Source organism: Heloderma suspectum, chromosome 1 (genome assembly GCF_057233095.1).
Source record: "Heloderma suspectum isolate Gila_16-S chromosome 1, 16-S_ref, whole genome shotgun sequence".
In the NCBI taxonomy this organism is placed as follows: domain Eukaryota; kingdom Metazoa; phylum Chordata; class Lepidosauria; order Squamata; family Helodermatidae; genus Heloderma; species Heloderma suspectum.
Window position 1 is genome coordinate 141,915,472 of NC_139458.1, and position 287,546 is coordinate 142,203,017.

The 287,546-nt window shown below is 47.9% G+C and overlaps 5 protein-coding genes, 1 non-coding gene and 1 pseudogene across 7 annotated transcripts; all 7 read right to left on the reverse strand.

Moving 5' to 3' along the window:
- Positions 1-147: 147 nt before the first annotated feature.
- On the reverse strand, positions 148-3,780 carry LOC146358184 (acid-sensing ion channel 1C-like). The gene is made up of 2 exons (XM_084804843.1): positions 2,693-3,780; positions 148-1,898 (listed from the first exon to the last, which is right to left on the reverse strand). The coding sequence occupies exons 1-2, from the start codon at positions 2,734-2,736 to the stop codon at positions 1,352-1,354; spliced, it is 591 nt and encodes a 196-aa protein (XP_084660969.1). The 5' UTR covers positions 2,737-3,780; the 3' UTR covers positions 148-1,351.
- A 51,180-nt stretch (positions 3,781-54,960) lies between these two features.
- On the reverse strand, positions 54,961-66,690 carry GMPPA (GDP-mannose pyrophosphorylase A). The gene is made up of 12 exons (XM_084804855.1): positions 66,459-66,690; positions 65,497-65,594; positions 64,491-64,594; positions 63,696-63,888; positions 63,163-63,222; positions 62,498-62,628; positions 61,934-62,068; positions 60,437-60,534; positions 59,804-59,850; positions 59,504-59,596; positions 58,088-58,256; positions 54,961-57,634 (listed from the first exon to the last, which is right to left on the reverse strand). Exons 1-12 carry the CDS (start codon positions 66,496-66,498, stop codon positions 57,534-57,536), a joined length of 1,269 nt encoding a protein of 422 aa, XP_084660981.1. The 5' UTR covers positions 66,499-66,690; the 3' UTR covers positions 54,961-57,533.
- A 5,532-nt stretch (positions 66,691-72,222) lies between these two features.
- On the reverse strand, positions 72,223-78,134 carry SPEGNB (SPEG neighbor). The gene is made up of 4 exons (XM_084804870.1): positions 77,992-78,134; positions 75,235-75,542; positions 73,481-73,622; positions 72,223-72,908 (listed from the first exon to the last, which is right to left on the reverse strand). Exons 1-4 carry the CDS (start codon positions 78,117-78,119, stop codon positions 72,770-72,772), a joined length of 717 nt encoding a protein of 238 aa, XP_084660996.1. The 5' UTR covers positions 78,120-78,134; the 3' UTR covers positions 72,223-72,769.
- Positions 78,135-92,248: 14,114 nt separating this feature from the next.
- On the reverse strand, positions 92,249-232,189 carry SPEG (striated muscle enriched protein kinase). 2 transcript variants are annotated; one of them, XM_084804890.1, is made up of 41 exons: positions 231,769-232,189; positions 177,407-177,496; positions 169,916-170,090; positions 162,510-163,906; positions 158,101-158,244; positions 157,076-157,258; positions 153,065-153,273; positions 152,694-152,782; positions 151,858-152,033; positions 145,654-145,914; positions 139,936-140,094; positions 138,520-138,709; positions 135,912-136,141; positions 134,572-134,691; positions 133,381-133,485; positions 132,273-132,479; positions 129,722-129,845; positions 128,522-128,694; positions 127,904-128,016; positions 126,679-126,847; positions 125,317-125,410; positions 123,940-124,140; positions 123,618-123,678; positions 122,132-122,209; positions 118,526-118,698; positions 117,550-117,576; positions 117,022-117,174; positions 116,269-116,311; positions 114,874-114,942; positions 111,790-114,010; positions 109,848-110,003; positions 109,124-109,240; positions 108,371-108,538; positions 108,124-108,246; positions 106,862-107,026; positions 105,337-106,102; positions 104,112-104,351; positions 95,820-96,043; positions 94,442-94,517; positions 93,973-94,122; positions 92,249-92,453 (listed from the first exon to the last, which is right to left on the reverse strand). In XM_084804890.1, the coding sequence occupies exons 1-41, from the start codon at positions 232,187-232,189 to the stop codon at positions 92,249-92,251; spliced, it is 10,245 nt and encodes a 3,414-aa protein (XP_084661016.1). The 2 variants fall into 2 exon arrangements, with proteins under 2 accessions (XP_084661016.1, XP_084661008.1); XM_084804882.1 differs by having other exon boundaries at positions 169,748-170,090.
- Positions 149,025-149,229, reverse strand: LOC146358188 (small nucleolar RNA U3). The gene has a single exon (XR_014787040.1). It is a non-coding gene; the product is annotated as a small nucleolar RNA U3 (small nucleolar RNA).
- Positions 232,190-250,719: 18,530 nt separating the features above from the next.
- Positions 250,720-264,142, reverse strand: DES (desmin). Its single transcript, XM_084804906.1, has 9 exons — positions 263,522-264,142; positions 259,569-259,629; positions 258,621-258,716; positions 258,151-258,312; positions 257,878-258,003; positions 256,506-256,726; positions 255,289-255,332; positions 252,405-252,487; positions 250,720-251,975 (listed from the first exon to the last, which is right to left on the reverse strand). The coding sequence occupies exons 1-9, from the start codon at positions 264,073-264,075 to the stop codon at positions 251,934-251,936; spliced, it is 1,389 nt and encodes a 462-aa protein (XP_084661032.1). The 5' UTR covers positions 264,076-264,142; the 3' UTR covers positions 250,720-251,933.
- Positions 264,143-268,540: 4,398 nt separating this feature from the next.
- Positions 268,541-272,855, reverse strand: LOC146358190 (uncharacterized; annotated as a pseudogene).
- Positions 272,856-287,546: the final 14,691 nt, after the last annotated feature.

A 287,546-nucleotide genomic window follows, 5' to 3' on the forward strand; every position in this document is an offset into this window, starting at 1 on the left:
CCAGAGGGGCTTGTGATCCACTCTGCTGTCCCCCAATGCAACCAGTCCTAACCCCACTTCTCCTTCCCCAGCTCCCCCACCCCAAAGCAGAACAGAGTGAGAGTGGTGCAAGAGGGCCCTATGGGCCCTCTGCATTTGCTAGGAAGCCATTCTCACCTGAGCCTTTGGCCTTTATTTGTGATTAGTTGCCACAGCCATCAGTTCCTCCCAACACCCCGAGGTTGGTACCAAGGGCCTCTTAGTCACTGGCCAGGCAGATGCTGCTACATACAGCTGAGAAACATCCCCAGATCTCTTTAGAAGCTATGGAGCTACAGGTCCCCAGTTTCAGGACCGAGCCAGCCCCAAATGAATTTGAACCTTTTCCTGGATTAGGCCAGCTAAGACAAAGGAAAGTGGCCCCCCAAGCTCTGAGAACAGCGCAGAGCTAATAGACTAGAGAAGCTAAGCCTGCAGTGAAGCCTATTCCTACAGCAAATGTGAGGTGTCCAGAGCCTGGCTCATCACTGCCAAAGCAACCAGTTGTTCCCTCCACTGCAAAGCCCTTCAGCATCTGGAAATCAAGCACAACCCCAATGCAATCCCCATCCCTCTACCCTTATTGCTTATCAGGGCCGGCATTAAGGGTAGGCACAGTTAGGCACCAACAAACCAGAATGCATTCCACCATGCAGAATGCATTTGTTTGTGGGGAACAAATCAAAACTGGCACCAGGCTGGGTTGCTCCCCACCCCCCACCCAGCCACTGCATGTACCTTTAAATATTGCTGCACAGTGAGCTGAGCAAAACTAATGCAGGTTCACTCTGAGTGGAAGCACAGGATCACTGACAAGATGCAGAAATCTGAAGCTGTAAAGCCTTGTCTGTATGAAAACCTAAACAGCAATGTCAGTGTAGCCAATGGGAAGGGAGATGGAGTCTTGGGGTGATATGTTTGGCGCAATTCTCCCTAACGCTGGAGGGATGCTAGAAAGGCACTTGCTCAGAATGTCAGGAGCCAGGTACAGTGTTTCATCAGCCAGCAATTATGGAAAACACAGCTGATCTCAGCAGGTAGCCTCAGGCTACAGAGCAACCTGCCCACAGCACAAGCAGCCACATATTGGGGGCAGACAGGAGAACTGGAATCCCAAACAAGGCTGGCCCTGGCATGAGAGAGTCATGCTTGGCCCCAGGGGAGAATGAAGGGGGTTGCCCTTTTACGAGAGCTTGGGCTGAATATGACATCTAAGCCATTTTTGAACTGTTTGATGGGGGGGAAATGCATCTTGCTTGTTTGCTTCACCCCATCTCTAGCCTAGAGAGGAACCCACCCCCACCTCTCCCACAAGCTCAGTGGGCCGTTCCCATCATTCAAACTGAGTGCAGCAGGGATGCGGGCTCACCGTTTTGAAGTCGCTGGCATCGCACGACTCGTCGCCGAACTTACATTCAACCAGCATCTCATCCATCTGGTGCCCGGCACGATCATGGAGCTCCTGGAAATCAAAGGGAAGGTTCCTTTCCCCCTTGCTCTGCTTCAGCTTCTGGCTCAGCACCTCCAGCACTTCTGGGTCCGCACTTTCGGGTGCAACAATCCCATCATCACCATCCAGGAAGCCCAAGAACTGCCCAGCCCAGTAGAGGTCATGGCCAGAGAGGTGGGAGAAGCGAAGCGGGTTGAGGTTGCAGATGGTGATGGCCGGGAAAGTCATGTTGCGGACGGTCTCTTCTTCCAGCGTGGTGGCATGTGGGTACTGAAAGTAGAACTCCACGCGTTCAGCATAGACGTGGATGAGAAAAGCGAGAGAGCCCAGGAAGGCTGCTGTCCACAGAAAGTTGCGGGCTGTGTAGCACCCATGACGGAAGATGTGGCGGATACCGTGCAGCGTTGAACTGCTGGCAAACTCTTCCAGGCTGGGGGCAGAAGGAGTGACATCGGGTGGGTGCACCGCACAGGGGACATCTTCAATGTGCTGGACTGCCTTGGGCATTGTGGAGAGATAGTGCCAGGAGGGCATCTCCTCTGGCCACCCAGTCCCTGGCATAATAGGATGCCCTCTTGGAAAGAGGGAAAAGATAGAAGCCCCGCTAAGGTGCACCACCGTTCACAGTCCGCAGAGTTTGGATGGGGCGATGAGCACTGCAGGGGCCCTCTCTGTCTAGCAGTGGAACATCATACTTGCAGCATCATGTTAGCAGCCACAGGGGCGGGGAGAGGCCTGGCTTCCTGCCTGGCCTTGGTCCCTCTGGGGACTTTCAAGATGGTAAACAAGCTCATCCAGGGCAATTAGCACTGCCGGATCCCGGAAGAGCCGCCGCCAGGTGGGGGAGCAAATGCCTCTCTCGTAAACCACAGGCTGAGTCCATCTCGCCCCCCACCCCCAGGACTCGGGCTGCTAATTAGGAAGAGGCAGGCATTGATTCACTTTGGCACTTAGTGCAAGCAAACCTACATAGCCAGCCTTGAGGAACAGCGCAGCCAGGGGAAGAAGGGATTCAGCTGGTTGGCTCCTTTTCAGTTTGGGATGGGTAGGCAACCTGGTGCCCTCCAGAGGGCTTGGACAACACAATGCCCATCAGCCCCAGCCAGCACGCCCAATGGACAGTGGTGATGGGAGTTGTAGTCCAACATACCTGGAGGGTTCTGGGTTGCCTAGTCCTGGGGGGTGTCTCCATGACAACAGAAGGAGAAGCAAATGGTGGCTTACCCAGATTTTTCAAGGAACTGGCTTTGGTCTGCGCAGGGCTCCATGAATGAATGCCCTGCAACATCCTAAGTTGCTTCACAGGAACATACTTCTGAGTGGGGTGCGGGGACTGGAGTGAATGTTATCAGGCTGGCAGGGGCTGCTCAACAATAAGAGAGGCTCCTTCCTGCCATCCAGGCTCTACCCCTCCTTTCTCCTTCCCCTAAAGTTCCCGTAATCTGAAGGAGTGAAGCTTTGCATTAATTACTTCCTTACAGCAACAAAGCAAACAGTAAAGGAACGCAGTATTGATATTTAGGGAACACTCCTCATTGACCACAATGGGAGTTAGTGAGATATGGGGTGTAGGTACTGCCAGCAAAACTGCTATTTCACTTTAATGCTTTACTTTAAAAAAAAAAAAAGTTAGAGGCTGCCTGGAGCACACCTATACTTTGCGGGGTTGGGCACCAGAGTTTAGTGGTAGGCAAGGTGAATTAAATGCCATGAGGTAGCTCAGAACTCGGATGGCCAGCCATGAAATGCTGGAAACATTGGGGAAACACCCCTGGGCAGGGAAATTATGCCAGAGTAAATGCGGAGGATGGTGCACACCACAACAGAAGTGCAGACAAGCTGAATTAAGGAAAACAATTGGACTAAAAGTAGTCTCAGAAGAACTGGGTTTTCGGTGCAAAACTCCAAAGTGTGAGATGGTCCTGACATCATGTGCCCTGAATGACCTCCAAACACAGCAACCTTGCAGTAAATTGCTCATGGAGACACACATACACACCCGGTGTAGTAGAAAAGAAACATCTGGAAGGGGGGAACTGGATGTATGGTCTGGTTCAAATTCCCATGCTCAGGAGGGGTGAGGGAGTTGGGACCCACCAACCCCTGTGTGAGGGGCCACTACTCTTAAGGCAACGAGCCTCATTGAGAGATTCTGATACCCAAGCCAGGAGTGAGGTGAACAGTGCAGCTCTACAAAGGACAGCCCCACAGTCCTGAAGATGAGTCCCATTTAAGCATATCCATATCCACCCACGGATCGGCCCAGAATGCAGGCTGCTTATGGGCCTGCTCATACTGGGCCCCAAAATGCTGCCAGGAGCCTCCTGGAACACCAGGTGCCCAGCAGCCTCTCCAGGTCAATATGTGGCCTGTGTCTAGGTGTAAGAAAAGCCTAGGATAATCAGGGATGAGCAGTGTGTGGTCCTCCAGATTTTTTGGACTGCAACTCCCATCAGGCCTAGCCAACATAACCAATGGAGAGGGATGCTGGGAGTTGCAGTCCAACAACAAGGACACAAGTTGCTCCCTCTTCCCCCTGTGTAAAGATAGACCATTGTGGGCAGGAGCATAGGGTGGCCGGGCATCCTACTTTATAGAGGACAGCCCTCTTTTTGAAGATCAAGACCCATCAGGAAAGAAAGCAGGTCAAGGGCCTGGAAGTTGCCCATCAACAGTGAGCACCTGGACAGCAGACTGAGCAGACACACAGGTCACCTGGTCACAGTCTTCCTCACTAGGGTGATCTGCATGGCATTTCTATTTAAGTTACAGTCATTATTTCTAAATTTGCATCTATACGTATAAAGCAGCATATGCCAATGTCATGCACAATTGGGTCTAATATTTTTGTTGATGTGTAAGTGGCCGCCCTAGCTTCCAAGCTTGGGAAGCTCTACAAAACGGAGGGAAAGGGGTTGGGAGTAATCACAAGGGGGCTCAAGTGCCTGGGATAGAAAGAAACCATTGAGAGGTCTAATCTGGTCTAATCTGTATGTAACGACTGTAAAGACAGTGACCTGGTGGAATGCAAACGCACCCCAAAAACATGTCTCACCCTCTCAGATCAGAAGGATGGAGAAATCATGGTAGGAAGAGGATCTTATTCAGAATGCAAAGGTTATAAAGAAAAGTAGAATGAATGAATATTTGATTTAGTTCACCGTGGACCAGACATATACCGTAATTGAATGAACAAACAAGCTTTCCCTTGATGGGTGAAGGGTAATTGATTTGAACTAGAAGCTGGCAGGGGGTAAAGGAATGTCTCCTAGGAGAGACAGGAAAGAGCAGCTAAAAGCTTTTGAGGAAAAATGTTGAAACAGGGTTAGCATTCTACAGAGCAGGCACACTGAAACAATTCAGGGGGAAAGCCAAATTACCTGGATTCCTAAATGTCCCATGGGAAGGAGGTAGAACTGGGCAAGGGCTAAATTGCCATTCACTGTTGTTGTCCCCCCCGCCCCAACACTGCAAGCTCTACCCACCTCCCTGGCACACTTTTCAAGAGCTGAACCTCATCTTCCTCCCACCCTGACAATCTCTTTCTCAGCCACTATTTAACCTGCTCATGATGCGCATTCATACTCATGTCCCAGGGATGAGGGTGTTGGTGGCTCACATCTCTCAGTTACTGGCAGCTTCTGGGAGTGAAGGGGAAGGTTTCTACTGACCACACTGTTGTATGGCCTGTTTCCCATACAGTGTTTCAAAAGAGAACAGGCATCATTTGTGTCCCAGGACTTCTGGAGGAACCTGTCGATGAAGAAGAACCCTTTATCCCTTAGCACACGCATGGGGAACCCACAGCCCACAGCTGCTCTCTATGCAGCCTGGGAAGGCCCAGGGAGTCCAACCCACTTTCCCCTGCTGCCTGCCTGATCAGCCATCAGCTGGGTGCGGGGGGAACAGATCACTTGTTTCCCCACTGCCATTAGTAATGGGGAAACAGCAGTCTTCTTCAGGATCACGGGTGGAGTGTGCGTGTTGAGGTGCAATGCTCCCTCCCACCCCTCAGTAATTCTGAGCAGGATCACTGTTTCCCCACTGCTATCAGCAGATGCTAACCTGGATGAAAGGAAACGGGCCTCTTCCACCAGACACAGGCTCCAGACAGCACCGCTTAGCTTCAGCTAGATCCTCCCCACCTCTCTCCCCCACCCCACCTTCAGCAAGGCTTTAAATCCATTAGCTTTGCATAATTAGATTTTTCTCAATTACCAGATTATGATAATTACTGGCTCGTTTGTAACAGCTAGCTCATAATCCGGTATCATTGCACTTGGAGTGGAGCCAGGTGCTGTGTCCCTGGAGTAGCAAGAGTGTTGGCACTGGAAGATGGGGGGGCGCTCTGCCAGAAGGCACTGGCACAGTTGGCACTCACTTTGGCTTGGCACTTTACTCATCCACAGCACAGCTTTCGTCTTGCCTCGCCTTGGCACGGGAGGTGGCCCCCTCCCGACCACTTGCATGAAACCAGCACATGGGGAAGAGATGAGACTCTGGACATCAGAACTCCCATCCCAGCACCATCAGCACACCCAGATGAATCTTTTCCTGTCCTTGCCATCTTTTTTGCATGGGTCAGGCTAAATTCCTCATAGTGTTGTCTGCAGACTAGAGGACAAGTTCTCACATGCTGCATCTTGTTCTTTAGTCAGCATAATCCTGATGACCAAGGTTATCCAGGCTAAGGCATGAACATGGATCCCCACAATCCCAAACCCAACCTTATACCTGTCGTGCCACATTTCGGGGCAGAGTGAACAGAACGGAAGGAGATGCTAGCTAGAAGATGAGCAACCATCTGTTTATGGAAAGTACGTGCATGCACATAGGTGTGCATGCATACATGCGCACACAGAACAGATGATATGCCACTGTGCTGGAGGCTGAAATGGCTCAAACCATGGGTAGCTGGTTAGAATGGAGGCCTGCGCATAAGAAGAAAAGTAATCAAAAGAAGAATGTTGGCAGGAATTGATCTGTCGTTCTAAGCCTTTAGTAAAATCAGTGCAAATTCCAGAATCCAAATTAACATTTAGTTCTTAAAATAGCTAAAAGGAAAGTACTGTGTGAGCCTTTTGCTAAAAGTGCAATCGATGCGGAATAATTAAGTAGATCATGTACCTGCTTTCCAAAGGTGTGCAAGAAAGAGCATATAGTACTGATCTTGTAAGACATGCAGCGCAATCCTGTGCATACTTACTCAGAAGTAAGTCCCATTGTATTAATTCAAGGAGGCTCCCTCCATCATAAGTGTGTTTTTAAAGACTGCAGCTTTAAGGAGAGAGGGACATGACAGAGACTTTATGAAATTAATTGTGAACCGGAGAGACGGATTTTCTCTCTCTCCTTCTCTCATAACACTGGAATGCATGGTCACCCAGTGAAGCTGATTGGCAGCTGGCTCAGGGCTGACAAAAGGAAGTAATTCTTCATGCACGACATAATTAATGTAAAGATTTCATTGCTACAGGGTGTGGTGATAGTAACTAGCTGACATGGCTTTAAAGAAAGGATTAGCCAAAAGCCCACGGAGGATGACACCTATCGACTATGGCTATTAGTGATGACAAGCGGCACAACTGGCCAAAGACATTGTGCTGCAGCCTGAGGCAGAGATGGCATCCACCCTCCATTTCATGTACAAAATCAACTGGACTGGCAGTGGAAGCTTGCTTCAACCCCGATGATGGCACAGCATTTCCCGCTGCAGCTGCAGGTCAAAGTGGAACACACATTATATCTATTCCCCACCCAGCAAAATCTACCTCCTGGGTGTGCTGCCTCATTTTGCCTAATGGTACAGCCAGCCCTGACAGGCGAGACCTGCAACAAAATGTTGTAGTGTGGAGTGCTGCTTTCACAGTTCAAGCCACCCCATTCCATTCCTCCATCTGCAGGGGCATTGCCAGGCACTTAAAAGATTTGGGGGGCAGGCCCATAGGACACAAATCTGCATAAAGTCTGGATATGCTAATTTAGAGCTGTGCATGCACATTTAGAAATACTAGGATTTATTTAAATTTCATTGGCGACAAAGCGAGCCCGGAAGGAACCAGGAAATGGGTGAGGGCAACACCTACTGCTTCTGGCCTGAGGAGAGAGAGGCCACTGCCTGAGAGCGCTCAGTGGGCAAGGCTTTGTTTAAATCAAACTTAGGTTTGTTTGGGAGACAGAGTCTGTGGGAGGCAGTTCACCAGCTCTGAACAGTCTCCCAAAATGGCTTACATCAATCCAAGAAGGGGTGTTGGGTGGCTGGGAGGGAGAGGGAAAAGCCCCTGCCCCCAAGCTTACAAACTAAAAAAGGCAAGGCATGCAAGGGAGAGGAGTAGAGGGAAAAGGCAGAGGAGAGAGCTCAGTTTGAAAATGCCAGAATGAAGAGGTGAGTTGTAAATTGGCCTTTAAATCCAGTTGGGAGCCAGTCTCCCCTTCCTGGTGGTCTTCCTTGGGTAAAGATGCTGGAGCCCTTGTTCCCTCAGCCAGTAGGAGAAATCATAGCATGCTCTCAGCTCCTGCTCCCCCTCTCCCTCTTCTTCTGTCTGTCTGCTGTAGTCCTCGGCAAGTGTCAGTCTGAGCTCTTTTTCTAGATGTTCTTTCTTAGAAGTTCTTTCTAGCCACGTGGGGGGTGGCGGAAGAATCCCTGCTGCTGCAGCAGCTTCTTTGGCCGATGGCTGGAGCAGGCAGGTGGGTCTTGCCCTTGCCATGATGTTCTTCCTGGGCTGGAGGGGTGCAGCCTCTTATTTGGCTTCCTGCAGTTGCTGCTTCTCTGGCTAAAGGCTGGAGGCAATTGTGGTAAACAAGGATGACTTTTATTTCATTTTAGCAAGCCAACAGTGGGATTGCTCAGGCTATAGGCAGGAAATTGAAGAGCCTCTTGTGGCTGCGAGATACCAGGAACTGACTAATTAAAGAGCCAGAAGCAGGGAGAAGCCTCAATAATGCTTTGCCAGTGTGTTTTAAGTGAACAAAACAAGAGAAGAAGAAAAAAAGAAAGACTGAAGAACACAGAAAAACAGTGTCATGCAACATTTTGGCAACAGTGTCGCCTGGAGTCTTCTTTGTAAAAATTGAATGAACAAAGAAAGCAGCTAGTGCGCAAGCAATGCTTTCTTAGCTGACTTATGCCCCTTCCCCCCTTCCTTCAACTACTAGTGTCTTTTGCTCTTACAGGCATTCTCCCCACACCCCGCCCCCACGTGTATCCTTAGGAAACAGACAGTGCAGTCTTCATTGAAAATGGCATACAGTGCAGGATTTTTTCAGGCCCAGGGGCACGGAGACTTATTATTGTGGATAGCTCCTGGAAAACATCAGTGCAATACATTTCTGCCATTGAACGTGGAAACAGAAACAGTCAGAATTATTAGGGAAGGGGTATGAAACAGTTCAAAACATGAATAGCCTTATATAAATGGATGGGCATCCATACTCTGTGCAGCATGGGTCATCCTATCTCCCAAATCTGTGGGGGAGAAAACACTGGGTAGTAAGGGATAAGAGTTGATTTGCCATCCACACAAGGAAAAAGCAAAATGTTTAGCAAGGCAAGTTAGAAAAGAGACTGAAAAGAAGGGATATGATTGAAGTGTGCATAATTATATAGTGAAGAGGGAACAGTTGCTTATCCTTTTGCTTAATGCTGGCACACAAGGGTACCTGGTGAAATTAGTATGCATGCAGCAGGTTTGATTGAAACCAACAAAAGAAAATATTTTACACAGTTTATTTGTGAAACTCCCTGCTTCTAAGAGCTCATCCAGATGCTAAGAAGAGGATCTCACAACTCTGCAGTCTTCTTCTCTTCTTTCTCTACATGCCAAAGCTTGAATTAGAGGTGGGGGGTGTGGGGCTAGCAGGAGTGGCCTGGTCCTTTTGTGTCAGCCCCTTTAGCTGCTATTTTCAGAAGGCTACTAGGGGACAAGACATGGCTAGAATTTGGGGGAGTAGCAGGATGAGGCTTGTGGATTTCATTAAGGTCTCCCTACTTTCTCCTCCATCATCTGAGCCAGGGTTTACGGTGCAGCGGAGCCAGGGCTCGCAGGGATGCAGCAGCGCCTGCACTTTTTTATTAACAGGGACACTGGTGTCATCTGCCACCTGCAGGCAGGGCAGACTTCCCTGTTCTAGCTGCAATCATCACAGTAGCTAGGGGTGGGGAATGTATTTTCCCAACAAGACATATTGTTCCCTGTTGTAATGCAAAGTATTTTGGCCTGGCTTGGTCCTGAATGGGCAACTAAGGCTCATTAGCTTTATAAAGGACCTGCTCCTGATGGAGATGCTAGAGTTGGTTTATTGATATGGATCAACACAGCTGCCTGCAATTCTGGACTCTCCTTGGGGGCTTGGCTATGGGGACTGTCACAATGAGTGGCTGCACGTCAACGTTTATCACTACGCCACTGCCGAGCGCTGCTGCATGCTCATGCCCAAGTCCTTTGCTTTGTGGAGCCAATCTTCTACTTAAGCCTAACTATTGCCTCTGTGCCCCTTTCTGTTGCAGCTCCCCACCACTGGCCGCGGTGGTTTAGTGGTTAAGACGCTAAACTGCAGACTGGAAGGTCGGCAGGTCAGCAGTTCGAGACCCGAGTGCCACGTGACGGAGTGAGCTCCCGTCTTCAGTCCCAGCTCCTGCCAACCTAGCAGTTCGAAAGCAAGAAATTGCAAGTAGATAAATAGGTACCGCCTCAGCGGGAAAGGTAACAGCGTTCTGTGCACCTCGGTGTTCAGTCATGCCGGCCACATGACCACAGAAGCGTCTTCGGACAGCGCTGGCTCTTCGGCTTAGAAACGGGGATGAGCACCGCACCCTAGAGTCGGACACGACTGGTTGGGGACACCTTTACCTTTACCACTGGAAAGCCCCCCCCACACACCTGATAGCTGTCTCTCTTCCCCTAATGCCTGTCCAAACAGCTGCTTAAGACAACCCTTGGCTTTTCCCCACTGAGCCTTCTTTACCTTTTGACTCCTTCCATCTCTACTGTATCCTTCCTCAAATTGGGCTGTAAGCCTGCAGGCAGGATCCGTCTTATACTATGCATCTCCTCGTGGTTTTAGTTGCTTTAAAGTCGAAAAAAAGAAGAAGCAAAGTCAACATTAGGAATTATTTGGAAAGGGGCCGAAAAGAGGGCAGCCCAGTACCATCATGCTTTTATAGAAGTCAGCGGTGTGGCCATAGCAGGAATGCTGTGGGCAGTTCTTGTCATTCCCATTTTTTAAAAGGTAGCATAGAGCTGGAAAAGGTGCAGAAAAGGGCAACCAAAATCATCAGGAGGGATGGAGCATTTTCCCTATGAGGATAGGCTACAGACTTCAAGTTGTTTTGGTTTAGGGAAAAGGCTCTATAAAATTATGAATGGTATGGAGATTATGGCTATAGAGGGATCTTACTTTCCTTTCTCATAATACTAAAACCTGGAGCCACCCAGTGAAATTCATTGGTCATATATTCAGAACAGGCATTAAAAAATTAGGGTTTCACACAATGCATAGTTAACTTATGGGATTCACTACCAGTGGATTTGGCAATGGCAACTAGTTTATTTGTTTATTCATTTATTTAATATAAGCTGCCCTTCAGTATAAAACTCCCAGGACCTTGTACAATGTTAACATAATAAAAGAAGAAAAAAGTACAAGAACATTCAGTATAAACTTGCAGAAAGCAGCAACATCTTAGATGGCTTTTAAAAGGGTTAGAAAAATTAACAGTGAAAATATTTAGTAACAGGTATTAGCTAGGTGGAGCCTGCAGGTCCAGAGGCAGTATGCCTTCTAATAGAAACAACAGAGGAGAGGAGGATTGCTGCCTTCATCACATGCTTATGGATTTTCCATGCTTATGCCACGCTTTATGGGCTACAGTCCCTTTAGGGAGGGACTATGGCTCAGTGACAGAGCACTGGAGGCATTTGGCTGACCATTGTTGGAAGCAGGAAGCTGGACTAGATGGTCGCTCTTCTTATGTTCATGCATGCATGTTTCAACTGTATTTGTCTTTCCACAGTAGTCCTGCAATTCCCTCTTCAAAGGCAAAACAGCAATACCCAGACCATGTGTAATGCAGCTTTCCCCAACCTGACACCCTCCAGTTGGGTTGGACTACAACTGCCATCATCCACACCTAGCATGGCCATTGGATGATGGTCATTTTAGTCCAACCCATCTGGAGGGCACCAGGTTGGGGAATGTGTAATGGAATAGATGAGCTTCTTGCTGCTCACCTTCTCACCCCTTGGAAATACATATACTGTCAGGAGCACCCTAGCTGCCTCTTGCAGTCCCCACCAATAGCCAACTCAGGACACAGATGACAAGGATTCTTTCCGAGATTTTATTCCTTTATGACTCTTTCAGATACTAATTACTAATGACAAAGCAAGGAACAGCACTGGGGAAAGATAGCAGAGTAGCCTAAGCTCCAGGTAAGGCAGTTGGTCCCCATTTGAAGGAGAACCACGAACTTATGGGTTAGGGAGAGATCCTCCCTCTTTCCCTTGGGTCCTCCAAGGGAAACAACGCAACCATTGTTTGCGCGCCAAACGAGTGCAATGCCTCCTTTCGGCGCCCTCCATCTGGCGCGCTCCCTGCGTCTGCACCGAGCGTCCAGCAAGCCCCCCTCCAGCGTTCTCTCACTGCCAGGGTCACTATTTATCCCAGGAATGCTGGCAGGAGGAATCTCTGCCAACTGCTGTGCTTGTGAGAGATGAGCGAGCTCCTCTCCCACGGATTGCTGTTCCTCCTCAGAATCAGAACTGCTCTGGGGCTCTATTGGCTCAGTTTCCACCCTGACATATACATAGCGTGTGTGTGTGTGTGTTTGCGCGCGCGAGTGTGTGTGTGCACACTGGAGAGAGGAAGACATAACCTTCAAAGAACTAAATAAAATAACAGCAAATGCTTCAGGAAATGGTGCAGCATTGCTACAGGGGCCAGGTGGTGGTCTTTAGATGAATACTCCTGCACTGGAGTGGTACGGTTCAGGGAGTCCTTTAAAACATTTTTTTTAATGTAAATTACGTTTTGGGGGCAGATGGCATGATGTTTACCACCATTCCTACCACAGTCAGTATCTAATAGGTGCCCAGGACAATTGCAACCCACATTAAGGTGGTCAGTTACACATTGACAAAAAAGAGTGTCGGTATCACCCAAAAAAGAAGTCAAAGGGTGACACAGATTTTGCATAAAATGTGCACATGCAAATGCAGATGTATAGATGGAAATTTAAAAATAATTACTACAGTCTAAATAGAAATATAGTACATCTCACTCTAGTGGGAAAAACTGTCATGAGGTGACTTGTGTGCCTGCCTGCCTGCCTGCCTGCCTGCCTGCCTGCCTGCCTGCCTGCCTGCCGTCCAGACGCTAACTCTTGGTGAGCGACTTCAAGGCCTGTCCACTGCTGAATCTGCAGGTCTGAGTCATAGAAACTCCAACTCATCTGAATCGGTTGCAGATTTGTCTGACATCCCTAGCCATGTCATCAGGTGCAGACAGCACAGGATAACACTTTGTGCATCTGAAGCAGCGGACCCTAATCCACGAAAGCTCGTAGTACAGCAAATTTGTTAGTCTTTAAGGTGCCACAAGACTCTTTCTTGTTTTTGCTGCAACAGAACTGCACAGCTCCCCTTCTGGAAATTATTCAAGTGTAGTCTTCTTTCCTTCTCAAGGAGCCATTCCTTGAACAAGTGGCAAGCCCAAGGCAGAGTGAGGCAAGTGGCCAATTTAAGAGTTGCTGTGTGCTGTACAATATAACAGGTGGTAGAGGAAGGCTGTTGTAGGCTGCCTTGAGTTCATAGGGCAGCACTTGAGAACTTTGTAGAAGAGACAGGCTCTGTGATATACTGGTGGGTGTAGCATTTACAGCCCCATTCTAACCATGCTTCTTCTGAAGCCCCGCAGAGTTAAACTGGACTTCCTTCCCAGTAGGCATTGCTAGGAATGCTGACTTCTTTTGAATTTCGTGTGCACCACAGATGTAAAAATATCGAAAGTGTTTCTTCCTGTTGCCTCAATTTTCCACAGGATCAGTTTGCAAGAGAAAGCACAGATCAGACGTGATCCAGACGTGTTGGACTGCAACTCCAGTCATTCCCAGCCAGCAGGACCATTGGCTATGCTGGCTGAGAATGCTGGGAGTCGCAGTCCAACACATGTGGAGAGCACCAGGTCAGGGCAAGCTGGCAGAGACTATCTAGGGTAAGGACGAGAGCTGCCATCAACCCTTTCCCCTCCCTTTTGGTGAAGGGCCTGAGAGGTCTTCAAATGGTCATTCCACCTCTACTTAAGGCAGACCAGGTAGCAACAAACATACCCTGAACTCAGAGACACCAGCCTGGTGTAGCAATAGCAACCTCATTAAGTGCACTGTCTGTAATTAGGGTGAGAACAAAAGTTGCAGAAAGAGAAACATGTTGTCCTAATCTACGCTTCTGCAAAAACAAGACTGCTAAAAATGATTTCATTGAAGCATTAAAGCCAGCTTTATGCTTGCTCTCCCCCTCCCTTAAGCCTTTGCGACATATGGAAATTAGCTGTATTTCCATAGGATCAAAGAGTATATTAGCTTATCTGAACAGTGGGACTAGCTATGCAAATCCCAGGGAGCTTTAATTTAAAAAAAATATATTAAAAAAATATGTTTTGCCATTCCATCCAAGCCCCTTAGGTGCTGTGGAATGTGATAGGCACCATGAAAGCACTGCATTCTGCTTCAGAAGCTGGTGCAGTAGCTGCGCTGTTGTTAGAAAAGTTCACATTGCCAGTTCTTCCCATCCCCTTCAGTCAGCAAGGAAGACCCATTTTGCTAGTCCGTGCAAGGTCTTCCAAAAGAGTTGATGGCTTAAACAATTCAGGCTTTCTATAGCACAGCCAGACTCACTGGAAAAGGAAAGGCTACACTGGAGGTAACGGCTGTATTGGGGAGGCTAATGGGTAGCTGGTTGGATGAGGGGGGGGGGACATTTTCTTATGCTGCCAAGGACCAACAGACAGTGCTGGCTCTGGAGGGCCCTTGGGCAGGACACCCATAAAGGTCCCCCTCCCTCCGTGCGTCTCCTCCTCACCGCCATTGTCCCCAGCTGCTGTTGCTCCTCCTCCTCTCTCTCATCATCGCTACCACTTGACAAGCAGCGAGCCAGGGAGCGAGGAGGCCGCGGCACCTCCTGCTCCTCCTCCTCGCCACCACCGTTGCCTGGGCCAAAGAGAGCAGCAGGTGAGCAAGCAGGCTGCAATGTGAAGAGGAGCAAATCTCGGGGGCTCTTGTCAGTGGGACCCTGCTGGGCTGTGGGCCCTCCGCAGGTGCCCAGCTCTGCCAACCCTTGATACCAGTTCTGCCAAAGGAACCCTAATGAGTGCCACATTTTTAAAAATTAAAAGAGAACATTTATATACTGCTGTGTTTCACATTAATTTCAAAAGAGCTGCACATAGTTAAACAACAACGACACAGTAACACATCTATGACATCGAGCACATGATTTAGGGAGTGGTACGCATGTGATCCTCTTCATGGATCAATGCCTTGTTGTGGCGAAGGGGCTTGCGTAACTCAGTGAAGCCATAAGCTATGCCGTGCAGGGCCACCCAAGACGGACAGGTCATGGCAGAGAGTTCTGGCAAAATGTGGTCCACTGGAGAAGGAAATAGCAACCCACTCCAGTATTCTTGCCAAGAAACCCCCATGGAACGTTATCACAAGGCTAAAAGATATAACACCGGAAGATGAGCCCCTCAGGTCGGAAGGTGTCCAATATACTACTGGGGAAGAGCGGAGGGTATTTCCAAGTAGCACCAGAAAGAGTGAAGCGGCTGGGCCAAAGCCGAAATGACACTCAGTTGTGGATGTATCTGGTGGTGAAAAGAAAGTTCAATGCTGTAAAGAACAATATTGTTTAGGAACCTGGAATGTAAGATCAATGAATCAAGGTAAGATAGAGGTGGTCAAACATGAGATGGCAAGATTGAACATCGACATCTTGGGAATCAGCGAACTAAAATGGACAAGCATGGGCGAATTTAATTCAGGTGACCATCATATCTACTACTGTGGGCAAGAATCCCTTAGAAGAAATGGAGTAGCACTCATAGTCAACAAAAGGGTGGGAAAAGCAGTACTGGGGTACAATCTCAAAAACGATAGAATGATCTCAGTACGAATCCAAGGCAAACCATTCAACATCACAGTAATTCAAGTCTATGCCCCAACCACTGAGGCCGAAGAAGCTGAGGTTGATCGGTTCTATGAAGAACTACAACACCTTCTAGAACTAACACCAAAAAAAGATGTCCTCTTCATCATAGGGGATTGGAATGCTAAAGTAGGAAGTCAAGAAATCACCAGGATAACAGGTAAGCATGGCCTTGGTGTACAAAATGAAGCAGGACAAAGGCTAATAGAGTTTTGCCAAGAGAACACGCTGATCATAGCAAACACTCTTTTCCAACAGCACAAGAGGCGACTCTACACATGGACATCACCAGATGGGTAATATCGAAATCAGATGGATTATGTCCTTTGCAGCCAAAGATGGAGAAGCTCTATACAGTCAGTCAAAACAAGACCTGGAGCTGACTGTGGCTCAGATCATGAGCTTCTTGTTGCAAAATTTCGTCTTAAATTGAAGAATGTAGGGAAAACCACTAAACCATTCAGGTATGACCTAAATCATATCCCTTATGAATATACAGTGGAGGTGAGGAATAGATTTCAGGGATTAGACCTGATAGACAGAGTGCCTGAGGAACTATGGACGGAGGTCCGTAACATTGTTCAGGAGGCAGCAACTCAATCCATCCCAAAGAAAAAGAAATGCAAGAAAGCCAAGTGGCTGTCTGAGGAGGCTTTACAAGTAGCTGAGGAAAGAAGGGAAGCGAAAAGCAAGGGTGAAAGGGGAAGATATATCCAAATGAATGCAGAGTTCCAGAGAATAGCAAGGAGAGACAAGAAGGCCTTCTTCAATGAACAATGGAAAGAAATCGAGGAAAACAACAGAATGGGAAAGACTAGAGATCTCTTCAAGAAAATCGGAGATCTCAAGGGAACGTTTTGTGCAAAGACGGGCATAATAAAAGACAAAGAAGGCAGGGCCCTAACAGAAGCAGATGAGATTAAGAAGAGGTGGAAAGAATACACAGAAGAACTATACCGGAAATATCTGAATGTCCCTTATAGCCATGATAGAGCGGTCACTGAACTTGAACCGGACATCCTAGAGAGTGAAGTCAAGTGGGCCTTAGGAAGCATTACTAACAACAAAGCTAGCGGAGATGACAGTATTCCAGCTGAGCTATTTAAGATCATTAAAGATGATGCTGTTGAAGTGCTGCACTCAATATGCCAACACATTTGGAACACTCAACAGTGGCCACAAGACTGGAAAAGGTCATTCCAATTCCAAAGAAGGGCAATGCCAAAGAGTGTTCAAACTACCGTACAATTGTGCTCATTTCACATGCCAGCAAGGTTATGCTCAAAATCCTACAAGCTAGGCTTCAGCAGTATGCGAACTGAGAACTACCAGAAGTACAAGCTGGGTTTCGAAGAGGCAGAGGAACTAGAGATCAAATCGCAAACTTTCGCTGGATCATGGAGAAAGCAAGAGAATTCCAGAAAAAAACTCTATTTCTGCTTCAGTGACTACGCTAAAGCCTTTGATTGTGTGGATCACAACAAACTGTGGCAAATTCTGAAAGAGATGGGGGTACCAGACCACCTTACCTGTCTCCTGAGAAACCTGTACGAGGGTCAAGAAACAACAGTAAGAACCAGACATGGAACAACCGATTGGTTCAAAATTGGGAAATGAGTACGACAAGGCTGTATATTGTTGCCCTGCTTATTTAACTTATATGAAGAGTACATCATGAGAAACGCTGGGTTGGATGAATCACAGGTCGGAATTAAGATTGCCGGTAGAATTATCAACAACCTCAGATATGCAGATGATACCACCCTAATGGCAGAAAGCAAAGAGGATCTAAAGAGCCTCTTGTTGAGGGTGAAAGAGGAGAGTGCAAAAGCTGGTTTGAAACTCAACATTAAAAAAACTAAGATCATGGCATCTGGCCCCATCACTTCCTGGCATATGGAAGGGGAAGAAATGGAAGCAGTGACAGATTTGATTTTCTTGGGCTCCAAGATCACCGCAGACGGTGACTGTAGCCATGAAATTAAAAGACGCTTGCCTTGCTCCTTGGGAGGAAAGCTATGGCAAAGCTAGAGAGCATAATAAGAAGCAGAGACATAACCTTGCTGACAAAGGTCCGCATAATCAAAACTATGGTTTTCCCAGTAGTAACGTATGGCTGTGAGAGCTGGACTATAAGGAAGGCGGAGCGCCGAAGAAATGATGCTTTCCAACTGTGGTGCTGGAGAAGACTCTTACAAGTCCCCTGGACTGCAAGGAGGTCAAATCAGTCAATCCTAAAGGAAATCAACCCTGAGTGCTCATTGGAAGGACAGATACTGAAGCTGAAGCTGAAATATTTTGGCCACCTAATGTGAAGAGAAAACTCTCTGGAAAAGACCCTGATGCTGGGAAAGACTGAAGGCAAAAGGAGAAGGGGACGGCAGAGGATGAGATGGCTAGATAGCATCACTGATGCAATGAATATGGACTTGAGCACGCTCCGGGAGAGTGCGGAGGACAGGAAGGCCTGGCATGCTATGGTCCATGGGGTCACGAAGAGTCGGACACGACTGAATGACTGAACAACAACACGCATATGATAGGTGCAATTGCTCTTGAGCAGCCTTTCCCAACCTGGCACCCTCTGGATGTGTCGGTCTATAGCTCCCATCATTCCCAGCCATGCTATCTGGGAATGACGGGAATTGTAGTCCAACACATCTGGTGGGTGCCAAGCTGGGGAAGTCTGCTTTATAAGATCATAATGGCAGTAAAGCCAGCTGGTCCGTTATCCTCCTCTCCCACGCCCATTGAAAAACATTGGTTAGTGATGTCATCCATTTCCAGCCAGTTTGCCCTATGCATGCACTGGCGTCTCCTAAATTCCATCTCAGGGGGGAGACTGTACAGCTAGACAAAATGCAGTGGGTGTGTTTCCACAGAGAACTCATCCCTCAAATTAGATATGTTTGAATGCACACAAAATCCCCCTTCCCCTTCACATGCACCTTTACAGTGCAATGCTATGCATGTCTACTCAGACGTCCTACTGAGATCAATGGAAATTACTCCCAGGTAAGTGTGCATATACGATTGCAGCCCAAATCACTCAGTCACAGTATAGTTGGAAGGTTTGTTACAGAGATAGTGTTAAAAGGTTATATTTTTCCTGTAATTGACTTGGATCTCTGAGACCAGAGGATAGGATTGCAAGAACATCTAATTTTATGGTCCTATAGAGTTGTCAGCTCTGTAGAGCTGGGATGGGATCACCTCTATTGCTCCAAACTCCTTTCACCACTATTTCCTTAGCGGTGCGGTTAAGTAATTCAGACTCTGGACTTAATTGCCTTCCATCTTTAAATGGCAATGTGTATTACATAACTTACGTCAAATGTGGCAAGTCAGCCCTGCTGTGTTTCGGGGCCTGCCCACTCATTCCACTGAGTGTGCACTGGACTTCTGCCTCAAAGCTCTACCCTGATGGCACCACTGCTTATCAAACATTAAAGTGCACAATGCTCATTTTGCAGCCCCTTCTAGATCCAAGGGAGACTTGCTTCCCTTCTATCACGTGTGTGTGTGTGTGTATGATGTATAGTATCAGAAATGTTAATGATACTGCTTGGGTTCACACAGTGTCAACCCACACTCAAGGCTGAGTTTGGGTTGAGTATGAGTTGTTGTTGAACCGTGGGTTGCTGTTGAAATGTGGGTTATTGTATTGCGTGAACCCAGCCCAGTAACAAACCATGGTTTGTTAACCATGAGCAGCCCACAAAGAGAAGCCATGGTTTATTGCTGGGTTGTGAACTGTGGGTTATTAATGGCTGGATTCACACAACACAACAACCCACATTTCAATAACCCACATTTCACTAACAACCCACACTCAACCCACACTCAATCCTGTGTGGGTTGTCATGTTGTGTGAGCCCAGTCAGTCTACAAAACTGAAACCTCTGTGGGAATTCTGTGGGAATGTGAATTTGTGCCCTGAAAGATGCTGTTTCCATCCCCAGTTAGGAGAATCCATGGGGCCGGCTGAGCAAATCCTCCTTGGAACTATTTGCATATCAAGGGGTCCTACTTTCCTCTTTAGCCCGGAGGCAACCTGATGTGATCTAGGGATGGATGGAGCCACCAAGGATAAAGGGCCAGGGCTCTTTTGTCTGGATCAAAAGAAGAAGAGCCTTGAAGAGAGTCCCAAGAGTGCTTTGCTGGGGAGCTCACACAGGATACTTCATGGCTGGCAGAGGCCAGGACTGCCAACAAAGTCAGGCTTTGAAGGATGCTTCAGCTGATAAGGTTGGAAGGGGAGCATTGATCCTGCTTTTATGTATCCATTAAGAGCCCCAGATTAACCAGCATCCACAACCACAGACTCTTCGTAGCTCTGAGGGTAGGTGGAGGTAGGAGGAGCACTACGGTTGAAAGGGAGAGCCAAAAGCAGAACATATTCCCATTAAAAACCAGCTCTCCTTCTCCCTCCACCCACATGTTCATGTCCTTCGCTCCGTGTTTAGCAGAGAGGGAAATTAGCCACTGGGACAGGCTTATTGGACAAAGGGGAGGATTTGCCGCAATTCACAGACTGCAAATCAAGGCGATTCACAGACCCCAAATCAAGGCCGGCTGCCCTTCACAAAGAGACGTTTCAGCCAGACACAACAAACAACTGGACTCCCCCCCTCCCCCGCCCCGAGGCTGCCTGTCTTAGAGCTGCCAAAGGGAACAAGCCAAGCAGCATGTCTCTGTCAAAGTGAATCCAGCACCTGCTGGGGTGAGAGATGCCCAGGCACACACAAGGCCCCATCCCAGGGGGCCACTGAGCTGAGGCAGCTGCCTGACTCCACCATTTCCTTGTCCCTTCAGGTCTCAGGCTTTCAGTTCCCCTCCACCTCCATCAAAACCGTCTCTGCTTTCCCTCTGCCCACCATATCCTGCTTGGGGACTCTTATTTCTTTAACATCAGGTCTGGAGTCTCTCCATCTGTCTGTCTTTCCATGCACAGGCACCTCTTGTGTGCAGCGTTCATCCTACAAGGGACGCCATGCCAGGAGCGTATGGAACTGTCTCTGGGGCTTTGGGATATCAAGTATGGAGGAGCTCTCTAGAGAATACTTGGTGTGTTCTGTCAGGATAACTTAGAACAAGGGAATGACAAGGTTGGAGTCACATTGAAGGCTATCTAGCCGTGCTCTTCCTCCTGAGACACAGTTCAACACCCCAGAGAGATTGGCTCCTGTAACACGATGCACCCTATGGTCAGGGTTGTGTATACTGCATGCCAAGAAAACCCCATTTTTCTGCTCAGATCTTATGCATGTTTAGCTAGAAAAAAGTCCTACAACTCCCAGCATTCCCCAGCCAACACAGCTGGCTAGGGAATGCTGGGACTTGTAAGATATTTTTCTTGTAACAAGTATTTTCCCCAAAAGCCTTTGCATCTTGCAAGACTCCTGCACCAACCTTCATAATAGGCTGCCCTTCAAATATTTATCCAAAGAGAACATTATTGGTCTTCCACATTTCTTTCATAAATTACAAAACTCTTCTAAGCTGCAATTTTCATAGAGAAACAAATGAAATGTTAAAATATATTCCTATATTAAGTTTGAATCGGTTTGATTCTAACAGAAACATTCAGGCTAACAGGTGGTGACTTTTCACTGAACTTTTCACTGACTTTAAGCTTGCTGACATGAGAAAAGTAAGGTAGAACTATTTTCCCAGTGGAACTCAGGAAAAGCAAGGTTTCTCACCTGAAGTCAGGAAAAATGTGCATCAGATAAGAAGGTTGTGAAAAGGATAACTGCTTACTGGACTATTGTTCACACATCTGTTTATGGCACAAATAAGTGAACATGAAATACTGTGGGACGTCGACAAAACCTATGAAAGAGAATGAGGTGGTGTCCTGCTTGGGGAACTTAAGGAAAAGTCTTCAGCACTAGTGACAGAAGCTGAAGTAAATTTGCTACCCCAAAATCATAGCTGGGTACTTTGGAAAAAAATATAATAACCAATTGTTAAAGAAAATCTATTTTGGGGGAAACATATGTCGGCTGTTCAAAAATAAAATAATTTAAATTTGATAGGTGAAATACAGGACATTAAGAACCAAAGATAGATTCTCACCAAGACATACCATCTATCCTCATGAGAGACCAAAACACCTGTCTCATTGACTTCTTTGCTCCGTTTTGTTCCCAGCTCAGAAATGCCAGCGGGTAAGATGTTTTAGGGTGCAGCCCTATCAGGATGCGTGTCAGCCTCCGAATTTGCTCTCTGCATTTTTGCTAGATGAGCTTTTTTGCCTGTCTGGCTGGGGCTCTGCAGAGTGGGAGGGAAGGAGGCTGAGGAGGCCAGAGGATTCTTCGGAAGCCGGCCTCCCCAGTCCTCTCCCCTCCCTGCCACAGAACCACCCCCTTTCCCTCCTCTCAGAGTTCGCCTTTGTGAGCTTGGAGAGGCAGCCAGTGTGGCTCTCTCCATGCCAGCTGTGAGGGGAAGGGGGTGGAGAGCTCAGACTCCTAGGTCCAAGGTCAGAGTGCTGTCTCCGACCTCTGATACAGGAATCCAAAAAATCCTATGCCCCTGCCCCGATGCTGTCTAGGGGCCATAGGATTGCTCCCCCCATCTTTAAAAAGGCAATGATCCTGGAACTAAACTTAAAATGCTTTTAAAATGTTTGTAACAATGATGTATTTTTGGTCTATGTTTAGTGCTCTTATATCAAACTGCTTAAGATTTTAAAGTAAAAGATGAAAAGGCATGCCTGACATGAGCCCTCTGTTTAAAAACTCTGTTGGTAAATTTTGTAAACCTACAAATTCCTTGGTGACACTTTGTTCCTGGAATATGGCATGGGATATGTTATCTGCTGATCCATGAGCCACCTAAATACTGAAATCCCATATCATAATATCCCTAGATAAGGACAAATCTGTCACATTCGGTTTAAACCTGTATAGGATTGCACCCATAAAAAACCAAATCTATTTGCATCTATTCTGACTTTCTTTTGCAACCAAAATCATGGTTGCATGGAGGATGTTGCTGGCAAGATTTGGGTGAGAACAAGCAAAGAACAAGGCAGTGAGAAAGGCCATGGGAATTAGATTTAGATGGTCATTTGGTGCAAGAGGTCAGAGGAGCATTGAAGCCACCAACTGAATGTTATCCAGCCCTCAGGGAAGGAGGCTAGCAGGATTTCATTCTCTGATTATTAGCAATTTTTGTTTCCCATCTAATGCCTGGTCTACAGTGGAATGTGAGGTGGTAGAATAAGTGGTCAAATGGATTGCAGCACTTTAGACTGCAGCTGAGGGGTGTTGTGTTGGTTCATGTTTCTGAATGGTGTCCTATGAAGCTGATGTTTGCTTTGGGGAGGAATCCAATATTCTAGCACATGGGGCATTTCCTCCCAATGCAAATACCAGCTTCAGAACAGGGGTTATTCTTAGGACCACAGCAGGAGAGGAAAAGGTTAATTTCTCCCTCATTGCCTACTGCAATCCCCATCATTCTCAGCTCTCTCACCCAGCTAATGCTATTTAGGAGAAGAGCCCATGTTGCCCATTCCTCAGATAGGCCTTTGGTCTGATCCATCTGGGCTCTTCTTATGTTCTTATCTATACACTGTCAAAATATCAAGTTCCCATCAGCATATCAATATGTGCTTATCTTCAAGACTTCAGAAGTTCTTGAGTATAAATTTCCCTCACAGACAGTCCTTTTACAGACAACTACAGCATAATCTCAAACTAGTGAATCTTCCCCTGCTACGAAGGCATGGGACACCAGAGTGGACAGCTGTATTCTGGGGGTGGGGGTACAATTTTGCATGTCTTAGGGCGCAATCCTAGTAGCCTCTGAAATCAGAGGCTACCGACTATCCAATGCAGGGCGGATGGAGGACAGAGGAGATCCTCTCCTCCGCACTTTGCCTGCCCCGCATTTGTGGCTAGACACGCGTTTTCGGGTGTCTAGTTGTGGCTTCAGGGAGGGGAGGGAAGGGAAGGGGCCTGTGGTCTCCTCCCCTTCCTGCCCCCAGGAATGCCCTGTTTTCTACCTCTCCGCGCTCCATTTACGGCTGTGGAGATGTTGGCAGCATGGAAAGAACCACACTGGCTATGAGGGAAGGAGTTGGGGAGAGCGGTTTCTGGGAACTGGGGTCAGACAACCTCGGTTCCCAGAAACCAAAAAATCCTATGGCTGTCTAGGCAGTGTCTAGCAGCCATAGCATTACTCTCCCCATGGCAATAGGTTTGAAACAATCAATGGCTGGATTTCCAAACTGGGTCACAGCTGCACTAAGGATGCTTCCAGACAAGGCTTTTATTGCACCATCACCTCCCTCATCCATGGGATTTTACAGGCGGGGGGGGGGGAGGCAGATATTATCATCTTCCTCTTGTAACCCTTCCATGTTTTCCAACCACTTCTTCTGTATTTTTTCTTATCACTGAAAATCCATTAAGGATCAAAATATGGAATTGCTGCACAGTGCCTTCTCATTGGTAGCACCAGGAGCCCTCCATCTGGAATCACCCTAAAACTAAGGAAGGAGCAAGAGTGATGGAGGGAGGGAGCATAGGAGACAGAGCTTTAGGGCACAACCCTATGCATGTTTAGACAGAAAAAAGTCCTACAACTCTCAGCATACCTCAGCCAACATGGCTGGCTGGGGCATGCTTGGAGTTGGAGGACTTTTTTCTGCCTAAACATGCATAGGGTTGCGCCTTTAGGTTAGGAGCTGGGCGAGGGAGAAAATCGGTGATGGACGAGCCAAGAGAGTAAGTATCTTATGTGGTTTCCAAGTTAGGAGATGTGTGTGCCAAAGATGTAGAAAGTTAGAAGGGAGGTGGAGTTTTACCAAATCCAAGGAACACTGGAGTAATGGCTTACCAGCTCTTCTCCATTTTGTTTTCTCTGTTCTTTGCTATAAAAGACAGAAAAATCCCAAGACTAATTTCTACCCATCCACCCACCCACTGATTGAACCTCTCTAACTCATAACACTGCTTTACTTCCACCTGGCAAAATTAATGCATCTTTCCCCAGTGGGCAATCAATGGAGTATTGAGAGCAGGACATGGGGATTGCTTTGCTGAAATACAGAACACTGTTTCTTAGGCTTCGTGCAGAGGCAACATAAGACCCTAATCAGTTATAATTCAGTATGAGAAAGGGAGCAAGAGAAACTTCTGTCTGGGCCTAGACCTGGCCTCCAGCACCTCTGAAGTGACAGTGATTGAGTGAAGGGTCCTTTGACCAGTAAGTAGCTGAGTTCAAGTGGCTTTGGGTGAGCTCTAGTCTCTCTGCTTCAGTTCCCCATTTACTGATGATGATAAATTGATTACTTAATAATACTTATATACTGCTTAATATAATAACATCTCTAAGCGGCTTACATATAAATATTAGAAATCACATTTAAACACACTATTAAAAACAATCTCAACTACAATAACAATACGTATCATATTTAAAATACACTATTAAAACAATTTCAGCTACAATAAACATACAAAGCAATACAAGGAAGAGTAAGATGGAGTAGCATAGGATTAATGGCAATTGATTACAAGTTAGAGACAGCCTGGGTGAACAGGTGTGTTTTCAGGAGGTCTTTAAAACATACCACATTTTCTGGCTCCTCAACTGCAGGGGGGAGCATGTTTCAGCAGGTGAGTGTCACCCCCCCCCCAGGTAAGCCCACCTTTGACATATTACATGGTAACATTCTGTTGGTTGCAGAACAACCAGCAAGGCCTCTTCTGAATATCTTAAAGGTCAACTGGGTATATATAGGGGGAGGCGGTCTGCTAGGTATCCTGGTACCAAGTTGCTTAGGGCTTTGTATGTCAACTACATAACCTTGAACAAGGGTCAGTAGCTAATAGGCAGCCAGTGCAGATCTTTTAACACAGACATAATATGAACATGGCTGGGTGTCTCACTGAGCATCTTAGCACCTACCTAAAGCAGAACAAGGCAGAAGGGAATCTAGTCATGAGGTTACCAGTGCTTGAATCACAGTAGCTAGTCTATCCCTATCCAGGAATGGGCCAGCCAAAGCTGGTAATGGGTGCTCCGAGCTACTGAGACCACCTGGGCCTCCAGTGACAAAGAGGGATCCAGGAGCACTCCAAACTACAGACCTGATCCTTCAGAGGGAGTGCAACCCAATCCAGAACAGGTAAACAACCCAACTGCCAGACCTAGGAACCACCCGCCCATAGGGACTCTGACTTATGAGGATTCAGCTTCAATTTATTGACCCTCATCCAGCCCATAACTGCATCCAGGCACCGGTTCAGAATGTGCACAACCTCTCCTGACTCAGACATTACAGAGAAATTTATAACACAAGAGCTGTGTCTGTGCCAAGGTTGTGGTGTTATAGCGCTGAACAACATATGGAATGTGGCTCTTCAATCCTATACACTTTTACTTCCCTGGGAGTAAGTCCCATTGAAGATGGGACTTACCTCTGCATAGACATGTACTTTAAGGGTGCAATCTTATGCATGTTTAGACAGAAAAAAGTCCTGCAACTCCCCAGCCAGCTGAGGCATGCTGGGAGTTGTAGGACTTTTTTCTGTCTAAACATGCATAGGATTGCGCCTTAAATCTCCTGCATGTTAGCAGCCCAATCCTATGCAGGTTTATTTGGGAGTAAGTCGCATTAAATTCAATGGGTGTACTCTCCCATAAAGGCTGGATAGTCAGCAATTGCTTTTAAGAGAGTTACAAGTAGTTTGAAACAGGCACCACATATTTATTTTGTACTTCCACTCAGAAAGCTTTAGCAGGTTTCAGAAACAATACTGAAAAACATACACACCTACCAAGTGTAAAGTGTGCATAGGATTGCAGCTTTGAAGGGACATACAGATATATTTACTGATAAGAAGTTGATACCCATGTAATCAATGTATTTCTTTATCTATTACATTTCTATACCACCCAATAGCCAAAGCTCTCCATGCCATCCACAACACTTAAAAGCATAAAATGCAATATAAAAAATTAAAAGTTTAAAACTACAGTAGAAAAATAATAACCAAATAGAGCTAAGCTGCAGTGCAAAGGTTAAAATACAATACAAGATTTAAAATAGAAGCTGAAAAACTAAAATGCCTGGGAAATAAAAAGGACTTTGCCTGGCGCCAAAAAGAGCAGAGTGTAGGCACCAGACAAGCCTCTCTGGGAAGTTCATTCCACAACCAGGGTGCCACAGCAGAAAAGGCTCTCTTCTTAGTAGTCACCCATCTCACTTCCTTTGGTGGGGGCTCCTGGAGAAGGTCTGCTGAAGTTAACTAGTCATACATACGTGCGCGCATGCGCACACACACACACTCAGCCTCCTTTTGGTTAGTTTAGGCTAGCTTTCCTCAACCTGATGCCCTCCAGATGTGTGGGCCATGCTGGCTGGGAATGATGGGAGATGCAGTCCAACACATCTGGAGGACACTAGCCTGGGGAAGGCTGGGTTAGGCATTCATCCCTTTCAATCTCATCTAAAGTAGGCTGCCCAGTCTATTGGATTTTGGGATCTGGAGAGAGCTTGTGCTGTGAAACTGGGATGAGGGAGGTGCCTGGAAAGAAGGCACCTTTGACTTTGACATTTTTGTTAGAAACCAAATTTGCATCCTCCCATTTATCTCTGATGTTTGTGCCCTCTCAGCTGGGTGGGAATTAGCTGTTGAGACAGACGCAGAGGTTCATTCATATGTGGCTTTATTGTTAGCTTTCAAGAATTCTCTTGAGGGTTTAAGAACAGCAACAAAATGCAGGAATTCCTGGAGTTGGAGACCCTGGAGGGAGATTCCTTGGGGCTTTTCTTACGTCCATGTTTATTGTAGACAAATGTTCTCCCTGTCAGGGCTTCCCCTGCTCTCTTGTGCTTAGGCTGGTTGCATATTATTCTGGAGGGGTTGGGGCTCCCAGGTGGCATGCTGCCACTTTGCTTTGGGAAACACAGTTTGCTTTCTTCCCTTCAGCCTCAGCTGCACTTTGCAAAGTCAGGCCCATTTAGCTCAGCTGACTGGCTGTGGCTGGCTGGTTAAACTGCAGAGGACTCTGCCTCTAATTAGTCCATCTGTTACCTATGCGTATTCACCTGGCTCAGTTTTATTGAGCGCTTTCCTTATTACAACACTTCTTGGGCTCATCTGGCACCTAGTTTCCTGGAAAGAAAATGGGGTTATTCCACATCACCCCTCCAATCACAGGACATGAGTTACAAATGGGACTAAACAGGCTACTGAATAGGACCCCAGGCAAGGCAGGAGCCCCACCACAGCACAGCTTCCCAGGGTGGTGTGTTTCTCCTACATCACACATCCTGGTTAGGTTTGCAAGATTCAGAGCTAGAGACTCTTTCTCCAGCTTTAACGAGACCATGATACTTGAAAGACAAACACCACACATTTCATGCTCCTTCCTGTCACCCTTGTCCCTATCCCTCATTTCTCTATTGCCCTAAACTCCTTGTCCTGTATTCAATTTCCCCCTCCCTCTCTTTGTCCCAGGCCTTTCTATTATCCTCTTAAGCCTTCTTTGTTCACATTCCTCCCACCTTAGCTTTGCCTCTCCTTTCCCCTCCCTCTGCCCCTATTGTCTGTTTTAGATGATAAGCTTGATTTGACGGCAGGGACCTGCTGTTTTGCCTATGCCACTCTGTAAGGCACCATGTACATTGATGGTGCAGCATGAATTTTAAAATGGTGGTCCAGCTCCCCTCCTTGTTTTTAAGTTAGAGCTTAAGCTGTTAGGATGTTTAAGTTTACATTGTTTAGAAAGATAGATAGATAGATAGATAGATAGATGAGAGAAAGAAAGACAGAAAGAAAGAAGGAAGGAAGGAAGGAAGGAAGGAAGGAAAGAAAGAAAGTGCACTTTTAAGCTTGTATTGTTTAAAAATTATAAACCACAATAAAACAAAAATCAGTAAATAAGAAGACTGTGCAGTAGGACCTTCTGCCATGGTCAACATCCCATATCGCCACTAGGGATGTTGGAGAAATCCGCAAGGGATTCAAATGAGTTCAGATTTCTATGAATCCAACCTGCAGATTCAGTAGCGGGTTGGTTTTTCCTGGCCATGTGGATTATGCAGACATATGGACCTGTGTTTCACTTTGGGGGGTATTTGCACTAATTCATACTTATGCTAATGTGCATTAGCACAAGTGCATTAGCGCTAATGCGCACTTGCGCAAATGTGCTAATTCCCATTATTTAATGCGGATTTGTGCATTAGTGTTAATGCACACTAGCGCAAGTCAAACAAAATTCTGGTTAAAAAAATCTGATTCCATCAATGAATGAACAACAGAATGAAAGTTGCCTGACAATCTGTGAAACACAGATGGAACAGATTTAACCAAATCTATACATTCCGCATTGCCACGCACACACTTTTCTCCTGATTGCTGGCATAAGCAGGGTTCTAGTTGTACCAGGAGTGGGATATAATGATAGGAAAATGGAACATCTGAGCACTCAGAGGGCAACAGCCTCTGCTATCTAACACTGTCTCATTGCCCTCGAGCTCTTGGATTGGATCCAGATTTAGTCATGCTTAGAGTAGTCCCATTGAAATCAATGGGACTTAAATAAGCTGTGACTTGCTTGCCCCACTGATGTCAATGGGTCTACTTTAAGCATGGATCCAACCTCTTAAATCTACAGGCAGAGCCTCCAGATCTTGACGTGGCAACAGTGGTACAGTTAGGTCATTTTAGTCCCTGGACATAGTGGCATCATGGGGACTCCCTTCTCTACACGGTAACACACATTCCTTCACTTGTATCGGGGACATTTGAAAGTGGTACTCCCCACACACGCTAAGGCAGTTCTACTGTATTTGGGGGCCCTGTGTCTCGTCCTGCTAAGTCCTACCCTCATGGCACCATTAATTGCCTGGCAACCTTACATACCGCAGTCTTTTGAGACTCTGTGCAACTCAGAAAATGATTCCAAGTTGCGGTGTTTCTAACCCAACATACAGAGCTGAGTGTCTGTTCTTTAAAGCTGCCCAAAACCTTCCTAACCTGGATAATTTTTCTGTCTCTTAACTGCCCCTGCAACCATGGGGAAGGATGAGGCAGCCAGTCAGTCCTGGCCTGTTCCTCCCTCGGTCCCATGGCCCACATTCTCCTTGCAGCTGCTAGAGCAAGCAAGACTCTTTTATCGCTCTAGCAGTTGGAAAGAGCGGGAATAAGGTTCTGACAGTGGGACTTTCCAAAAGAGGTGACGAAGGGACAAAAGGGAACCACATGGGAATTACAGGAGCCAGTGTGGTGTCATGATTACGGTAAGGACTGGGGAGGTGCCAGGGTAAGGACTAAGTTCAAATCCCCACTCAGCTATAAAGCTCACTCAGTGACCTAAGACCAATCACTCTTTCTCAGACTAAGCTCAATACACTGGTAAAAGGGAAAGTCTTTGGAGGAAGGGCAGAATATAAATGAATAAGAGCCTTTCTACACAAGGCTTTTATTGTGCACTTGGGACTGCTCACTCACAGTAGTTTGCCAGTCCTTTACACAACTTCGTCATCCTCCAAGGCCTCTCCCATGCTTTGTGACCATTATCGCATTTTTTTTTCTTAACGGGGAAAGTGTGGTATTTTTCTGAATGGCATCTAGAACATTATAGAAGTCTCATCTAATTGCACAATCCCACTATACCACAGTGCCACCTAATGGTTGTATAATGGAACATATAGAAAGGCAGAGAAAGAAAATTCCCAGAAAAAAATGTGTAAAGGAGCCGATCTTAATTCCACAAAGAAACTGGAAGTAGAAGCTTTGGTAAAGGTGCAGGTTAAAAGCTTCATGTAGAAAAGCCCTAAGTGAAGTGAAGGGCGCTTAGCCAATCTCAATATATGAGATTATGAGAGTTAATGGTAACAGTAGGAGCTGTAAGTAAGTTCATTTTACCTTGCTTGGGGTTCAGGCATGTTCACAGGTGTGCCATTGGGAAAGTGGGACCCCAGTTCCTTAGAACAGTAGTACAACTGTTTATACAAAAACCTTTAGTCGTTTTATCTTTTGCTTTACTGTGCCTCTGTGTTCCATTTTGCTTCCTGCCCCTCCCCATTTAACTCTTCCCTTTCCTTAATAAGAGTCTTCCTTGGTTTACTGTCAGTGGGTATAAAGTGCTGTATGACTGGGTGGGCTATGGAGATAAACTAAGCAACCTCTGGATGCTACTATGGAGGGATTACAGAAGAAGCTGTCCTTTCCCCCAGTTCTCTGGGGGAAAGGGCTCTGGGTCTGGGGAAGGCACTGCTTTGTTTTCCTGAGGAATGGAGGCGTAGCTGGTGAAAGGGCCGTAGCTCAGCAAATAGCACCTGCTTTGCATGTGGAAGGTCCCAGAATTAATCCCCAGGTTTTCCAGGTAGGGCTGGAAAATTTCCTGCCTGATGCCCTGGAGAGCCGCTGCCAGTCAGTGTTGACAATACTGGGCTAGATGGACCAAGGGGCTGACTCAGCATAAGGCAGCTCCCTATGTTCCTAAAGCTTGAGAGGGGGTACTTTGTGACTCGGGGTCGGAGTCCTGGTGCCCTGGGGAGAGCAAATGAGAGCCTGCCAGAAGCTCTTTGGGGGAGCAGTGGTGACAGCCAGCAGTGCCTGGGATAGCAGATGGGTTTATAACATCAAGTGATGGTATTGTTCATGTACATGGTCAACCAGAATGGCAGTGATGGGATGGATAATTTAGGACAACCACTGAGAGTTGAGCTCTAGAGGGGAGAGGGAGCGGGGGCGGGGAGGAGAGAGACTTCCCCCCAGTGAGAAACTGCAGCAGGGAACACCTAGTAAACAGTATAAAAGAAGGGAAACCTGCACTACACTCAAGACACATCACCCAATATTCAAATACACATTGTTCAGCAAATCCTGGTGAGTTGGTAAGCTTCCCTAACAGAAAGTGACATGCCCCACTCAAAAGTCTTACCAGAGACCAGACAAGCAGATATTATCTGCCTTTGCATGTAAGAAAGAGTTCAAGACTCCCGGGGGGGGGGGGGGAGGAGAGAGAGAATGACCGGAATCCAATCCAAGAGGACACCATCTTGTCCATGCCCAGGACAAGTGCTATAACATTAATGTCTGATCTGGCACTCATGCACCCCCTGGCACCATTCGTTCTTGGCACTATCACCTTTCCATTCAATCTACACACACCCCATATCCAAATACAATGCCCTAGGGTACCCTTCCCCAACCTGGTGTCCTCCAGATGTTTTGGACTTCAACTCTCACCTGCCCCTGCCAGCATGGTCAACAGTTAGGAATGCTGAGAGTTGTAATCCAAAACATCTGGAGGGCATCAGATTGGGGATAGCTGCTCTAAGGTTATATTTTCCCAGGTCTAGGGTTTGTTTTTGTTTTTTTTAAAAACAACAACCGGTATCCCCCTAGGCAGCTCAGCAATGCTACGGCGGGGGCCCCATTCTCCTAGCACCAGTGTCCTAGCACACCCTCTTTCTCTGACATGATAAATGGCCACTTCCTCTAGCCAGTCGCCAGCCATGGGGAGTTGGAACATGTTTCCTAGATGGCAATAAACCCAGAGAGATCCGCCCAGTTGCCTCATCTACATCAATTCACACTGCAGGCCAAAAAGAGAAATCACCCTGGACAAGATGGATGAGATTAATGATAGTAATCCCCTAGGCATACACCTTTGCTCCTGTCTTTATACCACCTAGAGGCCCTTGGCTGCTGGGTATGGTGTCATGGGTGTGTGTGTGTGTGTGCATGAGTGAGGAGAACCCCTTATAGAGTTTGTTCTCTTAGGGTGCAATTCTATGCATGATTAGACAGAAAGAAGTCCTACAATTCCCAGCATGTTCTGTCTAAACATGGATAGGATTGCACCTGTATTACGCTAGTGTTGAAAGCTGTGTTCCCAGACATACAAGTCAGGAGTGAATTTTCTCTGTCCCTGTCCATCTCTCCAAAGAACCCGATGAAGAGCATAATAAATTCCTGTAGTGATTTCAAAGGTGTGGCCAGTTTCCATGCTTTGCCATGTCTTCTCTGTGCTTCTCTGTGCTCCTGTGTTGAACGTTTCCTTCCTTCAGGACTGACAGTCAGCAGGCTTCATGACTCCTGTGCTTCAGATGCACTGCCCCCACCCCCCCACCATGGAGCGACCGCTGAAGTCCAAGAGCCAGGATCCCCTCCTGTATTCCCCCATCTCCACTCATCCTAATAGTACAGGGCCAATGGTATAATTAGTGTTGACTCAGTCAAAGCCAGCTTCCAAGACCATTGTTTCCTCCTTGACTTGGATCCAGTAAGAATGACCCATGCTATCCAGTCCAAATGGGCTTGTATTCTGCCATTGGCAAAATTCCCATTTGCTTGGCTTCCTTTCTGAGCCTACCAGTCAATGGAAAGCTGATTTCTCTTTGTAGTTGCTGACTCCATATTTGCTCTCATACTGATCCAAGAACAGGCACAGGCTTCTGTTTACCATTTGGAGGGTCAGATGTTGCTTATGTGGCACGTTAATATGATGTTGGGAGCAGCCACATGAGTGGAAGCCTCACTGCACAGAAGGGCTGCATAACCTGCAGCCCTCAGCCTAACTTCATGCGGTTGGGAGGGGGGAGCCCAGAGGGAGAAAAAGGAGGTGGGGGGGGGAAAGCTGGGAGTAATGGAAGGGGAGACCAAACTCTTTGCAAGTCATCAGTTCAGACCTCTGGCAAGAATGATCTGTACGATCATTAAGTTCAGGGTCTAACATTACATAGCTGCTCCATGGGAGAGAGTGGGGGAAAGGGGGTGACAGAAAGAGTGTGAGAAAAAGAAAAGGAGCGTCCCAACACCTTTGCTTGCTCTGGCCCTGCCCACCTTTGGCTCCAGATCCACCCAACTGTGCACGTGGCTCCCAACAGATTACCTCCAGGTAATCCCAGAGGAATGTCTCTCTCAACCAAAAACCTGCCCCCACCCCTCCTGGACCCATTCCTGGACCACTATGGAACAGCTGCAGAAGCAGAAGTAACTGTGCCAGTAACAGAATGTGTCATAAAGGGTGTCTTGCACTTTTCTCCAGTGGTGGGAGACTGAGAGACATGGAAGCTGTTCCCACTCGGAGTGCATGTGAAACAAGCCAAGCTGGTGACAAAGCAGGGAGGGGAAATCCAGGCAACACACACAGAGTTGCTTTATACACATACTTCCCCACAGCAAGGGAACACACCATAAGGAAACCACACCCATGCAGCTCCAGGAGCATTTGAAGGAGTCGAGGCTGTGTCACACTCAGGCACTTGCCCCTTTATAGCTCTGAAGCAGTCCCCAGGCACAATATTCTCCCAGCTCTGGGCAGGCTTGGGAGCAGAATCAGTATCTGGCTAGATAGGGTGGGAAGACCCCACATGATTGGCCTGCCCTATATGGGGCCATGGGCAACCAGCTCCCACACACAGAACTGCTGGTGCATGCGAAGAGGGCCTTAGTCAGGAGAGCGGGAGGAAAGCGTGTGACGTGCGACAAAAAGCAGGGAGCTCTCCCCTCTCATTCTCTCCTCCTCCCCCCTCCCTGCCTCTGGCTGCCACTCCATTAACTCCACTGGGATCAGTCGATAGCAGCGGTAATTGTTCCCTGCTAAAACGCATTCCCGCTGTTTAGAAAGGCTAATCCAGAAGCAGCAAAGGTCAAGTGCTGACATTTCCCAGCGTGGTTCCTGATGCAGAGACAGAGCCATGGTGGGGGGGAGCCCCAGAGGAACCAGCCCCAGGGATGGGTGTCATATTCATGCAGGGAACACTTTATTCCCCCAGATCCGGGTACACAGGGCTACCTCCCACTAACTCTGGCCAAAGGCACTCTGCAGTCAAGGAAGGTATAGGAGTCCTGGGCTGCTGCCCTCTTCTTATCCTGATGCTGAAGAACTGATGGTGTAGCAAGGGGAGCAGCCTGAGTCATGAAGACACACTCAGCTGTCAGCATATGATTAATCTGCCTGAGGAATATTTTACTTCCTTCACCCAATCCCATGCCCCTTGAAAGGGTATCCCTTCCCTCTCCACCATCACGGGCTGCCTGCCATAGAGCTGGAGCCACATTCAGCCATAGTCACAACTACTATGTACAACTTTGTCATATGGAGCACAAAATGGCTGCCCATGCCCACCTACAGGCCTAGGCCAAACCAAGACAAGCAGCTCCAGGACTGCCACGGGAAAACGTGTCTTTTGGAAATGTTTTCCTTTCAGATGGCTTTATCGCAGTCCTCAGGTGAACCACAGGTGCCACTTCAAAGAAGTGAGTGCAGAAAACCTGAGAACATGTCTGTTTGGTGATGAGAGGAAACAGCAGGAGCTTAAATCCTTTAACAGACACATCAGTGTCTTTACCCATCTCCCTCTCCCTCATGGCTGCCACAGTGGCTCCTAATATCCAGTTTTGCTGATGCCTCTTGTTCTTGATGTGCAGCCTTATTATTCTTTTTCTAGCTCTGCTACCGCAACACCCTGGTGGCTAGGGAAGATGGTGACTGTAGTCCAACCCATCTGAGGGCACCTGTTTGGGGAAGTCTGCATTAAGCACGATGGGGATCAGTGATTCTGCTAGCTCAGGGGTAAGAAACAAAGGCAAGCATTGCAGAATTCAACTCCTCCCTCTGTCCCTGGTTGATTTGCTGCTCTCAAAGACAGTCCACAAAACACATCACAGTTTTAAAGGCATTTTATCCTTTCTTAGAACTTTGCAGCCCTCTACCCTTTTGGTGCATGGCATCATTATAGACAATCCCTGTAAGCAGCAGAAACATAACATATACCAATAAAGTCCTATATATGGCTAGAAACAGTATACCTTCAGAAATGCTTTCTCTTTTATGAATCCCTTTACCCATGAAGAACTTCAGTGAGGGCACAAAGTAGGGCTTTCTAAGTTGTAGCACCTGCTGAAGTATAGTAGTTAGAGCAGCCTTTCCCAACCTGGTGGCCTCCAGGTCGCCCATGCTGCCTGGGGATGGTGAAACTTGTAGTCCAAGACCTCTGGAAAACATGAGATTGGGGATGGCTGGGTTAGAGTGTTGGACTAGGACTGGGCAGATTCAGGTTCAAATCCCCACTTGGCCATAAAGCTCACTGGGTGACCTTGGGCCAGTCACCAGCTCTCAGCCTAACCTACCTCACAGGGACATTGTGATGGTAAATGGACCATTGACACCACCTTGTAACTTCTTCCCCCGGGAAGCCTGCCTGTGCCAAGCACTGAATATCACGATTATCAAGGTAAAAACAGTTTTATCTCAATAGACTTTAATTGCGCACGTGCGTGTGTGTGTGGCTGAGTTGTAATTTAATGTTGGTCTTAAGTCACTGTTGATAATGGTATTAGCAGCTGGCTTTGATGTTTATGGAATTGCATGCATTACTGCTAAGCTACTTTAGAGCCTCGGAAAAAGGAGGAGAGAAAAACAGGATATAACTTATTTTTAAAAAAATAAATAAATAACTACAACAAGCTCACCCTTCCTTAATTCCTATTTCTGGAGTGGCATTTCTGAGGGGCTGCAGGCAAGGATGGCCAAACTAATATGCAAAGGATGCTACTGTACTGTACTGTACCCCTCCCCTCCCCTATCTTTAATCCTGCATGATGTGAGCCGCTGGAGGTATCAACATGGCAATGTGTTGTGGGAAAAGCAATGCGGGGTGGAGGTGGGTGGGGATTTTGGTCCTAGGTGGCAAGAGCTGACTGGTAAGGGAGGAAGGTTTCCCTCCTTCTGTTTTGCATTTGCTCCCTAGCTGTCTCCCTGCTAACTTCAGTCTCTCTGCCTATACAGTCCTCAGCCATGCAGAAGCGAAGGCCTCTTTGGGCAGTGGTGCCGTCAGGGTAGGACTTTGGGGCAGAGGTCCAGGGCCCAAACACAGCAGAATGAGCAGGAGGGCCCCCAAATGCAGCAGGGCAGGCTTACCACAGTTTGAAGTAAATGAAATAATATTACCACCTAAAGAGGGCACCCCTGTGAGACCATTAAGTCCAGAATCTAAAATTGCCTAACTGTAGCTCTGTCTGTGGAACAGGGCCTGGAAGTGCGAGGGAGAAGAAGAGGGGTCCCTCCCTTCCAGTGCGGCTCCATTTCCCTTTAATCCTCTTCCTTCATCCAGCATTTCCCTTCCGGCTCTGCGGCCCACCCCTGGCAACAGCCGTGGCCTCCTCTCAGCAGCAGCACAGAGGGAGGAAGGCAGGCAGGCAGGCAGGCATCTCAGAAGTGCGAGCATTAAATGAGAGCTCTTCAGCTAACGACTCCGGCTGAGCATTGAGCACGGGGCATGACGCACGCAGATTGGCACTGAGAGAGGTGGGCTGGTGCGCAGCTGGACGCTGAGAACTTTGGAGAGCACCCCACCCTCGCACACACACATCCACACTGAACAACTGGGAAGCCTGCCTCACTGCCTGTCACCCGAGGAGCCCCCAAGATTGGATCTGAGTCTGCAGCAGCAGCAGGCACCTCCTCTCAACTTTGCCTTGGGTCCCAGCAGCACCTCCCGTTTCTCCCCCTCTCCGTCCAGGCCTGGCATCTTTGCTCTTTGTGTCTGTGAGAAGAGGTGCACCACCACCCAGCCTCCCCGATCTCCCACTGGATTGGTCTCATCCTGCTTCCCTGATCTCCTTGAGGTCATGACCCCTGCACAACTCATCAAGTGCTTGTCAACTGCCCAGCACCCTCTCTCCCCGGAGATGGATTCACCTCCCTCGCTCTACTTCCCTGCCTTGATCAAATCTGGGGAAGGGGTGGGGGCTGTCACTTCCGGTGGCTCCTTAATTGGCCTCCTTGACCTGACCCCCAAATCGGCAGCTGCAGCCCACTAAATCACCTGGTGAGCACAGCTTGTCCAGGCAGAGACTGATGCCCCCTGCTTGCTGTCATGGCAACGGGACTCTGCCAGCAACCGGGGTCAAGGCAGGACCATCGATCAGGGGGCGCCATGACAATCATCTCCTGCAAACCATGGATGGGGACGACCCTCCTCCTCAGGCCCATTCCATCAGCACCAGGAGCAATATGCAGTTTCCTTGGGAGCCAAATAAAGAAGCCCTTGATTCCCACCCAGGAGAGGGGCCCCTCTGAAGCCCACTCCCCAGCTGGGCTTGGGACCCACTCACTCAGCGCCAGCTGCTCTGGACTGGATAGGGATTCCCAGTTGCTCCCTACCAGGCCTCACAGGGTTACACTCATTTGCATTCCGTGCCATGCGCCAGCCGGGAATTGCACTTTTATCGGCCTGTGGTGGCGGCAGTGCTGAATTGGGCTTGGGAACTCTATTTGTGAGTGAACGCGAGCGCCCCAATTATTCCTGGGGAGATAAACGCAGTGGCTGGTGCCTCATTAACATTCCCCGGCCCAGGCAGCCTTAGACGGAGCTTGCTGGTGCGGCATATATTGATAAAAGAAAAGCAGCTGGGAGACGCAGCATTCACTACACTTGCCGCTATGTAAACACGCGCACGCAAACAACATGCCCACATGGATTAAGTCACGCGCATGCACACACACCTTCCTCCCCTGCCACATTGGGTTCACACAATCAGCGCATGCACATTCTCGTGGCACATATGCACTCAAGAGGTCACCCAAATTAGTGCACACTCCGGCTGCCATGCACACATGGATCTACCTTTTCCTGATCAAGCTCTAGACTGAGGTGTGGTCAGGGTAGGACTATGGGGCAGATGTCCAGGGCCCCACTCAGCTCAGGGGGCAGGAGGGTCCCACAAACACAGCAGGGTCAGCTTAGCACCTTTCAGAGTAATACACATTAGCATCTAAAGCAGAGCTGCAGAACCTCAGGCCCTGGGCCCTAATCCGGCCCTCCTGGGGTCCCCACATGGCTGTAAGGCGTAGTGACTGGCAGCAAGAGCTTTCAGCTACATTATTTGGGGAATGTGGGTCCTGCCCCTCTTGCCTCTGGCCCCACCCACCACAGGAATGCAGCCCCATGAGAGCGTTTCCCAAACTGAATTCCGCCCTCAGGCTGAAAGAAGTTCTGCAGCCCTGATCTAAATAGTGGGGCCCTGTAAGAATGTTGCATTCAGAGCCTAAAACTAATGCACTCCTGGCTCCAGCCCATGAAACTGCAGACTTAATCCAATGTATGCCGACGGAAAAGCGACTGGGCCCCTCACCTTAGCTCCTCTTTTGCTCCCTCCTGCCTTCTGCCACCTTGCTTGACAGGCTGTGGCTCCTCCCCTTCCTGCAGCAGCCATTTTTCCTGCCACAAACAGTCCTTTGTGGAGGGAATTCAGTGCAAAGGAGGAAGCTCTGCCTACCTCACCCTCCAAAACTAATCAGGAGGCTGGTCTGCTGTTGCTACTGGCCTCCAAATATGCCTATTTGCGGGACTCCGCTGAGCCCGTGGCACCTCGTGGCCCTGCTTTGGATAGGGGCCTTGCTTCGGATCAGGTTCCTATTATCTCTGTTAAGCTCAATTGCGGTCCATAATGGGGATGGGTCTAGTGCTAGGCAGAGGTAGCGGGGGCAATACAGGAGATGCCAGTGGAGGCTGGTGGCTCCTATTTCAGTGGGGCGGTGAAGGAACCACTCTGAGTTTCAGTCAGAACCAGCCAGAACTCTAAAGGAGCTACCCAAGGAACTGAACCTATTTTGGGGCTGGGGTTCAGCACCTTGGATAGCGCCTTTAGAATTCTGACTGGATCCAGAGTGGATTCACAGCCGCACTGAAATAGGAGCCACCAGCCCCCACTGGGGGATGCCTTGCTAGAAGGAGCAAGGATGTTTGGGTCAGTGTGGAAAGTGGATGCTCTATTCCATGCAGTGTTGACCACCCAAATCCCCCGCTTGTCCATGGCATGAGTGGCTGAGCCAACAGGGCCTTTCCCCTGCTAAGAAACTAACCCCATTGCCCTGGCATGCGTGGCAGCTGCAGGACCTGTGCCACGTGGAGGCAGGGGCCCCGTTGCCTCCCTTGAGCCTTTTGCTCCGGTTAGCAGCCGCCTTGGCAGCCCCCTGAGGCTGGCTATTGGATTCTGCTTTGCTGAGCAGAGCCTATCGATCTAGCAGTAATTAAAGTCGCTCCAAACTCCTACTCAGATTCAAGCGTGCGCAGTTCGGGCATGCGTGAGAAACACCCTTGGCCAGGAGGGGCGGGGAGGGGCCGTGTGCTAGAGCCTGGCTCCCCAGTGCCTACAAGAGGGCAGGGAGGAGCTGGTGGCCATATGAGGCTGCCAGACCTCTGGGGGGCCTCATCATGGCTCCTTTTTATTTTTTCCTGTAGCTGGGCTGAAGGGAGGGGTCCTTGGCAGGAGGGCTCAAAACTCCCCGAGCAGCTGGAAGGCAGACTACAGCAGCCTTCTCCAACCTGGTGCCCTCCAGTTTTCTAGACTACAACTCCCAGGATTCCTGATCACTGGCCATGCTGGCTGGAACTGATGGGAGTTCAAGTCCAAAACATTTGGAGGGCACGAGGTTGGGATGGCTGGACTAGCCTATGTCAGGAGGTTCATCCTGGCTGGTGGCAACTTCTCAGCAATTCTTTTTTATGGAACCCTTTGTAAGGAAGGAGTCCCCCCCCACACACGGAGGAAAAGTCATCCCCCTTCCCAGTCTGTAACAACAGGCTATACTGCTTTTGATGTAATTCAAAACAGAAGGCTTAATGCTTTGGAGCCCATCCCTGCTGCCTCAGATAAGCATGGCATAAATGGTTCCTGGTGAGACTTGAATCCCACAGGCTAAAAGGGGTTCTTCCATCTCCCTCTGCCCTGGACTAAGATATGCTTCACATATTATGCATTCACAGCCCAATTCTGTACAGGGAATAGCATGAAATCCATATATATAGACAGTTGCACATTTATTTCACTGCAGAGGTTTATGAGCAAAAGAGCTCCGGGCTGTGAATGTAAGATTATTCCCCATTCATCTTCACAACAATCCTGTGAGGTAGGTTAGATGGAGAAGGGATGATTTGCCCACAGTCATGACACAGGGGGACTTGAAACCAGGTCTTCCAGTTTAAATTTGACACTGTCCAATGCCCATGATACCACACATGCTGTGAAGTTGCTGCCAATCACACAGCAGTGAAAACCCCATACATCCCATGTGCATGATTATCACATCTAATGTTCTCTCTATGGCTAGTATCCAATACTGCCCATCTGGGAGCAGGGCCCACCCCACTTCCATCCCACATGAAGCCAGCCCTGCCAATTCTGTTGCGCAAGCAGCACCCACTGCTTGTGCAATGTAGATTGAGCGCTCCCAGGGACAAGCCCCGAAATGAGAGGAAATGTTCATTTCTGGATCGGGACAAGTCAGTGGAGCTCCCTTATACGAACTCCACCGACCTGCCCTGTTCCAGAAAGAGTGTTTCTGCTCGTTCGCGTTTAGGCCAGAAGCGCTAAATCTCCATTGCACAAGAGGTGGATGCCACTATTGCAACAGAATCATTGGGCTGGCCGCTCACAGGTGGCCACTGTTGGATTATGCCCTCTGTCACTTTGTGCTACTGCCCACAAAAAGGCATTTTACATCGTGTAGGAAATGTGTAGTGTGTGAAGCAGCTCTGAACGGCAGCAACAAGGAGACCAGCTAGAGAAAGAGCTGACTTTTGCCAAAAGGGACAGTCATAATGAATTCCTCTTAGTACTATTAAGGAGGATATTATTAGAGTTCTCCTGGAGCAGAAGTGAGCTGACAGGTGGCTTTGTCAGGTGGGGTATAGACTGAGGGAAAGGGAGAAAGGAATGAAGTTCTTCCAAATTGCATCTTCTGAAATCCCACTTTGGATTGAGTTCCAGCAGTCTTATGAGCCATGATGAAGAACTTTTATCCTGAACTGAGCTCCTTCTGTTCCCCCAGTGTGGTAGCATGGCAGTCCATGGCCTTGTCTGTAGGTTTCCGGCCCCACACTGGCCACAGCCCAGAGAGTGGTGGGGAAGGCAGAAGACCCATAGCACCACCATGACGTGGAGAGCTCCTCTCTGCCCTAGATGAGGCATCAGAGCCCTGTGCAAGATCAGGCAGCCCCACTATAGCATGTCTCTATATTGCCTTGAGGCTTTCTGCAGAAGTCTCCAGCAGTAACCCCTGGAGAGGCCCTTGTTATTTATAGCTCTGGGTATCACTTTTGTCACTATGAGGTGTGCGCTTTGTGATCTTTAGTTCATTCATCTCATTCATGCTGATGACAGCCCTATGAGGTAAGCTATTAGCCACCTCATTTCTCAAACTGGGGAGAGAGCAATATGTCCAAGGGCAGCCATAACCTCTTGAATGGAAGTCAGCTGGGTTCAACCTTGGACCTCACTGGAGGCAGGGGCGGGGGGAGAGAGAAACAGGAAGGCAGAATCCAAGCTGGGGAAGAAAACCCATGTAGGGGCAGAGAACTGGCACACCGGATCAGAAAGAGCTGTGGGAGAGGCCTGGAATTGCTCCAATATGAGGGAGGAAAGGGGCCACCACGATTATTAACCCTGGGAGTGCCTGGCAATGGGGTACAGTTTCCCTCCTCTGTCAGGGCCTAAAATCGTAGATCAGGACAACTTATAACCAACACAGCCTGCAGCCTGTGCATTATGGCCTCCTGGACGTTTGACAGCTCAGCTTCTCCCCCCACCCCCTCGCCGCTTGCTCCCCACTCCCTCAAATTCATCATATTCCAAACATCTCAAGCCCAGGAGGATTATTTTGGCAGAGCTCTGAAAGGAGAATGGGCAGCATATGGGGTGAAGCGTGGATTAGATGGAAGGGTCACAGCTAAGCTCCCCCCCCCCAAATATACCTGTGCTGTCCTGCCATCCACTCACGCAATTTGGCCTCTTAGCATGCGAGGGATGCCTGCCCCAGAGATCCCAGCCTCATATGGGACAGCACGCACTGTCTCTGTGCAGCAGCCAACGCAGCACTCAGCCCCAAGGACATCATCTCCTCCAGACACGAGGCAAGGGCATTTGTCTCTTTGTATTCTGCAGGAGTAACTCCCCCACTCCCTGGAATGCCCTCTGCTGGGAGATCCTGGGGTTGGCATAGCTCCTTTCCCCACCCAGCTCAGCTTGTGTCCTTCACTCCACCCACACCCTCTACTGGACATTTCCAGGCCATGCTGGACCTGGAGGCATTTCCTTGCAGGCAATCACAGCACAGGAAAAGCTTGCGAAAGTCCATTATGCTGGACAGCTCCATGCACTACCCCAAACCCTACCACCATGTATATAAGATCAAACCCTTGTTCTCCATGGTAAGCAATCCAGGATAACTACCACCTCCTTGTTTCGTAGTCACAGTCACTCACACAGATTAGAACCCCCCATTTCACCCCAAAGGACATGTTCAAAGGGCTGGGAAAATCCAGCCCTTTGGTACTCTTTAATCACCTTGCTTGTGAATATGACAGGCTAGTGTGTTAAGGGGTAAGTAATCTGTACTGGGATTCTGAGGACGTGCCTGAGGAAGAAAGTGTGTTCCAAATCTCCTTCTGGACAACATGTTCTAAGGAAGATCCTGGCATGACCTAGCAAATTGTCACACAGCGGATGACCGAAGTTGTGTGCATGTGTGCCTTGCGTGTGAGAGACACACACAGAGAGAAACAGGCTGGTTGTGCTATTCTGGAGTGTGTAACTAAAATTCAATACTCAACAGGAAATCTAATTTTTAGCAAATTGGCAGCTATAAGTCTTCGTATGATGGCACTGCCCTCTGCTGGCCTACAGCAACACTGCAGGGCCAAACCCAGCCCAGAGCTAAAACTGAACATAAGGGAAAGGCTGGAGAAGAAGAATTCAGAGGAATGAGACAGATAGGAGAAAACTAAGCCATAAAGGCAAATCCCTTATGGGCTGTTGAGGGCAGGCCAGTGTTGCCTAAGACTTAATTCAACCTGGGGCTATTTTCCAGAGTTCATGGGTTGGATCCAGATATGCAAACGCTGAAGAATTGCAGCAGTGATGAAAACATGGTGCAAACCGGAGTGCAACATGCACCTTGTCAGTTTGCTGTGATATCTATTGTGCAACAGACGACATTTGCCTTTGCCCTGTAAGAACAGCACTGCAGATCTGCCTGGATATATAGCCGTTGATTTGTGACCCCCTCAGAGCAGCTGTTCACCTGCAGGTGCTCTAATTGCTGGGAGGAGAACTGAAACCTCAGCCCTCTCCCACACCATACCTAGGTAGTGCTCCAGCAATGTGGGAGCCCATTAGGCACAGATTGAAACCTGGTCTTGAAGTAAAAACTTATGTAGGGATGGGCCACGGTTCAGTGGTAGAGCGCCTGCTTTGCATGCTAAAGATCCCATGTTTGATCCCTGGCATCACTAGGTAGGGCAGGAAAGCCCTGCCTGAAGCCCTGGAGAGCTGCTTCCAGTCAGTGTCAACAGTACTAGCCTAGATGGACCAATGGTCCATTGGTCAGTATATGTCTTATACTCAGTATAACGCATCTTCCTAGGTTCCTATGTATTGGATGAAACATGTTGGGTGGTATGTTCAGCAATGTTTCACAAGAGCCTAGCACTTACAGAACTCAATATGCTGGATCAGGATCCTAGTGTCAGTGCAACAATCTCACGCTACAGGGGAAAGGTCATTGCAGTTGGACAATATGCCTTCCGCTTGCACAGGACAGAATCTGGATCCAACCCCATGAAAATAAGCTCCACAGCTGAGGGTCTGGAATTTGGAAACCAGATCAGGCTCAAATGAAAGCCTAGATATGCGTCGAAGGAGCAGAGACAAAGGCTGGGTTTGCGCATAACACTAACCCATGTTATGGATTGTTGAATTCTGTGTTGTTGTGTTGTGCAAATACAGCCGTGCTAACAAACCATGGTTTGTTAACCATAAACAACCCTGGAAAAGAACCCATGGTTTGTTGTTGGGTTGTGAACTGTGGGTTGTTTAAACCATGGGTTGTTGCTATGTGTGATCCCAAAGGTGTGGATTGTTCATGTGGGTTGTTTCACTAGGCTACAGCAGCAGTAGGAAGTAGTAAAAAAACCGAGCTGCTCTTCATGCCAGTACTACACTACCACAAAGGCATTTGGGATACAGGGAGGGAGTGGGCAAAGGAGGAGAGAAAGAAAAGCAGAGGAACTGAGAAAACAAACTGCAGTTTGCTCAATTGTCTACCAGACAAACCCAGGTAGGGCAACCAATAATTGGCTAACCATGGGTTAAATAAACCATAGTTTACCATTATGTGCGAACCAGGTCACTGAGTAAGGAGGCTTGGGCAACGCTAATTTTATCATGATTGACTGGCAGTGGGGCATCTCAGGCTGAAGGCCCTTACCTCTACTCCATTTGCTGCCCTGTACAGCTCTACACGTGGCTGTGGCACCCAGCATTCAGGAAAAGCTTTAACATGGAGCGGGAAAGGAGTTCTGTTTTTCTGTGGTGACTCAGGCTTGTCTGGGACTCCTTAAGGATATGCTAAGGTCATATTAAAGCCTAAACTGGGAGGAAGGGGACAACACAGAGCAATAGGTATAGAATGGAGATCAGCCTGTTGAGAAATCTACATAAGAACATAAGAAGAGCCATGCTGGATCAGACCAAGGGTCCATTAGTCCAGCATTCTGTTCACATAGTGGCCAACCAGCTGCCCACAGGAACCCCACCAGCAGGACATGAGTGCAACAGCACCCTCCCGTCCATGTCCCCCAGCAACTGGTGTACACAGGCATAGTACCTCTGATACTGGAGGTAGCACATAGCCATCAGGTCTAATAGCTATTAACGGTCTTCTCCTCCAGGAATCTGTTTTTCACCAGCATGGTGGTCAGCCTAGCACAATAGTAACACTCACTGCTTTCCCTTGAGGCAGATGAAGTGTGGAAGAGATCAAAATCCCCCATCTCAAGGATCTCCTGCCTGGCTCCCCAAAACATTTTCTGATGGGAGAAAGTAGCGTGAAAATAATCAGGAGAACCCCACACAGACTCAGCACTTCCACCGTGCTCCTTCGTTGCATTTCTGCTAGAAACTGTAAAATCCATGTCTGTGCATTCCTCTGAGCCACACTAACACCAGAATTATCATGTAACTCTCCCACTTTGTGGCAGAGAGAGATTCACACACACAGGCCAAGTTCATATGCACATTTATTTAATTAAAAAAAAAATCACATACCTTTGCACCCTTTTCACTGAGAAAGGTAAAGCAGCTCCCTTTTCCTGTCAGGGCTCCAATGACTTTTAACAGTTGCACGAGAGGCAGGGAGTCAGCAGTTCAGCCTTTCCTAGCATAGTGAAACAGGGATGAGGAAAGTCTTACCAGCTGAATTTCTGCCTGCTCTCCCTCAGCTCTTTAGGCCACAGCTAGCCAGTTCCGCCACACACCAGCAAATCATGTTATGCCACTCAGCTCCTGGTGTAGGGATGGCACCAGTGATAGGCACTGACTCAGAGCTGGACTAATGGATTCTTGCACACCTAATGTGATTTCCAGAGCTGCATTTATCCACCCCCAACTCCACTCTGTGGGAAACCAGCATCTTGACTAAAGGAAAGGAAAGGAAAGGAAAGGAAAGGAAAGGAAAGGAAAGGAAAGGAAAGGAAAGGTTCCTCCTGTGCAAGCACCGAGTCATTGCTTACTCCTGGAGGGACGCCGCTTGCGCTGGCGTTTTCATGGCAGACTATAGAGGGGTGGTTTGCCATTGCCTTCCCCAGTCGTGACTACCTTTCCCCCAGCAAGCTGGGTACTCATTTTACCGACCTGAGCCGGCTACCTGAGACCCAGCTTCCACTGGGATTGAAAACAAAGGGGGTTGGCGTGCTTGGCATTTCAGCCCCATTCTGTGCAGAGCCCTCTTTTTGCCCCCCGCCTTCAGACAGTTTGCCTCCCTTCTCTAGGCTAGGCAAAGCCTTTACCCTCATCCATGTAGTGCCCCCTCCTGGAAGACACTGGTCCTCCCCACATAATTCCCACCATTCCCCAACACAGCTGACCTTATTCCAAATCTTGTGATTTTCTCCACACCACCATAGTCTCTTCCCAAGGGGCAGAGTTCTTAAAGCTGCTTTGAATTTGACAAGGGGGGGGAAATATTTTCCTGACTTTTAATTTAGATTTACCTCAGGCCACAGGAACAAATCATGAGGTGTTATTTATGCAGCTGTGGTCTCTGAATATGTTTTTTAAGCATTGGCAATACCGGCTCAGTGAGGTCAAATGCACAAACACAAATAGCTCGGCATAATTTCAGCCCACAAAAAAATGCCCTGTGAAGTGTGCATGAAGCCTGAAACTGCATATTGGCTCAGACCAGCAGCCCACCTCGTGCTGTACTCCAGCCTTTCCCCAACTGGGTGCCCTCAAGAGGTGTTAGACTACAACTTACATCATCCCCAGCCAGCATAGCCTATGGCCTGAACCACCTGTGACCCACCAAGCTGAGAAATGCCCACCACACAATGGCTTGGTTCGCATGATTGCTGCAGCCCACTGTGGCTTATTTAAGCCATGGTGGGCTGTGATGCATACCGTTGGCCATTGTGAATATTCAAGTTGCTGTGGGCAGGCGCCACAGCTTATCCTGATGTCCAAACCTGGCATAGGGTGGGTTGTGGCCATGGTTAACAAACCACCTACAACCCCCAAACAGCCCAGTGACAGACCTGCTTTTCTCTACTGAGGGAGCAAGCACCCAGCTGTAGGTCTTGCCTTGTCCCATGTTGTACAGCAGCCTTCCTCAGCCTAGTGCCCTCCACATGTGTTGGAAGACAACTCCCATCAGTCCCAGCTCATAGTCATGTGGGCTGGGGAGATGAGAGTGGTAGTCCAACACACCTGGAGGGCACCGATTTGAGAAAGGCTGTGGCAGAGAAAGGTTAGGAATACAGCACCTGCCCTTTTAAGAATCTCCTAACTCTGGCTGGAGACTGACTTTTCCTTGCAGGGAAGCTGGTACCTCCCACCTGTATTCAAATGCAGGGGATGGACTTTTCTATCAGTAACCAGAAGGAAATCTCTCTGATTCTCACACCCTTTGTCCCACCTCCCTGAGCTGTTGGTTTGCGCTGATCACACGTGTAGCATGGGCTTCCTCCTTGTGACTGATAACAGGCCTCAAATGTAGCATCCCAATCAAATCCCCCCAATCAAGAATAGCTACACTTACCTGATTGGTTAATCATTATCCCCCTATCAACCCCACCCCAAATGCAGAGATAAAGATAAGAAGGAATCTTGTGGCACTCTAAAGACTAACAAATTTATTCTGGCATTAGATGCCACAAGATTCTTCATTGTTTTTGCTGAAGCAGACTAATATGGCTACCCTCTGGAAAGAGATAAAGCAGAGGCTGTTTGCCTAGGATATTGTCTCTCTCAGAGCATATGGAAGGGACCCTGATGATAGCCTGGAAATTTGCCTAGAATTTGATATCTAGAGCTGTTTATTTCATCATCATTATCATCATTATCATTATTATCATTATTAACATTTCTATACCACCCCATACCTGAAACTCTCTGGGCAGTTTACAAAAATTAAAATCATTAAAATACAGTATTCAAAATTTAAAAACCATTTACATAAAAAACTTAGTATACTCAGAGACAATATATACCTAAAAACAACTTTGAGCAGTCAACTATGTTTCTTTCTCCCACTTGCTTATCTAAAACAAAATAAATATTTAATTTGAGACTTGGAGTTGACTGCATTTTGCATAGCCACAGGATCAGCCTCACCCCTGCCCTGATGCCAGGCTGTTTGTCAATGCTGCATATTGGGAGCTGTAGTTAAAAACATCTGGAGGACACCATGTTGGAGCAGAGCATGATTAGACTTTGCCTACATGTAGCCACCCCTTCATGGATCGCTGCTTTGTTGTGGCGAAGGGGCTTGCGTAATTCACTAAAGCCATAAGCTATGCTGTGCAAGGCCACCCAAGACAGACAGGTCATGGTGGAAAGTTCTGACAAAATGTGGTCCACTGGAGAAGGAAATGGCAACCCACTCCAGTATTCTTGCCAAGAAAACCCCATGGAACGTATCACAAGGCTAAAAGATATGATGCCGGAAGATGAGCCCCTCAGGTCAGTAGGTGTCCAATATACAACTGGGGAAGAGCAGAGGGCATTTCCAAGTAGCACCAGAAAGAGTGAAGCGGCTGGGCCAAAGCCGAAATGACACTCAGCTGTGGATGTGTCTGGTGGTGAAAAGAAAGTCCGATGCTGTAAAGAACAATATTGTTTAGGAACCTGGAATGTAAGATCAATGAATCAAGGTAAGCTGGAGGTGGTCAAACATGAGATGGCAAGATTGAACATCGACATCTTGGGAATCAGTGAACTAAAATGGACAAGCATGGGCGAATTTAATTCAGGTGACCATCATATCTACCACTGTGGGCAAGAATCCCTTAGAAGAAATGGAGTAGCACTCATAGTCAACAAAAGGGTGGGAAAAGCAGTACTGGGGTACAATCTCAAAAATGATAGCATGATCTCAGTACGAATCCAAGGCAAACCATTCAACATCACAGTAATTCAAGTCTATGCCCCAACCATTGAGGCCAAAGAAGCTGAGGTTGATCGGTTCTATGAAGACTTACAACACCTTCTAGAACTAACACCAAAAAAAGATGTCCTCTTCATCATAGGGGATTGGAATGCTAAAGTAGGAAGTCAAGAAATCACCGGGATAACAGGCAAGCATGGCCTTGGTGTACAAAATGAAACAGGACAAAGGCTAATAGAGTTTTGCCAAGAGAACACGCTGATCATAGCAAACACTCTTTTCCAACAGCACAAGAGGCGACTCTACACATGGACGTCACCAGATGGTCAATATCGAAATCAGATGGATTATGTCCTTTGCAGACAAAGATGGAGAAGCTCTATACAGTCAGTCAAAACAAGACCTGGAGCTGACTGTGGCTCAGATCATGAGCTTCTTATTGCAAAATTTCATCTTAAATTGAAGAATGTAGGGAAAACCACTAAACCATTCAGGTATGACCTAAATCATATCCCTTATGAATATACAGTGGAGGTGAGGAATAGATTTAAGGGATTAGACCTGATAGACAGAGTGCCTGAGGAACTATGGATGGAGGTCCGTAACATTGTTCAGGAGGCAGCAACTCAATCCATCCCAAAGAAAAAGAAATGCAAGAAAGCCAAGTGGCTGTCTGATGAGGCTTTACAAGTAGCTGAGGAAAGAAGGGAAGCGAAAAGCAAGGGAGAAAGGGGAAGATATACCCAACTGAATGCAGAGTTCCAGAGAATAGCAAGGAGAGACAAGAAGGCGTTCTTAAATGAACAATGCAAAGAAATCGAAGAAAAAATAGAATGGGAAAGACTAGAGATCTCTTCAAGAAAATCGGAGATCTCAAGGGAACGTTTTGTACAACGATGGCATAATAAATATTAAGATCATCAGCAGCGGCCCTTCTCCGTGAGCCCCTGCCAAAGGAAGTGAGGTGGGTGGCTACTAGGAGGAGAGCTTTTTCTGCTGTGGCACCCCGGCTCTGGAATGAGCTCCCTAGTGAGGTTCGCCTGGTGCCTACATTGTACTTCTTTCGGCGCCAGGTGAAGACCTTTTTATTTTCCCAGGCTTTTTAGCTTTCTAAATGTTTATCTTTGCTGTTTTAAATCTGTATTTTAAATTCCTGTACTGCTGCTAGGTTTTATTGTGGTTGTATTGTTATATTGTGGTTTTAATGCTCTATATATTTTAAATTGTTTTATTGTGTGTTGTTTGGTTTTAATTTTTGTGAACCACCCAGAGAGCTTCGGCTTTTGGGCGGTATAGAAATGAAATAAATAAATAAATAAATAAAAGACAAAGAAGGCAGGGCCCTAACAGAAGCACATGAGATTAAGAAGAGATGGAAAGAATACACAGAAGAACTATACAGGAAAGATCTGAATGTCCCTGATAGCCATGATAGTGCGGTCACTGAACCTGAGCCAGACATCCTAGAGAGTGAAGTCAAGTGGGCCTTCGGAAGCATCGCTAACAACAAAGCTAGCGGAGGTGACAGTATTCCAGCTGAGCTATTTAAGATCCTAAAAGATGATGCTGTTAAAGTGCTGCACTCAATATGCCAACACATTTGGAACACTCAACAATGGCCACAAGACTGGAAAAGGTCAGTTTCCATTCCAATTCCAAAGAAGGGCAATGCCAAAGAGTGTTCAAACTACCGTACAATTGTGCTCATTTCACATGCCAGCAAGGTGATGCTCAAAATCCTACAACCTAGACTTCAGCAGTATGTGAACCGAGAATTACCAGAAGTGCAAGCTGGGTTTCGAAGAGGCAGGGGAACCAGAGATCAAATCGCCAACATTCGCTGGATCATGGAGAAAGCAAGAGAATTCCAGAAAAACGTCTATTTCTGCTTCATTGACTACGCTAAAGGCTTTGATTGTGTGGATCACAACAAACTCTGGCAAATTCTTAAAGAGATGGGGGTACCAGAGCACCTTACCTGTCTCCTGAGAAACCTGTATGAGGGTCAAGAAGCAACAGTAAGAACCGGACATGGAACAACCGATTGGTTCAAAATTGGGAAAGAAGTACGACAAGGCTGTATATTGTCGCCCTGCTTATTTAATTTATATGCAGAGTACATCATGAGAAATGCCGGGTTGGATGAATCACAGGTCAGAATTAAGATTGCCGGGAGAATTATCAACAACCTCAGATACGCAGACGATATCACCCTAATGGCAGAAAGTGAAGAGGATCTAAAGAGCCTCTTGTTGAGGGTGAAAGTGGAGAGTACAAAAGCTGGTTTGGAATTCAACATTAAAAAAACTAAGATCATGGCATCTGGCCCCATCACTTCCTGGCATATGGAAGGGGAAGAAATGGAAGCAGTGGCAGATTTTATTTTCTTGGGCTTCAAGATCACCGCAGATGGTGACTGTAGCCATGAAATTAAAAGACGCCTGCTCCTTGGGAGGAAAGCTATGGCAAACCTAGAGAGCATAGTAAGAAGCAGAGACATCACCTTGCCGACAAAGGTGCGTATAACCAAAGCTATGGTTTTCCCAGTAGCAACAGTATGGCTGTGAGAGCTGGACTGTAAGGAAGGCTGAGTGCCGAAGAATTGATGCTTTCAAACCGTGGTGCTGGAGAAGACTCTTATGAGTCCCCTGGACTGCAAGGAGGTCAAATCAGTCAATCCTAAAGGAAATCAACCCTGAGCGCTCATTGGAAGGACAGATACTGAAGCTGAAGCTCAAATATTTTGGCCACCTAATGCGAAGAGAAAACTCCCTGGAAAAGACCCTGATGCTGGGAAAGATTGAAGGCAAAAGGAGAAGGGGACGGCCGAGGATGAGATGGCTAGATAGCATCACCAATGCAATGAATATGGACTTGAGCACACTCCAAGAGAGAGCACAGGACAGGAAGGCCTGGTGTGCTATGGTCCATAGGGTCACGAAGAGTCGGACATGACTGAACAACAACAAGATATAGCCAGGCATGAGTTTGGTAATAGTAGCTTCCCTCCTCTCAGGAAAATAACCCAAAGGTCTGTTATTGGAGGGGGGGGAGCAGCTGAGGCCCTCTGGGAGCCCAATTCAGTCCTCTGGGGTTCCCCAGAAGGCCCCCCTCCTTCCCCTTCCTCCCAACCATTGATCGTTTGGTGGTTTAACAGCTTTTGCATGTTTACCCTGTTCTAAAAGGGCGAAACTCCTCTGCTAAGGCTTAGTTCCTGGCAGCCATTGCTTTAAGCTAAAATATGCTGGTATGGGGGGGGGTTGACCCTGCCCGTTTTGGCTTTGGCCACACCCACAACTGGAACATGGCCCTCAAGAGCGTCTTCAAAACAGAATGTGGTTCTTGAGCTGAAAGAGGTTCTGCACCCCTGCTCTAATGGGCAGGCCTGGAGCCAGGGGTAGGCTGCAAGGGGTGTGTGTGTGTGCTATCCCCCCTAAATGTTCTTGGTCCCCCTAATTTTTTTTACAAACAAATAATTTAAAACGTTTACAATTTTGTCTTTAAAAGGCCTGCAAACCAGATGAACTGTCCCCTACTTTTTTGCCCCCTCTCCATACTTTTAGGCTGGCTTCGAGGCTGTCTATGGGATGCTCCCTTGGCCAGATCTAGGTAGAATTGAGGGAGTGTTGGCAGCTACCCATAAGCTAGTCAAGGAAGTGCATTCCAGCCTGGTCTGCACCGCAGGACAGGTGGAGTGGTGTTCTTCACATGTGTATATCCTGACCTCTGTAATTCCCACAATGCCCTTGGGTGCAATTTTGGCCATCCTTTTCTGTATCTCTGCCAGTGTTATCCTTTTTTAAAGTGAGAAGACTAGCACTGATTTCTGTGATTGTGAACAGCTTCTGACAAGGCACTCTCAGTGCCATCTAAAGCCCAGACAGTGGTGGCTGCAGCTGCTGTTCCCCTGCCCCCTCAACAGCGAAGGCAGGCAGGCAGGCAGGCAGGCAGGCAGGCAGGCAGGCAGGCAGGCAGGCAGAGAAGCAGTTGTCACCACGCACTCGCTCACCCACCTGCCCTCTCCTCTGGGTTTTGTTTTCATGGAAAGCCAAGACCAGGCAGTGCTTTTGTTTGAAGGTTTGCGTAATTAGACTTCTTTACAAAACAGGTTGCAAAGTCCCCCATCAAAAGCTCCTGCAAAAGGTTAAGTACTCATGGCATAAGCAGAGGCATCCTTTTGTGGATTAGCGAGTGGCTGAATGATGTTTTGTCCAACATCCTCAGAGGTTCCCCTGTTGGTCTTAGGGCCTCCAGCAACTGCCCCATCTTGATGCCCTCTGGAAATACTCAAGGGGAGAACTATCAGTTAAGTTGGAGTATGGAATTTGCTACCACACAGCCACCAACTTGGACAGCTTTAAAAGTTGGTTAGGTTCATGGATGATAAGGCTATTGACAGCTACTAGTCATGAGGGCTATATATTATTATTATTATTTATTACATTTATATCCCGCCTTTTTTCCACCTTAAGGAACCCAAGGCAGCGTACATAGTCCTCCTCCTCCTCCAGTTTATCCTCACAACAACCCTGTGAGGTGGGTTGGGCTGAGAGTCTGTGACTGGCCCAAAGTCACCCAGTGAGCTTCCATGGCCGAGTGGGGACTAGAACCCGGATCTCCCGACTCCCAGTCCAACGCTCTCGCCACTACACCACACTGGCATATTACCTCCAGTAACAGAGGCAGCATGCCTCTGTATACCAGTTGCTGGGAAACAGGAGCAAGAGGGTGCTGTTGTGCTCATTTCCTGCTTATGGGCTTTCCCCAGGCAGCTGGTTGGCCTCTGTGAAATGCTGGACTAGACAGGGCTTTGGTATGATCCAGCACAGCTCCTCTTATGCGCCTAGGGCCAGGCAGCTTGTTTCTTAAATGGAAGAGGGCAATTCCAAACTCCATGGAGAGTATGTAAAGCTGAGGTTATTTTTCCCCTAAATGTACTTTGTTGCACTTATCAACACTGCATTTCATTACCCACTCTCCCACTGTTATAAGATCCCCACAGAACTCCTTACAATCTGCTTTAGATTTAACTACCTTGAATAATTTATCATCTGCAAATTTTGCTGCTTCCCGTTCAATCCCTTTTCCAAGTCATTAATGAATATGTTAAAAAGCACAGGTCCCATTATAGATCCTTGAGGCTCCCTGCAGTTTATCTCTCTCCACTGTGCAAATTGACCATTTATGCCTACCTCCTATTTCCTATCATTCAGCCACTCGCTAATCCACAAAAGGATGCCTCTGCTTATGCCATGAGTACTTAACCTTTTGCAGGAGCTTTTGATGGGGGACTTTGCAACCTGTTTTGTAAAGAAGTCTAATTACGCAAATCTTTACTCCATTTACTTACTGACATTCTCTCAAGATTGTTGGGAGGCAGGATTTCCCTTTATGCTATGCTAGCACTTCTCTTACATGCTAGATTTTAGGCCTGGACTTGTAGGGGGATATATAAAAGCAACCAACATTCCAGCATTACCAAGAAGCAGAACCCAGAATGGGCCTACACAGATCGGGGTCCAGTGATCATCAAGCCCACCCCTGTGAGTCCCATTGGATGCAGTAAATTGCCCACAATAAGGGGCACAGCTCACAGCAGGGGGAGACTTGCCCATCACCTGAGACACTGCCGCCTGGCATTGTGTTGAGTCAGCCTAACCCAACCTAGTGCCTTCCAGAAGCGTAGGAGTACATTTTCCATCATGCCCCAGCCAGCACAGCCATCATCCTGGTTGGTGATAATGGGAGGTATAGTCCAACACATCTGGAGGGAACCAGGTGGAGGAAGGCTGTTAAGTTTTTTAAAATCCTCCTTTTCTTCAGCTTCACAACCCAGCAAAGAGACAACAGCAAATCAAGAATAGTTAAAATATGTAATTACATATAATCTGTATTTATTTACTTACAATGGTAGAAGCTGCAAGGAACAAAATTGGACTAGATACCAAATAAGGGATGTGCGCGCACATACAACCTCTATAAATGCACAGCAACGAAGTGCCAAAGTGTCAATATCTTCATTACCGTAAATTTACACAGGCAATATTCCTGTGGTGGCAGCAGATAGATGAAAGAGGGAAGATTCTGTTTCTTATGCAGTCAGGGACTGCAGCAATCAATGATGTTCTTTATTGCTTACATTTTTAGACAGATGAAATCCCAGGAACAGAACCTGTTTCAGATATAACTCCACTACCTTCAAGAATCTGGACACCAAATCCTATGAGGAAAGGTTGAAAGGGTTGGGTCTGTTTAGCCAGGAGACAATTAAGAGGCAATATGGTAGCCACTGGAAGGGCTATCGCATAGATCAGCCTTCCTCAACCTGGTCCCCTCCAGATGTTTTGGACTATAACTTCCAGCATGCCTGACCACAGGCTATGCTGACCTCCAAAACATCTGGAGGGAATCCGGTTGGGAAAGACTGATGTAGATGATGGAGCAAGTGTGGCTGTTGTTGCACCAGAGGGTAGGACCCAAACCCACAGGTTCAAATGAAAGGATTTCAACTTAGCCATACAAATAATTTCCTGACAGAACAGACTGGCTCAGAAAGTGGCTCTCATTCATTAGAGGATTTTAAGCAGGGGCTGAATGGTCACCTATCAGGGATGCTGTAGCAATGGATTTCATTGTCAGGGGGTTGGACTAGATGACCTGTGAAGTCCCTTCCAGGTCTAGTTCAGCCATCTTCTCCAATGTTGCTTCTGCTTCACCAGGGTATTATGATTTCTGAGCATGCAACTGGGAAGAGGTAGCACACCTCAAACATTTCTTAGGGAATCTCTCAAAACAGTGACTTGCTTTGGAAGCTACACACATAGATACACACACAGCCAGTATTTATTTAAAATATTTCTACACTGCTTTCCAACATGTACTTGAAGTGCTTTACATGGGGCAATAACTTAACCACCTTTGTGGTATCAAATTCAGGGGTGGGGTTTTGGCCTCCTTCAGGTGTGGCTTAGCAGTCAAGGGTCCCAAGATTCAATGGAAAGCTGGCATGTTACATGAGGCAATTGTAATCTTGTCATGAAAGCAAGGAAAATGTTGGTTTTTTTACCATTTTAAGTGGATCTAAAACATAATCAAATTAGGGCATTTTTGTCAACTAATAACCCCTGTCCTTGCAAGCTCAAGCCTTTGATGTAAAGGTCAATATGATGAAGGATTTTCCCCTCCCTGGGTTGGTGCTGTCAACCCTGACAGTGGTGTGGAAGCTTCATGTGTGCAGAGTCTCCATTCCCTCTGACCCCAAGAGCCCTGGCTCAACACAGGCTCCTGTTCCAATCCTTGCAGAAACCTATTCCCATTAAATCAGTGGTGGGGAATGTATGTCCCTCCAGCTTTTGATGGACTGCAAATCCCATCAGCCCTAGCTAACATAGAGAATAGTGAGTGATGATGGGAGTTGCAACCCAACCACAACTGGAGGGCCACATGCTGTTCCCGATCCCTGCATTAAATGGAAAGTTCACCTATGCAAGGACTTTCCTCAATATATGCTTGTTACATCCAGCTGCAGTTGATCCCTGGCCAATATCTACCCATTCCTCTTGGAGCCTTAAAAGAAACCAACACTTCAGATTGCAGCAGAGGATAAGCTATGCAGAAACAGATTTGTTGTTCCCTTCTCTCTCTATTGCTTGGAGGTGCCATCATCCTAGAGGCTGGAAACCAGTTCATTGGCACTACAAAGGAACAGAGGCTGGGAGGCTTGAACAGAGGTCGCTTGGCATACAGATGAGAGAGCATGTCTGTACCCTGGATTCCCATGGTTCCAGCTTAGTGCCTGAGTGGGCAAGTGGAAGAGGAGGAAGCAGTGCTGGAAAAACAGGAAAGGGTGCTATGTCGTGGTACTCTGCACATCTTTCCACCCCATGGGATGCATCACCTATTCTGAGCTTGCAATGTTTCCACTCCACCTGCACCCATCCTATTATAGGGAAATCAGGAGGGGTGCTGGGGCTGGGGGGGAACTGCTTATGCTGAATGAGTATGTCCAAGATCCAAGGGAGCATGCAGGCATGCCCCAGGTCCTCTCTGTGGCCTAGGAACCGAGAAAGCAACAGCTGCAGTACTTCCCCATCCTTTCCCTGGCAACTGCCTTGGTCAGCAGTGAGGTAGCACCATGGCATTGGGCCAAGGCAAGCTTCCCCCTTTCAGTGGAGGTTCTGTGGCAGTTCTAGGCTCCTGCCCACAGGTGAGCCATTTCAAATCCCTCCGCTCAAGAGGGAAGCTCAGGTCCCCCTTCCATGGACAGGCCTGGGGGGAAATCCATACTGATGCCACAGCAGCAGGCCCTGATCCTGCAAAGCACAACAAAGACAGGGTGCGGCTTCAGGGTAGGTGCAACGATGTCTCAAGGCGACCTCATTAGGAGGACCTCCTCTGCCTTCATGTCTGGGGACAAGTCCTGCTCTGCCCCGTCAGAGAATAATTTGGTTCTTGAAGCTGCGGCTGAGTTCTTTGTGGGGCAAGACGATGGAGTTCAGGATGACGACTTCGGCAGGGATGGTAACATTGCAGCCTGTGGAGGAGGAGGGAGCAGTGAGAGGCATCAGTGAGGTGAGCAAGGGAGGAGAAATGCAGGAGGGTCTTCCCCGCAAGAAAGACAGACTCAGAAATGCAGGAGGGTCTTCCCCGCAAGAAAGACGGACTCAGAAATGCAGGAGGGCTTTGCTCGCCAGAAAGACGGACTCAGAAATGCAGGAGGGCTTTGCTCGCAAGAAAGTCATCTGAAAGACTTTCAAGAAAGACATTTGAAATGTCTTTCAAGAAAGACATTTGAAAGACTTTCTTTCTTTCTTTCTTTCTTTCTTTCTTTCTTTCTTTCTTTCTTTCTTTCTTTCTTTCTTTCTTTCTTTCTTTCTTTCTTTCTTTCAAGACATTTCTTCCTCACAAGAAAGACAGACTCAGAAATGCATGAAGGTCTTCCTCAATTACCAGGGGAGGAGGGCACAGAAAAGGTACAGAAGCTTACCCAGGATGGTGATGGAGGGGGTGAGGCGGCCATCCCGAAAGAGAGTCTCACTGTCGATCTTTGCGTAGGGATCATTCGGGTTGGGGTCACTGGGGGTACCCTCTACACGAGCCCAGCGCCCAATGGTGCTATCCCAGCCCACAATGCTGTTCAGCACACAGGTATGGTCCTGTGCAGAAAGCACGGAGAGAAGGGAGTTGTACGACTTTTTCTGTCTAAACATGGATGGAATTGAGCTTTTAAACTGCAATATACTGGTATTTTTTGTATTTTGGCCCTACCCCTTTTGCTTCTGGTCCTGCCCCCCTTTGCCCCATCCGCCATTCAAATGTAGCCACCTGAGAGCTTCTCTGAAATGGAATTTGGTCCTTGGGCCTGGCCTACACGGACTGGCAGCTCCTCTCCAGGGTTCCAGGCAAGGCTCTTTCCCAGCCCTACCAGGAGATGCCAAGGTTTCGAGAACTGGGACATAGTAAAAGGTTGTGGGGGGGACAGGAGGGGACATCAATACTTCACCCCCTCATCTTGCTGCAAAAAGTCACCATTTATGAAAATGATGAAAGAAAGCTTTATAGTTTGTGAACATTTTACTTTTCTTGTGAAACCAAGTCACAGCCTCAGCTGCGTTTGAATCAACAATTCAATAGTGCAATCCTGTACACATTTACTCAGAAATAAGCCCCATTCAGTTCAATGGGACCTACTGCCAAGTAACTGCCTACAAGACAGCAGCCTGAATTTCTGTCACTCCTGGGAGGAAAAAGAGCTTATGCTATAACAAATTTGTTAAGTCTTTGCAAGACTCTTGGAAGAAGAACCGCACCCCCACCAAACCTTACAGTGCACTAGTGCCACCTGCTGGGCGTGGACACAAACAACGAGAAGGAAAGCGCTAACCTTTCCCGAAAACCTCCCACTCGCAATTAGCGCCATAACGGTGCTAACCTCAATCCAGCATCAGTGGCATGACATCCTGTCATTGTATACTACAGGGGTGAGTAACATCTGGCCCTTCAGATGTTGTTAGAATCCATCAGCCCCAGCCAGCTTGGCTAATGGTCAGGGAAGATGGGAGCCGTAGTCCAACAATATTTGGAGGGCCACAGCTCCACCCCCTGCAATATAATAGCTGGAGGATGGTGGGACACCATCCCCCCCGTTCTTATAAAGAGGAAGTGCACAGGAAATGCCTCTCCTAAGGCTTCATTACTGATAATAAGAGCTTTACGCTAAAATATGCTGGTGTTCTGGTTCTGTCCCTTTTGCCTTCAGCCCCATTCACCACTGGAATATGGTGCCTGAGAGCTTCTCTGAAATGGAATTTGGCCCTCGGGCAGAAAAGGGGTTTGACACCTCTGCCTTAAGGTGGTGAGAGCTGTTGGATCTTGACCCACTGGAACTTGGGGCAACACCTACCTGGAGAGAAGCCCCGTGCAGAATGATGGATTCCCGCACACGCACTCCAGCCCCGATGGTCACCCCCTTTCCGATGGAGACGTTGGGACCTAGCTGTTGGGAAAATGCACAGGGGGTGTCAGTGAAGTGGCATGCAAGCCCTGCACCTGTTCATCTAGCTGCTTCCCTACACAACGGGACATGGGAGTGCTCAGGGGGCCAGAGACACAGTCAAAAGCCCCTAAAGCTCAGCATAGCAACCTCCCGGTCCCACCTGTGCTACAGCCAAGACACTGAACATGCCACACCCACTATGCTTACCACAGCACTGGCATCCACCACGGCTGTTGGATGGATGTAGACATTCCCTGTGTGGAAAAGAAGCCCCAGCAGAATCAGTTCTCTCTACTCTGTGATGGGGAGGATTAGTTTGGAAAGCTTCGCTACAGAGGTTCTGCTTCTCTACAATACAGGGGTCCAGCTGCAATGCTAAATATCCAGCACAGACCCAGCTCGGTGTCACAGTCTAATGCAGACTGTGGAATGGGCTGCAAAAGGTTGCTGCCTCACCATAGGGACATGTGCCAAACTAAGGCAGGCTCTCGCCAAGTCTAATTCTGGCAGATTCTGGAACCAAGTACATACACAAAACAGAGAATAGTTTCTCCAATCTAAACATTTTCCAAAGCAATGCAGGAAAAAAATACTGCCCATTCCTAGATACTGAAAGAAGGGACATCACATACTTTGGAGTAACCTAGGACAGAGAGGCAGGACTTGAGGCCCTTGGAAACTGGGCTCCCAATATGGGGTCTCTGCCTCCAGCACTCCTGTTTACAGATTGACACATAAAATGAATCCTTGATAGTTTGGAACACAGATGGTACATCTGGTTCCTGCCAAGAGAATGCATCTGAGTTTTTGTCTCGTGAAGGGAAAGGAGGGAGCCAATACCTCGGATGGTGGGTCCACCAGACTTATTCTGGGCAAGTCTCTCCGGGTGGCACTGGTTGTAGCAGCTCAGATACAGGCGATTGGCATAGATGGCAGAGCTGGCAAAGAGAAGAAGGCAGGCGTTATGCTTGCCACCTGCCCCCAAACACCGCACCACCCCATAACAGCAGCCTCTCGAGGAAAAAAAGAGAGAGAGAATGAATGAACAAATGGCTGGCTCACCCAAAGAGAAGGCTCATGCTCCAAAAGTAGGAGAAGCCTTTCCACCTTGGACAGGACAGTGCACGGGGCAGTTTACTTCCACCTCATGATACTGACAATGCCCAGCCTCATTTCTCTCCGCCCCCCATTCTGCACCCATCTGGAAAGTTCAAATTCTCTTTCTTTTTTTAACTGGAATCCTGCTACCCATGTGACACACACCCCAGTTCTAAACTCAAGAAACAATGATGGAAAATTAAGATTTCTGCTTCAGAGACCCACATTTTTATTTGTTTGGATTTTTCTTTAAGTCAAGACCTGGGAAAACAGAAAGGAAGAGTACAGAGCTTGGACCTGTGGAGGCTATGGAACAGTAGTCAAGAAGCAGGAAGGAACGAGTGGGTGTGATCAGCCGCCACTTGCCCCATCCATCTCCCAATACCTGAAGTTATGCTCAGCAGTTCCTCTGACTTTTGCAGTGTCGCTATATTTTTGCCAACACATTTAGAAGTCCCGCTCGACACACGCACCAACTTTATCACCCCATATACTAGTTAAGAAAACAAAAGCTGGGATCCACAGCGTACAAAACTGTGCAAGGTATTTGAGTCAATACTTGGCACTCTAAAACGGTGGTGAGCAAAAAAATAGATCCCCGGATGTTTTGGACTTCAACTCCCAGCATTCCTGTCCACTGTCCATGCTAGCAGGGGCTACTGGGAGTTAAAAGTCCAAAACATCTGAAGATCTACCTTCTGCCCACCCCTGCTATGAGACACACTGAATATACGTTGACCTGGTTCGCATGTAATGACAACCCATCGGTACTGAAAACCAGGTTGCCATGCATGCATGAGTGGGAGAGAGCAGGCACATTGCCTGCAGTGCATCCGCCTCTTGCACTTTTACTCCATGACCCATAATCAGCTCCTTCGTAGGTTGTGGAGCATGACATATGAACACGGACCTCTGGGTTGTTTAGGAACTAAACAACCCAACAGTTAACCCATGGTTTATTGTTGGGTTAACCCCTGGGTTCTTTAGCCCCTAACCAAGTCAGCAGTCTGACTTGTTCAACAACCTACAAAGGAGGCAATTGTGGATCCCGTAAAAGCGGAAGAGGCAGGTGTGCTGCTGGCAATGCACCTATCTCCTGCTCATGCGCAACAACCCATGGCTTTTCAAACCAATGGGTTGTCGTCATGTGTGAACAGCCCCAGAGACTGGCTTACAACCACCTCCGTAGGCGGAGCACCCCAGACTGGCACTGGGTAGTGCCTCCCTTCTTCGCCTTACCCAGCAGATTTGATTTGGCTCCAGAATCCCTCCGTCTTGTAGGCAAAGAGGCGCCCCTGCCCGGCCAGTGCTGTGAACACATCCTGCTCCAGTCGGATTGCTTCTGCTCGGTGCCAGCCGTTAGTGCTTTCCTCTCTGGGGGAATGAGCCCAAGAAAAGGTGAGGGAGGTAGCAGACTGGTTTGCTGGAAAGGGGGTGCAGAGCAACCAGGGAAAGGAAGGGGGTCTCTTGAGGTTGCACAAAACAAATGCTCAAGCTGGCTGCCCAAGCGTGGAGCCACTTCCTCCAGCAACTGGGAAACTAAAGGGCTGGTTCTGCGCCTAAGTGCCCAAGCCACGCGGAGCAGGGCCATGGCCACACTTGGGTGAGGGGCATGCAGGATGGAGGGCGAGACAGACACTTACCCAATGCATGAGCCCCTACATGTGGGCAAGGGATGGCAGAAGGAAGAGGAGGAGATGGAGGAGATGAAAAGAAACAGAGAGAGAGAGATGGTCGATGAGTGACCTGCTGTTGCTGCCCGGGAGCAGGAAGGACACAAGGGCACCATTGGGGAAGACTCACAGAAGCAGCTCCTGCTGGTTACGCTGGAAGACCAACCCGATGTGATAGAAGACGGCCGGCGTAAACAAATAGATCCCGCAGTTGATGAGCTCGCTAACAAAAGTGCTGGGCTTCTCCACGTAGTGCAGGACCTAGAGGAAAAAGGGGACAGAAGAGCAGGGTGAGTCACCCACACAATGCCGGGGCCTGCTCCACCTGAAGCCAGGATCCAGAAAATGGCAGGCAGGACTCAAGGAAGGGCACGTGGGGTGACAGGAGCACAGCAGGAGAACCCTGCTAGATCAGACCAGCACGCTGTTCCCACGCTGGCCAACCAAATGGCTCTGGGAAGCCCACAAGTAGGGCATGAGTGCAATAGCATCCTCCCGCTCGTGTTCCCCAGCCACTGGTATTCAGAGGCATAGTGCTTCTGATACTGGAGGTAGCATGCAGCCATCAGGGCTAGTAGCCATTGATAGCTTTCTCTTCCATGAATTTGTCCAATCTCCTTTTAAAGCTACCCGAGTTGGCAGCCCTCACTACATCTGGTAGTGCCAATTCCACACTTCAGCTACACGCCATGTGAAAAAGTCCTGCCTTTTATCTGTCCTGAATCTCCCACCATTCAGCTTCATGTCACTCTCCACAGGGCTGTGCCTCTTCCTCCCAGCCTTCCCTCCACATACCTCGTGGGTGTCAGTATTTGCCACAATACAGCCGTAGTTCAGAGACTGCTTCCTGTTGGCCTACAGGGAAAGAATATTGTCACAGGAGCCTTGAGTGCAGACGGAAGCCCTGACAGTCAAACTAGCACCTTCTGCAGCATATCTATTTTATTTATTACATTTATATCCCCCTTTTTTCCTCTTGCATGGTCCTCCTCCTCCTCTCTATTTTTTCCTCACAACAACCCTGTGAGGTAGGTTAGGCTGAGAGCCAGTGACTGGCCCAAAGTCACCCAGTGAGCTTCATGGCCAAGTGGGGATTTGAACCTGAATCTGCCCAGTCCTAGTCCAACACCCTAACCACTGTGCCACAGTAGCATATAGCACTGCTGGGCAGCCAGGTTCCAATCATGGCCTTAGGAAGGCGAGAGACATGTTGCCCTGCATGGACTGGGACCCCACAGCTAGCCCCCCTCCCCAGCTGCATTCCCTCCACAGGGCGCTTCTTCCAAGCCCATCGCAATTCAGCCCACAGAGTCAGGGCTTGCCATTACCGTGGTACCCAGCATGAGGAAGCTGTCAGGATCCCCACGTTGCCGGTGGAAGCCAAGCATTTTGCCAAGAGGGAATTCAGAGCAGACGTCTGCATTTAGCACAAAGAAGGCTTCAGGGTTGCCCGAGAGGATCTGGTCCCGGAAGTGGTAGATGCCGCCGCCTGTGCCAAGCGCAGCATATTCTTGGAGGTACCTACAGAGGATGCGGGGCAGAACGGCTTTGTTTTTCAGCAGGTGGAAGAATCCTCTATGCCAGGGGTGGGCAACTTGGAGCCTTCCAGATATTGTTGGACTGGAGGTCCCATCATCCCTCCCTCTTGGCTAGGCTGGCTAGGGCTGATGGGAGTTGTAAGTCCAAGTCCAACTACACCTGGAGGGCCACTTCCCATTTCCAGAGGGGGTAGCTGTGTTAGTCTTCTGCAGCAAAACCAACAAAGAGTCTTGCAGTACCTTAAAGACGAACAGAGTGACTATGGTAGAAAGTTTTGTGGACTAGAACCAACAGGCACACCAAGCGCTATCCTCAGTGATCAGGTGTGTGTGTGTGTGTGTGTGTGTATACAAATGAAAAAGAAATGTAAAGGCTGGAGGTATATGCCAATAGGATGCAAAATGGACAGGCTGTGACAATTCAATTAGAGTGGACATGTATGCAAATTGGGGTGGAGAAGGGCTTCGCTAGGTGTCAGCAAAAGCAACTGGCCATTTCAACAGGCTCAGACAGTGCGGAGTGAGGATCTCAAGTGGCTGGATCCCATCCTTAACTTTCCTGACCGATGGCAGCTGCCCACTCACCTGATTGGGATTTTGAACTCTTGCTGGGCTGACACCAGGAAGCGGCTGAGGGCCTCATTGGGCTGATAGAAGCCAATCAGGAGAATCTCCTTCACATTGGGCACCTGTAGAAGATAGAAAGGGCTGTGGCTCAGTGACAGAGCACCTACTTTGCATGCAGAAAGTCCCAGGTTCGATCCCTGGCATCTCCAGGTGGGGCTAGAAAAAAACTCCTGCCTGAAACCCTGGAGAGCTGCTGCCAGTCAGTGTCAACAATATGGGGCTAGATGGACCCATGGTCTGACTTGCTAGAAGGCAGCTTCTTATGGTTATGTATGTTCCTAAGGCAACAGGAATTAAGCCTCAGAAGTCCTATCAGATCCTTACCATGAGAGTTTATCTCAGTCTCCTTGTCTGTTTTATTATGCAATAGAGCTGAATGGAAGTACCTCCTCCCTCCCTGCAAAACCTTTCCTTAATAGGCTTCATTACTGTCAGGGTGGACACTGAGCCCATAGAATCCCAGAGTAGTTCTGATTTTGAGGAAGAGCAGTCGCTCCTGGGAGAGGAGTGCGCTCCTCTTTCCCAGGGCCAACAGCTGATGGAGATTCCTCCCACCAACATTCCTAGCTTAGATAGCAGTCCAGGGAGTAACAGAGAGCAGATAGCAAACTTGGTGGACGCGCGACGCCGACGCAGAGAGCGGCGCCAGATGGAGGGCGTGGAAAGGAGGCATAGTGCCCGGTTGGCGCGCAAACAACGGCTGCGCCCAGAGGATCCAAGGGAAAAGGGGAGGGACTCTCCCTAGTCCTTAAGTTCAGGGGTCCTGCAGTAATTCCCTTTCAATCGGGGACCAACTGTTCCAACTTAGGGCATAGGTTCGGTGCTGCTCAGATCTAGTTGCAAACGGTATAGTTGTTAAGTTGTAAAAGAAGAATAAAGCTTTGAAAGGAATCCCTTTGTCTGTGTCTGGACTTGGCTACTGGATTAGACTGAGAGAGCCCTCCAAGGAGCCCTTGACAATTACCTTAGTGCAGGCCTCAATATGGTGCTGTATCATGGGCACTCCTGCCACGGGGAACAAGGGTTTGGGTACCTCAAAGGACAAGGGTCGGAAGCGGGTCCCTGCCAGGGGAAAGAAGATCACAGAATCACAGGCCTGTTTGTTTCATGTCTCCCACCTTAAGACAAGTGCAACCCCACATCACGGGCTGTGTTCTGTCGAGTGGTCTGCTGCTTCGAGTTGGAAGAAAGGGCAAAGAGCAAGGGGCATCATGCAGAGGTTCCCAAGGAGCAGGGAGCTGCTCATGACTCAAACAAAGGCTTGAGCAATGAGATGGGAGGGATACAGGGTGGGCAGAGAAGGCAGACTGAAGTGAAACCAAGGCATCTTTTCTTCTAGAGTTCATCCCTGGCCTATTTTCAACACTAGAATCTAGCCTTTGTTCATAAGAAGTCATAAGAAAGAGTTTCTGAACTTGCGCAGAGTGTCTGTCTCTCACTATTAAGTTTCACACAGAGACATTTGGAAATAGACTTTCAGGAGAACACCTTGGCCCCATCAGTCCCCTTTTTCTCCTGCTCCCTCTGACATTAGGCCTGGCCACCTCACCACTCAAGAGGGCTACACCTCTCAGGACTCTCTGCCGGATTGTCTTGCACCAACTTTTGGACGGCGGCAGCAGAGAAAACAAGGGGCTGGTCTCGACACAGCTAGGAGGTGGGGTACGATGGGATGGTGCCCGCGGAAAGGAGAGACTGCTGGGATGGTCTACGGAAGCCTCCCCCCAACTGGTCCCCTCCAGATGTTTTGGACCGCAACTCCCATCCTACGGACCATTAGCCATGCTGGCCGAGGCTGATGGGCGTTGCAGTCCGAAACCTGGAGGGCACCCGGTTGGGGGAGGCTGGTCTAATGGCAAGAGGAAGCAACGGGTACGGACAGGGGAGGGCCGTGGATGTCCGCGTTGGGATGCCGATGGAGCTCACCTTTCTGGGGGCCTCCGATGAGGATCACGGCTTTCAGCATCGTCCCCTTCGTCCGGCAGGAGGGCAGCGGGAAGGGGGGACGGGAAGGGCTCCTCCTCCTCTAGCACAGCCAGCGGGGAGAGGCGAACACGGCGATGGGCAGGCAGCGCGGGCCTCTCCGCGCCTCCCGCGCCCAGCCCCACTCGGCCGCCGAGCGCCGCTTCCGAACACGTGAGAGCGCCACGTCAGCCCCGCCACCGCCGCGCCGCGCCGCGCCGGGCCGGGCCGGGCCGCAGGGCGGGCCTCCGCGAGCCCGCCAGCCTTAAGGGGGCGCCGAGCGAGGCCCTTCGCCGCCGGCCGGGCGTTTCGCCTCCTGCAAGGCTTGCCGCCTCGGCTCCACCTTAAGCCCGGAGGGAAGGCGGGGCGGTGCCGTAGGATCTGGGGGCGTCGAACGGCCCTCGTGCAGAGGGAGGATCCCGGCAAGCCTAAGGGTGACGGGGCGGAAGAGCTGCTCGCCCCGGCCGGGGAGGCCGGCTGGCCGCAGGCGGGGGCAGGATCGGGAAATAGCGCCCCCCCGCCCGCGCCACCGCTTCTCAGCCTTGAACCCAGCGGAGGTGGTGGCTCTCGAGACGGTGGGCCCGCGCGTCCGCTCTGGGTGTTAGAACCAGCCAGAACTCTAAAGGAGCTGTCCGGGGTGCTGAACCCAGCCCCCGAGGCGCAGCACCGCGGATAGCTCCTTCCGAGTTCTGGCTGAAGCCAGAGTGGACGCGCAGCCCCACTGACATTGGAGCTAGCAACTTCCACTGCTTGAACCATCGTGTGAAGTCATTCTAAAGAAAATGCTTTCTCTGAGCAGGTAAAGATGGATTTTCCTCTCTGCTTGAGCAAGTAAGCCACATGCCCCACTGACACAAGCTCTGCCGCTGCCCGAGGCAGGAAAGCGTGGCCTCCGACCTCTTGCCGCCCCCCCCTTTCATCTCTCTCACACACAAAGATTTGTTTATACTTCAGGAAATCGTGAGGTTCCCCCAAGCCTATTGATGCTTCCGTCACTTGTGTGGCCAGTACTGAAATACCTGAACTAATAGGTGCTGGGGCTCAAGACTGTCTGCCTGAAAAGCATCCCATCTGATTTGAGGGCCCTTCCAAAACTAACTGAGCATGATCTACACCAGCTCACCCATGTGTTGAGAGGAATCTCTACTACAATAATAGAGAGTGACTCTGGGCATGCGTAGAGTTGGGTTTCCCCATAGGCAGTCCCTATTACTGTTGTTGTTGTTGTTATTCATGGACACTGTATCAGTAACACATACTCTCGAGCAGAGCCCTGGAAGTCAAAAACTGTTCTGCTAAAGTCCTGGCTCCAGTTAAGCCTTGTGAGTGTGGCAAAGAGACTTTGAATACATGCTACAGGGCAGAGGCGGGAGGCATGTACATGACATGATTTGTGAAGGACAGAGATTCAGGGCTGTGTGCCACTCTTCTGTATCCCCTGTTCAGTGCTCCTGTCACGTGGACAAGACCGAGGAGCAGCTGTGAGGCCCAAACAATCCCTGTTATGGTCAAGAAGGGCTATTTATATCTTCAGGCTTGGGGTAGGCCTGGGAAAGGGATCCTGCAATGTCCCTTAGCACACGTAGGAGGCAGCATTGCCAAGGGAATGATGGCAAAGTGCTGCTGGCTCCAAAGGTAAAAAGCCAAGGGGTCCTCAACTTCTGGAAGCAATGGTGCTGGTAACCCAGCCTTCCCCAATCCAGATGTGTTGGATGTCAACTCCCACCAACCCTAGCCAGAGTTGTAGTCCCAACTTCTGGTGATCATCAGGTTGGGGATAACAGTGGTAACAGAATGCTGGACTGGATGGAGCTGCAAAGCAGTTCTGACACTGTTGCTAATGCCTGGTGCAGGGAGAGGTTGAAAGGATTGTTGGATCCCACCCTAGAAGTGGTTTGGCATCACCTTGATGCAATTGTGGAAGAGGCCTGGGAATTGCCTTTAATTCCTGAAGTACTAGGACTGATCCATTACTTCCTCCAATAGTGACGTGCTTGCAAGATCATTGTGATCAGTGGACTCACTTGTAGGGGATTCAGCAGGGCCTATTTGGGGGACTCTCCTGGCTGGTGGGACCATCTGGATGTCACCAGTATGGGACCCACAGAAGAGTAAATCAGTAACCCAAGAAAAGTGCTCTGAGTGATGATCAGGTCTTGTAGGTCAGAGTGGGGCGCTTTGCCCAGTGTTATGACAGCTGGAAAAATACAGTTCAATCCCTGGAAAACACCCACTCCTTATGGAAGGGTTCTAAGTCTCACTGGGCAAAACTGGACTTGTTACCAGATATCACATCCTTTCCTATACACACAGGTCATGGAATAACTGGCATCTATCCAGATGAACAACTCACCCCCCCCTTCAACTCTCATCTTGAAGACCAGCCCCATTCATCATTTTTGAGCCATAACTTCAAGCTGCCTATATATCACAATGAGGATTAGAACCCGAGTGCTTAATGTGAAATGTAGCATGTCAAAGGTCCAGCAAGCCAGCCATGTTATTCATGGCCTTGGTGTACAAAATGAAGCAGGACAAAGGCTAATAGAGTTTTGCCAAGAGAACATGCTGATCATAGCAAACACTCTTTTCCAACAGCACAACAGGTGACTCTACACATGGACATCACCAGATGGTCAATATCGAAATCAGATGGATTATGTCCTTTGCAGCCAAAGATGGAGAAGCTCTATACTGTCAGTCAAAACAAGACCTGGAGCTGACTGTGGCTCAGATCATGAGCTTCTTAATGCAAAATTTCGGCTGAAATTGAAGAACGTAGGGAAAACCACTAAACCATTCAGGTATGACCTAAATCATATCCCTTATGAATATACAGTGGAGGTGAGGAATAGATTTAAGGGATTAGACCTGATAGACAGAGTGCCTGAGGAACTATGGACGGAGGTCTGTAACATTGTTCAGGAGGCAGCAACGAAATCCGTCCCAAAGAAAAAGTAATGCAAGAAAGCAAAGTGGCTGTCTGATGAGTCTTTACAAGTAGCTGAGGAAAGAAGGGAAGCGAAAAGCAAGGGAGAAAGGGGAAGATATACCCATCTGAATGCAGAGTTCCAGAGAATAGAAAGGAGAGACAAGAAGGCCTTCTTAAATGAACAATGCAAAGAAATCAAAGAAAACAACAGAATGGGAAAGACTAGAGATCTCTTCAAGAAAATTGGAGATCTCAAGGGAACGTTTTGTGCAACGACGGGCATGATAATGGACAAAGAAGGCAGGGCCCTAACAGAAGCAGATGAGATTAAGAAGAGGTGGCAAGAATACACAGAAGAACTATACAGGAAAGATCTTAATGTCCCTGATAGCCATGATAGTGCGGTCACTGAACTTGAGCCGGACATCCTCGAGAGTGAAGTCAAGTGGGCCTTCGGAAGCATTACTAACAACAAAGCTAGCGGAGATGACAGTATTCCAGCTGAGCTATTTAAAATCCTAAAAGATGATGCTGTTGAAGTGCTGCACTCAATATGCCAACACATTTGGAACACTCAACAGTGGCCACAAGACTGGAAAAGGTCAGTTTCCATTCCAATTCCAAAGAAGGGCAACGCCAAAGAGTGTTCAAACTACCGTACAATTGCGCTCATTTCACATGCCAGCAAGGTTATGCTCAAAATCCTACAAGCTAGGCTTCAGCAGCATGTGAACCGAGAACTACTGGAAGTATAAGCTGGGTTCCGAAGAGGCAGAGGAACTAGAGATCAAATCGCCAACATTCGCTGGATCATGAAGCAAGAGAATTCCACAAAAACGTCTATTTCTGCTTCATTGACTACACTAAAGCCTTTGATTGTGTGGATCACAACAAACTGTGGCAAATTCTGAAAGAGATGGGGGTACCAGACCACCTTACCTGTCTCCTGAGAAACCTGTACGAGGGTCAAGAAGCAACAGTAAGAACCGGACATGGAACAACCAATTGGTTCAAAATTGGGAAAGGAATACGACAAGGCTGTATACTGTCACCCTGCTTATTTAACTTATATGAAGAGTATATCATGAGAAACACCAGGTTGGATGAATCACAGGTCGGAATTAAGTTTGCCGGGAGAATTATCAACAACCTCAGATATGCAGACGATACCACCCTAATGGCAGAAAGCGAAGAGGATCTAAAGAGCCTCTTGTTAAGGGTGAAAGTGGAGAGTGCAAAAGCTCGTTTGAAACTCAACGTTAAAAAAACTAAAATCATGGCATCTGGCCCCATCACTTCCTGGCATATAGAAGGGGAAGAAATAGAAGCAGTGACAGATTTTACTTTCTTGGGCTCCAAGATCACTGCAGATGGTGACTGTAGCCATGAAATTAAAAGACGCCTGCTCCTTGGGAGGAAAGCTATGGCAAACCTAGACAGCATAGTAAGAAGCAGAGACATCCCCTTGCCGACAAAGGTTCGTATTATCAAAGCTATGGTTTTCCCAGTAGCAACGTATGGCTGTGAGAGCTGGACTATAAGGAAGGCTGAGCACCGAAGAATCGATGCTTTCGAACTGTGGTGCTGGAGAAGACTCTTACGAGTCCCCTGGACTGCAAGGAGGTCAAATCAGTCAATCCTAAAGGAAATCAACCCTGACTGCTCATTGGAAGGACAGATACTGAAGCTGAAGCTCAAATATTTTGGCCACCTAATGCAAAGAGAAAACTCCCTATAAAAGACCCTGATGCTGGGAAAGATTGAAGGCAAAAGGAGAAGGGGATGGCAGAGGATGAGATGGCTAGATAGCATCACTGATGCAATGAATATGGACTTGAGCACGCTCCGGGAGAGAGCACAGGACAGGAAGGCCTGGCGTGCTATGGTCCATGGGGTCACAAAGAGTCGGACATTACTGAACGACTGAACAACAACAATATGCACACTTAGCTGGAAAGATGCCCCACTGAACACAGTGTGACTTACTTCTAAGTAGACATATAGAGGATTGTGCTGTAAGGCTCTTAAATGAACTTCTGTTGATCTCCTGGGTTAAATAATTCCAAATTTGTCATCTCCTAATTGATGTAAAGGAAGGGAGGTGTAGAGCACAGAGGAGCAGTTGGTCAGCAGCCCTCCCCAGAAACCTCCTTTAGAACAGGTTGCTCACAGAATTAATCTCTTTGAGCATCTCTACAGCAGCCTAAAATGCTGCATTTAAAATGGGGCTTTCTGCTTCCATTTTAAATGCAGGATCACCATGGACTCCCTTTACATGTGCTTCCTACCCCTCTTCTCCCCCCTTTCCCCCCTTATCTGAGTCTTCCATATGTTTCATTATATGGCCACTAGATGGCGCTGTGGTCTAGCTTCTCTTATTGAGAGTTTTTCTCTTTTCACACAGGGAACTCAAGCACTATAATTTGATAGCTCATTATCTCTGATCTTTTAAAAAATGGAATAAAAGTCATTTAGTGCGGGAGATGCCCTGGAGGTTAACGGCGTCATCTAAAGGACCCGCAAACTTCCATGACTAACCAACCTCAATAGCAGGATAAAAGCTCCATATGAAGAAGCCGTTAACTACAACAGCTAGAATAGCCCTCCAGATGTGTTGAACTACAACTCCCATTATACCTAGCCAGCATGGCTATTGATATCTGGAGGGCACCAGGTTAGAGATGGCTGAGCTAGAAGCTCTTCCCTCCCTTTCATTCCCTGCAACACAAGAGATGAAAGACCCAGGATTTTCGATTTCCGTGCAAGAAACTGCATGTAGTATGCACAAGAGACCTTGATATAATCAATTTATTTTATTGAGTTCTTGTAGCAAGAAAACAGGTCAGAAAGAGTCTGGAGGCTTCTGGGATGGTTCACTATAGCTGAGATGCTGGGGAAAGGCCGCTGGCTATTAAGGCCTACGCAGCTCCTGGTATGCCCCTAAACCAAGGCTTTTCAAGGACTGCTGCTGCCCATGGTGCACTTTCAGCAAAGCCGTTGGCTGGCAAGGTGATGGCCCCACCTGCCCCAGAAATGGATTCAGCCCTGAGGCAGGTTGGGGAATTCTTGCCAGTGAGTCAGGCCCCCCAGGAAGTCAGAATTTCGTTGGTGAGAGAGAGCCTCAGGTGCAATGAGAGAAACAACAAGACTCTCTGTTGCATTGTAGGGGGGCAAGAGAGCCCACACTGTGTGTGGGGGGGACTAATTTGCTTTCCCCAGCTCTGAGGGCCATTCTGTTTGCCCAGCCACTTCCCAGGGCTAGACAGTATGATACTCTGGACTGTACTTGGCAGCAAGGATGGAGAGTTGGGGGGGGGGGGACATACAGCTGGAGGGTAGTAGCTCAAACCACATCAAGGCGTGCAAAAGACTGGTCCATGCCCAGGCTGTTTTCCACGAAGACCTCGTACTTCCCAGCATCACCCGGCGTCACCTTCTTGATGGTGAGAGTTGTTGAGTCACTGCCAATATTGTAGTACACTCTGAAGAGAAAGGAAAGGCAGTGACCTTAAGTTGAGCATAGATCCCAAGTTGGAACATACCTTAAACCCGACTGCCATGAGCGGATGTTTCTCACTCTTCCTTCCTATCACCAGCAGGTAAGGTTGCAACTGAGGGAGCTCTGAATATCCAAACCTGGCTGCCTTTAACTCTACCTGGTCTGCCCCTTGCAAAGTAACTCAGGTCCAATACAAAGAAAAACACCAGGAGTGTCCAAGGACAGCACCTGGGGTCTGTGTTAAATGAAGAAATCTCACATACCCCAACCACCACTGGAAGCTCAACCCAGGTTTCTCTCCATGCTTCTAGCAAAAACTACCTACACATCTAAAGTTCTCCATAATATAAAGATGATACTCCAGAATTCAAGCTCTGACATCATCCATGCTGGTTTCTAGACTTTCTGAACATCGTCCAGGAGTGCTTAAGTGAGCAAGGAAGAAAGGGACCATGAGGACCAAGCATTACGGCGCCCTCGCTGTGCACTGCCCCAGCCATCTTGGTATTATGGGGCTACCCATGCTTATCACCCATAGGGAAGGACCTCACTCACCGGTCGTCCTCTTCAATATCCTCGCCATCCTTGGCCCAGCCGACATCAGGTGCTGGCTCCCCACTGATGTGGGCTGTCAGGTTGACTGTGCTGCCCTTCTTGGCCTTAGTGCTGTCTGGGCCCTTCTCGATCTTGGCAGGTACTGCAGGGGAGAGAACAGGGGAGATCCAAACAAGGCCCCTTTCTTGTCCATCTTCTGTCTGGAGGCATCCTGTGCTGGCCCATGGCTTTTCTGACAAATCACTAGCCCTGCCTTGGATCCTCTAGAGCAGGAACCTAGACCCCCATTTGCTGGGGGTAGGGCACAGGCAAGAATCCTGTCCCTGCTATCGTTGCTTCTTCCATTGAAACATTCTTAAAGAGCCCTATGGAGGGCAAGTGGCAATTCTATTTTCAGTTCAGTTCCAGGCTGATTGATGGAACTGAACTAAAAACAGAACCCTGGGGCCCTTAGTGGGCCTGATGTTGCTTACAGCCATTGCAGGTTATTCTTGCTGCCTAGAGATGGCCCATCCAGTCTGTCTCTCTAGCCATGTCACCTTTTCTTCGTCCATCCATCCATCTATCTATCCACCCAATACAAGTAGACAGCTGCATGACTAGGGAGGGGATAAAAGTGGGATTTATAGAGGTAGGATGCCTTAGACCAGCCTTCTCTAACCTAGTGCTCTCCAGATGTTTGGGACTACACCTCCCAACATTTCTGATTATTGGCCATGCGGGTTGGGGCTGGTGGGAGTCGATGTGCAAAATATTTGGAGGGCACCAGGTTTGAGAAGGCTGCCTTAGACTCTAGAGTTTAAGTTTTGAACCTTCTCTGAGATTTTCCAGATTGCCCTGAATTTTCTATAGCATGGCCATAGAATCTCCTGTAGCTATAGCTTGGCCAGTCTCATTAAATCATTGGTATATCCCAGCCTCTCCCAACCTGATGCCCTCCAGATATTTTGGACCACAACTCCCAGCATTCCTGACCATTGGCCATGCTGACTGGGGATGATGGGAGTTGTTGTCCAAAACATCTGGAGGGCACTAGGTTGGAGAAGGCTGGGATAGCCACAAGGGAGCTCCCTGGGCTTCAGGTTCAGTGCAGAATCAAGGGATGCAGTTACCATCTCTTGAGATGCTGGGTTTTGTATAGCTTGCAGTGATGTGAACTCTGCAACTCATGATGACTCTGCAGTTTCCCCGGTTGCTGTGTGGATTTGGGTGGTCAGTGAGGGAGGGGGACAGTACAGGTTCTGCATGGGTCTCAGGGATCCGATTACTTGAATAAACACACATAAGCCCTGGGAGACTTGCTTTACTTCTGGCTAAAGCATCTCCTTCTAACCTGAGGCTGAAGGTATTAAGTGATGTAAAATAAGACGTCTCCTGGGCATCAGTCTTAGGGATGTGTCTCCTTCCCAGATAACGCAACTGTCAGAGAGGGCTTTCTCTGTGGGTTTGGGATCATGAGCTAGGTAGACGAAGGTCGTGATTCTATCCAGAAGGGAGGAAGGTTATGTCTTGACAGAGGCATGGCTAAAGTTAGAAGGGGCTTGGCTTTCTCTGCACAAGACATGAGGCTATGAATAGAACTGGGCAGGGCTATGACTTGAAGGAGTGGAGCAGGCTGTGTTACCTTCCCCAGTGAGGTGTGCCAAAGTGAAACATTCAAAGAGGAACTTCACTGGAGTGATGTGGCTGCCCAGGGGATGTGCATGGCTATGTTTAGAAGAGGAGTGTGGCTATGTAAGGAAGGGACACATTACCTTCTATGAGGAGGCGTGCCGAGTCGAAACACTCTCCGAAGGGGTTCTTCACAGAGATGGTGTACTTGCCCAGGTCCGGAAGGCCGCCATCACGCACCACGAGGGCTACAATGTCAGGGTCCTCAAAGATGTAGCGGTACTTGGGCCCATCCTTGAGTTCCACCCCATCTTTGGACCAGCGGATGAAGGGGTCCGGGAAGGCACTAATGCGGCACTCCAGCTTGGCTGCACTCCCTTCAATCAGCATCACATCCTTGAGGTTCTGCAGCACCCGTGGGGGGCCCTTCTCTTTCAGTTCTTTGCGGGATCTGGTAGTGGAGAGGAGGGGGTTAAGAGGCAGAAATCCAAGAGCCCACCTGAGATCTTGCCACTTCCCCATGTCTGGGGATGACTGCAAACTGCCCGTGCCTATAGTGTTTACCCATGACCAGAACATGACAAGAGATGGGAAGAAAAGGCAGGCAATGGTAACAACATTTCTGAGTAAAACAGCCCGTGTGTTGCACAATTATGCAGGCAGCTTTTACTACTAAGACACTTCGATCACTTGGAATGAGCACTCAGCCACCCACCTGCCTATGTGTCACTCAGAAATGGACTTCATTAACCTGCAGCTAATTGATTAGCAATATTATGACAGTAAAGAAATGCTTTAGGTATAAATCTGAGCAATCGTGAAAGTCAGATAACCAGTTAGAACTGTCCATGCTCTCCCCAGCCACACAGAACTCAATAAAAATATAAAAGGAAGCATTACCAGTGGGTAGGGACATCTGAGAAATCCGCAATGGAATCAAATGGGTTTGGATTTCTGTGAATCTGACCTGCAGATTCCACAGTGGACTGGCTTTTCCTGAGTTGCACGGATGCCATGGACTTGCAGACTATTTTTTAAAATGTGTCAAATTTTGTGCAAATTAGTAATACAAAAATATGTAAAATACAAAAATAGTGGACGAAAATGCACATTTTGGGGGGATTTATGGATTTTTGCAAGTGCAACCTTTGGGAACTTGAAAAAATCCAATTCCATCAATGAGTGGACAATGGGATGAAAGGCGCCTGACAATCCATGAAACACAGACAGAATGGATTTTGCACAATCTGTACATCCCTACCAGTGGGGAATGTTGGCTTAGTTCTTTCTGATGCTGGAGTCAACTCCTTAAACTGAATGATTCTATCCACTTTCTACAGATAATTCCGGGGTAAAAGGGAGTGGGGGTCAGAAATAGAGTTGGGTGCTTAATTGCTAGTAGTTTGAAAACAGGATTGAGCAGAGGAGCTGGGGTGTGACTAAGTAGGCTGTATCCCTCGAGACATTTTAACCTACATTGTCATCAGCCCTAGCTAGCATAACCAATGACGAGGGATGATGGGAGTTGTAGGCCAAAAGACCTGGATGGCCACAAGTTGCCCATCCTTGGAGTAGGCAGTGCTGTTCAGGACTTCACCAAGAGTGCAGCATTCTAATTGTTAGAATGAGAGGAAGAAACTGTCCCCAGGAAGCAAGGCTTACTCCCATCTTCTCAAGAAGTTTTGGAATATTCATGTAGCCAGCTCCCAGATGCTGGAGAATATGCTGGGCAGAAAGGTCAACTGCAGAGTCTAGGCCTGCAGTTCTCACAGCTGCCAGAGGCTTTTCCCCCCCTCTACCTGCCATATTCCTAGTGCATGCCGCTTCTCAGTTGCCCAATCTCCCAGTCCCAGATCACCTTTTCCTGCTCTCTCAAAGTCTTCATGGCCAATTCTCTCACCCACCTCTCTGATTGGCCCTTCCCTGTCCATCATGCGACCACCATCTCTTTGGCCTTCCTTTACTAACCAGCCATATCCTAGAACTATCACAGCTTCTCAAAATACGTCTCAGGTCATCCTTCATCACCTCCCACTGCCTCCACCCCAGCAGCACCGCTAGATCTACTACTGGAGATATATTTGGTCTTCATGGGCAGCTCCATACACCGCCTTAGACCACTGTCCATGGCTGGCAGCAGCCTGAGTTGGCCCTTCCTCCTGCTGAGCCCCGCCTGACTCCCCTTTCTGGATGCTCTCCTGATGTTTATTTATTGACAACATTCCACCCCTTCCTAAAGATTTTTCCAGGGCACCTTTACAACATATAAGAAAATGCAACCAATGCAAGTACAACAATTTGAAAACTAATAAAAGACAGCCTATAAAAGCAGCATGAAACCAGTTTTATCGGGAATGAAAACTGTTAAACAATGGGTGGGGGGAAGTGTTTCACTTGGTTCTGCAAAGATTACAAAGGAGGCAATAGGTGGATCTCCCTGGGGAGATGATTCCATACCTGGCTGCCACCACTGAGAAGGCCCTCTCTCTTGTTGCCACTCGCCTCTCCTCAGATGGCGGGGCACCTGGAGGAGGGCAAAGATCTTAACATACAGACAGGCTAATGCAGAGGTCGGTAGTCCTTCAGGTACGCTGGTCCCAAGCTGTACAGGGCTTTGAAGATAAGCAGCAGCACTTATCCTGCCCTTAGGGTTGTCTGTTTGCTTGCTTGTTGATAAAACAGTTATCGCCCACCTTCCAGCCCTGCCTCTAAGGCAGCTTTCTTTTTATAAAACCAACCAGTGTCCATTGCAATTCAAACATAATCAAATTAAAATCCAAAGAGCTCTCAAACCGAGCAATCAAACCCTTCTTGGTCGCCTTTCCAGACATTACTTCAGGTTCCCCTTTTCTCACTGCCTGTGCTCAGGGCTCCATCCTCCCACCAGCCACGCCCCTCACCTGTGCCCACGATAGGAGGCCTGGATGCGGATGGCGGCATTCTGCACCTGAGGGTCATTAATGTCCAGGGAGAATCCTGCTGGGGGAGGGGCAGCGGCTGCTGCCTTCTTGGGTGCGGCTTTTGACATCTGTGTAATTGTGGTGGGGAAAGAGCAGGCTTAACGTCACAGATGACATTCCCACTCCCCAATGGGACAGAACCCCAGCCCTCCTTCCTGCCCCCACTACTGCCATTCTAACATGAGACTCTCATCAGCCATTGCTGAGAGGTCCCCTCCAATCTTGTTTGCCCCACACACTGCTGAGAAGTCTTGGCGAATGCTGGCCTCGCTCTTCCGGAACCTTCCAGTGCAAAGCAGCCCAGACCCACCCGAGGTGGACGTGAACAAGGATAGGTTGCTGTCCCCACTCCCTCGTTCTTGCAATCCAAATTTATACCTCTGTGAGACAGGCCTGCTAACTTGCTAAGGGTCCCATTGGGCTGCTTGAAATCATGTGCAGCCGGTCCACTGTGATCACATCAGTGTGAGGGTTGGGGTGCGCCTTGAAGCAAGGCAGAGAGGTGCATCAGGACAATGAGAGTCCTCCAATCCCTGAGGAGACTTCCCAGGTAGGGTGGTGCTGGTGGGTGTGCTAGGTTGGGGCAGGAGTGGTGAGGGTCCCTTTCTCTATCCACAAGGCAGAGGTCTCTTACCGTGGGCAGCACCAGCTCAGCTCTGCTGTGATGGGAAAGGGCACAGGCCGCTCATCCCACCCACATTTATATCTCTAGAGGAGAGACGCCAGGTCTGTTCATGCCCCCAGCTGCATTCCTGCCCTGATGTCTCCTTCTTTGGCCGGGGGGGGGGCATGCCCCCTGCCCAGGCAGGAATCCTGGGTACTCCCTTATATAGCCTGTTGCCAGGTACCTGTGAGAATTGGGGCCGAGCTGATTGCAGCCTGGTGCTGTGTCATCACATTGACTGGCCCAGAGGGACAGAGATGGAGCAGCTGTGCCATTCCTGCCTTTCTGGCTGAAAGACAGAGTCGGGGGGAGTGGCAGCCGAGCCCCCACTGTCTGGGCGGCTACCAGCATGCGCGCGCGCGCGCGCGCGCGCACACACACACACACACACACACACAGCCTTAGGAGGATCAGAAAAGATCGGAGGGATAGAGGGGGATGTGCCTCTTGACTGAAGGATATCCGAACAGTTGGTGGGAGCCAGAGCTATTACTCAAACAGATACTGTACACTGTACTGTCCGGACAAAGCTGCTCACGTGTGCCATTCACAGAGCAGCTGATGCGAACCGCGTCTCCACATCTACACTTATTATTGACATTTGCCACAATGAACCATTTCAGTACACCTGACATCCTCAACAAGTGGTTTACCTGTTGCAGGACACCAAAGCTCCCAGTCATGCAATGATGGGTGAAATTAAGCAGGTAACAAACAGAGATTTGCATAGAACTGTCTTTCCCCTATGGCGAGCGCATTCCTCAGTAACTCTTGTGGATTTCCCCTCCAAACTATCTCTGACATGATAAAATGGACCTGTCTGGTCCACGAAAGCCTACGCCACAATAAAATTGTTTATCCTTAAGGTGCCATGAGACTCTTAAGGTCCAATCCTATGCATGTTTAGACTGAAAAAAGTCCTGCAATTCCCAGCATGCCCCCAGCCAGCCAAGTATGGTGTGTAGTGGTTAGCGTGTTCGACTGGGACTCAGGAATTCTGGGTTCTAGTCCCCACTCAACTATGAAGCTCCCTGGGTGACTCTGGGCCAGTCACTGACACTCAGCCTCACCTACCTCACAGGGTTGTTGTGAGGATGAAATGGAGAGGAGCAGGAGGACGATGTAAAATGCCTTGGGTTCTTTGCAAGAGGAAAAAGGTGGGATATAAATGTAAAAATAAAATAATAAATAAAACATGCAGAGCTTGGCACAGGAAATTATTTACCAAATGCCAAGCTTGCAAGTCAGCCCACCTATACCATGTTACCACAAGAGTACTGAGAGTGCGTTAAATCATAAATTTGCAAACTGCACACAGGGTTGTTGTTTTGTTAAACTGGCCTTGCTCTTGTGTTTTTATCAGTTGCCAAACACACTAAAATTCAGCAACTGAAGCCTTCTCTGACATGGAAATAAAGTGATGGGGAAAACGTCACCTGTTTAATCTCAGTGTGCCAGGTGGTGGCTATTTCCATAGGATTGAGGCCAATGAAAAGTGTGCTGAAGCAATGATGTGACTGTATTGACCCTGTCCATAAGTAGATTTAAATTTGAAGCGTTTTTTGTTGTTTGCTTTTTTGTACTCGGAAAATCAATAAAATAAAAATTAAAATTAATAAAAATAAAAATAATAAAAAAGAATGCTGCATGTTTCAACCCACATTTGTTCAACCCCCATTCTGACCAAGAGGCCCTGGAGCAGTCTAATAACACCCACTGTACTGACACTTTTCAGGACTGGACTGGACTGAATGCTGTATAGTGCTGGTGTTAGCCATCTTGTGAGTTTTTAAAATAGAATGGCAGGATATAAATGTTTTCATACATAAAATAGTAAAGTCACACTGCTATTAAAATGCTAGTTTATCTCAAGGGAAGATTCTTTTCTAGGGTTACACCATAACTTGTTTTCCATATTGCATCACTTAAATATTGCTGCTTTGGCATTCACTTGCATAGGCGGAAAAAAGCCTGCCCCTGGTGCAGGGTGGGCTTCTCCCTCCTCCAGCCATTTTTGGGAAGGGCAGCTTCCCGCCACCCATCCCCCATTCAAGTGAATGGAGCAATTTCTCGTGTTTTCCCTCTCATTCTCTTCCCCACCCTCTGTTTCCACTCCCCCTGTTTCCTCCTCTCTCTTTTTCTGTGGTCCCCTTCTTTCAGTTTCCCTTCACCCTATCTGTTTGTTTTCCTCCCCCTTTTCTCCCACCGCCCCATATCTCCCTCTATGGTTTCTCTCTGTGTGTGAGAGAGAGAAAACACACACACAGAGAGGGTGAGGGGTGCTTCCAACATTTTGTGACTGGCCACACCCCGATGGCAGCCATTGTGGCTAGCCATGTCCTTCACAGTAGCCATTGTGTGGTTTTGCCAATTGCACTTTAAAAAAATGCCAAATGTATCCAAGGGCCAAAAAAGGCTGGGGGCCCTGGTATAAACTCAAATACTCTACTGCATTTTAATCATTATTATTTACTATATTTATATCCTGCCTTTCCTCCAAAGAGCTCAAGGCGGCATATGTCATTTTTCCTGCTCACCCTTTCCTCACAACAACCTTGTGAGGTAAGTTATTATTACTACTGTTGTTGCTGTTATCTCTTCTATTGTATTATTTATGTTGCACCATCAATATGCAAGTCACTTTGCAGAGCTTTTCTACATGAGGCATTTATTGTACACTCATGATTCCTTACTCATGGTTGGTTATGGGTTCTTTAGATGACTAGGGATCCTCCAGTTTTTCTACTGCTTTTTAAGGGGGGGGGGATTAGTTCTGAAAGTGAAAGGTAGTTTCCTACTTGTGTGCCCTATTCTGCCATATCATGGTGCCAACTAGAGGCTATGTAGCAGAAAAGCAGGGAAGGAAAAGCTCTTTGTGTAGAGCTCGGATCTTAATGGTGCAATGAAACCGAAAGTAGGTACAGAGATTAACAGCCTCAGGTAGAAAAGCTTACAGAGTGCTGCTCCATTCCCCAAGATGCTTACAACTGGGATTCACTACAGGAAAGACAACAAAGGAAGGGGAGGGAGATAGAGATGCTGGGTGAAATATCCAAAATATCCAGCTAGCCCAGCCAATGGTCAGGGATGACGGAAGTTGAAGTCCAACAACTTTTGGAGGGTCACAGGTTCCCCACCCCTGAATTAGGGAAAGCCAGCAGTTTAAGGCATGGCTCAAACACAAAGGACCAATTTCAAAAACAATTATTTTTTTTAAACGTTCACAAAATGTTCTCAGGATAGTTCTGTTCTTCATCACTAATTACATCATAAAAGATGCTAGTGACACTCCCACAACTGAATTCCTCACAGCAATCACACTGGCCGTCAAGGAAATGACATGGCCAGGAGAACACACACAAAACCCTAGGCGTGTGCCAATATTTGTGTTGGTGGTTGTGAGAATAAGCAAGCGCACAGTGGTTCATTCCAGTCCAGATGAATTGGAGTTTAAGGGTGTTGTGGTATATAAGTGGCACAGCACACTTCAGAAGGGGCATGTTCTTGAAGGAAAACACTTCTGTGTACTTAATGACTGTGCTGGGACAGCACAGCTGACTGTTTTCGAAAAAGACACGAGATGCCAGGTCCGAAAGCCTCATCTTGTCATATCAGCCTAGCTTTATAACTTGGTCCATACCAGTTTGAATAATTGTAGGAGTTCTCAACTTAACAAAGTTCATTTCTGTCTCCTGTGGCCTGAATTAAGATAATGAGTTTTTATCCCCATCATAGGTGTTAATCCCATCATAGGCTTATATTATCATCAATACTGCTTTTTGAATGGTCATTGTAATAATTTTACATACATTTCCTGCATTAAAGCAATTGTCATGATCTGTATTGTTTGTATTTCATATCCCTCTGACCTCCCTGCTTACAATCTCCCCTACCCCACCCCACAACCATGTGTACAATGGATGCATAAATGATAACATGCCATGCATCTGATAAAGTGGACTCTAGTCCGTGAAAGCTTATGCCAGAATAAACTGGTTAGTCCACAAGACTCTTTGTTTCATTTCCTACAGCAGACAAACATGACTCCTCCTCTGTAATATTTATTGACTATGATGTGATTTATTACGTATTTTCATGGATAAATAAGCTAAAGAATTTGGATTTTGTAAGGACTTGTTCTCTGGTCTCACAGATTCTGCTTACCTTCTTTGTTACTTGCTAGTATGATAGCTGGCTTAAAAGTGAAACCTGAAGGACACAGAGTAACATAAATGCCTCTAAGGAGTTAGTGAAGTGTTGAGCATACCACCAGAAGTTTCCAGAATGGCATTCAGGCCGCATTCCATCCTCTAGTGTGAAAGAATGTCCCAGTGGCAGTATCCTGGGCTTGGGAAGATATCTCTGATTTGCTTGTCCAAGTAGTTGAGTTACACAGACACAGGTAGTTGCTAGGTAACAAGCAAGCAGTTCCGCCTTCACTACCCTAAGCTGCCTTTTAAAAAGGTAGGACCTAGGAAGCTGCCTTACACTCAATCAGGGCACTGGTCTGTCTAGCTTAGTATTGCCGATCCTGACTGACAGCGGCTCTCCAGGGTTTCAGGCAGGAGTCTTTCCCAGGCCTAGCTGGAGAGTGAACCTGGGAACGTTTGCATGCAAAGTTTGTGCTCTCTACCGCTGAACTATGAACTTTGTGAACCGCCCAGAGAGCTTCGGCTATTGTGCGGTATAGAAACAAACAAACTATGGTCCTTCCTAGACTGTACCAGTTCCAGCTGAAGGGGAGGGGGCTGCATGTGTAAATGCTAGTCCAGAAAAAAAATCCTTCCTGCTGCTTTCAGAAAAATAGTGTGTCTGGAAGAACAGGGGGCCACCTGGGGGGCAGCAGGGAAGCAGCCCGGATACATGGAATGGCCAGTTTTGGTCCACACAGAGGATTCCACCTTTAAAGGTGGCTTGGAAATAATTTCAAATAATTAAGGGCATAATCCTATGCATGTTTAATCAGAAACAAGTCTTACAACTCCCAGCATGCCCCAGCCAGCATGGACTTTTGTAGGACTTTTTTTCTGTCTAAACACGCACAGGATTGTGCCCTAACCAGCCCCAGCACAGTCAGTCAGTAGGAAGTGGAATGTTCATTCTCCTGCTTTGTTCTGGAGGGGATGTTCATTTATTAGGACAAGTCAGTCCTGTCCTCATCCCCACCCTCGTGAGGTTATCCTGCATTTCTAGCAGTGGTTGCAGGAAGAATAGAAGCTGCAGCCAAGTGAGTCAGCCTAGGAAATTAAGTGCAGCTGGGAGGGAATTCACTGTCTCAGCTGGGCCATATATATGCCCCCCCCATTATTCATTAATTCTGATCCAGAAAGAAAGGTAAGTGCAAAGGTTGTTTCTCTTCCCATCTTTTAAAATCAATTCTGAAGTGTTGTGGACTATGTCTGACATAATTGGATTGATTCACAGACCATTCTTTCTGCATGCCGGGTTGACAAATGGAGGGGTCATTGTTGACCCCAAGACAAATATTTTGCCAGGCTGAGCCCAAAGGGAGTGACATAAGATAGGGCTAAGCGACTGGCAGCCCACAGGAGTTTCCATTGGGTGGGGTGGAATGGAAACTTGTGTATGTATTGTTAAGGGCATGGATACTGTTAAGAACTTCAGTCCTGGGAGCAAGCCCTACCCTACAGACATATGTACATACATTCAGTTAATATTTGCCCTCTTGCATTTCACCAAGGGTACTATGCTTGTCAGATATGCCTGTAGCATAATATGCCCTTCTTACTGCATGGCTGGTGATAACTCTAAGGAGGCTGTTTATAATGAATGCAGGAAGCCGCTGGAATCAGGAACTTGAGGTCATGGCAGGCATAGCCTGTGGTGAAAAACTAGCAAAACGCTTTGCCCTCATTCATCACTGTCTTCAGCATTCCAGGAAAACACGTAGGCCCCTTTCCCCATCGGGTGCAACGTATGCTTGTTCATGCCCCTGCTAGTGGCAGAAGGACCACCTATAACCTTAGGTGCCAGAAGCAGTGTCACAAGCCTGAAGGATTATTGGGGGAATGAGCATAACTGCTGTCCTGTGTACCATGTAGGATTACTAACTGACCAAAAAATACCACTTAGGGATATTGTTATGTTAAGCAGTATATAAGTATTACAAACCAAAAATCTGGTCACCTGGCCTCTGGTTCTGAGTAACAGCAGCTACATCTGCAAAGAACACATGAAGCTTTTCACCACATGGATATGAGCACTGTCATCTGTGAGTCTTTGTAGATCAGGGTTTGGCAACAAGTGGCCCTCCAGATGTTGTTAGACTGTAACTCCCATAGACTTAGCTAGTATAGCCAGTGGTGAGGGATGATGGGAGTTGTGGTCCAACAACATCTAGAGGGCCATGTATTCACCATCCCTGCTGCAGTTCAGTAAAAAAAACAACACCCCAAAGGTAATTGTGTTGGTCCATAAGAAAGAAACTCTGAAATCTGCTTTTTAAAACTGAAAGCTTACTCACTCTTTTGTGACACCTTGGTTGGTCCTAATAAAGGTATTGCCCAAGTATGGATTTTGTAGATCAAGCTGCTGCAAAAAGCACAGGAGTAGGGACTGATAAACTAGTTGGCAAGCCTATAACCACAGTATCTCAAATTGTTTAAGACCAGGTTTTCTCAAACCTGGTTTCAGAAAGAAGGATAGGGAGGAGGGTTTCCTACTTCATACTCAACTCCTTGGCATTTATGCTGTGGGGTCCCACAAATTTTCATCCTGTCCTTCATGCTTTCCGACATCTGTATGTAGCTGCTGGGTGAGATTATCAGGGGATTTGGCATGAAGTGCTTTCAGTATGCTGATGATGTTCAGCTCTCTCTCTCTCTCTCTTTGACATCTGAATCAGGTGAGGATGTACAAGTGCTGGACCAGTGCTTGGAACTGGTAATGGGCTGGTTGAAGGCCAATAAATGTTAGTTGAATCCTGACAAGACAGAGGCACTGGGGGTAGGTGGTTCTCATATCCAGAAATTAGGTGTGTATACACTGCCCTAGATGCGTTTGCACTCCCCTTGAAAGAGCATGCATGTATAACATGGGGATACCCCTGGATCCAGCACTGTCAATTGAGGGTCAAGTGGTGTTGGTGGCATAAAGTATCTTTAGCTAGCTTTGGCTGGCTTTCCTGGGCAGGGATTTTGGATCCCTTTCAGCTTATGGATCTCAAGGTTGTGGACAAGATATCTGGAGTGGTGAGGGCCACCACCTGTGTACTTGACCCTTGCCCTTCTTGGCTGATTAAATTGGCCAAGGAGGAACTGATGCTGTGGCTAATGGAAATGATTAATGCCTCTTTGCTGAAGGAGATTGTTCCCTCTTAAAAGAGGCAGTAATAAGACCTTTATTAAAGAAACCTTCCCTTGACCAAGGAGATTTGTTTAACTATAAGCCAATCTCAAAGGTACCATTCTTGGCTAAGGTGATCAAGAAGGTAGCGGCATTGCAACTCCAGATGCATCTGGATTAAACTGATTATCTGGGCCCATTTCAATTGGGCTTTCAGCCAGGATATGGGACTGAGACAGCTTTGGTCACCTTGGTAGATGGGTGAGGTGACCCTATTAGTTCTCTTGGATCTCTCAGCAGCTTTCGACATTATTGACCATGGTATCCTTCTGGACTGCCTAGTGGGGCTGGACCTTGGGAGTGCTGTTTTGCAGTGGTTCCAGTCCTTTCTGTTGGGAACATGTCCAGAAGGTGGTTCTGGGGGATTACTGTTTGACTCCACAGCATTTGGCCTGTGGTTTCCACACAGTTCTATCTTGTCCCTCATGTTGTTTAATATTTACACGAAACCACTGGGAGAGGTCATTCAGAGCTTTGTAGTAAGGTGCCACCAATATGTTAATGACACCCAGTTCTATTGTTCTTTGTCACCTAACACCAACGAAGCAGTTGAAACCCTCGAACTTTGCCTGGATTTGATAATGGGCTGGATGAGGGTGAACAAGCTGAAGTTAAACCCAGACAAGATGGAGGTATCATTTGTCAGTAGAAAACCTGAATCGAGGATTGGGATTCAACCTGTTCTGGAAGGGGTTGTGCTCCCCCTGAAGGATCACGCCCGTAGCTTAGGAGTGCTCCTTGATCCAACACTGTACCTGGATCTTCCGATGTGGCGGTGGCAAGGAGGGCATTTGCACAATTATGCTTGGTGTGCCAGCTGCTACCCTTTCTAAATCAGTCTGACTGGGCAATAGTTATCCATTCCTTGGTTACATCATGTTCAGACTATTGCAATGTGCTCCATATGGGGCTACCCCTGAAGAGTGTCCAGAAGCTTCAATTGGTATAAAATGTGGCAGCTAGACTAGGCAGGTACACAGTATTGGGAATGTATTACACATGTCCTGAAAGACCTGCACTGGTTTCCAACTGCTTTCCAGGCACAATTCATGGCGTTGGTTTTAACCTTTAAAGCCCTAAATGGCTTAGGACTTGGCTAAGGGGCTGCCTGTCTTTCTATGAACCTGTTCAAGTACTAAGATCTGCAGGAGATGCCCTTCTGAGGGCACCATTACTCACAGAGTCAGGCACGGCTGAAGGGGCTTTCTCCTGTGTTGCCCCCAAACTATGGAATGTGCTCCCTCAAGAACTACAATTGGTCCCCCCACTCTTGGCCTTTAGAATGGGTGTAAAGACTCAACTTTTCAATTTGGCCTCTCAAAATGTGTAGTTTTACTGTTTTTATGCTTGGTTTTTAATGTTTTAAATTGTTGTATACTGCCTTGATGGCTTTTCAGATAAAACAGTATATTAACGTATATTAATAATAATAATTAACAACTGTAATGTGTTGTATGTAGAGCTGCCCTTGAAAACAACTCAGAAGCTTCAAAAAGTGCAGAATGCAGCTGCCACAATTGTAACTGGTGCAGCCAGATGTGATCATATTATACCAGTTCTTAAAGAGTCACATTGGTTGCCTATTCACTCCTGAGTCCAATTCAAGTTGCTGATGGGACCCAAATACCTGAAGGAGCATCTCTCCCTATAACAACCAGCCTCTGTCTTAAGATCTTCAGAGGATGCTGTTCTCTGGGTTCCTTTGCCAGGGAAGCCCATTGTGGATGAACTAGGCAGAGAGCGTTCTCTGTAGTGGCACCCTATGTCTGGAATATCCTCCAAACTGGAACTTGAAGGTTAAAATGTACTTATTTGCAGAGGCATTTTAAAGTGTTTTGTTGGTTTATGTTTAGTTTCTCTTCTTTTTTGTGTGTTTCTGGGAGCATCTCTATACCAGCCTAAAATTCCGCATTTAAAATGGGGCTTTTTGCTTCCGTTTTCAATAGAGGATTGCAATGGACTCCCTTTACATGCACTTCCTTCCTCTCCCCCTTTCCCCCCTTATCTGAGTCTTCCATATGCTCATTATACAGCTGCTAGATGGTGCTGCGGTCTAGCTCCTCTTATTGCGGGTTTTCCTTTTTCAGGGAAGGAACTCAAGCATTGTAATTTGAAAGCTCATTATCTCTGATCTTTTAAAACTTGGAATAAAGTTCATTTAGTGTGGGAGATGCCCTGGAGGTTAACGGCGTCATCTAAAGGACCCGCAAACTTCCGTGAGTAACCAATCTCAATAGCAGGATAAAAGCTCTGTGTGAAGAAGCCCTGGTTTGTTTGTATTGGAATATCTTATGGTTTTATTGTATAGTTTTGGTTTTTATGCCTTTTGCATACTGCCCGGATCTGTTAGGATGAAGGGCAGCTTAAAAATACTTTGCGCAAACAAACAAACTCTACCATTACACACATCCTTAGGTCAAGAAAAAAATATTGTTTGCATCTACCCAGAGATAAGAACTTCCCTGAGTGCAATTAAAACAATGCAACAAGTGTGTACAACAGCCTTTCCCATCCTAGTGCCCTCCAGATGTGTTGGACTACAACTCCCATCATCCCCAGCCAGCTGTACAGAATATACCTAAGAAGCAGGAGCTGGTGTGCCTTTGTTTTAATTTCTTCTTTGTTCTCACTGCAAACACATACTTGAGTCTGACATGAAATATGATTTAGCTTCTACCCCCACGCTTCACACCAGCTGCCTGCCTTTTTTGTTTAAAGTACTATTTGCATATTTATGCATTTAAAAGTTCATTCAGCACTTTAAAAAAAAACCTCAATCATTTTTTTACAAGTTGAAAAATAGCTCTGGGAAAAGGTGGATTGCTGATGTCACAGGGCACCAGCCCATCCCCACTGGGTACAGCTGACTTCTGCAGTGAACAAGACTTAGTTTCCTTTCAGCTTGATCGGGGTGTGTGTGTGTGTGTGTGTACATCTGACCCAAAAGTGGTGAGTGTACTTCCACAGCAACTCCACTCTTGATTTTAGATATCTATATGCATTGAAAGGTGACGTGGTTGGCGACACTTATATGGGTTTCCAATGTGGAGTTGGGAATAAACAAATTAAACCCGTCCTTTTAAACTGTGCGGGCATAGGGAATTCCCCTCTCCTGTTACTTCCCAGCGTCCCCAGGGACCACACAGAGCCACTGGTATTATCCACTGCCTTTATTTTGAGTCTTGGGCTACTTCCACATTAGGCTTTTTTAGTGTGGAATCTCCCAGCCTCTTTCACTCACATTTTACTAGGGAGTCAACATGATGCCGTCATCCACTTGTAATCTTCCCATGTTTTCTCAGTGCTTCTTCTGTCTTTTTTTTTTTTTTTTTGTACTGGCTTATTTGAGAAGGACAGAAGAGTAGCATGATCTCCACAGATATACATGCCCTTAGTGATACTCTTCTGTGTTTTTAAAGACGCAAGGTTTTAATGGTATTGATATATCTGGCAGATGAAACGATCACAGCTCAGCACGCATTCAGTATAACCTTTGTGGTGGGCACCATTTTATAACCCTGGTGGTGATGGTGGTGTTTTAAAAAAATGATATCTTAATTAGCACTAAAATGCTTTTCTGATTATATTTTTAAAAATATTAGAAAATGCTGCTTAAGTGAGAGTGTAATAGTGCTATATGACCCTAATGCTAATTAAAAAAATAAAGACCAAAAATACCTTTTCAGTCACCACTATTTTAGGAACTAGTCCCCCCCGCCCCAATCTACACTTCCAATCTACAATTCTGATCCACTTTTAAAAAAAAATTAGCAAAATACCACTTACTTTAAATGAAAGGGTGTTATAGCGCTGTAACACTAATTTTAAATATAAAGAAGAAGAAAAAAACCTTTTCTGGTCACCACCATTTTAGCAACATGCTTTTCCCTAATTAAGCACTTCCAACCTACCCTTCCAGTCCAAAACAAACGAACACTTGGTTTTTTTAAAATTTCGTGGGTAGTGATGTGCTTAATTTAATAAGCGCTTAGCATGAAATAATTGATTTTTATTTTTGTTAAGAATTGCTTGGATAATGTATATTTTTTTCCAATAGCTGCTCAGGTTAATTGGACTTTCCCCTTCCCTACCCGCAGCAGCTATGTCAGACCCACTGGTGTAGATGGAACATACCAAGATGAACATACAGAAAAAGTGCAATATCCCTGATAGTTTGGAAAGTCAATTGCAGTTCCACTTATAGCTTACAGTGGAAGAGCAATGATTTATTAGCACTAGGAGCCACCCGTCTGGAAGCAGCCCTGGTTGCTTTGCTTGTTCCATGCCAGAGGGAAATCAGCATCTCCACAATTAAAACATGTTGGAGCATGGGAGGGGGTGGGGGATGAAGGGGCAGAGCCAGGGGGCCATAGTCATGGATTCACATAATCAAGCCAGGACAGGAGAGTTGCATTCATGCAGCGCTAGGTCCTGGATTCTGGCCAAACCCTTGGGTCTGCTTTCAGCTCTACTCAACAGGTAACACTCTCTACCATTCGTCTACCCTACCAGATCTAGGTGTCTATCTCCTAGCTGCTGCTGAGTGTCTGCAGCTGTGAGACCCTGTAGACTCTAGTTCTCAGAATGGCTTCCACCCTTTTCACTGGGGTGTCTCAAGTCCGGCTTGCAAAAGACACTACGCAGGCCAGGCTGGGTGGCAAAACAGGGAGATTCCAGCCTGTATCCCCACTCCTGTGAACAGATTCATTCCCCTGCCTATATAAATGGCTTCATTAGTGCACTTCTAACATGCAGATGCAGTCAGCCACCATCAGCACCCCCAGGCTAAGAAGTGGAAGGGCTAGGATGGGCATAGAACCCAACCCATTTCCCTCCTCATGAGTAAAACTGACCCATCAGAGTCATAATATATGTGCTGGGAAAGCCAGGCACATGCCTCACTGTAAAAGAAGAAGCTGCATGAGTTTGGAGGCCCTGTCCCTGTTTGTTTAGGATTCATCACAAGTGTTTTGCAGGTGCTTTTTTGCCAGGATGGACTGTGGCAAAGGAGCACCAAGGGAGGGGTGAGTGTGCAGGTATGTAAATAGAAGGAGTAGGAGCATGTCTGAAGCATGTACTTGATTCTGGAAGATGTGTGGGGAGAGAACGTGTCTGTGTCCCCTGAAGGACAGTATTGTGTGTATCTGTGGCAGAAAAGCACGTGCAAAATGCAAGGAAAGCAGCAGGAAAGAATATGCATAGTGGGGTGGTGGACAGGGAAGAACTACTGATGGGTGCCTCACATGGTTGGCTTCTTCTGGACACCCAAATAGACGTCAATGGGGAGGAACCTCAGGGACACTACCATCAACCCTTCATGTCCCCCCATCCCGGCATTCCTTGTTATTGCCTGCTCTTCTAAGTGTGGGGTTGTCCCCACCCACAGCCCCTGTCTTGGGAACAGAGACACCCTTAATGATGAAGGCTATTTCGTCCCAGTGTTGTATGTCAGTTACACTGGTGAGCGCCGATGTTTCCCATGGCTTCTGTGCCTCCGCTGCAAGGCTCCAGGGCTGATCCCTCGTTTTCTTCTCCCAGCTCAGGTTGGTGTGTAAAAGGAAGAGATACTCCAACACCTACTCAGGGCTGCAGGCCACATGTCTTGTGTCTGCTGTTAGCCAACACAAAGGATGGGCTGCAACTGACCTTCGCCAAGTATAGGTGCAGCACGCTAGGCACAATACAGAAAAGGCCCTTCGGAGCCCCGGGGGGTGGGGGGAGTTGTTTTGATGAGGAAACGTCCAAGCTTCCACCCTTTGGCCTTGGCACTGCTTCAAGGCCCCTTGCATTCAGAAAAGGCCCTTCGGAGCCCCAGGGGGTGGGGGGGAGTTGTTTTGACAATGAAATGTCCAGGCTTCCGCCCTTTGGCCTTGGCACTGCTTCAAGGCCCCTTGCATTTCCCAGAGCAGGTCACCCTTCCCGGAACCCAGCCCCATATTAATGAGTCTCGTCAATCTGCCATATCCCGTCATCAAGCGTTGTCTCGCTCCCTCTAAGCCAGCCTAGTGCCAGGACCGGTGGGTGGCGTGAAGAACAGCGGCCAGGGCTGACGACGACCCCTGATCCGTGAGGTATATCAACCAGTCCCACCCTGGCTGGGTGGACGGGTGCTTGGCCCATCACGCCCCCTGCTGGAATGTTCTGTGGCTCCTCCGGCAGGGCAGGCGGCTAGGGCATGTGGCTGCTGGCGCCATGGTAGGAGCGCAGTAAGACCTTGTGCTTGGTGGCCACCTCGTTGCGCCGACGCTGGTGCTCCACCAAGAATTCTTTCAGGCGACTCGTGGTGAAGGTGAGGGTCTGGCGCCGCAGCTTCATCAGATAGGCATCCTGGAGCCAAGGGTTGGCGAAGCAGTCCTTGAGAGTGGGGCGGCTCCTGCAAGGCCAAGAAAGACGAAGAAAAGCACTTGTCACCCTCAAGGGAACAAGGAAGAAAGACGCGCGCTGCTGGAGAGTTCACAGCAGGAAACGCATAGGGAGCTGCCTTATACTGAGCCAGGTCCATCACCTGGCTCTGTAGTATCTACAGCATGGGTGGGCAACTTGTGACCCTCCAGATGTTTTGGCCTACAACTCCCATCATCCCTCACCCTCAGCTATGCTGGCTAGAGCTGCAGGCCAAAACATCTGGAGGGTCACAAGCTGCCCACCCGGGTCTGCACTGCCTCTCCAGGGTCTCAGGCAGGAGTCTTTCCCAGCCCTACCTGGAGATTCCAGGCATCGAACCTGGGACCTTCTGCATGCAAAGCAGGAGCTCTACCGTGGAGCTATGGGAATTCCCCAAGCAAGACCACATCCTGACATCACAGTAGAAATGAGGCAGAACTGAGAACAGAGCTCAGGGGTCTTGTCTTGTCTATAGCTGCTCTATTCTCACTCACAGTCCTGGTCTGAGGCTGAAATCCTAGGCACACGTACCTGGGAGTAAACCCCAATGACCACAGTGGGACTTCCTTACAGGTGAGCATGCATAGGGTTGTTACATTACTGGTCGACTTTAGTGACTGAGCAGAGTGCTACTTTCCTGACTCCCTCTTCTAAGACTGCGAGTCTGCAGGCAGGGAGGGCCCTGGGTTTTTTAATTGTTGTACCAGAACTCCTAGTATCTTTAGACACTTTAAACATAAAGAGCTTTTCTACATGAGGCTGTCCATCCACTGAATCGACTTTCAGTTTTATCGCAGAATAGAGATCCGAGCAATACACAAATAACTTTTCTTTTCTTGCTTTTCCACCACATGACCTCTAGATGGTGCTATGGTATAGCAGAATAGCATAAGCACACAAGTGGCAAAAGCATTTTCTTTCACTTTCACAAATAATAGCACATTTTCCCCACTCTAAAAAAACTCACCAAAAGTGCTCTTTAAAGACAGAAGCAAAACTGGAGGGTCACAATGTTGGCTAAAGTACCAGTAAACAACTGTGAGTAGGGAATGATGAGCGCGCAATAAATGCCTTGTGTAGAAAAGCTCCAAGTATGATGATGCTCAAGGATGCTGAATCAGTACTGGCCTCAGACTTGCGCTCTGCTACTGCTGACAGAATCTACTCCAAGTAATCCTGACTTCAGCAGCACAGTCAGCTCTTGGGACCTTTATCACCAGATTCCTGACTGTAAAGATTTTTCTTCCCTGTAGCATAAATGAGCCTAGGCGAAACACCTCCTTGCTTTCTTGTCAGAGAGACTATAACTGCAACACAACTCCCATGGCTCAAGTGCCATCAGAGAGAGTGAAGAGAAACCTGCATAATCTGAGATCTACCTTGAAGCCCCCCCAGATTCAAGGTCCAATTGGTCTGCAGCCCTTTGCAAATGGCAGCTCTGCCCTGCAACACATCTAGTGATGCTGTTCCCAAGGCTTGTCACCCTTCTTTCTGTACCCCTCACTCACCATGGATGGGCAGAGAGGACCTTGCGGATGAAGAGTGCAGCACTCTGGGAGACATTGGGGTACAGCTTGAAGGCATCGTAACGCCCTGCCAGGATCCTGGCCTCTGCTTCCAAGGCATCCGTTTCAAAGAATGGCGACCGGCCACTGAGCCTGCAAGGCAACATTGAGAGTCGAAGGGAAGGACAGACATGCATGATACCACTCATCTGTTAAGACAGCACTCCAAATGGCAAGTGAGCAAAAGAACCTCTATAGGAAGCATAGTCACTTCTCAGAGGTTTATAGAGAGTGTGACTGCCCTGTAGGAAGTCAGGAGAGCATCAGGAAGATATGGCTGCAGGCAGCAGTCTGGCCTGCTCTTGTCCCTTCAATGAACATGAACAGATGGGACAAAAAGATCTGATCATGCATCTTTACTTCCACCTGTGGTTCCCTGCTGACTAGTTTCTTTGCACTCAGCCATACTTACATGATGTATATGAGCACTCCCAGGCCCCAGATGTCAGCTGCTGAGCCAATGGGATCCCCCTTCACCATTTCTGGAGCTGCAAAGGAAGAATGTAACCATCTTTTTCCCTATAGATCAGGGGTGTTGAACCTCAGCCCCACAGGCCAAATTTGGCCCTCTGGGATTCTCTGGAAGGCCACACCCCCTTTCCTGGACACCACTCTTTCCCCCGATTGCTGAGCATTTGGTGGTTTCCTGACCTTTGCATGTTTTTTCCTCCATTCTAAAAGGTTGGAATGCCTCTCCTAAGGCTTAGCTGCTGACATAAAGAGCTTTGAGTTTAAGAGCTGGTATTTTTTGGCCCTGCCCCTTATGCCTTTGGCCCTGCCCACCACTGGAATGCGACCCCTGAAAGCTTCTCCAAAATTGAATGCAGCCCTCGGGCTGAAAGAGGTTTGATGCCCCTGCTGTAGTTGGTATTCATTGCCAAAGTCCGTATTGGGCGCAGAGGGGCTTCCCCTCATTATGCTGGAGGGACTTAAAATGGTTGGGCCTCATCAACTCCATAGTTAAGACGCTAGTGAATCTGCAGTGGTCTAGACTGGGAGGTCTACAAGGCCGTGGACAGCGAAGAGCTCTAAGATTGGAGCAGCAGATGCAGACAGGCAGGCTGAGTATGTGCGAGGCAAGGGACCCGAGATTGCTGTACTGCCTTAATACAACAGAAAGTAACTAAGAAAGATGTGGACAAGACATCTTCAAGGTTAAGCTCAGACCATGTCCATGGGGTAAGAGGGAAGCAGAAGGCTCAGGGCAGGGATGCTTGGATAAGGATAATAAGAGATAGAGGAAAAAGGCTATAACCAAATAGATGCATGATTACAGAAAGGGTGGTATGGATATGATCCCTTATAACTGGACTAGGGTATCTGTTTGCAGTGGTACCCAGTAACTATTTTGCCACTCTTTCATATGAATATCATCCCACTGATAGTGAACAATAGGAGATGTTCTGTGGGCCTTTCCAAGCCTTGTGGGTGCTGGTTTCATGAAGAAACTGCAAAAATCTAGGGTTTTCTTGGAAGAATCTGCCCCCATTTCCCAATGGGAACCCCGGGGAGGAATTGGGTCTGAAACCATTTACTTTACATGGTGTGTTTGGGGGAGGGCTTCCCCCACTTCTTTCCTCCCCCCTCCCACTGTTCTCTCAGTCTTCTTGTCAATTCATTAGTATGCAACTCCAATCCATTAGCCACATATATGGCCCAGTCTATGTACCTCAAAACTTCGTTCCATGGACCATGGCACATCTATTTCATAAGCAGTGTGCCATGCACACAGTCTCTAGTGCATCCCCCTGCCCAATCCTTTGGCATGCCAGCTCTATGCATATACTCACCCATGTACTCTAGCGTGCCAACACGACGCCCTAACTGCCGCAACACCAATGGATTGTAGGTCTGGGCACTGCCAAAGTCAATGATTTTTACAGAATTTGTAGCAGATACAATGACATTATCAGGCTTCAGGTCAAGGTGGATGATGCGCCGTCCATGCAGATATTCCAATCCGTGAAGGATCTGTGTTACATACCCCACCACATCATCCTCTGAGTAACGGAACCTGTAGACATAGACATGCAATTAAGGGGATGAAGGGGGCCCCCAAGGACCCCAGTACCTGTACTGATAACACTTAAGCCACAGTGAGGTATCATTAGCCCTAAATAAGCACACTGGAAACCATATGCTATACAGTGAAGACTATGATTGGTCATCAGATTTTCTATTTTTTGTAACAGCTTATAACCAGTTTTTAGGGGTTTCTGTTACATGCACTCATTGAACTGATCTTTTCCTAAAGCCTTTCTGTATGTTCAGCACCAAGCACCTATTAAAATGGTCCGCCCCCGGAGGCTAATGGATTCTGATGGATTCCAGAGGGCTCTGGGGGATTTTCCTGCTGGTATGGCTGGTGCTCCTGTCGAAGCCCAGGTCGCTTTGTGGAATGCAGAGATGACTCAGGCGGTTGACACGATCGCGCCCAAGTGGCCTCTCCCTCTGAGCTGAGCCCAGCCAGCTCCTTGGTATACACCCAAGCTAAGGGCAGTGAAGCAAGAGGGGAGACGGCTAGAACGCAGGTGGAGGGAAACTCGTGCTGAGTCTGGCTGAACACAGGTTAGAGCTCATTATCGAGCCTACTCTGTGGCGGTGAGGGTGGCAAAGAGACAGTTCTTTTCCACCAGCGTTGCATCTTCTCAGTGTCGTCCAGTGGAGCTTTTCTGAGTGGTTTGTGGCCTGTTACATTCTGGGCCAGGGAGAGAGACGGTGGAACCCTCGGCTGCATGCTGTGACGAGTTTGCACTGTACTTTGAAGAAAAAGTCGCTCAGATTCATCATGAATTGGACACCACAATTAATGCAGTTCCATTGGTAGAGGCGTTCAGAGCACTGTCTGGTCCAGTTTTATTGGATGAGTTTCAGTTATTGAGGCCTGAGGATGTGGACAAGGTGCTTGGCCAAGTCCGAGCGAACACTTGTGTGCTTGACCCTTGCCCTTCATGGCTTATTACATCAATCAAGGAGGGGATGTCTGGCTGGGTCCAGGAGATTGTAAATTCCTCCTAGAGAGAAGGAGTGGTGCTGGCCTCTTTAAAAGAGGCGGTAATCAGACCACTCCTGAAAAAGCCTAACCTGGACCCGGAGGACGTTAACAATTATAGGCCAGTGGCCAACATCCCCTTCCTGGGCAAGGTTTTCCCAGTATTGGGAAAAAGGCGGGATATAAATAAATATAATAATAATAAGGTGCTTAAGCGGCTGGTTGCAGGACAGCTCCAGGTAATCTTGAATGAAACGGATGATCTAGATCCATTTCAATCGGGCTTCAGGCCTGGTTTTGGAATGGAAACTGCCTCGGTCGCCCTGTGGGATGACCTCTGCCAGGAGAGGGACAGGGGGAGTGCAACCCTGTTGATTTTCCTGGACCTCTCAGCAGCTTTTGATACCATCAACCATGGTATCCTTCTGGATGGGTTGTCTGGGTTGGGAGTTGGAGGCACTGTACTGCAGTGGTTCTGCTCCTAGTTGGATGGCCGATTCCAGAAGGTGGTGCTGGGGGATTATTGCTCTTCGCCTTAGCAATTATGCCATGGGGTTCCACAGGGCTCTATTTATCCCCCATGCTGTTTAACATCTACTTGAAACTGCTGGGGGAGGTTATCCGGAGGTGTGGGCTGAGGTGCCATTAATATACAGATGACACCCAGCTCTACGTCTCTTTCTTAGCAAACCCAAGTGAGGCAGTGGCTGTTCTGAATCAGTGCCTGGGCACAGTAATGGACTGGATGAGGGCCAATAAACTGAAACTCAATCCAGACAAGACGGAGGTATTGTTAGTGGGTGGTTCGTCTGCCTGGCGGCTAAGTGATATTCAACCTGTGCTGGAGGGGGTCGCACTCCCCCTAAAGGATCAGGTTCATAGTTTGGGGGTGTTCTTGGACCCAGAACTGTCACTTGAGGCACAGGCGGACTCAGTGGCACAGAGCACTTATCAGCTTAGGCTGGTATACCAACTACACCCTTATCTGGACAGAGATAGCCTAGCTACAGTTATCCATGCTTTGATAACTTCTTGTCTGGATTACTGGAATGCGTTATACATGGGGCTGCCTTTGAAAATGGTCCAGAAACTTCAGCTAATCCAAAATAGGGCAGCAAGATTGTTAACAGGGACTGGGCAACGAGCTCATATTTGTCGTTGTTTATTCGTTCAGTCGCTTCCGACTCTTTGTGACTTCATGGACCAGCCCACGCCAGAGCTTCCTGTCGGCCATCGCCACCCCCAGCTCCCCCAAGGTCGAGTCCGTCACCTCCAGAATATCATCCATCCATCTTGCCCTTGGTCGGCCCCTCTTCCTTTTGCCTTCCACTTTCCCTAGCATCAGCATCTTCTCCAGGGTATCCTGTCTTCTCATTATGTGGCCAAAGTACTTCAGTTTTGCCTGTAATATCCTTCCCTCAAGTGAGCTGTCTGGCTTTATTTCCTGGAGTATGGACTGGTTTGATCTTCTTGCAGTCCAAGGCACTCTCAGAATTTTCCTCCAGCACCACAGTTCAAAAGCATCTATCTTCCTTCGCTCAGCCTTCCTTATGGTCCAGCTCTCGCAGCCATAGGTTACTACGGGGAATACCATTGCTTGAACTATGCAGACCTTTGTTGTCAGTGTGATGTCCCTGCTCTTAACTATTTTATCAAGATTTGTCATTGCTCTCCTCCCAAGAAGTAAACGTCTTCTGATTTCCTGGCTGCAGTCAGCGTCTGCAGTAATCTTTGCACCTAGAAAGACAAAGTCTGTCACTGCCTCCACGTTTTCTCCCTCTATTTGCCAGTTATCAATCAAGCTGGTTGCCATAATCTTGGTTTTTTTGAGGTTTAACTGCAACCCAGCTTTTGCACTTTCTTCTTTCACCTTCGTCATGAGGTTCCTCAGCTCCTCCTCGCTTTCAGCCATCAAAGTGGTATCATCTGCATATCGGAGATTGTTAATGTTTCTTCCAGCGATTTTAACTCCAGCCTTGGCTTCATCAAGCCCAGCACCTCGCATGATGTGTTCTGCGTACAGGTTGAATAGGTAGGGTGAGAGTATACAACCCTGCCGTACTCCTTTCCCAATCTTAGACCAGTCGGTTGTTCCGTGGTCTGTTCTTACCGTTGCTACTTGGTCGTTATACAGATTCCTCAGGAGGCAGACAAGATGACTTGGTATCCCCATACCACCAAGAACTTGCCACAATTTGTTATGATCCACACAGTCAAAGGCTTTAGAATAGTCAATAAAACAGAAATAGATGTTTTTCTGAAACTCCCTGGCTTTCTCCATTATCCAGCGGATATTGGCAATTTGATCTCTAGTTCCTCTGCCTTTTCTAAACCCAGCTTGTACATCTGGTGATTCTTGTTCCATGAATTGCTGGAGTCTACCTTGCAAGATCTTGAGCATTACCTTACTGGCATGTGAAATAAGTGCCACTGTTCAGTAGTTTGAACATTCTTTGGTGCTTCCCTTTTTTCGGTATGGGGATATAGGTTGATTTTTTCCAATCTGTTGGCCATTCTTGTGTTTTCCAAATTTGTTGGCATATGACATGCATCACCTTGACAGCATTATCTTGCAAGATTTTAAACAGTTCAGCTGGGATACCGTCATCTCCTGCTGCCTTGTTATTAGCAATGCTTCTTAAGGCCCATTCAACCTCACTCTTCAGGATGTCTGGCTCTAGCTCACTGACCACACCATCAAATCTATCCCCGATATTATTATCCTTCCTATACAGATCTTCCGTATATTCTTGCCATCTTTTCTTGATCTCTTCTGCTTCTGTTAGGTCCTTGCCATCTTTGTTTTTGATCATACCCATTTTTGCCCGGAATTTACCTCCGATAATACGGGGAATACCATTGCTTTAACTATGCGGACCTTTGTTATCGAGCTCATATTACGCCAGTACTTTTCCAGCTACACTGGCTGCCGGTACATTTCCGGGCCTGATTCAAAGTGCTGGTATTAACATTCAAAGCCCTTAACAGCTTGGGACCAGGTTATCTGATTGTCTCCTCCCATATGTGCCTGCCCAGACCTTAAGAATATCCTCAGCAGCCCTTCTTCATGAGCCCCTGCCAAAGGACGTGAGGCGGGTGGCTACTAGGAGGAGGGCCTTTTCTGCTGTGGCACCCCAGCTGTGGAATGAGCTCCTTAGTGAGGTTCGCCTGGCACCTACATTGTATTCCTTCCGGCACCAGATGAAGACCTTTTCATTTTCCCAGGCATTTTAGCATTTTATTTTCTAGTCTTTTAGCTTTGCTGTTTTAAATCTGTATTTTAAATCTCTGCATTGCTGCTAGGTTTTATTCTGGTTTTATTCTAGTTGCATTGCTATATTGTGATTTTAATGCTTTTATTTTTTATATTGTTTTACTGTGTGCTTTTGGTTTTAATTTTTGTGAACCGCCCAGACAGCTTCGGCTATTGGGCGGTATAGAAATTAAATAAAATAAATAAATAACAGAGCCAGACTAATATTATTATTTTTTTTGCTGACAGTGGCAAATTAAAATGTTACCACAATGCTACCTTATCTTTGTGAATGAATGAAAAAAACTGTGTCTTATTATACGACAAAACATTAAATGATCAAGAGTTGACCATGTTGTCTTATTTTTGTTTTTTAATTTCAGTAACATGACAATCACATTGTTGCCCTCCGCATTAGTTAACCATTCTCTCTATTTCCAATGTTTGGAGGTGAGTGCCAGTGCTCATGTAACCAAAAAGGCACCATCCACACACAAGCTGGAGGTATCAGAAGGCTCAAAGAAACCCCAAGATTTGCAGAAGTTCAAAAAATATATATTTAGACAAGAATGCCAGGGGCAGGGGGGAGTGCTAAGAACAACCCAAGGAGGAGTGAGCATGGTCAGTGGACACAGAATACTGGCCTGACTTTTTTTTTGTTGGGGATGGAACAGAAAAATGGGTGGGAGAGGGAGTGGAATAGAGAGAGCATCTTGAAAGAAGGCACAACTGCCTAGCTGGCTGGCTGGAACGCTGAACAGGAGCACTCCATCCTGCAACATTTTGTTGCACTGAATACTGCCACCAGATGCCTAATCAACTCAAATTTTCTTTGCACCAAGCCAATGGCCAGCCATCAGATGCCTACATATCACCTATAAGCATGCATTGACTAATGTCAAAAGTACAGGCAGTGCCTCTCTTTCTCTATATAGCTGAGGCAGGAACCCCTGAAATGTTGGTACCCTGTGGAATTTTCTGGTTTGCTCCTATGGTTGAGCCAGCCCTGATCTCATTATGTATGTATGTATGCACCAGTCTGTTGCTGTCTCAGGAGCAATTGTCTCTGGTGATCTAGGAAACTCAAAGAATGGCAAGATACATTTGGAAAGTGTGGATATTGGTAACCCAATAGGATATACCTTAATAAAATCAGGCCAAGAGAATGCAGAATAAGAATTCTGGGAGCTAAACTAAGGCCTAGTCTGAAGATGCTATAGAATGAGATGAGGAAAAGATAGTATAGTTCTAAGCGGTAAAAGGGAAAGTCATGCGGATCCTGCAGACTTGCGGACTAGTTTCTTACTTTCTGGAATTGTATGCAAATCTAGTCATACAAGAATGGATAATATGCTAATATATATGCCATTTTAAAAAAAACACAATGTTCTATACATCTCTGATCTCTCTTCAGCCTTCAGTGTGTAGCAATCTTTTTGTGTGTGCATTCTGCTCATTGATTATATCCTGAGCTATGAAAAATACACAAAATGTTACTTGCCAGTGAAGTTCTGTAAATTCTGGTAAAAAAACGTTTTGCATACTTTCCTGAAGGGGAGGGAAAAATCCAAATCTGTCAATGAGTGGACATCAGAGGGAAAGACGCCCGACAAACCGCAAAGCACAGATGGAACAGATTTAACAAAATCTGTACATCCCTAGGCACAACCCTTATGTGCTAGTTGCAGGATTGTTTTGACATGGGGAGCATTCTAAAATGAAAGTAGCCTCAAGTGGTACAGTCCACTCTACCATATCATGTTTCTATCACGTCATTCTACTGCATGTTTAGACCAGGTCTACAACTCCTCTCCTAAAGAGCACAGCCATGTATGAGCACAGTGAACTTGTAACAGCCCCAAACTGAATGCAATAGACTAGCTTGGAGCTGATCTTCTCATTAAGGGATTGTGCCCGTAATGAAACTCAAGATAGTGTCAGCTGCTTTATTTTCATTAGCCATCAACCTTGCTTTTGATAATTAGTTATGCTTCAATTCTAGCAGCTGAAGAATTCTATGTAGCTAAGGTATTGTGTGGTTATGTTGAATTCAAGAGGAAATAAACTTTTAAATATGTAACAGCATGTGTTATTTACAGGCTTCCCAGAAGTGCTCCTGCTGCTCCAACTCCCTCTCAGCCAGTATCACCAATGCCTTCCCTTGCCAACTGCCAAAAGGCCTGGCTTTTTATATGGAATCTGGATATTCAAACCAGCCCATCTAGGCAGCGATGCAGTGTTCTACTGTGTACTAAGCCTTGGGAGCCATCTAAATTACAGCATATATACTCCAGCATCAATACATGTTGGTTTAATAAAAGCGAGCACCTTACTTGTCCCATTTGTCTCTTTCTTTACTGTGTCATTCAACACCCCCCCCCCCAATAATTCGTGACAGGTATACCAGTTCAAGTTTCAATAGGGAGGTGCAAAGAGACTTGATGCACACATATGTGGAGTGAGGGGGGTAGTTAAAATTCACAAAGGTTTGCTCTTGTATGTATTCCAAATTGCACAACAAGCAATGTATTATAAGTGCATTTCTTGCAGTTACTTTTTTATACCTCACAATGAGCAGAAATAGAAGTATTCTTAAGCAATATTCATTCACATGTCACCTGAAAAAGAGGGCAAAGCACCTCCACCCTCCCTAAAATAGTAGAGCTGTTATTTCTTGTTTTGCATTCCATTTGGAGGTTTCTGTCTTGTGCCTAATGTTTTATCCACTCTTTTTCTTGAATTACATTGTTATGCCCCAAGCCTGCCCGATGTTCCGTCTGATGGAGATTTTTCTAATTTGAATCACTGCCTAAAGATTTTGCAGTTCCTCCCCACGCACTCTAGTTCTGTACCATCAGCAAAATCTAATATTTTGTTGAAATGATTAATCATAATATTGAACAGTGCTAGATCCATGACAGAGTCACAGGCTTTTTGGCTACCAGCATAAAATAAAAATAAGGGGCTTTGGAAAGCTATGTTCTATACAGAATGTCCTGAAATAAGAATCTCCTCTTAGAATGCAAGACAAAGTGCTAGCAGTGAAACAGAAACCCACCTAGTGCCTGCTGAGACACCACCACCACTGTCATCATTCTTGTTGTTATTATTATTGGCAGCAGCCAATGAATGATCATGATCCTGTACAGAGTAACATTAAAAAAAACCCCAAGGTCCCTGCCCCAAGGAGCTTATAATATACATTTCATCCATGGGGCAGTGGGGTGGGGGAGAGAGCAAAGAGAGGGGAGGAATGGGAGAAGCAATTCTGTGATTTCACAGAAGTGACTTGCTTAAGAATCATAACCTAGGAAGTGGCCCTCAGTCGATAGCTTCTCTTCAGTCAAACTAGGCCTTTGCTTGAACCATTTAGGTGTGCTTTTTTAAACTTGTCCTGCAATGTCTACTAGTGTAATGTAGTTTCTTTGTTCCAGTTCTCAGTTTGTGTCAGATTACAGACTGGATAATGAGAATGAATATGTTTAAATATTTGACTCAAGTGGAATTACTGGACTGAATAACTTTTATTTTCCTTCAACTCTGCTATTCTGTGACTCAGCGGTATAGTCTGCCCACTTCAATTACCCTGAACTGAATAGTCCCAGTTATCAACTCCATTGTAGATTTCCAGGTCAACTAAAGCTGGTTCAGGCTCACAAACTGATACTGGCAATACTCCTTCAAAGCTCTTCTGCCTTGACCTCATTTTTCTGTTTGTATGACTTTGCTTGTCTACCAAAACCCAGTTGCCTCATGCTTGTCCATCTTGGACACGGTCTTCTTTTCCAACACCTAGACGTCCAACCCAGCTGTGCTTCATCCCATCCTCCAGCAAACCTGTCAACAAAGTGATAGAGGATCTCCTTCCCGGTGCAATGTTCTGCTATCAGCACTAGGTAACGCGGTGTGATGTAAGCCTCGTGCAGTGCCATGATGTGCTCGTGGTGCAGGCCCTTCAGGATCTCATATTCTTGCAGGATGCTCTGCTTGCCTTCTGCCTCATATGGCACAATCTTGGCCATAAAGCGCTTGCCTGTGGCATTCTCTTTACATTCCCGGATCACTCCAAACCGGCCCCTGCAAATAAACACATGCAGTATGCTCAGTACATGTCTGAATACTTGCCGGGCCTGTCCAGCAAAAGCCTAATGGGCTACAACTGCCAGATTCCTGACCATTGCCCATGGTGACTGGGGCTGATAGGAGTCGTAGTCCAAAGCATCTGGAAGGCACCAAGTTGGGGAACACTGCAGTTGATCCTGGCTGGCTGACCAAAATGTATTACCACTTAAGGAAGAGGGTTACCATAACTTGGCTAGAAAGGAAAGGGTGAGCCTCTGAAGTAGAATCCAGACCTCTTAGGAAATGTTAGGAGGGGCAAAATTTGGGAATGCCATGGCCATCACAACATGGGAACCTCTGTTACAACCAAGATCCATGAAGGCCTGTTACTGCATAGCACCTAATACTAACCAGAGGAGCCGTAGCTTAGTGGTGGTATCTACGAGAAGGGTTTGGGTTCAGTCCCTGGCATCTCCAGCCAAAAAGCTATCCAGGAGCAAGAGTTGGGAAAGATTCTCTCCTGTGAACCTGGAGAAGCCCTGCTCATTGGAAGACATAATACAGGGCAAGATGGCCCCATGGTCTGACTCTATGGGCTCCTTCACACTGAGCCGTTATCCTGCAATTGAGATTGTGCCTTCACAGAAGTTTACAGGCTCTTTACATGACGCTGTGAACCTCCAGGGTGACTCCTGCACTAAATGCCCTTTGTTCCATTTTTAAATAGATCACAGATAATGAGCTATCAAATTACCCCGTTGTGTTCTGCTTGAGTTCCCTCAGTGAAAAGAGGAAAAGCGGCAAGAAGAGGAGCGAGATCAATGAAAGATAATGGAAGACTCAGATATGGGGAGAAGGTGGGGCAAATGAAGTGTGTGTAAAGGGAGTCAGTTGTGATCCTGCATTTAAAACAGAAGCAGAAAGCCCTGTTTTAAATGCAGGATTTCAGGCTGGTGCAGATAAGGCAGCATCATACCTGTGTGCGACAGAGATCCCTTACCTTGCTTTCTCATCCAAGAAGGTGTAGGGCTTTTGAGGGACCCCTTGGCGCAAGGAGGAGTCATCCTTTGCAGACGACATGAGCCTGCCCTGGGCGCCACTACAAGTGTCCCTGCCAGGGGTAGTGCTCCTACTCAGGAAGCGTGTGTGGGAAGGTGCCTCTTCTGTGATGGGGGTGACTGGGGGGCTGGGCACACCTTCCGTGGTGGAGGGTGCCCTCGGTGGGATGGAGACGAAAGAGGTGACCACGTATGGGACAGCTTTAGGGGAGACAGTTGCCGGCGAGTCTGCGGTGGGAGAGGCAGGAGAGACAGGCGAGAACTTGGAGACGGGAGAGGCAGAGGAGGATACTGGGGCAGGCGACATCTTGGCAGTGATGGAGACACTGTGGATGCCGAGAGGAGGTGCAGTCCAAGAAGGCTTGGATGCTGGCTCCAGAGCGGTTGACGTTGTAACGGTTGGACCCTCGGAGGAGGGGGTGTCCTTGGAGGATGGAAGCAGGGCTGTGATCAGGAGCTTGACTTTCTCTGCAGCCACAGCCTGCTCTTCATTGGCCTGAGTCACTGGTGGGACAGCAGGTGCCTGTTCTAGCACTGGCAACGGCCCCTTGTGTTTCCTGGGTGGGGTGGATGGCAGGGGACCCGTGCTTTTCAGCGCAGGCCAGGGAGACTGATCAGAAGAGGTCTGGGTGGATCGGCTGGAAGCCACTTTTTCTGGGGCAGTTATGCTCTTCTTGGCAGTGAGAGCTGAGTGGGCAGCCTTGAGTTCTGGATGGGAAGAAAGAGAGCAAGTTAGCGGCCACCATGGGGAAGGATTCCGGCCTTACTTCCCTGGGAAAATCCACGCAGGGTCCTGCAGTGGGAAAACCAACTATGGCAGAGCCAGCTGAAGGAAGACCTAGCCTCCCACTCAAGGGCAGCTGCATCTTGTGGCCCTGGGGTGGGCTGACAGCCAGATTTGGCACATCTGGCCTGTGAAGGACATGGCAAGCACAACCCCATAAGTAGCGTGCTGTGTATGGGATGAAGCAGCAGCAGCAGGTACAGCCTGGTGAGCTGCAACCCTTCAGCTCCTAGTGGTGGGCCCTCCCTCCCCCAACTGAGGGGCTTCTGAGGAACCATCTTGCCCTGAGGGGAGAGGAGGAGAAGCTGATTAAGCTTGAACTCATGAACAGAAAGCAGCAGGAGTAGAGAAACAGCAGAACAGAAGAAAGAAAAGAGGAGCAGACTGGCCCAGAAGCGGAATAAATGCACTGCAGACCTGATAATTAAGAGTACAATCAGATCCAGGAGAGGTATATTCCCATACATCTGGGCAACTGACCCATCATCATATTTTTTTTCCCTCCTCCCCCCAACCCCTTTTCCTTGTGTGTCAGGTCTTTTAGATTGTAAGTGGGAGAGCTGGGACTGTCTTCTTATTGATACTTTTACACTGCTCTGTGGGGCTTTTTCTGTCTGAAGAGCAAGGTGGTAATGCTTCAAGGAAATAAGTAACTCACACAAGACCCTCTCCCTTATTCTCACCTGCGCCCTCAATGAACACCTTCCCTGAGGGGTTGCTGTAGGGGCCTTGTCCAGCCTTGTTGGCACAGGCAACACGGAACTTGATGGTGCTCCCAACTGGAAGGTCTGTGGCATTGAAGTAGCAGTCAGCAATGCCCGAGCTGACCATTTTCCAGTCATGTTCTCCTGGGGGAGGGACACAGGGACATCAGCAATGGGGTCGGGGGGGCTCCTCTGGAGGCAGAGTGACCTGGTGCTGTGTGGGGCATGCGTATTTTATTTATTGAACTATTTCTATCCTGGCTTTTGACCGCTCATAAGACTCCTGAGGGGACTCACAACAAATGAAACCACATACAATCTGTAAAACAATAAAGACTAAACCAAAAGAAAAAGAAAAGAGGGATGGGGTGTTTAAAAACCAGAAGCCAGACAGTAAAATCACAGGAGGCGGGGAAAAATTAAACCAAACCAAAGGTGCAATGGAACAAAAAATATCTGGTGGGATACTGAACTACCAATAAAGAGGGAGCCAGTTGAGTCTCCTGGGGTAGGGAGATCCACAACATGTGGGAAAAGGTGGGTCCTTCAAATAACCTGATATCCTGGTTCCAAACTATTTTGGGTTTTATAGGTAATAACCAGCTCTCCGAACTGTGCTCAGAAATGAACTGGTAACGAATGAACAATATCGGAATTAAATGTTCCAAAAAGCAGGCCCCAGGCACAAGCCCAGCTGCCATATTTTGCGCCAGCTGAAGTTTCTGAATACTTTTCAGAGTCTGTCTGCTGTAGAGTGCACAGAAGATCTAATATGGATCAGACTTGACAAAGGCATGTGCACCAGTGAGCAGAGATTGTCTCCTTGGGGCTCACTGGAAGGGGCAGTGAAGAGGATTTGCTTTGCAGGAAAAAAATGGGTAAAGTCTTGGGAACACCCATTACTCCGGACAGATGAGGACTTCTGAATGTTACCCTCAGATCAGGGCTGAATCCAGTAAGTGAACTGTAGCGAACACAAGGGGGCTAGGAAGCTATCCTTTTCTGTCTTGATATACCATCAGCTCTTTGGAAATGGGCTGACAACCAAAGGGAGTAGAAGTGGGCTGGTGACTGCACTTTATGCTCATGAGAAGAAAACTGAATTGTGCACGTAAGATTATGGGCGTGGACACGGTGCCCCAGATGGTCCACAAAGAGCTAAGGAGTACAGGTGAGTCTCTGCAGAGGAAATGGCAGAAAACAGCTGACATTTTTTGCCCCCACATCCAACCAGTGCATACCATCCATCTTGCGCTCCAAAATGTATGTGCAGGGTGCCTGACTCTCCGCTGGCCGCCACAGCACCAGAACTGTGTTTCTGTACTTCTGGGGGATTTCTGGGGTGCCCGGTCTTCCAGGAAGCCCTGTTCCAAGCAGGTTTGAAAAAGAGAAATGAATAAAGGTACACGACACAGCACACAAAATATGTGCAGAGACAGGCTCGTGCTTGGGGGAGCGGGGGGAGATAGAAGAGACCCTCCTCCTTACGTGCCACAGCAAGGGTGCAGGAGCTAGTGGCAGTCCCCAAGGCATTGGTAGCATTGCATTCGTACAAGCCCGCATCCTTCCTGGAGACTTTGGAGATGGTGAGGAGCTGGCGGCCATCCTTGCATGCCACAATGTTGAGAACTCCCTCTGATACCACGGTATGTTTATCTGTGGAGGATGGGAATACTGATCCATACAACCACACTAGGCACATCAGTACTGCACACTGCACTTCATATTCCCCCCGCCCCCCCAGCTTGTGCGCTACTGCATCTTCTCCATACAGTTGGTAACAATATACTCAAACATGTAACTTTGATCAAAGGTTGGAGCATCTCCCTCCCCAGTTGGAACCAAGGGGGTCCCAATCCCAGTGTAGTTTGAGTGACAGTTCTGGGCTCCGATGGCACCATAGAAATATGGTGGTAGAACATCTCCATCTATCTGCATGATGGTCCTGCCACCCAAATGAGTTTTCAGTTCATGGCTGGAATGTCAGGGCTGAGTATCACTCCAGACTTTTCTTAGCTCTAAGGGTTGAACCTGCCTTGAGTGTCATCAAGTGATGGCAGTTTGGCAGCATGCCACTGGGGGATTGCTAGGTGGTTGGGAACAAAAGTTAAGCCCTAGACATTGTGGGGCAACTCAGTAGCCATCAGGCTCCCCCTTGATCATAGGAGCCGAGAAGTTGTACTGATTCTTGCGGCGCAAATGCAGCACACACAGTCTCCTTGCAATGCATACGTGACCTACCTTTCATCCACAGTATACGAGGGGCAGGGCTGGCTGCAGGGAGGCAGCAAAGTTGCACTGCCTCTCCCTCCAGCAATACCTGGTCCTTCAGTTTTATGTGGAAAACTGGAGGGAAGTCTGGGTTGGGGAAAAAAGGATAAAAGGTATAAATCAAGAGAATGCTGTGAGGTACCACCTGGTTGGTACCAAAGTACTTGGCAGGAATTTTATCCTTATCACCAGGGTGGGAATGATCCCCTATAGCAGGGGCACAGAAACTCAGGACTCGGGGCCAAGTCCGGCCCTCCGGTGTTCCCTCAGAAGGCCCTGCCCCCTTTCACCCAAACACTGATCATTTGGTGGTTGCCTGGCTTTTGTGCAGTTTTTCCCCCATTTAAAAGGGTTGAAACGTCTCACCTAAGACTTAGTGACTGGCTTTAAGCAAAAATATGCTGGCATATTTTTTGTATTTTGGCCCCGCCCACCACTGGAATGTGGCCCCTGAGAGCTTCTCAGGCTGAAAGAGGTTCTGACTCCCTGCCTTATAGAGTTGGGTGACGGAAGAGGTGGAGAGGACCCCTCAAGCTCAATCCTTCACCATCATGTTTCCCTCGAATGGCCCACTCCAATTGTCTGAGCAGTTGGAACTTTCTAGGAGAGAGCAGGTCTGATTTCCCTAGGCCACCCCACTAGGTTGAACCTCTCAGAGCAGTGTCCCTCCCTCCCCTCAACTCCATAGGCATACCTGACTCGCTGAGCACATAGGGTTGACTCACAATGACGACGCCCTCCCCTCTCAGGCTGGCAGGAATGTTGGGCTGCGAGGCAACCTTGTCTTTCTTGGCTCGGGACAAGCTCCAGCGTTCCCAGCGAGAACTGCGCTGGTGGACATCACCGGAAACTGTGGAGACAACAGACATGGGTAGGCTCATTCTTGCCCAAGCCCAGAGAATTCTGGGAAATGGGTGGGGGCCTGTTTGACACAATGCTGGCTTCTCGTTGATGCGTGTGCTCAAAGCAGGATTGTTCACTCTCACCACATGGATTCCCTCACCACAGCCATAGCAACCCATTTCATTATTCCCTGTTGTTCTCTCTTCCTCAATCCTTAGTATCACGAGTATTTCTCTGGGTCCTGTACTCCACGGAAGTGGTAGGTGTTGACCTGGTGAGGCTGTAATTTTTAAACCCAACTCCCTTCCACACATTCGGACATGTACAGCACATATAAAGAGAAGGATGCCTTTAAACATGTGCAGAGGGCTATGGTCTTGCAACTGAGAAACATCAAATATTCGCCACACAGCCAATAATAGGGGGAATGATTTCCATGTGGGAAGGTGTAATCATATCTTCCAGACACTTCTCTTTTAGAAATTGAACCATGCTATACAGCATAGGTTTTTGAAGTCACACATTTTTAGCGGGAAACACACACACACCTGCTCCCAGAAACAAATAAAGAAGGTGATAGTCCTTAATGTTATTTTTCCCTCCTCACTTTGGTTTGCAGGGGAGGCTCAGTACAGTGCAGCTGCCCCTGGGTCACAAGCCTGCTTGCCAGCTCTGGGGCCCCTGCTCTGCACAGCACTCTGGATGATGAAGTGCCTCACTGTAGCTTGGAGCATCTCCACACCAGCCTAAAATCCTGCATTTAAAACAGGGCTTTCTGCTTCTGTTCTAAATGCAGGATCACGACGACTCCCTTTACACGCGCTTCCTCCCCCTCCCCCTTTCCCCCTCCTTCTCCCCCGTGTCTGAGTCTTCCATATGTTTCATTATACAGCCGCCAGATGGCACTGTGGTCTAGCTCCGCTTATTGCGACCTTTCCTCTTTTCATGGAGGGAACTCAAGTGGAACTCAAGGGCGGTAATTTGATAGCTCATTATCTCCGATCATTTAAAAAATGGAACAAAGGTCATTTTAGTGCAGGAGACGCCCTGGAGATTCACAATGTCATCTAAAGGGCCCACAAACTTCCATGAGTAACCAACCTCAATAGCAGGATAAAATCTCCGTGTGAAGAAGCTCTTTGTCTCAACTGTATCTGATAGCAGCTATTTTGCAAAAGGTGCAGAGCCACACAAACATTCCCCCGTTCTTTCACAACTCTGTAGAGCAGCTTCCCACAACTTGGCTCCCTCCAGATGTTTTCGACTGCAACTCCCAGCATTCCTGACCAGTGGCCATGCTGGCTGGGGCTAGTGCAAGTTGAAGTCCTAAACATCTGGAGAGCATTGTTGGGGAGGCTGGTATAGAGGGATTGGACTAAGACCTAAAACCTTAGGGTGCAGAAAGCCTATGTAATGTGTCTGTTGCTAGGCTGTATCATTTCAATCTGCAGGTGTGTTCGTGTTGCAGGGGGGGGGGAATGTTTGAATCCTCCCCCAGATAAAATACCTGGATATACAAATTAGCATATTCAAGAGGTCCTAGGTTGGCCTTTTCCTTGAGTGCTGGCTTTCTATGTGTAGGGAATCTTTTAGGAAACATTCAAACATTGCAGTCTAAAATGGTACAGCCCAGTAACAAATGCATCATCTGGGGCTCCTGCTTGTCTGCTTTAGCTCTAAGACTAGAATGCTGAGGTGACGCCCCCCGCTGCTCCATCTCCCCTAAATATCTGTACAGCAGTCTGCCAACAGGGCAGCGCCGCCCCCTTCCCAGTGTTTGTTGTGGAACTTACCATTGCCTGTGGATGAGTCAGACTGGAAGGACTCTGTGGAGGGGACGTCAGCGGTCTGGGCTGCCAGCTGGTTCTGCGGGATGCCCACCTGGCGCAGGTTTTCACCCTCAGAGGTTGCGCGGCGCAGCTGAGAGAGGAAAGGAGGCCGCCGGCTGCGGTCCCCAGCCACGACTGTGCGGTCTTCGTCAGCACGCTGCTGCGAGTAGCTGCGCCAATGCGTGGAGAGGCGCCCCATGGTGGTGCCAATCTTCCTGCGTACAGCCATGACGGGCGACTCGCTGGAGCCAGGCTCCGACTGCTGGCTGTCTGAGTCCTTTTTCTCCTTGGAAGCCAGGTCCCTGGAAAGACACCGGCCCTGGACGGCTCCCCCTGCGCCGTCCTCCTTGACCTTCCTCCTCTCGGTGGGGGGGGTGCGGCGGAGTCGCATCGACATCCTGCGAATGAAACTCCCTTCCTTCTCCACCTCACGCAGGTCCTGCACGGAATGAGAGCGCTCGCCTAGGTGCCGAGAGACCACAGGCTTGGACAGCTCTAGCGGAGCACCTGCTGGGCTTGGCCGATAAATGCCCTCCTCCCGCACCAGGGGCCCAGCCAGCCGCCGGTCCTCTGACCTGGAGAGCAGCTTGCGGCCCTTGCTGAGGGAGCCTTCCCTGCCCCTCTTGAACTTGGCTTCAAACACCTCTTCAGAGTCAAGGTCCAGGATGTGCTCAGTGCTGGAGGAGCGAACCGAGGTGGAGGGCTCTTTGCCAGGTGTCTGTGCTGCCGTCTTGGCAAAGACAGCCATGTGGGATTGCATCCCTGCTGGTGAAATTTGAGGTACACCTTCTGGGGTAACCACAGAAGGTTCCACTGCCTCCTTGTGAGGGCCTTGGGCTGACTCGCCCGCTAAGGACAGCATGACTTCAGCATAGGCAGAACGCTTGGCTGCTGAGTCGCTAGGGGTGGGTGGAATCGGCGTGGGTGATGCTGACTCCCTTGGGGAGCCCATGGCTTTTACAGCTGCTGGAGTGTCAGGTTTGGCAAATCTGGCCAGCGGCTTTTCCTCAGATCCCCTGGTGGCTGGTCTCCTCACGCTAGGCCGGGCGATGGTCTTTGTTCCTGCCTCCAGCTCAGGAGTGGGTGGCTTGGAGGGAGGCTCATGTGGTGTGTGAGGCCTGGACTCATTCAGAGCTGAGAGGGAGGGGGTCTCTCTTAGTCTCTGAGCCTCGGCCTGTGCCAAGGGGATTTCTAGTGGAGCTCCAGAACGGCGGTGCAGCGTGACAGGCTCCCCATCTCCCTGGCTGAAGGAGCTGCTCTTTTGGAGAAGGCGCCCCTCAGGGGGCAGGTGTTGGGGAGCTGTCTCACTGGAGGCAGCGCGCACCATTTTATGCCCAGGGGAGAGCTGCTTCTCCAACCTGGGAGGCCTCAACACCTTCTTCTCCAGGCCAAGTGTCTCCAGCAGGGGCCCCCGCAAGCCACTCAATTTACCATCCACGGGGCTGCCACGCAGCAGGCGCTGGCGCATGAGCTCCAGACGCTGGGTGTATTCTTCCTCAGGCAGCCCACCCTTCCTGCGGTACAAGGTGCCGGGGCTAGGGCTGCGACGGGGCAACTCCATGGAGGCTGCCTTAGTCAGGCTTTTCCGGGACTGGGGCTCGGTTTCATCAGTAGGGAGGTTGAGCAAGAGGGCGCTATCTGCAGAACTGCCGCGCCGCAGCTCCCCCTTGCGTAAAGCCTTTTCAGATGCTTCTGGGGAGTCCAGGCTGGACCCTTTCTTCAGGGCTTTCTTTTTCTCTGGCCTTTTCTGGACCCCGGGGGCCTCCTCGTCAGAAGAGCCAGGCTTTTCAGCCTCTGTGGAGCGCTTCCGTGGCAACATACCCTTCTGCCTCCTGACAGAGGGCTCCGCATCTTCCTTTCTCTTGGGATCCCCTGCAGCCCCTTGTCCCTCATCCTGCCACTCCATGGATGCACCCTCCTCATCCACTGGAGCCCCATCTGGGCCCAGAGGCTCATCATCCGTTGGGATCTCAGTGAGGGACATGCGGGAACCAGAAAATTCAGGCTGATGTGGCATGGGTATGTAGGGCAACTCTTCTGGGTCATCAGAATCGGAAGATGAGGAGAGCACTGATGTCTCCTTGAGGAGGCGTGGCACAGCAATAGACAAGTGGCTGGATGTGTCCTCCAGAAGCTCAGGGATAGGCCGTGGTACCATGTTGCACTTGTACCTAATCTGGGAGCGCTGGGAGAGAAAGCCGGGGGGGGGGGGAGAGAATGGGCTGGAGCTCAAGCAAAGACCCAGAGAACTGCCATCCCAGCCACACCTTGCATCACAGGGCTTGGCTTCCCAGCTTGTATTTACCTCCCCAGTGAGTCAGAGGGCCAAAATTCCCATCCAGCAGTTGTCTATGAGCTATACCCATAATATTGTGTGTGCTTGCACACACACCCCATTATGGGAAGGAGAGAGGGCCAGGAGCAGGACCAGTGGTTAATTTCTTAAAATATACTGTTGTAAGCGTGGAGGTTTGAATAGGAGAGGGTTAATGGGCCCAGAATGTCTGTAGGTATTCTTTGATAGTCTGTGACAAGGATGCCAAGCACTTCCCCCCACCTCCACATGTGGAAACAGCAGCCCCCTCTATCCTGCTGGTTTAAACATCCCTGTCAACCAAGCCTCCATTTCCACTGATCAATGGACACTGCCACCTACCCCATGCCTTCCCCCTTGGCAGCAAATGGTGGCAAATTCCACGCTCCTTGACTCCTGTACTACTAATTTAAATGGAATGGGAGATAGACGGGTGCTACTGCATGTAGGTCAGCCTCTTTGCCGTAAGGGCATTGCTTCCTAGCCTTAAAGATGATTCAATCATGTGTGCAGAATGTGTGTTTTCATCCAATCATGCAAGCACATGTGCTGCTGAGCTGGGGAACTGTCCAGAGCTTATAACTTATTATTGCAGAAATATACTAATCTCAGCTTCCCATCCACTCCCTCCCCATTATTAGTGGTTGAGGAAATTCACACACTCAGACCAACCAACCAACCACCACTATGCCAGCAGCCGCCAAGAGGAGTCTAGTCTCTGTCACCAAGTTTACCTGCCACTTCCTGCGAGATATGAAGAGCTTGAGATGATCTGTGCTGATACTCTTGCCCTTGGCCAGTGTCTGAAAGGAAGGATGGATGGAGGCAGGGTCAGGCAGCTGGAAATTAGCACTGTACCAAATTTTTCGACCTACTTATTTTTGACCATTCGTGGGGGGGGGGGTGGAGGGGCAAAAAGAAATGGCACCCAAAAATTGTGGGAAGGGGTGAGAATTTCTCTGAAATTTCTCAGGGTGCAGGCCTTGAGGTGCTTACCTTACTGTCAGGAGGTGGCAGAGGGCTGTGCGTGCCCTTTCTTTTGCTATTCCCCCAGCCAGCCACTCTTCTGTCCTCACAGCCTCTCTGGCTGCTTGAGTTTCTCAGAAAACCCCCTGGAGGATTAAGCCAGGACTTCCTCCCATGAGGCCTTCCAATGCTACTACCTGCTGAGTGCCTGAAAGCTGAGAGAGCATTTGCTGTTGTTGTGGTTGCGGTTGTCCTCCTCCTCCTCTTCCTCCTCCTCCTCCTTGTTAAAAAGACTTTTAATAACAACAACGAAACCAAAAATGCCTCTCTCAGCTTTTAGGCACTCAGCAGGCAGCAGCAGCACTGGAAAGCCCCACAGGAGGAAGCCCTGGCTAAGTCCCCCAGGGGGCTTTCCGAGAAGCTCAAGCAGCCAGAGAGGCTGCGAGGACAGAACAGGGGTGGGCAGATGGGTAAAAGAAAGAGCATGCTGGACCTCCTTCTAGTAAGGTAAGCACTCAAGCCCTGTATCCTGAGGAATTCTCAAAATCCCAGCAGAAGTGGCGGAAAAACAATGGCCTCTTCCGCAGGGAAATGAAGAGGTTGCGAAAGGGCAGGTGGGATTTCGGCACAACACTGCTGGAAAGAGTTGGTTTTTGTTCCCTGCATATGTGGCATAAGACTCTCCCATTTCAAGCTACCTATGCTTTCCACTACCTAGAGCACTGCCTAGAGCTCAAGGGCCAAATTCCATTTTGGAGAAGCTTGCGGGGGTTTCATTCCAGCAGTGGGCAGGGCCAAAGGCAAAAGGGGTGTCGCCAAAGGCAAAAGGGGTGTCGCCAAAGGCAAAAGGGGTGGGGTCACAATACAAAATCAACAGCGTATTGTAGCTTAAAGCTCTTACTGCCAGTAACTAAGCCTTAGGAGAGTCAGTCCAGCCTTTTAGAATGGGGAAAACCTGCAAAACCAGAAAACGATCAGCAGCCAGGTGAAAGGGGGTGTTGCATCTGAGGAACCTTGTAGAGCTGGACTGGGACCCCAGGAGGGATGGATTTGGTCCAAGACCTGCAGTTCCCCACTCTTGGCCTAGAGAGAGCCTTCACCACCACCAAAACCAGTATGGCCCCCACGGTTCTTTCTAAGGAGGCATCAGCAACTGAACTCACCTTGAACCAGGGATGCTCCAGAGTCTGCTCTGCATTGGGCCTCCTGTTCAAAAAAAGACAAGAATGAGTCAGTGTGCAGAAGCAGCATTCTCTAGCTTTGGGGAAAGCTGTCATTAGAGCCCCCCAGTCCTGCTCCTCAGCAAACCTAAAAAGGAGCTTATCCCCTTCCCTCCTTCTACTCTCCCCTGCCCACCTCTTCTTTCTTCCACCGAAAGCAGTACGGCTTGGTCTGATTCCTTCTAACACACCTCCTTCCTCTGGCCCTTTTGGCTACAACTCCCATCAGTCCCAACCAGCATGGGTTGCCTCTCCCTGCAGTTATTCAAATGACTCTCAGAGCAGTTTCCAGACTTTTTAGGACCGCTGCCAGCCCCACAGCTTGGGAAAATTGGGATCATGCTTGCTTAATCACTTTGCTTTAATTTTAAAGGGTCAGGGTCAAAATATATGAGATAGATAGATAGATAGATAGATAGATAGATCACTGATATATGATTTCCTGCCTGCTACTGTAGAAGGCAAGGATGTCAGGGTGAGTTTATCAGGTTATCAGGGTTTGGTCATTTTTTAACCCACCTGGAGGTGGGTTTTCTTTCTTCCCCTCTGGGCACATGGGTTTCGTCTTCTGTGTAAGCGCAGGGGGAATAAACCTTGGTTTCTGCCTCTCCCTACCACAGTATTGGGAAGGGAGTGGGTAGTCCTCTGCTGGGGGGAGGCTTCTATCCCGACCCCGTACAATACCCCATTACTCACAGGCGATCATTCACCAGCACTTTGATAACAAAGCCTTTAGCCTCCCTCGTCAGTCCCATAAACATGCTCTCCTCAAATGCCACGTTGTAGTTGCGGATGTTCATGAGTGTTGTCTTGTCATTCTCACCCACGAAGGGTGAGATCCCTGTGAGACTGGGAGAGGGAACAGTCAGAAAATCTTCACCAGGCACCCAGTGGGCATGCTTGGGACAAACGCCCTTCGGCTCTCGTGCCTGCCCAGCATGTGTAGATGTAAATAATGGAGCGGGGAAATTTGGGATAGCTTTTCAAGGCTCCCGAAGGCACAATTTGCACCCTGGGGACAGCGGAGCCTGGCTCTGTGGAGAACTGAATGGGGCACTGTGTCAGTGCATAGTGGGGTGGAATCATCATCTTGGAATGAGGAAGAGGCCTGGCCTTGCTCGCTGTGCCACCTGTTCACTGTGTGTGATGCAGGGGTGTGTGTGTTGGGGGGGGATGGAAAGGGCATGGGCAATCCTAGCCCCACTCCCCAAATCTGAGGCTTACCATAGATATGTGATGACTCCCACTGGCCTGTAAAGGGAGAAGAGAAAGAATTTCAATGCCTTGACAGGGCATCTGTAGGAGCCAAGTTGTATGGCCCAAGTGGCATCTCTGCTTGGTGACCCTAAGGAAGATGATAGATTAGATAAGATGCTCCTGACCAGCAAATGGTGTGGGTCCATGAGTGCAGAGCCCAGAGCGCCAGACAGTTCGAGTGCCTGCACTAAAGGCTGGCATCAGGGGTAGGCATTGTTGGGCTCACACCCCTACAGGGGGCCCCCTGCCACCCTCTGGAGCCCCCTGTTCCTGCCTTTCATCACCTTCTTCCGTGCTGCTGTTGTGAGATGGAGCACCAGCCTCCCTTCTGGGCTGTCATGTGGATTGGGCCCAGAGGGAGAGGGCAAGTGAGTGGCAAAAGTGCCTTGGAAAAGAGGGGACCCACCGCGGACACCTTGACCAAGGGCCTCCCAAAACCTGGAGTTGGCACAGCCTGCACTGCTTGGATTTGTTAAAGGTCTTGAAGAGGCTGACCCAACTCAGAGTTGAAATAAATGGACAATGTTGAGCCAGTGGATTGTGCTCTCACTCCCCAAGTTGGCCTCACACAAAAACCTGACTGGCACTGTCCTTGAGGGGAAACAGCAGATGTCGATCTGCAAGAGCCAAGGTGAAACAGGCTGCACGGCCTGGGGCACTGAGCCACCCCCCACCCCCCAGTGAGCCTGCTGTTCTCCAAGCAAGCCAGCAGTGGCAAGCCCAGGCTGACATAAATGCCCTAAGTGCCTTCCTGCCCTAAGCATCCCACAGCCCTAGAATAATCTCTCAGCTGTGGGCTAAGTATGCCCTTATCCTAGTAATCCCTATTTCCTGAATATGCCCAACACTCAAGCTCAGGATTTCCCCTCTCTAAAATCCCCCCTTCTGATGACAAATGTCCCTGAACAGACATGCATCACACTGTGTTGCTGTTTCTGCTTACCAAACATCGGTGACACTGGAGACAGGGCTCTGGCTGATGATCTCGGGGCCTACGAATTCAGGGGTGCCATACTTGCAATACTGCAGCTCATCCGGAGTCAGCTCCTGGGCATTGCCAAAGTCGCAGATCCTTACCTGATCACTGCCTGGTTCAGCCAGCAACAAGTTTTCGGGCTGCAGGGAAGGACAAGGTGGACAGGCATTTAAGGAGCCTTCTCCGTGGTGGCCCCCCATTTATGGAATAATCTCCCTGATGAGGCCCGCCTGGCACCAACACTGTCATCTTTTTGGTGCCAGGTTAAAACTGCCCTCTTCTCCCAGGCATTTGGCAGCACATAAGGAGTCTCTTTGATTGTCTCTGGCTGATTGTTTAAATTGTTTTAGTTATATGTTGTTGTTGTTGTTGTGTGCTATTTGTTCTATGTCATTGTGTGAATGGTTTTATACTGTATATAATGTAGTGTAATGGTTTTATCATTTTTGTGAACCACCCAGAGAGCTTTGTCTATGGGGTGGTATAGAAATATAATGAATGAATTAATTAATTAATGAAGTAGGTGCCCTAGTAAAAAGCTGTTAACTTGGAAAAAGTAATTTAGAACTGTGACATGTGCAGAACTGTGGCAGATACTCACCAGACATAGCCTCAATGACTGCAGATTTACAGAAATTATTCCCTTCTCCAGAATGATCTATGATCTATGAAATTCCTACAGCCAACATTGTATTCTTCATCCCACTGATGTTTGATAAAAGTGTGTTTCTTAGAAGCATGATGTTTACAAGAGCAAGGGAAACCACTTCCTCCGGGCCAAGTGCCCCTGTGGTTAATCCCCATTGCTGCTTAACAGGAGAGACTGTCACAAGTTACCACTGTTTTCTGCTCTTTCGCCACCTGCTTGATACAAGAGCCATTTCATGCTCCGCAAGCCTTAGGGGATCTCTACACCTCAGGTTTATTGCGCATTCATGGTTGCTCACTCACTGAATTATGCAGGTCCATTACATGATATTGTCGTTGTCCAGTCATTATTCCACTATTTCCTCCCACCTATCCCGTGTTTTCCTCAAATGAAAAAAATGAGCTATTTTTCCAGATATGTGCAAATGGAGTGCCATGTCCTCCCTGTGTATTTCTCCCCTCACATGAATGAAGCGCTGAGTGTGGTTGTTGGGGGCATGGACATGATGTCGAAGGTGGTGACGAAGGTCTGATGGGCATTCAGCCTTCCCGCTCCTGCACCATTTTGGCTCCTCACCATTTTCAGCCTGCCTGTTCAAAGCAGAGCACCAGAGCGGCAGCGGGGGGGGGGGGAGAGCGGAGGAGCAGCAGAGGGGCTGAGCGGCAGGGACTGGCCAAAAGCATGGATGAGGGAGGCGGGGCCCAGGGAGATCGGTGGGGGGGCTGTCCGCGTGTCAGTCCCCATCCACCACTAATGTGCAAGGGGAGGGAAAGGGGCAGGAACCCGGGAGCAAGTATCGCTGAACCTGGAGCGTGTGTAATGCCTCTTCACAGAAACATAACACTATGGGAATGGCCATCTGCAGAGAAGGAAGCACGTGTAAAGGGAATCAGTTGTGATCCTGCATTTAAAATGGAAGCAGAAAGCCCCGTTTTAAATGCAGGATTTTAGGCTGGTGTAGAAATCTCATTCTAAAGGAAATCAACCCTGACTGCTCATTGGAAGGACAGATACTGAAGCTGAAGCTCAAATATTTTGGCCACCTAATGTGAAGAGAAAAGTCACTGGAAATACCCTGAAGCTGGGAAAGATTGAAGGCAAAAGGAGAAGGGGACGGCAGAGGATGAGATGGCTAGGTAGCATCACTGATGCAATGAATATGAACTTGAGCACGCTCTGGGAGAGAGCGGAGGACAGGAAGGCCTGGCGTGCTATGGGCCATGGGGTCACGAAGAGTCGGACACGACTTAACGACTGAACAACAACAACAACAACAAGAAATCCCATTAAAGTCTTTCTTGTGTCACCTTCCATCTGCTTCTTGATATGCTAAACAGCTTGAGTCTGGAGTTGGTCAAAGACACTCTAGAACAGACAGGGGCTTTCCTTGCCTCAAGGCGGGGCCAGCTAATGCCTTGTTGTTGTTGTTGTTGTTCAGTCGTTCAGTCGTGTCCGACTCTTCGTGACCCCATGGACCATAGCACGCCAGGCCTTCCTGTCCTGCACTCTCTCCCAGAGCGTGCTCAAGTCCATATTCATTGCATCAGTGATGCTATCTAGCCATCTCATCCTCTGCCATCCCCTTCTCCTTTTGCCTTCAGTCTTTCCCAGCATCAGGGTCTTTTCCAGAGAGTTTTCTCTTCGCATTAGGTGGCCAAAATATTTGAGCTTCAGCTTCAGTATCTGTCCTTCCAATGAGCACTCAGGGTTGATTTCCTTTAGGATGGACTGATTTGACCTCCTTGCAGTCCAGGGGACTCGTCAGAGTCTTCTCCAACACCACAGTTCGAAAGCATCAATTCTTCGGCGCTCAGCCTTCCGTATAGTCCAGCTCTCACAGCCATACATTACTACTGGGAAAACCATAGCTTTGATTAAACGGACCTTTGTCAGCAAGGTGATGTCTCTGCTAATTCCTTGTGGTCCCTTCCAAATCCAATTTAAACTATTACTTTCCTGCTTTCATCAGTACCTTTATTAAGGGAACCATTCAGTGCAAAATTCAAGCTGTGCCTAGGGCTCTCAGCCACCCACCTCAACATATCCCCCATTCATTCAGTTCCCACAGTGATGATGAAAGTGAATTATATTCTAGAATGTTATGCCAATACTCGAAGGCTGGAGTGCAGAACCTGAGGACCAGAGGCCAAATCCTGCCCCTTGAGGGTCCCAATCCAGCCCTCCGAGGTTCCCCAATCTGCCCCTCTGGGCCCTTTCCCTGGCCCCACCCTCTTTCCCCTAGCCACTGATAGGTTGGGGCTTCCTGGCTTTTGGGTGTATTTCCCCATTCCCAAAGGTTGAAATGCCTCTCCTAAAGCTCAATTACTGGCAGTAAGGGTTTTAAACTACAATATGCTGGTATATTTAGACTGTTTTGGTTTTTTGCCCTTCAGCTCCGCTCACCACTGGAATGCAGCCCCCAAGAGATTCTCTGAAATGGAATTTGGCCCTCAGGCTGAAAGACATTCTGCACCCTTGCCCTAAGGTCAGGGAGACATATGTAGGCGAAATGCTTTGCTAGGACTCCCTGGTGCTTTGCCAGTAATCTGTACCTGTCCATTCCTACTTATTCTCATTATGGAGGCATAACTCATGTGCTACAGTTGCTGTTGGATAACTATTTCCATATTATCCACTCTCCTGCCACTCTGGCAAAAGCACAAGAGACACAGCTGGCACCTTCCCATTGGCTCTGCATGTGGGGTGGCAGCTTTCACTAACGATTATTCTGTATCACAGAGTCATATTAGCCATATGGTGTAGGAACCTAAATTAGGTTCCTACACCATGTTTTAATTTCAGCCTGGTACTATTGTTATGAACCTCCCCCCAAAGGGGCACTCTCCAAGGCAGCTGAGCCAAATCCTCAGGCAATATGGATAAGGCCCAGAGATAGGCCACAGAGTATGCTGGGATGTGCTCACCTTAATGTCGAGATGCAAGATGCCATGATGGTGAAGGTAGCTGACTCCCTCCAGGACCTGCCGCATGTATGAGCGTATCTGCGGGGAGAGTAAGCCAGGGATAAAATCAGAGGCCAAGAGACTTCCAATTAGCTTCCCATGCAAAACATGGGGGAAAATGGAGCTCCACTTCTTAACCTGTCATTGGTATGGAAGCTTGCTCCTCATCCTTGACCCATCCAATATACCTTGGTGGGATCTGGCACTGAATCTGCTTCAATCACTCTTTGCCAGGAGAAGGATAGGGGGAATGAAGCCCTGTTGATTCTACTGAGCCTCTTAGCAGCTTTCAACACCATCAACTATGGCAGGGATAAGCAACCTCTAGATGGTTTGGACTACAACCCCCATCATCCCCTGCCAGTGATAAGAGATTATGGAAGTTGCAGTCTAAAACCTCTGGAGGGCACTGGGTTGCCTACCCCTGAGCTATGGTATAGTTCTGGAGCAGGTGTTTGCTAGGATAACTGGGGTACTGTGCCTTGGTTCTGCTTCTGTCTAGATAGCCATTTCCAGAAGGTGGAGAAGTGGGTCTACTGCCATGGCATTCTTATTATTCTGTTGAGTGCTGCCAGGCTGTATTGTGTCCCCAAGCTGTTTAAGGTCTGCGTGAAGTGCTGGGTGAGGCCATCCAAGGATCTGGTATGAGGTGTCATCAGTAACGCAAATGACACCCAGCTCTACTTCTCCATTTCATCAAATTCAGCTGAATCCATGGAAGTGTTGAACTGCTGTCCATGATTAGTAATAGACCAGAGAAGGATAAGCAAGCTGAAGCTCAGTCCAGACAAGAGAGAGGTGATGTTGGCAAGTGGTTCATCTGACCTGGGAAGTGGTGTTCAGCCTGTTCTAGATGTCGTTGCACTCCCTCTGAAGGATCAGATTCACAGTCTGGGGGGTGCTCTTAGATCCAGCCTTGTCTTTGGAGTCCCAAGTGGCCTCTGTAGCACAAAGCACCTTTCACTAGCTGAGGCTGGGGTACCAGTTGCAGCCCCTCCTGGACAGAGATAGCTTGGCCACAGTTACCTACACTCTGGTAACACCTTGCTTGGACTACTGCAATACGTAATACATGAGGCTACCTTTGTAGACTGTTCAGAAATCACAATTTGGTCAGAAAGCTGCAGCTAGATTGCTTTCTGGAACTGGGCAAGGGGAACTTATTTCACCAGTTTTAAGACAACTGCATTGACCTCCAGTCCATTTCCAAGCACAAATCAAAATGTTCATTGTACCCTACAAAACCCCTAAATTACTTGAGCCCTGGGTACCTAAAGAACCACCTTCTCCCACACAAACCCATCCAAGTATAAAGGTCATCCTCTGAGGCCCTTCTCCAGGTCGTCCCACCATCTGAGGTAAAGTGACCAGAGATAGGGCTTCTTCAGTCATGGCTCCCTCTCTTTGAAACTTTCTCTCCAGGGAGGTTCACCAGACTGCAACTTACTTCAGATTCGCTCACAGAGGATTTTTTTGCTATACGCTCCAGCATTTCCTCTCCAGTACAGCTATATAGTCCGTCAAGGGAAACAATACGTAAGAAGAGACAACGATGCATACCTATAGTGGAGGGCTCCACCCAGTGAGCGTCACATAGCAGTGTCCTAAATAATATGTCCCGAGCGCTGTCAGAGTCCCGAAAGCAGTGGCCATCTAGGAGTCCCACGTACTGTTGCAAAAAAACCCAGCCACCACAACCCACAAAATTGCCCACTGCTCAGGTTACTGGCTTTCCCAACCGGGTCCCACAAACGGAGGAGGAAGGATACAGCTCCATGACAATTATGAGGGCATTCCTCTTCTCAAAGGCATCATGGAAGTAGACAATGCGTTCATGGTCCAGCTGAGCTAGAATGCCAAGCTCGCGGCGTGCTGATTTTTTCGCTTTGGCGCGGCAAGGGATGAACTTGGCAGCAAAGGCCAAACCAGAGCTCTTCTGTGTCACTCGCCGCACATAGGAGAAGGCTCCCCTGGGAGACACAGTACACGTCATCAAGGGAGACGTGACCCAGCCATCTTCCTTGCTCCTCCCCTTGCTTTACTGAGTCATGGTCACCCTGCTTTGACCTCAGCCCAGCTGGTCAAGGGAATAGTCAAGATCAGAGGGTATGGCAGAATGACTTCTCCCCCAAGGATGAAGGTGTGATGGAGAAGTCAGGGGCATTATCTATAAGAGAACAGGACCAGCCCCTGATATTGTCCCGTCCTTACTAGGAAACATTTATAAAATCTGAACTGAGGGAGAGGCCTCCATTGAAAAGGCTTCTCCCCAGTGTACCCGACTGATTATTAGTCAAGGAGAGGCTCTGCCACAAAGCAGCGTGAGTAGCCCCAAACAGCAGCTCTGTTCCTTGGGCAAATTAGTGTACTCTAGTTGGGGGACACAGCCACTCTCACCAAGGAAGTGTTCTAGAAAAAAGGTGACAGGGCTGGCTCTACTTTTAGGAAGAGTGAGATGACTGCCTTGGGCAGCAGATTGGGTGTCATGAAATAACAAACTGTTAAATTATTTAATTCATTATTCTTGTATTTTTACTGCCATAGAGGAGGAGACGTGCTTGTGAGGTTTCTTGCCTTTGGTGCCAAAATAGCATGGCTGGCCTTGGATACTATACACCTTGCCTTGGAGGGCAGGCGGGGAGGGGCACCATTTGCTGCTCAGCCTCAGGCAACAAAATGTCTTGGACCGGTCCTGCCAGGTGAGGCTTTCCTGCAGTTCAGGTATAAGATGAAAGTACAGGCGAAGCTCAGTTTTCCTCTGTATCCCTCCATGTTTGAGGGTGAAAGATGATTGCCTCCAATCCGGAAGAAATCATTCAGATCAAACCCTGTACATGAGCAAAAGTGGAGAAGGAGCAGGACACCACCACTACTTCTAAATGGGCTGTATCGTGGCTGTAGATTTCATCTGCTGAGCACCAGTGATCAGCAAACTGCGCACCCCAGGGGCATGGTCCTGATCAGCCCATTAGCTAATCCATGTTTGTAAATCCCCCCCTAACTCTGACAAACTCCTTTCCTTGTCAGAAGCCTCCCGCCTGGACCCATCTCCACCAAGAAAAAGCCCCAGTGGATGTAGCCTCAGATGCTGCCCATCTTATCTTCCTCCACTTCTCTCACTGAGGATGTTTCCCCTCTTCCCTCACCTGCCGATTTCCTCATGGACATCATAATATTCAGGCAGGCGGCGGGCTATGTGTGATTCTTCTTCTGCCCGAGCAGCATCAGTATCTGGCACAGCTAGAGAGCAACAGGGGGCAGAAGTGATAGAGATGGAGAGGAGGGGATTTGGGTGGGAAAGAGGAAGAATGTTTGCAGCACAAGCTCATGCATCCTCTTCTGATTTCCTTCTGTCCCCTTTGTGGTTCACTGAGGCAGCTTCAGTCCTAAGGGTCACATTCCTTTTGAGCTGCCTCACAGCCCCCCAAATCCCCATGACTCACATTGGTATGATATTATGAGGTGGATGAGTTGCATGAATCCTCACTTGGAAGTCCATTATCACGGACACGGGCTTGGGCCAGGAACCTCATGGACTTGGGCTTAAACTTCACTGGGGAAGGGCCATAGCCTGGTGGTAGATCTCATGCTTTGCATGCAGAAGGTCCCAGGTTCAATCCCTGGCATCTCCAAGTAGGGCTGGAAAAGACTCCTGTCTGAAACCCTGGAGAGCTGCTGCCAGGCAGTGTGTAGACAGTACTAAGCCAAATGGTTCAGTGGTCTGACTCAGTGACCTGGTTCACACATAACGATAACCCAGAATATGGGTTGAGTATGGGTTGTCATTCAAGTGTGGGTTGTCATTGAATCGTGGGTTGTCATTGAACCATGGGTTGTCATTACGTGCAAACCCTGCCTTATGGTTTAACTATGGGTGGTTAACTACAAACAACCCTGGAAGAGAACCCATGGGTTATTGTTGGGTTGTGAAGTCTGGGTTGTTCATGGTTAACAACCCATAGTTAAACCATAGTGCAGGGTTTACATGTAACAACAATCTGCGATTCAACAACCCATACTTAACCCATACTCAGCCCATACTCTGGGTTGTCATTATGTGTGAACTAGGTCATTAAGAGGCAGTTTCCTGTGTTCCTCCACATGTGCCTCTTAGGCTGAGAGCTAGCTTAGTGAGCCACCTAGATCTGTGTGTCCTCAAAACAGTATAGAGATGAGGAAATGCTGTGATTAGCAAGCAGCCTGTGGTTTGGCCAGGATCACTATCAATACTACAGGAACCTGGCCTTCTGCCCTTGCCTAGTTATGAGAGTGGAATCTTCTGCCTGCTGCACTACAGCCTCCAGGTCCAGCAACTGACCTCAGGGACACTGGGTTGGACTGCACAAGCCTTAGGTCTGGAATGGGCACCCAGAACTCTAGTCTTGCCCTGACAACATCCATGGCACAGTAGGAGACCAGTAGCCAACACTGCTTGGGTAATCCTGGTGCCCAGCATTTCCTACAAGCTAACTCCTGGCGGCTCTTATGGCTAGTAAGGTGTCACATACCTGCACGAACCACAAGCTCAGCCTTGCAAGACACCTCTCCAGCCAAGTTGCGCGCCGTACATGTGTAGACACCACTGTCCTGCTCGGTGGTGTTCAGCACAACGAGAGAGCATTCGCTCTCCTCGTACACAAAGCTCAGGTGGTTGCTTTCGGTCAGGAGCACCTCATCCTAGTAGGAATGTGTTATGGAGACAAAGCACTTAACACCAGGCTAGCCCAGCCTTCCCCAACCTGATGCCCTGCAGATGTGTTGGACTACAGCTCCCACCATCCCCAGCCAGGATTGCCCATTATTCATGAATCAGGGGAGAGAATGTCTGGAGGCAGGCCCCAGAATGATTCCACAGCAATGGGCCTCAGACAGGCAGAGAGGCAGCGCAGCGTCAGGGCTGGTGCAAGCTTTCCCGCTGCCTGAGGTAGGAGAGCACACATGCGCCACTGCCTGACACCTCAATACCCCCACTGCCTCCAGCACATCGACTGTTACCCCCACCCCTCCTCCCTCCCCCTGTACAGGTGATCTCCAGGGACACCCCTCCCTCAATGCCTGGCCCTGAAAAAGGACCCTGTCAGAACCAGGCATTGCGGCCTGGCAGGCTCTCTAAAGAGTTGCGTCGGCTGCTTCTTTCAGAGGCCCGAGGCTCTTCAGAGAGCCCACCTGGCCTTTGAATCACCCTGAGACAATCCACAAGGCAAGCCAGAGGGCAGCTGTTTGCTCCAGAGATCCCTGCCAGCCACTCTCCCCCTGCGGCATTTGTGTAGGGGAAGAGCACCTGGCAGGGCTTCCCTGAGCACCCAGTCCAGTGCCACCTCACTGGAGTAAGGCAGCATCTGGGAGCCCTCTTGGTGGACTGGGGAAAATATGCAATTTGCCGCTCCGCCCCCTGAGGCAGGGAATTCACCCTGCCTCATAGGAGGGCCGGCCCAGCACAGCATGGCTATCAGCATCAAAGCAGAGAAGGCACTTCCAAGCACCCAGCCACACAGATACTCCTGGCTAAATCATGTCAGGCCAAGAAAGCCTAAACTGGATTAAGACTGAGGGGAATCAGCTCAGCTACGAAGGAAGCGTGGCTGACACAGAATGAGCCCTAGGGGTTAAAACTGAGAGACATTAACAGGGAGGACACAAGATGCCCAGGTGGCTGTATAAATGGAACCTGAAGAACTTTCTTCAGTTACAGGCAATCCCAGCAGCCTCCCCCATGCCTGGGCCCACACTCACCTTGTACCACATGATGTCTGGAAGGGGTTTGCCCTCAACCACCACAGCAAACTGTGGCGTCTCACCTATCCCAACTTCAATGTCTTCCATGATCGATTCAAAGCGGGGGGGCTCTGGGGATAGAGACACACACTCTGTTGAAGCAGGGTTAGGCCCACTCAGCTCCCTGACCAACCAGAAAATGTTGTGGCCTAGCTCGCTAGAGGAACAGCCTATCTTGCTCCCTCCCTCCCCCTCAGAGAGGCCTTCTCCTGCCTTCCCTCTCTGGCCTTGAGAGGGAAGACAGGAGAAGGCCAGAGAGGGAACTCATGTGAAAGCCTTAGGACAACCAAACCACAGGAGCAGGGGCCTCTGACAACAGACGGCTGCACAGCCATGATGCATGGCACCCCCAGATTACTGGAGTGGCTTGAAGAGAATTCTATCCCAGCCTTTCCCTTCTAGCCACTGGAAGTTGTAGTCCAACCCATCTGGAGGGCACCAGGTTGGGGAAGGCTGTTCTATCCCTAGAACGCCAGATATAAGGATGCGCAGCACAGTCTTCAGGGGAAGCGCTGCCCTCAGAGCAGCGACTGAGGATGAAGGTGGAGTATGTGAGGCATTCCAAGCATCCTGTACCTGCCAGCTCCAAGCTGATGAAGCAGTGGTCATATCCATGCTGGTTGCTCACCTCGCAGGTCACTTCTCCCACATCCCCCCTGCCCACCCGGAAGAATCTCAAGGAGTGTTGGTCATCATCAGGCATGCTCATCTCCCACCTGGGGTCACCATCCTTCAGCACCACACCAGCCCTGGGAGATATGAGGAAAAAGAGTGTGTGAGGGGAGGCGACAGATCTCCACCACCATGCAGCCTGTTGTCTAATCTTCTCCACAGCTAGCAGTAGCAGTCCTCCGCCAGGATGCCTTGGCAATGGCCTTCATGGCTTCAAGGCCTCATGCTCAGCAGCCCTGAGGAACAGAGGCCCAGCCAACTGCCCCTAAGGCTTTCTATCAAAGCCAGGTGCCTCAGCAAAGAGAACACAGCTCTGGGCTCTGAAGAATCTTAAGAGTAAGCTCCTGCAGAGAAGCCCAGCATATTTCATGAACCCTGGTGGTGATTCATCGTATCATTCATTTGACTACTTGGAAACAAAAGTATGAGCAGCACGAGAAGCTGTTGAGTCATACCTAAAACTGAAATTACATAATATAACTTTTTTTTGTACAATTCTTTATACATTCTCTAAATTAATGGCGGTGATGATGGTTGTTTTGCCTATCTTTTGTTTCCCCAACCCCTTAGGACCACTTCACACATTACTTTTTTTGTAGTTGCATACCTAAGTTGTTTTAAGCATAGTATGTATGTCTGAAAGTGTGAAACACATGTCTGCAAAGAAATGTATCAGACAAGTGTGCCCAGAAAGGAGCCATGATTGGCTATAGGTCCCTTAGTGGCAAACCCAGGTTTGTCTCCAAATAATGTATGAAATGGCCCTTAAACTGTGAGCCTTTTGGGGGCTTAATGAATCTCAAATTTCTAGTGGAATTACAGTAACTTGCCTTGAGCCCAGATAATATTTGCCAAAAAAAGCAAATAACATACAGGAATAGTCAGGAACCCAACCTACAGACCTCCCTGGGACAGGTCCCTTTCAGTCCTTCTCTTGTCTTCGTGCTGACTCTCTTTCTAAAATTCCCTAAAGACACATAACAACAGCTGATCCCCTGCCAAACTCAGCATCTTCTTATCACTACTATAGTCCTGTAGTCTATCCAACAACTTGCCAGTGGGGCTGTGAGCGGAATTTAAGAGTGTAACTAGGCGGGTGCCCACCTCCTCCAGGTGACAGCAACCTCTACGTGGTTGAGGGTAACAGTGATGCAGGCCAGCTGCCCCTCCACTGCATACACCACATCTGGTTTGTCCAGGATCACAGGAGCCTCTGCCAGGTAAGGACCTGCAAACACAGCCACCACACCAAGCAGCATCAGGGCCAAGAAGGTCAGTTTGCTGCTCTAGACCACCAGTGTGTGTGCGTGTGCGCGCGCGCGGGCACATGCTGGGGAGAGGGATTCCCCAGTTCTCAGCTGGCTGTGCTAGATTCCCTTGAGCCATATCAAACAGGAATCCTAACCTTGTGGGGTTTGTTCTAGAGGCCATTCCCATGTATTATCTGAGTTCTTGTACCCAGACACTGAGCCCTGAGTTGTATCTCCTGGGCCACATTAAGCATTATGCCAAATGTGTTCAAATATAGGGTCCCAGACAAAAGAGCCTCACCCTCCTGCAATTCTTATGTGACACTTCCAGTGTATAGCAGTTGTGCTTATTTTGATCTCTACACTAGGTTTCTTTAAGGGCACAGTTACGTACAGACAAATAGGTTTAACAGTCGTTCTTTCTTCTCGGGGAACCCTGAGGACTGTAGTAGGTCTGTGAGTAGGGCTAGGGATCTCTAAGGCAGCCTTCTCCAACTGGTGCCCTCCAGATGCTTTGGACCACAACTCCCAGCATTCCTGACCACTGGCCATGCTGGCTGAGGCTGATGGGAGTTGAAGTTCACAGCATTTGGAGGGCACCAGGGGAAGGCTACTCTAAGGGATCTCTAACAGAATTCTCAGCATCCTCACCAAACTACAATCTCACAGATTCTTTGGGAGAAGTCATGATAATAGCTAAGCTGGAATGAAACTGAATTTGTAGCATAGACAGGCCAACCTAAAAGAAGGAGAATAATGGTCCTGTGGCCTGCATTTTCAGATAAGCAGAGGGGATATCAGTGCCCAGAGGGGTTGCCATACCAAAAGCAGCAGATTATCATGGCATCTTAAAGACTAACAGATTTATTGTGGCATTAAAAACTTTTGCTGTAATACAGCTATTTGTCTCTAAGGTCAGGTGCCACAATACTTAGGCAAAGCAATCCAATGAGGGTGTGGGGCGGGGTGTGGGGCGGGGTGGGGGTGGAATCCATGGTGGAGAATTCACCAAAGCCCTGCCAGGCTCACACTGGTAGGGCAGAAGGGGGATGGAGGAAAAAATAAGTACATGCCCCCAAAACACCCCCTTTTGCTAGTACCACCACCTGAGCACGAATGGCAGAGCAACAAGGGTGGGGAGACTTCTATGTCCGCCACAAGGATGCTTGCAAGGGTGAATCTTGGTCTCTGCACACGAACCTCCTTCTCCACAGGCGGAGAGGGAGATCCAATCTGTCCTATGCGCCCCCCTCCCCCCCCCGGACACCCTCCCAGAGACTATAGGATTGCAGCCTTAGTTGTTTTTGCTGAGAAGGCATATATGTGGGCTTGCACTTGTAAGTATGCCCACCAGCACAGGAGAAAGTATGGTGCTACAATATTAGAATCAATTTTGTGATAATATTATCAGTTAAAACAGAGGATGTCTGTAAAGCCTAAATTGCAGCCATGCAAAAAGGGGAACACACAATGCCCACATTTTATATACTAGACAGAATTTCAACAGGGAATGGAAATGCCATATTCTGACATCTATCAGATAGCATTATCTATTTGAAGGCTCATTCGCATATCGCCTAAACAGGATGATATGTGAAACGCCATCTGTTTCATTTGTTGATTTCTACCAGGTGGAATGTTGAAGACTGTTGTGTGTTTTGTTTTTCTAGGCCTGGACACTACAGAGGAATTTTTTAAATGTGTTTTGTTTGTTTGCTTGTTTAAGAAATGTATATGCTCCCTTTCAGGACAAAGCCCTCCTGAGGCAGCTTGCAATTACAATTAAAACAATATAAAACAAAATTTTAAAGCCATTTGAAACAATCCAATTACAAAACCAAAAACAGCCATTAGGACCACACTGGGGCAAACATATGTCGTTATATTGGTTATTGTTGCTACAGGTTTAGAGCATCCCATTACTAATAATTTTTTCATATAAAAGAGTGACTCCCAGCGTTGTTGGGGAACTCAGAGGTTTTGGTAATGTCAGCAAATGTACATTTTAACAGAGGTGCGATCTCAAAGATGCTGGAGATCGCAATCAGTTCCCCTGAGGGAGAAGGCTTTTTTGCTATGGCCTCTGGAGAAACTATGACATCAAATAGATTGGACTTTTAATCCTTTGAGCTGGGTCGTGACTAAACTTTGCATCCTAGTTATAACACCAGTCTAGAAAGGAGCAAAATGTTAAACATGCTTCTAGGTCAGGGGTAGGCAAGCTGATGCCCTCCAGATGTTATGGACCAAAACACTCCTAATTCCTGACTGTTGGCCATGTTGGCTGGGGCTGATGGGCACTGTAGTCCCAAATATCTGGAACGTACCCGTTTGCCCAACCTTGTTCCCTATCCTTGTTCCCAGCCCTTTCCACCTCCCTTTTCCCTGCTTTGATGCCATCTTACCATGGTCAAGGAGCTGCACGGGCTCTGTGGGTGGAGAGGGCTTGCTATTGGCCTTGGCTGTAGCTGTGAGTACGCGGAACATGTACCGGATCCCCTTCTTTAGAGCAAGAATGGTGTAGTTGGTGTGACGCACACCTGAGGCAAAAACCGTCCAATGGCTGGTACCCACCATCTGCTGCTGGAGGATATAGGTCACAGTGGCAGGGTCTGAGAACAGGAGAAGAAAGAAGTTCCAACAGCAAGCCAATTAGGCCATTGACTGTAAGCCTGTATGCCAGGCTTGTCTCTCCCCATCCCCTCGCAAGTTAACATTTCAGTAGTCACGAGGCAGGGGCTTCTCTCCAAGACACTGAGATATAGTAGCCTATGGGAGAAACTGGAGAATACCCATCCTCTGTATGGCCTCTCCCGTTGAGCTAATACAAACCTTTTAGGTTACTGTGAATTTGGTAAAAAAAACAAGTATGTAGTCCTTAGGAGCTGCAAAGACGTGCTTGAAGTGTGTGGACAATACCTGCTGAATCTTCGGGTAGCTGAATACGATTTCTGGTAGTTTAGCTTTAATAAGGCATTTAGAACTGGGAAAAACTATGCAGAACAGTAACAGTTGCACATTTTACAAAAGAGTAGACACTGCACAGATGTATTTAGTTCATGTTATTTATATTGGCCACAAAATTCAGCTTTTCTTGGTGGAGATGGGGGGGGGCAGAGTAGATACAGCCCTGACAACAAGTAGTCAGTGCAAAGACGAACACATTTTCCAATAAATTTGTGCCACGGTGTAATGAATCCTTCCATGCCAGCAGCACGCAGTGTGAGTGGGCTGTTCAAGACGTCAATGGCAGCTGTCAGTTAGCGGGGGCTTCATTTGCCATCAAAGCACCAGATTGTGCACCTACCTGCCCAGTGACAACTGCCAGTCTGTTCAGCAGAGAAAACCAGCTTATGTGAAGTGGCCTGTCCTCTAAGATCCGCTTACCCTACAACAGTACTGAATTCTGGGACTACTTCAGACACCACACCAGATTTCCCTGTTTGGTACCTTAGGAAGCTGCTTTCTTCGCATCCCAACTTCCCTCCTACTTTCCTTCCTGGCCTTGCTTACCAATGGCTGAATCCAGCCACTTGGGCTTGTTCCATTTCAGTGTGATAGCTCGGCCAGTGACAGTAGCTACAGTGGGCGGCCCATCAGGGGGTGTGGGCACCACATCTGTAAAAAACAAAGCATGGAGGCTGAGCAGCAACAGAGAGCATAGGGAAATATAAGGAGACAGTATACTGTACTTCCTGATCAGAATCACCTTTGCCCCTCACCCCCCACCAACTGTATCCGAGGTTCTGAGGCCTAAGTTGTTTTTTTAAATAGTGGTGCTCACATCACTTTTCTGAGGGGCTTCCAGGACCCTTGGGATATTATTATTATTATTATTCTCCCACACATAGAGGTTCAGGAAATGGAGGTCTGAGAGACATCTGAAACCCTCTGTGGCTGAATTCCTTGTTCCACAGGAAGATAGCTCCATGGAACAGGCCTCTCAGGTCTTGTCTGAAGACCTCGTTGTATGTCACATTTTCGAGATTAAATGTGCCCATAAACATTAATGTGTGGATGAGACAAAAACATATTTGGAAGTGTGTGGTATAATACAGATATATTCATCAAAGAACCAGGATTGCCTGCAGCTCGCCGTTGAGTGTCTGCTGCTGCTGCTGCTGTTGTTGTTATTATTATTATTATATACTGCCCAATAGCCAAAGCTCTCTGGGTGGTATGCTTAGTGGCAAACCTGGGTCTGTGCTGCTGGGTAATGTACAGAATGAAAATCTGAAATGTGTCTGAGACATTCTAGTGACATTGGGACGGGGCTCTGCTTCCCATTGTGGAATCTGAGGTTGCAATCCTCTGCATACTTCCCTGGATGTAAGTTCCATTGAACACAGGGGGATTTACCTCAGAGTAAACAAGTGTAGGATTGCACTAGAAGTCTCCAGCTGGGGCCCCATAGGGAAGACTCCTGTTCCCAGTCAGAGCAAATAAGGTAGCAACACGCATATCAAATCCTGCTTTGACACAGGCCATTGGGACACACTTTGTTTGCATGTCCATGCCACCCCATGGGAAAGTACACCAAATGCTACAGAGGGATATTACACTGCAGCTGAGAAAGTGTGTGCCTAGGCCAGAGTTCCCCAACCTGGCGCCCTCCAGATATGTTGGACTAACAGCTCCCATCATGCCCTGCCAGCATGGCCAGTAGCTGAACAAGAGCTCTTCCCTACTGCCTGTCATCCTTACCTGTGACATAAAGGTGTGCATAGCAGGTAGCCTTTCCCACTTTGTTGGCAATGACACTTTTATAGACCCCAGCGTGGGCATGGCTGACAGAGACAAAGACCAAGCGATGCACATCCTTGTCTGCAAAGGACAAAGGAAGATGGAGGGGTGGGAGGTGGAGGGAAGGAACAGAGAATGGGGTTATAATCTTTGTAGGAGGGAGCAGCCCATCAGCGCAGAAACACACAAATGCTGGCATGCTTGCTGGAGAAATAAGAGATGTGATGTGTGTGCGTATGGGACGGGGGTGGGTGGGAGTTGGAACCCTACAGATGCTGTTGTAAAGACATGCTGTCTCACAGATTTGGTGGTCTCAGATGGAGGTCAGAGTCAGGGTGAGACGGGGCAACAGCCCATGGTCGCACTCCCAGCCACGATGGTCTCAGCCATCACGCATCCTACCACAAGGAGAGGAGTTGCAGCAGGCTCAGGCAGCAGCGTTTGAGTGGCAGAAAGGGAGACAAACAGAGCTGATCTCACTTGGGCAGTCTACTGCATAAGCCGCGGTGAAAATGATGGGAAGCCATGCAAGCTGGAGCATAGCCCCTGTTCATTCAGTGGGGCTTGTGCAGGAGAACTTCCCAGTGGATCACCCCCATGGTAATAATGTATGAAGGGAGGAGTGGGTATCATTTCGATGTGCTGCTTCCAGCACCAGTACGTTTGGGGTGGGCCCGCCATCTTTTAACTGAATGCTGTGAGCGGGTGCCCCAACCTCAGCAGCTGTTTGCATGTCAGGCTTGGCATCTGGGGCTGGCAGATCTGCTGTGGGCCCACTGCCAAAATGCCTGGCCCCCACTGCTTCTCTCCTTGCCTTTGGCTGCCCCTTCACTCTGGCCCAGAGGGGATGAGCATCATGGTGGCAAGACGGAAGAGGAGCAGCTGTCACTGCCTGCTCACCCACCCACCCACCAGCTTTCCCCCTGGCAAGCAGGCAATGGCGGCCAGGAGCAGGAGCACCAGCCACAGCAAGCAGCAAAACCAAGGAGGAGGTTGTAATATAGGTTTGCGTTGTTGCCACCTAGTGGTAAAAAGGCAAAAGTGTTTCTTTTAGAATAGTTGGAACTGAGCACGTTCCAGGCCTGCGCTTTCGAGTGTGGTTACAAGATGGATGCTGAACAGCATTGTATGAAGAAATAAACCAGTTATTATTTCAGCTTACTGGGGTAGGCTACCTATGTTACAGAGGTGGTGGGCCCGCTGAGGGTACCCATTGCCCTAGAGCCCTCAAAATCCTGTAGCTAGCCCTATTGCATGTGGGAGTTCCCATACGTTTGGGGAACCCAGGGGATGTAGCCTACATTGCATCATCCTGCGGTCATCAGTGCTCTCGATGCGCCGGCCATTGTGGAACCAGGTGATGGTGGGGTAGGGCAGCCCGGCCACTTGGCACTCTAGCACAGCCTCCTTGGATTCCACCACATCCAGGTCGTGCAGTGGCCGCAAGAAGTCAGGCATGGTGAAGCATTCCATTTCAGCCTCCCCTTGTTCTGGCTCCTCCGGGATAGATGGCATCTTCTCTAGCTTGGAGCTGCAAGGGATAGGAAGCGATCTAGTCTGCAGCAGCCAGCCCAGCCACAGGGTTGCCCTTTTCACAGAGCCCTACAGCCCAGTCACAGCTGAGAAGGAAAAACTGTAGTTTTCCTCACAGCCCACAAAGGATGATCTCGGCCACAGATATAAGAAGTCACCCCTCCCCTATGGGCACAGAAAAGCTGCCTCCATTGGCAAGCCATGATCATGCCTCAGAAGCTGAGGCAGGGTTCTAAACAGCCAAGAAATAAATTTTTAAAAAAAGCACAGGGGAGTTCTTGCAAACACTCTCCAGGGAGGGAAAGAGCAAGAGGCAAAAAATAATTTGGAAGGCCTTTCATTGTTAAGAATGGGAAATCAAGCCATCTCAAAAGGACTATAGAAGTTTAAGACAGGTGTGGTGGAAACATGCTGGATCAATCTCAACCTGTTATGACAGGGTAGTGGGAGAGGGAAAGTGGATCCCCAAAAGCTTGGTTTGGTAGCTACTATACAGAGATCACTAACCATGAAAAGTGAAACCAACCAGGCAAAGTCAGCCAGGGAATACATTTCTCTCAGACAGCTTTGCAAATAGTTTCCAGAGGGGTAGCCGTGCTAGTCTGTTGCAGCAAAAGCAACAAAGAGACTTGTGGCTCTTTGAAGACTAACACATTTCTTCTGGCGTACATTTTCATGGACACTGTTCACTTCAGTGTGAAGTTGTGACGTGGACAGTGTCCACGAAAACTTATGCCAGAAGGAATATGTTAGTCTTTATGGTGCCACAAGACTCTTTGTTGTCTTAGCAAAAAGGAAATTGCAATAGCCTAAGGGAGCAATCCTATACATGTTTAGATGGAGAAAAATGCTGGCTGGGGCATGCTGGGTGTTGTCTAAACACGCATAGGATTGTGCCTTAAGGAAGGAAAGACTAGTTGCCTCCACAGTGTCTTGGAGCAGTAGCTAGTCTGTAGCTAGAACAGCAGCTTTTGGTAGCTATGGGACAGCTTGCTAGCTGTGTTTAATTGGTTAATATATTGCGTAGAACCCATGACAGTGCAATCGCTTTAGGATTTTGTCCCCACTTAATGAGGAATGGAAAACATTTGCCTTTAATGAAAGCTGAGATGTTGGTGCAATCAAACCAACATCTTGGCCGTCTGGATAATACTTTTCATTGTCCCAGACAGCCAAATAACTGCCTGTTTGTATGCCGTGCCAGGGATATCTGTTATTCTGTGTTACAACTGATTAACTCTTCTGGTTCTTTTTTATGTTACATGTAATCGGTTCCATTGGCCTTAATATAAAATGTCTATATTTTGTCTTGCTAATGTCCCTCCTTTTAAGCACACTAATTATAGCTGCTGATGCATCAGGGAATCTGTGCTCTGGAGTGTGTGCCTTTTAAAAACCTGGAACTGGAGGGTAGGAATGGAATACCCTGAGAAAGTCTGGGAAGGCAGTGAGCAAAGCCCATTCCCACAAGGGCTGCAAGATCCCTCTGTGTGTGTGTGTGTTTGGGAGCCACTCTTGTTGGGCAAGAAGCCAGGCTGTGATGCAGCCTGCATTCCAAGGAGTTGCACATGAGCTAGGGTCAGTGAGAACAGCAGCTGGATCTGGTTCTCATGAATACAGAGTGACTCCCAGATTTAGGAGTTCTGTCCCCAAATATGATTTTGTGCGCACGCTCTCTTGTTTGCTCTCTCTTGAGCAAGGGGTGGGGAAAAGGCTATTGTTCATTTACATATGTCCATAGAGCAATGCATTTGAAATGTATCAGTTAATGTTCTATGAGAACACCTTCCAGGTTAGGCTGGGGCTGGGGTTAGGGCTGGGGGAAAAAATTCACTGGGTAGTTATAAGCCAAAGAAAACAAATCACTTTCATCCTTTGGTCAGAGTGATTTAAAACACCCCAGATCTTGGCTGTAGAGCAGGAGTGTTGAAAGGTTTTCAGCCTGAGGGCTGAATTCTATTTCAGAAAAGCTGTCAGGGGCCACATTTCCGGTGCTGGGCAGAGCTGAAGGCAAAAGGTGTAGAGTCCCAAATCCCCCAAATATGAGGATACCATAGTTTAAAGTTCTTACTGCCAGTAACTAAGCCTCAGGAGAGGCATTTCAACCTTTTAGAATGCGGGAAAAGCTGCACAAAAGCCAGGAAACCATTGGTGGTGGGAGAAAAGGGCTTGGGTCCAGTGGAAAGAGGTGTGGCCCCCTGGGGAACATCGGAGGGCCAGATTGGGACTCCAGCTGAGGCAGACTTGGGCCCTGGGACTGAGGGTCTCCATCCCTGCTGTAGGAAACACCCCAATGCCCACAACTGGCCTGTCTGGCTACCTCACGGGATATTTTAGCCACTGGCTTCCTCTGCCATTCCTCCTCCTTGCACTCACATCTGGGAGCCAGCTGCCGGACGCGGCTCCTCCACATACAGCTCTGCGGTGCACTCAGCTCGGCCGTGCTTGTTGCTGGCACTCACCCCGTACTGACCCTCGTCCTCGGAGCTCACGTGCAGCAGGACCAGCGAGTGCAGCCCCCCGTCCTGCTGTAAGCGCACGGTTTCCCCCTCTTGCATAGGCTGGCCTACATCAGAGACATCAAAGTCAGAAGAGCCTGGCCCAGAAGGGAGCCGAGCGCTCAGACAGGCTCCAGCCTACATGAAGCCAAGACCCCACTGGTCAGGGCCTGGAATGGCGATAATGTGATGTGGCTCTCTTCTTTGGTCCACAATAGGGGAAGGAATGATAGAGGCCACCAGCAGGATGTGGTTAACAACAGACAGAATTCCCTTGCCCCTTCCCCACATCCCAGAAAGGTAGGTAGATAGATAGGTATATTGAAGCTTATGGCACAGGAGCAGCTAGGCTGTATTGTGCTACACACTGGTCTTGTGTGGGATAATTATTTTGGCTGCCACTTGTAGATCAGGGCTAGGCAACCTGAGGCCTTCTAGAGGATTTGGACTACAACTCCCAGAACCCCTGACCATTTGCCATGCTGGCTGGGAGTGGTAGTCTGAAACACATGGGGGGCACAGGTTGCCTTCTCCTGTAAGTAGAATCTACATTGTAGATCAACGACAGCATCACATCACACAGAACTAAGGGCAGGTTTGGTGCTGGGAAGTGCAGTCGAGTTCCCACATTTGGGGAAATCGCAGGGGTCAGCACACCCTACCGTGCAGTCGAGGATCATGGACGCTGTGGTAAGACATGTTCAACTGTGAGGGGAACACTTCCTCAATAGATACGGATGAGTAGAGACACAGTGCTGTATCTTTAACCAAGCCAGGACAATTTTCTTGCGTTCATAAATGATGCATTTGACCACAATTGAAGGACTGATTTTCACCTCAAGCTTATTGTTGGTCTGGCCTTCTCAAAACATCCTGCCAAAACACCCTACTAGAAGGTAAGGGTGACAAAGAGCAATTGGACCCTGCAGCCTGCTCTCTGCATCACCAAGGCAGGCAGTTCAGTGGAGGTTGGTGACTCCAATTTCAGTGGGGCTGTGGATCCATTCTGGGTTGCAGTCAGAACCAGCCAGAACTCTAAAGGAGCTATCCAGGGTGTTGAACCTATTTTGGAGGATGGGGTTCAGCACCCTGGATAGCTCCTTGGAGTTCTGGCTGGTTCTGACTGAAACCCAGTATGGATTCACAGCCCCACCAAAATCGGGGCCTCCACTGGCAGGCGTGAATAGATGGGCAACTGTCCCATGCTCGCCCACCCACCATGGCCAAGATATAGCTGATTTTGTAATAGCCTGCCCTCTAAAGTCTCCCATACTGTAGAGATGGAGACAATTACCAAAGCGTGTCCAGGTGATGGTTGGTGGGGGTTCCCCGCTGATCTTGCAGTCAAACCGTGCTGTCCGTCCCTCCACCACGGCCACAGCTTCCAGTTTGCGGGTGAAGAGTGGCTGGCGTGAAGGCCATACCGTCAGCTTGGCACTGCAAGTCAGCTCATCTGCAAGGCACAGTGGATAGTCAGCTCCCAACACAGGACCTTGGGGGAATCTCCCTTCCCCCCTCAACAGCAGACTGAACAAGCAGGCACACAGGCCACCTGTTCACAGTTCACCACACTGTGGTGAGATGTACTGTTTTTCTATTTACATTATAATAACTTCTAAATTTGCATCTGTACATATAAACAAGCACATGCAAGTTTCATGCAAATCACCACCCTCTCTTTTGGGGGGTGATACATTTCTTCTTTGGGGGTGATTCATATGTACTTTGGGGGCAAAGGAATAGGAGGAAAGCACTAAGGGTGGAGTGTTAGGGTATTAAGAAAGAGAAGAATTCGTAAGTTAGCTCCTGCTACTTCTCTGGATCCTAGGCGCACTATCTCAAGGTTTTCCCTGACTCCTAATATCCCTAATTTTCCTTGATAGCTATCATTAGACCATTAGATCTTAGGGACCGGAATTGGATTATGCAACTTTTTTTTCTGGCCCCACTCCTGTGCATTTAACAACACACTCACTGAAATGAATCAGGGGAAGCTTTTCTGATCACTTTATCTCCATGCCAAGAAAAGCTTCATCTGCTACATGTCAGGTTGGTGTTAAAAGCAGAGGAACCAGACCAGGAGAGAGGAAACAAAGTGCCACGCCTACTTGGAGAATTTATCCAAAATAGAATTCAAGAGTTCTTTTGTATAGGTAGGCATGACGTTTGCCGGTTTCCCTCCCCACCCCGCCCTGCAACATCTGCAGTTCCTTGGTTTTGAAGTTGTCATCTGACAGCGCAGTCATGGGATGCACTTGAACATGTCTGAGACTGTGAATGCAAAAGAGAATGTAAATAAAAGGCATATATCTCCCTATATGGCTGTTACTGCCAGTGCAAACGTCACTCGTAGAAAGAGCTATTTGTTTATTCATCTATTTAAAAAAAATTCTATGCCATTCCTTCATCACCAAAGGTGGTCCCAGTACAGTGTATATAAAATTATTTTAAAAACCATATAACAATAAAATTAGACAGAGCTACTGTAGTGTTATTACAAAGAGACTGAGATTTCTTTTCACAGGGGTGAGGGCAATTTGAAAGAACAATCACTGCTTGTGGGGTGCATGCTCATCCCACTGTTACCTCCTGTGAACAGGTCTGGTGGGGTTTTGTATTGTTTTGATAACCTGCAAGAGGCAAGAGAGGATCAAAAGAAATAGATGGGCACATAACTGGGAACAAGGCCTCTCTTAAATCACTTTAAACTAGCCCTGTGCAGGCATTCCTGGAAGCGTGGTGCTACAACACGCAAGAAAAGGGAGTGCTCCAGCTCTGACCCTCTCCACAGTCGCATCTGTCACCTACATGTGGAGGGTGACTGTATGAAGAGGAGAACCTCCTCTCCCTGAGGGCCCTTAAAAGCTATTGACTGTCTTCAGCATGGAGAACCCTGGTTCAAATGATACCTCTGCCATATACTTCAGGGTCAAACTGCAGGGTCAAAGTACATGCTATGTTAATTACATAGCGTGTAGCTGACCCCTCTCTTGTTTTCTGACCCTAGAGTAAGTGTGTGTGGCTCTGATTCGGATTGGAACCAACATACACTGGGAGGGGAAGATCAACGCTCTCAGCTGCTTTCTTCCCAAAAGCCCCCGTCCTCGCACAAGGGTTTTAAAAAAGAGGGGGGGGGGTTCATCTCCATGGGGGTGTATGGGGATTTCAAGAAGCAAACACCTAGGCAACTTGTGACTTTTTTTGTCCTACAACTCCCATCAGCCCTAGACAGTATAGCCAATGGTGACGGGATGACAGGAGTTGTAGCCCAAAACATCTGATAGGGCCACAGGTTGCCCACCCATGGTTTAATCCCTCCCTCCTTATGTATGGTGGCCCCGATCCAAATTGGGGCCACATGCACCTACTCTAGAGTAAGAAAACAAAGGGGTCAACTACAGAGTACATAACTAATGTAACATGTACTTTGACCCTCAGCAGCCTTTAGCAGGGTCAGGATTCCTGAGATAGTGTGCAGTGCTTTGAACACTCTAAAATGCTATATAAATGCCAAGTATTATTAATGTGCAAGTCTGTATGTGTGTGTGGATGTGTCAGATTGGTGGGTGCAAGAGATAGGACCTTTTTAGTGGTGGCCCCATCTCTGAGGAACTCCCTCCTAAAAGATGTATGTTTGGCTGCTTCCATTTTTTTAATGGGACCCCAAAAGCTTTTTATTTCAATCTGCTTTTTGTTAAATATGCTGGTCTGAATTTTTAATTGTTGCTGTTCTCTATTTTTAAACCATGTAAAATTGTTTGATGTATTTTATTTGGATTGTTGGGCTGGATTGGAGTGTTTTATGCTGCTGTTTTCATTTAAAATCTTACATGTTGCTTTATATTTTTAATCGGTTTTCATTATACTGATTGTGAGCCTCCTTGAGATGGCTTATGCTCTGAAAAGTGATATAAAAATGTTGAAACAAGCAAACAGGCAAGAGTACTGGACCAGGTTTTTTTATTATGTTGTTTTTCAGTCCAACTTTGCCCAGTTATAAGCTACAACCTCCTAGGGCTTCTCAGCATCCAGGAAGTCATCTCTTTTAGCTCCATTATATGATGCCTCTAATCACTACACCCTGGGAATCCGTCTATTTTCTACTTCCTAGTTGATTAACTGCCTAGGAAGGACAGGTAGACCATTTTCTGGATGGGAGAGGAGAGGAAGTTGATGCCTCTTGGATCTAGAAGGAAGGCAGGGCCAGTAATTTTCCAGTGCTCTTTTGCCATAAAAAAGGGGATCACATGGGATGTGCAGGAAGGATCTGCCACCAAGTAGTCCCTAAACATTCAGTCAGTGAGAAATCTCTTCGTCCTTCATATTTCTGGCTGACTCCTCCTTGTAAACTGGTGCATTGGGAAGACCAAATTATTTTATTTTCACACACACAGTGTTCCAAGAATTTATCATCATCAAAGGTAGCCACCTAAGTATCAGCTAATAAAAGGAATGTTGTATTTTATTTCTGACTGTACACAATCCCTTCCACTTCTCTCTCCTTTTACCCTATTTTGTTGATCAAATTCATGCTTGTTTATTTTCCTATGAATTCGATGCAAAATGCTGTGTGGTGTTTAGAAGATGCTAGATTGAGGTTAACTGCTCTCAACCATCTCTAATGCAGAGCATTGTGGAGTTCTGGCGCTCATTCTTACAAGGAAACAGCCAATCTTGACGCAGGAAAGGTCCAGCAGAGTTTGAGAGATAATAAACTGTGCATGGATTATGATCTCCCCACCTTCCATAGGCAGCTGTTCCTCTGCTGCCCTCCATCCATCCCACCTTCTCCTGATGCAACTTCTCTCATTTGCAAACACTTCTAAAACTTCCTGAGGGGTATTAATCTGTTGCAGCAAAAATAACTAAGAGTCTTGTGATACCTTAAAGACCAAGGGCACAATCCTATGCATGTTTGGACAGAAAAAAGGACTACAGCTCCCAGCATGCCCCAGCCAGCCATGCTGGGAGTTGTAAGCCTTCTTTTCTGTCTAAACATGCATAGGATTGTGCCTTACAAATTTATTGTGGCATAAGCTTTTGTGGGCACTGTCCATTGCATCTCTCAGATACATCTGATGAAGTGGACAAAGGCCTTGAAGGCTTATGCCAGAATGTGTTAGTGTTTAAGGTGCCACAAGACACTGTGTTATTTGTATGCCCAAAACTGCCCCCTTTGCCCATATTCCCAGGTGACTCCCCATCTCTTTCACAGATGCATTCACACAGAGAAATGCTACCTTGCTTGCTTGCATTCAAAGGTGTGTATGTGTGTTTTAATCACACCAATCACTGCTGCCATATGGGAAAAAGAAGGGTGGCTACTAGAAAAGATGGGGAGGGGGGACAGGTCACAAGCAAAACCCTTACAAAAACCAAATCAGGTCCCAAGCCATTTGAGGAATTCCTCCAGACCACTGAAATTCAGTGATCACAAGGATGAACTCTGCAGAAACAGATTCCAAAGGGCGCAGGGGCCTGGGCCCCCTGGGATTTTAACTCTTGATGCCTAGCTAAGCACAAGCGGAGCTCCATGCGCTAGTGTCAGAGTGGTGGGGGAGTCTGCCTATGGCTTTTGGTGCTGGAGGCATGGCAATAATGATATAACACCAAGGTAGAACAAAGGTTCAAGACTGTGAGCAAAAACTTTAGGGCAGGAGTGTAGAGCCTCAGGCCCATGGGCCAAATCTGGCCTGCCTGAGGTCCCAGTCCAGCTCCCGAAGTTCCCCATATGGCCATGCCTCCTTCCCCTGGCCTGACCCCCTTCCGCCCAACCATTGATCAATTGGCGCATTGCCCCCCACACACACATTCTAAAACAGAGGTGGCCAGAAAGATGTCCAGATGTTTTGATTTCACCCCTCAGGATTCCTGACCATTGGCTACGGTGGCAGGGGCTTCTGGGAGTTGAAGTCAAAAACATCTGGAGATCTACCTTCTGCTCACCCCTTCTAAAAGGTTGAAATGCCTCTCCTAAGGCCTAGTCACTAACAGTAAGAGCTTTAAGCTACAATATGCTGGTACTTCGAGCCTTGCCCCTTTTGGCTTCAGCCCCACCCATAACTAGCATGTGGCCCGAGAATGTCTCCAAAACTGAATTCAGCCACCAGGCTCAAAGAGGTTCAACAGCCTTGCTTTAGGGGTACAACTGTCAGCTTCCCTGTGCTTTGGCAACAAGTATTTGGATCACTTCTCTGAATGTACTTGTGTTCATGGTAAGCCTAGGTGGGGAGTTTTCCTCTGCCCACTTTTGCAGGCTAGTGTTTTGTGTGTGGTCTCTCTCCCTGCACAAGTGACCTTTTCAGCTAGGCCATGCACAACTCCAGCCCAAGTTACTTTGCTGCCTGAGGCAAAGGACAAGGTGGCACCCTTCACTTCAATGTATAGAAGCCAACTGAGCTGGCAGTAGAATCTATCTTCAACAAGTCCCAACTGGATAGCCGCCTTCACTGTACCAAAGCACAGCAGATGAGCTTAGGGACACAGGGCAGACTGAAGGATGCGCAGAACAGTGTGCGCTCCCCATCCCTCAGCATCTGCTGCCTGAGGTGGCTGCCTCACAATGCCTAATGATAGGGTTGGCTCTGGTCACATATAAATGAGCAGGGGATTATTCTTGGTTGTGTTATTTTGTCCTGCCAGCTCAGAAGCCTTGTGGATGCCTAAGGTCTGAGATCCACACTATGAATATATTTCTTCCTGCTCCAATGTAGATTCTTGTCCATCGACATGGGCCTAAAGAGCAACTGAACAGGAAAAACAGCCAGGCACGCTCTTGTGTCTTTAACAGTAGCTTGATGTGGAGGAATGATGAGCAGATGAAGCTTTTCATGAGATGGAGATAAAGTCACCTACTCGTATCTGCTTGTCAAATCGCTGCTAAAGGCACAGCTACAGGGGCTGGTTGAAAAGGCAGCAATCCTGGCTGCAAACATCCCCTGGCTTGCCTCAGCATAGCCTTTCTCCTGCACCATCTTGGCTTCGGTCAGTGCAGCATTACCTCCTATCTTACCTTTGGCTGTGCTTAGCTTGCATGTGTAGACACCACTATCGTCTTCATGCACAGAGGTAAGCAGCAGCTTGCACTTGCGCCCGTCGAAATGCATCTTGCACTGGAGCAGGGCAGGCTGGAGCAGGCGCCCCCGCCAAAGCCAGTCCACATCCACATCAGGTGGGCCAGACACCAGGCACTCGAAGACAGCGGCATCCCCAGCCCCCACCACCACGTCCTGCAGGGGTGCCAGCACTGCCAGGGACTGGGTCTCGGGGTGCACTGGGGAGGAGGGGAAGGGAGGAGGAAACGGAAAGAGAGAGAAATGCGTCTCTTGAGCAATGGAACAAAAACAGGAAAGGATGCAGGGCACAAGGTGGGAAAAGCGTCGACAGGGGATTCATGGCTAAATTAGGTTGCCAATGCCTTGTTGACTAGTATGTCAGCAAGCGTCAAGGGTGAGATTCTCTTCCCACCCCTGCTGGCAAGTGTCATGCAATGCTCTGATGCCTTTTGTGAATTTGCTCATGAGGAAGTTAGCACAAAGTTGGATTTCAGCAGCGCTGGCTGGCTTTGAGCTGTAGATACTTTACTCACCATATTTCTGGCTATGATCAAGGTATGTTCTGCAATGGAATCAGCACAATGAACATAGTAATCTAGGACATCTTCCCAGAGTAGGACTGAGGTGTGGCTCATTAATTTCCAGCAAGAGCTGTATAAACTCACTGGGGAAACAGATTTCATCTCCAATTGACCTTAGGAATTCAAGATGCAAAGGAAAAGGAAGCAGATGGAAGTATCTGTAACCTACTCTTCCTTTCCCCCCTACATCTCAAACATCCAAAGCCACTATAAATGGCTGAATGGAACAATCTGATCCGAAAACTCTAGTTCTAGTGTTGAACCAGGATGCAACACTAAGGATCTCACACAAAAAATGTGTTTAGTTTTCCAGTGATGCCTTTCTTCCAATGGGTAACTATGAGCCTGTACATTTCACACATATCAAAGCTAACAGATTAGGGCAAATCAGAGCAAATGTGTCTGTATGTACTCTATTTGTAACACTTCAACAAAATATTAAAGATTGAGCCTTGCTATTCCCTTCTTCCAAAAGAAAGGGATGGAACAGCTATTAAAATATGCCATAGCTGGAATGGCTTTCTCTCAGAAGGCCAGCAACCTGTTAACCATTGCAACAGGAAATGAGTGATGGGAGAGAGGAAGGCAGCCATATTCAGAAGCAAATTAAACCTGAATGAAAGGAGGGTGGGGTATGGAGAACACAAGAGTGGGATATGGGAGTGAGAAGGGGATATGGGGAAGGAGGAGACAGGGGTCTGTGCTAGGAACAAACCACACAGCACTTTTACCAAACAAACAGACTTTATTTCATCTACAAAAAAGGGGGTTCACTGTAGCCCAGCCCCTGTGAGACCCTCCCAGAAGGGGGGGCACAACGATAGTAAGAGAGTGCATCCCTGGCCTTCTCCATTAAAGATGCTCCATAGCCCAGAAGACCCGAGTCTAGTGGGCTCCCACTATTTCCCTGAGCCACCCTCCATCCCACGTAACTCTGGGCAAAGGTCCCATCCCAGTGAGGTTGTGCTGTCCAGAGACTTCATGTGGATAAGGATGCTGCTTCTCGCAATGCTGATCTATGTGGTCTTCTGCCCACAGAGAGAGACCTTCTTGAATTTGAGGGATAGCAAGGTCCAAACCTGGCCTGTTCCTTCCAAAGCTGCCTCACTTTAGTGTGTGGGTGAACACAAGCCTCTAGAAAGGCTGGGCAGGGAGAAGACGAATGCTCTGCCCTAGGCCCCTGGAAACAGGAGTGTGCAAACAGGGGCAAGGAGACATGGACACATGGAGGAAACAGAGAGCACCACACATTGGCCACAGTTCAGGCCAGATGGAAATGGATGTCGACACAGGGATTACACGCCCTTGGCACCTAGAGGTGTAATGCCTGGTACGCATACATGGTGCCCACCACTGAGATTATATGCCCTCGAGTAGATCACAGGGAGACCCATCAGTATAGAGGCTTCCTGCCCAAGTACTAAGGGGATGCCATGGGTTAGTTTAGCTCACACAGCTAAGGGGAGCCCAGAACTCCTCTCCCACCCACTGTGTCCCACTCCCCAGCTGCAGCCAGGCCCTGTGGGTCCAGGTGAGTCTCAGCGCTGGCCATCCAGTGGGTGGGGGCAGGAGCCAAGCCTTGCCAGCCTGGTTTGTTCAGTCGTGCTGGGAGCAGAGGCAACTGCCCAAGTTGTCTGGCTAGAGTGGCCGGGGGGCCAGCAGTGCCTTAGCTCACTCCCCCTGTACAGACAAAAACACAGTCAGCAAGCAAAGGGTTAGTGTAGCATGGCGGACACAAAGGCAAAGCACAGACAAATTCACACATACCTGGTCTAAGCAACAGGTGTGCATAGCAAAGACACATATGTAGACACTGCCTGGCAAAGCAAAACACATTAGCACAATCCATTTACATGTAAGCAGACACACTCGCGCTTGCCTGCCAGCATCCCCTTGTTCAGATCAACCAGCCCCACAATGAAATCAGGCAGACCCCATTATAGGACACATCAGGCTCCTCGTCCTATCTAGGAAAACATGCAGTGATCCTAGGAATGGAACCTGCAGGTACTCTACATTCAGGCTCCTCTAAAGTAGCCTGTCCCTCCTTCCCCAGGAGGACAACTATTGGATGACTTTCAGTTGTGGAAGCCCGAGGATGCCGACAGCACGCTTGGCCAAGTTCGGTCAACCATCTGTGTGCCTGACCCTTGCCCTTCATGACTTATTACATCTAGCAGGGAGGGGATGTCTGGCTGGGTCCAGAAGGTTATAAATTCCTCCTTGAGAGAAGGGGTGATATTGGCCTCTTTAAAGGAGGCAGTAATTAGGCCACACCTGAAGAAGTCTTGACCTAGAAGATGATAACAACTGTAGGCCAGTTGCCAACATCCCTTTCCTGGGCTCCAAACACACGTGAACGAAACTGATTATCTACATCTATTTCAGTTGGGCCCGATTTTGGAATAGAAACTGCCATGGCTGCCCTGTGAGATTATTTTTGCCTAGATAGGGGATGTGTGACCAAGCTTTTGATTCTCTTGGACCTCTCAGAGACTTTTTATACCATTGACCGTAGATATCCGTCTGGATAGGCTAATTGGATTGTGTTGCACGTACTGTGTTGCCGTGATTCTGCTCCTTCTTGGATGCCCCAGAAGATGGTGCTGGGGATTATTGCTCTGTCGCTTGGCTATGGGGTTTCACAGGGCTCTATTCTCTATTCACAGGGCTCTATTACCCATGGCTGGCTGGGTAATGTTGGGAGTTGTAGGACTTTTTTCTGACTAAACATGCATAGGATTGTGCCCTTAGCCTGTGTTCTCTTCCTCTAACCTCCTTAGGGAAAGAAGGCAGAATGGTCATCAAGAGTAAGCAGCATAAATGCAGCACTGCCCACTTGCTTCACACTCAGAAGAAAACACTTTGACTCCTTCTCATGGGTCGCTCAGCTGACCACTTTCCAATGCACCTCTCTGACACTGTAGAAATGATCCCTGAAAGTATACCCCTTGCCCCCCATGCAAGATCCTGATCAGGAGGACCTGTGCCTATTCTCCTAGGTTGGTCTTTAAAGTAATGTCTGCTTTGGCCCTCAGTCATTCAGGGGCTTTTAGATCTTGCACTGCTGTTGGGCTTTACTTTGTGTGTGTTTTTACTGTGGTTTTATTCTGTTGTTACTTTCAACTTTTTAAGGTTTTTACATTATGTTCTATCATGTTGTTCTATTGTATGGTTGTAAGCTTTATTTTGTGAGCTTCCGCTATTGGCAGTATAGACATTTAACAAACAACAGAGAAATAAAGAAGCAAGGGGCCAATCAAAGGGATTTCCCCTCAGCACAAGGAGACAGCAAGGGAGGCTGGTCAAAGTAGTAAGGGCACATCATCAAATGGCCACAACCAACTGGGTGTGGGGAAAGAACCATGTGCAGCTAAACTGAGGTAAGGCTATACCATATACCAGGGATGAGGAACCTGTAGCACCCCAGATGTTGCTGGACTCCCACCATCCCTGGCCATTAGCCATATTGGCTGAGGCTGATAGGACTTGGGTCCACCAACATCTGGAGGGCCACAGGTTCCCCATCCCTACCATATACCCTCTGTCATCAATTGCAGCAAAAATACAGATCTGGCTCCTTCCATTGTGCTCCAATTCCTGTGTATGCTGCTCCCACACAGGCCCGAACCAGATATTAGTGGGTAAAGTAACTGAAGCCAACCCACATCATGTCGCTTCTTTTCCTACAGTCTAGTATCGGTGTTTTGGCAAGAACAGGACATGCTGAACCACGTTTTTTGTGGGGGGAGCACAGTAGGATTGTCGGGGCAGAGAGGGAAGTGTTTTGGGAGCTGGTATTAAACAAGCCCCTCCTTGTTGCCCCTGTAGAGCTCACCAGGTTGCCCTCATGGCAACCTAGTGAGAGTAGTACATTTGTAGAGGAACTTGAACCAACAGGCTCCTCGTGCCCTCTTAATGGGTATCCATCTCATCTCTCTCCTTTGCACAGATCCTTATGCCTCCTTTCCCCCAGATATCACTCAGCAGCTGCCATTATGTCAGGTCAAGATGAGATGGGAAAGGGTTAAACACACATGGCAGTTGGTGCCTGGTTGCTAAGCAACAACCAAATCCTCTTCTTTCCATCTGGAACAGGCCCCTGGTGGGTCTTAAGACAGCTGCTTGCCATGGTCAGGAGAATGTGGCAGTAGAAGTCTATGGAGGGTTCTCTATAACTTAAGGATATGAGAGCTAATCTAGCTTAGTGACTAAGAGCACACCCATACTACCGTCTTAAACTTGTTCAGCAAGGGCCAAGCTAGATGTGACAGGCAGTCATGAGTCTCTTTCCCTGGATTTTCCTTAATGAAAGAAGGCTGGAATTGGGAGCAAACAATTGGGGGGGGGGATGGCCTGCTTAGCCCTTCCCTCTCCAACCATTTGTTCACTTAAAATCACACACATGCGCACACACATACACACACAGCTGCTTTTCCAACCTTGTGTGAAAAAATATCCCTTTCTGTGGAAATACAGTTTGGGTTAAATTTTGAGTGGACAAATTGCTGGAATGGGAAAAAGAAATGGGAAAATCCCCTTTCCCCTGCTGCTCTTCTGCTCCCAGTCACAGCATCCAAGATTGCTTTTAATTTAAACAAACAAACAAACCCAAAACTATTGGAAATTGTGTATCACATCTTGGCTGGCCATTCCCTCCTGCCATGGAATCCTGATTCAGTGAGGCATAAAAGATCTCTCCACATAACATTCAGTACCTCAGCAAAGTGCAAATCCCACAATTTGTTGGGGAAAGTCAACAGTCCAAGACATTTTGGTGCCTGAGGCGGGAAACCCAAATGAAAATTCCAATATAATAATTAATTTGCTGTTTTTAATAGTACTCCGAGTGTGCCACCTGAGGACTAGCTCACCCTGTCTATTAGATCAGGTCAACCGTGGCCATGCAGGTTAAACTGATCTATAAATATAAGCTTGGTGTATAGCGTAATGGCTAACAGGCTGAGCTGTGAACAAGGACATCCTAGTTCAACTAGGCAAGCCACTGTCTTTCAGCCCCTCAACTGCGATATGGCGATAACACTGAACTACTTTATAGGGCTGTTGTAGGATTACTGGGGTAACATACTGTATGTGAGGCACTTTAAACATTCAGAAGGAGCTACAGAAAAGCTAACTATTATTATATTTGGGTACTAGTGATGCTTTCCTGCTCTCTTCTGTTCCTTGTGCCTCCCCTGCCCTGTAATATGGTCTCAACGAAAGTGACTTATTGTTGGGGCCGCTTGAGAATCTGATGTTAAGCTAGGGTCCTGAACTGGGCTCCAAAGTCCCTAACACTCATGATGAAGAAGTACAATTCAGCCATTGCTGCAATGTGTTCTAGTGGATTAAATGCACATAATAGGGAGAAGCAGCCAAGGGACCACGCTATTAGTGGGCAAAGGGATGACAGCCTGGAAGATATGGGAGATGAGGGCAAGTAGAAAGCATGCTCACATGGAGGAGCGGCACAAAAGGATGTGTGAAAGGAAAAAGCAGGCATGCAAGCAGGACCTTCTGGGGTCATCCCATGGCAGGCAAGCATTAACCCTCATGCTCTGTGGCTCCCCAAAGTACCTTGTATATCGAGCTTGGCCTCGCACTGCTTGGTGCCATACTCATTGATGGCCCTGCAAGCATAATAGCCAGCATCTGTGCACTCCACCATGCGGAGATGTAGGCAAAAAGATCCATCCTCCTCCTCCACAGCAGAAATGCGCCTTCCATACTTTACTGGGTGCCTATTCTTCATCCTAGAGAAGAGAAGGTCTGAGAGCCTGTAGTGCGTGCGGCCCCATCCAATTTCAAGAGACACTTCTGTTGCCCTCCTACTGGAGCCCCTCTCTTCTCACCATCCCTCCACACTCCATCTGTATGGCTGGTTCTGCCCTTGCTCTTCCTCAACCTTGTTGCTCAACAAACATAGCTTTTTGTGCAATACAGTCAAGGAAGTCCAATCCAGAAGATCAGAGATCCCCCTTTTTGCCATTTCATCCCATCTTGGCCAGCTGGTCTTGGGTGTGACACCAATACCTTCTAGAGGACAAATGGCCAGGATCTGCTTCTTTTTTGCCATTCCACCACTTACATTGAACTTAGCATTCTCAAGGTTGGCCTAGTGCCCTTTAAAATAATGGTAGTGCCTTCCCAATGATATAATGCCACAAACATTTGCAATATCCTGCCAGCCTACACATTACACCACTGTTAGTCAACTGTGCCATACAACTGAAAACAAGAAAGGAAAAAGGACCCAGGTCTTTTCTTGGTGTACAGAAGCTTCCCTGGCTGGTCACCTGAGGAGATTTCTTACTTAGCAAGACCCCATCTCTCACCACCACCACCAACTCATCCCTGCCAACATGGTACCGGACAACACATTAAAGTCATGCTGTATGATAAAACCCACTCACCAGTGCACAATGGGTTTGGGCTCTCCCTGCACCCGAATGTGCAGGGCCACATCCTGTCCCTCCAGTACTGCCTGGTCACTCAGTGCCACCTGTGGGAGAGGGCATCCGGATCATGCCAACTGACAAAGGGAGCTAGAAAGCAGGTTTCCTTTAGGACAGCCATCAGCAGGCCCAGCACCTTCTGCCAAGCAAAGGCTGGAAGCTGCTTCTTGCCCCCAGTGCCTGAGCAAGTGGGCAGGGGGACTCTGCCAGCAACTGTCAAAAGCCCAAGGACACCCAGACCACAATCCAGAAGAGCACCTGCTTAGCCCCTGGATGCTTATGAAAGTATACCGAAGCGGCAGGCTCTGCGGCACTCCCTGCCTATTTACCTCAAAGGATGGTGCAGCCTTGAAGTTGGTGCCCACATGTGCGGGGGCTTGGCCAGGCTCAGACCGGGGTTGCACTCTCATGACAGGGTGGTGCCGAGGAGTGCCGGAATCAGGGAACTCCTCCAGGGGGCTCAGGTACTCTTCATCTGATGTGACTGGGCTGCTGAGCTCATGGCGAGGCACCAATCGGCTGTGGCTCTCTGGAGGAGCTAGACAGGCAGAAGAGCGTTAGGGGTGTTGACTGTGCAGAGCACAGCAGAACGGCAAAGCCCTATCTCCTAAGGGGGAAACAGCACCAGGATGGAGCCCACGTAACTGCAAGTGCTCATGCTCAGGGATTTTAGTTGACTGCGTGGCTACAGCCACATAGTAAATTATAGAAGCTGACCTCCTGCATACTATTCCAGCACAGTTTTCTAAGAGTTCAGGCTTCCATTTGCCTTTCTTTCTTTCTTTCTTTCTTTCTTTCTTTCTTTCACAGCACATTTGGGAAAGGGATACAAAAGGAATGACACTAAATGACCATTAGAATGCATTGGTTCCTTCCAAATGGCCAGAAGAGTCTTGTCCCCAAACAGCAATGGAAATGCATTACATCATGGATAATTGGTTGCTTATACCATCTTTAAGGGCCATCCACAAATGTCCAAACTTCTCCCCCGTCCCCTTAAAAACGCATCGACCTTCCCAATGGCCACAGTCACACACAGGGATACACTGGGATCCTGCGAGAATGGCCTTCTTGTGGACAGAAACAACAACAACAAAGTTAAGGCAGCATCTGCTTAGGGTCCAACGACTGTCAGTTAACTTCTTATATTAAGAGAAAATTATGGCTAGTGCTTCCCCGCTGCTCCTTCCCACTCTGCTGATGACAGATATAACTCTTCCCACATGATTTTCATCATTCGAATATTACCAGAGCAGCATGAGATGTCGCCCTGGGGAAGTGACAACCATATTACATAACACTGGCCCTGTAACATAAACACAGCTCCTAAGAATATGTGGCTAGAGTGTCTTAATACTTTGTTTTTCCTTGTCCCTTCCCATGGATGCCAGTTTCCAGTTTCCTACCCTACCTAAGCCAACTAACATCCCATCAGCTCTTTCTTTCTTTCCTCTTGACTATTCCACTATGTCCCATTTTGTAATTAGGGCACTGTACCTAGCCTTGCATGAACAACATTATCTCAGATAAACCATTTCTATTTCTACTGAATGGAGCCTTGAGGCTGATTTAGAACAGAACTACACGATCAGAAACATCACATGGTGTACAACCCTCCTAGGCCTTTCAGAATGCAGTTGGAGGATCACAGATTTGTATGCTACCCCATTAGAAAAAACCCCTCCCTGTATGTAGAAAAATACATGACAGAGCATTCAAACATGTAGGTTCCCCCCACCTACATTCTAAAGCAGTAGGTCTATACTATGCAGTGTTTCTTAATGTGATGTTTGTCTTCATATCTGAAGTGGTGGAATCCTTATGAGTTCTTATGAGTTCAGTTTTCTGTGAAGAGGCTTTTGTCCAAAATCATCCCAATGTGACACTTGCCAGATCTGAGAGAAAATTCGTTTTGAAACATTCATCAGCCATGAAGCTCACCCTGGGCAAGTCATCATCTCTCAGTCTAGCTTAGATGTTGTGAGGATAACAAAAACAGGGGGAGCGAATGTGCACACTATCCTAAGTTCCTCGATGGAAGGGTGAGATTAAATGTAGTAAAATAAACAAATATGGCAACGGCCAATTTTCATGCATGTGTGTGCGTGTAATGGGGTTGTTTCAGAGAAACAGCTCCTCGTGTAAATCTGATGTACTGAAGTCATTATGTGAGAACTTCATTATCTCAGATATGCACGTACCTAATAAATAAAATTTGATTAACTGATTTGATCAAATGACATCCCTATAATGTGTATAATTGGCATAATGTATTGTTTATGATAAGTGTGAAGAATATGATCATCCAGTTTGTGAAATCTATCTTGCAATAAGGCCCTTGCCTGTGTCTAATCCCCCTTGCACAAAAAGAGGCAGCGAGGGGAAACAGCAGCAAAGTCTCTTCCCCACTAGTAGACATCACATTCAGTGCTGCCTCTGACCGTGCCAAATCCCATGGGCATTCAGGGACACCCATTACTGGGTGGTGGCAGCAGTATAGAGATATCAGCAAAGAAAAGAGATATCAGCAAAGAATTTTCATACTGGCAGCAGCATTCCTGGCTTGCTCTCCCTCAAAGGGGCCAAGGTGACATTAGTAGCTAGGACAATCACAACTTGCAGACTATTCATGGTAGGGAGAACTTGGGACAGATCCAAACTTTGCTGTGGGGCCAGAGTTACTGCATACTGTCCGTGGCATAATACCAGAAGAAGGCACAATGGCATCTTTGAAGACACCCATTTCCATAGCGATGATGCTCAGTGCTACCCTTCAAGCTCAAGGTGTGTGTGTGTTTACAATAAAATAACCCTTTACACCAAAGTTAGTGTGAAGGAGTACATGCTGATTCTGTGCCAGGCACAAAAGTGAGACTGAGAACGTTTCTTAGCCCTTTGCACAAATCTGACCAGGAAGCAGAGATGTGTTCTATCCAGACAAAAGGATGCATCTTTCAAGCCCAACATCACGCTCCCATTCAGGCGAACAGAAGATTACCCTGTGTGCATTGGAGGGGGAAATCTTGTAGGCCTGTCCTGTAGTCCTCTGCTTTTCCCTGCATCCCCAAGGCAAGGCAAGGCAAGGCAAGGTTTAGAAGTCAAGTCAGGTAGAATGCTAATCTCTCTCTCACCTTGATGTATCCAGACAACAAAGCTAAAAGACCCAGAGAGAATTTTGGGCTGCCCCTACTGAAGGCGACTGCTTGGGAGCATATAGCTCAATATATCCTCCGCCCGATAGGGGCATCCAAAGGCAGAACTCCATTTCTTCCCGCCGGTGGGGCAGGTGTAGGCGGTATGAGGAAAAAAGGAGCGCTGCTTGTATCCTTGGTGGCTGGCCGCTCCATATCATCCAAATGAACAATCAGTGGTTTAATGAGCAAAATGCACCCTTCCTCCCCCGCGGCATGCGAGGTCTGTTCTCCATCTGACCCACACCCTAGCCAAGCCTGCAATCCTATGCAAACGTACCTGGCATTAAGCTCCCTTGAACGCAGTGGGACTTACTTTCGAGTAAACATGCATAGGATTACGCTGCAAGAACGCGGGGAACAGGCGGAAGAGTTCCTCCCGTCTCTGCAATCCGCGCAGCAACAGGACTCCTACAGACATCTCCCGCGTATAGTCTCTCTCGCTCCTTCTGCCCGCTTCAAGTGAAATACAGAGTCCTCTTCAAAGGAGGCGTCGGTCCGGAGCGGCGGGGGGAGGAGGGTGCGCAAGCGGATCCGGCGAACAAGGTGGAAGGAGCCCGGGCAGCAGAAGCCAGCAGTCTGCCCAGATTCCCCTTCCCTCCGAGCCGCAGCCGAGGGTGGCGTCGGCGCGGCAGGCGCCCAGCCCAGCCCCTCCAGGGCTCACATTTCAGATCAACCCGTGAATGACCTCATTTGCATCCTTCCAGATAATGCATTTACATATGCCCAGAATCTCTTACAAAATGCAAAACGCCGACACGGCTCTCCTCCCCTTAGAGTAGGTGGGCCGGATCACTGATAAGGAACGCACCTCGGAGCCAGCTACTCCCCCCGCCCCACATCTGGTGGTTGGGGCTGAGAGTCCAGCAGGCCAGGCCGTCTCTCCTTTCTTCCCCGCGTTCAAGACTGCTGGCTGTTTGTCAGCCAGGCTGGCCTAAACCAAGCCTTGTAGGGTAAAGGCAGCTTCACTTCTCTTTCATTAGCGGGAACAAGGCTGGCAGAGGAAGCCCCACCACCACCCACCATCCCCACACACAGGATACTAAGAATCAAGGCCTGAAAAACGGCTTCATGGCCCTACAAACCTGGCTGCCATGGCCAGGATACCTCCAGCCGCCTGCCATCTCCACCCCACACTAACGTACTTACCTGGCCGCACAGTCAAGATGGCGCTACAGCAGGCCTCGCCCACCTCGTTGGTGGCGCAAACTGTGTAGAGACCAGCATCAGCCACACGGGCACTCCTGACCAGCAGGGTGTGGCGTTCTCCCTCTGCTTTGATAGGGCGAGTGGTGCTGCTCCGAAAAGGGATGCCGTCCTTTCGCCATGACACTGTGGGAAAATGGTTAAGGGTAGGAGAAATCTGAGCAGGTGGGAACATTTTGCTACCCCACATGCTCATACATATGTGGAATTACCTATTTAATCCGCTGAATACTGGAGTTCTGTTTTTGACAAAGAATATCTGTTTTGGAACAGATGGGTATGAAACTACATAAATGCTGCCTTTTCTGAATTTCCTAAGAAGTACAACCTACACATTTCATATCTATGGCTGTTACTTTCCCTGGGTTATTTCCCAGTCCTAATGGAGAGCCACAGTTCAGGGGCATCACAGTGGGATAGGTTTGAGGAGGTAAATTAATTCCCAGAAAGGATTGCCAAGCCTTGAAATAATAATTTAAAAAATGGGGCCAGAGGGAGAGGAAAATTCTTTGCATCAAGAGAGAAGGCTCAGACCAGACCTGGAAGGGGAGCCCAAGGGGTCAAGCCCAGCAGTTTCAGTGTGCGAGTGGAGAAGGCCCTGCATGAATGTACCTAGGAATTACAGCTTAAAACAAAACAGCTTTGCTCTTTGTTTTTCTTGTAACAAAAGCTAAAAACACAAAAGCAAAACTTAACCATGTGACCCTCAGCCATGTTCAAAAGCAGGGTCCTTACTGTTGCAACTAGGCAGTATAGTTATATAGACAATTCCACTGAATTGGTACATCCCCATTGTGGGGAGGAATATTCCTTAGATCTATAGAAATGGAGACATATCTGTGATCTAGGAGAGTTCACAGACCAAGGGACAGGTGAGGCCCATCTTACTCTGGCCTGCACTGGGCACCCCATATATTTGCCTGTGCATACTCATCACCCACTCTGTGTCTGGTACCCAATTCACTTGCCTTCTGGAGAAGGGTTGCCTGTGATGATACATTTGAACAGCACCTCAGTTCCAGCTATGACCGTTACATCCTGGATAGGGATCTCAAAGATGGGTGCCTCCAGTGGGTCCTCGCCCGCCGAGATGTAAGAATCATCAGAGGATTCTGCACAGAGGGAGGGAGAAAGAGCAGCTGCAGAAGGGGGTGCATGGAGGAAGGCTGGGGGTCTGAAACCCACATGAAGATAAGACTGCACTACCCATGGGGAAGGAATGTGTTTAAAACTTCTAAGCCCCCTTAATTAGGATGGATGCCCTGGGAGAGCCCTTTTATGTGCTGGTGCTTACAGTTTACTCAGAATCTACAATATTTCTAGCTCTAGTGTATTCCTGATCTGATGTTGCCTAGCTGAGTCCAAAAGATTAGATGAGCACCCTGAGCAGCAAAGCTCTTCCTGCCTTGATACTAATAGCCATGATCACAGACCTCTAAAGAATAAATGAAAGGTGACAGACCCCGTTTAACTTGTTCTGAGGGGGGAAATACTTAGAATCCTCACAAAACCACACAGTTATAGCTAGATACAATTTATTTATTTATTTATTCATTTCATTTCTATACCGCCCAATAGCCGAAGCTCTCTGGGCGGTTCACAAAAATTAAATCCAAGCAACACACAATAAAACAATTTAAAATATACAGAACATTAAAACCACAATATAACAATACAACCACAATAAAACCTAGAAGGTGACCGTAGGCATAAAAGTGTCTAAATATATGAATGATTGCTTATTTATTGGGCCAGGCTGTCTAAGAAAGAAGTGGGTGATTTACTTTTCCACTAGTGATGTGGAGACCCAGTGTAGCAGCTAGATAGGATATGCACTATTTCTGTGCATCCCACATAAGTCTTGCCTTTCAGCCTTAACTCTCATCTGCAAAATGGGGATACTAAGGCCAGTGTACCTACCTTACAAGGCTGTTGTGAGAATTCCTGAGGAATATACTAGGTAAACGTACAAACAATCTTCACTAGACCAAAGAACAGGTCTTGTCACTCTTGACCCAGCAGCTGTTTGTACACTGAAATTCGTTTCACAAAATCTAGGTGAGCCATTAGGCGGTTACCATTCCCTGTTAAGTTACATGTAACCACAGGGAGCTGTGAACCAATTAGTTGTTGTACACATTGCATCATGTCTTGTATTCGCCAGCTACTTGGGGACCCTCATCTTTGCCTATAACATTGCTACACACATTAGGCATGATCAGAAATGGTCCTATTAAAGTCCTATTTTTGAAACTGTTACATTCTCTCCCATTAATGAGAGGGCTGTGCCTGCATATGTCCCTTCATTTTATGGAAAGCTACAAGGATGACAGATACTGCCAACCAGACTGAGTAATCTGTTTTTAACTGCATGTGCTTAGCACAGATAGATTCCACATCCATTGTATTCTGCTGTTAGGTCAGACACTCCCTAGACATTTCCTGTTAAGAGCTAATCAATCACTTTTCTTCAGCAACTTACCTTATCTGTCTAATCTGAAACCTAAACAAATTGTGTTTGATTGGCTAAAACTCTAACTTCCAAGCCTGGCAACTATTCTTAAAAATCACTTATAAAAGTTGGTTGTTGTTTTTCTTGAGTTCAGTGACTATTTCAGGTAAGATGCCAGTGTGAAAACTGGTTAACTTACTCTGGTTTCTTCATGTTAAAAGTTAAGCCAGGACTGGGTCTGTGTGAGAAACATACTGATCCAACTAGATCAGTTCTTTCAAGTACCTTTTCACACTTCAGGTTGGGAGCATGGGAATTTGTTGTGTTTATAAGAGACAGAGAAGGATAAAATGTGTGAGCTTTAAGTGAACAGAAGGAGTGGGCGGTAGATAAGTCAGAGTAGCAGTAATCCACATTGCCATGTAAAGAGCCCCCCCTTCGCCCATAAAACCATGAAGTCCAGAGTCTTTCATTTCTTAACTGTACCACTGGCCTCTCTCTGGAGCCTGACAGTTTGCCTGTCTTGAACAATGCCACTTACCTGTGGCCCATTTCCTCTGGCCCTGGCTACCTCTGCACCCTGACCATTTGCCTACCTTAAACTTCTGGTTTGCCTCTGGTCCCCACCTGGCTGATGGGTTGCTCCCTTCTGACCTTGGGGATCTGGTCCTATTACCATTTGGGGTGCTGTCTCCCCCCCCAACACACAAACCATTGTCTCTGACAATGTGTGTGCGCAGTGTGTGTGTGTGTGTGTGTGACAGAAAGAGAGAGAGAGAACAGATGTGTGTGGGTGGCTGAATAGAAAGAAAGAAACTGAGTTACTGTGTGCCGTCAAACCTTAGTAAGTATCTCAGCAGCTTCAAAAAAGTCCCAAGATCAGCTGTGTATGGTCTCCATCCACAAAATAATAAAGGACGCACTCATTTATTTATTGGTGTTGGGATTAGCCCAACATGAGAGCTCCCAAGATTGACATCATAATGTGTGAAAGTGTGGGAAATATTCACAAGATGGCAATGGACTGGTGAGCATACGGCCATATTTCCTCAGGAGTGATCCACACACTCCTTTTGTAGACATAAACATTCATCATTGCTTTGAAGATACAGCTGGAGAATGTAACTCCGATTCTGGGTGTTGCCTTGCCAGAGGTCCCTTTTCCTGGAACATCACAGCTTCAGAGAATATAATAGATTAAAGGCACAATCCTATTCAGATACACGGCCACCTCCGAACTCAGAGGCGACCACCTATCCAATGCAGGGCAGGAGAAGCACGGAGGGGATCGTTCCCTCCACACTTCTCCTGCCCTGCATGTTCGGCTAGTCAGCCGATTGTGGCTGTCCAGCTGCAGGAGGACTAAGTGTAGGAGGAGGCTGCTGTACGACACATTGGATCTGTCGTACAGGCATTTCCACCCTCCCTGCCCCAGAACGCCCCCTCAGAACACCCCTTTTCAGCCGCACCACGCTCCTCTTGCAAGCATGGAGAATGGGGCTGTTCCACGCTGCCTCCAAGGCAGCGCAGACATGGGGGGAGGTCAGTTCTCCGGGAACCAACCACAGAGTGTGGGCTCTGAGGTTGATTCCCGGAAAACCAGATATCCTATGGCCATCTAGCTGCTGTCTTGCGGCCATAGGATTGCTCCCTTAAAAGGTGTCCTCTGTATTTTAAATCCTGATTTGGTAACCCTAGCTAGGGGTCACAGCAACACACTTACCAGGACTTAAGCTTTATCAATACACAGTATCAGGGTAGCCCAGTATGACACAAGCCTTTTCATCCTCTCTCAGGGAGGAAAACTAAGGGCCATGCCACCAAAGCTCTGTTTATCCTTTCACAATAAACAACTGTGATGCAAATGGCATAAAATTCAAGTAGGGATGTTGGAGAAATCCACAACAGCACCAAATGAGTTCAGATTTTCATGAATCTGATCCGCAGTGGACTGCCTTTGCCCCTGTTGGGTGGATTCTGCAGACTTGCAGACCATTTTTGTAACTCCTGAGTTTTGCACAAATTTTGTCATAGAAAAATACGCAGAATAAAAACCCAGCCAAAAATGAGCATTTTCCCCTGAAGGCTAAAGTATGATAATGTGCATTTGGGGTGAATTTGCGCATTTTTGCACATACAGATTTGTGCAAATACGCATTTGCATAAATTCGGGGGGGGGGTCCAATTCCGTTGATGGGCGGACGACGGAATGAAAGGCACCTGACAATCTGCAAAACACAGGCGGAACGGATTTTACACAGTCTGTACATCCCTAAATATAAGTAGGATTAAGACTGGCAACTAAAAAAAGAGAGGAAGGCAGCACAAATCAGTAGAGAATACCCAAAGAAGGAGGTGGCGAAAAGAACAAATCTGTCTCAGCTCCCAAGGACCTTGTCTGACCCCCAACCCCCTCCCTCTGATGCAGGCTTTAGTCCTCCCAACGTTTCCTGCTGTTTCCCTGGCGCTTCCAGGTTCACCCCACCATGAACCCTGGTCTGCTAGCTCTGCTTGGGTCATTATAGCTCCCCACCCTACCTCTTACATGTTTCCCCACATCCAGTGCCAAGCTCATGCACAGGTGACTCTTCCAGGCAGGACCTGACAGAGATCACATCTCAGGCACTGATGAGGTGGGCAGAAATTCGAGAAGCAGCCAGAACAGAACAGTCAAAACATGGCCAAGCCCCGGCACTTACCAACCCTTCCTGTTGAGCTCATCCAGTCCTAGGCAGGCAGGCAAGCATGATGCCCTGGGCTGAATCTCAAGGGTGTCGCCTAGCTGGAAAAAAAGAGCACCAGGGACCCCTCTCCATCTTTGTGGGGAGGGGAATTCTCCCCAAGGTACACAGAACAGTGCTCCTGCCTGGCCTTATAAAGTTCTTCCCTAGTGGGACCACCGTAGCACACGCCTTTATTCTATACCTGGTTCGGGTGATGTTCGACGGGTCCGGCGGCCTTTGCCTCTGCTCCGTGCGCTCTTCCCTTCCTGAGACTGCAATGCATTGTCCTTTTTCTCTGACACTTTTCCAGTCTTTCTCTCCAACTCTCTGCTTGCACCCTGGGTTCCTGCTGCCCTGCTTCTTTCTGTGCCTGCTTCTGCCTTGGCCCAGGGCAGGGAATGCCCATCCTGACCAGACTCCCGTTTCCGGGCATGCAAGGCTTCACTTGGACCCTTTGACTCGTGGCTTGCTTTTGCTGCATTTGCAGAGCCTCTGTCCATGCAGTCATGACTCTCCAGAGGCCCAGTCCACAGCAGCTCCCTCCGTCCCAATGGGGCAGCATGGGACAGCGGGCACTGCTCCACCTTCTGCCGCAGATCCTGTCCATTCAGCTCCGTTTCCTTCAGACCTCGGTTTAGTTCTTCCATCTGATCAGCTGTGGCTCCACTCCTCAACAGAAGCTTTTGTGTCCCCTCGTGCTCATCTTTGGGCCCCACAAGTCCCACACTGGACAACACCAGCTGTTGCACACCGTGAGCGTTCTTGGCCAGTGGCAGTGCCTTGAGGGGCTTGAGCTTCCTTGGCGGGGGAACCCTGGGGGCTGGGGGCTCGGTGGGGGCACGTGGAGATGGTGAGCTAAACAATTCTTGAGATCGCCGTAGCTGCTGCTGAGACACTGTGCGCTTGATGCGGCCCAGTTCCTCGGTGAACTTGTGCTCCAGGTCATGCACGCGACTAGAGAAGTGGCCGCGCTCATCCAGGGAGGCCGCCTTCTGGTGGAAGACCCGGCGCCGGAAGGCCACACCTCCCAGTTCTGAGTGGGTGTCCTCTTGTAGGTCCTCGTGAGAGGCAGCCGAGATGAAGGGACTGGCGTCATCGAAACTAGGCTGATCAAAGGAGCGTGTCTTGCGTAGGGGTAGCCACGTATGGCCCACAAAAGGGTTTTCGTTCTGCTCCAGACTTTTCCGCCGCTCCTCAAAGAACTTGAGCTTGTCAAAGATCTTGGAACCTGACCTGGGCAGCTTGGGAGAGGGACGGAGGACAGACACGCGGCTGGAGGCCTCGCTCAGTGGCGTCTGGGGCCGTGACTCCCCTGTGCCAGCCTGAGAGTAGCCCGATGACTTGGGACGCTTCAACTTCTCGTCAAATTCCTCGGAGGCTGTGTCTTGGGATTCAGGGGGCATCAACAATTTTCTACGGGGAGCCACAGGTGGAGTGGGGCCACGGCTGGCCCCAGGTGGCTGAACTGGGCACTGCCCTGCTCGGGGGGACACTGGGCGCTGAAGAGGAGGTTTCTGTGCAGGTGGGTGGAGGGTATCAGTGCTGGTTTTGCCGCTGCTGTTGGCATCATCCCTCCGGTACCCACCATGGGGGAGGCTGCTGCAGTTGGAAAACAAGAGATGGCAAGGTTTGCTAAGGCAGGAGAGCCTGAAAAGTCCAGGGAGGTGAGTGACAAGGGAGGAGATAGCTATAGGGACAATAAACTATGTTCATGAGGACAACTGCTTACAATGGCACTTGGGGCTAAATTACCCATGTAAGAGAGAGTAAGGGCAAGGCGAATCTTCACTTCCTTTAGAAGGAGGAGGAACACCCCACATCAAGTTCCCTGTCTTGATCTGAAGACCTGGTGTAGGGGAGAATTGTTTCCCAAGTCAGATTTTCTTGTGGCTCTGGGGGCGGTGTGTGTACAGGTAGGGGCATGTTTGCTTGTTTTTGCCTTCTACAGAATGCGGCTTTCTCAGTGTGAGAGTCTCCTGGAGCTGTTTGCTCCCCATAGAGCTTTCTGCAATGCACCTGCCCTCTGCTGTAGCATAATGTGGTTTGAATGACATGCTGATGAATCCTGCCTCATAACAGGGGCTTTTGTTCCCTTCCAACTCTATGATTCCAAGATCAGCCCGATGGGTCAGTTGGGTTTCTCTGCCCAACATCCAGGAAAAACAGCCACTCTTTATGGCAAGATCCAACTGTTGGTCTTACCTGCTGAATGAGTTGTGCCAGCGTGCCACACTAGGGCAAAGGAAGAAATGTGGGATTCAATCAGGCTGTATATCAGCGATATCTCAGATTAGTACAGGCCAGGCTGGGAAGGGGGGTGGGGAGACATGGGGGAGGCCCTAGTGCAGCCAGAAATGCAAACGCAAGGAAGAGGGGAGGAGAATATAGAGCTATATCCAGTAGACAAAACATGCTTCTTCCTACAGGCACAAATATTAACTCAACTGTACACACAAACAGACATGCACACTCATTCCAGTGTCAACTTAGGGCACTTCCAGTCAGAGGGCTCCTAGCACTAGCAACCAGAAGGCATTGTGTAGTTGTTCCTGTTTTTTCCTCCTTAGTGATTTTCTGTGTTAAGGAAAAGGATGTAAGAAGTGGTGAGAAAACATGGAAGGTCACAAGCAGAAGACATTGTCTGGAAACCCCCCCACCTCCCACCCCCAGCCAGGCAAATTGCTGTGAATGAGTCAGGTGATGGCATCATAAAACCCTCATCTGGAAGCACCCTCAGTTCCTTACAAGAAATGGGTGTACGTGTTCAGCTGCACACACATATGCACACGCACGCACAGAATGACAATTGTCCATGTGCATGCTTAATCATACACCATAGTCTTCCATTCACTTTTTAACAGCAGGCAGTGTTGATGATAAGCATGAGGATAAGAAGGGGAGAAGCAGCTTCAGGAAGAGGAGGCATGTGCAGGATTGTCTCTAAGTGCCACTAGTTCCCACAGGGGCCTCGGTCCTACCATAGCTCTGCACCCGCCCATCCACCCTCAGATCCTCCTTACTATATCCTCACTGCCTCTGCAAATCATCATGGGATTTGCTGTCATTTTCAGAACACAATGCATCTCAGCTTTCATTTTAAAGAAGAACTGCTGGTGTTGAGTTTCCCATTATTGCAGGGGGTGGGGAGAAAGAATAAAAATGTGTGGGCATGCCTGCTAATGGCTCAGAAGCTAGAGCGGATCTATATATGGCTATAGAGGAAGGGCTGTGGCACTCTGCACAGCTTCTTATGCCTTCCTATGGACTCACATGTTGGCCTCCCCACCTTGCTACACTTCTGGAATTGTATATCTATAGTTAACTATTATAAAGCAACCTTGCCTATAACCAAAGTGTCACCACTATAGAGAAGAGTTCATCACATCACATCATCTGTGAGATTCCTAATCACCAGCAACTAGTCTCTTTTCCTTTAGTGAAGTTTTCAAAAATGCAATAGGAGCATTCCTTGGCAACAGTCTACATCAAAGGCAAGGTTCATGCTAGCCTCCTAATTACTTTCCTTTAGGCCCATGAACAGTTACATCTTGGGTATTTCTAATCCCAATATATATCTTGCCCCACAATGAATGTATAGTCTCTCGTTTTGACTTGTCTACCTGATTTAATTAAGTCCTGTTCCTATTGAAATTGCTCTTAATGTTCAACTGAGATCTATCCTCCTGTAACTAAAGCACATGAGATCTAGTCTTTCCTGCCAGACCAACAAAAAGCAAGTCTGTGCCCTCTCGTAAGGACTAGCTAAAAGAGACATTTTCTCAAGTCACTGTCCCATACCCCTTTGCATTTGTTTCCTTTTAAAAGAAAAGTCAAGGGAGTGCTTCTTGGCCTTTACTTGATTAGCAACTGACCAAAGACTGTGAATACTCAGTCTGTCGCTTGAAATAAGCAAGAAATGTAATTCTTATTTCTGGGGAAAGACCAGTGGCAAATTCTATCCACAGGGATATGAAATTTCTATATAACCTTAAGGAGCCTGAACTTTGTTCTTCAAACCTTTACTAACTTAGATTTGGGCAATACATCTTTTCTGTGTCTTTTTCTATAGGTCTATGTTTGTAGTTTCATGATAGGGAGAGGACTATTCTACACAAGGAATTTATTGTGCACTCATCATTCCCTACTCACAGTTGTTTATGGGTTCTTTAGACAATGTTGTGACCTTCCAGTTTCACTTCTGTGTCTAAAGAGCTCTTTTGGCAAGTTTTTTTTAGAGCAGGGAAATGCAGTATTTAATTGTGAAAGCAAAAGAAACCACTCATTTCATTTGTGTATTTGCACTATTCCACTATACCACAATGTCACCTAGAGGTTATGTAGCAGAAAAGCAGGAAAGGAAACACTCTTTGTGTGGTGCTCGGATCTCAATTCTGCAACCAAACCGAAACTGGATGCTGTGAATTAACAGCCTCGTGTAGAAAAGCTCACAATCTGATGTTACTCCTGGTTTGGGTTGGTAATTCAAACCAGTTGTTTAGCTTCTAGTTTACCATACCACAGAGATCTGGAGGTGTTCATTTGGGGGGGGAGCAAAAGGAAGAAGGCAAAAGAACCCTGCTTTAATCCTTATGGATGGGGGGTATCTAGTTGTCTCTGATCTTTTCCCAGTGTGTCTCCAGGTTTACCTGCCTGAATTTCTTTAATACTAGGTGAATGTTGGGAATAAAGCCTTAGTTTGAGGACCCCTTGAAATAAGGTCTGTCTGTCTATCTATCTATCTATCTATCTATCTATCTATCTATCTATCATCTCTAAAATTATTTCTAGGCCTCCTGTAAGGGTGGGACCCTTGTTTTCTGTCCTTATTTTCCCATTTCTTCCTGTTGCTTTACCCTGTAAGAGCCAAGCAGAGTAGTAGGACTCTGGAGCAAGGCCCTATGGCAGAGCTTTCCAAACTGTGTGTCGCGACACATTAGTGTGTCGGCGGCAGCGTGTAGGTGTGTCACGCAAAATGCAGAAAATTGTGCGGAAGGGCACCGCGGAGCTCCCTTACTCGCGTTTGCTTCCCTTGGCCCCTCCCCCAGAACTTCCTAAAGCAGCTAATGTTAAAGCAGCTAAGGCTTAGTTGCTTTAACATTAGCTGCTTTAGGATCATGTGGCGTCTTGACATAGGACGCACATGATTGGCGGTGTTGGAGCAGTACAGCGAGGTAGAGGCGCAGGGCGAAGAGAGGGGAGGGGAGGCGCCGCCCTGGGAGCGGAGCTTGGCTGATGCCGGCGCGAAGTGGCAGCGGCCCCTGGCCCTGCAGATTTCGAGCGTGCCCTTCACGGACTTCTGCACCGCGCTCCTGCGCGGCCAGGCCAGAGTAGCGCGTGGGTGGAAACGCTGCCTGGGACTGGGACTGCACCAAGCGGGCCGTCCGCCATCTTGTCCAGTCGGAACGGAGCTCAGTGGAGGCCAGAAGCCTCAGAATCAGCGTGCTCCCAAGCACCCGGGCGAGCGCAGCTGCAGGCTGTCACCCAGTCAACCCACCTGCTGCTGGCTGAAGGGAGGCCACCCTCCCAAACCCCATGTGGCAAACAGCAAGCCACCCACCACATGGCACTTATAATTTGATTTCTGCCATTTATTTTTATTTTTACTCTGTTGTAATTGTGGATTAACCACCCACCAGCAGTGTACCACCGGAGAGTGCTGGAACTGGACTCTGGACATAGGCATTGCAAATATTTACAGCAATATAGCCTTGTAGTGAGACATATATATTTACACCATTTTTGTTGGACTTTTGCTTCTCTACTTCATGTGTTTTTGCAGCTGAGCTCCTACCTGGGCCTATGTGTCCTACTATGTATTATAAATACTTTAGTTAATTTTGTTTATTTTTCACATTTTCTTGCACTTATTTACATACTGTTACTCATAAATGACAACAATGTATGTTATTATCTTACAAATCATATATTTTTAAAAATACAAATGAAAGGTTTTCATGAGATATGTTCTACGCCCATACATTTCATTATTACAATTTATGTATGTGTCTGTATCTCTTATAACGGGTTAGTTTAGCCTCCGGTTTGCTAGTAAAACTGAATTACCGTGTCACGAAATGATGCATGTCTAAAAAGTGTGTCACCAACATGAAAAGTTTGGAAAGCTCTGCCCTGTGGGAATCACTGCCACCTGTTGCAGGGGTAGTGTACCTACACAGAGACCCAAATCTTCTAGGATTGGTTTGGTGGAGATAAAAGTAGGGACAGATGCAGGACAGCATGGAGCAACCATTAGGACAGAGGCTGCTAACCTGGCATCCTCCAGATGTTTTAGATTACAGCTCCCATGAACCCAAACCATCGTAGCCACCCGTCAAGGATTAAGGTAGCTGTAGTCCAAAACATTTTGAGGGCACCAGGTTCGTGACCCCTGTTCTAGTGGCTGCCCCATGCTGTCTTGCATCTGCCCCTGCTTTACTTCCACCAAACCAATCCTGAAGGGCTTGTGTCTGCATGGGTGAAATCAAACTTCAAGATGAAATAGCAATTTCCTATCAGACTAACATGTGTCAGCTTGACTAACTTACATACAGCACAATCTAATCACAGTAGGGCACTTTTAAGTCCCATTGGTTTCAATGGGATAAATGTAAGCATGCAGTTAACCCTTTCCATGAAATAAATGCAACTCAGAAGTGCTTAACGTTGGCTAGATTGCACCCATAAAATATGTATTGAAAATCTGGATTTGGGGGAGCCAGAATGTGGAAGGTTTAAATGACTCACTTGGTTGTGGCAATTTCTTTGCCAGCCCCTGCCACTGCTGCCACATGGCTTAGGAGAGTACAGTCCACTGCACCTGCGTTCAGATCAAAAGGGAGTGCCACGGCTCTTTATATTGTAACATATGCACTGGCATCCCTCTGAGTTTGGTGCTGAGGGTCCGTGATCATGTCCTCAATGCAATACCTAGACTGGACTACATGACCCTGAAGGTTTCCCTCTGCCATATGGCATGGAGTCAGCTCCAGGCTGAAGAAAGGGAGCAAACCCCAGAGTGAGAGGAGCTGTGGTGATTCTGCTCCCTTTGCTGATAGGGGAGACTGCAACCTAGTGGGTGGTAGTAGGGGATACCTACGTACAAGTAGCCTATAGTCCTCATAGCAACAGCCTAGGAGAGTGATGGCAGGAGGCTGTGGAAGTGATAAGGAGGAAAGAGACTGCAGCAGAGGAGAGGCAATGACAGGATAAGTGTGGGTGGCTTCAAAGGGCTGAGAGTGCAGTGGGGGCTTTGGATGGAAGGTGCCATGACATCAGGGATTAGGATTATGATGGAGGGGCTCAGGAGGGATCGAGTGGTGCACTGGAATCAATGACGGAGAGGCTGAGAGTTTGTGGGTGGTTATGGCTGGGGGTAGAGGGAAATGATGGTCCCAGCACAATGGCCCCTGCACCCCATTCCCCGGCCCCACGGCTACTTACACGTGCAGGGAGAGGGCACGGCCCCGGTACAGGCTGAAGGCACTGCCGTAGGGGTCGCTCCCCAGAGACAGGCTGTCCTCGGACCCCGGGGCCACACCAATCAGCTCCGCCCGTGATGCCCGCACCAGCGGCTCCACCCCCAGGTGCCGGGCCTCGGCAGGTGCTTGCCTTGGAATGCCGGGGCGCAGGTGGGGTCCCCTCACAGTGGGCCCAGCCTCTGGATCCTTCTCCAACACCGTGGCTTGGCTCCCTGACCAACTGGAGTGCTCATCTGTCTGGGACAGGCCTGGCACCGAAGTCGGCGTTGTCTTCATGGAGGCATCCACCAGTGTGTCCGACTCCCCTGCCAGAAACACGCACAAAGACTGATTGAGGGGGCCAGGAACCAGTGGTGTAGTGGTAAATTTGTAAGTGCAGGAACTCATCAGGACAGTCCCCTGGGCCACATCCCCAAGGAGAGAGCAAAAATGCAGGCCGCTGTATTAATCCATATCAACAAACCAGTTCCAGCAGTTTTCATCTCAGGAACAGGTCCTTGATCAAGCTAATTGTTTTTAATGACCCATTCAAGAATAAGCCACCCAAAAATACTTTGCATCGCAACTGAGGAAAATACATTATTGCTGGGAAAATCCATTTTCTGCCCAGCTACTGTGAGGACTGCAGCTAAGCTCGGAGTCTGAGGGGGGGGAGCAGGTGACATCAGTGTCCCTGATAAAAAGTGCCGGGGCTGTGTCCCTGTGAGCCCTGGCTCCGCTATGCCACTGCTCGGAACTTCCCCTTCCCTTGCATCAGACTGGGGCCAGGATTGAGAGGGCTTGAGAGGGCTGGGCAGGTGAGGGCCTGGGGCTGAGATTGCACTACACTGATTGGTAGAGCCACCAGAGCTCAGAGACACATTCCAAGCCTGTCTTCAGAAAAGCCTGTAATATTTTGGGTTTTGGTAGATGCTGTTTAATTCAGGTGGCTATAAAATAGCAGTTTCTTGGGGCATGCAGTGCCATTGCATATATCATGTATAAGCGTAAAGTCATGCTCCTAGATGCTAAGAATAAGCATTTTTTTCTCAACTGGGACTCATCAGCTGGAAAGGACAACAGGGCAGCGGGGGCAGGGGGAGCCTGTTTGGTCACTAAAGGACCCATCTACCAATATGATTTGACCAAACAGAAGGAAAGTATAATTCCACAATGTACACCATCAGACATTTCTAGCAGGAATAGGAAAAAATAATAATTTCTTATTATAGTTCTATAAATGAATATTTATATAGCTCTTTAGTTTTAGTATATAACTTGTTACTTTGTTTCACAGTGCAGTCATTCAAACCAATTACAATACTTCAACTTAACACACACATATATATCCAAGGTTACTAGGGCCCCGTCTACATGGCACCGCTTTCACCCTTCACTCCGTCACAACTGCGCAGCATTTCAGCTTTCAATTAGCTTCTGCTGGGATACACTCACAATTTACTGCGCGCTTCTCTAATAGACTCTGCCGTGCCCGTTTTTTTGCCATTATACTTCAATGTGGGTCTGTGCGGTCCCTTGAGCATGGGGGGTGCGGCACTTCAGTGTCTGTTTTGTATTTTAGGGGTCCTGTTGTGTCTTTCCGTCCCTCATTAGGTAAAAAGTGGGTGCTCTGTGCTCCTTCATTTCCACGCCATCTGTTTGTCAGTTCCCCAGCCTGAGACTCTCACAATGGTTCGCATGAGTGGTATGTGCCTACCCATTGCTCCAAAATGATGGCTGGAGTGAAGCTGGTCCTCCCCCAAGCCCCCCCCCCCGGACATTGGGCACCAAGTCCAAAAGCAATCACTGCGAAGTTACAAAGCTGCAAAAATGTGATTAAATAAATGAAAATGCCTCTCTGTGTGTCTGTAACTGCGCAGCTGTGAAGGGACGGGGGGAGTAAAGGGGCATCACAGAGTGACACAGGCACTACGCACACCCACAACACGTCCACTGCAAAATGCAAAGTCGGTTTGAGGAAGGGACAGACAGTTCGCAACTGCGGGAAACCCGCAACAAATGAAAAACATCACAGCAAAACACCTCCTTGGAAATCCGCATTTTCCAGGAGAAAACCACGGATGGCTGTGAAGTGGTGACTGCGTCATCTGTCACAAGGTATCTCAACTCGCAGCCACGCTGGAGTAAAAGGCTCATGTAGATGGGGCCTAGGTCATCTAGTCTAAGCCTATTCCAATAATTGATAAATGGTATCTAACTTCTTTGGAAAGACTGGATGGAAGTCATTCTTCCCTTGAATAGCAACTTACAAGATGTTATTTTATTCATCACCATGACAGTCCAAATCTTCTTTTTCTACTGTACCAGAAATGGTATATATGCTGTTCACCAAGCTTTTGCTAAGGGGATGCTTGGAGCCATTAACATATTACTCACCAACAACAATTAATCTCTAGGGATATGATCTTTAATATCACACTGGAGTATAGTTGTTGGGGTTAATTGTAACTCAGAGCCTGTAATTTCTCTGATGCAGTTTATTATCTTCTTCCAATATTCCCTAGCCAGATTACAATACCACCATATATGGGCAAAAGTCTCCCTACCATTACACCTCCAGCACATATCTGTTACTGCTGAAAATATCCTAGCCATCTGAGCCAGTGTGTAATACGACATATATTTATATCTGTTTGTTGGTTTGTTTGTTTCTATACCGCCCAATAGCCGAAGCTCTCTCTATATATTATTTTATAGAGGTTTTCGCTAGAAGTCACATCTAATACATTCCTACAAATTTTTGAACGCACTTCCATTGTTCTTCTGAAATTGTTATATTAAATTATTCCCACATGTGTTTAATTACTTCTGTTCTATTAGCATATATATTAATATTTTAACTACTTTAGGGTGCAATCCTATTATGATCATAAGCCCCCAAACTCGGAAGCTTACGAGTATCCTGTGCAGGGCGGGAGGAGCAGTGGAGGCAGTCTTCACCTCCCCATCCTCACACATTACATTTTTTCTAGACAGGCATTTTTGCCCTTCTAGCTGGGGTGATTCAGAGGGGAAGGAGGCTGGAGAGCCTTCAGGATAACTCATATCTTAACCTCTCCAGTCTCCACTCCTCCCTGCCCATCAAAACACACCCATTAGCCCCTTTCCGAGGTCAGCTTCCTGACCTCGGAGAGCCGCCGGTGTGGTTCTTTCCACAATGGCTGCGAGGGGGAGGGGGGTCGGAGCTCCAATTCCCTCCTCCAAGGTTGGAGTGCTGTCTCTGATCTTGGATCTAGGAATCCAAAGTAGCCTATGACCCCTCGATGCTATCTAGGGGTCATAGGATTGCCCCCTCCGACAATAATATTTTCTGTATGTTCAAGCTCAATAACTTCAAAAGAAGTATAAGCACTAGCCAGGTCTATCCTCCTAGATGCTTCTTGAACATAACTCCTAATTTGCAAATAATGGAAAAATGGAATTTGCAGGTTCACATTTCTGTCTACCAGTTGGGCAAATGAAAGAAGAACTCCCTGGAAAATATAGTCTTCAATTTTTTCCAAACCACTCGCAAACCATACAGAATAATCCCCCAGTTCTCTTGCTGTCCAAAACCCAAAACTATTAAGTACTTGAGCGGGGGCTGGGGGAGGGAGAATGTCTGGTGACAAAATATCTCTTCCCCCCATCCCTTCCCAAATTTGGAGGATTGTGTCTCTGATTATATGTGCTTGTATTTTCTCTTTCTGCTTTATATATATATAGCTCTTTTTAACATGCAGAATGCATTGCAGTCATTGCTTTGCTTGTCCTCCCAATGAACCTGTAAGATAGGTCACTATTTCTCTCATGTCTCAGAGTGGGGCTTGCCCAAGACCTGGTTCACGCATATAATGACAACCCTATGGATTGTTATTGAATTGTGGATTGTTGTTGAATTGTGGGTTGTCATTACATGCAAACCCTGCACTATGGTTTAACTATGAGTTGCTAACCATGAACAACCCAGAGTTCACAACCCAACAATAAAGCATGGGTTCTCATCCTGGGTTGTTTGTGGTTAACAATCCACATTTAAACAATAGTGCTGGGTTCGCATGTAACGACAACCCACAATTCAACAACCCATACTCAACCTATAGTCTGGGTTGTCTTTATGTGCAAACCAGGCCAATAAAACATAGCAGAATAAAATACCCAATGTTATTTATTTATTTTAATAAAGAACTAGTAACATAATTTTTAAAATCAAATGTGTAGCCCTTATGGCTGTGAGTTTATACTTGTAAGTGTGTGGGCAACGCCTACTGAATTCTCAGAAGCCAGAGAGTTGGCTGAATAAGATTTCCAGTGGTTGGGAGCAGGGCTTCAGTGCCCAACATAGCTCATCGCCCTTCTCCATGACAAGCAAAGCAAGAATAAATTATGCAAAATGATAGAAATGGCACAATAAATTATGGAAAATAAGAAAAATAGGCAAATATCTATTTGATGTAATTTATTCAGGTTACAGAATTCAGGTTTTCTTAGTGCAGACTTTGGAATTCCTGGGTACAAATAGGAACACAGGAAGTCACCTTATATCAAGTCAGACTAATTATCTATCTAGCGTAGTAGTGTCTACTGTGACTGGCAGCAGCACCTCTCCAGATTCTCAGGCAGGAAGTCTTTAGCATCACCTGCTACCTGATCCTTTCAATTGAGATACCCAGGGATTGAAACGGATTGAAACATGCAAAGGCACATGTTCTGCCACTGAGCTATGGTCCTTCCGTTTGATTAAAACCATCTAGTGAGGTTATTGCTTGGGTCCGAGCATACACTTTTTCCCCAGTATGTCATACCACCTCTGTTCATTAAGGCCTCTTCTTTGGTGTTGGATCACACAATATCAGGGGAAAGGGGCAGGTTCTGCTCCCACAACCACAGCATCTACAGATGCACTGCTGTACACTTTTTGTGGGTGTACTCAGGGAAACAATGAAGTGGTGGCTAAACCAGACCCCTGACACTGAACCATTGACTTCGCCCATGGAGAGTCAAGGCTGCTACTGCCTGCATAGACTTGTCCCTCCATCGGCATTGCTCCATTCTGAGTGCTGTTATCCGGTCATGCTAGAACACAGATGGGCAACTTGTGGCCCTCCAGATGTTGTTGGACTGAAACTCCCATCAGCCCTAGCCAGGACAGCCAATAGTGAAGGATAATGGGAGTTGTAGTTCAACAACATCTGGAGGCCACACATTGCTCACACCTGTGCTAGAATGTGATAGAATTTTGGAAACTGGGCTTTGTGGGGTGTTTTTTTTAAACAGATATGTGAGGATTATTATGTATAACCCCAATGTACATGGCCTTTTGCAGCAGGGGTGGAGAACCAATGGCCCTCCAGATGTTGCTGAACTACTGCTCCCATTACCCATGACCATGCTGGCTGGGTCAGATGGGAATTGGGGTCCAGGTTCCCTCCCCCCTGGTTTTACATATAAAAGAAGTAAAGGCCGGTCTTTTGTAGGTACTTCTGTGCTTATGCCTGTCACGTTCCTCCATCCTCTTCCCTTGCAGTTAACACACTCCAGGAAACAAAGCTCCAGGCTAACACTACTTTATTGGTTAATGTAGTTAACCAATACAACTAACGTACAACTACTTAGTTGTAGTAACGTACAACTAACTTCATTCATTACAAATGCAAATTCTGGGAAACTCAGACTGCAATGAACCAGCTAATCCACACATCTATAAATATCAATAGAGGATATGAAGTGGAAGTTAGGAAAGGTTACAGCAGTCTGGGCAAGAACTTCAACGCCAGACTAGCTTTGCAGGGTGCCCCTCCCTTAGGGTGGTTCCTTCCTACATTGGCTATCACAAGTGGACAACCTGGCGAAGAGTCTTAGCTCTGCCCCTAACTTCTGCTTCACTCTATGACAGACTCTCGTGTCCCTCAAGTCACGCCCTTGCCCCCCCCAACTTGCATTCACATGGAGGAGGAATGGGGGAGCCGTTCAGCCTGTGCCATCTGTGTGTCAAGGTCCTGGGAAGAAAGTCTCGCCATATCTGGGTTCACTGGGGAGGTTGCCTCCCTCTGTTCTGGCTGTTCCCATTCTGATTCTGAATCTGAGCTGCCAGACATCTCCACATGCTCAGATTCATTCCTGACAACGCCCCAGGTTGCATTAAATATTCTGTGCCTTGCTCAATTCACAATACGGCCCCTGTTTAAAATTAATCACTGACTAGGACGTGTGATCTTCCTAGCACTCTCTTCCCCCTTTTACCTTGTCATTCTGGGAAGGGTGTATTGAGAGCTGTTTGAAGTGACTGTTGTCAAGGGCTCCTTGGAGGGCTCTCAGTCTAATTCAGTAGCTAAGTCCAGGCACAGACAAAGGGATTCTTTTCAAAGCTTTATTCTTCTTTTACAACTTAACAGCTCTACAGGTAGCAACTAGATCTGAGCAGCAGCATCCCTATGCCCTAAGTTAGAACAGTTGGTCCCCGTTTGAAAAGCAATTACTGGCAGACCCCTGAATATAAGGACTAGGGAGAATCCCTCCCCTTTTTCCTTGGATCCTCTGGGCGCAACCGTTCTTTGAGCGCCAACCGGGCGCTACGCCTCCTTTTCGCGCTCTCCATTTGGCGCCGCTCTCTGCGTCTGCGCCGCGCATCTAACCAGTCTGCTATTGGTGCTGGGTCACTCCCTGGACTGCTTTCTAATCTAGGAATGTGGGTGGGAGGAATCTCTGTCAGCTGCGGGCCCTGGGAAAAAGGGGCGCGCTCCTCTCCCAGGAGCGACTGCTCTTCCTCAGAATCAGAACTACTCTGGGATTCTATGGGCTCAGTGTCCACCCTGACAACTGTGTACTGCAGGGACTTAACGTGGGTAGGCAATCATTCAAGGCTGTGATTTTTCAGCTTCATTTCTATAGTATCTAATGACCTTTATGCTTTGCTGGGTCTTTCCCCAATATAAAGTAGCCCTCTTTATTAAGTTAATGTTCTGCATCAGTTAATATGTGCCCTGCTTCCAGGAGAAGGTGCTTTCAAGCTAGCTGGGTCTCCAGGGAGCAGTAATTCTCATGCTTCAGTGGTAGGTGCCAGCAACAGGAAATGGGCAGACTGAAGAGAGAGAGAGCTCTAAGAGTGCTGGACCCCCAGGGGCAAGAATAGCCCCTGCTCATAGAATTTGTCCACCCTTTTTCATGGTGGTGGAATCAAAACAGCGTGGCATACTTGCGTACGTATTAATGTACATAAGCTGCAATTTGCATTCGGTCTCCCAGGAATCTGAGAGAAAGGTTTTAGGCCAGCCTATCCTAACCTGGTGCCCTCCTGAAGTGTTGAACTACAACTCCCGGAATTCCTTGTAGTCCAACACAGTTGGAGGGCACCAGGTTGGGGAAAGCTGTTTTAAGCCAAAGATCCAAGACAGCAGAAGTGAACACTCAAGAGTTTGGCCTCTCACAACCAGATCAGGAACTGTGTGATGCTATGTGTGACATACCACCTGTCCCACATAAACCCAAGTGGAGGATAATAGGGAGGCTGGGATTATGAGGGCATTATGAGGCAGGAGGTCTGGGACACCAGCAGGAATGTCTTCAGGTTAAAACATGAGTTTTGTGTCAACTCTGCTCACCATACTTTGCCAAATCTATCCCCTCCCTGGCTTCTGCTCACCTGTAGGGGAGCTATAGGTTGTCTCATCCTGGAGCTGGCTGCGTTGGGTCACCTGAGTGCTGCTGGCGTCATCTTCTCCCGTCTCCGAGTCTATAGCAAGAGAAAGAACAAGGTGAGGAGGGGACCTTGCTAGATAGGTCAGTCCACACATTCACCGTAGGTGCTCAGCCCCATTTATCATGACTGAATGGAAGAGCCACAAACAGACTCCATGTGACCCACAAGTCCTTGGTAAGATCTTGAAAATTCAGCTCTCAGTATTAAAAACAACAACAACAACGAGAAGGAGAGGAGAAAAGTTCCCAGTTGTGCAGATATGCTTGGAAGTAAGAGAACCACTGATTTGAGAGGTACAGGAGGCAAATCAGAAGAACTCTTATATTTCACCACACTTTCTGATTGCAAGATTATTAAACCACTTTTAGGGAACCAATATTGGGTTTTGAGCATTTGGGTTAGAGAAATACCAGGGTTTTCAGCCAGCATAGATAGCTGGGTGTCTGAACAGGCAAGCCTAGAATAAGTCACACTTCTTGGAAACTGCTTCTTGCTTATTACATTTTCTTTTATTATGTAGGTCGCTCTGAGAGCTTCAGCTATAGGAAAACTCATAAACTGAATGAATGAATGAATGAATGAATGAATGAATAAAAAGCCGGAGAAAAGATATTGAAGACATCCATTTTAGATAGTATATAGCATATAATATGTATGAAAGGCCCTGCTTTTTTGACCATGTCAGAATGTAAAGGAAAATCACCACAAGGTTCTGAAACAATGGTATTAAACCCCCTATCATCTAAACAAAACATACCTAGAAAAACCAATAAATGCTGGAAATGCTTGCAGCCTAAAACTGACTTTTCACATATGGCCAATTGCCCAAAGATAAAGTTATCTGGGGCTAAAATTCTTAAATGTGATGTATTTCATATTAAATTACCATATCATTCTTAATCCTCCAGCATTGCTTGGATTTTTTGATGAGTCAATTTGACAAGCACATCAAGAGCTACTCCAGAATCTGGGAACGGCAGCTAAAATGTTGATGGCAACAACAACAACGTGTGAACCTTCCCCTCCCTCACTAAAGCAATGGCTGGGGCTAAACTGGAGGAAGCTGACAGAATGTCAAAGCTTATGGAATATGTGTAATTAAGGGATGGCAGATAGCGTTCAGAGGCCTTTTGGGCTAAATGATTTCCTTTTATTGATGTTATGAAGAGAAGGTACAATGTGAAGGCCAATTTGTATAAAAGAGCTTTTTGGTATTGTCAACCATTTTCTATATTCTTTGTTATGAGGATTCTTTGTATTTTTCATATGTTTTTAATAAAGGATTGGACAGAGGGAGGGAAGACACTGCTTCTTGAAAACAAAATGCCATGCAAAATAGCATCAGACACACATTCCCACACAGTTGCTGTTGTACCACCACTTGGGCTCAGCTGAGGAGGGTCCAAGGGTGCTTCCAGAATGGGTAACTGTACAATTGCCCTGCCTCAATTACAGAATTTTCTGGGGGGTCCAGACAATGTCATCTCTTACTGGTAACACTCCCGTGTTTTTCCATCGCTCCTTCCAGCTTTTTTCTTACCACAAAAAATCCATTAAGGAGGGGGAAATGAAATAGCTGCACCATGCCTTCTGATCAGTAGTGCAAGGAGCCCTCTGGCTGGAAGCACCTCAGGCACTAGGCTCTGTAATTGTCAATGTGGGCCTTTCATTTGCTTTTACAGTACACACACACACACACACACACATTTTGAAATATGTTCAAAACCAAGGCCCAGAGTCCACCATGTTCACAGAAAGGCACCAGATGGCAAACAATGTTGACTCTATTGTTTACAAGTAAATAGATTATTGGAGGCCTTGCAAAACCAGTGCAGTGCAGTACAGGTTTCAACCCTCAATAATTCCCCCCACCCCCAGCATCTATATACTTTGTGCTGACCAGGTGCTTGGGGGAAAACATATACTGAAACTAGGTAAGGAAACTACAGATGGCACCTTCTCCTTTGCAAAGTGCCTTTAGGAGGAGTGATTTGCATCAGAGAAGGGAATGTTTAATATTTCCCCCGCCAGTTGCTTTCCCTCTGAAACTCCCTCATCAACCTGTTCTAACTCCTGCAGGATACCAGAGCTGTATTTGCAAGGTAAACAAGATTCCTGAACATTGGAAAGGATAAAAGCAGCAGCAGGGAAGTTTCAGGGGGAAAGTCTGTGGCAGGGGAGAGCATTAAGCCTTTCCTCCTGCATCTCCTCAGCTGCAAATCACTGTATCCTAAAGGCACTTTGCAAGGAGAAGAGGCTTTGGAGGGCAAACTACATATTACATACAACTTTGCTTTTTTATTTCATTTTTATTTTATATGAAAGAGGCTGAAATCTTGATCAGTGGATCAGTAGGTGGGAAGGAGGTGCTTTCCTTGTGAGCCATTTTTCTGCTCAGAATCTCCCACCCCCACCCTATATGTGAACTATATGTGACCTGTACCCAGTGCTGGCTCCAGGTTTGTGAGGGCCCTTGGACAAGACACCCTGAATGGGCCTCCCCCTTCAGTGAATCACCTTCTCACCAGCTGCTATTTCTCCTCATCCTCTTTCTCATAATTGCTACCACTTGCTTGCTTGACAAGCAGAGAGCCAGGGAGCAAGTAGGCAGTGGCATCTACTGCTCCTCACCACCACCATCACCACCACCGTTGTTTGGGTCAGAGTACAAGACAAGGGAAGAAGCAAGTTCCAGTGGTGAAGAGGAGGAGCAAGTCCAGGGGGCTGTTGTCAATGGACCCCTGATGGGATGTGGGCCCTTGGCAGACGCCCAACCATGCCTACCCTTGACACCAGCCCTGCCTCTACCTTTTCCCTTGCTGGTAGAAAAGCCACTTAAAGGGAGTGATTTTGAATGGAAAAATAAGCAGCAGGGAGTGGGTTAAGCCCTCCTCAACTACCCTTCCTCTACTCCCAACTGCAGCCTCTTACAATTACTTTTCATTTTTAAAAACGTTTAGAGGAAAATTACATACAATTACATGGAATGTGTCATTGGTGGTAGTTTGCTCCTTGGTTCAGTGGCAATCGCAGAGAGATTCTGTGGAGTCATTACACACTGTCTCCCTCCAAGTACAGGCTGGGCAAGGAAGGGGCATTGCACATTCCCAGAGAAGGGCAGGATAAAAATATAAATGAATAAGTCTTTGGAGTCAAATGCTGAGGGAACATGTGAGTCTGAGTAAACTACAGAGCCCTGGAGTTCATCCCTTTCTGGCATGGTGGTAGGTCCTGTGTGAAAAAAAATGGAGCTCATTTTTCTGAAGCTGCAGCTCATTGCCTTCCATATGAGCCTTTATCCCAAAGCTCAAGAAAAGCAACAGGGAAGGTGTGTGGCAGTCAAATCTAAACGTGAGCCTCTGAGGTACCCATACGTGTTTCCCTTGGGGGAGGGGGTGCTTTCTAGCAGAATAATGGCTGGAAAGGAACGTGTTAAGCTGCTTCTCTAACTGTTCCTCCTCAGAGCCTGCTTTTGGTTACCCAGAGCTGTGTGCACCACTTCGTTTGGTCCTCACTGTCCATCTCTATGGGCAATAAAGTAATCAGCCTTAATAGCGTGATTCACAAAGATACCTTCCATTGTGAATTGCTGCAGGGAATGGAAGAAATGGCAGTCTGGGAATGGGTAGATTGTCATACCTGGCTTGCTGTCTGCAGAGGTCTTCCTTTCCCCCCTCCCAGTCCCAAAAGGAGGCATACCAAAAACCTCTAGAAGACTATGAGGCTGCAAGATCCGAGAGTAGCAAGAGTATGAAGAGGGAGCAGGGGAGAGAACTAAAGGAGCATGGAGGTAGGATGAGGAACAGATGGAGCTAGGTGAAAGAAGTGTGGTTCCTACCGTAACTTTGCTTTCTGCAGGAGCGGAAAACTTCGCTTCCATAGGGGCAGCAAGAAAGAGAGACACACGTCAACAAAGTGTTACCACCCAAACCAGCTCAGCCCCATTAATATCCCCAAATGCAATGGAATTTAAAATACCTGGCCCATAAGACCCAGAGACATTTGGGAGGGTGCATGAGCAAGGAGAATGGTCAAAAGGGCAAGGCATACAGATGTAACAAGAGAAGTCATGAATGGGGGCAGGAATGGAAGGTGCAGGAACTCAGACACTGGGACGCATAAGGACCTGGGAGCAAGAGGCAGCAGACAGGCTCAGTGCAACAAAACAAATCAATGAAGTCAGTGGCTCAGAAGCTTGGGTTGGGTGAGGGAGATTATAACAGACATTTCTCCAATAATCACTGTGTGTTTTTGAGAGCCTGGTGGAACCTTACCACCATGAATAGCATATTCTCTCCCCACACACACCCAACCACTCCACTGTCACACCTTCCCCCACTGGCTTCAGCAGCCTCTGCCCACTATAAGTGCTAAGCTAAGAGCCACAGCAAGAAAGGTGCCAGCTGGGCAAACCTTGCTGCCTGGTAACAAAACCCCGGAGGTGGTGATTGCTACCTCATTATAAGACAATCAGTGCAATCCTGTGAGTATAGCAGGGGTGGGCAATTTGTGGCCCTCCAGATGTCCTGGCCTCCCATCAGACTTTGCCAGCATAGCCAATGGTCAGGGGTGACCAAACCATCTGGAAGACACCTGGTTGCCCAGTTCTGGAGTATAGGATTGCCGGCTTTAAGACTTAACTCGCTAGGTCAGACCAAAATCCACCTACCTCTTCTGTTTCCAACAGTAGCTAACCACATACTGCTAGGAAGCTCACTAGCCACGAGGAAGCTCACAAGCAGGGCAGGAAGGTGACAGCTGACTCCTGTATTTTGTCCCCAGCATCTGGTAATCAAAGGTACACTGCCTCTGGACAAGTAGGTTCCATTTTTAGCTACTGATAGACCTGTCCTCTCTGAAAATGATCTGGAATTAGGAGCAAGCACTGAAGTGGCCAAGTTTGCCTGTGACACCAAATTATTTAGAGTGCTTAAAACAAAAAAGGATTGTGAAGAGATCCAAAAAGATCTCTCCAAACTGGAAGAATGGGCATCTAAATGGCAAATGTGGTTCTATGTAAGCAATTGTAAAGTGATGCACATTGGGGCAAAAAATCTCAACTTCAAGTATAGCCTGATGGGATCTGAGCTAGTGGTGACCGACCAGGAAAGAGATCTTGGGGTTGTGGTGGACAGCTCAATGAAGATGTCAACCCAGTGTGCGGCCACTGTAAAAAAGGCAAATTCCATGTTAGGCCTAATTAGAAAAGGAACTGAGAATTAAACTGCCAATCATACTGCCCCTATACAAATCTATGGTGCGGCCACACTTGGAATACAGTGTACAGTTACCTAAAAAAGATACTGTAGAGCTGGAAAAAGTGTAGAAAAGGGCAACTAAAATGATCAAGGGGCTGGAGCTTCTCTATGTGAGAAGGGTACAGTAGCTGGGATTGTTCAGCTTGGAAAAAAGGAGGGTAAGGGGAAACATGATAGAGGTGTACAAAATTACGCATGGTGTGGAGAATGTGGATAGGGAGACATTTTTCTCCCTCTCTCAAAATACTAGAACCTGGGGACATCCTATGAAGCTGATTGGTGGAAGATTCAGGACAGATAAAAGGAAGTACTTCTTCACACAGCACATAGTGATGGCCACCAATTTGGATGGCTTTAAAAAGGGATTGGACAAATTCCTGGAGGAAAAGGCTATTAGTGGCTACTAATCCTGATTGCTCTTCAGCAAAGGAGATCACTACCTTGTTGTGGTGCTGGAGCTTGAGCACCTCAATGACGTCAGGAGCTAAACCGTGAAGGGACACCCAAGATGGGAAGGTCATGGCAGAGAGGTCAGACTAAATACGATCCCTGGGGAAGGAAACGGCAACCCACCCCAGTATTCTTGCCATGAAAACTAAATGGATCAGTACAACCAGAGATATGTCAGTATACCATCGGAAGATGGGACTCCCAGGTCAGAAGATGGTGAAAATGCTACTGGGGAGGAACAGAGGATAAGTTCAACTAGCCCCAGATGTGATGACACAGCTAGCTCAAAGCCGAAAGGATGGCTAGCAGCCGATGGTGCTGGTGGTGAACGACGAATCCGATGTTCTAAAGATCAACACACCTTAGGAACCTGGAATGTAAGATCTATGAGCCAGGGCAAATTGGATGTGGTTATTGGGGAGATGTCAAGATTAAATATAGACATTTCGGGTGTCAGTGAACTGAAATGGACTGGAATGGGCCACTTCACATCAAATGACCACCAGATCTACTACTGTGGACAAGAGGACCACAGAAGAAATGGAGTAGCCTTCATAATTAATAATAAAGTGGCTAAAGCAGTGCTTGGATACAATCCAAAAAATGACAGAATGATCTCAATTTGAATTCAGGGTAAGCCATTTAACATCACAGTGATCCAAATATACGCCCCAACCACAGATGCTGGAGAAGCAGAAGTAGATCAATTCTATGAGGATCTGCAGCACCTACTGGATAGTATGCCAAAAAAAGATGTTATTTTCATTACAGGAGACTGGAATGCTAAGGTGGGTAGTCAAACGACACCTGGAATTACAGGCAAGCATGGTCTGGGAGAACAAAATGAAGCGGGACATAGGCTGATAGAATTTTGCCAAGACAACTCACTGTGCATAACAAACACTCTCTTCCAACAACTTCAGAGACGACTTTATGCATGGACTTCACCAGATGGTCGACACCGAAATCAGATTGACTACATCCTTTGTAGCCAAAGGTGGCGGACATCTATGCAGTTGGTAAAAACAAGACCTGGAGCTGATTGTAGTTCAGATCACGAACTTCTTATTGCACAATTTAGAATCAGACTGAAGAGAATAGGGAAGAGCCACAGATCAGTTAGATATGAGCTCACTAATATTCCTAATGAATATGCAGTGGAGGTGAAGAATAGATTTAAGGGACTAGATTTAGTAGATAGAGTCCCGGAAGAACTATGGACAGAAGTTCACAACATTGTTCAGGAGGCAGCAACAAAAAACGTCCCAAAGAAAAAGAAAACCAAGAAGGCAAGATGGCTGTCTGCTGAGACACTGGAAGCAGCCCAAGAAAGAAGGAAAGCAAAAGGCAACAGTGATCGGGGGAGATATGCCCAATTAAATGCAAAATTCCAGAGGTTAGCCAGAAGAGATAAGGAATTATTTTTAAACAAGCAATGCGCAGAAGCGGAAGAAGAGAATAGAATAGGAAGGACAAGAGACCACTTCCAGAAAATTAGAAACATCAGAGGTAAATTCCGGGCAAAAATGGGTATGATCAAAAACAAAGATGGCAAGGACCTAACAGAAGCAGAAGAGATCAAGAAAAGATGGCAAGAATATACGGAAGATCTGTATAGGAAGGATAATAATATCGGGGATAGATTTGACGGTGTGGTCAGTGAGCTAGAGCCAGACATCCTGAAGAGTGAGGTTGAACGGGCCTTAAGAAGCATTGCTAATAACAAGGCAGCAGGAGATATCCCAGCTGAACTGTTTAAAATCTTGCAAGATGATGCTGTCAAGGTGATGCATGTCATATGCCAACAAATTTGGAAAACACAAGAATGGCCAACAGATTGGAAAAAATCAACCTATATCCCCATACCAAAAAAAGGGAAGCACCAAAGAATGTTCAAACTACTGAACAGTGGCACTTATTTCACATGCCAGTAAGGTAATGCTCAAGATCTTGCAAGGTAGACTCCAGCAATTCATGGAACAAGAATCACCAGATGTACAAGCTGGGTTTAGAAAAGGCAGAGGAACTAGAGATCAAATTGCCAGTATCCGCTGGATAATGGAGAAAGCCAGGGAGTTTCAGAAAAACATTTATTTCTGTTTTATTGACTATTCTAAAGCCTTTGACTGTGTGGATCATAACAAATTGTGACAAGTTCTTGGTGGTATGGGGATACCAAGTCATCTTGTCTGCCTCCTAAGGAATCTGTATAATGACCAAGTAGCAACGGTAAGAACAGACCACGGATCAACGGACTGGTTTAAGATTGGGAAAGGAGTACGGCAGGGTTGTATACTCTCACCCTACCTATTCAACCTGTACGCAGAACATATCATACGACGTGCTGGGCTTGACGAAGCCAAGGCTGGAGTTAAAATCGCTGGAAGAAACATTAACAATCTCAGATATGCAGATGACACCACTTTGATGGCTGAAAGCGAGGAGGAGCTGAGGAACCTCATGACGAAGGTGAAAGAAGAAAGTGCAAAAGTTGGGTTGCAGTTAAACCTCAAAAAAAACCAAGATTATGATAACCAGCTTGATTGATAACTGGCAAACAGAGGGAGAAAACGTGGAGGCAGTGACAAACTCTGTCTTTCTAGGCGCAAAGATTACTGCAGATGCTGACTGCAGCCAGGAAATCAGAGGACGTTTACTCCTTGGGAGGACAGCAATGACAAATCTTGATAAAATAGTTAAGAGCAGAGACATCACACTGACAACAAAGGTCCGCATAGTTAAAGCAATGGTCTTCCCCATAGTAACCTATGGCTGCGAGAGCTGGACCATAAGGAAGGCTGAGCGAAGGAAGAGAGATGCTTTTGAACTGTGGTGCTGGAGGAAAACTCTTGAGAGTGCCTTGGACTGCAAGAAGATCAAACCAGTCCATACTCCAGGAAATAAAGCCAGATAGCTCACTTGAGGGAAGGATATTAAAGGCAAAACTGAAGTACTTTGGCCACATAATGAGAAGACAGGATACCCTGGAGAAGATGCTGATGCTAGGGAAAGTGGAAGGCAAAAGGAAGAGGAGCCGACCAAGGGCAAGATGGATGGATGATATTCTGGAGGTGACGGACTCAACCTTGGGGGAGCTGGGGGTGGCGACGGCCGACAGGAAGCTCTGGCATGGGCTGGTCCATGAAGTCACGGAGAGTCGAAAGCGACTGAACGAATAAACAACAACAAATCCTGATTGCTACGTGCTACCTCCAGCACCAGAGGCAGTGAGCCTATGTACTCCAGTTGCTGGGGAACATGGGTGGGGGGTGCTCTTGCACTCGTGTCTCTGGTTGACAGCTGGTTGGCCACTGTGTGAACAGAATGCTGGACTAGATGGACTCTTGGTCTGATCCAGCAGGGCTCTTATGTTTTTAATTTGTCTAATCTCGTGGTGGAGAACCTGTGGACTTCAAATGTTGTCAGATGCCAAATCTCCTCAGCCTTAGCCAGCACAGCCAATGGTCAGGGATGATAGGTGTTGTAGTCCAATTACACCTGGAGGGCAACACATTGGGGAAGGCTGCTCTAAACTCTTTAAGATAAACTCATATTGGGGGTATCACCCTAGCTGCCTCCCAAAAGGATATATGACAAGTGACACATGCTGACTCCTCTACACAGCTATTAAAGGTTCACGAAACCTGTCCTCTTTTGCATCTGGCCACCCCACTGCTCTCCCCCACCCCCAATAACTGCATTTGAGGCAGGCCTCTGGCAGGGGGTGACAGACGTAATACAACGCACCATGCGTGAAGCGCCCAAAACGCCTTGAGTGGCCACTTTTCTGCAAAGGAAAAAGAAAAAAATTACCTCAGGATGGGTAGATAGAGATGTAGAGACAGGCTGGAACTCACAGGCCTGAGCAATGTTCACAGGGTTAAGTAGCCAGCCAGTCACTGTAGAGACCAGAGCCCCAGCATGAGGGCAAGACCAGGGGAAAGGCCACCCAGGAGTAGTTGGTTCTGCAGAGCAGGGATGGGATCACTTCCCTACCACAGGGGAGGGGAACCTGTGGTCCTCCAGATGTTGTTGGACTCTGACTCCCATTAACCCCAACCAGCACACCCAATTAATAGAGATGATGGGAGTTGTAGTCCAACAACACCTGGAGGATCACATGTTCCACACCTCTGTCCTAGCATATTTCTGCCACCACGATTTTCAAGACATCAGACAGAGATTGGAGCCAAGCACAGGGGCCCTCCGTAGACATTGCCAAGGGGAAAGTCAGAGGTGGAAGAGCAGGCACCAGAGTGCTTGTCACTGGCCAGGCATATTAGAAGGAAGGAGTGGCTGATTTTCTGGCTCTTTTCTGGGTGGAAATTCTCAGGCTGATTGTCCCCCTTTGGAAAAACAGTGCCCCGTCACTTTAGCTCTCATTTCACTGCACTTTGGCAAGTCCTGGGCATCTGGGAGTCTGGCACAGTTGGAGGATCCAGCCCGAAGGGGCACATCTTGCCCATTTCACCACAGTCAAATATCCAGTCCAGTCATCCCGAAGGCACAGTGCATCACTTCTACAGAGGAGTGGTTATCCTGTACTCCTATTGTCTTACAGCCATGTGTGTACAACCACAAGCAGTGGTGCTACCAGTGATAACAGCTCTCCCCATCTCTTGCTCTGATCGCCCTCATGCTCTTCTGTGTGGCTCCAAGCTGGAATCAACATTTACAGGCACCTTGTGGGAAAGGGTTGCTGGCACATGGATTCAGCTACAACTAACCTCCTGAGTGACTGGCTACCCAGAGGGCAGACCAGTCATGCTCTCCAGCAGGAAAGGACAGCTCTCTTGAGCTGTACTTATGTGCTTGCAAGCACTTATGGGCATACACAGAGAAAGAGCAGCAGCAGCAGCTCAGCCACAAAGCCACCCATTCCTCATCCCCATCTTTTCTGCTTTCCCATCTCTCAGCAAATCTGCTCCACCAGCTAGATTTCCATAATACCAGTAGTGAAGTGAAACTCCCCATGCAGCAGTAAATAGGGGTGACAGCATCAATCTGTGATGGTGAGGCAGTGTGCTGGCGTAACAGAGAGAGGGACCTTCACACAAAGAGAGAGAACACATGCAAACATGCACACAGCACCTCGTGCCTTATTCTCCTCTTTCTGCTTTGCACATCACTGGAGGTGGGGCAGTATCAGACGCACGGACTCCAACCGGAAGACGTAAATGCTCCCAGTGGTACTTGATCTGCTCCAGGTGGATTTGTATTCTGGCCAAGCCAGCTTGCCCCCATTGAGGCTGGTGCTGGCTGACAGCCCATGTGCCAGGCCAGGAAGATATATGAACAGATTAGCTCTGCTGTTGATGGATAATTTCCCCATTAAGAAATGAAAATACAATCAAGGGACATTAATGGGTACCTGGCTGGCATCCCCTTGAGTCTGGCACATGGCAATAGGCAAGCCCTGGCTCCAGGATCACACACCAAGTTGCCTTGCCACAGTCAGATGCAACATCAGGCAAAGAGGCATCTGGGCAGGTAAAATGCAGCCCCATACCATGGGAAAGAGCATGAATAACCCCAAGCCTAAGGTGGGCTGCCCCCAGAGATCCTACTCCATGACTGGGTTCGCACAACACGCTAACCCACACTCTGTGGTTGAGTGTGGGTTGTTGTTGAACCATGGGTTGTTTGTGGGTTAGCGTGTTGTCTGAACCCAGGACATTTTCCACAAAGCGGCTTGTTACCCATGCAGTGTGGCTTATTTTTCTCAAACAAGCCACCTTGAGAACGCAAGGTTTGTTCTTGGGTTGTTCAGGATGGTTAACAAGCTATCCTGCAGAAAATGTCCTGGGTTCAGGCAACACACTAACCCATACTTCAACAAACAACCCACAGTTCAACAACAACCCACACTCGGTGGTTAGCGTGTTGTGTGAACAGCCCCCATGTATAGAGTGCTAGAATGTCAGGAAAGGGGAAAATAAGGTCTGCTAGAAAGGTGAAGTACCAAGCAAGGAAGGTGTCATGATTTCCCAGGTCAGCAGTGTTGAAAGTTCCCTTAAGGCAAATCCCTACTTATCAATACGAGAATGGAGTTTCATTGGCCTTGGCTGGGCAGACTTCCCGAGATTCTGGAAGAAAAGACCTAACCGCACCCTGGCCATCTCTACCAGTCAGGATCCACCCTTCTCTGCCATGTCCCTTCTTTCTTAACTACAGAAAGGCAGTTGGGAGAAACAAATAGTATAACCCCTCCATCCTAATCCTTTTTCAGTTTCGGGTGCCACCATTTTCTGCTCTGCTGGGGAGAGAGATTGGCAGCACCTCAGGTCTGAAAACCCATCTCCCCTCAGACTGTCACATCCAGGGGCCTCTATATAGCCCTGATGGGCCAGAGCTCTGATGGATCAGACCGAAGTTCCATTTAGCCAGCACACTGTTTCCAACAGTGGGCAGCCTGACGTTTCTGGGCAGCTGACAAGAAAACCTGAAGGCAACCGCCCGCCCCTTTTGTTTATCCTCAGCATCCGCCCCCCTTGCTTCCCAATACCTCCCCTGCAGAGGTAGTTGACGGGCATCTAGGCTGGTCGAGCAAGGGGTTTGGAGAGCGGGAGAGAAGGGGTGGAGAATGAGATGTTGCCAGGGTGATGGCGCACACGTCCTAACAACGCCCGTTTCCCTGCTGTGATCTCCCCACCCCTCCCGCGCCAGCAGTTCCAACGCGGGGAGCCCTCCCCTCCCTGGTTGGAGGCCCCCAAGTGACGTCCACGCCACGAGGAGCTGTGCTCCTGCCAGGTGCTGACGCGCAGCAGTGCCAGATGACGCAGAGGTGCTCAGCCTCCGTGAGCACCCCCAGGCTTCGGGCTGGATCGGAGAAGGGAACGGCCCCATCCCTCCACCGCCGCGGGCATCTTAGGTGAAGAGTCATGTCCTCCTCCCCACCCCACCCCACCCCACCCCCAGGCAGGCACACAGGCTGCTCGAGCCCACCCCAGCAGCACCTGCCTCGTCCTGTCTCCACCTGAGCCCCTCCCGGCTTCTTGGCACCGGGGCCAGCGGCTTTGCTGCTCTGCTTTTGGAAGAGGAGGGTGGATGGCCAGAGAGCCCCTGATCTACAACCCCCCCCCACACACACACTCATACAAGCATGCAGAGACCACGATGTGGCAACCCCCCGCCCCAGCCCCCCAACAAAGTCGCACTTGATCGGCGAACCACCGGGAATCGCACCCAGGGCTCCGGGAGCGGTTTCTCCACCTCGGAGCTGCGCGCCCCCTCAGTTTCCCCCCGGCACCCATCCTGCCCTGCCTGGCGGCCACCCCATCGGGGCAGACTCTGTCTGCCCTCCCACGTAGCCCCCGGCCATGGCCACCCCCGCCCCCCACGCCTGGATGCGTTACCTGGAGACGCTTCTTCACCCAGATCTTCTTCATGTCACCCCCACCGCACGCACACAAAGACGCTCGGCGCCCTCCCACCCGAATGTCAGCGCGATGCGGCGGCGGCGGCGGCGGCGGGGCTGGGCCCGGAGCGCAAGGGCGGCAGGAGAAGGAGCATCCTCCGAGCGAGCGCCGGGGAGGGGAGCGGGCACCGGCCTCTCTCGCTCGCTCGCTCGCTCGCTCTCCTCTGGCGGAACCTGCTGGGGAGCAGCCGAGCAGCCAGCCAGCCAGCCCGGAGCCTCGCCCGCCCAAGACAATGACAGCGCAGGCGGGGAGGTGGGGGTGTTGGGAGGAAGGAGGGGCCGGAGGGAGGGGAACTGGGGGAGGGCTTGGAAGGAGGAGCCGGGGGTGGAAGGGGGGCGCCCAAGTCCTGCCTCCACCCCAAGCAGGGCAGGGCACCCCCAGGTTGCCAATCTAGGAATTTGCGGGGAGACAACCCTTTTCCCATCTTGGAAGGTGGGGTTGCTGAGAGAATGTGGCCTCTTAGTAAGGAGCGGGGGGGGGGGAGTGCCCAAAGGTACCACAAGTGGGCATCAGTGTTGCCTCTGGCATGGCCCAGTACTTTCCTGCTACTTCACAAGCTCATCCTTGCTGGACGAAAGCTCTACTGACAGCGATTAGCCATAACAGCTAAATGGAACCTCCAGGTTCAGAGGCAGTGTATCCTTCATTACCAGGTGGCCCCGGGACAAAGAAGGGAAAGCTGTTGCATTCTTGCCCTGCTTGTGAGTGTCTGTCACAGACATTTGACCGACCACTGGTACTAGAGAATGGATGCTGGACTATAGGGAACACTGGGAACTGTAGTTCTGTGAAGAGTGCTAGGGAATTCCAACAGAATGGTCACCAAATTACAATTTGCAGGATTCTCTGGGAGAAACCCAGGCCAGTTAAACTGGTTCAATAAATAAAACCAATACAAGTTTGTAGTGTGGATATGCCCAGAGTATTGGGAGCAGTGAAGTCCTCCTAGCCTGCTTGAAGTTTGAAGGTGAAGAAAACCTTGGGGTGGTAAGCCTTCCTTGCTCTTCCAAGGAAAGAAAGGGAGTTCCCAAATGTCTTTCTTCTCCCATGGAACTCAAGTTTCCACCCTACACACATGAGGTGTAATGAGTGGAGGGAGTCCTCCGGCTGGTCACTTGCAGCACTTAAACAACTCCAGTGTACTTTTAACATCCAGGGCCGGCTAAAGATATTTCACTGCCTGAGACAGAGCAGCAAATGGCACCCCCCCCCCCAAGTCAAGGTGCATAATACCCAAGACCAGTCAAGTTATTTTGACACCTGAAGCAGAAATAAGAGGCCCAGGTGCAGAAGAGGACTAGTCTCCTCTCCTGAACTTTTAATAGTTGTGTAGACTAGGGAGTTTCAGCAGGGATAGCCTGTCATGCTAGCTGCACCTGCTAAAATCTTCTCTTCTACCCAACTATTGAAGGTGGATGAACCCTGTCCTCTTTTGCACCTGGCCACCCTAGGAAGAAATTCCCACAAATGCCTCTCCCCATTTCTGGCAGTAAAGTACAACAATAACACATTAAATAACTAATAATTTGCTGCCCTTTTATGACACCCAAATCAACTGCCTGAGCTGCCTCACTCTCCTTAATGGCACAGCCAGCCCTGTTTACATCAAAGGTAAAGTCAGGCTAGCTGAATTTCAAATGCTACACAATTAACTCAAGACGAGTTACATTTGAATTACAGATGTGAAGGAATGTTGAGGATTCTGAAGTGTGATGCTACTAGACAGCCTGAGAAAGGGCCTTGGAAGCCTGTCCTATAATCTTGACAAATGCCCCTTAGAGCAGTGGTCCAGCATATACTTTGCATGCAAAAGCTCCCAGGTTCAACCCCTGGCATCTCAACGGAGCTGGAAAAGACCCCAGTCTGAAACCCCAGAGTACCAGTGCCAGTCACTGTAGACAGTACTAAGCAAAATGGACCAATGGTGTGATTTAGTATAAGGCAGCTTCCTATGTTCCTATTACTACTGAGGAGCTCGGAGTAAATCACTCATGGAGACCCCCCCCCCCAAGTCTATGGTATAGATATGCCTACTGCCTTCCCACACAATGGTGTACAAGTACAACAAAATCAACAGTTAGTTATGTGACATGTGGACATTCACACAGTAAAGCTCTCTGCCAATGTAGGAATGCAATAGCATTCTTTACATGCTGTGCACAGTTCTTAAGTTTGCTTTGTAAGCATCTGGATTTCAGTACTTGAGGAATTTTAGGTCACATTACAATACTGCATATTTACCACATTTCAAAAATAGCTTAACATGGATGTAGGTGCTGAGCATCCTGGTGGAATTTTGGCATTTCCCTCAAACCCCACAAAATTAGCCAGCTTCTCACACTACAACTCAAATGTTATAAAACTACCTAGTAGTATAAGATAAATAACATTTCAAGATTTAGTAGGTATATTTAGAACAGCCTTCCCCAACCTGGCACCCTCCAGATATGGTAGCCTACAAGTCCCATCATCCCCAGCCAGCAGGGCTATCTGGCCACACTGGTTGGGAATTATGGGTGTTGCAGTCCAACACATCTGGAGGGTGCCAGGTTTAGGAAGGCTCATTGAGAACTTTCTGCCAACATGTCAGTAGTACTTTGAACAAGTTTTCATTCCACCTATTAAAAAAAAAAAGTGTCCCACATTGCTTGGTGCACATATGTTGGCTTCAGGGAGAGGGAGTAAGATCTCCCCACTTCAGCCCAGATGCCATCATGGGGGGTTGAGTGCCTTGAGCTCAGAGGATAAATGCTGTGATGGACAAACTCCTTTTTTATTACTTTTGGAGACAACCAGCTATTTATAAATGACAAACCAGCTCCAAATATTTCCATAAGAGCAGGCTGTTGAATCACCTGCAGGGAAACCATGGGCCTGGTGGCTCAGTGATTAGAGGCACCTTGTTTATAATCCACAAGCCAGTTGGATCAAGGCACACGGGGAGTTCGCTTTTCTTTTAGGGAAGGGCCTTAGCTCAGTGGTAGAGCACATGGTTTGCATGCAAGAGGTCCCAGCTTCATTCTCTGCCATCTCCAAGTTGAGTTAGGATGTTGTTGTTGTTGTTCAGTCGTTCAGTCGTGCCCGACTCTTCGTGACCCCACGGGCCATAGCACGCCAGGCCTTCCTGTCCTGCGCTCTCTCCCGGAGCGTGCTCAAGTCCATATTCATTGCATCCGTGATGCTATCTAGCCATCTCATCCTCTGCCGTCCCCTTCTCCTTTTGCCTTCAGTCTTTCCCAGCATCAGGGTCTTTTCCAGGGAGTTTTCTCTTCGCATTAGGTGGCCAAAATATTGGAGCTTCAGCTTCATTATCTGTCCTTCCAACGAGCAGTCAGGGTTGATTTCCTTTAGGATGGACTGATTTGACCTCCTTGCAGTCCAGGGCACTCGTAAGAGTCTTCTCCAGCACCACAGTTCGAAAGCATCAATTCTTCGGCGCTCAGCCTTCCTTATAGTCCAGCTCTCACAGCCATACATCACTACTGGGAAAACCATAGCTTTGATTAGACGGACCTTTGTCGGCAAGGTGACTCCTGTCTAAAACCCTGAAGGTTTACTACCAATAGACAATACTGGGCCAGATAGACCAGTGGCCTGATTCCATCTACGGCGGCTTTCTGTGTTCCTATGGATGTGTATCCTGTCAAAAGCAACGCAGTGTGGATAGACCACTTCCACACGGAGATGAGCTTTCTGAGGCACATCTGATTTATGCCCACAGTTCTTTATCTAGCATGTTGTAGGTGTGTGAAAAGGTTTTTCCAAGCATGGATCAGTTTAGTTGCATTTGCATTTTGTTTAAAAACAAAATCTGTGTCTTAATTATCTGTTCACATTTCTGTTTTCTTAATAAATAAACATGTGTAGGCCTATGGAAAAATGTTGAAGTTTGTGATTTTACTCCTACGTTTTATGTTTTTACTGCCACCTTTTTCTATTATACCTTAAATACACCATTCTTTTAATTTACAGTCAGGGCCAGAAATATTGGAACAAGGATAACTGGGCAGTTGGCCTCTGTACACCACCACATTGAAGTTGAAAGGAAACACACCCAGATGGGAGCGAAGTCAGGACTCCCAGCTGTAATTCAAGGGGTTTGACAAAAGTGGGGCACTAACCATTCCGGAAGTACAGCCAGCGGCATACACACACACCCATCTTTGGTGGCTCATAAGTAATGGAACAAACCAACGTCATTTCAAACTTAAGGATCGCCTTTAATACCTGGATGAAAATCCTTTGCAGTCAATGACTGCCTGAAGTCTGGAACCCATGGACATGACCAAATGCTGAGTTTCCTCCCTCAAGATGCTTTGCCAGGCCTTTACTGCAGCTGCCTTCAGCTGCTGCTTGTTTGTGGGTCTTTCTGCCCTCAGTCTTGTCTTCACTCTTCAGTAAGTGAAAAGCATGCTCTATTGGGCTGAGATCAGGTGACTGACGTGGCCATTGAAGAACATCCCACTTCTTTGCCTGGAGAAACTCTTGGGTAGCTTTTGCTGTATGTTTTCGGTCATTATCCATCTGCAATATGAAGCAACGTCCTATCAGTTTGGCAGCATTTGGCTGAATCTGAGCAGAAAGTATAGTCCTAAACACTTCAGAATTCATCCTGCTGCTTTTATCAGCAGTCAGGTCATCAATAAACACCAGTGACCCAGCTCCATTGGCAGCCATACATGCCCATACCATAACATGGCCTCCACCATGTTTGACAGATGATGTGGTATGCTCTGGATCATAAGCTGTTCCTTTCCTTCTCCATACTTTTCTCTTCCCATCACTCTGGCACAAGTTCATCTTGGTTTCATCAGTCTGAAGAATCTTATTCCAGAACTGGGCAGGCTTTTTTAGGTGTTTGCTGGCAAAGGCTAATCTGGCCTTTCTGTTCTTGAGCGTCACCAGTGGTTTGCACCTTGTTGTGAAGCCTCTGTATTTACATTCATAAAGCCGTCTCTTGATTGTATATGTTGACAGTGACATGCCTACCTCTGCAAGAGCGTTCTTGACCTGGCTAGATGTTGTGAAAGGGTTCCTCTTCACCATGAGCAGCATTCTGTGGACATCCACTTTAGTTGTCTCCCGTGGTCTTCCAGGCCTTTTGCTTGCTTTTGCTTTTTTTTTTGCTTTTGCTGAGCTTGCCAGTTAATTCCTTCTTTTTCAGGATGTTCCAAGCTGTTGTGTTGGCCACTCCCAATGTTTGTTTCCTCAACCTAATGATGGCCTCCTTCACTCGCATGGACACCTCTTTGGGACAACCTCATGTTGTGAGTTCCAGGGAACAGCTACCAAATGCCAATGTAACACTCAGAACCCCCTCCAGGCATTTTATCTGCTTGATTGGTCATGGGGTACCCAGGAAACACCTGCCATGCAGCTGCTTGTCAGCCATTTGTTCCATTACTTATGAGCCACCAACGATGGGTGTGTGTGTATGCCACTGGCTGTCCTTCCTGAATGGTTAGTGCCCCACTTTTGTCAAACCCCTTGAATTACAGCTGAAAGTCCTGACTTCACTCCCATCTGGGTGTGTTTCCTTTCAGCTTCAATGTGGTGGTGTACAGAGACCAACTGCCAAAACAGTTATCCTTGTTCCAATATTTCTGGCCCTGACTGTATATGTTGAATGTGAACCCATGAAAGTTTCACAGGGTGGGAAGACAGAACAGAGCAAGGAAGCACAGGAGGGGGGCAGGAAAGGGCAAGAGGAACTGGGTGGTGGTGGAGGGACTCAGGGCCAGTGCCAAGGGTAGGCGTGGCTGGGCACCTGCTGAAGGCCCACACCCCTGCGGAGTCCCACCAAGAGCCCTCTGGAGTTGCTCCATTGCAACCAGTCTGTTCACCTGCCTCTCTCTCTGCCCCAGACATGGTGGTGAGATGGAGGAGCAACAAATGCCACTGCCTTCTTGCTCACTGGCTCTCAGCTGGTCAAGCAAGCAAGAGCTAGCAATGATGAGAAAGAGGATGAGGAGCAGAGCAGTTAGTGACAATGGCGGTGAGCAGGCAGACTGACTGAGGGAGGGGGCCCACTGAGGGTGTCTTGCCCAAGGGCTCTCAAATACCTGGAGCAGGCACTGGAGGGAATCCTCCCAGGTCTGGCCCTACCATTAGGCAGAATGTAGCGGCCACTTCAGGTAGCAGACACTGAGTGGTGGAGAGTGATGGCAAGGTGTCTTGGGCTAGCCCCGTCTTTGGTCCTGCTGCTCTGATTGGCAGCCCGTTATGTTTAATGGGGCTTACAGTCAGGTATGTGTGCCTAGGGTTGCATGTTCGAGTATCTAAATGTCAAAGGTATAAGACAGAAAACTAATTACCTACAGAACTAGGACACATTCAACTGGAAAGTAGGAAAATTTAAAGTGCAGGACTCTCCTTGCAGGCGGTCTAACATTACATTAAGGGAATTCAGTACATGAAGGGAATTCAGTAGTAGTTCAGTCATTAAGGCAGACGGGTTGATTGCTCTAGCCAAGAGAGACTCTTATTTGGTAATCACAAAAAGTCCAAAGAGGAAACTCTCTCAAAGGGACAGATATCATGAATGATACCACAGAACGGTGTTAATGCAAATCTGCTTTTATACTCCCGCTATTGAAAGCTAGTTTTCCTTGTCTGAACTGGGTGGATGAAAACATAGCCTGCCAAACAGGCATAGTGCTGTAATTCTGTACAAGCATAGAGCTGTGATTCTTCCACAGCAGCTGGCTACATTTGCTCCTGAATGTTTCCACAGCAGAAATGAGCCATCAAATAATCACAACATTTGTTGACTTTCAGGACCAAGGCTAGACATAATTAGATGCAAGGAGATATGAGTTTATTGTAAGGAACATGTGGTGACCTGCACGATCTCCTATATAGCATGACAGTTTGACATTGTAAATCAGTATGTCTTCTATGCAAAGTCGTATGAAGTGGCTCCTGTCATCAGATTTTTAAAAATGTGATTACCAAAAATAGTATGAATGGGATACTGGGAGATAACAGTCATAAGGAAAGTTAGGCTAGTTTTTATCTATTTTAGATACAGCAGTGTATACTCATTAAGGATTCTAACTGAACATACAAATAAGGCCGATCTCTGTGAGAGAGGAGATTCTGAGGAGCTGAGTGCATCATTTCATGCAGGAAGTAAACATATCTTCACGGCTTCAGATACCTGTGCACAACCAGGCAGCAACAGCTTAAAGTTTCTGATCATGCTAGCCTCACAGGGGATGAAAGAAATTTGTTATTTCATATAGAAAATGAAGAATGGTTATTTTATATTGGTCCATAGCCTGGTCACATAGGATCTCAATGTGGAAATATCATGCGGGCAAGACATAAGGCAAGGATCAGGTCTAGGTAGAAACACAAATGCCTAAAAGCTTTTCTAGTTCAGAACTTTCTTTTCTTTCTTTCTTTCTTTCTTTCTTTCTTTCTCTCTCTCTCTCTCTCTCTCTCCCTCTCTCCAGCCATAGCAAACCAATTTCCTATGCTTTTCCATGTTATGATTCATGAACTTTTATGCCATGCATGTAACCATTCTCACAGCGCAATTTGATGCATGTTTACTCAGAAGTAAGCCCTGCTGATTTTAATGGTGTTTATTTCCAAGTAAATATGTATACGTTTGCAGCCTCAGGGGTACTAATACATTCACAAACTGTGTAGACTGAGTGTTACTGAAGCTAAAGGCTCAGCAAACCTTTCTCTGTAATTCTGTTATGAGGGAACATATGAGACAAATGATATAAATCACACAGTTGTGAAGCTGGAAGTGGAATAACCAGAGGTAGGAGAGTAATGATGGATAGACTCTCTGGACTCTGATTCATAATTGGTCCATTAAAATTAGATTCATTTAGAGGTGCAAAAGAGGTCCAAAAAGGACTCTTAAAAACAAACAGAACAGTTATGTGAGGCCTCTAGAGTCTAGATCAGCCTTCCCAAACCTGGTGCCCCCCGGATGTGTTGGAACTACAACTCCCAGCATGCCCCATGGCTGGCTGGAGCATGGTAGGAGTTGGTCCAACACATCTGGAGGAAACCAGCTTAGGGAAGACTGGTCCAGACCCTCATGCATTCCCAGTGACATCATGGGGAGTTCACAGGGGCCTAGAGGCTTTCCTGTGCCCCTCTCAGCTTGGAAAGGAACTTCTTTTCCCTAGTTTACATTATTCACTGAAGGCTGTGGGATGCTAAAGAGGGCCTTATCCAGGCTAGAAGGGGGCTCTCAAGCTGCAGGGAAACCTCAGGTGCTCCTTTGCATAAATGCAATGGACTTCAGAAGCCTCCGAACTTTCCACATCTCTTCCAGCACTGGTTGGACCATCCCCACCAAGTCTGCCACCGCACTGGAGCTATTTGAGGTGATGGAGGTGACAGGAAGGGCCTGATTTGCATTGGGAGGACTGCAACAAGTTCCAAGGCCTCTAGACCCCAATGTCTTCTCAGTGATAGTATCAGGAGCATGATGGTGCCTAGAGGCCTTTTGGACCAATTTTGGAATCCATGGCCTTTACACAGATTTCAAAATGAGGCTGTGAAAATGGCTATGCTCAGATTTGTCCCATCTATAAAGGAAATCAGACCATGCCAAGGGAAATAATCCTTACAAATGATCTAGACTAAATTGTGGATGTTTTTATTTCTTTGAGAAGCCATCTTTGTGATTGTTTCTGCATTTTAAACTTAACACTAAGTGTCTCAGTAGTTCCCATGTTGGGTTGATCCTGGGTCACTAATTTTATGTTGAAAACACTCCTAATGTGGGGTGGGGGGAGAGATAAAAAGAAACAGGGAAGTGCCACTAGGCCTGCCTTCCCCAGCCTGGTGCCTTCCATATGTGTTGGACTACAATCCCCATAATTCCCAGCCAGCATGGCCATTGGGAATTATGGGAGTTATTTATTTATTATTTGATTTATACCCTGCCTTTCTACCAAAAAATGACACTCAAGGCGGCTTACAAAAACAGTTTAACATACAATAAAAGCAATAAAACATTAACATACATTAAAAACATAACAATTACAGAATAAAAACAGCACCCAACCCACAGACCCGCTTACAGGCCAAAGGCGTTCTTGAACAAAGCGGTCTTTTCCTGCCAGTGGAAGGACATCAGAGAGGGAGCAAACCTAGCCTCCCTTGGGAGGGAGTTCCACAGCCTGGAAGTGGCGACTGAAAAGGCCCTCTTACAAGTCACCATTGAACGCGCCTTTGATGGCGGTGGTCTCGAAAGAAGGGCCTCTTCTTTAGAGATCCCCAAAAGACTGCTGTCCAACACATCTCAAAGGAAACCAGGTTGGGGAAGGATGTACCAGGCTATGGACTTCTTAAAAAGAAAACATCCCCAAACCAATCCTTTCCCCACTCATCATTTTTGTAACAATGTAGCTAACTGGATAAGAAAAATGCAGCCATGCACACTGAAAAGCTTTTAGAGGCATTTCCATAAAACATTTCTATATGTTCACAAGAGAAATGCAGGCTAGACGAAAATACCATCAACAGAATGCTCAGCTGCTTGAAAGCGTAGCACTTTCAAGTAATTGTTCAGGGGATAATGACAAACGATCAATGTTTATCTAGCTTATGTTTATTCTCCCAGGGGTGAGGGGCTCCAGATGTTGTTGGACTCCAACTCCTGTCAGCCCCGGTCAGCATGGCTAATAGACAGAGATGATGGGAGTTGTTGAATTACAACATCTGGAGGGCCACGGGTTGACCTCCCCTGATCTAAACCTTTGTATACTACTCTGCACACTTCAGTACCACACCTAAAGCATGTGCGCAGTGTTAGACCTAAGCAAACTCATCACCCTCTCTTGTACTATTTAGCATTTCACAGCTGAAAATACTAGTTGTAACACCAAGGATTGCTGCCAGAGGGGCCCCCTCCCCCACTATTATGCACTGCTCTTTTCTCCCCTGCAGTATTCATTTACTGTGCAATTGCCTTGCACTGGTTTTGAAACTGTGTTAGTAAACTGATCATAATAGTTTCCTGACCATAACAATAAACTGACCATAGTAGTTTATGAAGCTGAAGATCTTTAAATAAAATCTTTACAGTGCAATGCTATACATGTCTACTCAGAAGTAAGCTCCACTGCGTTCAATGGGACTTACTCCCAAGTAAGTGTACACATGATTGAAGCCTTAATCTCAGAACAGATCTGGTTGAACAGATAGAATAGCAGCAATTCAAATGCATTCTGCAACATTTACTATCTTGATAGGGAGCTATGCAGGGACAACTCTACAATCTTCTCTGCGCCAGGCAAAAATGTTTGTTTACCCAGGCATTTTAATCTGCTGTAAGTCAATTTTTATGGATTTTATTCATTTTTTTAATTGTATTTGTGCTATTATTGGGCGAAATCCAATTGTGTCTATCCACGGAAGGAACACCATCTACCAGCAGAGTGGTTTTTTTCCTCCCTGCAGCCCCCTGCACCAGTGTCTGGTCTGGAGGGTTGAGGACCTCTGCAAAAGACTGGGGGGGGGGGGATGCAGGAAGCTGCAGGAGCGAGGAGAGGATGGGAAAGGACTGTTGCATGAGCAGAAGGAGGAAGGGTGTATAAAATGTTTTCAACAAATAAGAACTGGCATTTGGGGTTAGTGCTCATGCGCATATGCATAAGATGCCTCTGCCCCCTCCTCCATTTACAGGTTTAACGTTCAGTGAGCTGAAACCTGAGGAAGGGCAACTTGACTAACTCACAACTAACTACATATTTAATAATTTTCTCTGCCACCCCGCCCCCAACAAATGTTAGTTAACATAGCAAAGATAGGATGACTGTATTGTCATCAATTACTACTGTTGTGAATGGTGCTTACCTTAAGCATTACATAGAGTTGTCACTGACTGTACCTTTCTGCATTTCATTTCCATTCTGCCCCACTGTCCACTGTTTTCTATAGCTATAAACCTGCCAACCGAAGATAACACTTCATGCATCTGACAGAGTGAGGCTCTGACCCATGACTACTAATACCATTAAAAAAACACTTTCGTCTTTAGATGCCAAAAGATTGTCTGTTATATTTTTAAGAAACTTCCTCCAATCTCTCTAAAATCAAATAGCAACAGTGATTGAACAGGGGCAGCGACAAGAAAACAGGGACAGTTGGGAAATACGCAATCTATTTCACACATTTGTGCACAGCAGCACGCAAGCCATTAACGTCCTCCAGCCTTGCACATTTGGGAACATGGTTTTGCCATATTAAAAAGAACTAGCTGACATTTTCTGACTGGAATTTTAAAGGAGGCCAGTGCTGAAAGCAGTAGCAGCATATGCTCTCCTCTCCTGGATTTCCTTAGAGATCGTCATCGTGGCAAATGCCACAAATTCATTGGGGCCTGTGTCACAGCATACCCAGCCCTGGACTGTGGGGAGAAAGATCTGATCGGGGTGGTGACTATGACATCACTAGCCTTTTAAATGCCTAGGAAGCCCAAGGGGAGGGAGGAGTGACCAGACTGAAACCTGACCCCCTTGTTTAGCCCTCTGGGTGCCTGTCCACAAGGCTAACAGCAAGTCTTGATGGAGATGGGCTGCATCACAGCACAGACTCTTCTCCCTAAAATTCTATGACCTTCAGGGGACTGGCCTAGCATTTTCCCTGCAGCAGTGAGAGACAACACACAAATATGCAAAGGGAGCCACATTTAAGGGTATGTGTGAGAGGGGAGGGGCTCTTTAAGTCATAAGCCTCAAACATGACAAGCCTCTCTAACTGCACTTATAGGTCTAATACTGATATTGCATGTATCCAAATTGGTACCTAAAATGGAGAGTACACCTCTAAATGTATTGCATTGGCTGCTAACAGGTATCAGCTTTCTTGCTCCATTTACCCTTCTGCTCGTTCTGAAATTCTCACAGTGACAGCATTTGCTGTTAAGATTTGTACGCTATTGTTCTGAAAATAGAAAATGATTCTATTTTGACGTAAAGACTTCCAACATTCCTTAACCACAACCAGCAGGCACACCGCCCCAAAGAACCCTGCAGAAGCTGGCTCGTGCCACTTGCTCTCTGCTTCATTAATAGCATGCTTAATGGAGAAGAAACCATATACATTTTCATCTGACACACACTGGCGTGTAGGAGTGAGCCAAAAGCCCGGGAAGGCACAAGATTGCTCTATACACAATACATAGGGATGTGTAACCTGAACAAAAGGTGAGAGCCATATCACAGTGGAAGTACACACACAGAACAGGAGGCACCAGGGTTTTTCAGCAGAGGAGGCCAGAAACAGCTTGCTGTCCTGTTGCTTTTACAAGAATGAGGATGTGGAGTGTGCCAGCTAAAGTTGCTGAACATTTTTTTTTAAATGGCATGGCTCCTGAGCCTTTAACAGCTGCATATAGGTAGAAATGTAGCAGGTAAAGTTCTTCCTAACACTTCACCTTTATGCTCTGAAAAGCTTCACCTGCTACTTTACTAGCTGCCAATCAGCAGTTAAAAGCATAGCAGCACTGCCAGAAAAAGGTGAGCAACCCTAACACCAGCACCTCCCATTTATTGATGAGCTTCTCTCTCTCTCTCTCTCTCTCTCTCTCTGAATAGGAGGCTCTACAGCAGGGATAGGGAATCTCACTGTAGGTCAAGGAAAATCTGTCAGAGTCCCCATGTCGGTGGGTGGGGATGGAGTCAAATTGGGCAGGACCAGGGCCACCCCACTCTCTCTTCTTCTTTTTTTCATATGCACCACCCCTGCCCCCATTCCACTCTCTCTCTTCCCCCTTTCTCTGTCTTTCTACCCTTCCATCCCTACCTCCCCAGTGGCCTCCCCTTTTTACACACACACACACACACACACCCCATGCCAGTACAGCTTTGAAAAAAAAGCATCCATTGAAATCACTGGAAACTTTTTTTAAAAGCCTAATAGCTACACAAGGGGCAAGGTCAAAGAGGGGGACCATGGGCCATGTGAGGAGGCCCCCATATATGGGCCACAACCTGGAGGTTTCCCACCCTTTCTCTGCAGCGAACTAAGGTTGTTTGCCAGCCCTTGGTGGGAAAAACCCTGTGCCTTTAACACAGGGATGTATAACCTCAGGACCGGGGGCCAAATCTGCCCTTCCGGGATCCCAAGAAGATCACTCTCCCTTCCCCTGGCCAGCCCCACCCCCTTTCCTCCAACCACTGACCATTTGGGGGTTTCCAGTCTTTTGCAGTTTTTCCCTATTCTAAAAGGTTGAAATGCATCTCCTAAGGCTCAGTTACCTGGAGTAAGAGTTTTAAGCTAAAATATGCTAGTATTTTGGCCCTGCCCCATTTGCCTTTGGCCCAATCTACCAGTGGCCCCCAAGAGTTCCTCTGAAATGGAATTCAACCCTCGGGCTGATAGAGATTCTGCACCTCTCCTTTAACAGGTGACGTGACAGACATTTAGTCCCTGATGTTTTTTATCAGCATAGAGATGAAGAAATGGGAGATGTTTCATGGGCAAAATTCTACCCATCATGTAATGTTACTTCTTTACACAAAGGACAGGTAACCTATGGAATTTTCTGCCACACAGAATATGTGACCATGGTCACTAGCTTAAATGGCTTTTAAAGGAGATATTAGACAACTCACACTGAAATTCCTATCAGTGGCTACTAGTCACAATGACTATATGGAACTTAAGGTTCAGAGACAGGAACACAGAAAGTTAGGCATTAGTCCACCTACCTCAGGGCGTGACATTGGTTGTGTGAATGCAATTGTGCAGGGTTTGTTTTTGTTTTTTTGCTATGTAGCAGCTGAGATGAAGCTTCAGCAGCCTTGGGTCTGTGTGGGGTAGTTTAACTCTTTCTTTCCCTGCTGCAGTCCTGCCAATAATCACCTCTCCAAAGCTGCTATTTATATTTCAAGGGAGATTCTAACTGCAGGGAGAGAAAGAGTTAAACTCTTCTTCCCCATCTCCACCCCATAATCCAGGCCCCATCTACACAAGCCATTTACTCTCCGACGGCTGCAATTTGAGTTCCTTCAGGACATACAACACAGTTTTCACTTCACAGCCATCCGTGGTTTTCACCCGGAAATTGCGGATTTCCAAAGAGGCATTTTGCTGCGATGTTTTTGGTTTGCTGCAGGTTTCCCATGGTTGCAAGCTGTCTGTCTCTTCCCCAAACGGACTTTGCATTTTTTGGTGGGCGTGTTGTAGGTATGCCTGGTGCTTGTGTCATTCTGTGATGCCCCTTCAATCCCCCCCATTCCTTTGCTGCTGCGCAGTTACAGAGGCACGGAGAGGCGTGCTCATTTATTGAACCACACTTTCGCACACCTTCACAACTTCGTATCATTGCAATGGCTGCTTTGGCGCCAGTGCCCAAAGGGCACTGTCTCAGGGGAACAGAAGGTCCAGGACCAACTTCACTCCAGCCACCCTTTCAGAATGATGGGTAGGCACGTACTTCTCACACCTTGGCGTGTGCAAACCATCACAAGAGTCTCGGCCTGGAGAACTGCCAAACAATTGGCATGGTAACGAAGGAGCAGATCACCCACATTTTACCTAATGAGGAACGGACAGACACAAAAGAACCCCTAAAATACAACATAGCCACTAAAGCCCAAAGTGTCGCACCCCCACCCTCGCGTGTCTGCACAGCTGCGCATTTAAATATCATGGTTTAAAAAAAGGCACAGTGGATTTTCCTGTTGGGGAAGTCCACAGTAAATCGCGCATGTACCACAGCAGACGCTAATTCGCAGGCACAATGCTGCGCAGTTACGACAGGGTGAAGGGTGAAAGCAATGCCGTGTAGATTGCCCCCCAGAGGCTGCCAGGCTTCTCCTGTACTGCTAATTACATAACAAAGAACGCAATTAAGGACATATCTAGTTTGGCTCTCAGTATTGTCAGTCCCGGGGGTGGGGAAACATTTTTGACCAGCTCCAGAGAGAGAAGTACATCAGGGGCTGCTTGATTGCTGTCGGTGGGGCCACAGCTCAAAGTGCGTGAGGGCCCCACTCTTATTCTCCCCACACACCTTCAGGATCTGCTGCTTCAAGACACTCCAGGTGCATTGAGGCAGCTGCTCCCAGCGGAGTTGGCTTTGCTCACCCCTCCCCTTTCCTGTTGGTCACCCCCAGTCATGACCACACCATTCTGATTTTTATACCCTAAAAAGAAAAAATTAACATCGACTGTGAAGCTGTCTGCTCTCACTATTACAGCAGAAGGAGTACTGAATGTTGTCTGAACATACTCATCAGCTAGCCTCTCCCCCTTGTCATTGGGCTTGTGTTGGGGCCAATTTATACTTCAGCATAATCAAATGATAAAGGCTTTTGTCTTGAATGCACAGGATGCAAGTGAAGGGATCACTTGTTCGAACACTCTCCCAACTAAAACACTCTGCACATACACAACAAGCATATCGGAGAGAGAGGCTCAGACTAGCTTTCTCCCTGACATGCTATTTTTCTATGTGCAAAATTATTTTGCCTTGTTGGAGAGCATTCAGACATGATTCTGTCAACTCCCATTTACTTGGCTGCAGCCTTATTATACAGGAGGTAGGGATAATGGGAATTTCGTTCATCTCACTGCCCTTACCTGCTATCTGGCTATGGCTACTGCCACCGGTGCCAGCTCCAGGTTTTTGAGATAACCCCAATGGGCCCTCCCTCCGTGCATCTCCTCCTCACCGCCATTGCCCTCAGCTGCTGTTGCTCCTCCTCCTCTCTCTCATCATCGCTACCGCTTGACAAGCAGCAAGCCAGGGAGCGAGGAGGCCGCGGCACCTCCTGCTCCTCCTCCTCGCCACCGTTGCCTGGGCCAAAGAGAGCAGCAGGTGAGCAAGCAAGTTGCAGTGGTGAAGAGGAAGGGCCACTCCAGGGGGCTCTTGCCAGTGACCCTTGCTGGGGTGTGGGCGCTTGGCAAGTGCCCAACCATCCCTACCCTTGATACCAGCTCTGACTGTCAGCTTCATCTGCATGAATGCTGAGACAGGCACTCTCTCCTCCTTGGACTGAATGTGGTGAAATGGTGGGAAAAGCCAGTGGGGAAATGCAGCCAGGGAGGGGGTGAGAAGAAGCCAGCCATTTTCTCAGGCAGAACACTGCACAGCTCAGAGAAACGCCAAGATGCCTGAAGATTCAGTGCAATGTTCTAGCGTAAGCACTATATTTATTCCCCTTGTGGGCCTGGCGCTTGCCCTCTGACGGGCGTGTAACACAAGCCCTGGCTGCCCTGCTAGAATCTGAGGGGATGGCACATTCCATAGCAAAAATAACCACCAAACCCCAAGCAGGAGGCTGACTGACTGGACAGCTGCACCAAACAGAGCCATCACGCGGAAACCAGGACTAGCAATGCCTTTTGTACGTGCCACCACCTCCAGTAGGTGGAGGCCCCATCCGGAGGACAACACTTCCCCAATATACAACCTGTTGTTGGCCGGAGGCGGGGGGCTTCCACATGGACAGTGCCAAAGGCACTCAGCTTCACACATCCGTACAAGATAATGCCAAAGACAGCCAGTGTGGCGTAGTAGTTAGAGTGTTAGACTGGGACTGGGGAGATCCGGGTTCTTGTTCCCACTTGGCCATGAAGCTCACTGGGTGACTTTGGGCCAGTCACTGACTCTCAGCCTAACCTACCTCACAGGGTTGTTGTGAAGATACAGTGGAGAGGAGGAGGACCATGTAAGCTGCTTTGGGTTTCTTGCAAGAGGAAAAAAGGTGGGATATAAATGTAATGATAAATAAACAACATGCATTTCCTAGGATGTTCAGTGCAACTATTTTCCCTACTATTGATGCTGGATTCTAGTCTACTTATCTGCTCATGCTTCTGGTGAGGAGAAGAAATGGGTTCTCCCATGGCATGACTGTGCAAGTTTTAAAAGAGAACAAAAAGACGGAAACCAGCCCCCGTTTTAACCCGCAGGATATCTATAATGAAGCTGTGAAGTATATACTTCCTAAGGCAATGAATTGGAGCCTCGAGATCTTGCTTAATCGCACTTAAGGAATTGGTCTTTAAAATGTGCCGTGTCAGTTAAGAGGCTTCTCGGTTATTTCTGTGGACATTCAGAGGGCAAGCCTCATTCAGCACAATGGAAGGAAACACACCTTGACCGGGGTCATGGTGAAAGGCACACCCCTGGGCAGGGCTAGCATACCCGAGCTAAATGTATGGGGTTGGGGCATACAGCAACTATACCAGGGAGAACCTGACTTAAGGCAAAGAATCGGACTTTAAGCAGTCGCAGGAAATCCAGTTTTTCCCCGATAAGCTCCACGGTGGCTGCTAGATGGCCACACCGTCATGTATCCCTAACGACCTCAACACACAACTGGCTCGGAGTAAATCGCTGGTGGAAACACACACACACACACAACTCTTCCTCCAAGGAATTTAGGATTTAAATTGCTGTATTTAATTTGTATAGGGGTTTTTAAAATTGCATTATATATTGTTTTCTATTATGTTGTTTCTATGTAAGCCATCTTTTATATCTTGGTTAAAAGGTGGGATATAAATTAATACAATAAATAAATAGGGTGTCAAACATGGAGTTATTCTGCTTTATCCTCACACCAAACCTTTGAGGCAGATTAGACAGAGAAAGGCCACCCAGTGACATTCATGGCTGAGCAGGAATTCGAACACAGGTCTCCCTGGATTGCATCCAGCTCTCCATCCACTCTATCATTCTGGTTCACCACACATGCTATGTGCACTCTTCTCCTTATTTCACCCCTATCATTCCATCTCAGCCTGTGCATTTGTGAACTAAATAGTGTTTCCACAGGAGGGCAACTGGCTGGTGGAAAGATCTAGAACCCAAGCCCTATATGAGAAAGGGTTTGAAAAAGCTGGCTATGTTTAGCCTGGAGAAAAGATTAAAGGGAGACACAACAGCCATCTTCAAATATCTCAAGGGCTGTTATGCAGAAGGTGTCTGTTGCTCCACAGGGAAAGACTAGAATGAATGGGTGGAAATTGTAGGCACGTACATTTCGGCTAAACAACAGGAGAAACTTCCTAACCGTTCAAGTTGTTCGACAGTAAAACAGACTGCTTCAGGAACTGCTGGGCTCTCCTTTGCTGGAAGTATTTAAGCAAAGCTTGGACAGCCATATGTCAGGGACGTTGTGGTTGTATCCTGCATTGCAGATCATGCATTGACTAGAGGGTTGGACTGAATGATCTCCTAGCTTCCTTCCAACTCTTATGATATTTTACATTTATTTTTTTTTTTACAAAAATACCATAACTCTCCCTTGATTCCCTCCTCCAGTAGAATCTGATTATTCCCCCCACCCTCCCCTGGCTTTTCAAGGCCTGCCTGAAGTTTCCTACCACCTGGGGAAGAATATGGAAAGTAAACTTCTGTAATACAACATTGTACACAACACCTATGGTATGTTAGGAGCTTGCCAAGCAAGTCCACATCTGCACATACACCCCTGCCCACCTTTGATCAAAGTCAGCAACTTATTAGCAGAGATCTCAGAAGGTGAGTCTGGACACATCTGAGTATCCAGTTGAGAAAACCGCCTGATGTTGATTTGTGAAAGAAAAGGGAACTGAGAAGAGATTTACATCTGTGTATGTGACATCAGTGGGACAATGTTGGGAACACAGAATTAATCTTATGAACCACATTAAACAAAGAAAGCTGATGAAGTATAGCAGATGTAAGGAAGAGTGATACAAATCTACTGCTGGAAATCAATCCCCACAGTGAACAGGTCTGTTTTTGGCATTGGTGGGATGGGGGTGGGGGCAGATAAGAGAAGGCCTCAGCTAAATCTCCTGTCTAGGGAGCGAGTCCTGGGTACTAAAATAAAATATATTTTAATCAAAAAGAATGTAGTGACTAACACCAAGCCACAGCTCAGGCACCTAGTCTGCAACAGTATGAGAAATAGTAAAGAAGGTGGCACTTCTCGGTGGCATGCACAAAGTTCATATCCCTCACTACTGAACAATGATAACAAGCCCACTCACACCTAGGATTAGGAAAAAGGGCTTTCAGGGGCAAGGATATTATATCTGGGAAGCTTAAAACCCTCCTCCCTAAATGTGGTTAGTAACAAAAGCTGTAACAACCCTTCCCTCTCTTCCTAATTATACCAAATCCTCCTTCTTTCCAACATACGCACCCGCACATAAACACATGCTACCCCCAGGTCCCCACATACTACACACACATGCACACACACCATCCTTGGGTACACATTTACAGAGGTCCACAGTTCTATATTAGCTAAGGCCTACTGGAGGGTGAGATAAGTTAAAATCTCCCCACATCCCTCCAATTTCCCCTTTTTATTCTCTGCTTGCAATTTTGGGTTTTTCCTTTCATTCAGCAGGGGCAACAGTATGGATCCTTAGTGCAACTGCCCCCAAAGCAGAGACTGAATCAGACTATTATATCCTGCAAGCCAGGCCCTTAACCACTAAATCACATTTGCTAGCTTATCCATAAGGGCAGAACAGACAGCAGAGACTGGGGCCATGTCTCCACAACAACAGAAGGAGAAACGAATGGAGGAGTACCGGATTTTTTTAAAAAGAATTCAGCTTTGCTGCGTTTTGGTCCATGCAGGGCTCCACAAGGGAGTCTTCCACACCAGTAAAAATCGCTTCACAGAACTTACTTCCTGGTGGGGCTGGGGGCTGGAGTGAACATCATATGACTGGCAGGGGCTGCTCAACCAATAAGAGAGGCTTCCCCCCCCCATTTTTCTTTTCCCCGAAACTCCAGATGCACTTGCATTTCAGGATCAAGCCTCACTGAGCACAATGGGAGTTACTTCCGAGCAGACACACATATGTTTGCACTAGGAAAGGGTGGGGGGAACACAAGGATGGGAAACCAGTCCCCTTTCTAACTGCAAGATCTCTGTAAAGAAGGTGTGAAGTCGTTACTTCTTAAGGCAATAAACCAAGCCATGGAGAATCACAGGTTCAGTAAAGTGCTTTACAGGCGTCAGGGAATCAGTGCTTTAAACTCTGTATTCAATTCGAGGGATCTCTGTAAATTCTGATGTGGGCATTCAGAGGGCAAGCCTAATTCAGCACAATGGGAGTTACGTCTGAGGAGACACTAATGGGTTTGTTGTGGGAAAGACAGCAGTAAACACAAAGACGGGAAACAAGCCCCCATTGTAACCCGATGCTGCGCAGGATCTCTATAACAAAGGGTCAAAGTAGTTACTTCCAGAGGGAGCAATCCTATGGCCACTAGTTAGCGGCTAGACGGCCATAGGATATGTGGGTTTCCAGGAAGCGACCTCAGAGCCTGCACTCAGAGGTCGGTTCCCAGAGAACCGACCTTCCCCCCCTTCCACACTGCCTCGGAGGTTCTGGGGGGTGTTCCAGGGTGAGGAAGGCGGAAATGCTGGTACGACACATCCTATGTGTCATCCGGCAGCCTCTTCCCCCACTCCACCTTCCCATGGCTAGACAGCCAAAATTGGCTGTCTAGCCACAAATGCAGGGCAGGAGAAGCACAGAGGGAATGATCCCCTCTGTGCTTCTCCTGCCCTGCATTGGATAGGCGGTCGCCTAGGAATGCGCCCTTCGGTTGTGAGCGAGTGGATCATGAAAATGATGGAACTGGCAGAGATGGCAAAACTTACTATTATAATTAAAGAAGTTAATTCAACAACTAAATTTATGTTTGATTGGAAACCTTTTATAGAATTTGTACAAGAAATAGAGAAAAATTATATCTATGTATGTGGATTTTGAACTTTGAGATGGTTGATTCTCTTTTTTCTGCTGTTGTTAAAATTAGGAGAAAGGAGATAATGTCTGTGAACTCAATGTATGATATACACGAAGACAAGAACTAGAGAATAATAATAATAAGCATTTGTTGTGTAAGGGGAGCCAAAGGTAGATATCTTATAATCTTAAGAGATATTTTAGTGTATGTGTATTGTTGTTGTGTTTCTGTTGTTGTTGTGTTTCTTCTTTTAAAAAACAAATAATTTTTTTAAAGGAATGCACCCTTCGGCAATAAACCAAACAGTGGAGAATCGGAGCCTCGAGATCCCACTTTACAGCACTTAGGGAATTGGGCTTTAAACTATGCCATTTCAATTACAGGGGATCTCTGTAAATTCTGATGTGGGCATTCAGGGGACAAGCTTCATTGAGCACAATGGGAGCTACTTTTGGGTAGACACTAATTGGTTTGTGCAGGGATGGGAAACACATAGGAAACACCCCTTGACCGGGGTCACGGTGAAAGGCAAACCCCTACGCAGGGCTAGCATACCTGAAGTAAATGTGGGGGTTGGGGCACACAGCAACTATACTGGGGAGAACCTAAGGAAAAGAATCGGACTTTAAGCAGTCTCAGGAAATCTGGTTTTTCCCTGACAAACTCAGGGGTGGCTGCTGGATGGCCATGTCATATATCCCTAATGACTTCCAAATGCAGCCAACTCAGAGTAAATCACTCATGGAGACAGCCTCTGAGATTTAAAGCTGGGCACTAGATACCTGTAAGAAGCCAGATTCCATTGGTGGGAGCTGATAATCCATTGGGACAGGTTGACTGGGATAGAGGCAGACTCTCTAGCAATCGCATTTTCTGAACACCTCATGGTGCTCTCTGAAAAGAGGCCCATAGAGACCATTAGCTCTAGAGCTGTGGGAACCTACAGGCCTCCTATTGCCCAGGTAGCTTTAGTGCATCTCTGTCTTGCTCCAACAATCCCCAAAGCGCTTGGTCATTTCCCTTTCCTGTCCCTACATAACAGGACTCTCCCAAGACTTTTTGCCCCCTGATGCAAAGGATAAGACGGTGCCTCTCCCTACTTCATGTACAAAAGTCAACTGTATTATTTCAACACTGGTGATGGGACAGCATCCTCTGCTGAACCTGAGGGTAGCAGGCTAGTTTAGGGGGTTCAGGGCAGGCTGTGTGACATACACAGGTCTGTCCTCCCAACATCTTGCTGCTGCTTCCTGTCTCTCTGCATCAGCTGCCTGAGGTGGCTTTCTTACTCTGCCTAATGGTAGGGCTGGGGCTGTTCATAACCACTACAAAATGCCAGCTTTTATTCCAGAAGGTGGGAAGCTAAGAAGATACAATTAAGATGACATTCTCATGACAACACAAAGTTAAGTTCCACTCTCTTTACTGGAATTATGCGTCCATGCCATAAATCTCCACATTCAGACTGCACTTGGCAATGGCATAGCAAAGAGCAGGCTTTGGCTATAAACACAAGTGGAGAGAGAAAGAGAGAGAGAGAGAGAACAAACAAACAAGAACCCAGACAAGTCCTAGAATATATATTTTAAATACCAAGAATTTGTCAGTCACTTTCAAAATGCAATCAGACCATGCCTTGTTACCCATGAAGCTTCAGTTCTGGGAATTAGCACCTCTAGTCAGTACCAGACACTATAAGCCAGTTCATACAGTCTTCAGAATCAAGTGGTATAGTTTTTCCTGGACTGTACCATTTCAGGCTTCAGGTAAGGGGTGGCATGATGGAATGCTTCTCTGTATTCAAAACAACAATCTCGCACCCAGAAAGCTAGCATAGCTGGGAGAAATGGTTGGTCTAGCTTTATCCCTGATATGGTATTTGTCAGCAGCAGGCCAGGCCCATCCATAACTGAATTGAGACCAGGCAAGAGTATTTTCCAGTCCTGAGCATAGCTTTTGGAGAGGTAAGGTACAGTGAGAAGGCCCTACTCTGTAAATCATACAAAGGTAGCTGGTTAGGCTTTTAGTATTTACCCTGGCCCCAGCCAATCCAGTTGCTTCATACTGACAGCCAACCACAGAGGTCGAACTTGCATAGCCTCCCCACCCCTACATTCCCTTCTGCACCTGAAAAGGGCTCTGAGGGTCAAACTGCAAGTAATGTTTAATAGAGAGCATGCAGCAACGTCTGTGCTTTGAAGTGAGCAGACACAGTGCCAAAGTAGATTTGAGGGGACAACCATCAACCTGTCTGCCCCATGCACGTCTAGTAGGAACTGCTTCACATGTCAGTGGGGCGGACATCTGGACAATTGCCCCGTGTGTGTCTATTCTTTACAAGAAAAGGAGCACATAGGGGAGAAGAGTGAAAATTGGGTCCTCTCTCCCACCTTACCTTGCTTGCTCCATTACTTTATCTTTCCATATTTCAGCAGCAGAGTACAGGCTTCATGTTGCTCACTGACTTTGCTCCTCAGCCCTGCTAGTCCCACTGTTTGATCCCCTCTCTGCTTCTCTTTGCCTTTTTAAAAAACCTATGAACCTGTCATCCTTTCGGCAAATGTCCTGGACCAACCCTGTGAAGATCCCCTCTGCTCCAGAGCATAACAAATGACCTTCACTGAGCCAAACTCTTTTTTCCTCTTGCCCCCTAGCTCTTTTCTCCCTTCCCCTTCCCAAAGTTCCCTTTACTGCCCAATGCATGGTGGAGTTGTCAGGTACTTGTCCTAATATGGTTCTCACACCCTTCAATATTTGAGACAGGTGGTAGCCACTGCACCTTTCACAGGATTCCTTCACTGGTCTTCCCACCTGTGGCCAGCTGGATTCTTAAGGGTCACAGCAAAAATGGTGTGGGAGAATTATGATTGGATCTCCAACTCCCGTCTCTTCCTTAAAAGCAGCCTTGCTGCTTTGGGCATCTTCAAGCTCTTCCTCGTTGCCATATTCCAGATCTAAATCCGCCCCACCCAAGTTGCTATCAACCCTGCAGAGGGAAAACAAGAAAAGTACCTGTATTGTGCCTTTTCCACCCAGCAGAGCTAACAGCGGGTTTTTGAGACCCATTAGATCAAACCGGTGATGGGAGAAGTTTCTTTTTTAACTCTTTCCACCAGTGCTGTTGTTCCAATCAGACTATACACACTACACACACTGCAGCTTCTTTGAAGGGGGAAAAATGGAGCGCAGGTGTGGAATCAGAACCTGGCACTCCTAGGCAGCTGCCAGCACCTCAGCAGGGCCTACTAGCAGCGACATCTCCCCTGGGCCTCCTGTGCTGAATAGCCAAGTCCCTGAACTGCCATTTTAAATTTCCCACAATGCCTCTAACGTAACACCACTCCAGGGCACTGGGCTCCATCACACGGGTGGAGAATTCCATATCAATGCCAGTTCTTTCTTTCCCCATCCAGTATCATTGCAGGACTGGATCGTTCTCTTGCAATGGGGACAGCCATCTAGTTATTTTGTGGCTCATTAGAGGTGCTGCGGCCAGGTAGATAAGCCTGCGACCAGTGGCCTGCCAATGTAGAAGGGGTCCTCCAGAGGGCATTTTGCTGAGGGCCCCCTCAAACTTGGAGCCAGCCCTAACTGAAAGACCCACTCTTGTCTTTTGGGGCTCTAATTTAGCACCACATCAAGTGAAGAAAGTGCAGCTGGGGGAAGCTGAAGGAACAGGACAGAAGGCACTGCAGCCACATCCTCTTTTGGTGCCTCAGAACATTTAAAGGGGGGGGGGGAGGGAGAGAGAGAGAGAGAGATGCAGGCACTGTTTGCAAAGAAGAACTTGGGACCTGTTCCAATGCACCAGAACCCCCTTTTTTCCTTTCCACGCTTCATCCCAGTTTCTGTGTGTGCTTGCTTTAAAACTGCTTAGTCAGCAAGTACGAATGAGTAGATATGTACAGATTTGCCAATGTGTATATGGAAGTGTATGTGTGTGTATGTTTAAGCACTGTGTTTTTCACTGTTTGCTTACAGCAAGCAAATAACCCGCAGGGTTTATTGTGCTGGCTGTCGTTTACAGCCTGGCAGCTGTCCAATTGCACATTCCTCTTTTCTGAGTGTAGAGCCTCTTGAGACAAGCAGATGGGCTGCCTACAATGCTGTGCTCCCGACCTTCTCTCCAGGTGCTGACATCTGAAAAATCTAGGCCGCTGTGCACCTCTTTGTTTACTCCCTGCTAAAGGAGTAACTCAGATGTAGGAAGTTTTCCTCCACTAATGTAGCTAGGTAGGACAAGGGCAAGGTTACCAACTGACACCAGGCACAGAGTTTCTAGCCCTGCCAGCAATGTTGCCACTACTTTTTCCTCTCTTTCCTTGCAGGATGGCGAAGCCATGGTACTCTTATCCCATGTATGGGGCACTGGGAATGGGCCCTTGATCCCAGAATTGCAGAGGTACACACGTGCCAGCCCCTTCCTGCCACCTTTCTTAAACTAATTGGCCCTGAAGTCAGTACCCATGAAGGTTGGCAAGGCTGAGCACAGGACTAGCTGTTCCTGCAGGCTTTGTCCCCAAAGATGGCACTGCAGCATGGAGATGAAAAGGCTGGGCACCAAGTCAGAAAGAGAGAGAAATTAAAAGGACCAGGTGAGTCCTTAGCAAAGGAGAAGGTAGGAGGGAAAAGCAGCAAAGAGCAAAGGGCAGCAGAATGACAGTGTCAGTGACTGATGCCAAGGGAAGGAGCAAAGGGAGTGCAGTGCAAGAGGAAGGGAGCAGCCGGGGGAGCCTGATAAAACATAGCAAGGACACAAAGAGCTGGCATGAAAAAAATCTGGCTCCAGTGAGGGGAGTTCACTGGAGGGGAGTTCATTGGGGCCTTGGTGAATTGAGGTGGTGTATTAAAGCGGTGAAGAGTGTTCGCTTAGAGCCAGGCAAGCTGTGGTTTGAATTTCACCTCAGGCAATGAACTCCTTTAGTGGTTTTAATTAAGGGGAGAGGCCATAGCTCAGGGCCAAACTAGACATTACTTGAATGGTGTGGCATCGCCACCCAGCATCCCCAAGCAGCTGCAGAGGCCCACTGCCAGCAGTAATGCCTGTTGGTGCTTTAGTTGCAGCCATCATCTTCATTTTCCCAAAATGCAATGCCTCAAATGTTCTGTTGTGCTAGGGTACTGTGGGTGAAAACATGCACACAAGGGGCAACCTAAAACTACCATAAAACATGGAAGATATATGGGAGCCACCATATCATTTTTACCCATGCTGCCACAAGAACTTTTGGGGCTTTGCATTTTGGGAAAACTAAAACAGCAGCTGCAACTGTGGCCACTAGGGACTCACGGGACAACATTCTACTGAAGGCCCCCTCAGGTCTGGACCTGTCACTGGGTTCTAGCCCAGTTCATCCTCTGTTGTTCTAGCTTCTATTTCTATAGAATAGAATATTTGAAAAATGTGGAAGATTCTCCACCTCCTATCTAAAAGTGACACAGTCCATTATGCCACTTTATTCCTACCTCATACCATTGCATGTATAGATCAGCTCTCTTTCTGTGCAATGGAATACATTTCATGAACTGCATTTTGTGCATTACTTACTCCACCTTTATTTGCTTCCTGCCTTGCCTCCTTGCCAAAACTTGTGCTTCCCCCAAACCTTTTTATATGGACTGTCTGCCACATAGTCCAGGCTCTCCTGAACCAACTGTCTGCCTAGCCCCTGACGAGATATCTCTGATAAACCCCCCTAGAAAAAATTGATTAGTTGAAGAATCTTTTTTTTTCCCTAGATCATAGTGAAGAAGCAGGAAATAGGTCAGGTCTTGTACATAAAACTCCTTTAAAAAACCCTGTTCTATGATTATTATGGAAATAGCTAGTTTACCCACAAAACCTAGCCACTTAATCCTATCTGGATGGTACAGTATAAGCCTTTCCAAGGCAGGAAATGGTTGAACTGGTGCTGCTGAGACTCCATGTTGATCCCACATTTATTTCTGATTAGTATAATTAGATGCCTTCCACCTGCCTTAAGGTGGCCACTTCAAAATTGCTGACAAAGAGGACAGGCATGACCAAAAAAAGAGGACACCGATTTGCATAATGTTTGTTGATTTATATTTATAGCTGCGAATTTAGAAATAATGACTATAATTTACAATGAATATTGCCATAATGAGGAAGACTGTGACCAGGTGACCTTTGCACCTGCTCAGTCATCTGTCCACATGCTCCCTGTTGATGGGCAACTTGCAGGCCCTTGATTTATTTTTATTTATTTATTTATTAAATTTATTAATCACCCATCTGGCCGGTCACCCAGCCACTCTGGGCGATGTACAACATATAATAAAACAGTTTAAAACAATAAAATTCTACAATAAAAACATTTTCTAAAATACCCAGATGCCTGAACAACCACATTTTTAATGCACGACGGAAGCTCATTAAAGAGGGGGCATGGCGGAGTTCCCTAGGGAGGGAGTTCCACAGAGTGGGGGCCACCACAGAGAAGGCCCTCTCCCTCGTCCCCACCAGTCTAGCTGTCCTGGTTGATGGGACAGAGAGAAGGCCATCCGAGGCTGATCTTGTTAAGCAGCCTGTCTGGTGTTGCTGGAGGCACTCCTTAAGATAGGCTGGGCCGGAACCACATAGGGTTTTAAAGGTCAAAACCAACACCTTGAATTTGGCCCAGAAAACAACTGGTAACCAGTGCAACTCCTTCAGCACTGGAGTGATGTGATCTTGCCGGCGGCTGCCTTTAATCAGGCGAGCCGCCGCGTTCTGTACCAGCTGCAGCTTCCGAACTGTCTTCAAGGGTAACCCCACGTAGAGTGCATTACAGTAGTCTAAATGAGAGGAGACCAGGGCATGTACTACCGATGGGAGCAGATGGTTGGGAAGGAAGGGGCGCAGATGCCATATCAGATGGAGTTGATACAGCGCTGTCCAGCTCACAGCTGACACCTGAGCCTCCATGGACAGCTGGGAGTCCAAAATGACCCCCAGGCTGCGGACCTGGTCTTACAAGGGGAACCGTACCCCATTCAACACCAGGTCAACATCCCCCAGCCTCCTCTGTCTCCCACCAAAAGTACCTCGGTCTTGTCAGGGTTCAGCTTCAGCTTATTCCTCCCCATCTCACTGTCTCCAGACATTTGGACAGGGATTCTACAGCCAACCTTGGTGAAGATTTGAACGGGAGGTAGAGCTGCGTGTCATCCGCATACTGATGACACTGCACCCCAAACCTCCTGATGATAGCCCCCAGCGGCTTCACATAGATGTTAAATAGCATCGGGGAGAGGATGGACCCTGTGGCATCCTCTCCCCAATGATCTGCTCTCCCTTCTGATGGTTCTTTATCATTAAACCTGACAGCCCTTCAGATAGCGGATGCCTTCAAATAGAGGACAGACCTCTACTGGGCACACTACTAGAGTTAAATATCTGGTAAAGTCATGGCAGTTACCACCCCTTTGGACTGAGCTGTCACCATGAAATCTGCTCAGCATAGCTTTGGTTCTGTTTAAAAACCACAACTACATTGCTGGAGTAAAAGGAAGAGTGGCTAATGCTCTCTGGGCAGCTGAGGCTTAGCCATGCCTAAATGTGCCTAGGATTTGGGCTGCTCTCCTGCGAAAACAACAACACACAAAAACCTTAATCCCTCTTCAGGAGCTATAAAACCCTGATGTCGCAGAGGCACTGGTCCCAAAAGCAACATGTTATTTGGTGTTAATGTAACCTATGCTGTTGTCACAGTCTAAATTCTTAGCTTTACCGAAAATAAACTCAGCATGTATTTACCAGCACAGGGTGTGGTAGTTAGCCCTGCCCTTCTCTTCCTAGCACATGCTCAGTATGGGGCATTTCAAGGTGGGCTTCACTGCTCTCATAAGACTCCAACCGTTCTGTCTGGCAAAGGAAGAGAGAAGCTGCTCCAGAGGGGTTCTGGAGGTCTGCAGAGTTTGCTGGCTCACAGGCCTCCTTTTAACTCTTTGCAGGAATCAAGTATGAAAGAAAAAAGACTCTGCCTTCATCAAAGGACAATCTGAACATCAGGTCCAAAGAACTGTGAGCCATTTGAGTTATCATACCTTTCATTTAGGCCTGCCTCCTCCAACCTGGTGCCCTCCAGATGTGTTTGACTACAACTCCCATAATCCCCAGCCAGTGTGCCTATGCTGGCTGGTGGGTGATGAGAATTGTAGTCCAACACTTCTACAGGGCACCAAGTTGGGGGAGGATGATTGAGGCTGTTTCTTCGTTGTTCTGTGTATCTTATGGGTACTGAAGATATTTGCATTTTCTTGTACAGAGAATGGGTTTATTGGTATAAAGCAATAGCAATCAGATTGTTAAAAGTACTGAGTGATATTACTACCAACTGTTCTTATCAACAATGAAATGCTTTGGTTATATATAAAATACTAGAGTTACAAAAGAGTAACTAAGGGAGCAATCCTACCAGGGGATAGGTGGCCGTCTCTGAACTTTGAGGTGTTCCAGTGCAGGGCAGGAGAAGCACAGAGGAGATCGTCTCCTCCACGCTTCAGCCGCCCTGCATTTGCAGCTAGACAGCCGATTTCGGCTGTTTAGCTGCGGGAAGTCGGAGCGTGGGAAGCAGCGGCTGGATGACACGTTGGATGTGTCATACCGGGTTTCCAACTTCCCCACCCCGGCAAGACTCCAAGGTTGCCTTGTTTTCGCTGCTCCACACTCCTCTTCCAAGTGCAGAGCGCAGGGCCGTTCTGCGCTGCTTACGCGGCAGCGTGGGAGAGGGTGGAGGTTGGTTCCCAGGGAACTGACCTTGGAGAGCAGGCTTCAAGGTTGGTTCCCAGGAACTGACCTGTCCTATAGCTGTCTAGCTGCTGACTAACAGCCATAGGATTGCACCCTAAGCCTGGTATTTCTTATTTCCTTTCTTTACCATTGCAGTTCAGGGTTGGGATAGTGGAACTATACATGGGTGTTCTGCTGTCAACACAGACTGAACCCACATTCTTCCTTCAGATATGAGGAGGACAGTGGGTTATGCTCCTTCTAGAGGACATACAGTAAACTGGGATTGCTAGGAACTAAATGAAGCTTGACTTTTCCACATTCAGATGTAGTATGGTAGGAACAAACAACATGAGCTGGTTGTCACTTTCCCCTTTGTCTATTGCAGGACTCTCCAATGCAGCGCCTATGGGCACCATGTCGCCTTCGGGAACCTCCAACAGTGCCCACAGAGCTCCCCACTTCCTCTCCCCGCCGTTTTTAAAATAAAAACCATTGTTAGGAAATTGTTAGGGCACCACGTTCTCCTTCCTGTTCCTAACCCTGCTCCAGATCAGCTGTTGGTGGACAGGCAGAAAAGGAAAGAGTTCCTTTCTAGCCCTGCCCAATCTTCCACCCACACAGACCTTTCCCCTTTGCTCTCTCTCTCTTTGCCTAGTCCCAGTCTCACTATTTCTCTCCCCCAACCCCTTACCTCGCTGTTTCTCTCCCTTCCCCATCCTTAGCCTTCTTCTTTCTCTCCATTGATAGCTTCTAGCCTTGCTCGTTCTCTTCCCTCTATCCCCTTGCCTTGCTGTTTCCCCCTCCCTCCCAGCCTCTAGCTTCGCTATTTCTCTCCCCATTTCTTTACCTCGCTGTTTCTCCCCCTCCCCACCTCTAGCCTTGCTCTTTCTCTCCCCTCTACTCCTTTTCCTTGCTGGTTTCCCTTCCCTCCCAGCCTCTAGCCTCACTATTTCTCCCCACCCTCTGACAAACCCCTTTAGCTCACTTTTGAGTAGCCAGGCCCCCATGACAGCCATTATGTGACTAGCCACATCCTCCATGGGAGCCATTTGTAATGGTGCTCCCAGCAGCTTTTCAACTTCCCAGATGTGCCCATGGGTCCAAAGAGGTTGGGGACCCCTGGTGTATTTATTTATTTATTTATTTATTCATTCATTCATTCATTCATTTTATTAATCGCCCATCTGGCTGGTCACCCAGCCACTCTGGGCGATGTACAATAACAGAAACAGTTTAAAACAATAACATTCTACATTAAAACATCATATTTCTAAAAATACCCTAACCCACCACAAATGCCTGCCTGAACAACCACGTTTTTAAAGTGTGGTGGAAGCTCATTAAAGAGGGGGCATGGTGGAGTTCCCTAAGGAGGGAGTTCCACAGAGTGGGGGCCACCACAGAGAAGGCCCTCTCCCTCGTCCTCACCAGTCTAGCTGTCCTGGCTGATGGGACAGAGAGAAGGCCATCCAAGGCTGATCTTGTTAAGCGACCTGCCTGGTGTTGCTGGAGGAGCTCCTTAAGATAGGCTGGGCCGGAACTATATAGGGTTTTAAGGGTCAAAACCAACACCTTGAATTTGGCCCAGAAAACAACTGGTAACCAGTACAACTCCTTTAGCACTGGAGTGATGTGATCTCGCCAGCAGCTGCCTTTAATCAGGTGAGCCGCCGTATTCTGTACCAGCTGCAGCTTCCGAACCATCTTCAAGGGTAACCCCACGTAGAGCGCATTACAGTAGTCTAGACGAGAGGAGACCAGGGCATGTACTACCGATGGGAGCAGATGGTTGGGAAGGTAGGGGCACAGCTGCCGTATCAGATGGAGTTGGTACAACGCTGTCCAGCTCACAGCTGACACCTGAGCCTCCAAGGACAGCTGGGAGTCTAAAATGATTCCCAGGCTGCCGACCTGGTCTTTCAAGGGTAGCTGTACCCCATTCAACACCAGGTCAACATCCCCCAACATCCTCTTGTCTCCCACCAAAAGTACCTCGGTCTTGTCAGGGTTCAGCTTCAGCTTATTCCTCCCCATCCAGCCACTCACCATCTCCAGACATTTGGACAGGGATTCCACAGCCAGCCCTGGTGAAGTTTTGAACGAGAGGTAGAGCTGCGTGTCATCCACATATTGATGACACCGCACTCCAAACCTCCTGATGATAGCCCCCAGCAGCTTCACATAGATGTTAAATAGCATCAGAGAGAGGATGGAACCCTATGGCACCCCACAAGTGAGCGGCCACGGGTCCGAAACCTCCTCTCCCAATGCTACCCTCTGGTACCTGCTGGAGAGGAAGGACCGGAGCCACCGTAATACAGTGTCTCAAATGCCCAACTCCTCCAGGCAGTCCAGGAGGATACTGTGATCAACGGTATCAAAAGCCGCTGAGAGGTCGAGGAGAACAAGGAAGGAGCATTCGCCCCTATCCAGAGCCCTCCTCATATCATCCACCAAGGCGACCAAGGCCGTTTCTGCCCCATGCCCAGGCCTGAAGCCTGACTGAAATGGATCTAGACAATCAGCTTCTTCCAAGTGTGCCTTCAACTGCATCGCCACCACCCACTCAATCACCTTGCCCCAAAATGGCAGATTCGAGACTGGGCAAAAGTTGTTCAGAACTTGGGGATCCAAGGAGGGCTTTTTTAAGAGCGGTCTTATCACTGCCTCCTTGAGGGCTGATGGCATCACTCCCTCCTCAAGGGGGGCGTTCACCACTGCCCTGATCCCCTCACCCAGCCTCTCTCTGCAGCCCATAATGAGCCAAGATAGGCAAGGATCAGGTAAGCAGGTGGTCGGCCTTACAGATGACAGCACCTTGTCCACTTCATCAGAAGGAAGAAGCTGGAATCTATCCCACAAAACCGGTTTGCCACAGACCGCCTCTTGCTCACTAACTGTATCCACAGCACATGGAATAACACTCCTAATCTGATCAATTTTATCCGCAAAGTACCTTGCCAAGGCCTCACAGGAGGCCTTAGAATGCTCCAGCGGTTCTGGAGCAACCTGGACCGACCAGGCTGGTGTACTGGATTCCAGCATCATCTGCCTGGCCACTGTTGGAAATGGAATTCTCTTGTTGGACTAAATGGTCCTGATCCAGCAAGGTAATTTGTATGTTTTGGATAAAAGGGTGATCTGCTGTGCATTTACAGGAGTCCTCAGGAACACTCATGCTTTATCAACACAAGCCCATCCCCTTCCTGCAGATTCTGGAATATTCTTAGTAGGACCTCAGGATTACTGTTACTATTCTACACTGAACAGTGATTGCTCCTAAGCAAAATGGTCTGTATGGGATTGTACCTTTGAGAGAGTGTGCATGAGGTGGGAAATTGACCCTACACCAGGATATTATTTAAGTGAAACCCAAGCATTCAAAAGTCAAAGCAAGTCCCTCTGATTTCACTCTCCAAAAGATGAGAGGCTGTAAGGACATATATATGAAATTATGAGAAAATAGCATCCCATACTATAAACAAATAGCAAGTTCTTCCCACTGCCTTTCTGCTCCCTAGCTCTGTTATCAGTTTGTTTGTCCCTTTCACCATAGAACTCCAGAGGTGAACTATGTGTGGATCTTCTGTCATAAGAGCCCTTTGGAGCCGATGAATGCTTTTTTAGCCCCCACATAGAGTGGATTCTTTTTCTTTCCAGAAAACAAGTGAGGGGGGAAGCTTTGAACCTCCCCTACCCACATGTGGTGGTCCTGATCCACATTGGGGCCCACGTGCTTACTTGTGAGTAAAAAGAGACATGGGTCAGTATGTATTTAATATAGCGTGTAATTTGACCCTAAAATCATGGCAACTGGCAGCTTTTCATTATAATGAAAGTCAAGAATTATGGGGTGTTGTGTGTGGACATGGTGTGTTCACAGCACACCCTAGAAGAGAGTTCCTGGCTCTACAGAACCCATCTCTTGTTATTTCCCTAGAGCAGGGGTATGTGTGTATAAGCCATGGGCACATTTGGCAATTTGAAAAACTGTCCTGGGCACCACCACAAAATGGGCACGCTGCAGATGAAAGCATTGGCTTGCAGCAGCCTGCCATCTTCATTCCTCAAGAATGTCTCTGAGCTCCACACATTGCCCAGAGGCATTCATGAGAAAAGCAGATGGGAGCAGGTAGAGGCCCTTTTTAAAATAAAAAGTGGGAGGATTTGGGCACCTTGGCAGGCATCAAGAAAGGTGTCTGAGGGAGCCATGTTGCTTACCCCTGCCCTAGAGACCAACACCTTCTGTGCCACTGTGTCATCACTTTGATGGCTGCATGGGACCCTGGCATCTGTCCATAAAGTATATCACACCTTCAAAAGCCATCTTTTAAAAAGTCACTGTGAGAAGCCATGTAGGGGTGACAGTTTGGCTAGCCTCCTCACCCCACCTGAACGTAATTACAGCACTCCCAAAGGAGGTGGGAGCTGGCTGCTAGGTGCAGCTATTGAGCCAAAGCACCAACGGGCAAGATATAAGAACAGAGGAAAGACCCAGGAGAGGAAGAGGAAGGAGAAGATACTGAAGAGGCCTGTTTGTGAAGCCAGACAGCATACAGGCAAGTTTTCTGTTGGGGACAGCCATTGAGATGGGAAATGTCTTTGAGAAAACCTTATCCTCTACGATGAGCCATCTCTCTCTTGTGTAGTGCCTAGCTGGAAAAATATTTAGCTTTCTTGAAGAACTGAGAGAAACTAAACATCTCTGAGAGGCATTATTGTTAGCAGCTTATCGCAGCCACACTGCCTCTTTTTAATCAATGGCCAATCTCTGCTTTGTTGCACCTTTGCTACTCCCCTCACACCTACGTGATACACAACCTACGTTAAGGGTACTGGCGGGCCTGCGGGACTGGCAGTATTAGGAAAGCAAGGCGGGTTGTGATTCTTCTGATTCCTGTGGTGTTCAGCTGGCTGCATGGCACAGCACCTTCCGGAGTAGGTCTGTAAGACTGTAAGATCTGTTAACTCCTTCCTTGACTGACTGATACCCAATTGCCTTTGGCAGAAAGAATGGAGAAGATAGGAGTCATCGGTGCGCAAGTTATGGGCAGAAAGGTAGAGGGCCCTTAAGCAAACCCACAAGCCCCATCTTCTGACTGTCACTGAACTTGGTCAAGTCCTGTCCCCCTGCCTGCCCCCCAGTAGCTTTCTAAAAACAGTAGCTAATGTGCCATCACAAAAGGTAAGGGGGCACAGCCCCTCAGGTCCCCTGTAATTTGAGCACTGGGAATGGGGCATGCATCCCAGTAGAATGTGCAAAGCTGTACAGATCAGGGAAGGGAGCTGACTGTGAAACCAGCATGGGCTGGAATGCCCCAGAGAATCTCACACTTGAGGCTATTTCATACATAATGAATTTCCTTTATAGGCCTTGCTGCATGCTGCACTGAAATGGTCGACACACTGCCAGATGTGGCTGGTGCACAAATGTCTATTTCACAGCATATATACACCACAGTGAGTTCCTGTGGCATAGTATGTACATATGGTGAAACAAAGCTCTGCATTTGTCGTCACACGTGTTGTTCATATAGTTTCCTTTGGAGAAGCAATATCCTCGATGAAACAGGCCACATGTGAAGCAGCTATTTAAAGAAGAGTATTATATTCGATCGAGAAATGTTCAAAGACAGGTCTGGGAATCCCTACGGCCCTCTCTAATCTGGCTTAATAGCTTTTGGACTCTTACTGGAGGTGCTTGGATCAGCATAAAATAAATGTCAGCTGGAGAAGTACAGAGCTGCTGTGATGGGGCTGGGAGGAAGGACTCCTACCCCAAAATCAAGAAGAAAGCCTATCATCCTATTCATTTCCACCTTGCCAGGCATGAACAGAATTTGCAAATTACTCTTTCCAAACGCTCCTCCTCCTCCACACTCCCCACCCCAAGAAGAGCACAGTCTTTATTGCTTTCTGCTAGGAGCTTATTCAAAACAGGCAAGGGGTGGAGAGGAGGCGGGTATGTCTTCATCATCTGCAGATATATAGGTTTTGAGGATAAGACTGCAGGCTGAGATCGTTTAATCTCTCCCCATCTCCAGCCAATTAATCTCTCAAGTTATTGCTCAACTGTCCATGGGCCTAAAGTAGGGGCACTTCCATAATAAAGTGGCTGCTGCATAAGGCAGGGCCTATTGGAGGGGATGGGGCACACAGTGGGCATACTATCCCCCCCCCCCCAAATCAAGCTGGTGCTGCCTATGAGTTTGCTGTTTAGAGTGGCCATGTGTCCTCTGTTTAAAGGGCTGCCAGAGAACTGTCCTCTATTCCAGTTTAAAGATAACCCTAAAAATTGTAGCCCATCTCCAGTTAGCACCTGGGCAGCAGACTGAACTGGCAGGCGCACAGGTCTCCTGGCCACAGTCTTCTGCACTATGCTGAGATTAGGGATGTACAGCTTTTGTTAAATCCATCCTGTCTGTGTTTCGCAGCTTGTCAGGCATCTTTCGTTCCATTGTCCGCTCAATGATGGAATTGGATTTTTTAAACCAGAATTTCGTTCTACTTGCACTACTACGGTAGGGTGATATCATCATGGCATTTGTGGCTAATGTGGGGGTGTGACAATTCCATATATTCTTATGTAGTTCAATAGTGCCCCCTAAAGCATCAGGTAAATTGGTACCATATTGGGACACCTGAACAGGCCAAATCTGATTTTTTTTATTCCCCAGTACACATCCAGAACTCAGGTTATTTCACACAATGCTTTTCCAATTAGAACTGGCTTGCTTTTTAATCTTTCAAGTATTGGGTCATTACAAAGTTAAGTCCATCTAGTCAGTAATTTTCTGATTTGCTGGCTAGACCACTGATATCAGAAATTGAGAGTATCATGCTATTGGACAAAACAAAAGTCAGTCTCTGCTATTGGGACCGGCTGGACCATGCTGGGCATTGTAGTTCAATATGTCTGGAGGACACCAGGTTGTGGGAGTCTGGTCTATACTTAAGCACCAAAAAGCCAAGGAGTGCTTTGGTGCCATAAAGACCATGTTGTTGTTGTTGTTGTTGCATGGGCTTTGGTAAGGAAGTGCCAATTTCATCAGATGCATAAAAGGAACCATTCATAAATCTGTAGCTTTATGTTTACCAAAGCAAGACAGATGACAAAGCAACGTGGCCATCATGGGCCTGGGCTCTCAGTTTACATACCTCTGAAATCGGTAAAAATAAAAGTGCCAAAAGAAAATCACAGTCATGTGAGCTAGGGCATATTTTCATGCTAGAAAGCATGGAAACACGAACCTGAGCAATCCTTGCCTCCAGTGGCAGGCAGCAAAGTAGCCTTAGGCTTTCTTCACACAGAGCTTTTATCCTGCAATTGAGATGGCTCCTTCACAGATGTTTGCGGGCTCTTTACATGATGCTGTGATCATTCAAGGCGTCTCCTGCACTAAATGCCCTTTGTTCCGTTTTTAAATAGATCGCAGATAATGAGCTATCAAATTACCCCGTTGTGTTCCGCTTGAGTTCCCTCCATGAAAAGTGGAAAAGTGGCAAGAAGAGGAGCCAGATCCATGAAAGATCATGGAAGACTCAGATGTGGGGAGAAGGCAGGGGAAGGAGGTGGGGGGAAGGGGAAGCACATGAAAAGGGAGTCTGTTGCGATCCTGCATTTAAAACGGAAGCAGAAAGCCTGGTTTCAAATGCAGGATTTTAGACTGGTGTAGAGATGCCCTCAATGTTGTATTGTAACGTGGGTAATAATGGATGTCTCTATAGCTCTTTCAGCGCAAGGGCCAAATTCAGGGGCCACACTCCAGTGATGGGCAGAGCCAAAGGCAAAGTGGGCAGGGCTGAAGGCAAAAGCACAGAGCCGAAAATACCAACAGATTTTCTCTTGCTGCCGGTAACTAAACCTTGGGAGTTTATTTCCACCTTTTAGAAGGGGGGGAAACTGTGCAAAAGCTGGGAAACCACCAGACGATTGGTGGTTGGGCCAAAGGGACATGGCCATTTGGGAAACCCTGGAGGGATGGATTGGGACCCCAGGGGACCAGATTTGGCCCCCAGGCTTAAGGTTCCCCATCCCTGATATAGCCCATCTCACAAAAACCATTAATTTGCTCATTGCATACCACACTAAATTATTAAAGAAAAACATTGGGTGGGGAGAAGTACATTATCTATTTTCAGTGCCCCCCCCAAATATGGTAATTGCATATACTTACCTTATTATTGCGTTATTGTTAAGCAGCTCTCTAACCTTAAATTTGTAGCAGTCAATTCTTCAATATGGTGCTTTTGGGCATTTAAATAATCCTATTCCCAGGAGCCAGAAGAAGAAGCAACTTTGTGGGTTAGTTCACATTACCTAGCCCATAATTCTCTCCTTTTATCCTGAAGGAAACAGCCACATGCCCCACCCTCCACCATGCGCAAAATGAGATGAACACTCCATCCAGAGGCCCAATCCACATGACTGGTCCCTCTTAAACAGTGGAAGACATTAGATTGTACATGCTGGCCTCCATGTGGATTGCCGGCACGTTATAGGTGTGATGGTAGAGGGGGACCCCATTCCTTCTCCACAGAAAGAGGATTGTCTTAACCAGGTTAAGTGTGAACTGGCTCTATGCTTATCAAGGCACTGGCATCCATGGAACCTCAACCTTCAGGCCAAATTACAAAACATTTGTCACTCAGCTACAGAAGTTCGAGGGTCCTCTCTATCATTGGATAGTTAGTCCCTCCCAGCCTGTGGAGTTATTTGGCCGTAGCTGTTGTGTCTGAGAAGCTACCTGCAATGTTGAACTTCCCATAATGCCCTGGAGCATGTCGGGTGCTCCAGGGTTTATGGGAAATATTACATGGCTGTTTGCTTCTCAGTCCTTGCCGCTGCTGTCTAGAGAAGCCTACAGCCAGAGGATAGGCTTCTCTAGGACAATGGGCCTGTCCTGCTGTGACGCTAGGGCCATGGCACCTATCTGAGGGTGCCAGGAGCTGATGCTGGCCCTGCAGCAGTCACAGAAAGAACTTCCCCGGACTGTCACACTTCCTACTTATACGAAGCCTGAGCATTTGAATATATGAAGATTATTGCTTTTAAGGCTGAGACACTCTGAGACTGGGATAGATCACAGTTTCCTCTGGAAACACTTCACATGGGGCAGAGGGTAGATTGACAAGGCTCCTATAGGGTGGCCAGGTGTCCTACTTTACACAGGACAGTCTTCTATTTTGGAGAGCTGGCAGGGGACCATGCTCCATGGCTTTCTTCACATGGAGCTTTTATCCTGCAGTTGAGATGGCTCCTTCACGGAAGTTTGTGGGCTCTTTACATGACACCGTGATCCTCCAGGGTGCCTCCTGCACTAAATGCCTTTTGTTCCATTTTTAAATAGATCACAGATAATGAGCTATCAAATCACCCGTTGTGTTCTGCTTGAGTTCCCTCCGTGAAAAAAGGAAAAGCGGCAAGAAGAGGAGTGAGATCAATGAAAGATAATGGAAGACTCAGATACGGGGAGAAGGAAGGGGAAAGGGGAGGAAGAAGCATGTGAAAAAGGGGGTTGCGATCCTGCATTTAAAACAGAAGCAGAATGCTCCATTTAAATGCAGGATTTTAGACTGGTGTAGAGATGCCCTATATGACAGTGTCCTCTGTTTGATGGGCTGTCCAGTCCAAGTCTGGTTTAATGTCAAAGAACCATCAGAAGGGAGAGCAGATCAGGGGCTTGAATTTGCCTGTTAACATTTATCACCTGGACAGCAGACTGAGCAAGCACACAGGTCACCATTATGGTGAGATATACTGTATTTTTATAGTTATTATTTCTGAATGTGTACCTATACATATACATTTGATTAGTATCCTCTCTTGTCCTTTTTTTGTGGTGATTCAGTTCCTCCATTTTGGCAATGTGTAAGCGGCCACCCTAGTCAGCCCCCTCACGAAACTGGTTAGAAACACTTTCGGAAACCCATTATGACAGGGAGGGTTTTCCAGCCCAGTCCCATTTGGATCCATACAGGGTATGACTTCCACCTTCTTGACAAAATGGATGCCAGCGCCGATCCCCCCCAAGTAAGAGCTGTCACGTGATTCTCTGGTTGATTAACCATGCTCAGAAAACACCCCCCTGAAGCAGTGCCAAATGTGTTTGCAACACATGGGATTGTCCCTGGGCAGGAATGGGGATACAGCAGGGTCATAGAAACTGCAGCAGCCTCCTTGACATACCAAAATTAGGGGTGCTAAGTCTGAAAGGGTTCCTCAGCCTTAAAGAAGGGGAATATAACCACACATGGCTTCTTTTGAGGGAGAGCAAACCACACCTGTCAGTGTTTTCCCTTCTGTTTTCCCCTCTACTTATCTCTTAGGAATAGGAGCCCTCCCTGAGCCGGGATCCAGTAACCCTAACTTTAACCCTAAATCTGAGCAGACAGCACAGAGTTATAATGCAGAAAAACGGGGGGATGTTCCAGCTACACTCCCATCAGACAGTCCTGACCTATGGGCTGCTTCCACCTTACCCATAAGCCCATTTTAACCCAATCTGCTGCCTCCTGTCTATGACGAAAACAGTTCTCAAAGTAGTACAGGGACCCTTGGCTAGTTAGCAGCAGTTTCCATCATGCACTCAGCACCACTGTGGAACCACAGATCATATTAAGTCTATGCAGGATATGGGAGGGGAGCATGATTCAGATGATGGAGCGAGAAACAATCTACGTGGCAGGGTGCCTGCGGGGTGTGAGGCATTTTAATTTCCTGAAAGGACTCAGCTTTCAGATCTTAAGGATTGCTGTGCTCACGTGGGGGGGGGGGGAGGATTGAATGTGCCTGGGTGGTGGGCCCTCAGATCTGCCAGGTTTCTGTTGCAGTTAAAACGTCGTCTTTGGTACTATCTATGCCACACGCTTAATCCTCCTGTTAGATTGCCAAGGGCCCTAATTATAGGACACCCAGAGGCAGAACCTAATTTCAAAACTGATACCACCCCAGACTGCCCAGGAATCAAGTCTGCTTGGGAGCCTTTTAACCCTAATCCTCGACATGCGAGAGAACGCTGTGGTGATTCAGTGATACGGGGGCGCACTCTTTATGTTTAATTCATACCTTAGCAATTAAACATGGGGGGGGGGAGTGCACAGATTCTGGGGTTAGGCCTTGCCTCAAAAATTAAGCTCTAATGCCACATATCTTCACCTCCACACCTCTCCCCACCACAGCACCATAACCCCAAATTCTGTCCCAGCCAAAAGGCCCACATTTGGGGGGCCAAATGCTTCCATGATAACAAGCCTTCAACACAGCTGGCAGAAAGCTCCCATTCCTCCCCTTTACCCATGGCAGACAGCTGCTCTATGCCAGTCACTTGTTTTGAAAGGAAAGAGGTACGGGGGCTCAAGCCTCCCTGTGACTGGGAGCCCTCCTCCACCAATCCCAGATGCATTGGAGATGGCAATATTCACTCATCGGTGAAGGAAACGAATTCTGAACATGGCCAGGGGCATCCTGCTATTATTTCTGTGCTTCCTTGGCTGTGCACTGGCCCTGGAAAGAAATTCCCACCTAGAGCAGAAACCCCACCCCGGGTCTCACTCAGCCCTGCTAAACACTGATCGAACGTGATCAGGTCTGAGGACCTGGGGCCGCCCATGGCTGGGAAGAGCAGCGTTTATTGCTCCTCTGGGGACCCGTGCTGCTAATTGCTGGTGCAGATGGCCAAGCAGAGCCCTGGCGCACAGCTGCAGCTGCAGCCCACCAGCCCCGTGTCCCGCTTTGTCCGTACCTTCCATGCCTGTGATGGTCACGGTGGCACTGCTGGCCGCTTCACCATGCTCGTTCTTGGCCACACAGCTGTAGACCCCGGCATCAGCCGCTTTGCTGTTGCAGATCCAGAGGCTGCCGTACTCCTCCTCCTCCTTCTCTTGGGCAGGGGCAAAAGGTACCTTCTCCTTGTACCAGCTGAGGTGTGGCTGGGGGCTGCCGGTGACTACCACTCTTAGCAGGATGTCCTGGCCAATGCTGGTGGCCGTGTCCTTCAGCTCCTGCAGAAAGACCGGGGCTGCAGGGCCCGCCTGTTCAGCGGTGACTTTGGCTCTCTTGGGAGGGATGGCAGGGCTTGGGGGGGCTCTCCCCCAGCCCCGGCCTGTCCCCACAGCCTCTTCTGTGGCCTGGCTGAGGTTGTTCTGACCCTGAGACTTCTGCATGGCTTGGGGGGGGGGGCTGAGAACTCGGTTGCTTTTACAAGGCCTTGGGTTGCAGTTCTATTCCATCCCAGCCCCTTGCCTAGGAGTCTGCAGTCCCACCAGCCGCCCAGGGCCCAGCCAAGTCCCCCAGCAGCCGTCCCCCTTGCTTGATGTTCACCCTCTCAGTGTGTGACCCCCAGCTGCTGGGTACCTGCCAGGGGGCATGGACGCTGCTCCAGGTGCCTGCCCACCCGGCCGGACAAAGTCCCAGAAGGTCATTTCTCTGCCAGACAGGCCGGGGGTTATTTTTAGGCTGGTCTCAGGTTGCAGCCAGCCCATCCCGACACATCAAGGGAGCCAGACGTGTGCCGAGGGCTCAGCCCTCCCGTTTTGCTAAGTGCCTGTTCCCCTGACTTGTAGCTGCTACAGTCTGCACTATCTCTTAGTGGGCCCAGCACCCCGCTGACCACAGAATCCCCTCCTTTTTCTGGAGCCCCCAACAGAAATGATTCCCCAGCATCTATGTTGTCCCCCCACCCTCCTCCCAAGTAGCAGCTGCCGTCTGATGTATTACATTCCTTGCCCAGAGCTGAGAAGAGCAGAGAGCGTATGACTGTGGGGTGGCTTAACTTTCCTAGCAAAGATAGAAATGGGTGGATGGTGCTTTCCATATTTGTACTGAGACCAGGGGCCTCTTAGGCCCAGCCCTCTCTTCCCAGTTCCTGCACAATTCATGTTAAGGACACCTGGAATGCCAGCAAGAGAAAGAGAGACAAGGTGCTCCCCTCTATGGCCCAGAGGACACAAGAGGACTTGGAGTGCAACTCTTCGAGAGAGAAAAAACAACCTGCTTCCGAACTGCTTCATTAACCATTCACTAGTGTTGGTCAGTTCTTTTGCAGAAACTATTACGGGGGCGGGGGGCTAAAACCTGTTGGTATGCTTGGTATATTTTCCTGTTTGCTTGTCCTGCTTACTTCTGAGTAGACATGCTTCCTACAATAACTTGGTAAAAATGGAGCGGGGGAGACAGGTTTTTTTCAGCCCTGCCCACTTTTACCTGCGCCTCAACCCACCACTAGACAACCCACCACTAGAGTGCAGCACCCAAGAGCATCTCCAAAATGAAATTTGGTCCTCAGGCTGAAACACGTTCATCATCTGAACACAGCCAAATCTCTCTCTCTCTCTCTCTCTCACACACACACACACACACACACAGAGCGCACGCAGAGCCAAATATTCTCTGAGGTGTGAAGGGTGAAAAAGGCTGCAAATCAGATTGGGAAAATATCAGCAGACCTTGGATAGCCAGGGTCTTGCAAGCAGGGCTGGCTCTTCCATTGGGCAAATGGAATATTTGTCCACAATGTTGATCTTGCAGGGGTTACCAGGCAGATAGCTTCTGGGTGGCCTCTACTGCTCCACTGGCTTCTTTATGGTGATGGAGTTCCGTGTGTCCAAGTGGGAGAGAAAGATGCAGTAGGGCCAGTTCTGAAGCAGGATGCACAGAGGGAGGTAGCACTGGCCTTGTGTTTGTGGGGAGGAGAGAAGGCAAGAAATACAGCGAAAGAAGAGAAAGAAAGTTAGAAGAACGTTGCATTAGACCCAGGTTCAAATCCCCCCTCAGCCATAAAGCTCACTGGGTGACCATGGGCCGGTCAACATCTCTCAGCCTAACCTCACATGGTTATCGTGAGGATAAAGGGGATGGAGGAGAACCACATGTACCACCTGGAGTGCCTTGGAGAATGAGCCAGTTATAAACATAACAAATAAATACTCAAGTAAAGGGATGCAAGCAATGTCTGGCAAAGGTGGATGGATTGGGAGAGAGACAGAGGAGGAGGGCTGTGAAGGTATAGGTGAACATAGCCAAATCGGAGAATACTGGGGAAGAAAACAAATACAGGGATTTGGGGACATCTGCTCAATCTGGAGAGCCCAGGGCTACGATACCAGGAAGGATGAGCGTTGCATTTGAGGAACATTGGCAGAGTGATAAAACCAGCCTAGATTCCAGTTGTGTGTTTTGCAAAGGCAGGCTCTTACAAGTGGAGGAGCTGAGAGCAGCCCACAGCCCTATGCATAACACAGAATAACTGGGGAAACTGCCCTGGAGAACGGTATACACACATTCATAAAATAAAAGCAAGGATAACATTAAGCTCCCCCATCCTACTCTGGCAATCCACTGTGGAGAACAGCAGCGTATTTGGGAACCAGAGAGAGTCCATGGGAAGGTTTGAACTATGCTGCCACCTGCTGGAAAACAGTTTATTTTCAAGCTAGCGAGTAGAACTCTGCTTGATCTCAAGGAAGAACAAACAAGAGAACTAGAGAAATACATTCCCTTGGACCTGTCTGTAATCTGTTTAGGGCTTTTCTGCATCTAGTCCCTCCAGAGCAGCCTTCCCCAACCTAGTGCCTTCCAGATGCTTTGGACTACAACTCCCAGGATTCCTTGTTTATGGGCCATGCTGGCTGGGGTTGAAGGGAGTTGACCCCAGGATCCTGGTGCCCTCATCTGGAGGGCACCAGGATGGGGAAAGCTGTTCTAAAACTTCAGTGTGGAAGAGCCCTATTAGACTACAGACTGGGAAGATCTTGGTTCAGATCTCACCTTAGCAGTGAACTCACTGTTTTCTTAATCTCCCCTCACCCCTAATCTGTAATATGGGGATAATACTAGCCTACTTTACAGTGTTGCTGTAAGGATTGATGAGATAATCTATGAGAAGTGCTTTGAACACTCAAAATGCACTATAGAAGTGCTAAATATTGTAACCATTAGGTTTTGTCCAAGGAAATGACTAAGGCCTCAGCAACTTCAAGCCCTTTAGAGACAGTGGAGCAAATTAAAATAATAGAGGGAGAATATGGAGCAAATATTAAGGGAAAATAGAATGACTAATGTGTTTCTTCATCTCTAGTTCTCTTTGGGTCCCATGGAACCCTTGTTAAACTGAACAGTAGTTTGGAAAATGCCAGACAGCCCCACAATAAATTCAACGAGTCAACCAGCTTTTTTTAATTACAGAGAACAGCTGATATTCCATATGAGATGAGAGAGCCTTCAAAAATCATTATGGGGAAAGATAAGAATTTGTAAGAAACATGTGATACTATTACAGGCCAAACACACACACACACACACACACACACACACACATATAGCCATAGGCAAGGAACCATCAGTTGGTTTACTGTATACATTGACATTGACATGAAGATAGCATTTACAGTGAGGCACACACAGTGTTCTCCAGCACAAGCAATTTGCAAAAGTTTGCATAAAAGGTGTATACATTTGATTTGGAATCCAAATGGACAAGCGGGGGGGGGAGAAATCTTACAAACCAATTTGCACAACATTGGGAAGGATTACAAATCTGCTTGCTGTTTCAGAAAAAAAAGCCCATAAAAGATCAATTGGTTGGATCCAGACTTAGTCTTATTTACAAGTTGTTGTTCAGTCATTCAGTTGTGTCTGACTCTTCGTGACCCCACGGGCCATAGCACGCCAGGTCTTCCTGTCCTCCGCTCTCTCCCGGAGTGTGCTCAAGTCCATATTCATTGCCTCGGTGATGCTATCTAGCCATCTCATCCTCTGCCGTCCCCTTCTCCTTTTGCCTTCAATCTTTCCCAGCATCAGGGTCTTTTCCAGAGAGTTTTCTCTTCGCATTAGGTGGCCAAAATATTTGAGCTTCAGCTTCAGTATCTGTCCTTCCAATGAGCAGTCAGGGTTGATTTCCTTTAGGATTGACTGATTTGACCTCCTTGCAGTCCAGGGGACTTGTAAGAGTCTTCTCCAGCACCACAGTTTGAAAGCATCAGTTCTTCGGTGCTCAGCCTTCCTTATAGTCCAGCTCTCACAGCCATACGTTACTACTGGGAAAACCATAGCTTTGATTAGATGGACCTTTGTCAGCAAGGTGATGTCTCTGCTTCTTACTATGCTGTCTAGGTTTGCCATAGCTTTCCTTCCAAGGAGCAAGCGTCTTTTAATTTCATGGCTACAGTCACCGTCTGCGGTGATCTTGGAGCCCAAGAAAATAAAATCCATCACTGCTTCCATTTCTTCCCCTTCCATATGCCAGGAAGTGATGGGGCCAGATGCCATGATCTTAGTTTTTTTAATGTTGAGTTTCAAACCAGCTTTTGCACTCTCCTCTTTCACCCTCAACAAGAGGCTCTTTAGATCCTCTTTGCTTTCTGCCATTAGGGTGGTATCATCTGCGTATCTGAGGTTGTTGATAATTCTCCTGGCAATCTTAATTCCGACCTGTGCTTCATCCAACCTGGCGTTTCTCATGATGTACTCTGCATATAAGTTAAATAAGCAGGGCGACAATATACAGCCTTGTCGTACTCCTTTCCAAATTTTGAACCAATCGGTTGTTCCATGTCTGGTTCTTACTGTTGCTTCTTGACCCTCGTATAGGTTTCTAGGGAGACAGGTAAGGTGGTCTGGTACCCCCATCTCTTTCAGAATTTGCCACAGTTTGTTGTGATCCACACAATCAAAGGCTTTAGCATAGTCAATGAAGCAGAAATAGATGTTTTTCTGGAATTCTCTTGCTTTCTCCATCATCCAGCAAAAGTCGGCAATTTGATCTCTAGTTCCTCTGCCTCTTCGAAACCCAGCTTGTACTTCCGGTAGTTCTCGGTTCGCTTACTGCTAAAGACTAGCTTGTAGGATTTTGAGCATCACCTTGCTGGCATGTGAAATGAGCGCAATTGTACGGTAGTTTGAACACTCTTTGGCGTTGCCCTTCTTTGGAATTGGAATGTAAACTGACCTTTTCCAGTCTTGTGGCCACTGTTGAGTGTTCCAAATTTGTTGGCATATTGAGTGCAGCACTTTAACAGCATCATCTTTTAGGATTTTAAATAGCTCAGCTGGAAGACTGTCATCTCCGTTAGCTTTGTTGTTAGTAATGCTTCCTAAGGCCCACTTGACTTCACTCTCTAGGATGTCCGGTTCAAGTTCAGTGACCGCACTATCATGGCTATCAGGGACATTCAGATCTTTCCTGTATAGTTCTTCTGTGTATTCTTTCCACCTCTTCTTAATCTCATCTGCTTCTGTTAGGGCCCTGCCTTCTTTGTCCTTTATCATGCCTGTCTTTGCACAAAACGTTCCCTTGATATCTCCAATTTTCTTGAAGAGATCTCTAGTCTTTCCCATTCTGTTGTTTTCTTTGATTTCTTTGCATTGTTCATTTAAGAAGGCCTTCTTGTCTCTCCTTGCTATTCTCTGGAACTCTGCATTCAGATGGGTATATCTTCCCCTTTCTCCCTTGCTATTCGCTTCCCTTCCCTCAGCTACTTGTAAAGCCTCATCAGACAACCACTTTGCTTTCTTGCATTTCTTTTTCTTTGGGATGGATTGAGTTGCTGCCTCCTGAACAATGTTACGGACCTCCGTCCATAGTTCCTCAGGCACTCTGTCTATCAGGTCTAATCCCTTAAATCTATTCCTCACCTCCACTGTATATTCATAAGGGATATGATTTAGGTCATACCTGAATAGTTTAGTGGTTTTCCCTACGTTCTTCAATTTAAGCCGGAATTTTGCAAGAAGCAGCTCATGATCTGAGCCACAGTCAGCTCCAGGTCTTGTTTTTACTGACTGTATAGAGCTTCTCCATCTTTGGCTGCAAAGGACATAATCAATCTGATTTCGATATTGACCATCTGGTGATGTCCATGTGTAGAGTTACCTCTTGTGCTGTTGGAAAAGAGTATTTGCTATGATCAGCATGATCTCTTGGCAAAACTCTATTAGCCTTTGTCCTTCTTCATTTTGTACACCAAGGCCATGCTTGCCTGTTATCCCGGTGATTTCTTGACTTCCTACTTTAGCAATCCAATCCCCTATGATGAAGAGGACATCTTTTTTTGGTGTTAGTTCTAGAAGGTGTTGTAGGTCTTCATAGAACCGATCAACCTCAGCTTCTTCGGCCTCAGTGGTTGGGGCATAGACTTGAATTACTGTGATGTTGAATGGTTTGCCTTGGATTCGTACTGAGATCATTCTATCATTTTTAAGATTGTACCCCAGTACTGCTTTTCCCACCCTTTTGTTGACTATGAGTGCTACTCCATTTCTTCTAAGGGATTCTTGCCCACAGTAGTAGATATGATGGTCACCTGAATTAAATTCGCCCATGCTTGTCCATTTTAGTTTGCTGATTCCCAAGATGTCGATGTTCAATCTCACCATCTCATGTTTGACCACCTCCAGCTTACCTTGATTCATTGATCTGATATTCCAGGTTCCTAAACAATATTGTTCTTTACAGCATCGGATTTTCTGTTCACCACCAGACACATCCACAGCTGAGTGTCCTTTCAGCTTTGGCCCAGCCGCTTCACTCTTTCTGGCGCTACTTGGAAATACCCTCTGCTCTTCCCCAGTAGTATATTGGACACCTTCCGACCTGAGGAGCGGGCTCATCTTCTGGCATCATCTCTTTTAGCCTTGTGATACATTCCATGGGGTTTTCTTGGCATGAATACTGGAGTGGGTTGCCATTTCCTTCTCCAGTGGACCACATTTTGTCAGAACTCTCTGCCATGACCTGTCCGTCTTGGGTGGCCCTGCATGGCATAGCTTATGGCTTCACTGAGTTACGCAAGCCCTTTCGCCACAACAAGGCAGTGATCCATGAAGGGGTTATTTACAAGAGACCCATGGAAATCAGTGGGACTTAAATTAGTTATGACTAACATAAGAAGAGCTATGTTGGATCAGGCCAAAGGCCTATCTAATTCAGCATTCTCTTCACACAGTCCCATTGATTTTAATAGGTCTACTCTAAGTATGACTAAGTATGGCTCCAACTAATGTGCCTGTCCACAAAAATGTATCTTCTATATCCACATAACATGCCCAAATTAATTAACATCCTACAGAAACACACCACCAATTTCACTTGATGCTACCTAGCAAGAATTCCCAGAGAGGAGGGCAATTAATATTCACTAACTGAAGGCTGGTATACTCATCCTAGAGAATTAAAGAGAAGGCAGGGATCAAGCGTGAATTCTTCTTTAGGCAACAATGATGTGTAATTCGCCCAGTAGATGCTGGTGGTGCATCGCTATGTGGAACATTAGACCGGGAGGGGAAGAAGGGAAAGGTGTGGGGGGGGGCAGGGGGAGAGGAGAATCCTATGTACAAAAGGAAGTTTTACAGTTATAAAGTAGCTGGTGAGTGACCCAGAAGCCCAGGCAACAGCAGCTATCACATGTGTGCATGTGTGTGTACTCATAAGAAGACAACATTCAATGGATGGAAGAAGGCTTAGCCAAAGGATACACTAGTTTGAATAAATAATGCAAATTGTTGATTGAACATTACTTGCCCAACCCATGCAGCATCCTAAAACCTGTACAGTCAGATTTCTGTTGCAATTAAAATCTGGACAACCATCTATAGGGGATGCACTAGCTCTAGATGTCCTGCATTGAACAGGGGTTGGACTAGATAGCCTACAGGACCACCACCACCCCATTCTGTCATTCTAATGTTGGTCTAGGACATAGAATCATAGAATAGTATAGTAGGGTTGGAAGGGGCCTACAAGGCCATTGAGTCCAACCCCCTGCTCAGTGCAGGAATCCAAGTCAGAGCATCCCTGACAAATGGCTGTCCAGCCTCGTCTTGAATGCCTCCAGTGTGGGAGAGCCCACCACCTCCCTAGGTAATTGGTTCCATTGTCGTATTGTTCTAACAGTCAGGAAGTTTTTCCTGATGTTCAGCTGGAATCTGGCTTCCTGTAACTTGAGTCCATTATTCCGTGTCCTGCACTCTGGGATGATCGAGAAGAGATCCTGGCCTTCTTCTCTGTGACAACCTTTCAAGTACTTGAAGAGTGCTATCATATCTCCCCTCAGTCTTCTCTTCTCAAGGCTAAACATGCCCAGTTCTTTCAGTCTCTCTTCATAGGGCTTTGTTTCCAGTCCCCTGACCATCTTTGTTGCCCTCCTCTGAACCCCCTCCAGTTTGTCTGCATCCTTCTTCAAGTGTGGTGCCCAGAACTGGACACAGTACTCCAGATGAGGCCTAACCAGTGCTGAGTAGAGGGGAACTAGTACTTCCCGGGATTTGGAAGCTATGCTTCTATTAATGCAGCCCAAAAGAGCATTTGCCTTTTTTGCAGCCACATCACATTGTTGGCTCATATTCAGCTTGTGATTGACAACAATTCCAAGATCTTTCTCGCTTGTAGTGTTGTTGAGCCACGTATCCCCCATCTTGTAACCATGCATTTGGTTTCTTTTTCCTAGGTGCAGAACTTGGCATTTATCCCTATGAAATGTCATTCTGTTGTTTTCAAGTAATCACTTTGATTACGGCTTCGAGTAATCACTGCATTGTTTTCAAGGTGCTTCCAGATGGATTGCTTTATCATCTGCTCCAGAATTTTCCCAGGGATTGATGTCAGACTGACTGGTCTGTAGTTCCCAGGTTCCTCCTTTTTACCCTTTTTGAAGGTAGGGACAACATTAGCCCTCCTCCAGTCATCTGGCACTTCCCCCGTCCTCCATGATTTCTCAAAAAGAGAATAGACAGCGGTTCTGAGAGTTCTTCTGCCAGTTTCTTTATGACTCTAGGATGCAGTTCATCTGGCCCTGGAGATTTGAACTCATTCAAAGTAATTATGTGTTCCTTGACCATATGCCTATCGATCTCAAGCTGCAATCCTGCCCCTTCAGCCTGCACTTTGCCTTTGCCAGGGGGGTCATAGACCCTCTTTTGGGAGAAGACTGAGCCAAAGTAGGAATTGAGCACCTCTGCCTTTTCTTTGTCATCTGTTATCGTTTTGCCATCCTTATTTAATAGCTGAACAACCATTTCCTTCCTCTGCCTTTTACTGTGCACGTAGCTGAAGAAAGCCTTTTTGTTGTTTTTAGCATCCCTCGCTAACCTCAGCTCATTCTCAGCTTTAGCCTTCCTGACACCATCCCTGCAATTCTGTGCTACCTGCCTGCACTCTTCCTTTGTTGCTTGGCCTTCTTTCCACTTCCTATATGTGTCCTTTTTTGTTTTCAGGTCATCCCTAAGCTTTTTGTGAAGCCACATTGGCTTCTTCTGTTGTCTTCCACCTTTTCTTCTTGTTGGAATTGTTTGTGATTGTGCCTTGAGAATTTCCTTTTTTAAAAGCTCCCACCCATCTTGGACTCCTTTTCTCGTTAGAGTCGCTTGCCATGGGACCTTACTGATCATTGTTCTGAGTTTATTAAAATCAGCCTTCCTAAAATCTAGGGTACGCATTTGACTACACTCGGCTTTTGCTTCCCTTAGAGCCAAGAACTCAAGTGCAACATGGTCGCTTTCCCCCAGAGTTCCTGTAACTGCTACTTTATCCACTAAGTCATCTCTGTTGGTTAGGATCAAGTCAAGGATAGCCGATCCTCTAGTTCCTTCCTCTACTTTCTGTAGGAGGAAGTTATCCGCCACACAAGTCAGGATTTTCCTGGAGGGGCCATGTTTTGCAGAATTTGTCTCCCAACAAATATCGGGGAAATTGAAGTCCCCCATTACTACTACATCATGCTTCCTTAAAACATTGGCTATTTGCTTTTCAAAAGTTTCATCCTCGTCTTCTCCTTGGTTGGGTGGCCGGTAGTAGACTCCGACCACCAGGTTCCTTTTATTCTTTGCTCCATTTATTTTGATCCAGATGCTCTCGATGGGGCTACCAAGCTCCTCCTCCTGTATTTCTGTGCAGAGATATGTATTTTTCACATACAGTGCAACCCCACCTCCCTTTCTGTTCCTCCTGTTCTTTTTGAACAAGTTATATCCTTCAATTGCTGTATTCCAGTCATGAGAGTCATCCCACCAAGTCTCAGTTATACCTGTCAAGTCATAATTTCTCTCCTGTATTAAGAGTTCAAGTTCGTTCTGTTTGTTTCCCATACTCTGGGCATTAGTATATAGACATCGAAGACCATGTGCTTCATAGTCTGGCTTTCTTCCTACATGTGTCTGAAGACTATTATTGGGCGCTATCAGAGCTGTTCTCTCTGTTGCACTGCATGCGCCTAGGTCCATTGTTACCCCCAACATTACATCTCCCTTCCCCGTAGGATTCAGTTTAAAGCCCTCCTGATGAAGTTCTTCATGCTGTGGCCAAACACATTCTTCCCATCCTTTGTGAGGTGCAACCCATCCCTTGCCAACAGCCCATCTTCCAGGAAGTATAGCCCGTGGTCCCAGAATCCAAATCTCTCTCGTCGGCACCACCTTCATAGCCAGTCATTCACCCGGAGTATTTTTCGTTCCCTTTCTATCCCTCTTCTAACTACTGGAAGGATGGATGAGAAAACTATCTGGGCCCCAAAGTTCTTGAGTTTCCTTCCCAGAGCTTCAAAGTCTGACGTGATCTCTTCGTAGCTCCGCTTGGCGGTATCATTTGTTCCCACATGGATGAGAAGAAAGGGATACCTGTCAGTGGGCTTTATGAGTGCAGGCAACCTTTCATTCATGTCTCTAATTCATCCTCCCGGGAGACAACATACCTGGCGAGTCCACGGGTCTTCACAACATACTTGGGTCTCGATCCCACGCAGCAAGGAGTCTCCCACTACTACCTCTCTTCTTTTCTTGTTGTTGTAGGCCTGGGTTTCATCACCTCTGTTTGACTGACCTTCAGCCTCTTGCTCACTCTCATGTAGGTTCCCCTGTGATTCTTCCTCGGCAGGCTGTCCTCATCCGCAAGTACCTGGAATCGGTTCCACAGCTCTACTGCTTCCACTGGTGCAGAGTGGCGTCTAGTTCTTCTTCTCCTAACTGTCACCCTTTTCCAAGGAGTATCCTCTACTCCATTTTTCTTCACCTCAGCATTTCCCACTGCCTCATCTTGCTGTTGCTCTTCAAGCTTCTGGTCTTCCCTTTGCTGCTGTAGTTCCCCCATTCTGTCCAAGAACTCTTCGTGTTCTCTTATTCCCCGGAGGGTCAACAGTCGCTGCTCCAGTCCACTTACTTTTTCTTCCAGCAGCGTGATCAACTTGCACTTGTTGCAGGTGTAAGCCATGTTGTTCTCAGGCAAGAAAACAGACATTGCACACACCTTGCAGGTCACCACCACTGGAGAGTCTTGTCCTTCCATAGCCTCTTTTCCCTTTTTGTGTCTAGCTTTGTGATTGTTCTAGACTAACCTGTGCCTGTTCCTCTACTCAGTAGAGGTTAAAAGCAGAGTCCCACTTGTGTGAAAGTGTGTGTTACAAGACAAATAAATGGAAAAAAGTTAGTTAAAAAATAAAATAAAATGAAAAATGGAAAAAAAATGTTAAGGGCCTCCCCCTTGACCTCCCCTGCCGAACTCCCCTGGCCAACTCCTGTTTGCTCCCCCTGTTCACTCGCTCTGGTCGCTCACTCTCTGGGAGCTTGCTGGCTTCTGTAGTCCCTGGACCAGCTGGAGCAGCTTGCTCTGCTCTGCTCTGCTCTGCTCAGCTGGGAGGCGGGAAACAGACTGAAGCTTCCCGCCCAGTCAGCTGCTGGGAGTACTCAGGCCACACACCCCCAATTCAGTTGGAGCTCTCAGAAGCACCTGGTGAGCTCACAGCCAATCAGAAGGATAAAGGGCAGCCCCCTGGGCTTCCTGCAGTCCACTTACCTCTTAGCCTCTATCTCCTTTGTCTCCTTTGTCTCTGTTGTCTCCTTTGTCTCTTCAACCACTGCAACTCCCCTGGCCAACTCCTGTTTGCTCCCCCTGTTCGCTCGCTCTGGTCGCTCGCTCTCTGGGAGCTTGCTTGCTTCTGTAGTCCCTGGACCAGCTGGAGCAGCTTGCTCTGCTCTGCTCTGCTCAGCTGGGAGGCGGGAAACAGACTGAAGCTTCCCGCCCACTCAGCTGCTGGGAGTACTCAGGCCACACACCCCTAATTCAGTTGGAGCTCTCAGAAGCACCTGGTGAGCTCACAGCCAATCAGAAGGATAAAGGGCAGCCCCCTGGGCTTCCTGCAGCCCACTTACCTCTTAGCCTCTGTCTCTTTTGTCTCCTTTGTCTCCTTTGTCTCTTCAACCACTGCAACTCCCCTGGCCAACTCCTGTTTGCTCCCCCTGTTCACTCGCTCTGGTCGCTCACTCTCTGGGAGCTTGCTTGCTTCTGTAGTCCCTGGACCAGCTGGAGCAGCTTGCTCTGCTCTGCTCTGCTCAGCTGGGAGGCGGGAAACAGACTGAAGCTTCCCGCCCACTCAGCTGTTGGGAGTACTCAGGCCACACACACCCAATTCAGTTGGAGCTCTCAGAAGCACCTGGTGAGCTCACAGCCAATCAGAAGGATAAAGGGCAGCCCCCTGGGCTTCATGCAGCCCACTTACCTCTTAGTCTTTGTCTCCTTTGTCTCCTTTGTCTCTGTTGTCTCCTTTGTCTCTTCAACCACTGCAACTCCCCTGGCCAACTCCTGTTTGCTCCCCCTGTTCGCTCGCTCTGGTCGCTCGCTCTCTGGGAGCTTGCTTGCTTCTGTAGTCCCTGGACCAGCTGGAGCAGCTTGCTCTGCTCTGCTCTGCTCAGCTGGGAGGCGGGAAACAGACTGAAGCTTCCCACCCACTCAGCTGCTGGGAGTACTCAGGCCACACACCCCTAATTCAGTTGGAGCTCTCAGAAGCACCTGGTGAGCTCACAGCCAATCAGAAGGATAAAGGGCAGCCCCCTGGGCTTCCTGCAGCCCACTTACCTCTTAGCCTCTGTCTCTTTTGTCTCCTTTGTCTCCTTTGTCTCTTCAACCACTGCAACTCCCCTGGCCAACTCCTGTTTGCTCCCCCTGTTCACTCGCTCTGGTCGCTCACTCTCTGGGAGCTTGCTGGCTTCTGTAGTCCCTGGACCAGCTGGAGCAGCTTGCTCTGCTCTGCTCTGCTCAGCTGGGAGGTGGGAAACAGACTGAAGCTTCCCGCCCACTCAGCTGTTGGGAGTACTCAGGCCACACACACCCAATTCAGTTGGAGCTCTCAGAAGCACCTGGTGAGCTCACAGCCAATCAGAAGGATAAAGGGCAGCCCCCTGGGCTTCATGCAGCCCACTTACCTCTTAGTCTTTGTCTCCTTTGTCTCTTCAACCACTGCAACTCCCCTGGCCAACTCCTGTTTGCTCCCCCTGTTCGCTCGCTCTGGTCGTTCGCTCTCTGGGAGCTTGCTTGCTTCTGTAGTCCCTGGACCAGCTGGAGCAGCTTGCTCTGCTCTGCTCTGCTCAGCTGGGAGGCGGGAAACAGATTTGTGTTTGAGAGTGTCTCACTCTCAGACACATGAGAGTGCATTTTGAAGTCCCTTTAGCTTCCAGCGGGTCTACTCAGTGTGCAACCTAACAAGCTGAATGTATCCCGCCAGTCATGTCCAGTGGCCTGCCAGGTAATCGCCAAAGCCCTCTGAACGGAAATCTGCATTTTACCTGGAAATTATAGTTCTAAGAGGAATTTGGGACGGACGTCTCAAAATTTTGCTTTGTGAAGTTACTGACATAAGAGCTTTTATTGATTCTAAACCTAAGTGATTTATTGATTATGAACCTTATTTCTCTTCTTTCTGCAATCCAGTGTGTGTATGTATCTCTCTATTTGACATATATTCATATATACATAACAGAAACACTGCGGGCTCTTTTACACTGAGCTTTTATCTTGCTATTGAGATTGCTCCTTCATGGAAGTTTGTGGGCTCTTTACATGACGCGGTGATCGTTCAGGGCGTCTCCTGCACTAAATGCCCTTTGTTCCATTTTTAAATAGATCGCAGATAATGAGCTATGAAGTTACCCCATTGTGTTCCGCTTCAGTTTCCTCTGAAAAGAGTAAAAGCGGCAAGAAGAGGAGTGCAATCAATGAAAGATAATGGAAGACTCAGATACAGGGAGAAGGAGGGGGAAGGGGGTTGGGGAGGGGGAAGCATGTGAAAAAGGGAGTCGTCGTGATCCTGCATTTAATATGGAAGCAGAAAGCCCCGTATTAAATGCAGGATTTTAGTCTGGTGTAGAGATGCCCTGTATGTGTTTGAGTACTGGGTTTTGAATGGCCTAGGAGCTAAGTGGGTGTTCTTGCAGATGTGCCAAGCTGGGTCTCTCCTCCCCCAACAAATAAATCTCTTTGATTCAGTTACTTAGGTTTGCCCTTGAGTATTCCAAGTGGTGGCATCTTCTGTCATTTTGGAAACTACCTCCTTGTTGGGTTGATTGTCACCACAAAAGTAACTTCTAAGTGTTGAGCTGGGTGGGGTTCATAGGCCTGATGTGCTGGGAGTGCGGGGGGGAGTCCTAGTTCTTCAGAGCTTCCACATGCAGCTTGCTCCTCATCTTCCAGAATAGTCTCAGTAAAACATGAATGTTCAGTCAATAGTATTCTGGTAATGGCAACTGTTGATATTTCAGCCAAGTCAAAATCAGACTCTGTACTGGTGGCCAGGGATGGCATCAAAGGTAGGCGTGGTCGGGCACTTGCTGAGGGCACACACCCCAGCAGGGGAGCACTGGCAAGAGCCCCCTTGAATTGCTCCTCCTCTTCACTGTTGCCATCTGCCTGTTCGCCTGCCTTTCATTCTGGCCCAGACAACCGTGATGGCAAGGATGTAGATGCCATTGCCTCCTTGCTCCCTGCCTGTCAAGCCAGCAAGCCGTAGCAATGATGAGAAAGAGGAGGCGGAGCAACAGCAGCTGGGGGCAATGACAGGTAGACTCTCTGAGGGAGGGGTCCACTGCGGATGTCTTGCCCAAGGGCCCTCAAAAACCTGGAACCAGCTCTGCTGCTGGTTCCTGTGTAAGAAAATATGAGGGCAGTTTCTGTGCTTTTTAGAGACGGGCTTTTGCCTCAAATATATACATGAATACCTTAATCGGGGGGTGGTGGGTGGGTGGGCTGTAGGTTTGCAGGGCTGGGCCATAAACAAACATAATTATTACCAGAACGTTTTGTACTAGCAACATTAGAGTGTGGCTAGTATTTTAAGGTTTCATTGTTGATGATTAATGCCAGAGTGTGTGTTTTTAATTATGTGCTTCTCAGTATGTATGGTTCCTTGCACTTTCTCTTGACAAAGATATTTGAAACACCCTGGGAAGAGTTATTATTCATTACATTATAATGGTGCCCAATTGGCTTTGCCTCTTGCATTTCCCCTGCTATTTGGGCAGACCCCTTTCTTTTGTTTGATGAAATAACAAGTCAGCTCTCATACTGTTTAGGCTGCATTCCTATTAATGAAGGCAATTTGGGGTGGGTGGGGGTTACCTTCTGGATTGTGTGACCATGCTTTATGTACAGGAGTCCCTCCTCTCACTTTTTGTCACACAAAAGAACCCATCACGAAGCAGCCTAAAAACTGAAGTAATAAACAAATAACAATCCTAAACTTTTGTGTTGTGCTTGCCAGGGTCCAAGCACATCACAGGCATTATCTCGCTGCAACCCTTACAGCAACCCTTTCAGGCACGTCAGTATTATGGCCATTCTGCAGATGGGCATGGGGGGGGATTGCGGCTGCTAGGGAGTGTCTTGAAAAAGGCCACCTTGTGAGTGCACAGTAGAAGAGAGGTTAAAACTAGGGACTTAATGCATGCTTTAGTGTTTTATCCACTATGGTACACCAGCTTCCATAAATAAATATGCACAGGATAACTGGGCAGAGTCGAAGATGGAGTTGCTGATCTGTGAAGAAGGAATTTCAGCTGTTGCTGCTTTTCTCATCCTCGCCGCATTCTGGCCTGACAAACAAGGCCTGCTGAATCCCCTCTTCAACACAGCTTTTCAAGGAACAAGAGCCCTATCTTGCTTGGCATGTGGTTACCCTACATAGGAAGCCTTTGCATAGCAGCTTGTAGAGGAGACGGAAGCATGAGTGAGCTTACACTTTCCCTTTTCGCATTTCTGTATAACAATCTCCCTGCAACCCCCCACTTCGGTGATTACATACAGAAGTGGGTAAACAGGATGCACGATCTCCCTCGGCTTTCCTGTTTCCTCCCCCTTGCCAAAAGTCCAGTACCACGGCTGCCCTCTGCTCTGTATTCTAGGGAGGGAATAGTCATGGGGGTTGGACTCGATGGGCTTGTAGGCCCCTCCCAACCCCACTATTCTGTGATTCTCCCAAAGGCACTGTGGGACTGGGTGCAGCAGGACACCCTCTAATACTGCGAACAAAATATTTTGGCCACCTAATGCGAAGAGAAAACTCCCTGGAAAAGACCCTGATGCTGGGAAAGACTGAAGGCAAAAGGAGAAGGGGACGGCAGAGGATGAGATGGCTAGATAGCATCACGGATGCAATGAATATGAACTTGAGCACGCTCCAGGAGAGAGCGGAGGACAGGAAGGCCTGGCGTGCTGTGGTCCATGGGGTCACGAAGAGTGGGACACGACTGGACGACAACAACAACAAGGGGGCACAGATTCCTTTCTAAAGAACAGAAACGGAAAGTGCTGCTTTCAGCAATATGTGGAATGATTCTGGCTCATATATTAGTTAGATGGTGCTGGTTTTATGATTGTTTGCTGAGTTTTTGAACTTGTTGTTTCAATATAGCTTGTTATATGTTAGCTGCCTTGTGAGGACTATATCCTAAATGGCGCCGGCAGCCTAAGAATCTGCATATAAATAAATAAAAATACATTAGCTAGGGGTTGATTCAAGCTAATTGTTTGTGTCAACGCAGCCTTGGAGTGTGCTTCCAATGCTATTGGCTTCACTTTGTTTGCAACTTTGTTGTGATGTACCCCGGTTACATCTGCTCCTTTTCTAGTTTCCACAGTGCTTAAGGTCCCGGATTATCATCGCTGCAGCCTGGGGCTCTGTGCTGGTTCCACAAGCTCTAATCAAATTATTTTCTTGATGTCTGGGTGGAGTCAGGGTTGGGTCTGATTACCTCATCTGTGTTCCTGCCTCCTCCTCTTGCTGAGTCCCCCCTCCCTCTCCCTCTTCTGCTCCACTCCAGTTTCCTCACTCTGGCCAGTCTCCCCCCTGCCTTCCGAGCCCTCCCCCCCCCTTTAAAGTGAGTTTTAAAGCGCAATTGCACTTTAACGAAGAGGAGTGAAAAAGCAAAGGTGCGGTTGCATGTTATCAGGCACTGCAACCCTTCCCATTGTTCCCGTAGTGCGCCACTCGAGTTACGGCTTCTCCACACCATTATGAGCCGCTGACAGAAACATACTTCCAGGTGGGGTGGGGGGATTGGAAGTGAATGTCATCAGACTGGCAGGGGCTGCTCAACCAATCAAAGACGCTCTCCCCTCCAGGCTATACTCCCCTTAATGGCAATCTCGGGAACAAGCCTCACTGACCACAATGGGAGTTACTTCTGAGTAGACTTCCTAGACTTATGCCAGGTTCCGCCCATTTTTTTCCTTTCCCTCTAATACGCATACTCTCCACGTCAGTATCTTGCTATCACTCAATCGCGAAATAGCACGAACATGCATTTGTGCTATTGCGCAATAGCGCTATTTCACAATAGCACATTAGTCCAGGGGTGCCTGCTGACTCCCGTTGAGGTCAAGGCGGCTTGTTCCAGAAAATGCACTATTGCACTATTGCGCTATAGCACAAATGCGTGTTAGTGCTATTTTGAGATTGAGTATAGAGTCATGGGAAGATACTGATATAGAGGGTATGCACATTGATGGAAGACGACCTGAGATAAATCTGATTTTCAGGCTGTAGTGGGAGTACTTGTTTGCCTGCGATAGCAGGGTTATACGCACTAGTGTTCTAGCACTTATTTTCAATTATGTTTCAAAAATTGGTCCCTCGGCATCCTGCTCCAAAACGGCAATGAAACTTCCAGAAAACAGGCAGAGGGAAAGGGTTGGGTCACTGAGGTCATAGGCAGGTGCTGAGGTCATGGGCAGGTGAGCGACACCCCCACAAGGGCTGGGCTACATGCCCCATGGGCACGACTATGATACTGAACCCAGTGCGGTTGTGGAAACAGGTCAGTCACGGAGCCGAAGTAAGCTGGAAAAGTCAGACTGTAACCAGTCTCAGAAGTAGTTTTTCCGTGATAAAATGCGGGGCTGGTGCTGAATGGCCACGACATCATGGAAACACAGAGACCTCACTGCACAGCCAGGTTGGAGTAAATCGCTGGTGGAAACACAACCTTGGAGATTTGAAGAGCACCTCTTCTAATGAAAAATACCCCATGAAGCAGCATCTGTATAGAAATGGTGCCATATCTACAGTGACCATGTTACTGAGCTTCACAGGGGTGAATCCCTTTGTTGCTGAATGTAGTGTTGGATAGACCTTGGGCTGCAGTAAGGAGTGTAAGTTCATGTAAGGGTGCCAGTGTCTGACTTTCAAGCATTTTCTGCCCATGTACTTTAATAGCTGCGTGGCAGAGAGAAGTTCAACCAAGTGCTGCTTCTCCTGCCTCTGCAGCATTGTCTGGAGAAAAGCTGGATCTATCAAGCCAGTACTGGTCACACTGCTACTGAAGGAACAGAATTCCTCACTGGGATAGACACTGGCAACTCGAGGCTTTTATCCTGAATCATTTTGTATAAGGGAGTAGAGTGGGACTTGCCCAACTAAGGAAAGGAGAAGAAAAAACACAGCCAGACAGTTTTGTGCTCCATGGTTTATTGATCACTTGGCAGAGCCAGTATGTGCTGGGCTGGGAGGGTCAGGGGCATTCAGCCTCTCTCCATCTCCTCTCTCCTCTTTCACTCACACCCACAAACTATTTCTCACTCCTCTCTCTCCCCCATAACCATCACCTGCCAGTTCCTTCTTTTAGTCTTGCCCAACTCCCCTAAGTCTGAAACAGCCCCTTGCAGCAGTTTCCGTGGGGCAGATTTGAGGCCTGGCTAACACTCAAGACAGGGAAGCCTCTACTAGCAGAGGGAGCATTGGCCCCTGGGCATCCTTGTCCTCTCCTCAGCGACCCTAACAGCCCCCATTCCAGACCAGGAGCTTTACTTCACAGCCAGAGCAGAGTGCTTATCCTGTCAAGAGTCCACGCCTCCTACCGTAAGCAGCCCCACTTGCTTCCTGCTTTGGGTTCTTCTCACCCTCTTGATGTCTGTCCCCTGCATTGGTGGGAAACCCCAGCTGAGGTGGAAGGGTAAGCTCTTGTCAGAAGGAGCAAGTCAAGATAAGGAGCCCTGCTGGGCTGGAGGGACAGACATTTCCTGAAGCCAGAGATACCAGGCCCACCAACCTCCAGGCAAAGTCCTGCTCCACTGGGGGGGGGGGGGGGCAGAGGAAAGGCTGGGCAGTTGGTTCATCCTCATTCTCTGGGCTACACCCACTTCCCCTCCCTCCTTCCCCTGTCCCTCCAGTCCCATTACTGAAATGGCCCTGAGGGGGCACGGGGGCAGGGCCTGTGCTCAGGTTGGGAGTGAAGCTGCACATGACTATCAGGGGACACTAATGTGGGTCAGCGCATGCATGATGCATGGATGGGCAGGTGAGAGTTCTATTTGCAGATGGTGGTCAGAGCTTCAGACCCTACAGTGGCAGGAAGCCTCCCCCCCCCCCAACACATGCACGCGCGCGCGCGCACATACACAGAGCTGTGCCTCTCTTCAGTCTCTCCCCTCCTCCCCAAGCTTCCAGGGCAGGAAGAGAAGGGGAGAAGAAGGAGAGAGGCTTTGGGGAACTGGGTGCAGGGAGTGCCTCACACATGTGGTTGAGTGTGTGCGGTTCTCCAGTGGTGCAGTCACAGAATGGGTGTGCAGGAGAGTGTGGGGGAGCCCATGACCCCTGGGTCTTTGCGCATGAGAGGGAGAGGGTTGAGACAGGCCAGGTGCCTCCCTGGTGATGACAGGACCTACAGCATTTCATGTTGCTGCTGCAGGGCTTCGCTGACCACCTGGAGAGAGAAGCAGGGGTGGGGAGAGAGAAAGAGAGAGGTTAAGACAGAGAATAAGAAAACCCCTGGCTACTGTGGGTGCTGTGCGCCTGCTGCTTCTAATCTAGCTGGGCCCTATGGAGCCCACTCCCATCTGACTCATGTTTCCCCTTCTCCTGGGCCTCCCTGTCTCTGCAAGGCCAGGTCATCCACAGCTCCAAGGGAATGAGAAAGCTAGTCAGGGGTTGACGTGTTCTTGCTAATACCAAGTCTCCCTACATCACACCCCCTGTGAGACACACTTTTGTCTCACGTCAAAAGGTCTAGCTGTTCCCAAAGTCCGAGGACAAAAAAAAAAAGCAGCACGGGATCGAGATTTCGAGCCCACTGTGGTTTCCCCACTGCCTCCCAATCCAACCTCCCCAATGCCTGCAGGCCTGCTCCACTCACCTCCCCATCACGTGTCTCAATGGTTTTGATGGTCACTGTTTTTTTGGTGTGGACTTCAGAGCTCCGCTGTTCTGGACTGGTTTCTGTGGGGCAGAAAGAGACATCAGCTGCTGAGGGTTGTGCTCTGGGGGTGGGGTGAATGGGGAGGGAGCACAGTCGGCAAAAACAAAAAACAGAGCACAAGACCATGGCTGTGGGCCTTTTCCTCCTAGAACAGACTCACTCTCCTCCTTCACAGCACATCAGTCCCTGCATAACCCTGGTGACAGCATCAGCTTCCATTACTGCCCAAGTTCATCTTTCTACAAGGGAGTTCCACCTCTTTGCAGTCCTGTGCATGGCACAGAGAAAGGACCCCTGAGCATCTCAGCCCAGAGGTTCAGGGGTCACTAAGAGAGGCACACCTTCCTTATGGCCACTTGCAGAGTTACAGTCTTATATGAGCACCCCACTCCTGTATACATGGTCACTCATGTAACCTTGCCTTTGTCATCGCATATATTAATACCAAAGGCCATCGGATTATGGAAACCAGAGGAAAAGGAGTCCTTCTGCTCTCCTGTCCTCTTCCTGCTCTCCCTTCCTCTTCTTCCATGCATGTTCTTATATGCACAGTAGGGCAATACCTTTATTAGGACCAGCCAAAATGTCACAAAACAGTGAGTAAGCTTTTGAGTTCTACAGAAGTCTTAATCAGGCCAGATACTGTACAAAAAAAGTGTTGTGGGGAAGCTGGCTCAAAGTTAAATCCAGAAAGATAGCTTCCTATCCACCCACCACTCTTCAGCCTTTTTGAGTAACATCCAGCTTGTTGAGACATAGAATCATAGAACATTAGGGCTGGAAGGGGCCTACAAGGCCATCAAGTCCAACCCCCTGCTCAGTGCAGGAATCCAGGTCAAAGCATCCCTGACAGATGGCTGTCCAGCCTCGTCTTGAATGCCACCGGTGTGGGAAAGCCCACTACCTTGATGTTCTGGAGACCTCGAAAGCTTGCTCATGATTTTGCGACATTTTGGTTGGTCCTAGTAAAGGTATTGCCCTACTGTGGATATGGGGATTTTTCTTCTGGCCCAATATGGCTGCCTTGTTGCATTCTTATATGTGCATTCCCACACAGATGCTGATGCAAACAGTTTTTTGCTACCTCGAATATTCATGAACACAACAGAGTAGTACAGGTGCAATGGGATGCTCAATACCAGGGATGGGTAGAAGGTAGGTTGGGATCTACAGGTAGATCTCTGGGTGATTTGCAGTAGATCACCAAGGGTTTCTGACTCCCAATTGCCTAACAACAGCAACAACTAAAAAGTTCCCATGCCTCACTAAATTAAGCTGCTGAAAAATAATGCCTGGAGGAAAAACCAGGATAGGAATTTTTTGTGAAAGGACTTGGTTCTGGTACTAATCACAAATTCCTGGGCTGAGCATGTGCCCAGAGCCACTCTGCTCCTTAATTTGTAGCATGTCATGTGTCCACCTGCCTGGGCCACTATTTTGCACCTGGCTCTGGTTGATGAATCTCAGGATTCTAGTAAAACACAAAGTATATCCTGCAGGTCTGAAGTCTGCCCACCCTTGCTCATCACATCCCACTCGCATGCAATTGCATGTATTTGTTTCATTTACCCCATTTTCAGACCACCTTTCTCCTTGCTCCAGAACTTTCCTATGCAATGGGGTAAAGCTTGTGCCAAAATCCAGGAGCGAGTAACAAACACCATGCTCGTATCAAGCACCCCCCACCTGTCCTGCCCAACCAAATAGAGCACTCCTTGCAGGATCCACATGTGCCAAAGCAAACAAGCCCCAAACCCAGCTCCCAGCTCTGCGTGATGCATCTGCAGCAGCTAATGCACAGCCCGGAGTCAATGCTAGACTTACAACGGCTTGGGTTTGAACCACTGCCAAAGAAACTGTTTGAATAACTTATTGCTGATAGAAGGCATTTCGAAAAGAACACTGACTGGGCTAAAGAGCCTAACTCTCATTTAGAACATGGAACTGGATTCTCATATGTGGTGGGCTCTTTGTCGCTATTTTGCGACAGAAGTAAAGTAATGGTGACGGTACTTAGGGAAATGTTATATCGCATTGAATCTTAGACTTCGTAATATACTTTTTATACATGAGAGTTTGTTGTTGCTTTGACATATTATTTGAAAAGTACTGGTGATCTTGGATGATATTTGGGTTTGGCATTTTGCTTTGTTTTAATCACCACACTCCATTTTTTTTTTTTTTTAATCAGCTTAGGGTGTCACAGCACAGCAAACAAGGGAGGCTGTTAGGGGAAGAGAGATGGGGTCTGTTCAACTCAGAAGGTAGTTAGAACATCTCCAGGTGGAACTACGTCTTACACACAGATGCATGTAACAAAAACGCCAAGGAGAGCCAGCTGAAGAGAACAGCAACTTTGGAAGGGGGGATTTGGAGTGAAGAAGAGGAAGATGGGAGGGGATGCTTAAGCCTTCTCCTGCCTGCCATTCTTCGATAAAACTCAGCCCCCAGCCTGTTTTACACTTGTGGGGTTTCAGGCAATTTTTCCCTTGCAAACACCCTTCTAGAACTCGGGGGGGGGGGGGAGTGGCTGTTCAGGGAGGCACAATTTTTTATGGAAACACACCTCCATTCTGACTACTTCTCCCTCCAAATGGCTCCCTTCCCTCCAAAAAGCAGCTTATGAGGAGGGAAAGTACTATTTGCATGAAACAGGTAGGTCTCCCCTCATTTTATGTGCCCTAAATTGAAAATGGGGAGAGCGGTTAACTTCCCATTGCTGTGCCCCTGTTTTTAAGTGTACACAGTAACTGACTTAGTACACACACACACACACACACACACACACACACACACGAAGACCAGAATCTATGCCGCTTACCTCGGAAGTTGATTGCAGAAAAAGTTTGGATGGGCAGTGAAATTCTACATGGAAAGGAAGAGAGAGGAGACTCAGTCCAGCCACTAGTTCCTTCCTGCTCTCAGGCTGCCTTTGCTCTAACAGCCCTGACACAACAACCACTAAGCCCCTTCTCCTTGTGAAGTTGAACAGATTGGGCTCCATTTGCTTGTTTACTGGAAGGTTGTTTCCAGTACTTTTGTCAGTGTGTAGTGGTAAATTTGGAAATGCAAGAGCTCATTGTGACAGTCTCCAAGGGCAGTCCAAAAATTTCAGGCAGCTGTGTTGATCCATATTAACAAACCAGTTCTAGCAGTTTTCATCTCCACCAGGAGCACGTCTTTGGTAAAGCGAATAGGTCTTAATTGCCCATTCCAGACCAAGTCACCCCAAATACTTTGCATTCCAACATGGAACAATATATTGTTGCTTGGAAAATTCATTCCCCACACAGCTACACTGAGGATTGCATCTAAGCTCAGAAGGAACAGGGAATTTTGAGGGGGTGGCAGATGACATCAGAGTCCCTGCTAATGAAAAGGTGCCCTGTGAGCCCTTCCTCCACTACACCACTGCCTTTTGTCATAAGTCCTATGGCTCTGCCTTCTCTCATCATTCAGCAGTATTATAAAATACAGGCCCCAGTAGGCCCAAATATTCCACAAAAGGAAAACAAAGGTCCTTGAGACACTGTCTATTTGTTTCCTAGGTGATGGTTAACATCATCACATGTCACAACAGAGGAGTAAAATCCCTTCATTGCTGCTACGTCCCTGATTTATTTATTTATTTATTCAGTCAGTCAGTCAGTCAAAATATTTCTTGGCTGTTACCAAACTCAAGGATTGCAATGGGCCTCTGTGCTGCAGCAGTACACTAGGCCCTCACGATCAGCTGTTCAAAATTTGTTGCCTGCTGTTCCTCAAAGGGACGTTTCTATGTGCTTATACAGGGTGCTTCTACACACAGCTTTAATCATGCTATCAACCTGCCTCACAGAATTTTACAAGATGTTCAGACGTCATTATCTTCCACTTGAAACCCGCCTGTGTTTTCCCACTTCTCCTTCCATTTCTTTCCTACAACAGATAATCCTTTTAGGAGAAAAAATTGGTAGCCCTAGGAGCTCCATGTCTGGAAGCACCCCTAGTCCAACATGTGCAATAGGCTCTTATAGACACGCATCAAACAGCACTCACCGGCTCTCTTCACCCTCCAGCAGCTTGCGGTAAGTGGCAATCTCGACATCAAGAGCCATCTTGACATTGAGCAGGTCCTGGTATTCACGCAGGTGCCGGGCCATCTCATCCTTCAAGTGTCGGATCTCCTCTTCCAGCCGCTGGATGGTGTCCTGATAATTGCCAGCCTCGCCAGCAAAGCGCTCCTCCATCTCTCTCATCTGTCTCATCAAGGAGTCATTCTGAAAGCAAAAAAAAGGGAAATCAGCACTTCAGAGCCTCTGTGTGCGCGGAGGGTATGTATAGGAGGACAAGAGGCAGGTTGTCACAGTTTCTCTCAGGGCTATTTGTTCTCTAGCTACTGAGACGTGATGAAAATGGTGCCTGTGGATGGGAGCAGGGGTAGAGCCATCTTGGATGAGAAAGAAAATGAAAGCACTGAACCTGAGGACTGAAGGAGAAGGTGGTGGTGTGTGTGTGGGGGTAGCCCCTGAGGAACAGGGTGTCCACTTATGAATCACCCCAAAAGAGAAAATGCATCCCCCCCCCAAAGAGGACAGCAATTTGCACAACATGTACACATGCTAATTTCTATGTATAGAGGCAAATTTAGAAATATTTTTCTAATTTATATAGAAATACAGTACATCTCAGCATAGTGTGGAAGACTGTGACCTGTGTGCCTGCCTGCCCAGTTTGCTGCCCAGGCGCTGACTGTTGATGGGCAGCAGTCCTTATGGTCCTTTACCGCTAAATCAGAATTGGACAGGACAGCCTTTCAAAGAAAGGACGCCCTCAAAAAGAGGATGGCCCCCTGTAAAATAGGACACGTGGCCATCCTAGGAAGGAGGTAAGATTCAGTAAACCATAACTTGCACTCCAGCCCAGAGAAGAGCAATTTTGTAACCGGTGTGAGAGAAGGACACATCCATCTGCAGTATGCTGAACACAGACCCTTCATATGAACATAGGAAGCTGTCTTCTGCTCAGTCAGGTCACTAGTCCCTCCACAGCAGTGCTGTCTATTTTGTCTGACAAAGACTCCAGCCTTCCCTTGTCCAGCTACCTGAGATCCTTGAACTAGGGATGCCGAAGTTGGAACCTGGGACCTCATCCATGCAGAGTGTGCATTCTGTCACTCAGCTATCGGCCTTCCCTAAGAGGCTGGGAGCGGCATCTTCATCATCAGACAGTGGCACAGAAATGCAGCTGCCTCCCACACTGATAAAAGCAGGCTCTTGGCAGTTTCCTCTTTGCACAGCCTCTTAGACGTCGCGGGTGTTTGGATCCGTTATCATGCGGAGACGAGGCATCTTTGAGCGCAAACAACGACATGGCGGGAAATACTTGGATTCTTAATCTAACCCCACCACCCCTTGGCACTGGGCCTCACCGTGCCCTTGAGTGCGTCAATCTCGCAGGTGAATGACTGGATCTGGTGCCGGTATTCCATCATCTCCTGCTTGGCTTGGCGTAGTGCATCATTGTTCTTATTTGCTGCCTGGGTGAGGTCAGACACCTGTATTGAGAGAAGAGGGAAGGGAGCAGAGAAGGCACGTGTGCAGATGAATATGAGAGAAGCACCCTTTGTCACGCCATGAGCGATGGGCCAGTGCAAACCCCTGCTGAGCCCTCCGCCAATGCAACCCTTTCTTTTGCCCCCTACCTTGGATTTGTACCATTCCTCAGCCTCAGAGATGTTCTTTGCAGCAATGGTCTCATACTGGGCACGGATATCACGCAGTGCTGCTGTCAGGTCTGGCTTCGACACGTCCATCTCCACCTGGATTTGTTGTTCTTGCAACTGTGACTGCAGCTCTCTGATTTCCTGGGGGAGCCAAAGCCAGTGCAGGATCAGGACCAGTGCAGCAGGGCTAGATTAAAAGTCTACTAGCATTGTGACATGTACCCCTGCTACCCTATGCTCCTGCATCCCCTCACCCCACCACACTCCATTTTCTCCCATAATGTTTGCCCTTGTAGCTAAATCCCAGTTTTCGTTCCCACTTAATCCTCCTCCTCCCCACTCAGTGCCCCCCTACCCCTGTTACCCTTTGCCACTCCTCCCCTTCTGGCAGCAGTCCTTTTGAGAAGTGCTGAGCCACAAGGGCCTTTAGAAGGAAGATACACACTTACCTCCTCATGAACCTTTTTGAGGAATGCAATTTCTTCCTGCAAGGATTCAATACGCCTCTCCAAGTCAATACGGGCCAGGGTGGCTGCATCGACATCCTGGGGGGGCGGGGGAGAAAGGGGGAGATGATCTCAATGGGAACAGATGTGAGAGACTGGCCCCTGTAACAGGAGCACAACTTTTGTTGAGGGAAGGAGATGAGCTAAGCCCCTATTTAACGACTACGTGCTTCTGAAAAGGACGTGGAGCTGCCACTGTCCCCCTCCGATCTCTAACAGGCTCTGGGAATCTGGCCAATCGAAACCATGGAGGAAGTTCTGAAAGCCCAGGAAATGAGTGGGAAGACCCACCAGTCGAGGCCAATTCACATGACCCTGGAACAAGGGGACCTGCCACTCATTCTCTAACTGCAGTTTAGATTCTGGCACACATGCCTGTGGTGAGGCAACTGCTGGAGCACCTGTTCCCAAGCTCGGAGCAATTCACCATAAAGCACAGCTAATGGGAACAGAAGGGTGGTGGTACACGTGAACAACCACTTTGCCATAGCACCCTGGAATGACTGAAAATAGCCCAGATTGAAAACAGTCCACCTACACGCCCAAGGATCACGCAGGCCCAAGTTGCACAAAAATATATATGAAACAGCAAGGGGCGCTGCATTAAGACAAGGGTGGCACAAAATTTGGGGAAGGAGCTGAAAAGGTGATAGAAGGGGTGGGATGGGAGGAGAAACAATATACCTTCCTTCTCAGTGGCTGTGAGTGCTACTTAAAGGAGAGCTTTTCTGTCAAGATTGTAGTCCCAAAGAAGCCAAGCAGGCCTCCTTCGGAGAGAGGGGCCAGTGACTTTGGATAGAGCCAGGTTCACTCTGCCTCTTGAAGAGCATTTTTCCTCACCCACACCCCCAACCACACTGGGGGCATCGCAAGTAAGGACACCGGACTTACAGCTCTGAAAGCGGCTAAGTTGTTCTCTGCTTCCTCCTTGAGATGAATCTCCTCCTGCAGCCTGGGAGAGGGAGGCAGAAGGAATGGATGTCAGATAGACAGACAAAGCAGAGGAGAATCTCACAGGCCTGCATACAGAGCCCTGCTTTTCACACTTCCCAGGGGTTGAAGGCCTGTGCGGCTCCACCCAAGCCTGTGACCTGTTACTCCCTCAATGCCCCCAGGAGTAATGGATGCATCTGGAATGGGCAATTCCCCTGCATTCCAGGGGGTGGGGTGGGATCTGGCTGGGGGCCAGGCTGGGATAGGAGCAGGAATATATCCTCTCATTGCCTGTTATAGTCAAAGCCTCCAGCACAAAGGCATGAGCTCACTGATGGATAATGCACACTCCCCTTTCCCTTTTAGGGTAGTGGAGCTTTGCTACAGGAAGCTGGGCACAAGCCGGAGCCTGAGACCTGTAGAACAGCAGCAGCAGCATGGAAAAGTGCTGGGGGGGCAAGCAGTCTGGTATTCTGAAGGATAAGAGAGCCCCCCCTGGGGGGGGGTCTGGAAAATAGCAGTGGCATGATATGAAGTGGAAAGATATGCAGACAGGTGGAATGCTGTCGAGGTGCTACAATGCCAGAGACTGTCTTCTAGGGGTTTTAAACTGGAAGAAGCAGAAGTGTGGCATTGCTTGGGGATTTAGACACACAAAGGGAAAGCTGTGGGGATCATGGCTGTGGAGTTTGGGAATTCTGGCTGCAGACAGCACTGGGCTCCAGTTCCCAGCAAATTGCTCTGGCATCCCCGCCTCCTCCTGACCATAATGAACTCCATGTGCACACACACCTACTTATATCTGTCTTTAAACAGTGGCAGCATCAAGGCCTCAACCCCAAACTGTTCAAACGTCTGGACAAAGCTTCCTATGACCATGACTGCAACCAGCTCCTGCTTTTGTCTGGCCAGGAGGACTTGCAATGGCAAACTTCTGTAGAAGGCTCTTGCCTAACCCTGTAGCTGCCTCTCTCTATCCTTGTTTATGAAGTCTGCGGACAAATGCTGCAAATGGATGGCAAGGATGCTGCCTCAGTGTTATGTGTAGGGCTCTCTGTGGAATGCCTCTGAATGAAACAGATGGACTGCAATCCCAACCAGGGTTAGGTGCTTTTCTCTGCCCTGTCAGAGCATTAAGCAAAGAGTCCAGGTTGGCTTTTGCTGCAAAGAACCAAAGGCTGAAAGGATGATTCATATAGTTCATTGAGAAGCGGCCCTGGGACCCACAAGGCTATTCCAGTGCAGCCTGGTAAGAGGTCTTTGCTCCCTGGGACACTCTTGTCAAGGCTCCTCCTTTCTCATCCTTCTGAAATGCCAGGACTTCCTGTCAACGCATTCAGCCTTGCAGGCTCAGCTTTCCCTACTTCCAGCTAGGTCCAGTTGTGCCCTGCCTGTCACAAGGGAGCTAAATCAGGAGGAGAAAAGTGGCAGCCTCAAGCTGGCCACTGCCACGGTGCAAGGGACTAGGCCTCATCATCGTTCCTGAAGGGGGGTTCCAGGATCCCTCCCCCTCAAGGGCCTAATTTTCTAATAGGCTGTTTAATCCTCCTCACCCCTGCCCTAGTGTAATAGCATTACCCAGAATCCATTGTTACCCGGAAGAGTGCTGGGGCCTGAAGGATTCCTCACCTCACTACTTGGTGCTGCTTGTGACCCACTCGCAGGCCTGAAGTTGGCTCTGTTCTTCTCCCCATTTTGTCTCATGCTCACTATGGGGCGGAGGGGCGGCATCACAGACCTTCAGGTATTGTTCTCAGAATACACTTCTACTTGTTCTGTACCCCCAGTTGAGGAATAATAATTCTCATTGCCACTTTTCTTCCCCCCCCCCCGCAGTGGCTGTAACTGTGTAAAAGCTGCGTGACAGGCAGAAATTCAGCAGGTGTGGCTTTCTCAGTGACTGCATCTCAGTGCCAAAATAGATGCACATTGAATTTCTGTGTTCCATGCAGCTGCTAAAAGCATAGATAGAGCTTCACTCAGGAGGAAAAGGGTAGCAATCCCACCAGAGGCTACTCCTCCTCTACTTGCCACCTCTTCATAGGCAGGGGTCTTGCAGGATGTGTTGACACAGGGAGTGAGGTCAGAATAAGATGAGCTCCAGGGAGAGGCACCTTTCCTGAGAACAAATAACTCTTTTCTGCTGAAGAACTAGCGTACTGGTTATGGCACCAGGAAATGCATAAGAGTAGTATCCTCACAACTATACCTGCTTCAGCTCTTCAGTATGATTCACTTTGAGAGCAAAGCCTGGAAGCAGGATCCTACTACCATCCCACAAATACCTACTATTTGTCTACATGTTTGCAGCATCAACTTGGAACTGGTTATTTTAAAAAGATTTCTAACCCACCTTATCCCTAAGGCTCAGGGTAAGAGTAACGATGTTTTCTTATCTCAATTTGTCCTCACACGAACCCTTTGAGGTAGGTCAGTATCATGGCCATTTTATAGATTTGAAAACAGAGGCTGATAGTTCCTGAGCAAGTCATGGAGTCACTAGCTGAGGTGGGGCCTAAACAGACAGTTTGCAGCAGGCAGGAGAAAGGTCTAAGAATAACCCTAGAAAGAAGAGACAAGCTTAAGAGCAAGGAGCTCCATCTGTTGAGCTTATCAAAGGAAAGGTCAAGAGGTGCTCAGATAAGGACCCATAAGCAGCTATCTGGAGGGTGAGTGTCAAATGGTTTTAAGGGCATTTTTTCTCTGAGAAGGCAGAACAGGCACCATTGGCTGGGAATTCAAGCTAGGTTCCCATGAGTAATCAAACTCTAATGTCTGATGCAGAAGCATTAACCACTGCTTGCATATGTGTCCACACACGTATTCAATTTTCCATTATCTCCAGATCCAAACAGGGTGTTTAACAAACATAATTTTGTCCGCTTAATCCAATAAAAGAGGAAGGAGATTCCTTGGGATGGAGACAGATGATGCGGTCACAGTAGTATACTGTGTCCTTCAAATGTATGACTCTCTGAACCAGTGTAAAATCTGTGAAGATCCTTCCAATCCAGATCCAAAGACCATTTTTCTTAGATAGTAGACTGAAATAGTTACATTTAGACCTGAATATGCCTCTTTAAAATGAATTTCTATGGCCATGCTGGCTGGGAATATGGGAATTGCAGTCCAACGCATCTGGAGGGCACCAGGTTGGGGAAGGCTGGTCTATGTTAAGACCAAACCGGGCTTTCTTACGTTTATACAGACTGAAAAGAGGCTCTGCAGCAAGAGGCTGGTATGGCAGGGAAGGCAGTGCTATCACTAGACACGCCCTGGAACTCTGTTCTAAGGATAAGTAACTTGTCATGGGTCCTGGAGCCTATATGTGGAGGAGATACTTTGATGTGCCTCAGAAGGGGGAGGAGGACAATTACCCACCAGTCTTGGACATAGCACAGCCCTGGAACATCAAGCATTTCGGAACCCTCAGGTGTCCCATTGAGACCCCAAAATCAGCTTTGCAAAGGATGGGGAGCTTCTCTCCATCCCCAAGGAAGAAGTAGGATACCTTCCATAAAGGTGGCTAGAGCCTTGGGCAAGGACTGGCAGGGTAGTGGTGGTAGTGGTGACAGCATCTAGGCAGAGCATAGGCAGCTTGGGGAGCAGAGCAACATCAGGGTGAAAGATACCCCATGCATAGGCAAGGCATGCTCTCCAAGGTCCTGGGAAAGGGAGGCATGGATACATGAGCGCCTTTGTGTTGCCTTTGGAAGGCCAGGACTGGGAGATGAATCTGCAGTGCTGTGTCTTCCACATCCCTGCCCTGTTTACTCCATCTCTGATGGGGGAAGAACTAGGAACCTGCTCAGAATTAGGAAAGAACCCCAGAAATTCAGGTAAGCATGGGCAGGGAGGGATAAGCTTAGGGGAAGTGCATGGCCACAAGGGCGGGGCACCTCAAGTCTCACCTCTGCTTCAGCTTCTGGAGGTCATCGAGCAGGTTGTCCCTCTCCACGTCCACACGTGCCCGCTGGCTGGTCAGCATCTCCACCTGACGCCGCAGCTCCCTCAACTCCTCTTCATAGATCTCAGCGATCCGTGTGGGCTCCTTGCCCTTGAGCCGGTTGACTTCGGCCACCATGAGGGCATTCTGCTGCTCCAGGAACCGTACTTTCTCAATGTAGTTGGCGAAGCGATCGTTGAGTTCCTGCAGCTCCACCTTCTCGTTGGTACGTGTCTGCAGGAACTCCTGGTTCATGGCATCGGCCAGGGAGAAGTCAAGGAGCTCGCCGGCCCCCTGGTAGGCTGAGCGCAGCGGAGCCGAGTAGCTGGCTCGGAAGCTGGAGAGGCTGGGTGGCGCAGCACTTCGGGAGAGTTGGTAGACCCGAGAGGAGACAGAGCTGGCAGACGAGCCCTTGCTGCCAATGGAGGCACGGGGGAAGGAAGGCGATGCAGACCCAGCCCCGCCAAAGGTGCGGCGGTATGAGGAGACCCGTTGGCTGGAGGAGTAGGACTGGCTCATGGTGGCAGCTGGACGAGGCGGAGGCAGAAAGGTAACAGCTGCTCTGGGTGAGCAAGTCAGAGTCGGGACGAGGGTCTGAGCTCTGGCTATTTGTATCTCAAGAGTCTTGACGTCATCCAAGTGTCCCTCCCCGCTTCCCCCTACACTTCAGCTCCCAGTTTGGAACAGCTGTGGATTCCTATGTCAGTCAGTGCGAAAGCTCTCCAGGGGCTGGGACAGGGAGATAGATCATGGCAGCAAGCGAGTCATGGGATGCAAGAGTTCCGCTCTGCTTGGCAACAGCTGGGCCCCAGCTGAGCATGGGCCCAGGACATGAGCCTAGAGGGTGATGGCCAAGAGCTATGAAGGCTGAGTGAGGGGCGTTTATGGAAAATGCCAGGTTTGGAAAGTGAAAGGGGTGAGGGGGAGATCACTGAAGGAGGGGGACAGTGACTGCGAAGGAAAATTCTTTCCAAAGTGTACACAGCTACACATGGAACAGAGGAAAAGAAGTCAGGGATATATTAGGACATTTGAATTTGACCAGAGCAAAATGTTTTTTTTTAAGAAGTTACAATCTCAGTGTATGCACACATGAACACCCTAAAGATTTGGGCAGGGAAGCAAGTTCCATGGAGAGAAGTGAAGCCAAATCACTCACAGCATTTCTTAAAGAGGCCAAATAAATATCTCCCAGAGTAGTAGAATATTTAACCCTATATGTAATCGAAGTACTAGGGATGGCATCTGGAGACCATTTCCGACATACAGAGTGTGGTGCAGCTAGTGGCCACCCTGGAAGCTAGTCCACGTGCATCCCCTAAGGCAGGGTTGCTGGTGGTGGTGGTTGGGGGGGGGGGTGACGTGGAGAGAGTAAGACTGATTGGTGGTGGTAGGCACTAGCAGTGCAAAGGGGGCTTCCACTGCCCTTCGTCCTCTGCTGAATTAGCTATTTCTGGTGGGCAAGAGTATGTGTTTTCCCCCAAACACCGTGCAATGCAAAACACCTCGCAAAGCCATCCTGAAGTGCATTCATCTCACACAGAGTCCAAAGGGCACCATTATTCCCCTGGTTTGGATTCCAGGAAGCGAAAACAAGCCATATACCCTTGGAAAATGGAGGACGTTAGAGCAGGGTACCCTGCCCTGATACTACTTTCTCTCTCCCAGTTTGGGGCTGAGTCACTGTCAATTTCCCAGCAAGATAATCTCAGCCTGCAGTGAGTCACCCTGTTTATCCATGTGCCCAGAATGGAGCCAGGCAGTGATGTCAGAGGCTATACTCCCGAAGTCTCCTCCTCTGTGCATTCCCCAGGTAGCAGCCACTAAACCTAAATAGCCCTGCTGCTGTGCTGCCTGTCAAGAGTGCTATTCAGAGCAGTGGGGAGGAAGGGTGGTTAAAGGGATGTTAACCCATTCTGCCCCTGGGTACATAAGAAGAGCCATGCTGGAGAAGACCAGAGGCCTGCCTAGTCCAGCACTTTGTCCCTGCAGTGGTGAAACGGATGCCCCTGAGATGTCCACAAGCAGGACATGTGGGCAATAGCACCCCCCTGCTCGTGTTCCCCAGCAACTGGTACTCAAAGGCAGGCTGTTTCTGATCTTGGAGGGAGCATCCACCCATCATGAATTCGACAGTTTAACTATGGGCTGTGTGAAGAATTACATTATTTTGCCTGTCCTGGATCTCCCACCATTCAGCTTCATGGAATGAAGGTTATCTCTATCCACTTTCTATACGCTGGGTGTGGGGAACCTCTTTTGGCCCAAGGGCTGAATTGGCTCTGGACAAGCACATCAGGGGCTGCATCCCATTGCTGGCATGATTCTCCCCCCTCCCCCGGAATTAGGCTTTTCAAAAGTTGGCACCAATAGCGGCTTTTAAAAAGCCATTGCAGTGCAGGGGGACAGCGTTTTGAGGATGGATTGCGGCACTGGGGAGGGGTGGGTGAACCGTTCCCTCCCCAACAGTGATCCCCCCCCAAATGCCCTCCACATTTTGCACCAATGGAGACTTTTTAAAAATCCTAAATGCAGGGTGGTGACAGTAGCAGTGGTGGTGGCAGGGGAAGGAGGGAAACTCTCTTCTCTCTGATCAGTGATAAGAGATAACAGATTTCCCCTGCCTGAGATAGAGGGGAAGGGGCGTGGAGGAGAAGTTGACAGGCTGGATGGAGACCCTCTGTGGGCCATAGCTGGCCCACACGCCAAAGCTTCCCTATCCCTGCTTTACACCATACATGAGTTTATACAACATGATCGTGCCATAGAAACATAGATCTGGAAGGAACCTCAAAGGTCATATAGTCCAACCCCCTGCCAATGCAGGAAATCTACTGCTAGAGCAGCCCTGATAGGTGGCCTCCCAGCCTCTGCTTAAAATAACTAACAAAGGAAAGTCCATCTCTTACTTGCCTTTTTTCTAATTGAAAAAGCCCCAAACATTGTAACCTTTCCTCACAGGGGAGTTACTCCAGCCAAAATCAAAAAAGGAACAGCTGCACCAATTGAATTCCCAATGCGTTTTGACATGTTTCCAAGGAAGAAGAAGGCAGAGGGAATCCTCCAGAAAAGTCTCTAAGAGTTTTCCCCTTGATAAAGACCTGTATCGAAAGCTTTGGGAATTCAGCTGGTGCAACTGTTCCTTTTTTTATTTTGGTTTCCAGCCTTACAGCTGTTTTTTTCTGATCCCTATTGGTACTGAGTTACTCCAGTCCCCTGATCATTTTGGTTATTGCCTGTTTCTGCACCTTTTCCAGCTCTGCCATACCCTTTTTTAGGTATGGGTGACCAGAACTGTATTCAGTACTCCAAGTGCAGTCCATCACAGAGTTGTATAAAAGCTTTGTAACAACCAATAACATGGAGTGTCAGCAGCATGCTGCGGTTTCCTGTGCTCCGAAGTGTGTGGCATGATCAGTTATCACACTGACAGTGACACCATCTGCATTTTCTGCACAGCTCACTGTCAACTGGGATTGCTGGACTAAGAAGAGGCATTCCAAAGTGATGATGCCTGCAATAGGGAAAGGAAAGGTTCCTCCTGTGCAAGCACCGAGTCATTGCTGACTCCTGGAGGGACGCCGCTTGCGCTGGCGTTTTCATGGCAGACTATAGCGGGGTGGTTTGCCATTGCCTTCCCCAGTTGTGACTACCTTTCCCCCAGCAAGCTGGGTACTCATTTTACCGACCTCGGAAGGATGGAAGGCTGAGTTGACCTGAGCCAGCTACCTGGGACCCAGCTTCTGCTGGGATCGAACTCATGTCATGGGGAGAGGTTGCAATACTGCCACCTACCACTTTGTGCCACATGAGGCCTGCCTGCAATAAGGCACCCCCATGTATTCTATGGGGACTGTAATGTTCTGAAAAGGGAGGGGAGAATCCTATTAGTAGCTGCATTTGGTCCACAGGACACGTAACGCAAGAGTATGCAAAGCAATGTCCTTTATTTGCCCCCACCCCACTTGGTAGTTTAAAATTCTTGAAGCAAGTTTTGAGTAAGACAGGACAGGATTCATCTTTAGGCTGGATTCCAGCCTGCATATCACCCACTCAGCTGCATTCCCTTGTAAAGGCTTTTCTACACGAGGGATTTGTTGAGTGCTCATCATTCCCCACTCATGGTTGGTTATGGGTGCTTTAGACAACATTGTGACTGTCCAGTATCATATCTGTGTCTAAAGAGCACTTTGAGCAAGTTTTTTTAGAGCAGGAAAAATGCAGTATTTCATTGTGAAAGCAAAAGAAACCACTTTTTCCACAGTGCCACCTAGAGGTTATGTAGCAGAAAAGCAGGAAATGCTCCTGATGTAGTGCTCAGATCTCAGTTCTGCGACAAAAACAAAACTAGATACAGGGGATTAACAGCTGATGAACAACGTTGGGTAGAAAAGCTTTGAATGTATTACTCTTCCACTGAATTTAATGGAACTTTGAAGTGGGTGGATCACCACCTGTATTTTGAATAGATCACTAGTAAAATAGCCAACACAGGACAAACAGGCAGTTCTTGAAACAAAGGAACTTACTGGCACCTTTGGTACGCAGAGACTTTGCTGGCCAGTTTGGAATCCCAGACTAGCAGGAGCACGAGTCAGCTCCATTTGATGACCATCAAAAGAAATGCAGTCTCCGGTGGAGGCTGTAAATCCATTCTGGGATTCAGTCAGAACATGCCAGAAACTAAAGGAGCTATCCAAGGTGCTGAGCCCTATCCCCAAAATAGGTTCTAGCTCCTTTAAAGTTCTGGCTGTTTCTGACTGAAACCCAGAATGGATTTACAACCCCGCCAAAATCAGAGCCACCAGCCTCCACCGGCTGTCTCCACTTTAAGCAGCAAGTGTTTCTCTTTGAGCTACCACTGGCCCTCCCTTAGGCTACCATGTGGCAGTGACTGCTCATTAAGTTCTAGGTCTTTGGATACCCCCAACAGTAGGAGAGATGTGTTTGCTACATTGAGACAATGCACGGAAGGTCAGAGGCTTCACTTCCATCTAGCAAAGAAGAAGACAAGAAACTCAGTCACAGTAAACTGTGCAAACAAGCTAATGTGACAGAGAGGTACAAAGAATCAGAATAAGACTAAAATAAAAACCTTTCTCTCTCACACACACACAGCAGATAAAAAACACAGTTGCTTACATACAATGCTCAACCTATACGAAATATACAATAATCAAACATTAGTGCATTAGGATCTGACTGCAGTTCAGATTTCATTTTGCAGGCCTCCCCACACTGTGCAATTATACCCCTCCAGTGTTTTGAACCCTGACCTCTGGTGCAGCAGTGGCTCTTGCATCCTTTCTGAGTGATGAACTTCCTTGACCTAAGTGATATCATACCCTGTTATTGTCTTCTCAAATGCCAAAACTAAATTATTCCTCCATCCCACACTCTCCCTTCCCTCAGTGACATCACAGTACATTCCACTTTTGGGCATAGTGGGAAGCCTCTTCTGAAAGTCCAAAAATTTGCAAATTGAGAGGAAATGCTTGGGACAGAGAAAAGGTATGCATGTGCTGGGCAGGTGCAGGGAGGGTAAAATGAGGCTAGGAAGGCCAGCCACAATCCACATCCTATTCTGCAGGAGCTGTGGTCAGACAGGGATAGGCACAAGGCACATAGTGGTCCACTCAGCAACTTCTGGTGGACCACCAAGGGGCCTGCTGGTTGCTGGGATTCTTGCAGAGTAAGTTGGATAGTTTCACTTTGGTCTGATCCAACTAGCGCTCATGTTTTAGAGAAAGAGTACATACTCAAGATCCCTTGGCACAGATTAGTTATATTGGGAAATCCCAAGTATGCACTCTTGCTTTGTAAACCACAAGATGTATGATGGCCACCAACTTCGATGGCCTTGAAAGGGGGTTAAACAAATTCATGGAGCATATGGCTATCAGTGGCTACTAGTCATGATGGATGGCTCTATCTTACCTCTAGTATTTGAAGCAGTATGCCTCTCAATACCAGTTGCTGGGGAACACAAGCAAGTGGGTGTTAAACTGTGCTTATATCCTGCATGTGGGTTTCCCATGGGCAGCTGGTTGGCCACTGTGTGAACAGAATGCTGGACTAGATGGCCCTTTGGTCTGATCCAGCTGGGCTCTTCTTACATTCTTATGTTCTTAAATGAAAAGCACACTAGTGGATCATGGGATAAAAATGAATAATGGTAACAACAAGTAGACCATGCAAGACTGACATGAACCCACCCCTATAGTAGATAATAGCTTGTGGGATGACACTAGGTTCCCCATGAACTGTGGGGGAACATGTTAACTAGATATTACTGTCATATCCACTGTAAATACAATTATAGTGCTGTGTTGGTTCTAATTGATTTTAATGCTTTTATTAGTTGTATATACGTATTTTAGCAATTTTATGTATTCAATTGTATTGTAATGTATATTATAATGTATTTTGTGAACCTCGACGAGATATTTTTAGATATGTTCAGTGGTATATAAATCTATTAAATCATAATAACTACAAGATTATAAAAGGAGAGTTCTGGACCATAGGCCTTGCACATACCCCACACACTCCCTCCTTTGTAACTGTGTATTGCAGAGTAAAATTCCCAGTGGAACGTAAGCTGTGTTTCAAGGACCGTTGTCCTCCATTACTTTTCATATCTCTGAGGAACCTCAGAACATAGTCTGAAAAACCAATGAAGGCTGCAAAGAAGGCTGACGCTGTGTTCGGTGGCAAATCATATTTGTTTGTTTGTTTGCTTGTTTGCTTGTTTATATCCTGCCTTTTCCCCAATACTGGGACTCAAGGTGGCTTTACAACATTAAAAACTTGTATAGTTAAAGCATATAAATAAAAATATACAAAAGTTTAAAATTTATTATTTATTTATTTTATTATTGCATTTATATCCCGCCTTTATTCCTCTTGCAAGGAACCCAAGGCGGCTTACATTATCCTCCTCCTCTCCATTTTATCCTCACAACAACAACCCTGTGAGGTAGGTTGGGCTGAGAGTGTGTGACTGGCCCAAAGTCACCCAGTGAGCTTCCATGGCTGAGTGGGGACTAGAACCCGGATCTCCCAGCTCCCAGTCCAACACTCTTGCCACTACACATTACAATTTAAAATATCAGAATTTTAAAAGACAACAACATAGACAATAGTATCAATCCATCATATTCCCACAAGTCCAGACTATCTATCCCCAAAGGCCTGCCAGAACAAAAACGTTTTTGCCCGCCTGCAGAAACATACCAAGGAGGGTTCCACTCTCGCCTCCCTGGGAAGGGAGTTCCAGAGCCTTGGGGCAGCCACCAAGAAGGCCTTCTCCCACGTTCCCACCAGGCGAGCCTGTGATGGTGGCAGAACTGTGAGGAGGGCCTCCCGTGAAGATCTCAGGGCATGAGCAGGCTCATAGGGGGGAATACGGTCTTTCAGATAACCTGGACCCGAGCCGTATAGGGCATTATAGGTCATGACCACCTCTTTGAATTGTGCCCAGAAACAGACTGGGAGCCAGTGAAGCTGTTTTAGCAGGGGAGTTGTATGCTCCCTGTAGCCAGCCCCAGTCAACAGTCTGCAGCAGCTCTTTGAACCAGCTGAAGTTTCCAAACACTCTTCTGAGGCAGCCCCACGTAGAGTGCGTTACAGTAAACCAAATGGGATGTAACTAAGGCATGTGTCACCGTGGCCAGATCAGACATCTCAAGGAATGGGCGCAGCTGGCACACTAGCTTTAACTGTGCAAATGCACTCCTGGCCACCACTGAAACCAGGCTCAGGGCTGAATCCAGAAGTACACCCAAGCTGCGAACCTGTGTCTTGAGGAGGAGTGTAACCCCATCCAGCACACGCTGAATCCCTATTCCCTGATCTACCTTTCGACTGACCAGGAGCACCTCTGTCTTGTCTGGATTAAGCTTCAATTTGTTTGCCGTCATCCAGTCCATTACTGCCAACAGACACCGGTTCCGCACCCCAACAGCTTCCTTGGAATTAGATGGAAAGGAAAAGTAGAGTTAGGTGTCATCAGCATACTGGCGACACCAAACCCCAAAACTCCGAACAACCTCTCCCAGTGGTTTCATGTATATGTTAAACAGCATGGGGGACAAAATAGAACTCTGAGGAACCCCACAGGCCAATGGCCAAGGGATCAAACAGAAGTCCCCCAGCACCACCTTCTGGGTCCACCGCTCTTAGAAGGAATGGAACCACTGTAAAACAGTACCTCCAAGTCTTATCCCAGTGAAGCAGCCCAGAAGGATACCATGGTCGATGGTATTGAAAGCTGCTGAGAGATCCAGCAGAACCAACAGGGACACACTCGTCTTGTCTAGTTCCCAGCATAGGTCATCCACCAAGGCGACCAAAGCTGTTTCTGTCCCATAACTGGGTCTGAAGCCAGATTGAAATGGGTCTAGATAATCTGACTCATCCAGGAATCCCTGGAGTTGGGAGGCTACCACACACTCGAATATCTTGCCCAGAAATGGAATATTGGAGACTGGCCGATAATTATCCAATATGGTGGGGTTCAGGGAGGGCTTTTTTAACAGAGGTCCCACTACTACCTCCTTCAGGCAGGCTGGAACTCTGCCTTGTCTAAGGGAGGCATTAACCACTCCACTTACCCACTCAGCCAGTCCACCTCCAGCTGCTTTTATGAGCAAGGAAGGGGAAGGATCTAGAACACACGTGGTGGCTCTCACCTCTCCCAGGATCCTGTCCACATCCTCAGGCTGTACAAATGGAAAAGTATCCAATAACACTAGACAAGCAGGGGCCCAAGTTACATCCATTGGGTCTGTATCAACTATAGCATCCAACCGAGCGATTTTGTCGGCAAAGTGCTGAGCAAATTGTTCACAGCGGGCTGTTGAGAGGTTTAAGTTTTCCTCTTGTGGGCTAGTGAATAAAAGACCCCTGACCACTCGAAACAGCTCCACTGGACGGCTCTTTGCCAATGCAATAGTGGCAGAAATTTTTTTTTTTGCTGCCTATATTGAGACAAAGTAGGCCTTCAAATAGGCTCTAGCCCGTATTCGATCGGATTCACTCTGAGTTTTCTGCCAACATTGCTCTAGTTGTCTTCTCATTAGTTTCGTCACCACCAGCTCCCTAGAAAACCAGGGTGCTGGTGTGGCTCAACTTCGTGAGAGAGGACGCTCAGGAGCGATTGTGTCCACGGCCCTGGTCATTTCTCCATTCCAGAGATCGGCCAGGGCTTCGACAGAATTGCCTGCCTAGGCAACAGGAAAATCCCCAAGAGCCCTCAGGAAACCATTTGGATCCATCAGCGCCCTGGGGCAGACCATCTTACCCCCACCCCTGCAGAGTCTCCAAGTGCCAGCAAGTCTAACCCCACCAGGTAGTGATCTGACCATGACAACAGAACTATAGAGAGTTCCTCCACTCTCAGATCACTATCACCCCATCCAGCAGAGAAAACGAAGTCCAGAGTGTGCCCAGCAGCATGGGTGGGGCCAGATACCTTTTGGGACAGACCCGTCATTGTCATGGCGGACATGAAGTCCTGAGCCGCTCCCGACAGGGCAGCCTCAGCATAGATGTTGAAATCCCCCAGCGCAACACGCCAAGGGGTCTCTAACACCAACCCCAAGACTACCCCGGCTAGCTCAGGAAGGGAGACTGTTGAGCAGCAGGGTGGACGGTACACCAACAGAATCCCTATTCTGTCCAGGGCACCCACCTTCAAATACGTACACTCAAACCCAGCAGACTGTGGGATAGGGCACGTGGTCAGGGGGATCGAATCCTGACAGACCACTGCGACTCCACCTCCCCACTCCCCACGTCTTGCCTGCTGCTGGGCAGAGAACCCTGGAGGGCAGAGCTGAGCGTGATTACCCCCCACACACACTTAATCCAACCAGGTCTCTGTAATACAGGTCATTCTGCTCATCCAGGATCAAGTCTTGGATAGCAGTTGTTTTACCATTCACCGACCTGGCATTCAGCAGCAGCAGTTTCAACCCAGGGGGTCTGTTGCCAGGGCCATCCAGGTTATTTGAGTTGGGGGACAATTTGGGGACAGTCAGCACTCTATTGGTATACACTGTGCCTTTAGAGTGTGTCTGTCTCCCCCCTCTGTATCTCCCTCTGCCCTATAGAACCATAATAGCTGCTTCCTGGCTCCCAACACCTTCCCCCTTTAAAAAACACATCTCTTGTGCAGGCAGTCTTGCAGGCCACACTGAGCCAAGCAGTCCCCCTCCCTCCTGTCAAGCAGGCCCTCGCCCTCATGTTCCCCTGAAGTGGCTCCCCCAAAGGGGCCTGGGTTTTATGCCCCAGCTCCCACAGGTGTTGCAGCTGGGAGTGGGGTGGCCCTTGGCTGGACCTGGGTCTGCAAGGAGGCAGAGCAGAAGTCCCACAGGGGGAGACTGAACCCCAGCAAGGCAGCAGCAGCAGGAGCACTGGATCATACTTGCCTTGCAACACTGTAGAGCTTCCTCCCCTTGCAAGCAGCGATGGAAAGATGGTTGCTCTTGGACATATTGAAGAGTTTGATGTGAGTCGACCTGCTTCCTCAGGGAGAATTTAGAAAATGCAGGGAGATAGAGGACAGAAGCAGAGCTGGTTGGAAAGTATGAAATGTGAGTGACATGAAGGAAGATGGACCAAACTGGGACTGTTGAGCTAATGCAAAATCACCACCAGAGAAGGACCACGAAATGTAGGCAGGAAATGTGTTTACTTTGTTTTGTGTCCTTCTTCGCTTACCTGTTTGTCTTTAGCTGAAACCTGGTACCTGTGTGTGTGTGTGTGTGTGTGTGTGTGATAATTCCCCCCACACTTTTTTCAGAAAGGTAGCTGTTCAAGGTGGCACATGTCCCTGGGTTAGGCAACTGCCTTTAGAGGTGCTTGCTCTGCTGGTATTCCTCACTGCCCTGCCCAATGAGAAGCAGAAGTGATGGGAGAGGGGTAAGGAGGACTCCATTAACTGAGGCATCAGTGCTTTTCTGAGCCATGCTACAGCAGCTTCTGGATCTGTCTTGCAAGTTGCCATTTTCATGGAGAGAAGAGCAGCCTAGAGTAGGCTTCCCCAACCTGGTGCCCTCCAAATGTTTTAGTCAACAACTCCCATCAGCCCCAGCCAGCAAGGCCAGGAGTCAGGAATTATGGGAGTTGTAGTCCAAAGCATCTGGAGGGCACCAGGTTGGGGAAGGCAGGTCGTGAGTGAATCAAGTATTTGTGCATCAGCACTGTTAGCATTCTCCCCCATGCGTGCAGTTGTGACCCAGGTGGCAACGACCCTCTGCTAATTGCCTCCTCACATCCTGAATCTCCCTTCCTCTCCTCCCTCAATTGGAGTGCCTCCAAGGAGAGGGTAAGGTTCGGCTCATCCCACTGCTGCAGCCTGCGCCTTCTTCCCTGACTGTAAAAGGGAAGGTATTTCCAGATGGGGATTGTCTCATCCTGACATGCGGGAGGTGGAATTGATGGGGATGGAGAAAATGTGCACAAGCTGGAAAGCAGCTACTATTACCCCCACACACACACTTCCCATTCAGCCATGATTCCTGCCTGCCTGTCTTCTCCAGAGCCTCCCTCCTTTCTATCTCCCTCTTCGCTCCTAGCCTCCTAAACACAATTCCCCCCTAATATGGAATTATAGGATTGTAAGGCCAGATAGAATACTGACACTGTTTTTAATGCAGCTTTAAGAACTAAAGAGATCCTTCAGAAGAACCGCCAGCTTGGAGACTGGTTAAATATGTGGGAGCTGAAGAAGTGATGGAAGGTTTATGGTCTGCTTCATAATAATAAAAAAAGTAGCCTTATATAGTTACAACAAGCAATTGTTTTCCCTGTGTTTTTCATAACTTGGTCCCACTGAAGCAAAGATACGCAACTAAGCAAGGAGGTATTATTGATGTGTGATAATTGGTGTGCGTTACAGCTCTCCCTATGATTTATGTGTAGTTGGGTTGGCTGCTGATTGAGCAGCAAGATCATAACTTTCAGTGATGTGGCTGAATGCCACTCTGCATGCCTAAGCTTCTGGACAAGAAGCTCTGAATTTGTTTAATTGTTGGAGAACCTCTGCAAATGTTCAGGGAAGGAAAGCCAGTCTAGCCTAGAGACCAAAGAAAAATAGTTCTTTATTTGTAAGTACAGGATTGTATGTACTGAGAACATGAAGTGAGACTCTGACATGGTTTCTTGGAATTAATTAAATCGCCCCTTATGGACTTCAGCAGCCTTTTATTTTTACCAAATTATTAATATTATTTCCATTTCAGGTTTTTGGAATTTTTTTTAAGTAGCCATTTTTGCCATAACTTTTCACTCTATATTTTTTTAAAAGTTCTTATTCTATGGTTTCTTGGTTTATGTCTACATTATTGCCCTGTTGACTGGTCAGTTTGTAAACAGTGAGTTTGGGGGTGCAGAGGATTCAGCCAAGGATGCTATATAGGGAGGTCAGGGATGAAGATTCCCTATTTATCCCCCCCCCCATGTTTCAGACCACAAGTGATTACTCCTTTGGATAGGGTATTGAACCTCTTTTGGCCTGAGGGCTGAATACCATTTTGGAGAAGGGGGGGGGGGGTTCCAGTGGTGGGCGGAGCTGAAGACAAAAGGGGCAGGGCCAAAATGCCAGCATATTTTAGCTGAAAGGTCTTACTGCCAGTAACAGAGACATTTTAACCTCTTAAAATGGGAAAATCCTGCATAAAAGTCAGGAAACCACCCAATTATCGAGGGGGGGGATGGGACCAGGGGAAGGGGGGCTAGATTTGCCCTCCCGGTCTGAGGTTCTGCCCCCCTGTGTTGAATGATCTTGGAGATGGCTCTGATATAAAATGAAGCACAGTAGAGGTGGCCACTAGGAGCACGGTGCAAGCTCACCATTTCTGCCATCCCCCCAGCCCTTCCAAGAAGGCATGAACGACTTTACATGCAGGGAGGAATGCATTTTCCCATTGCCCAGTTAAGAAAAGTGCGGGCTCGCAGTGGGTCTCAGAGTCCCAAGAAGGTGGAAAAGGCATAGGCAGATGCAGATGGTAGTGCCACAACTGCTGGTCTCATTATTTCCATCTTTGTTCCTCTCCCTGCTGGGATTTGGAAACCTGAGACATCAAGATGTGAGGAAGAGTCAGTGATGAGGTGGGGGTAGGGAAGAGGGGCCCTGATGAGAGCTGGCTGCAGCCACACCCCATCTAGGCAGCACATCCCAGTGCCAGGGAGATGCAGCGCAGACTGGCTGCTTTCAGTTGGGGTTGGACAGGGGCTGATTTATGGTGGGGAACCAAACTAAATATGTCCATCTTGGTGCTGGGGGATGAAATGACAGGTGGCAGATGCAGACTGGGTGTGGAGCGCTGATCCTTTCTAAGGGCCCACTTGACTTTCATTGCAGTCTTCATGTCCCTTCTGCTGGCTCCTATCCTCACCAGTGCCCCATATGTAGATTAAAGGCTGCACCAGCAAGGGAGCTGTCTGGAGAGAGAGGCTTGAGCTGCATATAAATGTGACAGGAAGTATGTTTTAAGACATCTGAAACCATTTTCTTTCTCTGTGTCTACAAAATAGACACTTCTCTGTAACAGTAATATTATTCCTGTGGATAAAATGGGATTACCCAGTGGATGCTACCCTGGAAGACACAAATGTGAGAAATATATACATCGTCGTCATCGTCATTATATTATTATTATTATTATTATTATTAACAATATTTATATACCAGTCCATATCTAGAACAGATTTTGGAGCAGTGAACACAAGAAACAAAACAGTAAAAGAATAAAAAGATTAAAACACCATATTAAAATTATACTTGTTTAAAAACACAATACCAATAAAACCTTAACTGGTCAGTTAAGGGATGCCTCCTGGAACAGTGCTGTTTTCAGGAGGCACCAGAAGCAATGCAGTGTTGGTGCCTGCCTGACCTCCGAGGGCAGGGAATACATGCATTTCTCACCACTGAATTACTCCATGGCAAGTTCCTAATAATAATCACATAAAGGGGAGAGAAGTTTTCCTGGCAGTGTCTAAAGTACCATTTAATTTGTGCAAGGCAGAGAGTAAGAATGGCGCCTCTTATGGTCGTTGGGCTGCTTTATTATTATTTTTAACTCATTTAGCTAGTCACACCTCGTCACTCACATGAGCAGTGGAAGCTGGGGGTCTGCAGCAGCAACTGACCCTCCTTGTTACAATCCGCACTGTATTCCACACTGCACTTCTTCCATGAATTAAACCATTTGCATGAATTGTTAAACGTGCGCAGACATGGTACCAAATATAATATTTATTTTAATTTGTGTAGAATATTTATATTTTCCAAATAGTTCAAAGCAATGTGCAACATAAAAAGATACAATAATAAAAAGCAACAAGAAAAAAGTGCATATCACCCTTTATAATCTGTACAAAAGTTCGTGTTACTACCCTTTTCTTAACCAGGTCTATAGTATAGTTTTTCCATGTCATTTTTCAGCAATGATATTGAGTTGTATCTCATGCTTGCATGAACGGAAGGCAACTCACCCAACCAATCTTTCTCATGTGTCCCCCCCACCCCTTCACAGCTGGTGCAAGGGACCTCCACTGGTTCTGGGGCACTTGGAACTTTCCTTGCTCCATTCTGCCCCGTGGGCTCCTTGTTCAGATCAGGACAGGACATTTAGTGATATAGATCGCATGTGTACCCACAGTGTGTGTACGCACAGCGAAGTCTGCAAATGTATTTATTTATTTATTAACAATATTTATAAACCACTTCTCATTTGAAACAAATCTTCAAGTGGCCTACAAAAGAATAAAATCTACCAAAAAACCACATGCATGCACACACACAGGGGGGAAGATGTTCCTTGAGATCATACCATAGCATATTTTTGCTATGTGCACGCGGTAAAACACACACACACACACACACACACACACACATGCATGCACCATAGTTTCTAACTTATATATGATGTATTATGGACCATTCCTATTTGTTACATGCAGATGATCACCATTACATCTGATAGGAATGTACCCTGTAGCCTGCTTCTCACACCCAAGATACAACATATTGCTGCTAAAGTGACACCATCCCACTGGATGTGTATAGTTTTTCTTCATAGTTCTTTTTGCTTACTTTTGCTTTACCCGCATGTGACATAAAACAGATGCGCTCTATTAGAAACAATTATTAAAATATTAGTCTTGTGTCTCTCTTGTCCATTACATTCTCCGTGTTTACTGTCTCAAAAACTGTTCCTGGCACTCTTACGTTTGCTGAAATGCTATCTTCATTAACATTCTTATATAAAGGCCATTCCCTTTAAAAATATATATATTTAAAATTATTGTTAGGCCGCCTTTAAGGGTGGAACCCTGCCTTTTATTAGACCCTGTGTTTGTTCTACCTCTCCGTTTTCCATCCTGGCCAGGTAAATCACATATCAGCCTAATAAAAGATGTCTACAATTCCAAGTCCTCCCTGACCATTTCCAGCAGGGCAAATATGTATTATTTACCATTTGCTGATAGCCTATCTGCATGTTTAATTAAGTATGTGAACCAGTAGGAAATGAAATTGGATTCCCATTTGAATCTCCACTGCTACCCTGCACTGCAGCTCCGTACAACATAGCTCCCACTGTTTGGAGGAACCCCTGACCCCCTGGAGAGGGTTTTCAGGGGGTACAGCAGAGAGGAAGGGAAGATTGACTTTTGATTTTGTGAGCTGCCTTCCTCTTGCACAGCCACTGCATACAGCACATCGTGTTTATTGGTACCTGTATGGCCAGGGCCAGTGTCAAGGGTAGGCATGGTTGGGCACCTTATGAGGGCCTACAACCCAGCAGGAGCTCACTGACGACAGTCCGTGGAGTTGCCCCTCTCTTCACCATTGCAACCTGCTCGTCCACCTGCCTGTCTGAGTTCTGGCCAGACAACAATGGTGGCAAGAAGGAGAAGCAGGAGGTGCCGCAGCCTCCTCGCTCCCTGGCTCGCTGCCTGTCAAGCCAGCAAGCAGCAGCAATGGTGAGGAGGAGGAGGAGGAGGAGCAACAGCAGTTGGTGACAATGGCGGTGAGATGGTAGACTCACTGAGAGAGGGGCCCACTAAGGGTGTCTTGCCCAAGGGCCCTCCAAAACCTGGAGCTGGTACTGTTTACGGTGGTTACCCTGTTCATTCATTCAAGTCTCTTTGGGGCTGGTATCATGTGTGGTGCTCTCAGCAGAGAAGAATGGCTGGGATTGGGACAGGTTCTAGAGCACGGGTGGGCTTGCAGGATCTGCTTTGTGTGTGATTTTAACTAGAACCCCAAGTTCCGTCAAGTGGAGCCTAATGCAGAAGACATACACTTAGAATTAAATAATTCTGATCCCAGGAATTTATTATGAGAACTGAATGGAGCTCACGGCCCTTCCACGACTCCTGGGTATCCCAAGCTTTCTTCATTTTAGCAGTATGATGGTGGGGGTGGGGGGGATTTTGTTGTTACTATTGTTAAACAATTGGGAGTCAGAAATCTTTGGTGATCTACTGCAAAGCACCTAGAGATCTATCCTGATATACCTTCTGCCCATCCGTGTTATGCAATGCCTGCTCCCTGGGCCTAGTCTGGCCTCAAACATTTTCATATTTAAACAATGACTGTAAGAGGGAACAGAGCAACAGAGACACTTCCAACTTAGGGAAATTTTCTTTGTGGTTTCATGTCTGTAAAAGGAGCGAGAGGCAGTGGCTGAAAAAGAGACAAGTGTGAAGGCAGCGGGCAGATATCCTGATTCTCTGAGCTTACGCATGGAGCCTGAATGAGGCGGAAGATGCATCATCCTCATCAGGGAACATGGCAGGGGATGTGGCCAAGGGAATTTAAACTCTTGCTCTTTAGACCAATGCCTAAGACCTTAGGTAATGCCTCTTCTTTGCGGAACTAAATGGTCAACCTGGAAAGGAGCATTTTAGTTCTCTTCACAGCCTGCTTGGGATTTCACCATTGTGAATAATTTAATAGAATCACAGAATCATAGAGGTGGAAGATCATTTGGAGATCATATAGTCCAACCTTCTGCTCCATGCAAGCTGTGCAATGCAAGATGCAGCTGCAGCATCCCTGACAGATGGCTGTCCAGCATCTGCTTAAACACCTCCAACAAAGAAGAGCCCACCATCTTCAGGGGCAGTTTGTTCCACAGCTCTTGCCATTAGGAAGTTTCTCCTAATGTTTAGCCAAAATCTGTTTCCCTGCAATTTCCACCCATTGGTTCTAGTCCTGCCCTCTGGAACAACGGAGAAGAAATCTGCTGTATCTTCTGCATAAGATCCTTTCAGATATTTGGACTGCACACTGTCATGTCGCCCCTTAATCATCTCTTCTCCAGTCCAAGGGGTACCTCACTGTTCACCTCTGACTCCAGATCATTTATGAACAAGCTAAACAGCATTGGCCCCAAGAATGATCTTTGAGAGAAGCCTCTGCTCACCCCCTCCATGGGAGAAATGGTTCATTTATGCTGACTCTGTGCTTCTTCCTGACATATAAGTCCACTCATACATGCAAGTGGCTCCTGCTAGTTGGAATTCTCCCCTATTAGGACAATAGGAGGATGTTGTCTCAGCAGAGAGCTAAAGCCAACTGAAGCCTTATGTAGGCTGACAAGATCTGTAGTGTGGTCAGCTCTGCCCCTCCTGGTGGGTTTTCAGTGCAAGTGAGTAGGTGGAATTCCACATGGTGAGTCATTTGTGCAAGTAACCTTATTAAGCCAACTAGTCAACAAGCAGGGTTGTGCTGGCACTGGTAAAATCTGTCTGGGGTGTGTGGTAAGGCACTCATACAAATTACCGCAAGAACCCGCAGTCCTCCAGATGGGTGGTCAAACATCCCAGTGGCCTTTGCACTGTCAGCCATTTTGGTGCTTGGTGCTGTCAGCAGTTTTGGAGTTCAGCGGCTACTCCTTCTTTGGCTGCTCTTGCCACAGAGCTCTATGGCAGCTCACAGTTAACCACGGAGGCTGTTCAGACATCATGCTGAGCCATGGTAGAGCCCACTAACCATCTTGCAGCAAGTGGTTAGTGAACTCGATTAGTCTCTGGTTAATAAACCACCATTGTTGGGACAGACGTCTGTTCAGATGTCACTCTAAGCCAACATGGTTAGCTCAAAACTCCTAACTATCATGGCATAGTGTGATGTCTGAACAGGGCTGATGTCTGCCACACCATCATGTGAAAACCCTTAACATTCTAAAATGAGTGAGACAGGATTTTTGTTTTAGGAAGACCTGCAGATTTTTCCTTGGCAAGGTGTGTCATTTATCAGTTCTTGCTTTAATAATGGTTTCTACAAATTTATCTGGAGAAGAAGTGAAGGTGACAGATCCTGTAATTTTCTGGATTCCCCTCATGAATCTTTTAAGGAAAATGTATGTTTTCTGCTTTTGAATCCATTGATAAAGATATTGGTTTTAATGGTAAGCAGCATATTTTATTTCATTGCTCAGCATTTTTTTAAAGGATGAAGAAGGGTATGTGGGACTTCTTGGAGTAGAGTACTCAGAATTGAAACTCATCCACACAGAACATGGATGTTCTTTACAGAGGTGACTAGTTTGCCACCAAGAGTCTGCATCAAGGAAGCAGGTCCCAAAGACAGGTGTACCTTGTGATGCTAGTGAGAACTTAGTAGTATAGCAGTGGTTCTTGAACGGTGGGGCTGGATCCCTGGGACAATGTGAGATACTTGGAGGAAAGGCACAGAGTTTCAGTGAGGCAGGAGAATGGTGCAGCAGGGAGTTCCAGAGATACGTTTTCCCAAGGAGCAGCAAAAGTTTAGTGCTACAGTCACAAAAACTGCTATGCTAACCATGGAAGCTGCAAAAAGGCAAGGAACATGGGGCAGCTGCTTTCCCTTGTCAGGCTGGCTGGTTTTAGGTAGGGATGTTAGAGAATTCTGCCACGGATCCCAGGGGGGCTGAATTCCAGTGAATTTGGCCCCCCGGAATCCGTGGCAGAACGGAGCCCTCCACCCCACCACCTCACGAAAGCCCTGCAAAACGGAGCCTACTTGGCTGCAGCTGCGGCTCTGGTGGTGGTGGCAGTGGTGGTGGCAGCGGCAGCGGCGGCTCCAGCCGCTGCCGGGGTGCTGCGGCTGCAAATGGCGGCCATTGTAGTGGTCACCATTTGCGTCCCTACGCTGGCCCGTGATAGCCTACGTATATATTTACGTAGCCTATCACGGCTAAAGCAGGGACGCAAATGGTGTAGGGGACGCCATTTGCATCCCTGCTTTAGCCGTGATAGGCTACATAAATATTTACATAGCCTATCATGGGCTTGCGTAGGGACGCAAATGGCGTCCCCTACGCAGGATGCCATTTGCGTCTGCAGCAGCCCGGCAGCAGCTGGAGGCCCTGCTGCGGGTTGGCCTGGCCAGCGGCTCTGTGGCTTGGCCGCAGAGCAGAGCTGGCCGGGCAGGATTCCGGGGGGGGGGGGGAGGAACGGATTGCCTCCCCCCTGTTGAGGATTCCGGGGGGAGGAATGGATCACCTCCCCTCACCTGCAGAACCCAGTGGAGCCAGGTAAGTGGAGTTTCGTACATCCCTAGTTTTAGGAGGGAGTGTGAAATAGCCTGTTCTAGTCCTCTTCTAATGCCAGCAGTGGATTAGTGGTCGTATGTACAGATGCTTCCACCTAGCTTGTGAGCTGCATGCATACAGGTGTGTGAGGATTCTGTGTAGGGGTGTTTGTTTGGTTTTTTGGCCAAAGGGATGGCTGTTGATAGGTTTAGGGGCTCAATAGGTAGAGTAAGTTTCATGACCCCCGGCCCTTGGACCTTCCAATATGCAGCATTCTGATGAGGATGAGGCAGTCAGTGCCTTATTCAGGGCCCTCCCAGCCAGAGGACACAGCCCTGCCCTCGACTTAGAGGATAAATCCCCGGCAGAACCTCCATCTCCCAATCCTCACCAAAGACTCAGGCTACAAAATCAGGTGAGGGTCCTTTAACAGTCCAGTCAGCTCCACCAGGAGGGGTAGAGCTGACCACACTACAGGTCTTGTCAGCCTACATAAGACTTCAGCTAGTTTTAGCTCTCTGCTGAGACAACATCCTCCTATTGTCCTATTAGGAGAGTTCCAGCCAGCAGGACCTATTTGGAGATATTCAATGTCCTGATTTCTTCTGCCTTGACATTGCTTGTTGTGTCTATTTTGACCTGGCTTGACGGGACTTTATCTGCCTTGTCTGTCTGCCATCAGATGCTACCAGCTTCCCTTGCAAGCCTCAAGTTAGCACAGAATGGGACAGTAAGTTTAAAGGGGGGGGGGGCAACATTGCAAAGTTTGAGAATCACTGCATTAGGGAATATGAATCTAGAATGATAGAACTGAAGGGATCTCAAGGGTAATCCAGTCCAATCCCCTGCCAGTACAGGAAATCTGCTGCTACAACAGTCCAGATAGATGACCATCCATGCTGTCCTTGAAAACCTCTAACAGAGGAGACTCCATTACCTTCTGAGGCAGTCTGTTCCACTGGCAAGCAGCCTGTAGCATCTGGAAGTTCTTCCTAATGTTTAGTGAAAATCCTCATTTTTGTAATGTGTGAACCCATTGGTTCAGGTCCTATCCTCTGGAGTGACAAAAAACAAATTTGCTGCATCATCTATGTGACAGCCATTCAAATGGCTATCACATTCACACCACCTCTTAGAGTGCAATCCTACGCATGTTTGGACAGAAAAAGTCCTACTATTCCCAGCATGCCGCAGCCAGTTTCTTGTTCAGACTAAATAGATCAAACTCCTTCAACCTTTCCTTGCTCGCCAAGCTGCTCACCATCTCTGTCACCCTCCTCAGCCCATTTCAGTTTGTTGATATCCTCCTTTAAAGGGTTTCAAAGAATGTATGGCCAACCTAGACAGCATAGTAAGAAGCAGAGACATCACCTTGCCGACAAAGGTCCGTCTAATCAAAGCTATGGTTTTCCCAGTAGTAATGTATGGCTGTGAGAGCTGGACTATAAGGAAGGCTGAGCGCCAAAGAATTGATGCTTTTGAACTGTGGTGCTGGAGAAGACTCTTACGAGTCCCCTGGACTGCAAGGAGGTCAAATCAGTCCATCCTAAAGGAAATCAACCCTGACTGCTCATTGGAAGGACAGATACTGAAGCTGAAGCTCCAATATTTTGGCCACCTAATGCGAAGAGAAAACTCCCTGGAAAAGACCCTGATGCTGGGAAAGACTGAAGGCAAAAGGAGAAGGGGACGGCAGAGGATGAGATGGCTAGATAGCATCACGGATGCAATGAATATGAACGTGAGCACGCTCCGGGAGAGAGCGCAGGACAGGAAGGCCTGGCGTGCTATGGTCCATGGGGTCACGAAGAGTCGGACACGACTGAACGACTGAACAACAACAACAAGTGTTCTAAGAGGTTCAGTGTAAGGGCTGCTTCACACATTACCAGTTCAGTGTGCATGTGTGCAAGAGAGGGGGAGGGTAGGAAAGCGTGTACCGTGGATCCTCTTATCAGATAGGTATGGCCTGGGGTAGATGGAATCCCATCTGCTACCATAGTAGTTAGCAAGAACGGGCAGGTGATGGCAGATTGAAACCCTAGTTTGAGGAGCCATTGGGCCTTAGAACTTGAGTTCCATCCTTGCTCACTGGCTGACTTCAAGCAAATCCCCACCTCACAGCCTAACTTGCGTCATGAAGCTTTTGAGAAATAAAATAGGATAATCTGTTGTACACCTCCCTGAACTCCACTTGGATTTGATTCTCTGATCTGCGGCACTCTGGTGCAGTCTATAGCTTGTATTTCTTCAGTGTGATTATTTGATTATTTGCTTTTTCATTATTTATTGAACTCCACATGCTCTGTGCTTTAAGTCTCATATAATACACTTAATCTGGTTATCTGAGACCGTGATATCAATACATCCTAAAGATTTCTGACAGATCCCAGCAATGTACTCATTGCTACTAGGGAAACCAGGACAGTTTGGGCCAGGAGTAACTAGAGAGAAGCCATTTGTTATTTAGAGGGTTTGTCTGGGGGTCATAGTTTTGGCATGCATAGGAGCATGTGTGGGGCTCATCAATGCCATTCGAGATGGGAAGAGAAGAATATGTATCGCGCAGACATGTAGAGATGCAAGGGGCAGGGACAGCCCTACCCTTAACATAATGAGCAGTTGCCTCAGATGGCAGATGCTGAGAGGTGGCAGCGAGGTGTTGGAGGAGAGAGCTGTGGGCCATGCGGTCTACCCTGCAACCTCTCAGCTGTCCTCAGGTGTGCTGGAGGATCCTGTCCCATCACCAGTGTTGAAAAAAGATTCAGCTGCCTCTCCAGTCAGCTTTTGTACATGGAATGGGAGGGAGTGCCATCTTGGCTTTTACCTCAGGAATAAAAATGTTTGGGGCTGGCCCCAGACGGACAGAAAGAGGCAGGGGAGCAGAATGTTTTCAGACAGCACAGGATGAAAGTATGGGCAAGGAGGTAAATAGGTGGCAGGAGCTGGGAGGGGGGGATTATACAGAGTTCATACATGTCTTTCATTCCAGATATTATACATACATGTATTTCATTCCAAATTATGTCTGGGGATGAGATTACAAACCCCATAATCCCCAGCCAACTTGGTCAATGGTCAGGGGTGATGACAGCTGTAGTCCCAAACATCTGGAGAGCACTAGACTGGGGACAATGAAGCAGCCATAGACAGTGGGCAGGGAAGGATTTGCCAAAGAAAGGTGAGTGTATCTGGGAGGTGGGGAGAGAATTCCAGGAAGTCTGGATGTTTAAATTGCCTATACGGGAAGCAGTGATAGTTCTGAGTCAAGGACGTAGGGAAGTAGGTTGCTATATGATGCTATGGTTACGTTTTTGAAACTGGATGAGCTGAGGTTGCCAGATATCCTTTATTTTTCAGGGTCATCCCTTATTTCAGAACATTTCCTTCATACTGAACAGAATGGAAGACCCTTATTTCACAACTTCCATTAAAAAAAATGGAGGCCCCGTATTTTGTGTCAAACACTAAAGCCCCAAGGTGTCCCACCCTTATTTTTTATAGATTCTCCAGTCAGTCACAGTAGGGGTCTGGACCAGTGACAGATGGGAGGCAGCCATGGATAGTGGGGGTGAGAGGTCTGTTTTTGGCAGCTCCTCTGTCTTCACCCGCTCTCAGAATAGCTGCTGGCATGACCCCTCTGGCCTTTTTTGTGTGGGCGTATAGGGAGGGGCTGCAGCCGTTGCTGCCAATCTCCCTAGAAGGGCGGTAGAGAGTCCCGGAAATAGAATTTCCCATTGGGATTGTTACACTTGGGAGATCAGAGAGTCAATCTATTCATTGAATAGCCATTCAGAGACACAGTCAATCCCTTTACTCTAGGAATCCCCTCTTGAAGAGCCACAGCCTCCCCACCACCCAAAACTGTGGGTTTCAAGAATGTTGTAGAATAGATAGCAAGCTTCTACTATCAGTGTGTGCTAGGTCTAATACAGCCCATGTGGGTTTGACTACCAGGTTGAGGGTTGGAACTGAAGTATGAGAAAGCACACACAATTCTATTACAAGTGTTTCCCGTTTTCCATTTCACCCCACGCATCCCATCTTTTAATACCATTATAGAGGCCATGCCACCATGTCTGAGCGCATCATTCCTGTAATGAAGCTAGAACCCTCTCTTCAAGACTGCATCTGTTCCCAGTTGACCAGAACACTTGATTGTGCACATGACATTCAGATGTAAACGTGGGTTAATGTGAATATAAATTCACAGTCTAGCTGGGCCCTCAGATTTAAAATGAGTCTCTAGCACTCGATTCACCATGTTACACTCATGTATCATGGAATATCTTTACATCTTCTCTTTCTCTCTCTAGTTCTCTCTCTCGCTGTCTGTCTCTGTCTCTGTCTCTCGTGTGTGTGTGTGTACACATACACACACATGGGGGAGAATGAGAGAGAGAGAGAGATTGGGTTCAGACGATCAGCAGGGGAAGCAACACAGTATGGGCTGTT

Bases quoted from the DNA above. Each gene is read 5' to 3' on its own strand.
- LOC146358184 (XM_084804843.1), bottom strand. From the start codon at position 2,736: ATGGAGCCCTGCGCAGACCAAAGCCAGTTCCTTGAAAAATCTGG. The intron at 1,899-2,692 runs GTAAGCCACCAT...TTCTGCCCCCAG, and splicing joins CAGTTCCTTGAAAAATCTGG to CCTGGAAGAGTTTGCCAGCA.
- GMPPA (XM_084804855.1), bottom strand. From the start codon at position 66,498: ATGCTGAAAGCCGTGATCCTCATCGGAGGCCCCCAGAAAG. The intron at 65,595-66,458 runs GTGAGCTCCATC...TTCCCCTGGCAG, and splicing joins CATCGGAGGCCCCCAGAAAG to GGACCCGCTTCCGACCCTTG. The intron at 57,635-58,087 runs GTAAGCTTCTGT...CCTCCTCCACAG, and splicing joins CCCCTCCATCACCATCCTGG to GCTGCAATGTTACCATCCCT.
- SPEGNB (XM_084804870.1), bottom strand. From the start codon at position 78,119: ATGTCAAAAGCCGCACCCAAGAAGGCAGCAGCCGCTGCCCCTCCCCCA. The intron at 73,623-75,234 runs GTAATGTGTCCC...TCTCCCCTGCAG, and splicing joins GGCACGCCTCCTCATAGAAG to TACCTGCCAAGATCGAGAAG. The intron at 72,909-73,480 runs GTGAGTGAGGTC...CTTTCTCTTCAG, and splicing joins GATATTGAAGAGGACGACCG to AGTGTACTACAATATTGGCA.
- SPEG (XM_084804882.1), bottom strand. From the start codon at position 232,189: ATGCAGAAGTCTCAGGGTCAGAACAACCTCAGCCAGGCCACAGAAGAG. The intron at 125,411-126,678 runs GTATGTGACACC...GTTGCTCTCTAG, and splicing joins TGAGCTTGTGGTTCGTGCAG to CTGTGCCAGATACTGATGCT. The intron at 122,210-123,617 runs GTAAGTTGCAGT...CTCTCCCCGCAG, and splicing joins CCTCTGTGAGCGAATCTGAA to ATACGCTCATACATGCGGCA.
- DES (XM_084804906.1), bottom strand. From the start codon at position 264,075: ATGAGCCAGTCCTACTCCTCCAGCCAACGGGTCTCCTCATACCGCCGC. The intron at 258,313-258,620 runs GTAAGTGTGTAT...TGGCTCCCCCAG, and splicing joins TCAAAAAGGTTCATGAGGAG to GAAATCAGAGAGCTGCAGTC. The intron at 252,488-255,288 runs GTAAGCGGCATA...TCTGCCCCACAG, and splicing joins TTCTGCAATCAACTTCCGAG to AAACCAGTCCAGAACAGCGG.